Source organism: Macaca mulatta, chromosome 11, assembly GCF_049350105.2.
Source record: "Macaca mulatta isolate MMU2019108-1 chromosome 11, T2T-MMU8v2.0, whole genome shotgun sequence".
Taxonomy (NCBI): domain Eukaryota; kingdom Metazoa; phylum Chordata; class Mammalia; order Primates; family Cercopithecidae; genus Macaca; species Macaca mulatta.
In genome coordinates this window covers 134,688,056-134,976,413 of record NC_133416.1, presented here as the reverse complement: position 1 = coordinate 134,976,413, position 288,358 = coordinate 134,688,056, and the positions used below count along the sequence as shown (strand labels likewise).

Here is a 288,358-nt window from a genome sequence, read left to right as displayed (position 1 = left end):
AAAGACTTAAAGAGAACTGAGTACAGGTCACTCTCTTACTGTCTGATTTTGTGTTATGCCCCACTGTAAAATGGACAGCCTGAAATTATCATGCCATTAGGGCTATGTGTCTTCCACTTTGGGAACTTTAGACTATAAGGTAAAAGTCCACTCTCCTCAGTCTAAATTTCATGGCTTTCTCCAGCAGACTCCATTCACCCGACCTGTTCATTCTGGACCACCATGGTGAGGCTCCCTCTTTTTTGCATTCTCACGTAGACTTGGACTCTTCCTTGGCAGCGCTTATTACAACTGCAAACGTAGGATCCAGTGTATCCCTGGTTGATGATCATCTACCTCCCCCATGACAGTGCAAGTCCCACGCAGTAGGGACTGTATTCTTTGTTCCTTTTATGCCTCAGGCATGTAATAGGGGCCCAGTCAACGTTTTAGAAATATAATGGAATTAATTACTGCCCCAGAGTAGCTCAGAAAGCAACACATTCAGTGACCATGTGGCCATTACTACCCCGTCTATTACATCTATGAATTAGACAAAGGCATCCCTTTCTCAAAATACTTTACGCCCATCTGTTAGCAAGCAAATCATCTGCTGATTTGGCGAGGACAGGACACTGCATTGCCACCTGCTACTAAGCTGCTTTGCTAGACGCTCAAAGCTACACCACCTACGATGAGAACAGCACCATTTTGATCATGATGCATCTGTATAAAGCACAATCTATGGCATCATTTTGGCACATCCGGGTGTGTGTTCAGGTGGATATTGGCTGGGACGCTCAAGCGTCAGCAGGTTGGGGGACATCCATGGTCTTCAGTTTCTCTTCATCCTGGGAGTTGCCTGCCCAGGGTGCTCCTCTGCTCTAGCCAGCCCAAACCCCCAGTGCACCCTTCCCTGACCCTACATGGGATGAAAACTCCATTACGACTTTTGCAAGACCTGTATAAATGTCACGTTCTAAGGCCCACAGAGGATTAAAAACTATATGAGTAAAGGAAAGAAAATAGTAAAGCTACTAAACTCTAAGTTAACCGACATCCTGAGAATTACGTAGTTGCTCAAAAATAAGCAGGGCCCAGACCTTGCAAAGAAAAAGACTCAGTGACTTTGTGGGCAAAGTGAGCAGGAAACAGAAGGAGTCCTTTCTGCAGGGCCCTAGGCACGGAGAGGAAGACTGAGAAGCCAAGACTATTGGTTTAGAAAGTGTTCATTGTGTTCCTCCCCAACGGGGTTACAGCAGATCTTGATCTGCTTATTCTAGACCAAGGTTCCCAGCCCACGGCACATTGGCAGAGTCTTGAGATATTTTTGGTTGCTAGTTTTCAGAGCAGGGGAATGGCACCTAATGGGCAGAATGCAGGGACACCAGTAAACATCCCCAAACCCATCGAACTCCCTCACCACAAAGAATTATCCCCCCCAAATATCAATAGTGCTGAGATTGAGAATCCCAGGTCACGAAAGCTCTAAATTTTGCTGAGCTGACAGTGAATGTACCAAGGGAAGGGGGGACATTGCCCTTTTATCCATAAAAATGTCAGTGTAAGGGCCAAGCAGACGTCCTCCCCTACCAGTTCTTCTCAGTGGCTTGGGGGGAAACCCACAGTCACTCCTTTCTATCAGCTGTGCTCAGTCTTCTACACCATGGCATGGATGCTACAGGATAATGACATTATCCACTATTGTAATCATTTTTTCATTGCTATTTAAAGAGAAAATTGCATAGGTTATTATATCAGATGGTATATAAAACGAGTCTGGGGTTCATATAAAATGCAGTGTGCCAAGAACTATTACTACAAGTAATGTGGGAGGAAAAATGGGAGGTTATTTACTATTCAAGAAGCCGGGCATGGTGGCTCATACCTGTAATCCTAGCACTTTGGGAGGCCGAGGTGGGTGGATCATTTGAGGTCAGGAGTTCAAGACAAGCCTGGCCAACATGGTGAAACCATGTCTCTACAAAAAATACAAAAATTAACCAGGTGGTAGCGGCATGTGTGCGCCTATAATTCCAGCTACTCAGAGGCTGAGGCAAAAGAATTGCTTGAGTCTAGGAGGCGGAGGCTGTGGTGGGCTGAAATCACGCCACTGCATTCCAGCCTGGGTGACAGAGTGAGACCCTGTCTCAAAAAAAAATATATATATATATATGTAATATATATCATATATATTTAATATATATGTAATATATATCATATATATTTGATATATATGTAATACATATCATATATATATTTAATATATATGTAATACATATCATATATATTTAATATATATGTAATACATATCATATATATATTTAATATATATGTAATACATATCATATATATATTTAATATATATGTAATACATATCATATATATTTAATATATATGTAATACATATCATATATATATTTAATATATATGTAATACATATCATATATATATTTAATATATATGTAATACATATCATATATATTTAATATATATGTAATACATATTATATATATATATTAGAAAGAGAAATATATATATATATGAGCCACAGGGCTCATCCACCCACTTCCTTCCATCTTCACTCAAATGCCACCTTTCCAGAGAGAATTTCCTAGGACTTTCTCTAAATTGCAAGCATTTCTCTTACCCATTTATATGCTATCCATTCCTGGCTTCATGGTTTTTTTTTTTTTCCTTTTTAGCACTTCTCATGATCTAACATACCACTTACGTTACTTATGTGTCTTATTTTGTGGCTTCCTATAAAAATCTAAGTCCCATGAAGACAGGGATGTTGTTGTTTTGGTCCTTGTAAAATTCCCAGTACCGAAAGTCATGCCTGGTATAAACAGGTTTTCAAAAAATATTTCTTGAATGAATTATTGAGAAAAGGATTGGAGATTTTTAGTTATGTGGCCTTAATACACCTACTGTTGCTAAAAAGTTCAAAATGTTTGAAATATGTATGTCCTACTTTTCAAAGGAATAAATATCAGGAATCAATAAGCACAAAAATTCTACCTTAGAAGTGATAGAGAAATACAAATAAAAACAAGATAATATTTTATCTGCCAAATTAGCAAGTATTAAAATAAATAAATTGGTACTACCCCGTTTCAGTGTGTATAAGCATTTTCTACACTACCAGTGACAACATAAATTGGCTCAAATTTTCAGCAAAAATATTTTGGTAATGTATAGCAAGTTGCTAAAATTATTTACAAAAATTAAACTAATCATTTAATTATAATAAATAATCTAGGGAAATAACAAGACAGGAGGATAAAGACATATGAAAATATTTATGGAAACTGCTTAATATCAAAAATTGAGAAAGTTTTTTTAATTCACAAAAATAATTGGTTAAATAAGTTATATTTCAGAAATGTAGTAACCTACTCTGGTCAATAAAACCCTGTGTATAAGCTTATTGAGGGGTGTAAGAAAAGCTAAAAATAGATTCTTATGGTAGATTAAATGTTGCTACAATTCCCTGCCTCTCCCTGTGTTTACACATGCCTTCAAGGTTGTTCAATCTTTTATTTTACTCCTGGCACACTGGATGTTCTAAATCAAGAGCTAATAGACCACTGCTTATATTTGAAAGAACTGAATAGTCATTGATTAGTCCATTCTCAGGCTGCTCTAAAGGAGTGGTCCAAAACTGGGTAACTTATAAAGGAAAGAGGTTTAATTGACTCACAGTTCTGCATAGCTGGGGAGGCCTCAGGAAACTTACAATCATGGTGGAAGGGAAAGCAAACACGTCCTTCTTCACATGATGGCAGAAAAGAGAAGTGCTGAGCAAAATGCCAGAAAAGCCTCTTATAAAACCATGAGATCTCGTGAGAACTCACTCACTACCACGAGAACAACAACGTGGAGTAACCGCCCCATGATTCAATTACCTCCCACTGGGTCCCTCCCACAACACGTGGAAATTATGGGAACTACAATTCAAGATGAGATTTGGGTGGGGACACAGCCAAACCATATCAGTCACTAAGGCCAAATTGAGGTGAACCTGGCCTTTCAACAGAGGTAACTAAAATGGAGAGGCTCAGCAGGGTGCTAACCCCACACAGCAAGTCTGTAAAGGGATGAGAAGAGGTAGAGTTGTCTCCCAGGTCAGTCACCAAGGCCTCCTTCATATCTGTGCTTCCCCTGGGTCTTTTAGGTGATGTCACAGGGTGATTCAGTCTCCCTGAAAGGTTCTAAAAGCACTGCGCAGCAACCCAAGGAGCAGGCTGACCTGACATCCATTTCCATGGAGGGGACTGCTTGCCCGTTTCCCATATTCTCTCCACAATAGAGCAGAAACAAACAGAAGTTTCTCCTGCTGGTGATGCCATGAAAACAGAAACAGAAACACACACTCCACAGTGAAACCAGTACCTTACACTGCAGAATGTGAGAGGGCAACAGAGGGCACGTGGACACAACCCTCTGAAGCAGCCCAGCAGGGGCGCCATGGAGCTAGTTAGGCCCAGAGAAGCACTGGTTTCCATTAATAAAGGAGATCAACCTCAAAACAAAACCGCTTGGCAGCTGAGTCAACATCCTGCCTGCTAGCACAACAGGCGCTATTCATCTCCGCATTGAGAGCAGCACGTCACGACAGGATGCCAAGTCTATCTTCAGCAGTGGTGCTCCTGTTTATAGTTTATAGAAAATGATTTATTCCTGGAAACGTTCTAAGGGCTACATTTCCTGTTGGCTAAAAACATCTTTCAAAGGAATCGTAACTAACAATAAATGCAACTGACCACCAAGCCTTTGCTACCCAGAGTTCCCTAGTACTTCACTCAGGTCAATTCAGGCCACACAGAAAAACCAGCTCAGGGGCTGTGGGCTGCCCTTCAACATGATCTTAGCGTTTCCTCTGTCATCACCTGTTCCCAGCCACCATCACCCTCACCTGAATCTGATGGCAGCCTGCAAGGTAGCTACTCTCCGTTCATTCTTGCAATCCCTCATCCCACTCCCCATACAGCACCTAGACTTCCAGTTTCATTTTTTTTAATGTACAAAAGTGAGATAATGTCACTCACCTGCTAAAAACACTCCAGTGACTTCCCACTGCTATTGGAAGAAAATCTAAACTCTCTCTATGGTCCTGGGAAGCCCTGCGTGATTGGCCATCTGTGTACATCCCTAATCTTCGTTCGTAAAAATTTTCCCAACATTCAATGCATACGAGTCCCACTGGCCTTTCTCTAGGTCCTGAAACATAACAGGCTCTTTCCTATTATAGACCCACACAGACACGGACCCCACGGCCTTGAGTGCTATTTCCCCTACACCCTTCAACTCCTCACCTTGCAGGACTTCACTTCGATGCCAAATTCTTGTAAAGCAGATCTTTTTTTCCAACTATAGATCGTAATCCATTATTGAGTCACGATCCCAAAATAGCTGGTATTCATGAGCAACGTTTTGATGACAGAATAGCATATTGTTCTTAGAGGTAAAGAGTTTAGCAAATAAAAATAAATACTTTTTAAAAGAAAAGAATACTGGAGGTCGTTAGAATTTAGCCTCAGTAGCCATATCTGCCCAGTTCTCCCCTCTCCAGAACGGCCTCCCTAGTCACTAAGGTATTAGTGCTTTAGATGCTCCGTGTTGCACCCCTCCGTCAATAACTGGGTATATAGAATTGGCTTTCCATTCCTATGACCTCAGGGGATCAAGAAGCTTTAGTGATGGTGACTGTCAAACTTGGAGGGCCCCTCAATGTCAGAAATACACCAGATGGATTGAAGATGGGGCAATCACACACATGCACACACACACACACCCCTCAGCAGCTGCTGACCCTAGTTTCCAGCAGATGTTTTCTGCTATTTATTCTCTGACACACTTGTGGCTGTCATTAATGCACAATGACTCCTGTTTTCTTGTCTGACTAGGCTAGAAACAGCCAGCGCCACACTGTATGAAGTCTTGAGACAGAGCCTGTCTCTTCCCTATGAGTCAGAAGGCCTCTTCCCACTGCCTGTTTGACCTGAAGGAAGTCACTTTTGGCTCTCAGATTTTCTCATGGGAAAAATAAAGGGGTTGCTTTCTGAGAACTTTTAAGCCCCTTCTGTGGTAGGGACTTAAATATAGATATAGACTCTTCTGGTCTATTATTTTCATTTCAATAATGTGTTTTTTCATCTTCCCGAATCCTCAACAAGTCAGGACATTTTTAGTTCAAAATGACAAAAATTTGCATTTTAAAAATGTAATATTTAAGTTAAAAAGAAAAGAAAAGGAAGCCATTGAATCTTATACATGAAAAGCCCAGGGGTAGCTCCAGAGACCTAAAGCGAGTCCTCAGAAAACTGTTCCTCTCTATTTTTTCCCTCTACTGTACCATCTTTTGTGTTGATTTCCGTCTTGAAAACATTCTTCTTTAGTAGACGCAGGATGGCATTTAAAAGCTCTGTAGTTTCAAGACAAATCCTGGGAAAATTCTCACTGAAGTCTTTGTGATTAGGCGATCATTTGTGAAGTGACTTTGGTAGCCGCAGAAATAGAATGCGCGGATTGGATGGACCGGGCATCGGCCCCACCCAAAGCTCATAGTTTGGGAGTCCAGGGGAGATGGTTCTCCAAGGGAAAATTGGTCTGGGGTGGACTAAAGGGAGAATGTATGTGTTTTTCTTTTTCTTTTCTTTTTTTAAATTTATTTATTTATTTTTTTAGATGGAGTCTTGCTTTTTCATCCAGGCTGGAGTGCAAGGGCACATTCTTGGCTCACCTGCAACCTCCACCTCCTGGGCTCCAGTGATTCTCCTGCCTCAGCCTCCTGAGTAGCTGGCATTATACAGGCACGCGCCACCACGCCCAGCTAATTTTTCTATTTTTAGTAGAGACAGGGTTTCACCATGTTGGCCAGGCTGGTGTCAAACTCCTGACCTCATGTGATCCACCTGCTTCCACCTCCCAAAGTCCTGGGATTACAGGCACGAACTGCCGTGCCTGGCAGAGAATGCATGTTTTATAAGCCAAACAATAGCTGCCACTCCCAGTGTGTTCTAGCTGGAGAATCAACCTTCACGATCACCTTCCCCATTGAAAAAAATCTATCCACAATGATCTATGGATCCTAGTTTACTGGAAGCCAAACTTGGTGATTACAATTCTGAGCCACGCAATCATTTGACCCCAAGGTGACATTTAATTCAAACCTTTGTTTACTTGTTATATTTTGTTTTCTCTCAGTATTGATCTCTTGTCTGTGACTTGGGTCTTACAACCACTCTGAGATTGGATGCAATTTTCTTGATTTTTTGGGCCCTACCTACTCCTAACTTTCACTCTCTTTCCTGATCCCAAGATTTTGTGCTTAGTGTTTTTCCTGCCCCTTCTTCCTTTTATTCAGGTCTTTGCCCAAATAGCGTCTTCTCAGAGAGTCCCTCCTGGTGTACATAAAATTGTGGTTATTTCCTGGTTAGTTCATCCTCACTGTTGGCTTCACCTCCTTAGCTTCTACCTCCTGTCACAATATATGTGTTCACCTGTCTGTGTTTCTATCGTGTGTCTGTCTCCTCTTTCTTCTGGGTTCCTTCATCTGGGATCTGTGGATGGAATTTAGTTCTGTGGAATTTCGTTGACAAAAGGGAAGGAATCACAGTTTTCACTTTCATTAAATCAGTTTTTACTTTCATTCAGCATTTTCTTCAATTATGATTATGGTATGATTCACAGTCTACTGCTCATACTATTAGGTTTGTATTATTGTGTAATCATAGGCCAGTGTCTTTATCACCAATGCAGACTGCACACATTTCCATGTTATTTTAAGCTTAGCAGATGATTTGAAATAACAACTTTTTTGCCACTGTAGAGAAGATTCTGAGGTACAACCTATAGTCTCTGTAAGGCCTGCAGCAAGATTAGTGCCCAGCTGCCTGGTGTTAACCTAACCGTTAACGCACTTCCATGGACTTCCCTATGTTACTTCCCCACTTCCACAGAAAACTACTTTTATGTAAATTTTTGTCTTAGAGAACTTTTAAAAAAGTACAAATAAACCAGGTCATCTTACCCCACAGAATATGTTATATTGTCATTGTCATGTGAACTTTTATCAGATAGTTCACGTAACAGGTGCGATTTATTTTGAAATACAATGAGACAAAACTAAACTGAAAAACGAATTAAAAAATCTCGAAGATCTGCAATCAGATGTTTATGTCTTCATAGTTCCTAGGGGGTAAGTTGTTAACTTTTGCATCAACTTATGACCCATGAAATTGACCCTACGTGACTCAAGTGGGCTTAAACCCCTGGCTATTATCAGCAAGCACTCCTCCAACATAGAAAAATGAACACTTTTATTTTCTATGTGGATTCACTTTACATTTGAAAAGTATTTAACATAAAATTTTACTGTATCATGATCTAAGACTCTGTGGAATCATTCAAACAAAACAGATGTTGAATTGGTACATATAGCCCCAAATTTCTCAATAGACTGGATATAAAGAAACTCAGAGATACTTGCAGTCTCAAGAATGCAGACTCACAGGCTATGGGTGAGCCTCTGTCCCCTGTAGGTGGATTCCATCCACCATGCAGAGTCAGTCTATGGATGGTCCTCTCTGGGCCCTAAATGCGTCCTTCAAAGGAGCCTGCCCCAGGGCATGGGAACATTAGAAAGATGGCACCTGGGCTATGACGCGAATGAAGAGAGAAATTAGCCATTAGTAGTGAAGGAAAAGCAGGCTTCAGGCTGAAAGAGGAAGAACTAGAAACAGGAATGGAGATGTGCCATTAACAAGGCAGGAAAATAATAAACAGAGTGGTATTCAGGTGCCAAGTGAAGAAGGGGTTTGAAGAATAAAGGGATCATCAAACCCCGTTTAATGCTGCTGGAAGGTCAAGGCAAAGATTTGTACCTTTGACATTCAGACCTCACCATCAAAAATGAAAGAGCACAACAAGGCCCTTTGAAAATATAGATCTCAATAACAACAAAAAGGAACATTATCATTATACATTTGACAGGTGTTCGCTCTTTTCCTGAGTTCTAAGGTGTTCAGTTAAGCTTTCAGATGGTGGGATGAAGCGTCACTGGGTCGACACACAGGGGCAAAGTCTCCAGGTGGAGATAAAATGAAATGACACGTTGGGATGCCAGAGACCACACGTCAGTAGCTGCCCATTTCAATCGCTGTGCTGAGAATTCTCACCACTCTTGAAGAACCCGGGCAAGGCTTACTGAGGCCTCTGACTATCCAAGGTGATCTGGAGAGAAAAGGACTTCAGACCTCACTATCTCATTGGCAGTGTGTGATTACTTTCACCCGCAGGCCAGCTAAACTCCATATGCACATGGACTGAGGGTCACTCAGCTGGCCTCCTAAAGGCTCCTCAGTCTGCCGGCCTCCTGAAGGCTCCTCACTCAGTCGGCCTCCTAAAGGCTCTTCAGTGAAGGGTGTCCCTAAACTGGAGTCATGTTTCACTTTATGGAAATTAAGTAGATGTACAAGTTAAACTTTAATGCCAATTTTTAAATAAAAATTTTATAATAGAATCTATTTTTGTTATTTGAATATCAAGTTTATTCTTGCAAAAATGTAGTCACCTTTCTATGAAGAAAACTGGTGGCCAGGTGCAGTGGCTCATGCCTGTAATCTCAGCACTTTGGGAGGCTGAGGCGGGCAGATCATGAGGTCAAAAGATCGAGACCATCCTGGCCAACATGGTGAAATCCCATGTCTATGTCTACTAAAAATACAAAAATTAGCCGGGCCTGGTGGCAGGTGCCTGTAGTTCCAGCTACTTGGGAGGCTGAGACAGGAGAATCATTTGAACCTGGGAGGTGGAGTTTGCAGTGAACCGAGATAGTGCCGCTGCACTCCAGCCTGGCAACAGAGCAAGACCGCATCTCAGAAAAAAGAAAAAGAAAAAAAAAAAAACCCAGAAAACTCGAAACTCGTTAGTAAAAATGATTCTGATTTCACAGAAAGAATAATAAATCTACCTACTGAAGACCTGTGTTTTTCAGTCCTGATCTGCTGCTAAACTAGCATGGCAGAGAAACCAAAATCCAAATCCTGGCTCTGCCAGTTTCTGGCTGCGTTGCCTCGGGCAAATCACCCTCAGCTTTCTCAGCTGAACAATGAGGATAGTTATATCTTCAATATGGAAAGCCGAAAGGGTTTAAAGAGAAAAAAGATGTCAAAGACACAGCACAGGTGCTGGCACACATTAAATGGTAGCATTGAAGGCAACTTGGTGGCTAACATCATACATTTTCAGGTCATCTTATTCCAAAGTAGATTTTGGTCTTTGGAATGGGATGACCTGAAATGGTATCAGGTTGCTGGAGTGCTATATGATTTGTAACATGTGACAATAAGGAATTTCACTTGCCTGCTTGACCTTCTAGAAATTAAATGGCTTAAAGAGCTTGAAGAAACATACCTAACTGTGAAAAGATGCCTGAACCTAGCATCATCATTTAGGGTACCTTGCAATGCTTGGACCCTCACTCCATGCTAAGCACCATGCTAAGAACTTTACATATAGTAGTATCTCATTTGATCTTCCCAATGGCAGTGTGTGTTAAAGATATTTATCATACCCATGACTACAGGGATAGGGATATTAGCAAAACATGATTTTTAATTTTTTTAGTTATAAAGGAAATTTGTCATGAACTTCACTCACTCAGTGTGTGTGGATACATTTGTTCCCTGAAGAAGTTAAGAAGAAAAGAAACAGATGACAAAGTTGAAGCATATTCAGTTTTTAATAATGGGGAATGAAGTGACCACATCTCAGCTATATTGATCAATGGAAGAAGATAGATAATTAAATTTTCAGTCAACATTTGAAAAGTGTGTTCATAAAACAAGGTATACCATTTATTAATTTAGAATTTGAAATAGTTTTATATGTAAGAAAACCCCAAAATAACAGTGGCTTAAGTAAAATAGAAATCCACCCCACTCTCATGTAAAGAAGCCGAAGGTGAAAAAGTCCAGGACTGATACGACAACTTCATCGTTATCAGGAAAAAAACCCAGGGTGCTTCTACCTTTATTTGTTGCCATTCCAGCCTGGAGCCTACATTTTCAAGATTCCTCATTGTCCAATATGGCTGCTGGAGCTCCAGCTATCTCATCCAAGTTCAAAGTAGCAGAAGCAAGACAGTAAGGAAAGACAAAAGGGTTAATTTTCAAACTGAATCAACTCCTTTTATTTAGCCACTCTGAAAGCAACCCATACACAACCACCAATATTAAGTTACAAGGCCATACAGGAGATGCTAGGAACTTTGAGAACATAACTGCCCCACAGGAAATCAGGTGTTATTAAAGAAGTAGAACATGGTTATTGTGTAGACAGTTGGCCATCAAAAGAACCTTGAAAAAATTACACAGTTAGTGCTCAAACAGAAATTTGAAATAGATGATCTCCTGCTCTTCCACCAAAGTTGTAATAAAATGTTAAGTTCACTCTGTGGACATCTGGACCAAAAAACAAACAAACAAACAAACAAAAAAACAAAGTCAGGTGCCCTCCTCCTTTTCCCATCCTCCTCTCCTCCAAGGTTTCTACTGTTCTCCTCTGCACCACTGCCTGAAAGTGGTGTCCGGTCACTACCCTGAGTCCATCAAAGCTTCATGAGTCTGCACTGGGGTTTCCTGTTCACGCCTTTAGAAGACACTGGATGTCACAAAAAGTCTCCAGTACAGAGGGAGCAGTGATGACATGGAAGAGCCACAGTGCAATTTCCCTGCAGATTTTACCCTTAATTAGGATGAAGGGTGTGGTAAGCCTGATAACGGCCCCCAAATGTGTCCACATCTTAGTCTCCAAAACCTGTGACGTTAACACTTTATGTGGTAAAAGGAACTTTGCAAATATGATTAAATTAATAATTTTGAGACAAAGGGATTTTCCTGGATGATCTGGGGAGGCCCCCAGTATTCACAAGAGTCCTTATATGAGGAAGGAGCAGGAATCGTGTGGAGAAGGCTGTGATGTGATAGAGACAAGGCAACATCAGCCGGAGGCAGAGGCTCAGCCACGAAGAGAAGAGAGCAGAGTTCAGAGGAGAGATCTGAAGACGCCGCAACGCTGTCTCTGAAGATGAAGGGAAGGGGCCGTGACCCTGCACTCACAGGAGGCCTCTAGAAACAGGGAAAGACAAAGAATGAATTCTCCCCTAGAGCCATCAGAAGGAAAGCAGCCCGATGACCCATTTTATATTTGTGACCTCCAAAGCTGTAAAATAATAAACTTGTGATGTTTTAAGCCACTTAGTCTGATGATTTGGCACAGAAGCAATAGGATACTAACATAAAGCGTATCTCAAACGTGGCACAGATGACTCTGCAGTTGGTGCTGGATATAGTTGGGCATCTGGGTCAGGTAGATTTGCCATCAAGGGCATATTTGTGGTTGACTACCGTGTGGCAGCTAGCTTTCCCTGAGCAATGCCAGGTGCCCTCTGCACCCTGGTATCACAGGCTAGTGCAACAAAACTGGCCTTGAGGGAGTCCTAGAGAAAGGAAAGCACACAGAGGAATGTCAAAGAATAATAAAAATGATAACAGTTACTTGTCATAGCCACATGTGTTGGATGCTTGCAGAATGCCAGGGTTCTTCTAAGCACACCCTGTGCATCCCCTCACTTGATCCTCAGCCTTGGGGTAGGTGTTGGAATGTGTCCATTTAATAGAAGAGGAAACCAGAGCACAGACAGCTTCAGCCACTAATATGGTTTGGCTGTGTCCCTACCCAAATCTCACCGTGAACTGTCAATAATCCCCACGTGTGAAAGGCGGGGCCAGGTGGAGATCACTGAATCATGGGATCTGTTTCCCCCATTCTGTTCTCATGGTAGTGAATAAGTCTCATGAGACCTGATGGTTTCATAAATGGGCATTCTTTGACACATGCTCTCTTGCCTGTTGCCATGGAAGATGTGACTTTGCTCCTCATTCACCTTCTGCCATGATTTTGAGGCCTCTACAGACATGTGGAACTGTGAGTCAATTAAATCTCTTTCCTTTATAAAATATCCAGTTTCAGGTGTGTCTTTATTAGCAGTGTGAGAAGAGACTAATACAACCACCTCCCCAGGGTCTCAGAGCTAAAAATGTGCTAAATCAAATTCAACCCACTGGTGTCTGATTCTAGAGCCAGGGCTCCTTGCTTCTGTGCTGTGTGGTTGCCCAGGGATGGGCTCATCTTCTTCCCCTGCCTTCATTCAGTCATGCAAAATGCAATTGCCCCACACTTAGAGGAACAGAAGGTGGAAGGCAAAGAGATAGTGTAAAAACTAAACACAGAAGAGAAAAGAAATGAAGCAAAATGATGGGGAAGGAGGGAGTTAGATGGAAAGAACACCCCTCAGGTTACACCAAGGATCGGCCTCAGAGCTGAAAAATGATTCTGAGAAACAATCTTCTCCTTTTCCCTTACAACATACAATATCTTCGCCTCTCCACACTTACCTGCAACTGTAGTTTAAACAAGACTCATGGAGGGGCTCCAGACACACATCAACTCTGCTATTTAGGTCCATATCCATGCCTGGAATGTTGTGCTTTGACTTCCCAGGATAGAAAATGCCTGTGTGTCCCTCAAGACCTCATTGCTCAAGGCCTGGCAGAATGACTCGGTTTCTTTCTTGCCTCCCCAAGCCCTACCCTAAGTGTTCCCACAGCATGTGGTCCCCATGGTTCTCCAGCTTTTCCTGGCTGGACTGGAAGCATTCCTTTTCATGTGACTGCTAATGCATCTAGTCTGGTGGATTGTCAGACTCATCTATTTCCAGTGCCCATTACCTCTTATCTTGCCCAGGGTTGGGAATATAGGAGACACACAATACATAATCATTACGTTCTAGCATTTCCTTCTCATTGCTGCAAGGATTTCAAGAAGTAAGCTGTCTGCAGAGTTAGAGCTGCAGTGAATGGTCCTGTGCCTGCCCCCACAGCCTCTCACCTGACAAATGTCCCAGCAAAACCACAACCCCCTCCCTACGTACTAAGATTCTTGAATGCAGTAAGAGAGTAAATAGGGCTAAAAGCAGAAGGGATTACATTGTTCTTTGTATCTCAATTTGTGCACCTTTTCCCCACCAATGTATTTATCAAATATCTACCATGTATCAAGTACTATTTTAAAGAACTTTATTGAGGCCTACCTGATATAAAATAAAATAAACATATTTTAACAGATAATATTTTTTAAGTTTTCATGTGTATGTAAACCTGGGAAACTATCACTACCATCAAGATAATGGCCAATCAAGAAAACATGCTGGTGAGGCTGCAGGGAAAAGGGAATGCTTCTACACCGTTGGTGGGAAGGTAAACTAGTTCAGCCACTGCGAAAGCAGCCTGGAGATTTCTCAAAGAACTTAAAACAGAACTACCATTCCACCCAGCAATCCCACTACCGGGTCTATATCCAAAGGAAAATAATGTATTCTATCTAAAAGACACACAAACCCATACGTTCATTGCAACGCTGACATAGGATCAACCTCAGTGTCCATCAGCAGTGGATTGGATAAAGAATATGTGGTATCTGAACACCATGGCATACTATGCAGCCACAACATAAAACAAAATCATGTTCTTTGCAGCAACATGGATAGAGCTGGAGGCCATTATCCTAAGTTACCTAACTCAGGAACAGAAAACCAGATATCACATGTTCTCACTTATAAGTGGGAGGTAAACATTGAATACACTTGAACACAAAGATGGCAACAAGAGACACTGGGGATCACTAGACCAGGAGGGAGGAAGGGAGAGGGCCATGGCCTGAAGCATCACCTGTAGTTGGCAACTATGCTTACTGCCTGGGTGATGGGATTGCTGGGACCCCAGGCCTCAGCGTCAAGCAATTTATCCATGTAACAAACATGTACATATATTAAAAGTTAAAATTTTAAATATATATAATGACCAAAAGAGCTCGTTTGTCACCCTGAGGTCAGGAGTTTGAGACCAGCCTGGCCAACATAGTGAAACCCTGTCTCTACTAAAAATACAAAAATTAGCCAGGCTTGGTGGTGCATGCCTGTAATCCTAGCTACTCAGGAGGCTGAGGCAGGAGAATGGCATGAATCCAGGAGACAGAGGTTGCAGTGAGCTGAGATCGTACCGCTGCACTCCAACCTGGGTAACAGAGCAAGACTCTGTCTCAAGAAAAGACAAAAAGGTTCATTTGTGCCATTTTGTAATCCCTCCTGCTCACCTCTCCCTGGAGTCCCCACTCCCCATCGGCACACAGTTACTGATCTACTTTCTTACACTGTAGATTTGTTTGCATTCTCAATGATTTTTAAAAATGCAATCATACACTTTCTGCATAGCTTCTTTGATTTAGCATATGTCCAGATCTATCACTATTACAGCATATATCAAAAGTAACTTCCTTTTCATAGCTTAGTAGCATTTTGTTATGTGTATTAACTTTTTTTTACAGCTTCATAGTATTAGTTTTACCATTATTTGTTTATCTAGTCACCTATTGATGGGCATTTGAGCTGTCTCCAGATTCATGTTAGTTCAAATAAAGCTGTTAAGAACATTCATGGAAAGTCTTTGTATGAACATACAATTACATTTCTCTTGGGTAAATACCTAGAGGTAGAACGGCTTCATCACAGCAAAGTTATATGTTTAATTTAGAAAAAGTGGCTATACTATTTTACCTTCCACAGCAGAACATTCTAGATTCTCCAAATACTTACCAACACTTGCAAAATCTTTTTTAAAAATTTAATAGATTTTTTTAAATTTAAATTTTTAAAAGGTGCCATTCTAATTGGTATGTAATGGCATCTCATTGCAGTTTTAATTTGTGTTTACCCAATGACTAATGATGTTGAGAGCATCTTTCTGTGTTCACGAATCCATTTGCCGTCTATCCATTTTGCTATATGAGATGTTTGTTACAAATGGTGCCCTTTGAACTGGAGCTCACATTGAAATTACGGAGCAATCAGCTGCAGCCTGGGAGGAGAAAGCTGAATAGATTGGCAGTAACACGAGAACGAGCCTTGTGGTGAAAAATGTAAGTGGCTTCTATCCAAATGACTTCTTAATTGTTAGTCATTTGCGATGAATGAGCTGTTCTGCCACTAACAGGAATGGGCTGTGTGTCCTGCCTGCGATGGTGACAATTGCTGGGGCATGGTACCAAAATGAGCAAAGCCTTCCTAATAGAGGTCATTACCCTCCTCACCGAGAGGCAAAAAGACTACACAGGAAGGAGCTGGAACTCCAGCGGTACCGGCTCTCCGGTCATTCACCTCCCGACTGGCTGAGTGATCATCACTGGAACTCCAGCGGTACCGGCTCTCCAGTCATTCACCTCCTGACTGGTTGAGTGATGATCAGTAAATGCTCTCAGAACTCCGGAAAGAGCCAGATAACAACCTGAGCAAAATCTCCCTCTCCACCTGGGTCCCGGAGGTTAAGACGGACAAGGTGATCTACAAGGTCACCATCCAAATCAGGCACGATGAACTTTTATCCCATGAATTTCAGCTATTTGAGGCAGGGGTAAATGTGAAGGAAAGGCAGGTGGGTGGGTAAATGACAGAAGCCAGCCTGGTTGGGGTGGAGGGAGCCACAGAGCTAAGTATCCTGCTATGGAGAAGAGGGCAGTGGTCGAAGTGTGGATTCTGGCCAGCACTCCTCCTTTATTCTCTCAGTGGTGTCATCTCCACTTGGCAGACAGAAAAGTAGAAGCTCAGAGAGGCTCAGGGATTTGGCCAAGGTCAGACTGCCACTACCTTGATGTCTGACCTTGGCAAGTTCTTCAAACTCTCTGCCTTAGCGTCCTTGCTTATAAAATGGAGACACAATAGCACCTATTCAGGAGACTTTTGCAGAAGCCTCCACGAGAAAATACATGTGTGAGTGATGATCGTGGATAATCTCCAGTATGATGGAGGGAGGGTCTGGGGTTTCTGTTTATTGTTACCAGTGAGTAATGTAAATCCTTGCTGAATGTTTTCTTTTTTTTTTTTTAAATGTTAATCCATAATGCTTGACTCCAAATAAAATTCCTAAAATCAAACCTTGAAAATTAAGTCAAAAATAGAAAACTATTTAGTGGGCCAAAAGATGTTGTGTCGAGCCCACAGGTTTACAGATTGCAATCACATAGGCATGCCATGTGGAATGAGGCAAGCTCGTAATTTTAGTTCTCCAGTAGTAACCACATTCCTGCCACTTTTCCTCTGTTGCTGACCATGTGTTTACTAAGTGCAGGACTCTCTGATCAACACCACTCTTACTCTCTCAGAAGCATCACAAATTTGGTAGATGAGAAAATAGAGGCTCAGAGAGGTTCAGGGATTTGACCAACGTCACACAGCCAGTAAATGACTAAGCAGGGATTTGAACCTAGACCTAGCAGTGTCCATATGGACTCTACTCTGGAGCCTCTGCTGCTGCTCTTTCTGTGGACTATCTGCTTCTTCAACCTCCCTGCTTGGGGACAGATGACGGCCAAACTAAAACTGGACCAGAAGACAACTGGACCAGACATCACCCCAGGCAGGAGAGTAAGCTTCCCACCTTGGCCCCTGCTGCCTTGAGTGTGGGGAAACAGCCAGCAATGAACTGGGCTAAGCCCCAGGTAGCTCATTTTGTCAATGTTTCTGCTTAAGCATCATAGAGTAAAAGCTGTTGTTTGTCCTACAGATGAGGCTGTTTCGGCTTGTGTATGTCCTTGTCAAGGTCTAGAAGTCCCATTCAATTTAAATCTTGCAAGGTGGCTCAAAATATTCTCAATGACTCTAAGGATATGATTTCGCATCTTCATCAGCATTCCTGCTGCAAATTCCCAGGTAGGCATTGACCATATCAGAGTTTCCTCATCCTATCAGGTGATACTCAGTGTTCTAAAAAGTCAGGGACTTATTACAAGGTCTCTCTCTCTCTCACAGTTGGAGTCAAGGTAATGGACTGAATCAGGCAGGATGAAAGTGGTGGTTGGTGCATATGTGACTTGAGCAGCCACAGAGCTGAGCCTACTTGTCAATGATGATGCCCTTTCCTGGGGACATTTCAATGGCAGGATGTCCACCCTAGGATGTCTGGAATGCTCCTGGTCAGCCACAAAGCATTTGGGCTTATTAACGATGTAACACGAGGCAGTGGCGATAATGATGACCTTAGTTCCAGGGAGACTTAGCTTCACATTATGTTTCAGCCTTGGTGTCATCTTGGAAAAATAAATTTTTATTGGGTTTGTTGGTTTGCTTTTGCTTTGAGGGACTTACTCTGTTATAATGCTGCTCCTTACTGATATCTATATATTTTTCAATTTCAAAGCATTTACTGAATAGGTAATACATGTACCTAATAAGACAAAGAGTGTTAAACAGCCCGTGTATAGAGAAACAGATCATCTTATGCTGGTAATGCTTCATTTCTTAGGCATTTGTTAATTCCATGAATGCTCATTTGCTGTTATTTTTTCAACACTTATTTGGATTGTGTATATTCTTATGTGTGTGTATATATATATATACTGATATATACCCATATAAGTGTATATGATATATATAAGTATATATATAGAAGTATACATAAGTACGTGTGTGTATATATATATACTCATAAAAAATATATATACATATATTTTTTTTTTGCAAATTCATACTGCCAATCTTGAATCTTAGGGCTCTAGTTTCCATCTTCCCTTTCTTTTTTATCTTTTCAGGAACAGCCTATTCATATACAAATATACATACACTCACACACACAGACATGTAAAACACACGTGTACGTAAACATAGCCTACCTTTTACACAAACAGCAGCATATGAAACAAAGTGGTTTGCACTTTGGTTTCCACTTGAGCAAAATATATTGGTGGATGTTCCATATCAATAGAGAGAATACTCTATTTCATTTTTAGTAACCATTGTACTGGTATATGATTACTCATTCCATATTTTACCCAAGATGTCTCATAAAGGTAGAAATTTTGGTTGTTTCCAAATTTGCTACAAAGAATAATGCTAGCTGGGCGCGGTGGCTCACCCTTGTAATCCCAGTGCTTTGGGAGGCCGAGGCGGGTGGATCACGAGGTCAGGAGATCGAGACCATCCTGGCTAACATGGTGAAACCCCGTCTCTACTAAAGATACAAAAAATTAGCCGGGTGTGGTGGCGGACGCCTGTAGTCCCAGCTACTTGGGAGGCTGAGGCAGGAGAATGGCGTGAACCTGGAAGGTGGAGCTTTCAGTGAGCCAAGATTGCACCACTGCACTCCAGCCTGGGTGACAGAGCTAGATTCTGTCTCAAAAAAAAAAAAAAAAAAAAAAGAAAGAATAATGCTGTGATGTATATTATTGGAGATGCACATCTTTGTCCTTGTAATTTAGACTATCTGTGGGATAAAAGCCTAGGAGTGGAAATGCTGAGTCTCTAGTATACTTCCTTTCAGCTCACTCCCGGGCTAGTTCAGCTCTCCTGCTGAATGTCTCAGTAACCAACTGAGCAGATCCTCACTGTCTCCACCCACACCTGACAGAACCTATTAGGTTGGTGCAAACATAATAACTTAGCAGATTAAGGTAGCCTGGTTCATATATCAGCAAAAACATCCCCTTTTTCACTTTCCATAAAGCTCTCACCACTTCCAGGAATACCACAAAAACACCTTAAAACTGTTCTAATGGGAAGACATTAACCAGTGTTGTCAAGGGTGTGGAAAAACAGAAACGCTTATCATTGCCATGAGGAGAGTTTATCTGTTTCTGAAAACATTACACGGCTATTTACCAAATGACCCAGCAATTCCACTCATAGGTATCTACCCAAGACAAACGAAAACCATCAGTGCACACATTTGCACAGGAATGTTCATAGCTTCATTTTTCATCAAAGCCAAGAAGTGAAAACAATTAGATGTTCACCAACAAATAAATAGATTTAAAAATCTGTCGTGTATCCCCACATGGAATGTTATTTGGCCATGAAAAGGAACAAAGCACTGACACATGCTACATACAACACGGATCATGACATGGATGAACCTTGAAAACATGATGTGAAAGAAACCAGACACAAGAGAACACACATGATTCCACCAATATGACACATTTATAAAAGGGAATTTAGACAGAAAATAGGTTAGTGATTGGCAGGGCCTGGGAATGGGAGCAGGGATTAATTCCAAAAGAGTTTGAGGGAGTCTTATTGAGTGACAAAAATGTTGTAAAATTGGATTAAGATGATGATAGCATACCTTGGAAAGTTTGCTAAAAATTGTTGTGTTGCACACTCATGTATACCAGGCACTCGTTAGGCTACACAGATGAAAAAGATACGATGATCTCTTCCCTCCCAATGCTTCGGATCCAACAAGGACCTGAACAGCAATGATTATTCCAAAGTTCTTTATTTATTATTTATGGACTCGGGCTGATATTTTAAAGCATAAAGATTTCACAATGAAGAAAATGGAGCTTTCAGACTGGTCTTGCAGTCTTGGTAAGTCTCCCGTACTATTTGCACACACCCACATGACAGAAGCTGGGTGGGGCTGAGTCGTGGTGCCCTTGTTAGTCGGAAAGCAGCCTTCCAGTTCCCCAGGCACCCCTCCCTCTCCCCTCTCCTCCCCAGCCTATGCACACATTCACTTTAGAAACCTAGTTTCCTGTAGACATTTTCAGGACCTTTGACCTGTGTGTCCTTGGCTCTGTGCCAGGCATCATGGGAGTTGTGTGACCTTAGAATCCCATGGCTGGCATTGGGAGGCAAATGACACCACAGGTGACCAAGGGTAAAGACGCAGGTGGGCATTCTTTCCATTCAAGCTTTCCATTTTGGAATTCAAATTTCTATTTTTCTTCCAGGTGATGTCTTCTCTGCATTTATAACAGTTTCATTTTAGCTTTATCTCACTTCTGTCTTTATCAGTTTGGTGTCACCTTGCAATGAAGAAGCATGCAGATATGGCCTCAGTTTGGGGGACTCTGTTCAAGACACCCTGTGCCTTGGTAGGTCAGAAGGACAGCACAATCAGGGCAAAGCTGACCTCTGACAAGCAGATAACAAAGGCAGCCTTGCATAGCCAGACACAGCCCCTCTCCCTGCAAAAGCGAACCTGCTTCACAAAGCTGCCTCTTAAACAGGAGTTCTGAACAGCCCACAGGGGACATCCAAATGGGAACTCTGATCGGATGTGAAAATCACGAGGTGGCTGCATAGCTCTCTCAGAAATTAGACTGTGTTCTGTCCCATTAGGTTTTCTACTGCCTGGACAGCTCATTGTGCTGAGTAACTGCCTCCATCTGCAAGCTCCCGTCCCCTGGAGAGAGATCAGGACCTTATCATCATCAGCTATGAATGAGCTGCCTCATCGGCCAAAGGTAAATATTTTCCAGAGGTAGTGATAATTCTGGGGAGATCAGGAAAGGTTACCAAGTCAGTCCCAAGGTCCACAGAGGCCCCTTGCATGGTCTCTTGCAATTTTTCTTGCTCCTTTTCTGCTGTAAATTAAAAACTCTAGTTTTCTTCATGTAATTTTGAACAGGTTATTTTCCTCAAGGATCTCAGGGTCTTAAGCTTGCTATTTAATTGTGGAGTAAAACCTGAGGTAGATTGTATTTACCAAAAAGGCTGTGAAGACACGTTTTATATTATCTTGATGTGACATTAATGCTCTTCCCATCCCAAAGTGAGGTCTACATTTCATTTCTCTTGAACTTGGCAGATCTGGGACCATAGTACAAATTATTCTATGTAACATGTGAGGTGAGATCACAAGAGGAAACACAACTTCCACTGGGTCCCACTTGGGACCCTCACTCTTGAGATATGGCTGCCATTCTGTGAGGGACCCCACACCACATGAGGAAGCCATATGTAGGCGTCTGGCCAATGGTACTGGCTGACAACCAACAGCCAGACATGTGAGCCAATGACCTTTCAGATGACTTCAGCCCTGACTATGAGGTCATTCCTACCTCCCACAACTGTCCCACGTTCCTAGCTGCGGCCTCACGTCTTGTAAAGCAGAAAAACATCCACGCCCATCATTCACCTCAAATTGAAGATGCATGAACTAAATAAATGATTGTGCTTGTTTTAAGCTACTAAGTTTTGTGGTAGTTTATTATGCAGCCGTAGATATCCAGAATGAAATCCCTCGTTTCCTATTAAAGCGATGTCCTTAGGAAAGTAGGAAAAGTCTGTAACTGGGCAGAACACACTTCCTAAATCCCTGTTGAGCTCGCAGATACTGAGCTCTGGGCACTGCTCATTGCTCAGGTCCAGCCAGAATCCCAGAGCCTGGGGCACAGGTCTCAGTCAACACTTGCTGAGAAAATGACTGACTGTTCCTTAGAGCTGCACAGCAGCTTGCAGTTTATAAGGCAGAGTAGGACTTCCCCATTGAATTCTGCAGACTGATCACAGGATAAAGTCCCTTCTTCTCCTCCATGATTATATTAAAATGATGGAAAATAATAAGAAAGTTAAAACCAACCATCAACAGATCAACACCACCAAAGCATTTTGGGAAGAAGAGAAGCAGAAGCAGATGAATGCATGACAAGGTGAGTGATATGGTTTGGCTGTGTCCCCACCCAAATATCATCTTGAATTGTAGTTCCCATAATCCCCACGTGTTGTGGGAGGAAGCACTAGAAGATAATTAAATCATGGGGTTGGTTCCCTCCATGCTGTTCTAGTGATAGTGAGTGAGTTCTCACGCGATCTGATGGTTTTATAAGGGGCTTCCTCTTTCAGTTGATACTCATTCTCTCTCCTGCTACCCTGTAAACGGGTTCCTTCTGCCATGATTGTACATTTCTTGAGGCCTCCCCAGCCATGAGGAACTGTGAGTCAATTAATCCTTATTCCTTTATAAATTACCTAGTCTGAGGCATTTCTTCATAGCAGCATGAGAACAAACTAATACAGTGAGCTTCGTATAGGATAAATACAGACACAAGACTAAATGACTGTAAAAGCTAGGATTCCACCACAGCAGGCAAATATTCCAAATGTTAAACAATTAATGCAACTAATGAAGACATAGGGTAAAAGAAGTGGGAAGACTGCCACTCCTTCATCTTTTAAAAAAGAGAGCCCATCCATACTATTACAACTAAAATTAAATCACGGAATTTTAAACAATAATAGCATCCATAACAATTATAACAATGACTCTAGAAATTGAATTGCTTTTTAGCATAAACACTTTTTGTAACCTCAACAGAATATTTCTCAAAACCAATATCTACTGTAGTCAGTTAGACTTTGTTTGAAGTTGAGTAATGTCACTTCAGATTCTTGGTCTCCTGTTAAATGTAAGTAAAAATAAATTTAGTACATTTTCATTAGAAAGTGCATTCAGAGTACAAGTTGCAATTTTATAACGTACTATTCTCATTCTTTTGATGGTTTGTTCATGTACCTCATGTTTAGAATGATGCCTGGAATGATGAAGGTTGTTTGATATTCAAAATAAAAAAATTTAAGTCTTATGATTTGAGATTTTTTTTGTTTTCATGCTTCTACACATCTTGAAATTTTTATAAGCAGCATTATTTTTAATAAAAACTGAAGTTATTACCAAAACACATAGGGCCTTATATCTCCAAGGAGTTGGCAATGGTGTTGGATGATGGAAGCTAATGCACCTTTAAGGCTGCAAGCCTCCGTGTGACCATCACTGTGCTGGTGGACGGGGAGGCTCCAGCAAGGAGACTGAATTTATTCACATGCTGCTGGTGGGGTGGGGAGGTGGGGAAAGTGGAGGGGAGTAAAGAGTGTAATCCTGCATGAAATCCACAAGCAGGGAGGGTCAGATGAATGGCTGAGTGCTGGGGAGCAGGGCAGACATCACCGCAAGGTTGATGACAGTAAGTGTCCATCAGCCAACGAGTGAAAACATAAAATGTGCATCCCATAAAGGAATAGGATTTATCCATGAAAAAAAAGGAAGCACCAATACATGCCGCAACATGGATGAGCCCTGAAAACATTATGCTAAGTCAGACATAAAACATTATGCAAGAAGTCAGACATACAAGCCACAGATGGTTTGATTCCACTGATGTGAAATGTCTGAAACTGGCAAATTTACAGAGACAGAAAATAGATTAGTGGTTTCCTGGGCCTAGCAACAGTGGAGGATGGAGGGTTGGGGGGAAATAGGTACAAGGTTTTGCAATGATGAAAATGTTGTAAAATTAGTAGCAATGATGATTGTACAACTCTGTGAATGTAATAAAAATCACTGAATAGGTGAATATTGAAAATAGGTGAATTGTATGGCATGCCAATATATTAATAAGTGTACATATACACATATTTATATAACAAATATGACTATTTGTCAGAGATTTGCAGTAGAGAGAAAGAGTTTAACATAATTTTAAATATCTTCTTGAGAGTAGGTTTTAATAAAAGCCACTAACAAATGCTAGAATCGGGAATACACTATGCAAAGTGTGAACCCCGAATATCTGAGACAGGCCTCAGTTAATTTAGAAAGTTTATTTTGCCAGAGTTGAAGACACACCCGTGACACAGGCTTAGGAGGTCCCGACAACATTTGGCCAAGGTGGTGAGAGCACAGTTTGGTTTTATACATTTTAGGGAGACATGAGACATCAATCAACATATGTAAGATACACATTGGCTCATTCTGGAAAAGGCAGGACAACTCAAAGCGGTGAGGAGGCTTCCAGGTCATAGGTAGGTAAGAGACAAATGGTTGCGTTCTTTTGAGTTTCTGATTAGCCTCTCCAAAGGAGGCAATTAGATATCCATTTATCTCAGTAAGCAGAGGGGTGACTTTGAATAGAATGGGAGGCAGGTCTGCCCAGAGCAGTTCCCAGCTTGACTTTTCCCTTTAGCTTAGTGATTTTGGGACCCCAAGATTTGTTTTCCTTTCACAAAGGAAGTATGTAGCAACTGGTTCCTGCACCTCTTGGAGGCAGGGTGATGCAGACACAGCAGCTATACTCAGCCTGGGCCATGTGCTTGGAGCTGGTGTCTGCTCTGATTGGTCAGTGCTCCAGACATTCTTCTCTTAATCATCTTGAATATCAATTTTCTTAAATGTCTCCTTCTCTCCCTCTTTTAAAACATATAGGCCTAAAATGAAGGGAATCATTCATTTCCATTCTCTTACTGTGCACCTAGTATTTTGTGAATTAAATACTTTCAATCTTTCAAAATACCCTGGTGAAGGTATTTGGGGTAGGATTTGTTTTACCCATTACAGATAAAGAGCCTAAGGTCACATAATCCTAAGAAAATTGTCTAGGTTTTACCGCTAGTCAAAAGAGAGCTGGAATTTGAACTCAGGCAGTCTGAACACATTATATTATTATGCTTCTAAGGAAATTGAAGAATAGCAAGACGGACACAGAGCTACAATCATCATCTGTATTCAGCAGCATAGAAGTCAATAAAGTCTCTTGAAGGCAAAGAGTATGCTCTGGCATTTCCGAGCAGGTGTCTCAGAATTGGAGGGGTGGGGAGCAGAAATTTAGAAGCAATCCTTTGTCGTGTCTCTCATAGACAACTTGGTATTCATGACTTCATGTTGTGATAAATAACCAGTTCACCCAACAACAGGGATGGTGCTTATTTTTCCAGAGGACCTTATTGTCTGAGAACACAGCAAGCTGGGGATGTTCCCACCTGTAAGGGCTACAAAACAGCAGCCAAGCACCCTCCCATCATCCCTCTCCCCGTCATTCAGCACTCACCACTGAACAAAACAGAATGATTCCAGTTTACAAGTCTGCTGTGGAGGTGACTGCAATAGCTGCTTTTGAAGTATATCATAAATATTAATGGTGTTGACAGATCTCTAAAAATTTGTCACGACCTATTCTTGCCACAGAAACACCCAGAATTCTGTTCATGGCTGGTAAACATCAGTTCGTTCTTGAACTTTGATGAGATGCAGGTCAATTGAATGAAATACCTTTATCTTTTATTCCTCCCTCTTCTTTTACATTTAGTAATAAAAGTCTGCTGTCTGGGATCAATCCTTTTGTACTTCTATATTTCTGAATGTGTGCTAGGAGATGTCATAACATATAAATGCCGTTATCTGGCAATCGTAGTAATAGGCTAACTGAAGATGCTTGTCAGTGTCATCGGCCATAACACTCAGCTGTGGGTGGCCGCCTTGCATCAGGCACCTTGGAAGGGTGGCCACTCTCTCAGCAGCAAGTGCATACAACCTCATTTACAAAGTGTCTGGCTTTCATCTTATCCAAGAAAGATGGTGATTTCTGGTCATCTGCACAGTGTATTCACTGGGCATGCATTCTCCTTGAAATCTGCAATTGCTTCTTTCGGGTGGGGACATGATGATCAACTAGTTAGAACAATCGGTACATAACTGTGAGGACATCTGTTTGCAAAATACCTTGCTCCTTCACTTTATGCAAAAGCATGCAGCATCTACTTGCCTCAAGTTCACTTTGGAAGCTAACGGCTTTCAAGCAGGCTACCCTGGGGTTCACAGCTTCAAACAATACTGACGATGTTGCTTTGGGAGGCATATTATAAAATCTTACAAAGTTAGAGATAATTAAAGATAACTTTTGAAGATATGGAAATCTATTTCTTGTCCTAATAAATAAAAACTAATCACACTACATAATGTGAAACAGTACTGTTCTTAATCACGATGAAGATTTATCAACCCATGGGAGTCAAAGTTCTATATTTCAGAGGTCACTGGAAATTTGAAAGGAGCAGGAAATTTGGCTAATTCCATCATACAATTCAGATCCAAGAAAGCAAGACAATGACACACCTGCTATCCACTCAATGCCTGCACTCAAGGCAGACATTGTTAATCAATCACACACACTTTCCATCAGACCGAATTTATCTTCTGAATTTTAACTTTTAGTTTAGGTTCAGAGACAGGTGCTTCTTTATAGCAATGCGTGAACTGACTAATACACTCATTATGCTATATTCACAATACTCAGTTATTAACTGTGTTCAACATAAATGAGGAGGGCTAAGTGTAATCTGTAGAGTAAATTAATGGACAGATGAACAAATGGTTTTATCCTTTCACAAGAAAGATGGAGAAACAGGCCTAAAAGAATGAATCCAACTTGCCGAAGACCATATCCCTTTCTCAGACACTCAGACTCCTCCCCGCATCCATTCAGACATTCTCTTACAGAGTGTCTTATTCTGTTTTGGTTGTTAACCCAAACCAAAATACTGGGTGGCATAAACACCAGAAATTTATTTATCACAGTTCTAAAGGTTAGAAATCCAAAATCAAAGTGACTGCCAGTTCAGTTACTGGTGAGGGCTCTATTTTTGACTTGCGGACAGCTACTCACTGTGTCCTTACATGGAAAGAGAGAAAGAGCAAGAGAGGAAGACATACAGAGAGAGAGAGAGAGAGAGACAGATTTTTAGTCTCTTCTCATAAGGACACTAACCCATCAGATCAGAGCCCCCAGCCTTTTGAAGTCATTTAAATTTACCTCCTGATAGGCCCTATCTCCAAACACAGTCCCACTGGGGGTTAAGAATTCAATGTATGAATTTGGTGGGCGGGTGCTATTCAGCCCACAGCATTGAGAAAAGAAAAGTCATGACTGCAGTTTCCATAAAAAGCAATATCACCAGCCGAATCACTTCCATTCTTCCTCTTCTCTCTCTAATTGCTTCAGCCAACATTTCAGGACAAGAAGGCCTCAGGACTGTCCCATCAATCACTGCTCCCCAAGCTGGTGCAATAAATGTTACCTAATGGCTGAGCACATAGGAAGCCACTACAGGCTTAACCTGCACCCAAAGTTCCTTGCCCACCAGTTCCCATTCCTGTGCTGGATGCTGGAAGGAAAAAGGAGACAAAACCACAAAGTGAAATGTCAATTTCACAAATTCTCAATAAACAGAATTAGTGCATCAGGATATGGACAGAGAGCAGCCACATCAACGTGTAAAGCCAAACAAGCCTGCGCCAAGTTCTTGTCTCTCCATCTCCAGCCCTGGCCGGCATCACACGATAGGAGGCAGGTCTGGGGAGAGGAAATCACACATATGCTGCCAGACATTGGATGTGTAATTCACTCTCTAAAAGGCAGGAAGCAACATTTAGAGGAGGTTGTAGGGAACAGACAAATACAAATTTCAACAGAAGCCTTTGGAGGGGATGGAGGCAGACAGATGAAGGACGGATCTGTCATCGCTGAGTCTTAACTGGCAGATCACAATTCTGGCAAATGTGCCAAAGAAAACCGTTCAGTGCCCCATTCCTGTAAGAGGTGTGGGGAGGGAAAGCAGGACGCTTTCATAAAACATGAATGCCCAAATTCCCACAACGATAGCCGTTTTCAATCAAAAGGATTCTTGCTCTTCCTTGATTGTATTTCCCCCTTTTCTTGTAACTTTCCTGCCATTCCATGTTTTCAACTTGGATCAATTGTCATTTTGACAGCTGTCTTTAGAGTTCTCTTTTTATCTGGACCATGTGTCACAGAAAAAAAAAATATATATTTCTGTTTCTATTCTGACCCCTTTAAAGTGGTCTGTGAAGTTTTGTGTTGTTTCATCCACTGTGGGCTCAGAAAAAAAATCCACTCTTCGGCTCTGATGCAACCTACAGAGACAGGCTGGGTAGCTGAATCACCAAAACAAGTTGTTGATCCATCAAGTCAGCTAGATAGGACACTTTACTAATGGGGCTGAACTCAATTAGCTTCACTTGTCCCCAAGGCCCAATCATGGAGCCCCCCTCTACTCCACTGAAGGTCTCTAAGGGCCATTGGCCCTGAGAGAGAAGGCTGTTGTCTACACTGTTCTTTTCCTCTGGAGAAGTAATTTGAGATTCCTGGTTTGCAATGGCATTACCACAGTATATAATGGTACCTTACCATTACCACAGTATATAACAAACTAACTAACAAGACCTCTCTTAGGATGAGAAAAGTCCAAATCAAGATTTTGGTTTGTTGTGTTGTGGCAACATATTTACAGGTGAACCTTACTTTTTACCAACCCTACTAGCTTGAAGTTTATGATTATTTAAATGGACTTGGAAACTTTTAGCTAGATTTGTATTTGAATCCCACTTCTGCCGGGGAGTAGTTCTTTGACCTCTTCACAACTGAGTTTTCCCATGTGTAAAGTGGGGCTGACCATATCTAACCTGTTATTATGAGGATTTAATTAGATAACAGGTTCTCAAAATTGACTGTACATTGGAATTACTTGACATGACATAAAAGCTGCTGATAAATAATTCTGCTTTACCTGGTCTTGGCAACAGCCTAGATTTTGGTAGTTTATAATCTTCCCAGGAGATTCTAATGTAATGCTAAGCTTGAATGCCAGTTGATTAGATAATACATGTAAAGCACTGTTTTTCAGCCTTAGATTAGAATCACCTGAAGTGCTTGTTAAACTGAATTGCCAGACCCACCTTCTGAGTTTCTGTTCTGCAGGTCTGAATGCACGTGTATCTAAAACTGTGCCCAGGTGATGGAGATGCTGCTGATCCAGCCATCACACTTTGAAAAGTGTGAAATATGATGAAAATAACTCCTCCAGAAAATATAAAAGAAAGAAATAACTTTCAATTCACGTTGTGAAGTCTGTAGTACCTTGACACCAACACTAGATAAAGATAGTGAACACAAAAATGAAACTAGACCAATATTAATCACCACTATAGATGCAAAATATTTATTAAAAGACATGACAAAAACCACAGTTACTTTCGTACCAACCTAATAATTAAATATTTGCGATAAATTTCAGTAATCTATATGTGATTATACACCTAGAGCAGGTGGGATTTATTCCAGGCATGCAAGGCTGGTTCAATATTTGAAAATCAATCAATGTGATCCAGTGATAAAGGGAGGTTTCCGCTAGCTTGAGAAAGGAGTTACAAATAAAAAAATAGAATGACTTCCGCCGTGCTGGAGTGGAATTAGAGCTATCAATTTGAATTCATGGTTTTATCATAGAGGGGTGACAGTATAGAAATGGATCAAGTTGTACATGTGCATAGACATGCACTTGCACATATATGCATGTGTGTATGTACATAAATACCTCTATTTTGCACTTATTCTCCCTGAGAAAGTCTAGATTCAATAATGTTCAATAGTCTAAACCCAGAAGACAGCATCTGATTGGCTGAGGATGGGTCACATCTTCACTCCCTACCCAGTGGAGCATGAGAAACATTGACTTGCAACCCTACCAACATTGTCTATGATCAGAAGTAAGTGTCCAAAAGGAAAATGGTAAACTGCTTCCAAAGGAAGGGGATATGGATGGGGGGTTGGCTGAACCCAACAATACCCTGTTCATGAGGCATGTCACATGAGCAGACTTAAGGTATGAGGAAATATTTTGAGGGGATGTCTTCAGAGTAAAAAACCACACTTTTTCTTTTTTAATTTCTTTTGAGATAGGGTCTCACTCTGTCACCCAGGCTGGAGTGCAGTGGTACAATCACTATAGCCTCGACCTCCTTGGCTCAAGCGATTCTCCCACCCCAGCCTCCCAAGTAGCTGGGACTACAGGTGCACACCACCACACAGGCTAATGTTTTTTCATTTGTTTGTTATTGTAGAGATGGAGCGTCACTGCACTGCCCAGGCTGATCTGTAACTCCTGGCCTTACATGATACTCCCATCTTAGCCTCCCAAAGTGCTAGAATTATAGGCTCCAGTCACTGTACCTGGCCTGTAAAAACCACACTTTTCTAAAAATAGCTACATAGAAATAGACTCCAAAATGTCGATTATACTATATTAATCTACCTTCTTGGTCTTAGGAAATTAGACCATAGGTGAACCACCAGCCCACTGAGAGACATCCACTGGTCAGCAAAAAGCCAATCAGATGCTTTGCCTCAAGAATTTGAATTGAGAAGTGCAAAGACTGATGTGGAAACACTGGGTCTTTATTAATGACAGAACATTAGTAAGAGGCTCCAGGAATTACTTCTTCCCAGGATTTTAGAGCTACTCTCGGCTTTTGTCTGTTGTTGCCTACTTATTCAATAACTTTTGATTTCTTGAGCTAATCCAAAATTTTTAATAAACTCCACTTTCTTATGTACTAGTATGACTGGGCTCAATTCTCCTCCAGGATTCAGGCTCTCCCTGTACCAGAGTAAGAGTTTTATGAAGATTCCCCCTATCAGCATAAGTAGATGAGAGTAAATTACTCTCGTCTTCATCTTCATTTTAAAAGAAAGAAAATTAAAAGTCCAGAGTGCCCACATAATAATGTTTAAATTTTCCCCCAATGCTCAAACATTTTCTCCACAAGGGAAAATGTAAATTTATGTGCTAGAAGAAAACCGCGTGCGCGCGGTGTGTTTCCCTGATAAACCAGGTGAAGGAAAGAGTTACCTACTTCAGTTCAATAATTCTTCTGAATTCTCTCTCATGAAGCAAGAGACTGGATTGAGTGAGAAAGCAAGAATATGTACCATAAATCAGAATAACTGCATTGTTTCACTATCTCTTTGGCTCAGTTTTCTTTTTTTAATTAGGGGATTGTTTTTTGCATTTAAAAACCTTTTATAATACACTCAGCCTCCTCTAAAAGATAGTAAAATATATATCATTCTAAAAAGAGGGATACAAATTCAAGTTTGATTCAAAACTCAATGAGAAATATGGAGTTGAGGTCATTACCGTATAAATTATAATTTGTGTGGGGTTGAAGAGAGACTGGTTCTGAAAGGAGTCATAGTAAATCATAATTAGAATGGCCCCCCGAGTCTGATTGTAAGTGAGCAGGCATCCTCTTCTGAAATATACTCAGTGTTCCACATGGAATAAATTCCTCTCCACCACAACTATAAATTTGGGTGAAGAGGAAGATTAAGTTGTATTATATTCCACACAAATCATTTCCAAATCCTAAAATGATTCAGGTAATTAGGTTGAATTCTCAGACTCTTCCCAATCAACTGGGGCTATGTTTGTGAGAAAATCAAGTTTTCAACATCAGTGGATCATAGAAGGTATGTGTTTCAGCAGGTATCTAGACCTGTGTATTAAGTCCTTAAGTTTTACAACTTTTTCAAACACGCTTTGTTTTTAAAAATTTTTCTTTTACATTTTTTAACTAAATAGGTTCCTTTTATAGTTCTTCTTTTTACTCCATTTTTTATTACTCATTCTCCAAATCTTAAATGAATTATGATTGACTTACAAGGATATAGAATATATGACATTTTTACATTCCCAATCTATAAACCAGAGCTAAGTCAATTTATAGGTACTTCATATTCAAGATTTATGAAAGTGATATTGAAAAAAGTTTTAATTAATGACACAAATAAAACCATAATGTTCTGGAGATATTTAACTCCAGCCATCTGCTTGGCACAGGAAGAAATAATTTCTTCTCACCATCACAAAGAAATGTACAGAGAAAATTAAGATATTTTTCAATCTTTCTTCTTGGTCTGGCATCTATTTATAGACAATCAGCAACTTTGAACATGGAAGCTGTTAAAATAAAGAGAACTAACATTTATTAATTGCTAACTATGGGTCAAACATTGTGGTGAGTGCTCTGGATACTTCCGTCTTCTGATGCACCTTTCCTCTGAACACATATAAGAGAGGCATGGTGGACATCTCTACAGCATTCCTGCGCAGCCCTGCCCATTTCTGTTTCAGTGTTACAAACACTGAGGTAGTTTGCATCACTGACCTCAGTTCTTACCTCCTTTGCCATGGGGAGATGTGGATTCATCCCACTAAAAGGCCCCAGTATTTGCCCATTTTCAAATGGCTATAAAGAACTACCCAAGGCTTGGTAATTTATAAAGTAAAGAGGTTTAATTGACTCACAGTTCTGCATGGCTGGGGAGGCCACAGGAAACTTACAATCATGACGGAAGGTGAAGGGGAAGCAAAGCATGCCTTACATGGGGGCAGGAGAGAGAGAAAAGGAAGTCACACAATTTTAAACCATCAGATCTCATGAAAACTCATTCATTATCATGAGAACAGCATGCGGGAAACTGCCCCATGATCCAGTTACCTCCAACCAGGTCCCTCTCTCCACACATGGGGATTACAATTCCAGATGTGATTTGGGTGGGGATTAAAAGCCAAACCATATCAGCCTCTTTGCTTGGCATTGAAGCACATGTCTTGCTTAGGCCAATAGAAAGACAGAGAGGTGTTGAAGTTCCCCTTTATACCCATGAGCGTTCTGATTGCTCACTCGGGCCTCTCCCACCTCCTTGGGAATGTGCTGCTGGGCTGGCCAGCTGGTGCCAGAGGGAGTTGAGGGACACTTGAAGCAGAGCCACCCCTAGCAGGAGCACAGTTTATGCCAGTGGGGACCCACAATCACAGATGGTTGTGGGATAATGCATTAACAATAGCAATATATTCTTAATTTGAAATAGTCACAAAATAACCAACAGTAGTAAGTATAGTACAAGGAACTTTTCCCCCCGGAACCAAGTGAGAATAAATTGCCAATTTGATGTTCAATCACCCCAAATTACTTAAGTATTTCCTACAGTAAGAACAAAACCTACAAAACTTCCAGACAACCATTACAATCAGGAAATTCACACTGGTATGTTACTGATATATAAAAATCAAACTTCATTCTAATTTCACCAAAATTCTCAATAATGTCCTTTACAGCAAAGGAGCTACTTCTGCATTACAGGCTGTTGATAGAAACCTTTGGGTTGTTCTCTATTAGGGTTTTTAGGCTGGTGGAATACAAACCCTCTGATGCTGGTCATCATGTCTCTCAATGCATGAGGGAAGCTTGACAAGGAAGAAGCTGGCACACAGAGTAGGAGAGCTCAGAGGTGGAAAAGAAGCAGCGTCCTAGCTCTGAGCCCATGAGGTAGTAACTTCACCTCTCAGCGCCTCTGTTTACTCAACTGTAAAATGGATGCAGGAAGGACTGAATGGTCAGTCATATTAGCAAAATGCCCAATTCAAAATAATGTTCTATGTGTTACTAGTTATTGATCCTTAATGTTCCTCATGTAATCTAAGTAACCCACAAAGCCACAGAGCCACCATGCACACAGAAAAGAAGAAAATCCAGCCTCAAAATATTCTGATATTTACTGTAAATTAAAATGATTAAACCAGACATTTCTCAAATCAAAAAGCTAAATTTGAACTTTAATTATCTAGAAGGACAGTCTCCTGTGACTTATTCTGTGTTGCTAGATGAGAAAGTTTTCTGATTAAATCAGTTTTCCATTGAAACAAAAATATCAGTCTGAGAGGGAACATTAAGCTTGTCACTTAATACTTTTGATTTACATAACAGAAATAAATAAGTGTAAATGTGTTGGATCATATTCCTTTCGGTAACTCCATTAAAATATTTATTTCTAAGTTAAATTAATTTAGCTCATTTAATTTTTATTGCATTTTGATGAGTTCATCTATTAAAAAAACCTTACTTAAGCTTTAGAAATCAGTGTATTTCATGAGCTGAAATTTTTTTAAAAGGCTTCCAAGTTTGAATGCATGGCCAGGTCATCTTAAAATTCAGCAAATTGTTACTTTCTCAATGCCTGGAGTGTTCACTAATATCTCTCTAGGAACCCAAATTAATGGTGTCCATGCCACGTGTTCCAACATCACCTTAATGTTCCACTACCTTTATTCCTTTCCATTTTCACAAATGATTTATCAGCACTTGATGGCATCAAAGATTTTAGATATTTCTTAACTTCCCCTCATCATGGAAGACAGAAGATTCATGATTCCACAAAACCTAGATCTCCCCTGTCCCTATTAGCATTTTTTGTTTAATCTGAGCTCTGCAGAGTACAAATGGTTGCATGAACCACTTTGTCGCACATGATTTGGGCAGGAAGCCCCCATGCCATACTACGACCATGTCACATCTTATCATGTACTGAGCATACCAGAAGGATTCCATTTTACAGAGCTGACACTGGTCTTTGCCCATGAGATGGCAGTTTAAAAGATAGATCCAGGCTGGGCGTGGTAGTTCATGCCTGTAATCCCAGCACTTTGGGAGGCCAAGGCAGGTGGATCACCTGAGGTCAGGAGTTTGAGACCAGCCTGGCCAACATCGTGAAATCCTGTCTCTACTACTACTACTACTACTACTACTACTACTACTACTGCTGCTACTACTACTACTAATACAAAAAATTATCTGGGCATGGTGATGGACGCCTGTAATCCCAGCTACTTGGAAGGCTGAGGCAGGAGAATCATTTGAACCCAGGAGGCAGAGGCTGTAGTGAGCTGAGATCACGCCACTGCACTACAGCCTGGGCAACAAGAGTGAAACTCTCTCTCAAAAAAAGATTAAAAGTTAAAATAAAAGAGAGACCCAAATTCTTTTTGAACTCATTCTACAACTGTGAACATTGAACATGCTGGAAAGAGATAAACAGTCTTCCGGCATATTTGATCCATCCCAGCCATTGACCTGCCCATATATTTCTACCTTAGCCACACAGCAGTGAATAGACTGTGAGAATAATGATTTGTTTAATTATCAAGCATTTATTGAGAACCAATTGTATACCAAGCGTGTATCTAGACACTAATAATGCAGCATTTAGGAAAACAAGACCCCTAAAATCATGGAATTTATTCTCTTTTGGAATGAGACAGACCACAACCAAATCAATGCATGTCATGTCAGGAGAAAATAAATGCAAATAAGCCAAAGCAAGCAGGATGAGGAAACAGGGGAGAAGGCAAGAGTTATAACTTTAATTAGGGTGGCCAGAGAAGACCTTATGGAAAAGGCGCCATTTAAAGTAGAGAACTGACACTGATGGAGAGGAGGATGAAGACAGCAGCATTGACAACGACCACAGCTGTCCTTTATTGTATTCACCACTTGACATACATCATCTAATTCTCACAACAATCCTAACAAGTAGATTCTGTTATACTTCCTATTTCAAAGGGAACACAGAAGTAAAATTATTTTTTTCAAGGTCACGTAACTAGTCACTGGCTGATGATGCAGGAGACTAGAGCCATCATCTCTGCGGAGAGTGGCCACTGCTGCATCCCTCTTGTGTCCCGTGCCCCTGGAGAGGTGAGACCTTTTCCACTTGATGGAGAATTAAAGACCTGGACCTTCCCTGAAAGTTCTTACAAAGAGGCACAAGAGGTTCTGTCATTCAAAGGTGCTATTCTGCTCACTACCTTTGCCCGCTCTCACATTCTCCTGGGGCCCTGCACAAATGTAACCATGAAGGGCTTCCTGCCCTTGTCATGGTTACCTACTGAGCTGAGCCTACACAGAGAGCTAATAGTTACAAGCAGGTGGATCCAGGCTTTGCAGGGCCTGAAGAGTTTATAATTTACGAAATATGTTTTAAGAAAAAGAATACAAAACTATGAACACAAAATAAGGTGTACAAATATTTATTTGTAAATCATAAAATAATATCTTTATTAACATATAAGAAATATCATAAGCATTGTCTATTTTTTTAATATGCTAATATTTTACTTATTAACTGTCTGATCCACCTTAATAATTTTCTTACTTTTGACTGAATACTCTTTGATCTTTTTTCAGATTCAAAACTTGTAATGACATGTATGTTTTTAGAACTGTGGTCGAATTTTGGAACACTTCTAAAAAGTTTCTTTTGTAGGTGTGCTGCAATATGAAAAAAATTTTCCATAGACCAGCAATGGTCAGATGAGCCAGCGAAGTGAAACCAATATGGTGGTCATGGTTTTGACAAAGCATTTGTTTGAATCATGGACCAAAACAGAAGGAGCTCATCAGCTGGCACCAGGTATTGAAATGATGGCAACCAGACTCTGATGCTTCCTTGTTGACTGTTTTGGAGTGAACTGAGTTGGACTGGACATTGTTATTGATTGGTACAGTCCTAGACACCAGTTAGACCCATCAATGCATAATATATTCCTTCATAGAGTCAATGCCTTACCAGATGAATGTGTGAAATATACATTAGCTGTATTGTTCTAACTTATCTTTATTAACATCAATCTTATCGGCATTAGGTAGAAGTGTTGAAACTTTTCATCTTAATACTCTGTTGAAAATTCCATGTAAATGACAACATTTAAATTGGATATTTTTTCAAGACAATTGTTGATATCTGGGAAGGACTCTAGATACAAGAATCTTTAAGAAGACTGGAGCAGAGATGCCATCTCACGCTAGTCAGAATGGTGGTTATTAAAAAGTCAAGAAACAACAGATGCTGGCAAGATTGTGGAGAAATACAAATGCATTTACACTGTTGGTGGAAGTGTAAATTAGTTCAACCACCGTGGAAGACAGTGTGGTGATCCCTGAAAGATCTAGAACCAGAAATACCATTTGATCCAGCAATGCCATTACTGGGTATATACCCAAAAGAATATAAATCATTATATTATAAAGATACGTGCATGTGTATGTTCATTTCACCACTATTCACAATAGTAAAGACATGGAATCAACCCAAATGCCCATCAATGATGGACTGGATAAAGAAAATGTGGTACATATACACCATGGAATGCTATGTATGCAACCATAAAAAAGGAATGAGATCATGCCCTTTTCAGGGACATGAATGAAGTTGGAAACCATTATCTTCAGCAAACCAACCCTGGAACAGAAAACCATGCACTGTACGTTCTCACTTATAAGTGGGATCTCAACAATGAGAACACATGGACACAGGGAGGGGAACAACACACACTGGGGCCTGTTGGTGGGTGGGGTCAGGGGAGGGACCACATTAGGAAGAATAGCTAATGCATCCTGGGCTTCACATCTAGGTGATGGGTTGACAGGTGCAGCAAACCACCATGGCACACGTTTACCTATGTAACAAACCTGCAGGTCCTGCACATGTACCCCGAAACTTAAAATAAAAATAAAAATTAAAGAACATTGGAGCAGCCGAATTTTCTTGTTCATCTGTGTGTTCATAGCCACTGGATGGTTACACTGGGAAACCAACAAGGAAGGGGGGTGTGCTAGACTGGCAATGATGGAAACAAACCCCAGAAATCTGTTGGGGGAGAGGGTCATAGAAACATTAATTAATTAGAATTGGCCTCTGAACAGCATGAGGCTGAACTGCGTGGGTCCACTGATACATGGATTTTCTTCCACCTCTGTCACCCCTCAAACAGCAAGACCAACCCCTCCTTTTCCTCAGCCTCCTTAACGTGAAGACGATGAGGATCAAGACCTTTATGATGATCCACTTTTACTGAATGAAGAGCAGCATAAATTTATTGTCTTTTCCTTATGATTTTCTTTATAACATTTTCTTTTCTCTGGTTTACTTGAGTTTCTTTTATTATCCAGCTTGCAGAACACAGTCTATAATACACATAGCATTAAAATATCTGTTAATTGACTATGTTATTCATAAGGCTTCTAGTCCACAGTAGGCTATTAGTAGTTAAGTTTTTAGGAAGTCAGAAGTTACATGTGGATTTTTTGACTGTGCAGGGGACAGAAAGGTTGGTGTCCCTAACCCCCAAGTTGTTCAAGGGTCAACTGTACATACACTGAATTAATGACAAGATAGTATGAAAGAAAGCTAAGCTTATATTTAAAAAATTAAGTCTAAACCCTGGCAACCAGTAAGTGGCACACTTCTGAAGTGGCAAATACAGAAATCATTGAAATTTACAGCTGAAGATACTTTGAGAAATCAGTACGTTCCCACCTCAGCAAACTCTCTGCCATTCCCTCTGCCTGAAATGTATTTACTCCAAGGTTTCTACAGCTGAACCTTTCTCATTATTTAAATTGTCATTCAAATGATTTACCATCGTCAGAGAGGTGTTCCTCCCAAAGCCACTCCCCCAACACTGTCTGAATTGTATTATTTGATTGTATTTTCATCATCAGTGTATCCCTAGTTTATATTGCTAATTTGTTTATTTATCTATGTGTTTGTTGTCTTTTCCACTGGGATATAAGCTTCTAGAAATTGCCGCTGTTTTCCTAACACCTAGAATAATGTTTGGCACATAGTAGATATTCAGTAATAGGGTGAATCCACTTATTCTGTAGATGAATAAGCTGAAGGAGAGGAATGTTAACTTGTCTACAATTATGTGAACACCCCAGGGTCAGAACTAAGCCTCAGAATTAAGAGGCTTCACTCCTGTTAGATTCAGCTTTCCAGATCCCGATGAAACAACTCAATATCTGGATGTATAGCAGTGGATATTATTCTGATGTTTTCGAGACATACAAATATGGGAAAAAGTATAATTATGTTTGTTTTGAGTGTGTAGTCAAGTCTTGTCACCTGGGGAAATTTAGCATTTAGACTTTTCTAAAGCATACACACTTCAACTCCAGAAGAGAAGTTGGAAATGTTTTTCTTACAAAGATGAAATTAGCAATTTAGAAAATGATTTGAAAGGTAAAGGCATTTCACAGTATTGCCAAGAATAGTTTGCAAACCTCATTAATACTAACTTGGAAATTTCCACCTTCTACTCAACAGTAAAACTATTGTAATTAAGTCAGAGCTTGTCTATGTTACTTAGGAAAATAAGTAATTACATTATGCCCTTGAGGGATATTGCTAATTTGACTCATTGAACTAATACTCTTGCAGTCTTATCTGAAGCTAAATTTGATAATCAGATGCCTGTGCTTAGGACAACTGACTGCCTTCTGTAAAAACATATTACTGCTTCAGCCACACTGCCCAGTGAGCTGAGGCAGCACAGAAAACCAATATCTGACATATGATCAGGTTGTCTTTAATTACAAAAGCAAAATGCCAATCTCTTGAGGCCAGGAGTTTGAGACCAGCCTTGGCAACAGAGTGAGACCCCAGCTCTCCAAAAAATAAAAAAGTAATTGGGCATGGTGGTGCATGCCTGAAGTCCCAGCTACTTGGGAGGGTGAAGCAGGAGAATAGCTTAAGCTCAGGAGTTCAAGGTTGTAGTGAGCTATGATTTTACCAGTGCACTCTAGCCTGGGCTACAGAGCAAGATACCATCTCTTAAAAAGAAAAAAAGAATGAAAGAAAGAAAAAAAAAAAGAAGGAAAAACAATGCCATGAAATCAACAAACAGGACTAAGCAACTCCTACATACCAACTCTGTGAGAAACACTGGGACTCCAAGTTCCTCACTGCAGAGCTTACCAAATATGAATATCATAAAAAATGAAAATATAGGCTCAGAACCACAGTGATATCACAAAATATGGGATCTGAGAGCACGAAAGGGTAATTTATTTCAATATTTAAACTAGCTATGGCAAGCACAAGGGAAGTCAAATCCAGCCTTTTGCCCAGTTTGAGGTTAAAGAGGTAGGTGACCCAGCCAGGGATCTAGATGACGTTTGACTTTCTGGACTGGTCAAAAAAACAAGTTCAAGACCAACTCTGGTCTTGCTTCTGCCCAAGGCTTTCCAATGTCCTGTGTCCTGGTGAAGATGATCTCTGGGGGTAGAATGAGTTAAGCCAGTTTCTGATAGATACATTTTACCATTAACATTGGAACAACATCTCAATGAATGGGTATCAAGATTATTTATCTAGGAAGAAAGAAGAACGAAATAAATAGCCCTGAATTCACTACCCCCCTTCTAATTAGATTTCTCCCAGTGAAGGAAAGCTTAAGGAAGGTCATGACTCAGAATCTCCTTTCCCACAAAGGAGCAGTTGAGATTTCAGTGACCCTGCCTACGTGGCAGTGGACTTTCTCAGTTACTAATTTTCCTATGAATGCACAGTTAAGGTTTCTCAAGACTAGGCAATCACAATTATGTACAGAGGAAACTGTTTTCATAAAGAAATATGAAAAGTGCTCAGATGGACGAAGGGAATATCTATAAACAATCGAGAGTGTCTTTATCTTTAAAAAGTGAAAGGAATGTGATTCTGAAATGCCCATCATACTGTAAACACATCCCATTACCATCTATTTCTATTATGATAATATTGATGAGGGGATATAACAGCTCAGAATGTTGTGATTTCTCTAGTCACTATCGTGAATTTTGGCACATTATAAATATACATTGAAAATTCATCCACTAACAAAAACCTACTTGTTACCCAAGAAAAATGTGGCAACCATTCTAGGTCCCGAGATGATTGGAAGAGCTATTGGAGGGAAGCTGTATTTAGCTCATAACAATAGCTCAGTTACTTTTTGCTATACTTAGTATTTAACAGCTAAATTCTTACTTTACTATCTTTAAGACAGGTCAGGCATGACACTCCTGAGAACAGGTTTAAAACTGCTATCTCTATCGGGAGCATTTAGCTTTGCAGAAGAGAACTCAGTCCTGCACAAATTCTACTCTTAAACCTGGCTAGTTAGTTCATTAAAATTGAACTCTGAGCCTTTTGCAAGAAGACTTAGATAGCTCCACAAAAGGAATCACCACCATCACTGGAGGCCTGATTCACAGAAGACTGCCTGCTAACAGTGAGACGTTCAAGCCCTTCTTGCAGAGAAGGAAAGCATAATTTTCTCAGTGAAAACCATATTTAGGGAGTTCTCTAGGGTCATCTAGTTTCTTCACTTCCTGGCGCTAAAATTAATATATGATCATAGCTCTGTCAACGTCCATTCTGAGCTCCATGAAGACACAGAGATGATGCTCAGTCTCCCTCATTTATACATGCTTCGTAGGGTGATCCCTCCTCATACTTCAGTTCTGAGGTTTACCAACTCTTCAGGGAAACTGTTGACTTCTTTCCATACTATATCGTGTTTTTCTGTTTTACATTCTGGAGTAATCTTTTGTTACACTTCTCAGCCCTTATCATAATTCAATGTTATTTTATTTTAGTTTAGTTTAGCTTTTATTTTATTTTACTTTATTTTATGTTTTTGAGATGGAGTTTCGCTCTGTCCTCCAGGATGGAGTGCAGTAGCGTGATCTTGGTTGACTGTAACCTCTGTCTCCTGAGTTCAAGCGATTCTCCTGCCTCAGTCTCCCGAGTAGCTGGGATTACAAGCACCCACCACCATACCCAGGTAATTTTTGTATTTTTAGCAGAGATGGGGTTTCACTATGTTGGCCAGGCTGGTAATGGACCCCTGACCTCAAGTGATCCGCTCACCTCAGCCTTCCAAAGTGCTGGGATTACAGGTGTGAGACACCGCACCCAGCCAATGTTTTACTCTAAAATAATTTTAGACATCTAGAAAAGCTGTGAAAAAATAGCACATGTCCATATATCCCTCATCCAGTTCTCCATTAAAGTTAACCTCATATACAACCATGGTACAATGATCAAAACCAGAAAATTACATTGGCGTATTACTATAAATTATCGACCCTAATTGATTATCACCAGTTTTTCTGACTAAAGTCCTTAGCCTGTCCCAGAACTCAATCCAGGGTCCCATACCACATCCAGCGGCTGTGTTTCCTAAATCCCCTCCGATCTGACAGTTCCCCATTTTTTATGTCTTCCATGACTTCAGCATAATTCGAGAGTACTTTGCAGTTATTTTACAGAAAGTCTCTTCAGTTTGGTTTAGCTGATGTTCCCCCATGATTAAATTAGAATTCTGCATTGTTGGCGGGAAGGTCACCAAGGTGATCCTGTATCCTGTTCAGTGCATTATGTCAGAAGGTACATGCTTTCAGTACAACTTATTAATGGTGGTGCTATTCTTGTTCCTTTGCTTACGGGTCTATCTTCATGGTCTCTCCACTCCAAAGTCACTATTTTTTCCCTTTGCAAATTGATGCATGTGTTGGGGGAGATTTGAAACTATGGTAATATATTACAGAAGAAATGATTTATTTTTTTAAAGAGATCCAGATTTGGCCGGACGTGGTGGCTCATGCCTATAATTCCAGCACTTTGGGAGGCCAAGGCTGGAGGATCATGAGGTCAGGAGTTCAAGACCAGCCTGGCCAATATGGTGAAACCCCGTCTCCACTAAAAATACAAAAATTAGTCAGCATGGTGGCGGGCGCCTGTAATCCCAGCTACTCAGGAGGATGAGGCAGGAGAATTGCTTGAACCTGGGAGCCGGAGGTTGCAGGGAGCAGAGATCGTGCCACTATACTCTAACCTGGGTGACAGAGTAAGACTCCATCTCAAAAATAAATAAATAAATAAAGAGATTCAGATTCATATGTAAAATATAATAAGTTTTTTTTTTTTTTTTTTTTTTTTTTTTTTTTTTTTGTCAGGCTCTCACTGTTTCCCAGACTGAAGTGCAGTGGTGCGATCTCGGCTCGCTGCAACCTCCGCCTTCCAAGTTCAAGTGATTCTCATCCCTCAGCCTCCCAAATAGCTGGGAATACAGGCACATACCACCATGCCTGGCTAATTGTTGTGTTTTTTGGTAGAGATGGAGTTCACCATGTGGGCCAGGCTGGTCTTGAACTCCTGACCTCAGGCAATCCACCTGCCTTGGTCTCCCAAAGTGAGGGGAATACAGGAGTGAGCCACTGTGCCTGACTGAATCTGGATCTTATTACAAATTTATTATATATATTTTACATATGAATCTGGATTTTATTACAACATAATGTGTGTGTGTGTGTGTGTGTTGTGTGTGTGTGTGTGTGTACCTACACCCTTGGAGTTACCATTTCTGCTTCCCTTCTTTTTTTTTTGTGCAAATCCATACCACTTTTTTTCTCACTGAAAGATGACCTTTACAATCTCTTGTAGTGCATTTCTCCTAATGATAAATTTATTCAGCGTTTGTATGTCTGAAAAACAGCTTATGTTGCCATAATTATTGAAAGACATTCACTGGGTAGAATTCTAGCCTGACAGTTTATTTCGTTTGTTTTTTCACCTTTTTAACCTTCAGTGCTGTAAGGATAATGTTCCCTGCCTTCTCACGTGCAATGTTCCCAATGAGAAATCAGTTGCCTTCCTTGTCTTTGTTTCTCTGTTTATCATGTATCCTTGTTCTCTGGTTGCCTTAGCGATTGTTTTTATCATTGGTTTCAACAATTGGATCATTATGTGTCTTCTAGAGATTTTCTTCACGTTTCTTGTGCTTGAAGCTCATCGAGCTTCTTGGATCTGTGAGTTTATAGTTCTTATTAGGTTTCGGAAAATTTTGGCGATTATTCCTTCAATTACCCACACTCCCTTTCATTCTAATTGCATTGCTGAAGTTTTTATACAACTCATTTAAGTGTTATTCATATATATCATACGTATACACAATAATATAATCATATGCATGTATGTGTGTATATACATAGACACAAATACTATGTATGTGTCTGTATATAAATATTTATATATAATTTTATTTTGTATGATTTCCATTGCTGTGTGTTCAGGTTTACTAATCTTTAATTCTGCAATATCTAAGCTGCCATTAACCTCAACAAGTACATTTTCATCCCATTGTAATTTTCATTTTCAGACATTTGAATGGAGACTTTTAAAATATCTTCTATGACTTTATTAGCTTGCAAATGTTTGGAATACACTTATAACTATTTTAATAGTAATAAGTAATAGTAATAAGTAACAATATAATCATTGTCTGCTAATTCTAAAGTTCTGTGTCCATTTTGGCTTTCAGTTGATTGGCCATGTTTTCTTAGCATGTCAGGTTATAATTTCTTGCTACTTTGCATGCCTGGTAATTTTTCAATGAATGCCAAATGTGTATTTTATCTTGCTGGGTGATAATTGTTTTGTATTTCTACAAATGTTCCTGGAGATTGTTGTGTGAAAAAGTTGTTACTTTGAAATAGTTTTATCATTTTATGTCTGGTTTTTATATTTATTAGGCAGCAATGGTGTGATGCTCAGTCTAGAACTAATTATTCCCCAGTGCTGGGACAAGACATTTCTGTATCACTATTCAGTCTCCATGACTCGTTAGGTTTTCCAGGGTATCTAGTGGGAATAGAGACTATTCTCAGCCATGTGTGAGTGTCACCCCTGTACTCACTAGTCCTTTCCGGTAGTTATTTCTGTAGTCCTGGGTGGTTTTCTCATATCTTTGCATTGGTCCTCACTGCTGAATAATCAGGGGGTCCTGTTACATATTTCTGGAGATTTCTCCCTGTACTTCTTCTCTCCCATACTCTGCGAACTGTAGTCCTTTTTGTCTCCCTGGACTCCATCTGTATCTCTTCAATTCAGGGCATCCACTGGCTTTCCCCTCTATAAACTGGGATCTTGAAACTCCCTAAAGGCAAGAATCTGGGACCATCGTAGGATTTACCTGTCTTGTTTCCCTTTCCTTAGGGATTACTATATATATTAACTGATGTCCAGTGTCTTGGAAATTACTGTTTTTTATATATTTTGTTTCTGTGTGCTTCAGTTTTGTTTCTTTTGAAGGGTAAATTCTGTCCATATTACTCCATTCTGGCTAGAAGGATGTCTTCTTATCATAATTGTAATTAATTATTTATGTCTTTAAAAACAATATATACTGCCAGAATTATAATGTCTTGAACACAAGAACAATACCTGAATTTGCTCAGCAATACACACTATAACTCAGTAGAGGGTGTGGTGCACAGGGATACTCATTAAAAAGAACTGAATGAATCATCAACAAGATAATACATGATTTCATATCTGTTTGGGAATTTAAGGTTCCTGATTAAACATAGTCATTTATCAAATCGAACCTAGCACTTCTGATTTAGGTGATGATTTAAGTTGATGAACATCTCTCGTTTTAGCCAACTTGGTATCTGCTTTCTCTTCTTCTAATAAAAGTGCACTGATTTTCCTGTGGCAAATAACCTCATCTTCATTCTCTGTCCATGGGGGCGGACATTCTCTGAAATGGGGGTGATAGCACTGCCAGCTCCAGGCATAGACTTGAAACCCAGAACGAGCTAATCAGTGCATCCCGTTCTGTAATCTCAGTGAAAAGAGAGACAAAGAACTCAACTGGGTCAGTGAAACTAAAGTTTATACTTTCATAGTTACGTTTTACAAGAAGAGCTGTTTTTGCTGAGTATATGGAACAAGTTGATTGGCATCCTGGAGCTTCTAGGGACCTAACTTGCTGCAGCAAGGAAACATAATAAACCCAGATCTGGGCATGTAGACATCATAATAATGCTATTTCAACCTCTGGAACCATATGAACTTCTTGTCATGTGAGCTAATACATTTTCCCTGTGTATTCCCTGGGCTTTTGTCACTTGCAGTCTTAAATAATACACCAAATGAAGCTAGAGAATATTTTGAGATGATATATAAACTCTTTCTAAACTATGCTGTACACATAGTGAAGGGTAAGATGATGTAAGAGGAGGTAGAGATCACCATGGATGACGCACCAGTCAGCTACTACTGAATAATAAATCACCCCAGCATGGAGGGCATCCATACTAAGCACCTGCTGTTAGACTCACTGGCATTCACACCAGTCAGGGCAGCTGTTTAGGCTGCAGGTCTATGCACCTGCGGGGCAGCTCTGTGTTGTCTGTCTCCTTACTCTGTAACAAGCACACGACCCGCAATAGCAAAAGAAAAAGCCAATCAGACAACAATAGTTCATCCCTCTATCCACCATGCTTGATAAATTTAATAAGCCAATGCAAGTAATATGGCTAAACTCAAAGAAGTATTCTTCACCCATCAGATGATCAAACATAAACATATGGACAAACCCAACATTAATAGAATGAGGCTATGTCTCCTTCCATACAGATATAATAGAAGAGTAGAAGAAACGCTTGAATATTTCAACGTAATCTAACCTGTCAGAAACCCTCAAAGGAAGTGAGGCTGCATTTTAGAAGGTGTACAATTATTATGTGTCCATGAAACATAAATAAAGTAAATTTTTAAGACTCCAATAAATGCTGAGGTAGGAAATCTATCTGTTTCATGAGATAACTGACATCAGGCCTCAGGAGAAGCAGGAATGCTCAGCCACTCAGCATGGTGGGCAGGGACCCTCGCTGTCACAGCGTCCTCATCAGTCAGGGGTATTTTAATACATATGTTTTATAGTGGTCAGATCAGGGCGATTAGCATCTCCATCATCTCAAATACTTATTATTTCCTTGTCAATATCCTCCCTCTAGCTGTTTAAAACTGTATATTATTGTTAACTGTAGTCATCCTACAGTGGTATAGAACACTAGAAATTATTCCTCCTGTCTAGCTGTAATTTTGTATTCTTTAACAAATATCTCCCTATCTCTCCTTTTCTCCAATCCTTCCCAGCCTCTAGGATCTTCTGTTCTACCTTTTACTTCTATGAGATCAACATTTTTAAGCTTCCACAAATGAGTGAGACAATGAGGCATTTAACTTTGTGTTCCTGGCTCATTTTACTGAACCCAGTGTCCTCAGGTTCCACCTATGACGCCGTACATGACAAGATTTCATTCTTTTCATGGCTGAATAGTATTCCATTGTGTATATACAAATTTTAAAGAAAATGTGTATATATACTTTCGATTCATGTATATACATGGATAATTCATTCATTCATCTACTATTGGACACCTAGACTGATTCTGTATCTCAGCTATTGGAACTAGTGTTAGCAGGCTCTTCAATAACCCAAAGTTCCAGGCTCCACCTGAGGCTGCTCCAGGGTCAATTCACACCATCATGTTGAAAATTTTTATCACTCTTTTCACCCACAAAAAAAATTATTATGACAAATACTTAAAAAAGATGCTTATAAATTATAAAGGTAATTCACATTGGATAAGGACCTATCATATGCCAGCCAGTGTTCTGAGTGTTTTTATCTGTATCAGTCCTCTCACGAGCTCTGTGAGTTAGGCCCTACTGTCCTCCTCCCCATTTTACAGGTTCAGGATGTAAAGTGGAGAGGCCAGGGGCCTGTGGGGAGGGAGCTGCCTAGGTAATGACTGGGCCAGGGCACAAGCACAGAGACTCACAGTCATGTCTGTCTGCTCGACATAGCACTGCAGTACTAAAGACAGGAGAGAGAATTCCTCCACGAGAAACGGAAGATGGCCAGGGACTTACAGTCATGTCTGTCTGCTTAACACAGAGCGGCACTTTTAAACACAGGAAGGGAAAATTCCTCCACGAGAAACAGAAGATGTCCAGGGACTCACAGTCATGTCCGTATGCTCAGCACAGCACTGCACTTCCAAAGACAGGAAGGGACGATTCGTCCATGAGAAAGAGAAGATGACCAGTCAAGATTTGAAAAACTATTCAGTCTCCAAAGAGAGAAGAGTAAACTTGGTCATATACCATTTCCGATTTATAAAATTAGAAAACAAAACAATAACAAGAAAAATAGAAAACGAACACACACAAAAAGCTGCTCTGCAGGAGTTCACAAGGAGAGAGGTCATTCCGCAACCCCTTCCGCACTGCGGGTAAGTGCAATGCGAGCTTCAGAGAAAGTCCCCTCATTGTTCCCACTCACAGGCCTGGACATCTGAGCCAGCCACCTTCTCTGCACCACAGGTGACTACCTGGAGTTCAGCCATGAGGAATGTGACCTGAGCTTCCTCTTCCTGAAAAAAACCTTTGTTTACTGAATTCTTCCATCCTTATCCTTTTGCTTACTGATAGAAAAAAAAGAAAAAGAAAAAAGAAAAAAGAAAAAGAAGGCCTATAATAATCTCTATGTTTTCTCATGGCTCCCATAAGACTCACAGGTGACTTTTTTTTTTGTTTTTGAGACGGAGTCTCGCTCTGTCACCCAGGCTGGAGTGGAGTGCAGCGGTGGGATCTCAGCTCACTGAAAGCTCCACATCCCGGGTTCATGCCATTCTTCTGCCTCAGCCTCCTAAGTAGCTGGGACTATAGGTGCCCGCCACCATTCCTGGCTAATTTTTAATTTTTATTTTTTTGTATTTTTAGTAGAGACGGGGTTTCATGGTGTTAGCTAGGATGGTCTCGATCTCCTGACCTCGTGATCCACCCGCCTCAGCCTCCCAAAGTGCTGGGATTACAGGCATGAGCCACCGCGCCCAGCCACAGGTGACTCTTTTACTTACCTGTGACAGGGCCAAACACAAACCATCCAACGTCTCTCTCATTTCCTGAGTGATTGGCTGAGACCAGAATTGTCACCCTGAAACTCTAAAACTAGGTAGACACCGAGGTAAGCATTGCCTCTTCAGCTAAATGATTGAGACTTGCCATGATTAGAAAATATTCTCAGCTGTTAGTCACTCTCTTTGTAGCTTATCTCCTCTTCCCTACAAAAGGCTAAGGCAAGACCAACCTGCTAAGGACTCTGATCTCTGGATGTGGGATGCTGTCTCCGTGCGCTTCCCCATATAAAATCAATTTCCTTGCATGTTTGCTTGTCTTTTTCTTTGATAAGTTTTTTTTTTAACAATCAAGTAATCCTTCACCCTACATCTTCTTCTCCTGTTATTTATGGTTAAATCAAATAGTAACTGCTGCAAGCTGCTTTCTGTCCTCTGTTGGAGCTGTTGGATTGGTCCACTCACATTTGCCATCATGTTCCTCCCCGCCCTCAACTCTAGTTTGTTCTCTGGCATGTTGCGCAAGGTGTGGCAGGATGCAGACCTTGTGTTTGCAGATTAATCATGTACAGATATTCTTCATCTCCATGCACACACAAAAAAGTGTTCTCTCATTTTTTAAATGCATGTCTCTTTTGGCCCTCCCTTTTGAAGTTACATTTAAAAAATATGACTATAATAGTTAGCATGTAGAGAGTCCTTACTCTGTGCCAGGCACAGTAAGAAGTCCAGACATGGATGCTTCTCTCACTGGCACACACAGCGTCATGGACACTGGAAGGGACACAGACTTCTCTTACAGAGAGAGGGAGCAAACAGTCTGGAGCTGTAATAAAGTCTACCACACAGCTCAACCTATGCTGTTGATCAGTGCTGCCCAGCAGCAATACTCCCATTTCTATCCTGGGCCCCTTTACTTCTCCAAGCTACCATCGATTCCTAGCCACAGACTGAACAAATGTATGTACCATCATAGGCCACCTGTAACACCACGACATTCTCTTAAAAAAAAAAAAAAAAAAAAAAACCCCAGCAAACCTGAATAACTCAATAGGTTAAAACATTCACTGCACATGTAATAGGCTGCTAATAAGCTTGCTAAGCACATATTTCTGCCATTAGTGGAGAGGGCCCCCATAATCACCTGGGGAGGGAGGGAGGGAGGGAGGGAAGGAGGGAGGGAGGAAGGAAGGAAGGAAGGAAGGAAGGAAGGAAGGAAGGAAGGAAGGAAGGAAGGAAGGAAGGGAGGGAGGGAGGGAGGGAGGGAGGCAGGCATGGACTGATATGAAGGAGGAGAGAGAAGAAAAGGAGAGAAAAGGTAAAAGAAAGGAAACAGGAAAAAGGGGGGAAAGTATAAATTTAATTTTTCAATCTTCAATATAAAATAGATATTATAAGGGGAAAATCAGAATTTATTTGACTGAGGCTCATGTCAGAGTTCTGATTGGTTTTTGTTTTGAATTATGGGTAAGAATGGAGCTGTGGGGAAATGCTATATATTTTTTTCTCATGCTTGGCTGTTAATTTCATCTAAATGGAGACAATCTATCCATTCTACTCTAAATATTTATTTTTTTTCCAAATTATTCACAGGCCCAGAGAAGCCTCAGTAGCAGTTACTGGTTCCAAAAGAAACGGAGTGAAGTGGGGTCGGATGACCCCAACAGAAAAGGTGGTGGCTACCTTGGCAGAAACTCCTGTAATGGCCATCTTGTCCCTGCCATGTCCTTCTCCCATAAAGAGGAGAAGTGTCATTTCAGATGTCAGCTCCTGTACAGTATTGGACAGAAACACTGGATAAAGATAGAAACATTGGAATAACACCGGTGTGTCATTGAATTAAAATAAAACAAAACAAGACCTGGAGCCAACCACCTCTGAAATGCTTGCTATGCAATATGATAAGCTCCTACAATCTCAGCCACTTCTACATCCTATTCTATGTATGGGCAGGAGGGAGCTCCGGACGCTGAGCAGACCCTTGAGCTGTTATGCCCCTGCTCCCTGGAAATCCCATCACTTCCCTCCCCATAACTTTCTCTTGGCTGAACTGCACCAGTCAGACTTCCCAGAAATTCAACTTTGCCAATGAGCAGGTTGGGATTCACATGTTGACATAATGAATAAAAAATGAAGCAGATTAGGTCGAGTTAAAATAAAAAGTCATACAGATATCATTAACCTAAAAGTTTAGAAAATTCTGCAGGGGTAAATGACCTTTGGCCTAGGTAAATTAAAAGAATGTAGTTTAGCTTCTTCATCATCACTCATTTCAATCAACGTCATCACATTATACAGAGACATGTACGTGGGAATTGGAGAAATATTTACCATCGCTCGTTCCATGACTAACACGCAGGATATGGGCCGAAGATCTCAGTGTTCTGGGTTCCCTTCTGCAGATGCACCTCATATCTCTCTCAGAGTCTCCTGTGGGCCCCACCTGTCCAGCAGGTCCCACAGGTCAAGGCTCTCCTATATTCGGTGGGTCACAGTCATGTGAAGAATGGGGAATGGCTGGCTATTTGATGTGTTATTCACAGAAAAAACAAATGGCCAGTAAACGTGTAAGACAAAGTCCAACTTCACCAGCAGTCAGATAAACACAAATTTAAATGAGATTGCATTCCATGCCTATCACATTGTTCAAAATAACCAAGACTGAAACCAGGAAGTGAGGATAAGAGCGTAACAGCTAAAAGTTTAGCCAGGCGAGGTGACTCACACATGGAATCCAGCCTTTGGGAGGCCGAGGTGGGCGGATCACTTGAGGTCAGGAGTTCAAGACCAGCCTGGCCAACATGGTGAAACCCTGTCTCTACTAAAAATACAAAAATTGACCAGGTGTGGCTGTGTGTGCCTGTCGTCCAGCTTCTCAGGAGGCTGACGCAGGAGACTCCGGGAGCTGGAGATTGCAGTGAGCCGAGACGGCACCAGTGCAACAGGGAGAGGCTCCGTCTCAAAAGAAAAAAAAAAAAGGAACTGAAAATTCTCCACTTTGCCACTTTGCTCAATCACTGATAAGAAGCACTTGGCAATGTTTAACCAAGCTGAAGACGCACATGCACGCTGACCCAGTAATTTTATTCCTAGGTATATTTAAGTGCACATAAGAAAACATGTCTGACAGTGTCCACTTAGGAAAGAGCCTCAGCCTCAGCCTGAGCTGTCTGGGTATATCCAGTTCCCATGCAAGGATCTCTCAGCTAGCTTCTGTTTCCTGTGGCTTGGCATTAGCTGTACGGACACTTCCAAGTTTGCTTATTTTCCAGTGTCTTCTTTTCCTCTCATAATCACGTGATTCTCACCTTCAGTCCTCACACTTCCTCACAATGAGCGTTCACTGAAATATTTTACATTAAGACCTTCTCTGCCTTTCTCACCCAGTGCATTGGGTCTTTGCATGCATCAGCTTTTAAAATTCTTATCACAATATTTCAGGCCTTTTGTACATTATATTCTAGTAAAACGATTCCACCCAAAGTTGTCACAATTCAGAGATTACAGCTCCGTGTGATGTTTTGTTAGAAATATATTCATATATTCACTTTGTTAGCTGTCAAACACACCCCCTGAGCCTGCATTTAACATCTCATTTGATAGCATAATTCAACACAAAGGATAAAAAGAAACGCTATGTATTTACATTATGGAATGGATTTTTACAGTCGTATTAGATAGGCACACACTGCCACGCCAAGGCAAAGCTTCCTGCACCTCTAACACCATAATCAAGGTCAAATAGGAAAAGGGAAGGAATAGAACCAAGGAGAAAGAGGCATTGGAATGTGAGAACTTCTCCTAATTATGTAATCCTGATTATATGATTACTTTTTCTTTTTTCTTTTTTTTTGAGATGGAGTTTCGCTCTGTCACCCAGGCTGGAGTGCAGTGGCGTGATCTTGGCTCACTGCAACCTCTGCCTCCCAGGTTTAAGCGGTTCTCCTGCCTCAACCTCCTAAATTGCTGAGAGTACAGGCACACACTGCCACGCTCAGGTAATTTTTTGCATTTTAGTAGAGACAGGGTTTCACCGTGTTGCCCACACTGGTCTTGAACTCCTGAGCTCAGGCAATCTGCCCGTTTCCCTAAGTGCTGGGATTACAGGTATGAGCCACCATGCCTGGCCCGTAATTACTTTTTCTGAAGCAGTGTCTCTTGTACATTCTAAAAATAATGCAGAAGTTATTCTCACAAAACAAAGGTGATAACCACCATCTGTGTTGGTATGTCAACTTGAAAACATCAACCCTTGATCAAATAGTTTAAGAAAATATGTGCCCCATGCCAAATCCACAGATATTACTGTGATGTACCCAGACAGTGATTTCTGAGGGCAGGGAGCCATGCAATGCAGAGAATCCAACATATGCCACCTGCAAAGAGAAGGGCTGACCTATGGCTGCTTACCCATCACTCATTCTCTCACACCTCTTCCTTGACCACAGGACCTGCTCCCATCTATGCAACCTAATCATGTCAAATATGCACTCCCCAGAGTCTCTCAAACTAGGACCCACTGTGTACCAGTGGGATCTAAAGAGAAGACTGGTGATAGGATTTGTGGAAAGGTTTTATTCTTTGGTAAAAAGACATAAATGAGGAGAAAGATGCCTTTTCTTGCCTTTGGATATAAATGGTTGAGTTTGTGGTGGCTGGAAGAGCTGCAGCTATATTGTGACCGTGAGGAAACAAGCTGGACTATGACAGCCAACGCACTGGGTATAATGGAAGGGAAAGATAGAAACATTGGAGTAATGCTGGTGTGTCACTGAATTAGGAAGACCCTGGAGACAACCACTTTTGAAATGTTTGTTATGCAATACGATAAACTCCTATAATCGCAGCCCACTTTTACATAATATTCTACTAACTGCAATTGAAATCATTCTAATTGACACACGAATCTCACATCCTCTCCATGTATTTGCAGTTGAGATTTGGAGGATGCTTAGCAAGTGTATGCAGGTTTCCAAAAGCCCTGTGGGGATAAAAAGTCACCTCAAGAAATCCTTTCTGGTGGCTGTCATGGAGTGTTACCAGGAGATTGAGACTGGATTATTTAGTTTCATACCTTCATCAATTGCTATCTGCCTAGAAGGCTTTGACCATTCAACCACAGTCACTTTATATTCATTGGAAGAGATCTTCAAAAGTGGGCAGAAAACAATTCCAGATAAGATTTTCTGGGGTCACCAAAAATGTGGCGCTCCCTAATTCCATTGCAAAAGGAAGTTCCAACCCAACCTACCTGCTCTCACTCACTCACTTATACTTTCGTGAGACAAAGCCTTTGTGCCTAACACTGTAAAGCTCAACTTTTTAAAGAAGTAAAGGAAAAAAAAAGAGAACAGGTGATAAAAACACAAGATGATCAGTACTAGGGCCTCAGAAGGAGAGCTAAGTTTGGGTCTCACCGACAGGTATGAGGTGTCAATCTAAATAACAAACAAAGAGAGGTGCTGAAGATTTTGAGTTTAATCAGGAATAGCAGGGCCTTGCAATGCAAAACATGCCTGGCATGGTAACCATGGGTGCATTCAGGAAGGCAATGGGTGACAAGGGTTTTTAAAAGTAAAATGAGGAAGATTACATAAGTTGTTTAAAAATAATCATCCTTGGCTACAAGAATTAATCACAGGGGTGGCAACAGCCCGAGGCTGCTGGGCAGATGTCCCTGCAGGAGTGTGTTGTGTGCAAGGATGCAGTGGCCTTGGTGCAGGGCTGTGGTTTCTGGCGGTCTCCTGAGATGGTTCTGATTATCAGCTAAATATGCATGAGGGGCTCCTCTCATGGTTTTCCCTGGCTCCATTTTGTCAGGGTTTGACAGAGTGAGTATTTTAAATCTGACAGCTTTCCCAAAAGCAAGGGAGGGACACGTCCGGAGTTGTGCATTATACAGACCCCTTAAACAGCCCCATGCAAGACGCATGCCAGTCAAAGGAAAGGTGGCAGGGGTAAGAAGAGGGATGAGAAGCAGAGACTGTCTAGATCAGGCTGTTGCCATAGGAATGAGGGTTCCTTCTGCAAGTTGCATGTCTTCACGGAAGACTACTCCAAAAGAACTCTCTCCACTTTCCAGGGAAGTTCAACTCTCAAAATTCTAAGTGGCTTCTAAACTGGAGAAACGCAGACAGCTTGCCAGCCTCATCAGGCTTAATACTGTGAGATATGAGATGTGTTCCGCCTTATCTATAGTTTATACCTCAGCTGTGGTATTTACAAAACAATTGCAAGCAAGTACTAAGGGGTCATAACCCAATAGCTACCCAAGCCCTGGTTTTATACATTAAAAAGTGCATTCACCTAGGAATGGCTGAGTAGGGCTGACACAGGAAAAGAACAAGATGAGCCTGAAAACTTTTGGGGGAACCAAAAAATAGGGAAAGACTAAAAAATGATGGAGATTCGTCAATAGGACCCGAAAGCCAGCTTGAAGGCACTGCCACTGGGCAAATGCAGAACCAGTTAAGCATAAAATAATGATAATCAAGGAACAGAACCTGCCGAATACAGTAAGAATGCATGAGCCCATCCTGGTATCAATGGATCGACTGATGATGTCTTAGTCAGCCTGGACTGCTATAGACTGAGTCGTTTAACAACATACCCTTATTTCTCATGGTTCTGGAGATGGAAAGTCCTAGATTAAGGGGGCAGCTGATCCCTTTCAGGGGAAGCCTCACTTCCTGTCCCGCAGAAGGCCAGCTTCTCACTGTGTCCTCACAAGGCAGAGAGAATGAGCAATCTTTCTGGTGTTTCTTCTTATAAGGACATGGATCCCCTCATGAGGGCTCTGTCCTCAGGACCTCCTCTAAACCTGACGGCCTTTTAAAGGCCCCAACTCCAAATACCATTGCACTGGGCATGAGGCCTTCAAAATACGAATTTGGGGGCAACAGAAACATTCAGTCCATTATAGAGAGATAAACAGTAAATAAATACATGGAAAGAAGGGAAAGATTCTCCCTGTTGTAGAAATCAAGAAACCTTTTATTCTGATGAATGTTGAAGCAGTGGTGGAGTTAGAAGATCACCATGTATCGAGCATTAAAATTCAGTCCACAAGAGTCATCTGTGGATTGGAAAACGATTTAATTTTCAAATTCACTCCTGTGACTCTTCACAGGATATTTATTATTTTGTTTGGGAACTGGGTCTCATTCCGTGTCGCCCAGGCTGGAGTGCAGTGGTGTGACCATGGCTCACTCCAGTTTCAACCTCCTGGGCTCCAGTGATCCTCTCACCTCAGTCACCCAAGTAGCTGAGGCCACAGGCATGTGTCCCCTATGGGATAATTTTTAAATTTTTGTAGAGACAGGATCTCACCACGTTGCCCAAGCTGGCCTCAAATTCCTGGGATCAAGTAATCCTCCCATCTTGGCATCCCAAAGTGCTTGGAGTACAGGTATGAGCCACCATGCCTGGCCATGGGTGTTTATATTGTCTCAAAGTATCTTCTCAAAAGATACATACTGATGACAAATAATACATGCTAACCTGATAGTGGATAAACCTGGCACTCACTGCCTTAACTGAATGACCAAGGTGAACATCTCTGGCGACAGGACTGTTTACAGCATTCACAAATGGAAAAATACTATAAGCATTGTTTTATACTTCACTTTTTTTTTGAGACAGGGTTTCACTGTCACCCAGGCTAGAGTGCAGTGGCACAATCATAGCTCACTGTGGCCTCAATCTCCTGGGCTCCAGTGACCCTCCCACCTTGGCCTCCCAAAGTGTGGGATTGCAGGCATGAGCCACAGTGCCCAGGCTTACTTCGCTTTTTTAACTTGGCCATACACCTTAATTATTCCTGGATAATTTTTCCCTGGAGATTGTTATATTTCAGCAAATGCAGAGCTACTTCATTCTTTCTAGTGGCTGTATACTACCCCCTAGTATGGATGGTACACAATTTTTGTTTGATTTATTTAATACAAATTACATTTATTTAACTTGAAAAATGTAATGTTTACACACACACACACACACACACATTGTGAAATAATTACTCCATTCAAGCCAAGTGACATATTGACATATTCATTGTCTTATGAAGTTACCATTTTTTCTTTGTTGTGAGAACACTTAAGATGTACTCTTTTAGCAAATTTCAAGTTTACAAATAGAGTATAACTACCTATACATAGTTGCCATACTGTACGTTAGACCTCTAGAATGTATTCCTCATACATACTTGAAATTTTTCATCCTTTAACCAGATCGACCCAGTTCTTCCCTGCACTTGACCTAGTAGCCATCATTCTACTCTTACCATGAGTTAGACTTTCAGAGGCGCCACCTGTAAGTGAGCTCATTCAGTGTATTTCTGCTTCTGACTTATCTCACGAGCAAAATGTCCTGAAACGTCCGTGCTTTACAAATGGCAGGATTTTCTTCTTTTTAAAGGTGAAATAATATTCTGTGTGTGTGTCGGGGGTGGTGGTGGTTGTGTGTGTAAACAGAGAGAGAGAAGTAATGTGATTGTAATAAGAGTTACATTTGTGGAATATGGGTGAAGAGTAACTGAGAATTCTTTGTACTATTCTGATAACATTTGCAGATCTCAGATTGTATCAATAAGTTGTATATAACATATAATATCTATGTAAATAGATATTATATTTAATATATAAATATAACATCTATGTAAATATATATTATATATAAATCCTATATACTAATAATATATATCTACGTAATTATATATTACATATAACTGATATATATATGAGACTTTCTCCTGCCTCTTACAGCATTTCTGTTTTTCCCCATGTTAACTCTCAGCTGTTTCCTATGGAAAATAAAAAGTAATATAATGACATAATAATACTGGGGGTGCCTAGGAAGAAGCTGTGTGGCTGAAGCTTGCCCAAGAGCAGAGGGCCTGCATCTCCTATTACACCAGAAGCACCGATTTCCCAGAACAGACACCTGGTGTTGACAGGGATCTTGCATCCCACATCCACTCCCAGCACCTGAGGCTGTTTCTGCTCACCTGCTTGGTGTCTGGGTGATGGTCCCCAGAGGCGAGGGTGGCACTTGTCCCATGCCACCTTTATCTCTTTCCTGCTGGACTGACCACTGGTCTTGGATGTTGATTCTCAGGATCATTATCTTCTTACTTGCTGTTGCCATAATTCTGTTGGATGGAAAAATACACACACACGTATGTATGTATGTACATGTGTATGTACCTATATACACACACACGTAGGTATGTATGTACATGCATATGTACCTATATACACACGCACGTAGGTATGTATGTACATGTGTATGTACCTATATACACACACACCTCTGAGTTTACTTTCATTTTTATTTTGTTCCTTCTCTCAAAATATAATAGCATCATATATAAAAATGTATATATACACACACACACCCCATACACACGTACATATGAGGCCACACGGATATATGTACATACAAGTAGGTAATATAATATTTTTATATTTGTTTGTATGTGCATGCATATGTGTTATGTATATATGTATGTGTACACACACATGCACATACACACACGTATATATATGAAATGAGATAGAGAGAGTGTATGCACCGTTGAGCCAGTCCCCAAGGAGAAAGATACAAATCTCTACCTTTCCCTTTGGGGAGTTGGGCTAAGGATTTTGGTCAGTGCTTTTCCTTTAAAAAGCACCTTGTAGCCCCATCATTTTTCCAAGGTCATGCATTTTCTATTTACAAATATTGACTGGGAAGAAGATCCCTTTCTGCTTCAGGGTCTCCGGTGTGACATAAAACTCACTTAACGCATCTAGGATGTGTTGGTGTGATGTGAGCCCTAGGGGAATCTCTGGGTGCTGCAAGGCAGAGCTGGGGAAGCCATGCTTGCCTTGTCAGTTCAGGGGCTATGACAGTCAGAGAAAGCAGGCAAATGCTGAGCATACAGGTAAGGAAGATGATGGTGACCACACACTTGAAAGAAACACAAACAGTGTTGTGGGATAATGTGGATGGTTGATGCTTGGGTATAAAGTATGCAGACCTCCCTCCTGTGAGGAAGATCCAGGAAGGGCAGGTCCTTCTGCCATAAAGAAGTGACACGCCAGAGCTCAAAGTCTGTACACGTGGCACTTAGTACCTGATTCTAAAACTATGGCCCCTGGGTTATGACAGAGGCCTCCTGATGACTGCGGGAATTCCAAGGGCAGCCTGAGGACCTGCCCCAGTGCTGTGGATGTGTCTGGAGAACCATCAGGGTGATGGCAGGGCTGTGGAGTGCCCACGGCTTGCTGTGCCTTAATTACATGGAAGTCATACCCCCATGACAGGCTGGACTTTCAGGGGCATAAATCAAAACTACAGAGAGTTGGCATGGTTTTGGCTGCGAAGGTGATCAATTCCCTTCTGCTTCCCAGAGGCCTGTGTACCAGTGAGAAATGTCCCGTGAGGCTCTGGGCACCTCTGCGTTTATTTTAATTATTATTTTGTTCCTTTTACTACCAAAATATAATGGCATCATTCTTTGTGTACTTGCAGACAGAGTCCACTGAAGGCAGGTGGCAAAGCCTCCCTACAAGCTGCCCTTCTGTGCTGTATTTTTCAAATCCACACAGAGAGCAATGAGATGGGTGAAATCTCTTTGGAGATCGCAAAGCTCTTTGGCACTTGCAAAGGCAGAATGTTTCTGCCTAGGGATGATTTTCAAAGTATTTAACAACTGGCATGGTGGGCCAAGAGCTGAGAGTTGATTCTAGATCCACCTGCTGTGCTGGCCACTGACACTTCTACTGATGGCCTTGCGGAGTTGGGTGCAAGTATCCCAGAAGTGGAGCCTCACAAGGAGACAGGAGATGATTGGATGACACAGCCGGGCACCTGGGGTAGCAGCTGCCACCCAAAAGCAGCACAGATCGTCCACGTGTGCTTCCGGGCGGCGTCACCTGAGGGAGGCTGCTGCATTTGAGTAGAGGCAGGGGACAGCCCAGGGCGATTTCTAGGTGATTCTTCTTGGCAGGGTTATTGTCCACATGATGCTAAATATGCCTTCCAGCTATCTGCTGCTGAAGTCTCAGTTATGCACCTGCCTCTTTACTCTTTTTAGATTCCAAATGAAAGTCGATCCCAGTAGCCACCCAGGGGCTTGCCTTCCCGAGGCATCTTGGTTTTCTCTCCTGAAACTTCACTGGCTCTTGTTCTCTATCCCCACCTTTAACACCCACCCCACAACATGTACCCTAGCACTTTACTTAGAGCTAAAAGCTCAAGCACAACTGCTCTTTTTTTCCATCTTCACAGCAAACATTTCTGCTTCTTATGCTTTCCTAGAGAACAGTCACTCCTCCCTGCCCAGGAAACTCCAAGGCAAGAGACAGATGAATCTCAGGAAGAAAAATTGGCTGCCATAGCAACTTGGAACATATGGAATTCTGACACTTTGGCTGGGTATATTTTCCAGGAAAGAGGGTCACTCCAGAAATCAGACCCTCTTTCCTTGTGGCTGGTTGCATCTAGAATTCCAAGGATAAATTCCTCCCAAAGAGTGATGCTCAAATAGGAACATCATTTGGAAAGAGCGCAGCACAGACAGACCTTCGCATGTACCAAGGAGCCCACATCTACGCAGGAGAGTCATTCATCAGCTACCGCAGCACTGACCCACTTTTGGATTTTTTGAAAAATAACTTTTCTATGTTTTCTTGTTATTATTATTATTAATCCATTCCAGCAGGTCTCAACATCAAGTTATTTTTTTTAATAAAATGCAGCATTATTTCATCACTCACCACTCAATAGTACAAAAATCAAACAGACACATATCCATTAGAATGGCTGAAAAGAAACTAAAAAAGCAGAAAACATTGAGTGCTGACAAATATCTGAGAGAAATCACAAATATCGTCATTGGGAGGTTAATTGGTACATTTATCAAAATGTCTACTAAAGTTGAACTGAGATTTACCCCATGTGGCAGATAGAATACTGGCCCTCCAATGATGTTCTCATTGTACCCGAAGCCTGGGAGTGCGTGATCTTCCAGGGTACAAGGTCTCTGCAAAGGTGACTAGCTAAGGACCTTGAGATGGCAGATGATCCTAGGTTATCTTATTGAGCTCAATGTCATCACAAGGGTCCTTGTAAAAGGGAGGCAGAAGGACCTAAGTCAGAATAAGGGGAGGTGATGACGAAAGAGATGAGAATGATGCACTTTGATGTTGGAGGAAGGGGCCAGGAGCCAAGGAATGTGGACACCTCTAGAAGCTGGAAATGACAAAGAAACACAGTCCCTTAGTGCCAGAAGGAAGCAGCCCTGGCTACACTTTGTTTTTCACCCTGTAAAGCTAAAGTTCTGGCCTCCAGAACTGTAAGGTAATACATTTGTATTACTTTAAGTTACAAAGTACGTAGTAATTTGTTATACTAGCAATAAGAAAGTAATATGCCCTCTGACTCAGCAGTTCAAACTCCTAACTCTGAAACAAACAAAACAAAAAAACAAACCCCAAAACTATACCCAAGAGAAATGCATGCAGGTGTTCACCAAAGACACCCACAAGCCTGTTTGCCCAAACTGGAAATGACTCCAGATGCTTGTAAACAACAGAACAAACAAATATAATACGATACAGTCATATAATAGCATACTGTTTAGGAATAAGAATGACCAAACCTGCAACTATGCACAATAGCACAGATGATACTCCTAACAAAGGTATCATGTTGAAAGAGGGAAGTGATAAGTTTTGGCTGTGTCCCCACCAAAATCTCGTCTTGAATTGCAGTTCCCCAACGTGTGGTAGAAAGAACCCGGTGGGAGGTAATTTAATCATGAGGGTGGTTACCCTCATGCTGTTCTTGTGATAGTGAGTGAGTTCTCACGAGATCTGATGATTTTATGAGGGGCTTTTCCCTGGCTTCACTCTGCACTTCTTGCTGCCACCATGTGAAGAAGGACATGTTTGCTTCCCCTTGTACTATGATTATAAGTTCCCTGAGGCCTCCCAGCCATGCTGAACTGTGAGTCAATTAAACCTCTTTCCTTTCTAAATTTCCCAGTCTTGGGTATGCCTTTATTAGCAGCATGAGAATGGACTAATACAGGAAGTCAGACACAGAATAGAACAAAGTAACCTCTAAAGCTGACAGAGCTATGCCATGGTGTTGTAGTCAGTACCATGTTACCCTAAGGGGGAGGGTCATAAATAGACATAGTCATGAGGAATGAGTCTGGTATTCTAGTAATATTCAATTTCTTGCTCTGAGTGTATCACTTTGTGAAAATTCATCAGACTGTACATGTATGTGCACTTTTCTCTATATTATATTATAAATGCACTTTTTGCATCTATTTCGGGGTTCAGTAAAAAGTTTACAAAAACAGACACCAAATTTTAATATGGATTCAAGTCAAAGACACAGGTCACTATGGCTCCACCTCTGTGCAGGGTCAGTGGGAAGCCTGGTGGTCAGGTGCAATGACACTATTTGAATCCCTGAAGGGTCTCTTCCCTTCACATCCCATTATCCCTACACTGTTGAATTTTGGGTTTTAGGGTATCCTGGAAACCTTGAACTTGTCTATGATGGAGGAGGGGGCTGCTTAACAGAGCCTCAGAACCCAGGCGGGCATCCCTGTTTTTGGACCAAATATGGGCAACCTGTTGGCTGTCAATGAGAGGTGGGCCTCCCCAGAGAATAAGGAGAAGGACATCAGCCAAACCACAGTCTTCCCAGCTCCCTGACAATGGTGATAAGAGAGTGAAGGGCTCAGACTTAGAGTCTACACTGCACAATTCCCTCCTCTTATTGCAAGACAACAAGACTTTTATTTAGCCTGGGGGCAAGTAAAGAAACAAAACCAACAACTCACTTCATGAGGATGCATCTGAATTTTTATGCCTGATCCTTGGGTCACCAGTGTTTGAAGTGCCTTCAGTCTTTGTTGTGTGTTTTGCACTCAGTGGGTAAGTCCAGTTTTTGTTTGCCTTGGGAAGAGAAGGGAGGAAGAAGAGCACCAGTTAGAACCTTAAAAGAGGCAATATGAAAGGACTTTCCACTCATTCCCAGTATTTAGCATTCCCTGAGTGTCCAGTGTTGTGCATGTGGCACTTGGGAATAGGCAGAGGAACAGGCTCTGTCTAGACCAGTGGGTCTCAAATTGATCTTGCCACAGGCCATGAGTGTGGATCACCTTCCCTAAGTTCCTGCTTTGCAGGAGAAAAAGCTTCCTAACACAAGTTCAATGAGCAACTCCTGCATGGTAAGTACCTGTCCAAGCACCACACATTTATTAGTTGATTTAATCTTTACAAGACACCTTAACTTCTCTGAGTCTCAATTTCCTTGCATTTAAATGGGAACTATAACAATGTCAGCTCCAAGAAGTTTTTGTAATGAGACAAAAATAGCTTAAAGTACAGAAGGATTGGTACATTTTAGGTTCTCAGGAAATTATAGCTAATATTTTAATTGCTCTATAAACTAAATGCCACATATAATCCAGAGACAATACACGCAGTCTCAGCCTTCTTCTCTCTGTGAGTGTCCTTCGGAGCATAAAGACTTCTGTAGAATGTCTTTGGTAGAATTGCTTTAGATGTTTTGTTGGTTTATTTGTTTTTGAGTCATTCATGCAGCATTTATGTTTCTTGGTGTGACTGGACTTTTCTTGCCAGACATCTCTCTACAATCACTTCTGTCTGGTTTGAAAAGAGTACTTGATTTCACTCTTAAGCATGCACTTGATTGGTTTAAGTTACTGGTTCTCAACTGGAGGCAACTTTGCACACCCCAGGCATTTAGCAGTGTCTGGAGACAATTTTGGTTGTTACAATTGTGGGGCTGCAACAGGCGTTAAGTGAGTAGAGGCCGGGAGTGCTGATAAACAAGCTACAATGCACAGGTCAGCCCCTGCACAAAGATTTATTTGTCCTCACGTATCAATGTCATGAGGTGGAAAAGTGCTCGAGTGAACAATCTACTCTTAACCCTTTAAGTGAACAGCACACTAACATCTACTAGACATGTTTTCTCAGAACTTATTTGGAATATTTTCTGTACAGCCTCTTGCCACTTGCATTGTGTTTTCATCTCCCTGGAAACCCCACCCGCCCTGTCTATACTGGCATGATTCATTCACTCATCGCCTTCAGATCATTGGGCAAGTGGCGCTTTCTCCACGAGGCCGGCCCTCCCCACTCTCCATCATTTCTATCCTCCGTTCATGGTCTAGTTCTCTCTTCAGTGCTCAACAACAACATTCTGCACAATTTTACTCTCCTTTTTTCTTATCTCTGGTGTGTAAGTCCCGCCCTGGTGCCGAGAAATGTGCCTGGCTCATGAGGAACTGAATAAATATTGTTTTAATGATGATCTATGAGATGGCAGTGCTCTCTGGACACCTTGCGAGTCTGCAGGTAGAGTGACAAACTCTGCTAGGTTGCAGAGGACTGAGGAGGTTCTTCATATGCAGGATTTCCAACTCTAAAACACGACAGTCCCAGGCAAACCAGATGACTAAGTCACTCTAAGGACTCTAAGGGTTCAAAGTTCAGCAAGAGACGACTAAAAACCACCAAGACTGGGGAAGGGGAGGCATGAAAATGCTGCCTACCAGTGGCCATCACACCTTCAAACATAGCAGAATAATTTGGCAAGCTGGTTGTATTAGTCAGGGTTCTCTAGAGGGACAGAATATATATATAGCCTAGCCTCCCAGCCTACATCTTTCTCCTGTGCTGGATGCTTTCTGCCCTCAAACATTGGACTCCAGGTTCTTCAGTTTTGGGGACTCAGACTGGTTCTCCTTGCTCCTCAGCTTGCAGACAACCTATTGTGAGACCTGTGATTGTGTGAGTTAATACTTAATAAATGTGCCTATATATCGCTTGCATTATATGTATTAATATATAATATATTATATAATTATATATTATATATTATATGTTTATATATTATATCATGTGATTATATATTATGTATTATGCATATTATAACATATAATCATATGGTTATATATTATGTATTATGTATATTATAATATATAATCATATATTATATAATTATGTATTATATATTATGTATATTATATATAATCATATATTATATGATTATATAATATATGTTTTGTATATTATAATATATAATCATATATTATGTAATCATATTTTTATATATTTTATATAATGATATATTATATGATTACATATTTATAATGTATAATTATATATTATATAATTATATGTAATCAGATATTGTATCATTATATATAATAGGATATAATATATATATTTTTGTAGCAGGACGAGCCACAGACAAAACCCCTCAGACAACCGGTTAAAGAAGGAAGAGGCTTTATTTGGCCAGGAGCATCAGCAGACTTGCATCTCAAGAACTGAGCTCCCTGAAGAAAGAGTTCCTGGCCCTTTTAAAGGCTTACAACCCTAAGGGGTCCACGTGACAGGGTCATGATAGATTGAGCAAGCATGGCGTAAGTGACTATGTCCACATACGTTAGCGGTGGGGGCAAGCAATGCAAGTATTTCTCCATACCATTGTCTGTGATCTATAGATAGCAACAAGTGATTAGGATGGGGGTTAATCTTTAATCTACAGACCTGGCTGGTGGCTCCAATCATTCTGTTGTTTTTCAGCTTTTACTTCCTCCATCTGTTCGGAGACAGGAGATAGTAAGAGAAATGGCCTCTCTCCTCATTCCCTCCTTTGAGAACCTCACTCACTAGTGGGAGTTCTCACTCTCATCCTCGCTATCTAGATCTTCCTGTGAGACAGATTGATAGTGATTCATGTAATACACTTGTGCTGAGGTCTTTTGATGAACTAAGGTAGTAACAAAACCTTTTAGTAACTGGAGAAATATGCATAACATATAGAGGAGTGACATGCAGGTTCCTAACACTATTATTATTCCTATTATAAGAATTTTAAATCCTCCTAGAGCTGAAAATCATTTTCCAAACAGGGATCCAGGATCAAATCCATGCCAAACCTGCACATGTGCCAGCTTTGTCATGTCTCTAACTATATTTTTGACTACTTGTCCTTGATCATCTATTTGCAGACAGCAATTGGTCAAGTTGAATTTTTCAGACTCCTTCTTCAGCTGCCAGCAAATAGTCTAAGGCCAATCTATTCTGATAGATGGCATTTCTCATCTGGGTTTCCTGCCAGGCTAAAAGAGTCAAAGCTCTGCCAGTTTCATTAGTGATTATTTCTAAGATGGCCTGTAACCATATGACCCAGTAGAGCATGTAGATGGGGGTTTGGTACCCCCATGAGCCATTTTGTGTCCATGTGGCGCCTATAGTACTGAATGATTATTTCGGGGTATCACTCATCATCTTTCCAATTTCCTATAGCTATGCTTCTCTTTTCTCAGGAGGCATAGACAGGGAAACCTAGGAGCTCACCTTTTTTTTACAGGCAGTAGGAAAAGCATGACTTAACGGTGCCAATGACACAACTACCTGCCCATTGGTCAGGTAACTTGGTGTAGGCTCTGTGCCCATATATCCTGTATAGCCCAGCGGGAGTCATCCAGTCTCGTTGAGATTCTGGATGGGCCCAAACAGTCTGTAACTTGGGAAATTTGCTGAATGGACTCTTTTCAGTGCAGTTGAGACCCCACCAGGTGACTGTCCCTGTCATGCTGTTATACAGCTTTTGTTCTAGGCAATTGAGCCTTCCCACAGGGATGGTGAAGTCCTTCCCCTCTCTACCTACACAGTATTGTCCAATAATCGAGGTTTTCAAGACCCAGAAGTTGCTAGTTTGGGCCTTCGGTACCAGAATTATATCAGGAACTGGATCAGTAGGCACCAATTCTCGGGCTTCCAAAGGCCATCGCTCTCCTATAGTGGTTCCCAGGACCGGTCCTACCATATTCCAGGTGTCAGGACTCCAAGCACTGGTCCCTTCTCGGTGTTCAGCCACTGTGTTGATCCTCATGGGATCTGCCCTGCACCACTCTGACGAGGCATTCCACCAGGGCAAATGCCTACCCAGGCGTGCTCTTAGGATCCATGTCGCTCAAGCTTGCCAGAGTCCCCCGCAGGGATGCACTGCAGGGCAGGCTTAAGCCACCTAAGGGGCTGCCTCGACTGTCCATCAACCACCTCACTTCTCAACCAGGAAACCAAGAAATGTAGCAGGATGAGCTGCAGACAAAACCCCTCAGACACCAGGTTAAAGAAGGAAGAGGCTTTATTCGGCTGGGAGGTCGGCTGACTTGCGTCTCAAGAACTGAGCTCCCTGAAGAAAGAGTTCCTGGCCCTTTTAAACGCTTACAACCCTGAGGGGTCCACATGAAAGGGTCATGACAGATTAAGCAAGCATGGGGTATGTGACTATGTCCACATACGTTAGCAGTGGGGGTAAGCAATGCAAGTATTCTCCAAACCACTGTCTGTGATCTATAGATAGCACAAGCAATTAGGGTGGGGGTTAATCTTTACCCTACAGGCCTGGCCAGTGGTGCTGATCAGTCTGTTGTTTTTCAGCTTTTACTTCCTCCTTCTCTTCAGAGACAGGAGACAGTAAGAGAAATGGCCTCTCTCCTCATTATCATACATATAATATATAATTATATCCTATTATATATAAATATATGTTATATATAATTATATCCTATTATATATTATATATAATTATATCCTATTATATATAATATATATTATATATAATTATATCCTATTATATATAATATATATTATATATAATTATATCCTATTATATATAATATATATTATATATAATTATATCCTATTATATATATATTAATATATAATGCAAGCGATATATAGGCACATTTATTAAATATTAACTCGCACAATCACAGGGTTCCACAATAGGTTGTCTGCAAGCTGAGGAGCAAGGAGAACCAGTCCGAGTCCCAAAACTGAAGAACTTGGAGTCCAATGTTTGAGAGCAGGAGGCACCCGGCACCCGCTGGAAGACCAGGCCAGTCTAGCCTTTTCACATTTTTCTTGCTGTTTTACATTCTAGCCATGCTGGCAGCTGATTGGATGGTGGCCACCTAGATTAAGGGTGTGTTTTCCTTTCCCAGCTGACTGACTCTAATGTTAACCTTTATTGGCAACACCCTCACAGACACATTGAGGATCAATACTTTGCATCCTTCAATCCAATCAAGTTGACACTCAGTATTAACCATCACACTGGACAATCATACAGATTTCTGGACCCAATTTCCCCAAGATTCTGATTCAGATTTTCTGGGACAGGGCCCCAGAATTGGTATTAATGTATAAATCAACAGCTCCTCAGTGGGTAGTCTGGATAGGCCTTCAGACTACTCCTAAAGAAATTCTACTTGGGACTAAACCCTTCACCAGACACAGTCCATAAAATCGCATTTTGCCAAGGCGACTATGACAAAGTAGCGTCTGAAATTCAGCAGGCATTCTGAGACAGCCCCAGCCCCGGGAACTGAAGCACTTTCAGGATGTGATTAATGACACCAGGCGAGACACTTTTAATTTGGATTCTTCAGCAAACCGCATTCTCTGTGATAAATTAATCACGAGGAGAAAGAGAGAGGCGTGCAACTCCCCCCAGGGAGCCAAGAGGCTGGCAAGGCTCTCTCCACAGAAAGCTTATTCCAGAACAAGACGCACAGTGTTGGGGGAAGGTTCCAGAGAGCCACACCCAGAGGAGAGGAGGCCCAGGGCACGCCTGCAGAGAGCAAAGGGGATGTCTCTGCATCCCACAATGCCAAGGTAGCCCCCTTTCCTAATCACACAAGCACTTGGCTCTTGGAGATGCCTAGTTTTGGTTTCTGAAGGATGAAGTGAACTAGAATCATCTTTAAAAAATTAATGCTAGAAAAGCATATCCACTAGGAATACACATGATAAAGTACTCATTTTAATTCTGAATATTCAGCCTGTGAAAGAGAGACTCTGTGTACCTGCGAACTTTTCCAAATGAATGGCCGGTGACATCTCTGAGATTTCTTGCCCTTTCTTTGTTCATTCACTTCTCTTTTCGTTCTTCTAAGAAAGCTGAACTCTAAACAAATTTGTACCTTGAGCTATATATATATGTGTGTGTGTGTGTGTGTATATATAAAATGTTAAATTTTTAGATATAATATAAAATCTAATAAATATATAATGTTAATTTATACGGTTTTTCTGTCAAAGGTATATACGTGCGTGTGTGTGTATGTATATATGTGTGTATATATTTATATACACATACATATCTTTTTCTAAAGTATCAATTTAATATTATTGTATGAAATAATTATTTCAGTTTTTCTACTAGTAGAGCTGCCATGGAGTTTTTGTTGTTGTTGTCATTTAATATATATCCTTTTTTAGAGGCCGGGTCTCACTCTGTCACCTAGGTTGAAGTGTAATGGAATGACCTTGACTCACTACAACGTCTGTCTCCCAGATTCAAGTGATCCTCTCACCTCAGCCTCCTGAGTAGCTGGGACTACAGGTGTTAACCACCACACCCGGCAAATTTTTTTATTTTTGATGGGACAGGGTTTCCCCATGTTGTCCAGGCTGGTCCCAAACTTGTGAGCTCCAGTGATCATGCGACCTCGGCCTCCCAAAGTGCTGGGATTACAGAAGTGAGCCACCATGCCCGGCCAAATCTCTACCATTTTTTAATGTGGTTGGTTCTTGTCGAGTTTTAAGACTTGCTTTCTGTATTTTTGGATACAAATCCTTTGCCAGATGTGTTTTGCAAATATTTTCTCCCAGTATTTGACTTTTAAAAAATTCTGTTAACTTTCTGAAAGCAGAAGTTTTAATTTTAATAAAGTCAAACTTATCTTTTTTTAATGAATCATGCTTTTGAAATGTTATCTAAAAACTCATCATCAAAGGCAAGTTTGTCTAGACTTTTTCCTATGTTATCTTTTAGAATTTTTATGGTACTCTATTTTACATTAGATCTAAGATCTGCTGTAAGTTATTTTTTGTGACAATGGTAAGTACTGTGTGCATCTGAATTCTTTTCTCCAGCCCCCACACCACTTTCTTTTATGCATAGAATTGTTCCAGCACCGCTTGCTGAAATGACTCTTCTCCTGCATTTGTTCCTCTATCAAAAGTCAGTTGATTCTATTTGTGAGAGCCTATTGCTGACTCCCTCTTCTGTTCCATCCATCCCTTTGTCTTTTCTTTCTCCAATACCACAGTCTAGATGACCTTTGGGGCTTTGGGGCTTCACAACGCCAGCAGCGTCGGTCAGCTCACTCTGTTCTTCCTGGGCACTGTATTGGCTACTCTTGCTTCCTGGCTTTATGGCTCCAGATGCTTCTGCCCCACGTAGTCACATTGGACATTAATTGTGATTATCTATATTTCCCTGTCTTTCCAGATTTGGGAGTAATGGTGCTGTAACCTAAAGTCTCTGATGTGCATAATAAAAGTTGTGGATTTTCAGTTTGTTGAGCTCCTTTCTTGTTTTATGAATGGGAGTGGTGACTTTTAAGCGATTCCCATGCTGGAGGTGAAACCAGCAGTCCTGGATGTTGCATTCAGAACTGAGAAAGCTCACTGGGATTGGACAGCAGATTCTGAAGATGAAACCTAGTTTTGGCTTTTTTAAAAAGCAATGTCAGGCTAGATTGATCGTATGCAAATGGAATTCCGCCATTTTATCTTAGTTCATACTATATTTTATGCTTTTTGTTGGCAACAACATTTCTGAAATAATTTTTATAATATGTAAAATTTACATACAGAAGAGAAATAAATGAAATCTTCTCTTGGTGGCTTTTAGGGTCAGAAAATTCTATTAGGTCTTGTATTAATCTGTTCCATGACAGAAATGTCTCATCTGCTATCCTGAATTTAAACCATGTTACATAATGTAATTTGCTCCCTGTGTTTTTTTCTGAAACATGAAGCCTTCATAAAACAAGATTCTTCCATTGGAAAACATTAAAAAAACAACTCATTTTCATTTTTTTCATTTATAACTTCAGATGCAATTCTTTCTTTTTTCTTTTATTACTATATTTAGCAGCCAATAATTATAATAAATTATTGAGCAACAAAAATCACAGATCGATTAGCACAGTTTCACATACTTGGCAAGCAGGGAAAAATCCAGGCTGAAATGAAAGGGCAGGGGCACAACACTGATAAGAACTGGAACCATCAATTGAATCTGTTTTAGTAAATTATTCTGACCTTTGGAAATCTTCCAGTTGGTGATCAAATCTCTCTCTCTCTCTCTCTCTCTATCTATCTATGTATCCACACACATAAATGTCATAAAAAGTAGGATGGGGATGACAGATTCTGACCTTAGAATTAACAAGACATTTCTGAATGAAGAGATACAAGTTGTAATGGTCATCTGTTGCTTCATAAAAAATTACCAAACAATGAATGCCTCAAAGCAACACACACTTAACATCTCAGCCTTTCTGTTGGCCAGGAGTCTGGGTCTGGATTAACTGGATCCTCAGCTCAGGGTCTTGTTGGATTGCAGTCAAAGTTGCAGGACTGTATTTCCATTTGAGGCTCAAGGAGCCCTTCCAAGCTCACATGGCTGTAGGCAGAACTTAGTTCCTGTGATTGTAGGACTGAGGTTCTCAGCTCCTAGAGGATGCCAACAGTTCCCCATCACGTGGCTTCCTCTATAGGCAGTTCACAATACAGCAAGCATAGCAGCACGCTTCCTCAAGACCAGCAGGGGATTGGGTCTGCTTATGTATACACGTGTGTGTGTGATTAAATAAATTTACATATGTAATATATAATGACATGCTTGTATGCATTATAGAGATGGATAGATATAAATATAGATTTCTCTCTACACAAATGATATATGTATGTGTGTGATATCATAAAAGTAATAACCCATCACCTTTACCATATTCTATTAGAGCAATTAATAACTCCCAAGCCCCACACCCACTCAAGGAGAATATTAATTAAAGGAATGAAAAGGAGGCAGGAGTCACTGGTGGTCACCCCCCTTGGCTTATGCCATCACATGTATAAAATAGCGTTTTATCACTTCCTAAAACAGTATCAGCCTATACCCTTGATCCATGAATTAACTGTTGGATCTAGCCTCAAAAGGCAAGGTCATTCAACAACACTGCAGGTACTGTCCTGGGTGCTAAAAATCCAGGGGTGCCTTCTCTGGCCTGTTCTTTGTTCTCATGGTGCTGATAGTCTAACTGGGAACTCAGGTAATAGATGCATAAGTAACTTTAAAACATAAACACAACTGAAATTATTTCAGATGGACAATAGTACTCTGAAGATAATAACAGTGGATAGTGACTCAAAAAGGAGCTGAGGTGGGATGTTCTCAGAATGTTGAGGGAAATGATCCCAGGAATGGAAGTGCTTAAGTTGAGACCTGAGAAAAAAGGAGAAGCTGCAGGCTGTGGTGGCTCACATCTATAATCCAAGAACTTTGGGAGACCAAGGTGGGTGGATGGCTTGGGATCTGGAGTTTGAGACCAGATTGGGCAATATGACAAAACCCCATCTCTACAAAAAAAAAAAAAAAAAGAAAGAAAGAAAAGAAAAATTAGCCATGCCTGATGGTGCACACCTGTAGTCCCAGCTACTTGGGAGGTTGAGGTGGGAGGATCACCTGAGACCAGGAGGTGGAGGTTGCAGTGAACTGAGATCACACCACTGCACTCCAGCCTGGGCAACAGAGTGGGACCCTGTCTCAAGAAATAAAAATAAAATTAAGAGATGAGGAGAGGCCATTCACAAAATATTGGAAGAAAGAGGCTTAAAGCCTGATAGCACAATGAAAACAGTGGTGATACGGAAATAAGTCTGGTTTTTCAAGAAGCCAACAGAAGTCCCTTGTGACTGTAAAACAGTGAGAAGGGATAAAGGCATAGGAGGAGAGAGGAAGAGGAGGTGATGGTTTTGAAGAAATTCTTGTCTTTGGGAGCATTCAGCTTGACATTTTACTCATAGAAAGAGCAGGTCCTTTCATTCACAGGCAAAATTCCTGCAGATTTTCAGAGAAAAATATAGTGCCTTTCTATATTTCACTCAATGAAAGCTATAAATAGCATCTATAAATCATCACCAATTTCCAAACCCAAGAAATCTAAAATGACCAGCTTCACTGGCTGATCATTTAACTTTTCACCTCTGGAGAAAGTGCTTCTGATATTGATCCTGACATTCAAACCTCAGGGCAGGAAGGAAGCTCCTCTATCAAAACCCAATAAAGCACAATTACTGTGTAAAGGTGTGATTTTCTATTTGGATAAAACACTCAAATACACTTATTAAGTAGTACATGCAACAGCATTGCCACGAGGGAAGAAAAATCATAGCTAGAGACTCTGAAGGTACCTGGCAAATTTTCTTATACTGTGTTACAAACTTATTTCAAGTCAACATATACTTAATGAGTGCTTACAAGCCGACAGTCCTGTGCTAGGTGCTGTGGACACAGACAGCCCTAAGTCAGAATCCTGCATGCAGAGAGCTTACCATGGGAGAGAGGGCCATGCATGTGTGAGGTGTAATATACTAGCTCAAGGGCTAGCCTAGAAGTTTACATAAAATAAGAACAAAAAAGAAAAGTTATTAATTCCCTGCAAAGAGAATTGTGAATTTAGAAAACTGAGATAGAAAGGATCCCAATTTTGTATAATTAAAAAAGAAAGAATACCTAGGTTTGCAATTTTAGAGTGTACAAATGACACCATTCCATAACTCATTACCTTCCTGCTTCTCGTTAAGGAAGTTTTAAAATCCTTCATCTATAATAAATGACAGTGATAGTCACCTTAAAACACAATAGAGGCAGAACCTTTTTTTCCTAATAGAGCTTACATGGAAATGCCTGGCATGTTCTGCATTTGGAATAGATTTGAGGAAATAGTCTTGGAACAATGCCCTCCAGACAGGAAAGTAACAAGACAATGTGTCCCCTGCCTTTCTGTTTAGCCCAGTCTCTTTGAATTTCCTGAAAACCACTTGTAACACAACTCATTATAAAGCAATTACAAAATATTAAAGAGGCAAATTGAGCCAGTTCCCCATAATCCACTGACACACAGCAGATACATTTTACACATTATCACACATACACACACACAGCTATAAAACTCACACAAAGTGATGAGAAAAGGAGGCAGCTATCCAAGGGTTTCTTGGAAATCCACGAAGTACAAAGACGAATTCTTTCAGACTCATAAGGAAGAGGCTGACACTTGCCACCTACATCACCTAAAACTCTCTCCTAAGTTTCCCAGAGCTCTCTCCTCCTGGGTCATATTGAGCACCTTGTCCTCAGTCTCCCAGCAGCACTCTGGGATCTGCCAGTCAACTTATCACTTTCTAAAACTCAAGACTGGTGTCCTTGATGTAACCTTTCATTACTATTAGAGCAAAGGTCAAACTATTTAACTTGGCCTCTGAGGCCTCAGCTCCTCCAGCCACTCCTACCCTTCCAATCTCCCGCAACACTCCCGTTTGTTCTCTGCATCCAGCCATACTTTCCCTCTTTTTTCCACCCCCACCCACCTGTCACCCTTTCACTGGTTGGCTCTGTCAGTCCTTCTGCTCTTAGCTCATGTGTCACCTCCCTGAAGAAGCATTCTACACCTTCCAGACAAGGCTACTGTATTAATCAGTGTTTTCTAGAGTGACAGAATATATATATATATATATATAAAAGTTTATTAAGTATTAATTCACATGATCACAAGGTCCCACAATAGGCTGTCTGCAAGCTGAGGAGCAAGAAGAGCCAGTGAGCCAGTTCGAGCCTCAAAACTGAAGAACTTGGAGCTCAATGTTCAAGGGCAGAAAGCATCTAGCACAGGAGAAAGATGTAGGCTGGGAGGCTAGGCCAGTCTAGTTTTTTCACGTTTTTCTGCCTGCTTTATATTTTAGCCACACTGGCAGCTGATTAGATGGTGCCTTCCCAAACACAGATTAAGGGTGGGTCTGCCTTTCCCAGTCCACTGACTCAAATGTTAACCTCCTTCGGCAACACCCTCACAGATACACCCAGGATCGATACTTTGCATCCTTCAATCCAATCAACTTGACACTCAGTATTAACCATCACAGCTACTATGGCCTTCTTGAATACTCCCTGTCTTAGAAACATGCAGCCCATTCAAATTTTTGTGTCCAATGCCTGTCTTAATGACCAGAAGTGACTTCCATAAGGACAGAGACTACAGCTGACTCACTCCATTCATACCACCTAACAATGCCTGGCACATGGTAAGCGTTTCATCAAACTTAGGCTGGAGAAATGAAAGAAGGTAGAGGGGAAGATGCAGACAAGACTGAAAATGGTAACAAGATCTCTGGACAGATAGATGTAAATTTAGTATCCTATGTATACAATGTCTATAACTAGGAATTACTCTATACATTATATAAAGAATTTCTGCTAATCATTGAGTGCAAGAGGGAATGCTTAAACAAAACCTGCAGTGAATATGAGTAAGCAACTGCAGAAGGGGAAACATATAAGGCTAACACCCACATGACAAGGTCTTCAAACTCATCAGTATTTATAAAGTGCAAATTATAAAAAAACAAGATATTATATGACAATTTTTAATCAGGGCAATTTACGAAGGCAAATAATGCCAAGGATTTCCAGGGATGGGTGGATTTCGGCATCCACATTTGTTGTTGACTTGAACATGGGCTAGCTCAGCCCTCTGGGGAGAAGCCGGATAGTTCCTACTCTACTGAGCGCACTCAAGGCCTATTAAATAGAAGCCCCCACACAAGTATATGTATCAAAGCAACCCTCCAAGTGAAGTGCCTTTCCCAAGATCATGGAGCTGGTGAGTAACAAAGCTTGGGTTTGACTCCAGCAGCCTGGCTCTAGAGTCCATGTTCTTGGCCACTATGCTATGCAGACAGGGAAAAGGTTAGCAGAAATCAACATCTAATACTCTAAGCAAAGCCTGTAGAACACTGAGTTTGCCTCTGAAATGTTCAGTTCTCAAATCACAATATGATATGAGACTGGTACGTTCTATAAGATGAATGACAATAGTTTTTCATGGCTATAGGGACTAAGAGAAATTATGCTAATGGATGTCTCAGAGGAAAATCTTTAGAGACACAAAGGCATTTACACGCACAAACAAGATGAACTTTATTCAGATGCTTCCTACCCAACCTTTAAAACAAAGAGAGGGGGGTACAACACAAAAGCGCATTCCAATAAAAGCTATTCTACAGGGAACAAAGCAGTGGAGTTCCAGAGAAGCCAGTTGCTGCTGGATGGTAAGACTTGACAGAGACAGAATCTAGAACATGACCACAGAGAATAGATTGTACAGTTGGCCCGTCATATCCTTGGGTTCTGCATTCATGGATTCAACCAACTGCAGGTGGGAAATATAGTATTACCAAAATGCAGAACTCACATATGTGCAAGGTTGCCTCTAATTCCTGCCCTTAAGAACTTTTTTTTTTTTTTTTGCAAAACCTCTTCCTAAGAGCAGCTGAATTCTTAATAAGAGTTAAGAAGCATAGTTTGAGATTATATATTTCTGACGAGCTTCTAGGTACATGCATATTCTATACTGAAGGCAAAAGCACGAACCTTAATTTAAGACACAGTAGGAAGTACTAGTTATTTCTTTCATGATTTCTACAATGGCATTTATGATGAGAAAATCCTTCCCCTAGGCAAGATGGTGAAGTTTAGTTTTATGTGTCAATTTAATTGGACCACAGGGTGCCCAGATATTTGGCCAGATGTTATATTGGGTGTGTCTTCAAGGGCATTTCTGGATGAATGCACATTTGAGTGGCTGAACTTTGAGAAAAGCAGATTGCCCTCTCCAATGTGAGTCGACATCCTCCAATCAGTTGAAGAGCTGAAAAGAATAAAACTGTTGAATAAGAAGAAACTCTCTCTGCCTGACTGATTGAGATGGGATATTGGCCTTTTCTGTGTTTCGGTTTTGGACTGAAACATCAGCTCTTCTTGGTTTTCAGGGCTGCCAACATTCAGGCTGAAACTTCTACTATCAACTCTCCTATTTATTAGGTCTTTGAACTTGGACTGAAACTACACATCCACTTTCCTGGGTCTCCAGTTTGTTGACTGTAGATCTTGGGACTTCTCAGTCTTCATAACCATATGAGCCAATGTCTTTCATATATATATATATGAGAAAGTATATTTTATATATGAATATATATATTTATATACATATATATTTTTATATATGAATATATATTTTTATATATGAAAATACATATATGCATTTTATGTATGTGTGTATATATACACACATAAAATAGCATAATATTATATATATTATATATAAAATAAGGAGTTAGCTCAAATTATTGGCTCTGTTTCTCCGGATAATTCTAATAAAGATCAGATATTCATATTCACATATGTGAAAAATGTATATATATATAAAATATATTCTTCTAGTGCTGTCTCTTTGTGTGTATGTCTAGCTAGCAGCATATTTTAAATTTAGCTCTGGAATTCCTTTAAAATTTATTTTGGCATATGATGTGAAATGGGAACATGATCATAAATCACAGACTGACATCTGCTGAATTTTGTCTAAATTCAACAAGCAGAGGAATGATTCCTTCCTGTAAAAATTTTCAAAATTAAATTGAAATATTTAGTTTTTGGCACAGCAGTTGCACTCTAATTAACATGCATCTCTCAATCTCCATTTTAAACCCAGATTTCACTCAATTATCATACTTGCGTAAGTACTGACCCTAACAGTGTTCTCCCAAATTGCCAGTTATTTTCTCCATACCATGTTCAAATAACTTGTTGCTTTCTCCTTAAATCATACTGGATTTTATAAATACTAGCATCTGCTTTCAAGTGGTGTATTATGTTGCATTGATTTGCGCCTCTAAGTGCTAGTACCAAGACAGTTTGATTCATGTAGTCTTACAATATGTTTTACTATATAGGAGTATTATTGTCTTCTCAACAACCTTCTTTATCATCGTTTCATTGATGATAAAATTCCTTCTTCTTAAACATTAACTGTAGAACTTTGGTTAAGCTCCTTCTGCCAACAATAAATTTAGATTTTCATCATAGATATGGGTGTGAATAGTATGATGATGAGTGTCTTTGGTTACATTTTAATGCATTTACAAACATAAAAGTTACATCACATGCAACTTAAAATATCGGATGTTCTCTTTTCTGAAGACTCCATGGCCATGAATCCATGCATTCAGCTCACATCTCCACAGATACCCCACTAAATACCACCGAAGTATCAAAACAAATACTTTTCAGCAAACAGTGTAAGATGCAAACCACCAGCAGGAGGAAGTGTTTATCTAAAACAGTGGAAGATGGAGAGTGGATAAAGCTGTTAAAGTGTAAGATGGAACAGAGACAAAAGACACCACAGTCTGGAGTAAAGTGAAGATGCCAAGAGGGTCCTCTTTGGAATCCCACAGGGGCCCTTGATTCCGCATTGGCAAATACAGTGGTAGATGAGAGAGAAAAGTGCAGTTGAATGCAAGGAAACTGATTAACATTTTGTGTATAGAATATTCATCTCCATTTCCCTACCTCCCCTCACTGAGTAGAAGATAGAATGCTTTATATTTACCTCAGTGGAAAAGAAAGCAAAGGAATCTTCCCTAAATAAATTTAGCTAACCTCCAAATGCCAAGCTTTCCAGTGTGGTTGCTGATGCTGGCATCTTGAAAAGAGATGGAGGTGGCACAGGAATTCTGCAATCATTGTGGCCCGAAGTTACACATTCAGCATGGTGGTGTACAAAGCCAGAAAGGACCTAGATCCTCGATGGCTCTCTTGAATAGCCCTGGAGCCCTTACCTCTGGATTCTTCATCATGTTGAAAATTAACAAATCTCTACGTAGCTAAGCAACTAAGCTAGAGAAGTTTTCTGTTACTTGCAGCTCAAGACAATTCTCAGTGATATATTGGAAGGTAAATGGCAGCAAAAGTATGCTAAATCCTTCGCTTCTATAAATATATTTAGGGAAGAAGTAGACGTGTTAACATTATTTAGTGTTACAGAAGTAATTACAAAAAGAAGTAAAAGCAGGAGAGGTTAGATGTGCCTGCTTCTGGACAGGGAGCAAAGTGTAGAGAGGGACTGATGGTCATCTGAATTTATTTATTTTGTAACTGACAGATAAAAATTATATATATTTATTGTGTATAGCATAATGTTATATATATATATCTCTCTTATAGAATGGCCAAATAGAGTCAATTAACATATGCATCACCTCACATTTCATTTTTTGTGGTGAGAAGACTTAAAATCGACTCTCAGCAATTTTTGAGAATACATTGCTGTCAACTATAGTCACTGTGTTGTACAAGAGTTCTCTTGAACTTATTCTTCCTGCTCTATTTTTACTGTATGTGTGTATTACTTTAACAACAGTAGAAAACATATTTTTTGTTATATACAAACTTGTATTCTAGATCTATATTTTAAGCAATCAATATATTTGAATTATGAAAAGTGAAGAGGCTAGCCAAGATGCTCACCTTAAAACCAACACCTTCAGCCTCTACACAATGACAAAAGTAACACGCCCCTGCAGAGAGGTCCAAGATTTCCCTTAGAAAGCAGTTCTTAAATGAGATTGAAATGCAATGTGATTAAGCACTATAATAAAATAATTCCAAGTGTTATGAAAGCAACCAGCTGGATCAACTAATGACCTAGAGAGTTTTTAGGGAACATTTCGTGGAAGAGAGAACATTTGCACTGAATCTTGAGGATTAAGGAGGAGTTTGCTAGTCAGAGCAAGGACAGGCAGAAGACGTTGCAGAAAACTTGGGCCAGTCTGACAAAAGCACACAAATGTAAAAAGCCATAGGGCACTGCAAAAAAGACGTTGAGTATCTGACAGGAAATTTGAAGGAGGTGGCATCAGATATAAACTGGGGTAGGAAATAGGTTGAGGCCAGCGGATAAATAATAACAAATCCACCTGTAAGCCACCAGCACTTTCTTCTCTTGCTCGCTCCTCAGTTGGTGTCCACACTGTGATATTTGTTTCAGATGTACAGTTACCCCAGTACCTGCCCAGTATGTCATCTCGTGCTGCCTCCTTCTGTCTTATAACTCCTCCAGAAACATAAATAAAGCAAGGACAACGAACCTGGCTTTCTCTTTTGGGGTCAGACAAATGTCCCGGACACTAGAGGGATCTCATTTAGGCTTGTTATTCGAGACATCAAACATTGAAAGCCAATAATCTGTTTCTAATTTATATCTCAGGAGGAGAGGAGACTTCCTTAAACTGAGTAGAATTCATCTATGTAAATATAAAAAATAGCCACGCAGGTAAATTTATCACTGGACAGCAGGTTGTGATGAGAAATGTGGTGAAATGGCAGAGTGAGGAATCATGTTTGTGGCAGAAACAGTTTGCTGTATACTCAATTACCATGTATGTTTCTGCAAATTATTAAGAGGGGCAGTTAGGGCCACTGTCTATAGGGACTGCTTCACAGCCTCCCTAGCTTTGCTTTCAGATGTGGTTCTAGTTGTAACCAATGGGGTGTGAGAAAAAAAAAAATGTGTATCACTTCCAAGTTACATGATTTAGATGTGTCTACACATCTCTCTCTTTCCCTCCACCAGCTGGGGAAGATAATTCCAAGGCCCTAGGCCATGGCAGAAATTAAGACAGGGGAGTAAGTCACGTGTCAACCATCATCAGTGATGTTAGATCATTGTGTGTGAGAAATAAAACATTGAGCATGGAAAGCCACTGAAATGCTGAGGTTCATTGGTTACAGCAGCAAGAATTACTTAACACAGTTTTTAATTGGTACAACTATGACCCTTTAAACTGATAAAATGTTGAAATAAATCACACAGCTCTCTTAATCAACACTGCAGTTTCATGGGCTAAGTGGAGATGAAAAAGCGTAACGTGAAATCAGAGTGAAGGGCTTTGAAGTCGATATGTTAGATGCCCACAAGGATCCAGACATGAAACTAGCAGGCATTACTAAAAATAGGAAGTAGAAAAATTAGACCTTAATCTAATACAAATTTTAATCATTTATAGGCAATATCCGCTATTGAGCAGGAGAAAATTGTGTACACCTTGTTCCCATTTCCATTTATATTTCTTCCAAATTGGACATTTCAGAGATTGTTTAAATAATATCAGAAATGTGCTAATAACTCAGGAAACTCTGTTATTAACTTATTAGGGGCAGCTGAGACTTATAACAGAGGTCAAAAATAAATCCATGTTGGAAAGCTAAGTCTGTCATCAACTCATTTATCTAGTGAGACAAATCACTTCGTGTCTCTGAAATTCAATTTCCCCCTTGTCACATGGGATCTACTTCCTAATATCCCCCAAGAACACCATGAAGTAACTCAACTATGTGCCCCATAAACATATGAGTCAGCTCAGATAAATGTCATACTCAAGTTCATTTACTTGGGGATTCGAATTCAAACTGGCTTTCATTCACTCACTCTTTCCATCCATCTACAAGGATTCTTCCCATTGTGATGAAACAAAAAATTCAATTCCAATGAGCTTAAACAAAAGTCATAAATGCATTTTATGTATTTCAAAGTACAAACATAACTTTCTTACAAAGCACAAACTTAAGTGTAGGTCTCTATGTGAATTAACTTATCAAGGCAACAAAAAGTCAAGGCTGGGAAAGAACAATAGCGACAACAAAAAAAAAGTGAAAGACAAACATAGCCATGGCCTTGAGGGATTTATGATTTGGAAAAAGAAAAAGTTATTGTTGTAAATAGATAGATAAATGATAGATAGATGATAGATAGATGAAATATAAACTAACAAACAATAAACTGTTTGATTAAAGTTTTACAAATTAAACTGTTTGATTAAAGTTTTACACATTGCCAGAGTTCAGAGTAAAGAAGAGATCAATATTGTCTGGAGGTTATCATGAATGTATCATCAGCAGAATCCAGTAAGTGAAATGTCACTGCAATAACTAAGAATTATTTATTATATGCTAGGCATTGCTGAAACACTTTGCATTTATTAATTCAATTCATCCCTAAAGAATCCTGCAAAGTAGATACGATTTTACAGAAAAGGAGACTGAGGTAAAAAGAGTTAAGTCACTTGTTTAAAGTACAAGGCTAGTGAGTGATGGGGCCACGATTTCAACCACCTGGTTCTAAACAAAGTCCATTCAATGAACTAACACTCTACTGTCTCCTTTTACCTGCGAGAGATCCTATCCACTGTCCTGTTTGTCCTGACATCCTGAAGTCATTGATTTATCTTTCTTTCTTTATGACCTTATTTACAGCAGCTGGTTCTGGATTTTACTCAAATCTGGATGCAGTAATTGCTTTCTATAAAAAGTGAGAAGCAGAAAATCTCTATAGATTTATATATAATTACAGGGGTCTATATACAGGACATTGTCACAGGGGATGTGACAACCAAAGTGAAGAGAGATGTGAAGATGTGAGGCTGCTGGCTTTAAAGAGACCATGAGTAAAGCAATTAAAAAGAAAAAGTCAACTCTAGAAGCTAGACAAGGCAAGAAAAGGAAACTGCCCCAAAAGCCTCCAAAAGGAATCAGTCTTGCCAACATCTTGGTTTTAACCTTGTGAGATGCATTTCACACTTCTGACCTCCAGAATTGTAAAGAATAAACTTGCATTGTTTTAAAGCAGGAAGTGTGTAGTTATGTGTTATAGCAGCAGTGGGAAACTAATATGTTATGTTGCTTTCATCTTTCTGTTTTTCGGTTCAATTGCTGGCCGACCCTTTTCTATTAGTACAGAATTTAGAGGGACTTGCTTGGGTATATGTACATCCACAAGACTGGCTCCCTGAGGTTGGCAATGCTTTGTCTCTTCTTAACTACACATCTCCAAAACACCAAGCAGGGTCTCACCCACTTCATGCTCTCATACCAGTAGTTGACTATGCAGGTAAGTAACTCAGATGAAGAAAAAATGAGAGAGCTGTAGGTGAGGTCACATCAGCATTGACAATACCTCTTGGTTTGAATGGCTTGGAAGGCTGCCAGATGACAACACTACATCCAACCAGAAGTCACTGAGCTAAGAATTTTCTTGAGCCCATTAAAAGCCAATGGCACCCCATTCATCCAGCCCGTCCTTTACTTTCTCATTCTCTTGCCAAATAGCGTAACAGAGCCCCTCGTGGGTCCTTTCTGACTGGTCCATTGACTTTCCTCCCAGCAATCCCCTCAGAAAATGAACTATCTGAATGGAACCTCCAGTTCTTTTGTCTGTTGTTTTTGAGTCAGAGTCTCGCTCTGTCACCCAGGCTGGAGTGCAGTGGCAGGATCTTGGCTCACTGCAACCGCTGTAGATTCAAGTAGTTGGGACTACAGGCACGTGCCATCATGCCCACTAATTTCTGTATTTTTAGTAGAGACAGGGTCTCACCATGTTGCCCAGGCTGGTCTCAAACTCCTGACCTCAAGTGATCCTCCTGCCTGGGCCTCCCAAAGCGCTGGGATTACAGGTGTGAGCCACCAAGCCTTGCCCACAAGCTCCAGTTCTGAGGCACACAGGGCAAGATCCCCTGAAGCCAGCAGCTGCATTCTCACCTCTCGGGGGTCTGCTAAGAGCATGGTGATTTTTTTCTATGGTGCTGTGATAATTCCTTCCATAAGGTAAAATAAAACTGCACTTTGGGTCAACTCAGGTAGATTTTCTCACCTGGAAAATGTAGGCTTTTACCTTCCATTGACAAGTAAACTTAATGTTTTGTCCTAAATATTTTGAGGTTGCCGTAAGTCCAGAGGCACAACATTTTCCATGATAAAGGTCTGTAGTTAACATGTAATATTGAAAACCACTTAGCTTTGTATGTAAAAATGATTTAGTTCCTGATGGTTTCCTTATGAAAAAAGGGGGCTTCTGAATTTCTCATATGACAGATACCAGGTACGTAAGGCTCAGTGAGAAGAGTCTCTTTATGCTGATGGTGAGCCCTTGGTGCTCCAATGTTAAAGTAAAAGGAAAGAAAAAGACAAAGGCAGAATTACTAACAGGACTCTTGGGAACTGAGTTAGGCCACAAGTAGTTCACGAATGAGCAGCAGAAATTTTGAACTCCATTTGGTTTGAAATGTCATCTTCCTTCTGAGAACTGCCAGTAAATGATGCTACAAGTTCCATCGATGATTATCTCTAATGACAATTTGCCAAGTTAAGCATGAGTTGAAGGTGTTGTCTGTCTGAATGATGGAACGTGTAATGTATTTAAATGGCCTTTTACTTCCTCCTCTCTCATTCAGGATTTACTCTCTTTCTGTGCACAGACCTGACCCAAGACCCACACTTCTCTCATTTAAATTCTCATGTTTCCTTCCCCTTCCTTGGGTAAACCAGCCAAGGAACCTGAATCTCTGCCCCACTCAGGCCTTGCATCCCTTTGGCTGTGGACCCAGGATCCACCAAAACCCACATACAGAAAGGCTTTGGGCAAGGTTAGCCACATCCCCCAAAAGTATGATTCCCCAGACATCCAGACGAGGGTGCAAGGAATGAAACCTTTTCCTAAGGTGGAACCACTATGCTAACGCAATAAGGTGAGGAGATCAAGGACCCAAGAGCTGCCTGAGTTGTCCACACAGGGACACAATCCACCAGAAGCAGACCACCTCCAGCTGAGAGCCAAGCCTGCTCACAAGTCCTGGGGTTGAGAGGAGAACTCCCCCAGTTACAAAGTTTCCTGGCCCACCATCTTGGAGAGTGGAAACTCAGCCAGGTTTATGGGAATTCCCAGAAGTCCCGCCCAGGAACTTCCACTGGCCTCTCATTGGCCAGACCTTGTCAGCTGGCTGCACTGCTGGGAAACATAGCGTTTTGTGTTTCTTGGTTTGTTTTATTTTCTTTTTAGCTGGGCCCATTAGCAGCAGGGTTCTGCAAGTAAAGGACAATTGTTTAAACTGGCAATACAAAGATTTGGTGAGAGTGAAGAGCAATTGGGAATCTTGACATTCTTTTTACAACAACAACAAAAATTTACTTTTGTACCAACCTAATACATCAGTTGGAGAAAAGGTTGACAGTTTCTTACATGCTTAAATTTACACTTACAATATTGCCCAATTATTCTGCTCTTAGCATTTGCCAGAGACAAATTAAAGCATATGACCACATAAAGATTTGTCCATGAATGTTTGTAGTAGCTTTGTTCATAACAGCAAAGCCTAAAAACAATGCAATGTCCATGAACACATGAGAACGTAGACAAATGGCGGTAAATCAACTCCCAGCAACAAATACTACTCTGCACTAAAAATGAAGTGAGTCACCAATTCACGTATCAGCAGGATGAATTTCATAAACATTTGTGAAGTGGAAGAAGCTAGAAACAATATGCTGTATGAATCTACTTACATGATAGTCCAGAAAAGGCAGATCTAATGTATAGTGACAGAAAGCAAATTGGTGTTTGCTGGGTCTGGAGTCTGTGGGAGTGTTGACTGTGAAAGGGAATGAGGAAACTTTCAGGATGAATGGAGTATTCTGTATGTTGATTGTGATGGAGTTTGAACAGGTGTATGTAGTTGCCAAAATGTATTAACTGTGCACTGAAAATGGATGTGTTTTAATGCATATAAATGATATCCCCAGATTTAAAAAAAAAAACATACATTTGATAAACCAAAAATACACAGTATACAAATCCACTCCAAATACGACCACTTATCACCACCTACTGCACTCCCACCATAGTCTAATTCAACCATCACCTTCTACCAGGATAACTGCAAGAGCCCTCAACCAGTTGACCTACTTCCACTCTTGGGCCTTGGTGCCTGATCTCTCCTAGAAGCCAGAGTGAGCCTTTAGTGAACATGTTATGTCCCTCCCTGGCATAACATTTTCCAAATACTTCCTTGGGATTAGAATAAAATTTGAAGTTCTTACCTTGGTATATCAAACAGGATTAAACTGAGCTGTGAGTCATAGGAGACCCCAAAATGCAGTGTCTTAAACAAGAGAGGAGTTTCATTTCTCTCTCATGCCACTGTAGCCTAGAGGCAATCAGCCCAAGTCTAGTCCCAGAACCCCAGATCCTCTTCTCTTGTTGCTTCACTGTGCTGAACTTCCATTCCTAAGCCCATTGTGTGACCCCAAATAGATGCTGGTAATCCAGTCATGACACCCACATTCTAGCCACCAGGATGTTGGAGGGACATGTATCCTTCCATTAAGAACATTTCAAACCAAACACTGCATGGTCTCACTTCTAAGTGGGAGCTAAACATTGGGTGCACATGGACATGAAGATGTGAACAACAGACACTGGGGACTACGAAACGGGGAGGGTGGGAAGGGAACAAGGGTCCAGAAACTATCTATTGGCTGCTGTGCTCATTACCAGGGCGATGGGCCAGTCATACCCCAAACCACAGCATCACACAACACACCTATATTACAAACCTGCACGTGTACCTCCTGAATCTAAAAAGTTTAAAAAAAAAATCAAGGAAATTTGAGGCACCACTCTCAGCCATATCAAGTGTCAATCACAGGGATACCTGCCTTATGAGGAGTAAAGAAAGCTGGAAAATATAGTCATTATTCTGTCAAGCTAAAAAGGAAGATTCCTATGCTGACGAAGAGAGGAGAGAATGGATACTGAGGTGGGGAAACTTCAGCATCAGCCACACATGTCCTATCAAGGTCCACACGGGTCTGACCTTGATCACTTTCTTCCGACTGCTCTCCCTCTGCTTCAGCCACCTGGCCATCTTGTTTCTCCAGCACATCAAGCTTAATCCAGTGTCACTCACCCTCTCCTGCCTGGACAGCTTCTCCTAAGCACTTACAGCTCTCCTTCCTCTCTTCATTCAAGTCTCTGTTCCAAAGTCAGCCTTCTCAAGGAAGCCTTCAGAGCAACTCACTCAAAATAGCTCCAGGTCACTCACTATTCATTCGCCAAGCTTTAGTCTGAAACTTGCTCCTAAAGATGCATTTTACCTTTTTGAAAATTACAGAAAAGAGGCCGGGCACAGTGGCTCAGGCCTGTCATTCCAGCACTTTGAGAGGCCAAGGCAGGCGGATCACTTGAGGTCAGAAGCTCGAGACCAGCCAGGCCAACATGGTGAAACCCCATCTCTACTAAAAATACAAAAATTAGCCAGGCATAATGGTGGAAGCCTGTAGTCCCAGCTACTCAGGAGGCTGAGGCAAGAGAATTGCTTGAACCTGGGAGGTGGAGGTTGCAGTGAGCCAAGATCCTGCCACTGCCCTACAGCCTGGACAGCAGAACAAGACTCTCTCTCTCTCTGTACACACACACACACACACACACACACACACACACACACACACACATATGACTCCCAGCAACAAACACTACTCTGGACTAAAAATGAAGTGAGTCACCGATTCACGTAACAACAGGATGAATCTCATCAACATTTGTGAAGTCTGGCCAACTGGCCCCAAAGGCGCCACGACTCCTAGCAGGACCTGGCCATCGGAGCAGAGGAGCCCTGCACGGGGCTCCAGGTGCACCTGCGCCCCCTCCAGATCCCCAAACTCCAGGGTCAGCTCCCTCCACCTGGACACACCCAGAGACCGAGGTTGGGGGGAGTGGGGGGAAGCTTCCTAAAAGCAGAGCACCAGCGCCACACACGCAGCTCCTGCCTCACCTTTGCTGTGCAGGGCACCCAGCACTGGGTGCCGCCCAGGACCGCACGTCCGGAGGGAGTCCTGAGACTATATATGCACACATATATGGAGAAGAGGCCCGGGTTTGGTGGCTCAGGCCTGTAATCCGAGCACTTTGGGAGCCCAAGGCAGCTGGATCACTTAAGGTCAGGAGTTCGAGACCAGCCTGGCCAACTTGTTGAAACCCCATCTCTATTGAAAATACAAAAAATTAGCAGGCTTGGTGGCACATGCCTGTAGTCCCAGCTACACAGCAGGCTAAGGTGGGAGAATCGCTTGAACCGGAGAGTCGAAGTTTGCAATGAGCCGAGATCTCACCACTGAGATCCTGCAATCCAGCCTGGGCGACAGAGCCAGACTCAGTCTCAAAAAAAAAAAAAAAAAAATTACAGGAAAGGAAAATTCTCCTGACCCCTACCAATTCCCCCCTCTCCAATCATGTTTATATACTTGTATACTTGGAGGTCCAGGGAGAAACAGGGCACTCTTTCTAAACCATAGAGGGCATATTTGTGAAAATCTGGGTCTAGTTGGGAAGCATCAACTTCAAAGGCTATGGGTTTCCAGGGAACTCGAGGCTGTGCGTGAGGCATCCAGGACAGCAAAAGCAACTTTTCCGTTTCTCTCAGCAATGTTCAGTCCCACGCGTGCATGGCTCGGCTTCAAGAGCTCTTAGGTGGAAAGGGTTCCAGGAAGAGAGGATGTGATTCCCCACTCTGAGACCCTGACGGGCACCCGTGTCTGGCAGGGAATGGCTGTAGGGATGCTGCGCAAAGGTTCCTGCCATTTTCTATCCGCACAGGTGATCTGAACTGAGGCAGGGTAGGTACCCAACGGTTGGAGCCGAATTGAACCAGAGACCGGGCTCTCCCTCGTTCTAGTACCACAGTTGGGCTGACCTAGCGATAGGAAATGGGACACTGTGGATCCCAGGGTTTGGGGACAATCTTCAGAACCTTTCTCTTACCCACATCCTCTTAACTACTCTCAGGCAACACCTTGGAGACGCTGGAGTCCCCAGCTGGCCCCAAAGGCGCCACAACTCCTAGCAGGACCCGGCCATCGGAGCAGAGGAGCCCTGCACCGGCGCTCCAGGTGCACCTGCGCCCCCTCCAGATCCCCAAACTCCAGGGTCAGCTCCCTCCACCTGGACGTACCCAGAGACCGCGGTTGCGGGAGGGGTGGGGGCGCTTCCTAAAAGCAGAGCGCCAGCGCCGCAGACGCCGCTCCTGCCTCACCTTTGCTGTGCAGCGCGCCCAGCACTCGGCGCCGCCCGGGACCGCACTTCCGGAGCGAGTCCTGAGACCCGCCCACCGCTCACCCGAGGTTCCCGCCGGCCGCCCACACTGCTGGGCGGCCCCGAGAGCAGTCGAGTCGGCAGGATCCTGCCGCTCCACATCCGTGCGAGGTTCACCCGGAACCGCTGCTCGCAGTGGGGCCGGGACGGCGTTTCTCCGACGGCGTCTGCAGCGGGTGCCGCTGATCCGCCGCCGCACCTGCAGACCCTGCCCCAGCCCAGCCCCTTTGCATCCCCCACCCCCACCCGCAGCCGCCCCAGCCCCAGCCCCACCTCGCCTTTCCGGACCCGGCTTTTCCCGCTTCTGGTCCCCTCTGCCTCCAGCGATGCCAACCACCGGCTCCACCACCTCCCGCCCCGCGCAGTCCCCCGAACCTCCCATTTGCCCCGCAGTCCCCCACTTCCCCTCCGGCGCCCCCGCCCGGGCGGGTGGAGAAAGCCCCCAGCCGGGAGCAGAGACTGCGCGGGGACTGAGCGGAGGGTCCGGGATCCTTCCAGGGCCCCTGTGGCAGCGCTGGAAGAAGAGGCGCGGGGAGAAGGCGGCGTCTCCGGACGAATCCGCTCCTCCCGCTGAGAAACTTCGCTGTGGCCACCGCTTTCTTGGCGCTGGGCGGCCGGCGTTGCAGCCCTGGGCAATTCCGGCCAGATCCCCAGGGAGCAGAGACAGAGTTGGACCCTTCACCCAGCCGAGGCCCGGCGGGGCTGGGGCAGCATTCTCCAACCCCCAGCTTATGGGGCACACCCTGCTCTGGCTTGACTGCTGGGAACACCTGGGGTTAAGAGGCCCATGAGGCTTAGTATAGAAAGATCTTTTTGTACATGGGGCAGGGGTGGGGGGCGCGGTCCCAAGATGCAAAAAAGTGGGAGGAGATACGCGTGAGGTTAAGTGGCCCATGTGGATTAGTATGGAAACATCTATAGTGACATGCGTACATGGGGCTGGGGTAGGGGGCGCGGTAACAAGATGCACAAAGAGCGGGGAGAGATACATATGCCAGAACTTATACCAGAATACATATACCAGATACATATACCAGAAACTTAACAGTGATGACCTCGGGAAAGGGAAAAGGAATAGGACATAGGGATAGAGGAACATTTTATTTTTCAATCCATGCTTTTCCTGCACTGTTTGATTTCTTTCCTCAGTGCACTTGTGTGCAAGTGTGGGGGGACTCAGGAAAGCAAACATGAGTGCCCCAGACTTGTCCCTGCCCCTGTAGTCCTTTCTGTGCAGAATCAGGCAGAGGGGGCCTGCGTCCTCTGCCCTGGCCCCTCGACCTTTCCCTCTGATTTTTAAAGCTCTGTCTTCTCTTCTGTTCTTCCAGTGGCATCTGTTCAGGTTACTGATGCAGGGGTCTCACAGGCCCTGGGAGGGTCTGGGCCTCCTGAGGGCAGGATTCTGATCCTCTTTCCAGAATGCTACAGATCAAAAGCCAACTCTTGGGAAATCAGAAACCTCACAAGGAAAGTCTCAGAGTCCAGCTGCAACCCCTTCTCCAAGACAGTCGTGCCTGGCAGGCCCCCCACCTCTTCCCATCCTGCCCACCGGGCCCAGGCAGGTCCTGCTCCCACCCTCACTGTCTCTGTCCAACATCAGAAAGGAAGCCTGACTTTCCTATTTGTCACCAACATTCCTGCTTATCAGAATACTCCAGAGGACGTCCTGAGCCCCAGTGCGTTAAAACACACACAAAAAAGAGATCAAACAAAGATAAACAACAGAGAACGATCTAGAAAAAATTATAAATCCGTCATTCCCCCCGCCCCAATCCCTCCCCGTCCACCAAGCCTGGACACACTAGAGAAACATGAACCAAGCCTAAGGGGGTTGGAAGTCAATTTGAAGAGCTCTCCCCAGCTAGAGAGAGCTTCTCCCAGCTTCCTGGGGCTGGAGGTTCAGGCTCTGCGGGCAGCCCCACTGGTTTTCACAGTCAGCTTCAATGACCATGACAGGGAAGACTGCTGGGAAAACTGGCCAAGCTAAAAAGTAACGAAATTGTTGGTTCTGATAGGCCGGACTGCAGCAACTTCACAGAATTATTTTGTTTCTGGAAATGAACTATATTCATAATTGCCCAGTTCTTCATTTCATTTGGCTAGCATAACCTGGCTTTGAGAAACAGTCATAAAATAAACCCTCACGGGGTTGTAGCCTTTTAAAGTGACGGGGTGTTTTCTTCTATTTTGTGAAGCCCTAGCGTGACCAGAGAATAAATGCACTTTAACTGTGTTTAATTTCTGAGTTGATGAGAATGGTAACACGTCTTATTATTTATGGCTGATGAACCAGAGACTGTTTCACCCTCCACTCCTCTAACCAGGGAATATAAATAAAAATTTTCCCCCAAAATGTGTCCTCCAACTCTTGCTCTCTGTCCTCTTTAAAATCTCATGAATTTCAGCTCTCATTCCCCTGCCCCGTCATTCTCCTTAGCTGAGAATAGTGCACTCTCAGCTGCAGAGGCAAATGAAGGCCCTGGACTAGAATTCCATCGACTGAATAAATGAAGCTATAGCAGCCTGGCTGATGTCAGGAGTGAGGGGGTGGGTGGGACAAGCACCATTCCCTTCTGCCTTCCCTTCTCACACCTTCCTATTCTATATTCTATACCACTATTGAATAATTATTAAACATGCATAGATGTATTTTTTTCTTGTTCACATGTTGAAGATAGTGGCTGCTCCATGACACTATGTCCCTGAGTGACTTCGTGGAGCAGAGGCCCTCTGTATGCCAAGAGTGAACATAAGGCAGTAAAAGGAAACAAAACAAAATGAAAACACTTTTTTCATTTACTTTAATCCACTGCAATTTGTGGAGAGAATATTTGTTATTATAGTACAGTACACCAGGGATTTGGTGTATCTATAATACATAAACTGATATACTTCAGGACTCAGATTTCATTATACTCACTTACCTACCTTGGTTTCCTGAAGATTGTCTAGGATTTCCTACAAGTTAATTACTAAATATTGGAGTAATATACTTCTCATTTCAATGGAGTAGTCATACTTGAATAAGTAGTTTCTGGGTGATTATTATAAGTAAGCACTGGGTGAGGTACATGCAGTAAAGGAGGTTAGGGACCTGCACGAATACCTGGGATACATTTCAGACAAGGGCACAGAGTGGAAGCTGTCAGAGTCCAGAGAAGAGAAGGGTGGCCACATCCCCTCCCACCTAGTGCTCTTTATTAACTCTGGTTATATTTCCATTCCTTAAACAAGCCAAGCCCAATTCTCGCTCATGGCCTTTGAACTTGCTGTTCTGTGTTTCAGGAATGCTGTTCTTATCATCTTCTTTTTAGCTTAGATGTGACTGTCACAGTGAGGTCTCCCCTGGCCATCCTATGCAATGAAGGGCAAGGACATTATCTTGCTCACTGCTACATCCCCAGAATCCGGCATGTCCATGGCACATATCAGACACAATAAATATTATTGAAATGAGGAAAAGAAGATTATTTTTGAAAGTAACTCTTAATTCAAAGCTTTGGTGATATGAAGGTTTTAATGGTGGAAACGAAGAAGATGAGAAAATGGTGTTGCATAGCAAATTTATGGAAAATGGAAACAAAAACATGAGAGATCACAGAAGTAAAAATGTTTGCACCCAGTCAACCAACAAACCATCAGGCAAAGAAATAATCAGATTTTCCAAATATCAAAACCTTTGCCATTGGTCTGCAAGCATACAGAAGAGATAACACTCGGCTTTCTAAAGTTTAGTGCTGTTGAACTCATTAGAAACTGAATTTTGAATTTATAATAAGAATTAATGCAATTCAAATGCCTGTCATGTGAAGTATGACACAGCTCTTAATTTTTAATATTATTCTGCCTTTTAGATGCATCCCCTGGAGGAACAGACAGGAATTTAAGACATGGCATTATTTATGAATATTTAACTATGTGGCTAGCTACAGAAGAAGCAAAGACACCGATGATTTTTGCATGTTGTACTAGACAGAATAAAGAACTCCAAAGATGTCAACATCCTAATCTCTAGAACCAGTGAACATGTTAACCAGTATGGCAAAGGGGACTTTGCCATTGTAGTCAAATAAAGAATCTTGAACTGTGGAGATGATTCTGAATTATCTGAGTGGACCCAATGTAATCACAAATGTCATTATAAGAAGGAGGTAGAAGGATCAGAGCCAGTGAAGATTCCAACACAAAAGCAGAGGTAAGAGCGATGCAAGTGATGGCTTTAAAAATGGAAGGGGGCCATGAGTCAAGAAGTAGGGGCGGCCTCCAGAAGCTGGAAGAAGTAAGAAAATGGAATGTCCCCTATGGCCTCCAGAAGGACGCAGTTCTGCTGATACCTTGATTTTAGTCTGGTGAGCTGCATTTTGCACTTTTGACATTCAGAACTGTACAATCATGAATTTGCATTGTTTTAAGCTACAAAGTTCATAGTTATTTGTTACAGCAGCAAGAGGAAACTAACACACCTGTGAGGAGTCATTTCCCCTGATATGGTGTGGCTCTGTGTTCGCCCACCCCCAAATCTCATGTTGAATTACAATCCCCAGTGTTGGAGGAAGGATCTGGTGGGAGGTAATTGGATCATGGAGACAGACTTCCCCCTTACTGTTCTCACGATAGTGAGTGAGTTCTCATGAGATCTGATTGTTTGAAAGTGTGCAGCACTTCCCCCTTCTTTCTCTTCCTCCTGCTCGAGACGTGCAGGACATGCTTGGTTCCCCTTCACCTTCCGCCATGATTGTAAGTTTCCTGAGGCCTCCCCAGCCATGCTTCCTTTACAGCCTGCAGAACCATGAGCCAATTAAACCTCTTTAATTTACAAATTATCCAGTCTCAGATAGTTCTTTATGCAATGCAAGAACAGACAAATATCCCCTCCACCCATCATCTCAGGCTCAGGTAGCTAAAGAAGCTACACAGCTAGACCGATGGCTTCCTGCACCTCCTTAATACTCAGTGATGGTTGATTTTTTTAAAAAAATGAGATACAAAAAAAGTCTGCCGAAATTATATTATTTTGGCACTTGGAATGATGCAATGACTTTTGTAATTTATATGTTGAATAGCTCTCCCCTGTAATTGAATCACGGTGGGAAAATGAGTTCTTTGTTAATAAACAGTGCCTCTGATCTCATGGATTGGCATTTACTTCTGAAAACGAAGAGAAAGAAAGAATGGCTTAGATTTCCTCATCTGAAGATGAGGTTCTAAGCCAAAGTTGCATGCAAATTGAGGTGACTGGTACTGAATTCAGCTATTATTAAGATTTTTTTTTCCTTGGGAAGAAATATTTGATTATTTTTTGTCTCTTTGCCACTGACTTCAATGGATTAAAAGCTATGATACCTTCTGGGGTGGCCCTCCTTCACTATACTTTCAATAAACAGTGGTTCTCTTTAGAATAATTCTTAAAGGGGCCCAGGAGGATGTGCTTTGGTCTTTGTGATGAAGATCACTTCCCAGTACAGTTCAAAACAATAGGCTAGGCAAGGTGGCTCACGCCTGTAATCCTAGCACTTTGGGAGGTCGAGGCAGGCAGATCACCTGAGGTCAGGAGTTCAAGACCAGCCTTGCCGACGTGATGAAACCCCCGTCTGTACTAAAAATACAAAAATTAGCCAGGTGTGATGGCGGCAGCCTGTAATCCCAGCTACTTGGGAGGCTGAGGCACAAGAATTGCTTGAACCTCGGAGGCAGAGGTTGCAGTAAGCCGAGATTGTGCCACTGCACTCTAATCTGGGCAACAAAATGAGTCTCTGTCTCAAAAAAGAAAAAAATAAAAGCAAAAACAATAAAGCACAGGCAATTGGATTAGGAACATGGTTGATGAGTGGATGCATTGGTATTCTTTGTCCACCTTCCCTGTACAAAATGCACTGAAGGTACGTAACTTATTAGGTGGAAGGTAATGCCGTTGTTTCAGTTAAGTTGAATCAGCAGAGCAGCTATGAGTATTATAGAGTAAGATAATTATTATAGGTATAAGTCTTTTACAATGGTGAGTGAAGCAAAAAATAAGGGAATCGAATAGGTCATTGGAAGATCAGAGAAAGTTCACTAGCAAGGCCTCTGGAATGATTGGGCTGTGCGCTGGGACAAAGGAACTTCCAGGTGGATGTGCTGGAGGTTGGTGGGCATCCAGGAAGCCACACACACCCAGCTGCTGGAGTGAGACAAGGAAGGGCAGGTGGTGGAAACAGCTGAAGAATGGTCACTTCTCTGCAGTGACTGCTTCTGCAGGTGTGCAGCTCAGCTGCCAATGCTGAGTCTGGGGCTGTTGGTCAGTGGGGCTGGCCCTGGAGTAGAGACCTAAGTATGCATTTCATGGTGAGGTCAGGCTGGAACCTGCTGCCACTTCTCTGTGCGTCTGTCATGTCTTCTAGACATAATGAACTTTAGGGACCAGTAGGCTGATCCTTCCTTTCTGTTTCACTTATTGTGTCTGGATTCCTCTTCTGGCCAATTCCAACCTGGGAATTACAGGGAAGGGAGTTCCAGGAAAGACGATCCCAAAATTAATCAAGTTGACAATGTAAAAATAGCCACCATCATCATATAATCAAAGTTTAGAAACATGACATTTCAGTAAAATGTGAAACCCCTCTAATGGAATATGTGGAGGGAGCTGCCGCCTTTTAAATGAAATAAGGTAAACATGAAATGGATTCTTTTTTTTTTTTTTGTAAGGATGGAATTATGGCATCGTATGGCATCGTATATTTTAGCTGAATTCCCAGGATGCTCTTGAAAAGTAAGATGGAGTTTAGAGACACCTGATCAATTTCAGGAGCTCAATGTCAAGAAAACAGTAAAGCAAATACACCAACCAGGCTGCACAAATAATCACAATGAGTGAGGGATGTGCTTAGGTGCTGCACATCAGCTAAAGACCTTGCTTTCCATCAGGAGCTGTCTCAGATAAACGCAGAGAACTGTCCCCAAACGCCTTGCTCCTGGAGCTCTCTATCTTTGTGAGACAGCTGGCATTGCAAGAATGTGAATCTCAGGGGGAAAAAAGTAAAAAAAAAGTAAGAAATATTTGATTTTGTTGTCAACTGCCAAGAATTCAGACTCATGGAAGAAAACAATAGAAATTGTATCTGTGCACTGACATGAGGAAAAGGCCACAGCCTTCTGACAGATGGGGCATTTTAGCTTGTAAATAAGCATCAGAGTTGTTCTGTGTTTTAAAATACCATCAAGAGCTGTAACATGGGGTTGCGTGTGAGATTTCATGGGTCAGATGATATGGAAAATCATTAAAGAGGTCAGAAGTGGTCAGATTCTTTGGTTCAAAAAGAACTGGGGGTGACTGCAGAAAAAATAACAATAATGAAAAGCCGGGAGATAGCCGAATACAACACTCATAGTTGTTGCTAACAGTTCAAAAGGCAGTAATTGATTCGGGATAAAACAGGCTTCATTTTATTGTAATAATATTAACAAATAACCACAAGAAGGATTTGCTCTTACTTCTATGTTTTTATTAGCTGTAGAACATGGGGAGGGATACCTAAACTCTATTTTATTTTATTTTATTTTTTGAGACGGAGTCTTGCTCTGTTACCCAGGCTGGAGTGCAGTGGTGTGATCTTGGCTCACTGCATCCTCTGGCTCCCAAGTTCAAGCGATTCTCCTGCCTCAGTCTCCCAAGTAGCTGGCATTACAGGTGCCCACCACCACACCTGGCTCATTTTTATATTTTTAATAGAGACGGGGTTTCACCATGTTGGCCAGGCTGGTCTCGAACTCCTGGCCTCAAGTGATCTGCCCACCTTGGCCTCCCAAAGTCGCAGAATTACAGGCATAAGCCACACGATATCTAAAATCTTTAAGCCTTGTTTACTTCAGCTCTAAGACAGGAATACTACTACTACTATTTCATAAGGTTGACATGAGCATGAAAGGAAATGATGATGCAAAGTGCATAAAAGAGTATGTGGCACAGAGTAAATGCTTATTAAATCTTGGAAAATACTATTATTATTTGTCTGAGCATTGTTCAGACAAATTCATGATGATCTGAGTATAAACTCCATAGCAACATTATCATTTTACTTAGACGTCAGAGTGAGTCTTTTATGTTTTATACAAGGTGTATTAATTTAAGTTCTCCCTAGAAGTGGCAGCCAAGAAGGGATTTGAACCACCAGAGATCTACTGGGAGAAACACCATAAATGGAAGGGACCTGAGAAGGGAGAGAGACTCCTCAGAATGTGATGCAGGGCTGACTCCTATGAAAGGTGGGGAGGCAGGACAGGGGACTGGACAGAAAGCAACTCAGCAAAAAGGACAGGGAATCCTCAAGCCCAAGTCCCTGCAAAAGGAGTCTGTAGCTCGCAGAAAGGGGCCTGCCTTAGCCCTGGGGCCATTGTCAGTCATGATCTGGGATCAGGTCCAGGAAGCATGGTCTCTGAAGCTATGAGGGGGCGGCCTTCAGTCAAGGAGGTGCTCAGGCCGCAGAGCTGAGTGGAGCATTTCCAGGCCTTCACGGCTCCCTGGCGGTGCCACATGGGTCCACCTCTCCATGCACGTCCAGGAATCAGCTCTGCCCTGGCTTCATAGGACTCTCCTACAGAGGGGAGTGCGACATCCACATCCCGCGTTCCTGCAATTGACCTCGGGGTCAGATCAGTTCTCATCCTCTCATCCCCAACATGTACGCTAACTGCCCCTCACCCTTAGTGCTCTTCCCACATCTCAGCAGCCCACCTGGTGGCAGGACTTGAACCTTCCTTCCTGAAACATCAGAGTTACTGCACATTTTCATTCCCAGTTAAAGTGGGACAAGGGAGAAGTAAGAGGCAACTCAGATGCACCACTGGGTCCCACACAGACTTCTCCATATGCTTGTCTGTAAAAGCCTCACCTCTTTCTGCCATTAAGGGTCAATTACTCCACTGTGATGGCAAATTTTCTTAACTCCATCCCTGGACACAAAGGACCCAGCATGCTCTGGTGGCATCTTCCCTTGTAGTCCCTGAGACTCTCCCTGTGTTTCCTGGGGGAACAATGCACAGGAACAAGCTGCAGGTGAGGCACTGACACAAACATGCTGGCTTCACGAGGGCTGAGTCCACATGCCGCGATCACCCATCTGTGCCCTCAGACCCGCTCAAGCTCAGACCCAGACGTACCTTGCTCCTTACAAAGGACAGAGGCTGGGACCTTCAGAGATGAATGCTAGTTCTGAGAGAACCCAACCACCATGAACATTTCTGGACACATGGCCACTTGTTTCCGGTGGTCCGGGGTTCTGTCTACCAGGGCCCAATACGAGCTGCTTCTTTGAAAATGGACGGGATGCTGCTTGGGTGGTGTGGACTTGCTCCAGAACCCCACGGGCCTGTGCTGTGACTCTCCTATGGGAACCTCCCCCACGAGCACCTCTAACACTACAGAGTCCACCTAGTGGTTTGACTCAAGCATTAGGGCTGATGGCACCACGCCTGTACCAACTGCGGTGTTCTTTCCGGTTGTCTGCAGCCCTCAACGCTGGCAGCCCTGCACATCACATGGTATGTGGGCTGCGGCAGTATTGGGTGTAAAATCTGAAGAAGCCCACCAGGCACTGCGCTTCCTTCCTTGTGGTACTGGATGCAGCAAGTTGCTGTTCATGTCAGAGAGGACGTCCTGTAGGCCTGTGACCACTAGGCCCTGAGTCCTTGCACTCTCTGGTGCACAGGGGCCTTCCTAAGGTCCCCAGTACACTCATCATGTGTTATGCAATCTGTCCAACCAGAACGATGTCTGGAATCAATCAATGCAAGGAATTCATGTGATATTCAATGAGATGCACAGGAAGGCAAGAGGTCTGTGGACTCTGGGGAGTGTGAGTCTAGCCCCAAGACAAGAATGTAAGTGGGCATTGCTGTCCATCTAACATGGATGCAAAGATTTTGTGTGTGCGTGTGTGTGTGGTTGTGTGTGTGTTCTGAGAGCCATGCCGAATCTATTGAATTATGTAGGTTGCAGTTGAAATGGGAAGCCAAAGCTTCAGAGTGTGTGCCTGGCAGTAGAATCCCTGCATCTGTGGGCATTTGTATCTTTAACTTTCTGTGTTGTCAAATTGCTCCCCGAAGTGCTTGTACCATTTGGCAAATTGCACTCGAGGTTAGAAGGTTTTTCAACGTTCTGAAATGGGAGGATTTTCCAGCAGCTTGTCCTTGTGTATCTTAGTGTAGGGTGACATACTGCTGGCTTGGTTTTATAGATCTGCAGTTCATGTTTTGTTTTTCAGAGAAACACTCATCTTTATGGCTCACCATTTAATTTCCCTGCTGTCAAGAGGCAGAATTAAGTTATTCCTCTTTTTACAAGAATGATATAAGTAGGGAATAATGAATGCAAAATGCTGTAGTTAAACATCAGCAGATAGGCTGATGGATAGGCTGTCACTTAGATGATGCTATTAATGGAAAGAAAGTGATATTTAATCATTTGCAAAAAAATAAAAACAGTGGTGATGGATTTGGTGTACTTTGAGTGACTCACCACGGCAAATTGTTATGTTCCAGTTAATAAAGAGAATAAAAAGGGCAAAGCAGAGAAAGTCTTTGCTTTCAAGTGCAGGCCAGGTCTCCTGAGCTGTTTAAACACATGAATATTTGCTGATTCACTGTTATGGGCCAAATTGCGTCTTCCTAAAATTCCTAAGCTGAAGTCCTAATACCAAGTTCCTCGGCATGGGACTATATTTGCAAACAGGGCCTATAATCAGGTAATTAAGGTAAAACTAGTATAGGACTGGTCTACTTATAAGAAGAGGAGAGTAGTGTGCAGACTCACACAGACAGAGGGACAGTCAGGCAATGACACGGGGAGATGACAGCATCTGCGAGCTGCAGAACAATCAATCCCGCAGACACCCTGATTTTGGAATTGTAGCCTCAAAAACTGGAAAAAACAACTTTCCATTGTATAAGCCAGTTGGTCTGTGGAACTTTGTTGCGGCAGCCGGAGCAGGACAATACATTAGCATTAGTAAGACTACAGCCTCTTTTATCCGGGTGGCAAATTGGTAACTCATGAGCCTATTTTGTAGACCTGCCCGGTGTTGTTATTGCTGTTGTTTTGTTTTGTTTTAAATTTGGACTAGCACTACAAAATCAGAGGTGGGTGTGGTGGTTCATGCCTGTAATCCCAGTGCTTTGGGAGGCTGGGATGGGAGGATCGCTTGTGGTTAGGAACTCAAGACCAGCCTGGGCAACATAGCAAGACCCTGTCTCTACAAAAAAAAAAAAAAAAAGTAGCCAGGTGTGTGGTGGTGTGCACCTATAGTCCCAGCCGCAGGGGAGGCTAAGGTGGGAAGAGCCAGGGAGGCTGAGGCTGCAGGGAGCTGTGATTGTGCCACTGCACTCTAGCCCGAGTGACAAAGAGAGACCCTGTCTCAAAAAAAAAAAAAAAAAAAAGTCAGGAGATTTGCAATAAAAGATAAAAGCACAGGTTTCAGGCTACACTTGAAAAATGAGAAGATCTGTCATGTGGGTCAAGGCTTTGTGAATGGCCATGACTCCTGAAGTTGACGTGTACTACTGTCTCCCCGGCAACAGAGTTGGGTGTTAGTTGGCATTTATCACTGAATATGCAATGGCTTTATTTTTTATTTATTTATTATTATATTGTTATTATTATTATTATTTTGAGATGGAGTCTCTCTCTGTCACGAGGCTGGAGTGCAGCGGCAAGATCTCGGCTCACTGCAACCTCTGACTCCCTGGTTCAAGCAATTCTCCTGCCTCATCCTCCCGAATAGCTGAGATTACAGGCACGTGTCAGCACGCCCAGCTAACTTTTGTACATTTTTTAGTAGAGGCGGGATTTCACTATGTTGGCCAGGATGGTCTCGATCTCCTGACCTCGTGATCCACCTGCCTTGGGCTCCCAAAGTGCTGAGATTACAGGCATGAGCCACCGCGCCCAGCTGGCTTTTTTTTTTTTTTTAATTTATAAGATAGGTGAGTTTTTAATCTCACCAATTATTAGCTATGTGTCCGTAAGCAAATTACTTAAACTCCTTGTGCCTCAAATTTTCTCATCTTTAAAACAGGAAAAATATTGTACAAATGTTTACCATTCTTTTGTGGCTGCCATAACAACTTGCCCCAAACTTGATGGCTTAAAACAAGAGTAGTTCCCCATGGACTACTATGCAGCCACAAAAAGAATGAGATCATGTCTTTTGCAGGGACATAGATGGAGCTGAAGGCCATTATACTTAACAAACTAACACAGGAACAGAAAAGCAAACACTGCATGTTTTCACATATAAGTGGGAGCTAAATGATGAGAACGCTTGGACCCACATAGAGGGGAACAATACACACTAGGGCCTATTGAAAGGTGGAGGGTGGGAGGAGGGAGAAGATCAGGAAAAATAGCTAATGGATACTAGGCTTAATACCTGGATTATGATATAGTCTGTATAACAAAGCCTATGACACAAGTTTACCTGTATAACGAACCTGTCCATGAACCCCTGAACTTAAAAGTTTTTAAAAACATACACACACACACACACACACACACACACACACACACACACACACCCAACAGTAATTCTTTCTCTTGCAGCTCTGGAGTCCAGAAGTTTAACCTCAGCTTCACTGCACTGAAATTAGAGTATAGCCAGGACCACGCTCCCTCCGAAGGCTCTAGAGGAGAATTTGTTCTTCCCTCCTCCCTCTGCCAGGGTGTGGGCATTCCTTGGCTTGTGGCCACATCACTCCAATCTGCCTCAGAGGCTGCACGGCCTCTGCCTCTTCTACACGTCAATCTCTGTCCCTTTCTTGTAAGCAGACATGTGATGTCTCCTAGGGCCTGTGTTAGTTTCCTGAGGCTGCCATACAAATTACCACACACTTGGTGGCTTAAGACAAACTGAATCTATTTTCAGAAGTCTAGAGGTCAGAAGTCCAAACTCAAAATGTCCACAGGGCCATGTTTCTGCTGGAGGCTCTAGGGAAAGGTCCTTCCTTGCCTTTTCTGGTTTCTGTCAAAATTCTCTGTGGCTGCACCTCTCCAATCTCTGTCTCCACCTTCTCAAGGCCTTCTCCTCTTATGACAAGGACACTAACTGAATTTGGTGTCCACCTAAGTAATCCCCAGATCAGCGCATCTTGAGATCCTTCACTTAATTACATCTGCAAAGACCCAATTTCCAAAGAAGGGCACATGCATAGGGTCCTGGGATTAGAATACGGAGATGGCCCCTTTAAAGCCATTATCAGCTTATTGCATTACCCGGTAGGGTTGGGTAGATTACACTATTTCATATATGTACACGAGATTACACTGTTATAGTATTTCATATATGTACATGAGATTACACTATTATACTACTTCATATATGTACAGCATCTGGCACAGTGTGACTCATAAGTATTGACTGAATATATATTGTTATCATGCACATCTGTCCCAAAAGTGAAGAGAAAATAGACACAGTGATATTATGTTTTAAGATAAATGAGAAAGCACATTTTTCTGTAACACAGAATAATACTTTTGTAAGATTAATGCAAACAAAATCTGTATATTTGTATTAATTTGCATGTAACATGGAAACAAAAGTTTTCATGTTGAAAGAAACAATTTAAAACACTTATTAGAAATGAACCTTAGGGCTGGGTGCAGTGGCTCATGCCTGTAATTTCAGCACTGTGGGAGGCCTAGGCAGGCAAATCACCTGAGGTCAGGAGTTCAAGACCAGCCTGGCCAATGTGGCAAAACCTTGTCTCTACTAAAAATACAAAAATTAGTTGGGCATGGTAATACATGCCTGTAATCGCAGCTACTCAGGAGGCTGAAGCATGATAGTCACTTAAACCCGGGAGGCAGAGGTTGGAATGAGCCAAGATCATACCACTGTACTCCAGCCTGGGTGACAGAACGAGACTCCATTTCCAACAAAAAAAAAGAAAGAAAAGAAAAAAAGAAATGAACCTTAGTACCACTGTGACACAGAGAAAAAATATGTGGTGAAAAATGTAATCAATAGATAAAAGCACTTAGATTTTAACAGAGTTTCTCTCTAACTGCAAATAGGCTGTCTTTCTTCTGTGGAAATGTACCCGTGTGTTACGCCTGTAAATCTGTCTCTCTCTGTGAGGGTATCTGCTGTTCCTTTGAGGTGTCTGAGTCCCCTGCAACCCCCACCTGCCATTGGGCAGTGTCAGAAGCAGCCCAATGTGGTCTGAAAAGAACTGACTCGGATTCAGAGAAAAAGGGCTGTTTCACAGGGAGATGTAGCCAGGGATCGGAAGGCAGAAAGCTGGAGTCGGTGGCGGCTCTTCCGTCTCGCATCAGTTGTATGAATTTACTCAGATGAAAGACTCTCTGATAGCTCCTTGGTGGAAGAGATTCAGAAAATCGAGATTTTGTTGCAGGTTCAACAAGATTAAATGAAGTAAAAAATAAAAAGCAACCCAGCCTTTGTAAATTTTGTTCTTTTTAAACAAATTACTGCATATTGACAAATCATTAGTGTATGTATGTATGGGACACAAAGGGATGTTATTATTTATTTATTTATTTATTTGTTTATTCATTTATTTGAGATAGAGTCTCGCTCTGTCACCCAGCCTGGAATGCAGTGTCATGATCTCGGCTCACTGTGACCTCTGTCTCCCAGGTTCAAGCAATTCTCTTGCCTCAGCTTCCGCAGTAGCTGGGATTACAGGCACGCACCACCATGCCTGGCTAAATTTTGCATTTTTAGTAGAGATGGGGGTCTCACCATGTTATCTAGGCTGGTCTCAAACTCCTGGCCCTGAAAAGGTGGAGCCAGAGATTGGAAAGGTGCAGCCACAGAGAATTTTGACAGATCCACCTGCCTCGGCCTCCCAAAGTGCTGGGATTACAGGCGTGAGCCACCGCACCTGGCCGGATGTTGTAATATACGTATATAATATGGAATGATGGAATTAAGCTAATTAACATATTCATCAGCTCAAACACTTATCTTTAATTCTGAAGATTCTGTCCAACTGAAACTTTATACCCTTTGACTCTCTCCCTAGTCTGCCCCCCGCTCCCTGCCAGCCTTTTGGCTACATTCCATCTTCCTTCTAGGAGTTCAGCTGTAGCCAAATTATAGATTCAACTTATATGTCCATCAGCAGATGAGTATTTAAGAAACTGTGGTATGTATACACAATGTAATACTATTCAGCCTTTAAAAACTGGGCAATTCTGTCATTTGTGACATGGGTGAACCTGGAGAACATTATACTAAGTGAAATAAACCAGGGACAGGAAAACAAATACCATGGGTTCTCATTTATCTATGAAATCTAAAATAAGCATTGTTCTTCTTTATGGTTTCTTCCCTCAGCAGAAATCGACCCTAAAGACTTGGAAGAGACTTGAATCCAAATGCAGAATGTTATTTTTCGTTTCAATTTCTTCATCATTCATGAAGGCAAAACTGATGTTTTAAAACTGAAAACACCCAATTAGGTAAATGAATATAGATCTTCAAAGAGAATCGCATGCCATATTTTGTTTTTTTTTCCCCCCAGAAACCCCTTTGGGTTCTAATTTTACCTGCATCAAAGACAACAATAAATTAAGCAGTCACTTTGACAAAGGCCCAGACAACAACAGAGTAAGCCTTCAGTAAACAATCTTCTCAAAAAGATAAACCAGGAGTTCTGTTTAGGAGTAAGGACGAAGAGTCTGATGAAGGACTTTTTCCTGTCTGAGTCGAACCAAAGGAGGGGTTTTTTTCCACGGCAGCTTTTTCATAATCATGCATAAAATCAAAGTCTGTCTTGTAAAGGGAGTGGAGTTTCAACCAATACAAATGCATATCTTTGTGTGACTATAATTTGAGTTTTGGCAGATGCTCTGTGGATGTAACAAAGGAGATCGGGGGGGGTCTGTGTTGGCCCCTGGTCTCCATTTGGCAATTCTTAGACACTGGATGATTCCTATGAGTAGGTGGTGTGGTAAGGAATTTAACCATGTAATCTCCCCAGAAAGAGGTGTGACCTCGGTCCTCGATTTATGTCATGCCTGATAGGAGTGTCTTCATTTAGGGTAGCAACTAGACATACTGCTTAGGGTGGAGCTAGCCACACCTGAATGTCTTAGGGTTGTGGCTGACTGAGACAGAAAGACTAGCCATGTGATTTAGGGGGGTGCTTTGGGTTGTAAGCTGTTGGGCAACGTGAAGATTAAGTTCAATCAATCATGATGAAGCCCCAATAAAAACCCTGAATACTGAGGCTCAGGTGCCCTTACCTAGTTGACCATACTTGTGCATATTGTCACACTTGATGACAGGAGGGTAAAGTGCCCTGACTACACAGGAAAGCACAGTGAGAGCTTCCTGGGAACCCTTCCAGACTTCATGCTACACACTTCTTTACCTGATTTTGATCTGTGTTCTTTCCCTTTAATAAACGGTAACTGCAAGTCGTGAGCTTCAGTGAGCTTTTAGTCTTTCAGGCAAATTATTGAACCTGGGAATGGTTTTGAAAACTCCCAAACTTACAGTTGGTGTCAGAAGATAGGATGATCCTAGGCAGGACTGTGATGCCCCTTAAACTTGATTTCTGGCTCAAAACTTTGCCATTTGCTAAACTCTGCACATAGGCCAAGTGGTAGATGTGGCTGTCTGGTTTCTTCATGTAGACCACATCCAGATTTCCAAGCATAATTATGAGTTAGTGATTATCTTACCTGCTGATCAGCACCTCAGATCTTGAGGGACCTCCCTTGCTAAGAGAGTCACACTGAGAACTGAGTTCTCTGAGCAGCATTTTGGGGAGCTGTGTCTGCCTTGGGTGATACAGCTGGGAGTGCTGCTATTATTGTTTTTCTTGAAGGTAGGAAGTGGACTTCTGTTGGCTACTCTTTTACACATAGCAGGAGACCCATGTGTGAGGTGGACTGTTTCTTGTGGCTCCAGAGAAGCTCACCATTGTCAACTGTTGTGGGGAGAAGAGGGCTGGTTGTAATTTTCAGGTCTATAAGTGAAACAGTTATGAGGCTTTCTTTGGTGTTAATTTTGTTTGGCACAGGGAGGAATTGTAGGATGGCCTCTTTCTCTGTGAACTCCAGTGAAGCCAGAGAACTTCATGAGGATGGGGAATATGGGATGGCATGTTGATTTGGTCTCTTCTGTGATTAAACATCAATCCCTGAAAGACTCTTAAGTGGAAGTTCTGGGATTTTTCCTGGGAAGAGCTGACATAATTCTCAATAAAGGGTGCTTTAGGGAGCTGGGTAATGACTACCTCTCTGGGTATTTTTTCCACTGTGGGTAATAGTTCTTTCTTATGATGGAAAGTGAATTTATTTTACATTTAAATGAAAATAAGTCATAATTCAACATTTGAAATTAAAGCACATTTATTACTAAGGTGGTTACATTTTTCATTGTGAACAGATGCCATTAAAGTTTAATTTACCACTAAAACTGCAAGAAAAACATCTATTACCTGTTAATAATGGTTGTCTTTATTCTATTTGTTTTCTCTGGTGCCTTGGTGACAATAAAATAGAAGACAATTGTGTACTGTGAAATGGAGCTGAATTGAAAGGAACAGGGTTCATAAAAAGCATTTTTCCCCATGGGAGAATTGATTGAAGTTGTCATTCCATTAGTTGGAAAAAGTTTCCTCTATTTATGGTGTTGGCTGGCTTGGAGAAATATCTTTTCTGTGCTATGATTCCTTTTTTCTTTTTTCCTTAAATAAGAGGCAAAGTAGTTATTTTCATTTGCATCTATAAGTCTTGGGATCTGTAACTGAATGCAATCATTCCAGTGATTGAAGTAGTATCTCATTTTAATACATTCTGTGCATTTGAAATCTTTTTTAAAGAATTCTTTTACCTGTGCAATTTTAAAAGTAACACAAGGTACCATATGACCCAGCAATTGCATTTTTGGTCATTTATTCCAAGGAAGTAAATACCTACATGCACACAGAAACTCGTATATGAAAATCAATAGCAGCTTTATTCATAGGATTCAGAAACTGAAAACAACCCAAATGTCTTCTATACTATGGAATACTATTCAATAATAAAAATGAAATAATTATTGATGTACACAAAAAATGAGATAAATCTAAAGGTAATTGCATTGCATGTGAAAAGCAAATCCCAAAAGCTTCCATACTGCATTATGCTTTCTATATGACATTTTTGAAGTGGTTGTCAGGGATTAAGCATGACCATGTTGGAGAAGGTGGGCATGGCTGCAAAAGGGTGGCATCCTTCTGTGGCAATTAAATTTTACTTGACTGTGGTGATGAGATTTTTCTTAACTATCGTGGTGAATATACAAATGTATACCTAAAAAATTTCATAGAACTAAATATGCAAAGACACACAAATGAGTATATGTAAAATTGGCAAAATTTGAATAATGTCAATGAATTGTATCAATTTTCCCTTCATTGTGGTGGTATTTTACTATAATTATGCAAGATCATATCATTGGAGCAAATTTGGTTAATGGTACATGGGGTCTCTCAGCATTATTTCTTACAACATTTTATGAGTGTATAATTATCCCCCCAAAAAATATATATATAGCTGCAAAATTGGGAAGCACAAAGTATAGAGAATTAATGTCAATATTTTATTCTAACCCAATTCGATATCTTTATTCCATTAATATATATCATACTTGTGTCTTGGGAATATTATCTCCAGACTTCTTGTTATGAAAAATAATAACTTACTTTGTTGTTTAGAATATGTTTAAAATTTTGTATTACATTACTTGAAGGCCAATCATCCTCATGGGTCCACCTGCTTATCTTGTAAATCTTCACATGATTCATTCCTCATAGTCCTCATTGAAATTGACAGTCTCTCTCCATTATAAAATGATTGCAGGATTTTGTGCCATAAAAAAACAAAAAAAAGTAATGAGTAACCCATGTCCCAAACTACCTGAATATGTGTCTTATATTGTCCTGTTCTCTGTATGTTCTCAAACATGGCAGTCGGCTGTCTCCAGAGTGAGTGATCTAAGACAGAGAGTGGGCAAGAAAGAGTGAGCCTAAGATGGAAGATGTGGTTCATGCAACCTCATTTTGGAAGTGACACCCTATTGTGACTCCCGCCTTTTACTATTGGTCACACAGAGCACTTCTGGCACAAGGCGGGAAGGACTGCCCAAGAGGCTGTGAGCATGGGGGGCCACCTTGGAGGCTGGTGCTCATGAAGTCAAGTGTATGAAAGTGGATGTGTAACCTGTTGCATGCCACACAATAGGACTCTCTGCCAGTGCAAATAAGAAGGAGGATTTTTATAAACTATGATTTTCAGAAAATACTGTAAGTAAAAAATCTATCTTTTGTGTAAAGAAGGAATAGAAAATAAAAAACAATACATGTGTCTGTTTACTAGAAAAAAAATGCACAGGAAAGTAAGTCAACCAAAATGAAATTGGTTACTTGGAAAAGGTGAGGTTGGAGTGGGCAGGTGGAATAGGAAAAGGAGTGAGACAGTTTTATACTTTCTTGAATAAATTTTGACTTTCGGAAGCACAAAAAGTCAATAAAGATGGGAGAGGGATAAAAACATAAAACTGAATATAAAATTACCAGACGATATATTTCATATGAATGCTATAACACTGAAGGGAATCAACCAAAACAAAACTAATCAGCATAACTTATGAACACAGTGTTTCACTATCCACTCACAATCTTTAATCGAGTTAATAGGTTTGTTTTATGTTGCTGTTTTTGTTCTAATCTTCTGAGAACATTTTGGAGTATTACAGAATTGAACAGAGAAGTGAATGTTGTTGTTATCATTGGGAGTCAGGGTTTTGACTACGGAATGAAGAATGCACCGATTTGGACATGGGAAAAAACCCTGTGGTAATGCAATATAATTTGGATATTGCTATAAACTCATAATTTCCAAATATACATGTATCTGCACGTATATAAGTACATGTGTAACTATGTATGTAAAATATGTGTGAATGTGTATTTGTATGTATGTCTCTATAGATGTAAATAGGTATATTGATACACATATTTCCTCAGTCTGTCCACTAAAAGGCCTAAAAAGCAAAGCTATGGTCAGTATAGATACTCACACTTTACACTCTGCATTTGGTCTCAAATATAATTCTCCTCTGAGAAGAATTACACTTCCTCAGAGAAGTTGCTCATTACAGGACTGGGCCAAGATAGATATAAGATAAGCTCAAAATAACATGCTGCACCTGAACATAAGAGAGTGCTGGAAAAAAGTGGTGGATGCATGTCTCAAGAAAACAGGAACAAGCTTGAAGGGACTCTTACTGGCTAAATGTAGGACAAAGGACTTCATCAGTCTAGATAGGATAGATAAATAAAATAAAGTTAGATAGATTAGATAGATAGATAGATAGATAGATAGATAGATAGATAGATAGATAGGATAGATGATTAGATTGATATATAAGATAGAAGATAGATAAGATAGATGATGATATAAACAGATAGATTAGATAGGTAGATGATAGAGAATATAATAGAATGATGAATGGATGGATAAGATAAATGATTAGATTGATAGATAAAATAGAAAGAAGATAATATAGATGATGATAAAATGATATAGATAGATCATAGAATAGAATAGAATAGAATAGAATGGAATGGAATGTAATGGAATGGAATAGAATAGAATAGAATAGAATAGAATAGAATAGAATAGAATAGATGAAGCCGGAAGCCATCATTCTCAGCAAACCAACACAGGAACAGAAAACCAAACCGCATGTTCTCACTCATAAGTGGGAGCTGAACAAGGAGAACACATGGACACGGAGGGGAACATCACACACTGGGGCTGGTCGGGGGGCTGGGGGCAAACAAGCATGCCACGTGTATACCTATGTAACAAATCTGCATGTTCTGCACATGTGTCCCAGAACTGAAAGTAAAATGAACTAAAATAAAATATAAATTAAATAAAAAGAATAGATGGATGAATGGATGGTTAGATCAGATAGATGATTAGATTCATAGATAAGAGAGATAGAAGATAGATTTGAAAGATAAGATAGGTAACAGATAGAAGATAGATAGATAGATAATAGATAGGTAAAGAAGGGGTGCTTACTTTCAGCAGAATGCCAGAGGCCTTCTGGTAAAAGTGCAGAAAGTGCTCGAGTTAGATAAGTAAGCATTTTGCAACCATCAGAGTAGCATCACATCAGGCAACAATGATTAATGTATGTGAGATCCAGGGGGAGTTTTAATAAAGAGTACGATATTTGCCTGGTCATAAGGTGTCTCCTCACAAATTTCTTATTAATTGGTAGAGGAGTAGTGATAATAAGAAGAGAAATTGGAGAATACCCTCCGCGACCAGGTTATCACAACTAACATCTTCCCCGAGGGCCAGATGCACATCGTATATGAAGGACCCAGCACAGCCTGTAGCGTATTCCAGCTAGCAGTGCATACCCTGAATTACATCTTGAGGGAAATCAGAGAAACCACCGAAAGAAGTGGACAGTTCAGCCATCTCGGTACCTCAGCTACTTCGACCTTCCTGTGTAGGCAACAGGAAAGACCAAGGCATGATAACTAAAAAAACTCAGGGGATAAGGCATTCCTGCCGTGCAGAAGTTTGTTTCTCGCTTAAGCAAACATGCTGGTAGGTGTTACAGGGAGACAGAAAGCAGCCCATTCGGGGTGATCTTACTGAACTTTCAGTTTACCTGTTTGTATCTGAGGATGTTCTATTTCTTTTCCTGTATTTCTCTTGTACTAGCGGATGTGATATCTTAGTTAACGCTTACATTAGTCATGAAAGAAACTGCAGAATAGCTCTAGGATAACAGGTGAAATGTTAAAGACCATGCAATGATTCTTTATCAGTCTGGGAAGCTAATAAAGGACCTGGAAGTTTTATTTTTGAACATCTACACAGAACTGCATTCATTAAAACGTAAAATATACTTTACCTTTCTAAGACGTAAACGTATTGGATAAAGTGAAAGATGCCCTGTGTATAAAAGAAGAAACGAACAGCTTGGGTTTCATAGAACACACCAGAAAATGAATCGATGACTCAAGGGACTTCTAAAGAGACTTCTCATTGGGGGTGTGGACGCTGGAAGGGAATTTGGAGAAAGTTTTGCACATTTTAGGAGTGGGAACAATAGGGTGGAGATAAATGGGGTAAGTGGAAAGATGAGAAAGGCAGGGCTAAGGGGAGAGAAGAAGAAGAACGTAGAATGTTGAGAGTCACAAAAAAGTGGCAAACAGTGCTGACAGCTGAAGGAACAAAACTGAAGTCAAGAATGAAATGCTGATGAAGACGAATCCTGCCACTTAGTGTAACATTTGTGGGCATACAAAGTTGCACTCAGCGACTACAATAAATCATTCGACTTTCTGCCCAGATGGAGAAGACACAGTGGTCCTTCCTAAAGGGGGTAAGAGAAATTGGCAACACTAGGTTTCTGCCCAGAGGATCAAAACTCTTACCAAAGAAAATAAGTGTGTGTGTGTGTGTGTGTGTGTGTGTGTGTGTGTGTGTGTGTGTGTGTTTGGGGGTGGGGGGTCCTAATTTTATCTTTACTCTTCTCTGAGTTTTCTAAAAGTTTCACAGACTACATTTGCACATGGTTCTCCCAGGATAGACTATTTTCTTTTTTACAGTATGCTAAATTCTTTAAAACACCAGATATTTGAGGCAATGGGAGACCCCTTGAGGTGTGGGTTCCCAATTAATTAGCTACTTCCAGCCTCCCTGTGGAGGGCGTAGCTCTTAGCAGAAAGGCGATGGGTCCATCTCATGCTTGAGCTTTTGCTTAACAGTGCAGAGCTTTCCAGAATTCTCCCCAATAGTGATCATTCTAGGAATAGAGAAGAGAGGAACAGAGCACCCAGCTCCCCACCACTGGGTACACAGTACACAGTGAGAAACAAACCCTTGTCCCAAAGCCACCTGAATATTGTGTTTGCTGCTGCGGCACCCCTGAGCCTATTTCACTGACACAAGTTGAAAAGAAGCCAAATGTGCTTCTGGTCTTAAAAAGGAAGCAGCTTTCCTGGAAAGATGGCCAGGATGAATCCCCAGACCGTTACAGGTAAACCTGCATTTATTGATCACCAGCTGTGTGCTCCTAACTGTGCATTTTCCCAAAGCTTCCAAAACAGTTCCCAGGGAACAGTCTAAAAACGCCTCCTTGCATGAAGGATTCGAGAGGCTGCAGGGGCACTCAGTGTCGGGGCCCTGCCTCTGGGAGCCGGGGTCTAGGGGGGTCATCCTGCCTCCGCCCTCTGTGGGGCTTTGCCTGCTGAGGAGCCTTCAGCCCTAAAGGGAAGAGGGAGGTGCAGGGTTTCAGTTGTTTTAAATCTGCCTTGTTACTCTCTTATAGGTTACTTCTGAGTCCTGGGCTGCTCCTGCCTGGCCACCCACCAGGCTGCATTGGGTTCTGCTTATCCCAGGCCTCCTCCCTACAGTCTGTCTGTGCTCCCTGGAGGCAAAGACTGTGTCTCGTTCGTCTCTGTGTCCTCAGAGGCTGGCACATGGCAGGGGCTTCAGAAAGACCTATGGACCCCCAAACCTTACATCTGAACTTTGTGAATTTTATTTGTTTTCTGTAGCAAAATGTATGTTTTCTATTTTTTATGAAAAATCTCCATTCTCTTTTGGCTGGGAACCTCCCTCTCTGGAGCTCTCCTATCCCATTTCCATTGTGATCTTCTCTTTCCCAGCCCTGGAGACACACATGCTGCCCAAATCCTGAGGCTCTCCCCTCCCCACTTCAGGCAGGTCTGTCTGGAGACGGTCCTGGGTGGGCTCTGCTGCCTGCAGCCTGCCCAGCTGCCCTTCGAAAGCTCAGGCTCCTTCTGTGACTCAGGGGAGCTGTTTATTCACTCACTCTGATGATAACGCTGCGTGAGCAGCAAGTGGCGGGAAGCTGATGGATGGGGAGTGGCCCAGGAAGTGTGTCTCAGCTCCTTCCTTCTCTCCACCTCCTTCTCGGGGATTCCTAGTTTCTCCCCTAAGACTGTCTTTTTTTTCTTCCGATTTTGCTTGGTTTGAAGATTTTCTTTCCACCTCATGTTTGCCAATTTCATTCCACCATTTTAGCTCCTAATCGGGGTGGAGGGTGAACTGGTCTCCTGTGCTCAGAGTTGGAATTGGGATCTGCATTCTGGGGTCCCTTGATCTCTTTATTAAGCACAGCCAGCTCTTACAGCTCATCTGGAGTAATTAGCTTCATCCAGAATGTTTGCATTTCGTTTGGGTGGGACTCTTGCAGGGGCCTGGGAAAAGAGAAAGAGTAAAATGCAATTATTTATCTCCCAAGAGACCAATATGCCAGGAGAGGGTTAGTGAGAAGAAGGAGCCATCGACCTGACTGGGGAGATGACTGTACAGTGACACAGAAGCTGCCAGGCCTCTCCAGGGGCAGGACTGAAAGAAGAGCATTCTCAGGCGAGGAAAGGGCAGAGCAAAGGCCCACACACAAGCAAGTGCCAGGCAAGCATCATGCAAAGTCCCACAGGTGTGCACGTCCAGGTAAGCATGATGCAAAGGTCTGTGGGTGTGCACATTCAGGTGTGCTTGATGCAAAGACCCACAGGTGTGCACATCCAGGTGGGTGTGATGGGAGCATCAGGAGCCAGGCCTGGACAGGTGGATGGGATGAGGTGACTCAAGTGTCCTACTAACGGAGACCCAAGCCCGCTCTGCACATGCGTGGGGTGGGGTTAAACAGAGCTATGGCAGGAGGCAGGTCGGGGTGATGCCTGGTAGGTGTGAAGAATGGGGGGCAGAGGCCTGTCATGAGGCAAGGTGAGGAAGGTGTGATGAGGGGGAGGAGAAGGCAGATTCCAGAGAAGGGTCTGGCTAGAACCAGCGGGACTCAGGGACAGAGTCTGTGTAGGAGGTGGAGCCGAGTACGAGGCAGTGGCGTCTCTGAGGCCAAAAATGGGGGCATTGGGTTGGAACCTGGGACACAAGTCCTAGTCACATGTGTTGTTATAAAGTGTAGCTCAGCAGCTTGTGTCCAGGATGGACTCAGTGGCCAGCCTGGCCCCCACTCCTGCCATAAGCAACTAGGATCCTGAACAGAAGCCAGGAAACAGCAGCTTTCGGACACCTAAGCAGGCAGCACAGGTCTGTGATTCTAGAGAGAGAAAACAAACAAGGCTGGGACCCCAGGCAGCCAACAGAGATCATTTGGTTTGGGTGGGGCCTTGCAGGGCCTGGGGAGCTGAGAGCTACACAAACCCAGAGCTCCCTCAGGGCTAGGGGATGCCCCGTTCAGAGCAGGCAGGTGGAGATCAGGTCACACATGGAGCCGGCTCAGGATCCCTGGAAAGGAGGCCCACATCTATGGAGCAGTGTCCCTCACACCTGTCTCCGAGGACAGCCCGGGCTGCGAAGCCAGTGGAGATGGTTGGGCCTGCACCTGCTGTCACACTGGGCAGCGTTGTCAGGGTCACCCACCTGGACACTCATTACTGGAGCATAGATGAGTGCAGAGGAAGGTGGGTCTCCTGGGTGTCCAATGCCAAGTTCTTTCCAAGGAAACAGGTTTTCTTTGAAGCGGTAAAGCAGACTTTATTTTTTTTTTCTTCCTTTTATAGTGCAAGGTCTTTTCTTTCTCATGAGTGCAGAGGGGGTTGGGTGTCCTGTACCTCCTGGGTGTCCAGTGCCAAGTTCTTTCCGGGGAAACACGTTTCTTTGAAAGGGTAAAGCAGACTTTATTTTTTTCCTTCCTTTTATAGTGCAAGCTCTTTTCCTTCTTATAAGCATAGAGAGCTTTGTGAGGTCATTCTTTGGTGTAATATGTGTATGTCTGTGTTCATGGGTTTCATCCTGTCTGTGGTAATCGTAATTATGATAATAGTGGCCTAAGGCTCCCGGTGCCCCAACCTCATGCCTGCTTCTGTTTCCTGCTCACACCTCGGCACACCAGCCCCTCCTCGCTGTCCCCCAAACATACCGTGGCGTGCTCCTCACTGCCTGGAGGCCTCGTGCCTGCTACTCCCAGTGCCTGGAAAACACAGGTAGCCTCATAATTCCCTCCTCGTCGCCTCATCTTTAAACCATTTTACACTGAGCACTTTGGTGACATAAGGCACATTCACAATGTTGTGCAACCATCACCCCTATCTAGTTCCAAAACATTCCATCACTCATAAGTAAAATCCACAGCCGTTATGCAGTCACTCCATCCTCCCCCTACCCCAGCATCCACCAACTGCATTCCTTCTGGATGGATGTGCCTATTCTGCACATTTCCTATAAACAGTCATGGGACGTAGGATCCTTCCTACCTGACTTCTCTAACTCAGCGGGATATTTGCCAGCTTCCTCCACATTGTAGCCTGTGCCAGCGCTTCATTATTTATCATGGCTGCCTCCCTTACAGAGCCAGAAGCCCCTCCAGGAACTCTGGCCCTCCCTATCCCTTTCTCACTCTATCTTTTTTCTCTGATGCTATCTGCTAATCTAATTATTTCACTACCTGCTCATGAGTCACTGTCAGCTAATCTAATGATTTCAGTTATTTATCATGGTGAATGTCAAATTTTGCCCCCTAGAACGGAAACTTCACAGGAGCAAGAAACACTGCTTAACTCCACCGCTGCATCCTCAGTGCCCCAGACAGTGCCTCGTGCTCCGTGGGCACTCAACCAATAAATTTGTTGAATGAATGAATGATCAAATTATATTACTGGGCCTTGCCAAGTGCCTGAACTGATGTTATCTCCTTTGTAGCTGAGGAACCCTGGGTTGCTAAGGTCACCCAGGTAGTAGGAGGTAGACGCAGATATGAACTCAGGTAGAAATGCTCTGAATACTTATGTGGTCACTATGATGCTGCTGTGCCTCACTGTGAACTTGTATGTTCTCTGTGCATCCAAGCATACATAATACAAAGGCCCACAGGTGTGCACATCCAGATGAGCATGATGTAAAGGCCCCACAGGTGTGCACATTCAGATGAGCATGATGCAAAGGCCCACAGGTGTGCTTGTCCAGGTGCGTGTGATGGGAGCAGCCGGAGCTGGGCTTGACATACAGGTGGGAATGAGGTGACTCGAGTGTCTTCCTAATGGAAAGCAAAGCCTACTCTCTGCATGGCGTGGGGTGGGGGTTAAACAGAGCCGTGGCAGGATGCAGGACGAGGTGGTGGCACAAATATTGATTGAGTGCTCCTGTGCGTGTGTGTGCATGTGTATGATTGCGTGAGTTCTGAACCTGCTTCCTTTCTTGAAGCTCTGCTCAGCCAACAGAAACCTCTCACTTCTCTGAAATTCTTCAGCCCTAATGCTGGCTAGGTACCGTGGCCTCCACTTTTGTGCTGTCTCGAAGGCGTATTCATTGCCCACGCAGGCGCCAAACTCACTCAGCTGGACGGTTAGTTCCCTGGTATAAGGTGGTGAGCCTTTTATGCTTTCGTTTCTGCCCCAGAGGTATATGGGGATTGCTAGGAGATCAGCCCGTGTTTTCAGATTGATTTCTGTGAATTTCATTTCCTCCTCTTCTTCGGGAAGTAGGGCCTGGGAAAAATCAAAACACTCACTTGTGCAGTTGCTAGAAACCTAAGACGGTTTACAAAAGCCACCACAATGGCATACTGAGCTGCATCATCCCTAGACCTGGTGGTCTTTGTTCTTTGTTTTCTTTTCATGCTGTGATCACACCTGCGAGCACAGATGAGGGGCTTCGTGGATGGGCAAATGCCCACCTCCTTCCATAACATGTTCCTCCCGTGCCTGGCCGGATCCCGGGAGCCCTCCTCAGGCTCTGTGCTAATTGCTACTTCCCACGTGGTCATGTCTATGTGGTCTCAACAGAAGGAGGGACTGAAACGGGGGCAGCTGGGAAGGCCGCCTCACCCTCAAATAGAGGAACCCTCGGCTTTACATGGGGAGCCATCAGCATGTCCTTGGCGCAAGTGACTCTGGAGTCCCTGCGAGTGTGAACTGCAGCCTCTCACTGTTATCCCGTCTGCTTGTCTGAGGCCGTGCTCACCAGGGCACATTTTCTAAAGCTACTAAGCCAAATACAGAATTTCTCCTGCCGTTCAATGCATTTCACTCTTGAACAGTACTGCTAAGCCATTCGAGTACCTGTGACCTTCCTGTTCTTAGCCCATGGCACAGATTAAAAGGAGGAAATAAACCTGAGCCAATTCCAGACCACTGGGGCCAGCATCATCAGTGCATGGCATTGGGTTGAAGGGAAACCACTTCTTTTGAGGACCAGCTACAGGCTGGTCACTCTCAAAGCATTGGCCAGGAAGGAGAAGGAGCTTAAATTTACTCTCATAAAATCTAATCTTAGCCATTTTCGGTATCTTTTAATTCTTTCTTTTTTAAAGATCCTTCAACATAAAGGTTTTTTTTCCCCCCGAAAGTTTTTTAAAGGCTTTTTAGAAATTCTGCTTCTTTCCTTAAGGTAATTCTGTTTTCATAAAATGAATTTTCTCACACATCCTATAATTTTCATTAATTAAAAAAAGAGAAGGGGGGTGGGTCATTGCCCCCAGAGAATAATGTCAGAATAATCTGAGTTGTAAGATAGTTTACTGTAAAAGGCTTCCTAATGCATTTGAATAATAAACTTTTTCAGGAAGGTGATCTCCGTGAGAAACAATATCAAAGTTAGATGGAATACTCGGCAGAGGAGGCCCTGGTAATACCCAGGAGAGCCAGAGCTGGGAGGCTTATGGACCTTCTTTAGGCGGGGCTGTGAGTCCTCCCTGAATTCAGGGAGATGAATTTGGAGGCTGTGAGTCTGACGGGAGGAGGAGATTCTCAGAGACAGAGTCAGACCCACACATGCTCGCTGTGGCCAGGCTGATCACAGGTAATGAGACTGGAGGGCTGGTGCTGGCCCGGGGAGCCCCTGCCCCTCTAACCGGGAGATGCCCTCAGCTTCAGCTGACGGTTGCCGCAGAGGGATGTGGGGGCCAGGACCACACCAACTTCCGTTGATTGTTTCAAGATAAGTCAGACATCTGGATTTGAGGTAGAATCTCTCAATTTTTGAATGTTGACACTTTAGAAACACCATGCAGGGCAACAGAAAATACATCTTCATTCCAGTTTGCAAACTTCATCCTAGAACTGGTTGTAAGTGGCCCTTTCTCATCATCTGCCAAAGGCACTTTGGACTCTATTGTGTTCTTCTCTCATGAACCTCAAATGTCCCATCCCAGTCCTTACATCCAGGGCGTTTCTTCCCGGCGCTCCCAGGCCAACCTCGCCTTCTTCCTCTGCATCCCGCTGCTCTCCTCACCTTGAGTCAGGAGAGCTGCTCCCGGCCTCATCCACACGCCTCGGTCCTAGGCCTCACTGTGCTGTTCCTCTTGTCCCCCGTATGTCCTGCTCTTCTGTCTGCTGACACAAATCCCACCCACCCTTTAACTGCAGCCCAGTTCCAGCCTCTTCTGAAAAGTCCTCTTCCATTGAATTCTAAGTTCATTTTTCCTTATTATGTGCACAAGGTGGCTCGATTGAAAATACACTGGTCTCACGTTCCCTTCTCTGGTGTTTTACTGCGTACTCTCTTTAAGAAACAGAAACCCAACTCAAATGGCTTAATCCGTAAAGGAAACAAATTGACTCACAAAAAAAATTTCAAGGGTACATCTAACCGCAGGCATAGCTGCAGGTGCTACATCTCATCAGGAATCTGCTTCTCTGTCTTTCAGTTTTGTGTTGGCTTCATTAGTTTCCACCGGAGTAGCAAGATGACTGTCAGCACCTGCAGGCTTTTGTCCTTTTGGTTCTGCAGTCTTTGGAGAAAGAGAAACTTCTCTTTCCCAATGATTTCAGGAAGACCTCAGCTTAAATCTCATTGGCCCAGGCTTAGTCATGTGCCCATCCCTGAACCAATCACTGAGACCAACAGAAAGGAATATGTTGATTGGCCTGGCTGGCTCACATGACAGTCCCAGGAATTGCAGATAGTGTCAGCTCCATCTGAGCCACATGAACCAAAGTGTGGAATGAATAAGTTCGCAATGCAAAAATTGGCATGCTGCTGTAAGAAGAGAGGAAAAATGATGCTCAGTTGGCTAAAATTAATCTAAATTTAAAAATTCCACCCTTCAGATTTTTCTCATCTCTTAGGTTTCATTTAGACTATTTATTTGTGTTTGTGTGTATATTTGTGTATATATCTACATGTATGTGTTGTGTGTGTATATCTACATTTTCTTGAGTAGCTATTCTTTATAAGGTGCTGTGCTGGGCTGTGGGTCACTGTGGTGCGAAGGACAGGTGCAGTTCTCATCCTCATGGACACATTTGGTGGTGGAACTGTGGAGAAAGGATTACCCAAATAATTAATTAGCCTTTCAGTGGTATTTTGAAGGAAAATACAGGAAATTTTAGGAGCACTAAAGAGGGAGATAGGATGGTGACTAGGAGGCTAAAAATGACTTTTTTTGAAGAGGTTATCTGAGGATATCTGAATAACAAGTAGTCATCACCCAAGAGAAGAGTGGGTGAGGTGGGTAGCTGAACATTCTCTACATGTGACCCCTGAACTCTGAGTGGATGTTGGCATGTCTACCAGTGTGATAGAGACTTATCAATACATTTCCGTAGAAATGCCTAAGGATGGTAATCACCAATGCAATTTGGTGTCTTTTCCTTGGAAGAAAACTTGATTGACTCCACTGCTCATACAATTCCATTTATTTACTTATATTAGTGTGGTCAGAGAGCCATAACAAAATACCGCAGACTGGGTGGCCTTAATAACAGAAATTTCTTTCTCACAGCCCTAGAGACTGGGAAGTCCAAGAGCAAGATGCTATCAAGATGGTTTTATTCTAAAGCCTCTTCTCTTGGCTTTTAGGTGGCTGCCATCTTGCTGTGTCTTCACTTGGCCTTTCCTTGGTGCAGGCTCAGAGAGAGAGGACTCTGATGTCTTTTTCTCTTCTTACAAGAGCATCAGTCTCTTTGGATTAAGGCCCTAACCTTATCATCTCATTTCATCTTTGTAATCTCCTCAGAGGCCTTATCTCCAAATACAGTCATACTGGGGTTGAGGGCTTCAACATATAAGTTGAGGGAAGGGGGACAGAAATGTGCAGTTCATAGCAGTGCTATACAATCATGTAGGTTTTTGTTCCTAGTTACGCCATACACAAAACTTCATGCCAAAGACCTGAGGGTCCATGCTAATGAGTTGAAGAGCTAAGCTTAGGGATGGAGGTTGACACCCAAAAACCTAGAAAACTAGCTGGTCCCCAGGCTCACTGAAGCTTCCAACTGCCTTAAAGGTTGCAGGGTAAGAATTTATCTTCCAAATATTAAGGACACTAAAAGCAATTGAACTACTTCTGTCTTAAATGAAGCTTCTACTTGATACTTCTAATCCTGTCCTGACCCCGACTACTTTACTCAAATCCTACTTGTGAAGCAAATGGGTTTTCATTAGTGGCAGGATATTTTAAAAGTGCAATATTTGTAGTCCTCCATTAGCCGAGCATCCCTTGAGACTGGGTAGGAATTCACATCGTGGTCTGAATTGCTACATCCTTTTATTGCCACAGTCGAAACGGATGGCAATAGGGGTATGCTAACAGTGTGACGTGCTTCTCTTCTCCCTAAGCACGCCATTAGTTATTTATAGATTTCCCCCTCTTTGTGCTGATAGCTTTTTACATTTTTCATTTATGAAATCAATTTTATTTCTGTTGTATTTTTCCTGTTTAGGATTGTGATTGCCTGGACTGACTGTCTTTGGGAATCCATGACTGCACATTTGGAGAGAGATTAACAGAAGGAATATGCAGTCACTTGTCACAGAGTCCTTGGGATCTCAGCAATCCCTGGTTTGACAGGAAGCTCTGGAGTCATGACCTACCTCAAGTTTATCGTTGCTGGGAGGAACAGAATTACACAGATGGTGAGTGAAAGGCAATTTATTCCTTTTATCCTTATTCTAGGAAAGGCTCTGTTAATATCCATCCATTTAAAAGGTTGCCCCAAACCTAATGGCAAATAATATTAACCTGATAGCAACTAAAATCCTTCTCAGCCAGGGGCCACATCTGCTCAGAGTAGGACATCAGGGAGCCTTCAGCAGCTGTGAGACAAGAGATGACTGGACTCTGTGGGCTTTTCTCTGACTCAGTCTAGAATGCCAAATGTCTGCTTGGGACAGGCCACCTCCCTTTTTAGCTTTTGGCTTGGGAGATGGGCAGGAAGCAGCCATGGCTTTCTCTGGGTGTGTCCATACGTGGTTTAAATGTTGCATGGGTTGAAACTGCTTTAAGCCCTCTCCAATACAGACTGTGGCTTGTCCTTGTCCCAAGGGAAGTCTGTGCTTTTTAGCAAAGGTCTTTCCATGGGCTTGTTGGCTTCTCAGGGTCAGGGCAGTGTGGTCCTGGTAGACACAGCATCTACTGCAGCACCTGGCCCTGAGCAGGTGCTCAGTGACTGTTGAAGTGGTGACATTCTAGTCTTCATGATTCCATCCAACCTCAGCATACATCGGCATCACTTGTGTGGCCTGGGGTGCACCAGGCAGCTTGGCCGCTTTGCACTTGGTACAGGCGTTGTGCTGGAATTGCTTTCAGTTACTCAGTTGCCCTGAGCATGAGATTTGGAATTGATTTCCAGACCAGACTGTAAGAATATTAACCCAATACCCAAATTAATAATCAGCCTCAAGGGCATGGGGTAATTATTTATTTTGCTAAATAGCACAGAGAAGCTCTAGCTTAATTACAGTGATTTTGTTATGGAAAAGAGTGGTGATATTTCTGTATCACAGTGTCTCATTTATGGAAATTTGATAATGTTTACTGACAATCCTAGGTGGTGCCCTTTGGTGTGAAATTATTTTCTAATTTACTAATGTCATTGGCAAAAAACAACAACAATGACAATCCTTCCTTTTTTCTTTTTTTAGGTAGGGTTTTACTCCGTTGCCCAGCTAGAGTGCAATGGTGCCATTATGGCTTACTGCCGCCTCAACCTCCCGGGCTCAGGGAATCCTCCCACCTCAGCCTCCCAAGTAGCTGTATCACAGGCACACACCTTCATGCCCGGCTAATTTTTGTATTTTTTATAGAGATGAAGTTTCACCATGTTGTCCAGGCTGGAAAAAAGAACATTTTCAAACAAATACCTTCTGGACATCACACATTTGTGCTATATATATACACACACACACACATACACACATATATGTGTGTGTATATATAATATGTGTGTATAAATACACATATATACATGTATACACACACATATATGTATACACATATATACACACACAACATATATATATGTGTATATATATACACACATACATATACATACATATATACGTATATACACACATACACCTACATATATATGCCAAAATGTGAACAGGTTTCAAAACTTAGGTGTAAGAAACATATTATCTTTGCCACCCTTGTGTGTCTCCAAATAATCCACAGTTGGGTTAAACCCAGCATCAAGAACCGCAAATGTCAGGAGTCTCCCACCGGAGAGACTAAACTCAGGGTTTAGCTCAGAGGCTAAACCCACCAACAATGAATGCTTGAGTCCCAGCTCTGACACTAGGTAGCCAAGTGGCCTTGGATAAACTATTTAACATTTCCAGACCTCGGTGTAATAATCTGTAAAATAAGTGGGTTCCTTTTCTTATTCAAATAGTACTTGAGTGCTTCCTGTTTGCTAGGGACTGTTGAAGGTAATAAGAAAACAGTAAGAAATAGAACTGGACACGATTCCTAATCAGCAGGAGTTTCTATTCTAGTGGAGAAGGCAGACAGTAGGCACATATGTGAATGAAATAAGATAATGTAATTGAGTGAACTATTAGGATGCAAATAAGAATGCAATTGAGATGGTGTGGTGTGTGCGTGGTGCCTCTGCCTAAGGGACAGGCATCAGGGAATGTCTCTCTGAGGATGGTGCATTTGGGTGGAAACTGAATGAAGAGAAAGAGCGAGATCCACAGATTTGGAGGAGTGATTGGCAGGCAGCAGCAGGAAGAGCAAATACAGAGCTATACAGGCAGGAGCTCGGGGGTCCCTGAAAGCTCTAAAATCGGAGATTTGTGTACCAGGCATTACAAACCGTATTCTGTGGTTATTCTGCAAGGTGGGTGTCATCTCAGATCATCAGTTGTCCTGGGTCTGATTCTGATGTCCTTCCAGTGGTTTAGTTTCTATCTCAAGTGCCTTACTATTGATTAAATATCACCCCCAAACCCCTTTTGCTTCAGGGATTGTGTTTCCACTCAGTAAATTTCAACCTGGGGGTGGCCCTGTCCAGCCCCTGCAGTTACCTGCTGTTCTTGGCCAGTTAAGACACAGGCAGTAGGGGCAGGCACAGTGGCTCACACCTGTAATCCCAGTGCTTTGGGAGGCCAAGGTAGGAGGATCACTTGAAGCCAGGAGTTTGAGACCAGCCTGGCCAAGAAAGCGAGACCCTGTCTCTACAACAAAAAAGGCAGTAAATTTTTTAAAAAGTTATGTAAAGTTCCATGTAGTTGAGAAACAGGAAAATCCCTGTACTATCATCTAGTAGACTTCCATTTCTTACTCCTCTCCTAATGGTCAGAAACTGCCCGAGAAATATATGCAAGTTAAGGTTGTAATCCACCTGTTATTTTCTGTGAGGTCTGATGATAAAATGTTTTGGCATTTCTAACAGTGTAGTTGTAATTGAAATGGATAATGATGATTAGGAGAAAAAGCAGCTACTATATAATCTATGCCTGGTAAATGCAAGACACTACTTCTCTTATGGAATATATTATGCCTTTGTGTGTCTTCTTAATATCTAGAAATAAACTGCTCCATGCTAATGTCCTACCCAACTTAACCACTGCTGAGGAATGAATGAAGAATAGTGTTAGAGTCTGGTCCCCAGTGTTCCTGGTCCTGGTGGGACGGGAGGGAATCTGAAGCTACCAGGTCATCCAGGCCAGTGCTTACCTGGTTTTAGAGAGTAGCTCAGAGACCAGCTGTAAAAACCTATAGCTAGACTTGAGTCAAAGCTACTCCCTCCCACCCTAGCTTACTGCTTTTTAGCCCTTGGGCACATGATCAAGGTCACCTTCAAAGACAGCCCTTCCCTGATAACATGTCTAAACCTGTCCCTGTGGTGTTGGACACACATATAAACAAATAAATGAAATATAAATGCTAAAACAAAGATAGGATGGTGGGCTAAAATAAAGGCACACCTGGCCTACTTTTTCTTTTTTTCTTTTTTTTTTTTCTTTTAATGGAGTCTCGCACTGTTGCCTGGGCTGGAGTGTGGTGGCGTGATCTTGGCTCACTGCAACCTCTGCCTCCCAGGATCAGAGATTCTCCTGCCTCAGCCTCCCTAGTAGCTGGAATTACAGGCGCCTGGTACCACGCATGGCTAATTTTTTCATATTTTTAGTAGAGATGGGGTTTCATTATGTTGGCCAGGCTGGTGTCGAACTCTTGACCTCATGATTCACCCACCTTGGTCTCCCAAAGTGCTAGGATTACAGGCCTAAGCCACTGCACCCAGCCCTGGCCTACTTTTTCTACTGGATCAAGGAAGACTTGTAAGAGAAACAACTATATTTTCATTTGATAGTCTACAAATACTTGTTGAGCACTGTTTCAGGCACCTGTTACTACAAAAATGATGCCCTCTATTCTAGACCTCAGTGGATGAGAATAGCAAATGTGCATTCTCAAGTTCTCAGGTCTGCAGTAGAGTGGGCTTGGTTGATATAGACTGTGTGTCTCCACTTGGGGCTGTGCACTGGCCAGCTTGGCTTCTGGCTGGTATGGGTTTGGTTTAAGTTTGTTCTTACTCTCTCCACCCTCCTTGGACAGTCAGGCTGGCTATGCTGTGTTTTCCATGTGGAAATGGCAGAAGCATAAGAAGCCAAGCCCAGCTATGTAAGACTAGTCCACACCTGGTTCTCATCATACTCACGTATCTCATGGATTGACCAAACTTTCAGAAAACTTCCTGCCTCCAGAACGCTGGTCTCCCTTTTCTTGGAGCATTTACTTTAGAAAACTTTTCACTGCAAATTGCTTCTTTGCTCCTTTGAGATGTACATTTTTTCAACAGCCTCTTGCCAGGTTTACAAAGCTTGGATGTCTTTCTTGAGGACCTGAGAGCCTTACCTTTGGAAATGTAAAGGTCAAGGAAAATCACGCCCCCAGCTCCCTGCCTTGTGTGATGGTTGAAGCCCAAGTGACCCAGGCCCCTAGCTTCAAGTTATAATGCTACCAACCTCCTGCCTGCAGATCCTGGGAAATTCTACTTTGCCTTTTTGGCAAAGCCAGTTAGCAAACACAGATGGCCTAGAATGTACCCACCACAGCTCTTAAACTACTCTCCTGTTCTCCGTTGCAGGAAAGTGGAATTCAGACTGAGTTTGGACCTCTTCCCTCTATGCATAAAGTTATCTCTGTTGGTATAACTTGAGAACAGTTTTGTGTTGACACTTGCTCATACAACATTGGCTAAAAACACACACACACGCTCAAAATGGGAAAAGATTAATGCTGCTCCAAGGGGAAGGGTGGCAAGTATTGGCTGAGCAACACTCCAGCCCCTCACGGGATAGCACCCACTTACCTATATGTCTGTGGTACAGCAGTGATCAGGAAGGAAGGGTCTCTGTTCACCAGGAGCTCACCTTCTGAAGATGGGGGCAACACAGAAAATAAAAACCTAAATAAGATGATCTCAAATAATGATGCTTCCTAGGAATACAATAAATAAAGCAATGCAGTAAGAAAGTCAGCAGTGTCGGCCGGGTGCGGCGGTTCATGACTGTAATCCCAGCACTTTGGGAGGCTGAGACAGGCGGATCACGAGGTCAGGAGATGGAGACCGTCCTGGCTAACATGGTGAAACCCCATCTCTACTAAAAATACAAAAAAAAAAAAATTAGCCAGGCGTGGTGGCAGGTGCCTGTAGTTCCAGCTACTGGGGAGGCTGAGCAAGAGAATGGCATGAACCTGGGAACCGGAGCTTGCAGTGAGCGGAGATTGCACCACTGCACTCCAGCCTGGGCTACAGAGCAAGACTCCATCTCAAAAAAAAAAAAAAAAAAAAAAAAAAAAAAAAAAAGAAGTAAGCAGTATTACAGGCCAAGTGCTGCTATAGTAGAGTAGGAGCTCCCAGATAGGTCAGCTCATGTGTTCTCAGAACAGGAAGATCAGTGTGGCTAGGAGGGTAATAGTGATGCAGGATATTTTTATATTTTTCTTGACCCCTTCACTGGACTTGCGAAGGGGTGCCCCATTTACTCAGCCAGTTGTGCTCAGCCCCTTGAGGGAGGGAACATGGGAGTGAGCGAGTGTGGGATCCAGCTGGCTGGCCGGCAGCTTTAAACACCAGCAGTTGTAAACTCCATGCAAGCCCTGGGGCAGTACCCAGGTGGCTGCACCTGTGATCCCTGAAGCTCCAGAGGGTGTGTTACAATGCTCTGTGAGCTCCACTGTCCACAGGCAGCAACGTGTTATAAGCTCTGTGGGCCCTTTGCCTCATCACATGGGGCAGCTGCCCTCCATCAGTGAGGACAAATGACCAGTGTGACAGCCCTTTTTGTGGACCCAAATACTTGTCCGGTGCCCAAGAAGAATGAGGTCATGCAGATGAATTGAAAGATGGTGAATATGGAGAATTTTCTTGAGTGATACAAGCGACTCTCAGTAGAGAGGGGAGCTGGAAAGGGGACAGGATGGGCATGTAATCTTCCCCCAAAGCCTGGCCATCTCTGGCTGGTTCTCCTCGCAAGTCAAGCCATCAGCTGCCTCTCCTCCAAAGTCCAGCCGTCGCTCTGAAATGAAGTTACCTCTCTCTGAAGTTAAGTCACCTCCCTCTCTACTGACTGAGTCTTGGGTCTTTATAGGCACAGGATCAGGGGTAGGGTGGGCCATGGGTAGTTTTGGAAAAGGCAACATTCAATTGGTAAAAAGACATTATTCAGAAAGAACTAATCAGGAAAGAGTGGGCATGTAGGGATAGGAGTTCTCACTTTGGGTCACAGGTTTCAGGTTACTTTTGGCCTGAAGTTGGGGTTTTCACTGGGGACCCATCCCTGTCTGCCTAGAGTTTCTCTGCCTCCTGTCACTATCAATAGGCTCAACACCAAATAGGCAGGAAGAGGCCAGATTTTGTGCATTCTTGGAGAACGCCTTCCAGGACATACAGGTGTTTATTCTAAAACGCAATGGGATTTGGGGTACCACTTTAAACAGGAGAGTTAAATGCTGTAAGGAGAGTGGATTGTGGGGGTGCAGGGATAGAAGCAGAGGGAAAGTCAGTAAGGTTCTGTTGTCATCCCACTGAGAGATGTGAGGAGCTCGAGCCAGGGTGGGTGTTGGGGAGGAAGATTTCAACTAAAGTTTGGAGGTATGTCCAAGAGGACATATGGGTAAATTAAAGGTGGAGTGTGAGCAAAAGGGTAAAAATATCAAATCAAGTGTAATAATGACAGAGCATTTTATGAACTGAAAGCCTCCACTTCCATTGTTCTCACAGCCTTTTGTGGGAGGTGAGGCTGGACTCCAGACCCTTGGAAGTCAGAGGTAAGCAACCCTAAAGATAGGGCTTCAGCTTCAGCCACCTCTTCTGCCTCCATTTGTCCAGTTTTCTTCCAAGGACCCAAGGCCCTAATGTTGAGCACACATGGTCCTATAACTGCAATTGATCATGATCATTGTTTTTCCACTCCAGTCTCTCTCCACCGCACTGCTGTGCTTTGTCTCATGGTGAGCAGCATGGGAATGGCTGGGCATAGTTTTTGGTATCTGGAAAAGGAAAAATTGGGTTAGAAATACGATAGGATATATCCATATCCATATCTATATACATTTATCTGTATCAGCTATATAAGTTGGCAGGTAGTTAGGTTACTGTGAGCTGTCTGATGTAGGGAGGCATCAAGGTTATTCTCAGTCGCCGTGCTGACTCACGGGATGATGGGCTGCACAGCTGCAGGACTGGTGTTGTATACTCACATGAGTACAACCTGTGATGCCTATCATAGGAAGAAAGTATAGGAGTACGTGTGTGTGCACATGTTCACCTGTGATCATGCATGCATCTGGAGGTAAGAGTGAGATATGAAGCGTACAGAACCTCAGTTATTCCATGGAAAATTCTTTCAAACCTTGCATCTCACGTATAAACTAAACGTAATAAAAATTTCCCAAAAAGGACCATGACATTTGCAAAATATTACCGAGGATGAGTTCCAGGGTGAAAGAAAACAATTTTCCATCAGCCATGGTGGAGGCAATAGTTAATTATCTTTCTGTTACCTGTAGAAAATATCTATTTTATAAAAGTTGTCGTGTGAACATGTGATAATAGATTGCAGCAAAACAATGAAAGAAGAGTATTATAAAGGTGCATCAGGTAGTTCTGTTACAGGGAAGGGGTCTCGATCCAGACCCCAAGAGAAGGTTGTTGGATCTCACACAAGAAAGAATTCAGGATGAATCTGGAGAGTAAAGTGAAAGCACATTTATTAAGAAAGCAAAGCAGTGAAAGAACAGCTGCTCCATAGACAGAGCAGGGCGTTCCTGAAAGTAAGGGGAGGAACGCTTCCACCCTGGGTACAATGCTCGTTTACATAGGTTAGAAAAATCATCGGGAGAGTGCTGTGCTACGAGGATTTGTGATAAAGGATTGATCTTCTTAATTACTATATTTTGCAATAATCAATACTATTATCTTTAAAGCAAAATTAGGAATGCATCTGTTCTTAAGATATTGGGATATCAGGACACTCCTAAGTCTGGGTCTGTTTATTAACGTTATCAATCTGTTTCCTTAACCGTCAACATCTAGAGGCGGGGAACACCTAACTTCCTGGGAATCCAGCTCAGCAAGCCCCAGCCTCATTTTCCAGCCCTCACTCAGGGTGGAGTTGCCCTGGTTCAAACTTGTCTGAAAGTTCATTGAAAATATTGCAGTGTTAGCTTTCTGAAACTTGTAAACTGCTGTGACTTCTTTTTCAATTGTAAATAACACTTTTGTGCCTATGGGTGTGTTAGTATTTTTGCACTGTTTTGCTTTTTAAAAGAGCCGTTACCAACTGTGGAAGTGCTTTAGCCCCCAGAGCCTGGGTCTTCCCTGTCCCTGGCTGTGTCCTCTTTGCAAGCTGAGTTCAGGGGTAAAATGAGGTTTAGAGGGAGGAGGAGAAGGAGTTCCCGGCTGAGAATCCCAGAAAACGTCTCCAGTGGGAACCTCCTTTCTAAAGGTTCTCAGGGAAGCAGAGGTCAGTGGAATCAGCCACCAGGGTGAGGGATGAAACAGTCTGTCACCTGACTTTATTTTCCTAACTTTTTTTCCCACTTCATTCTTTAGTGATGGAGCAATATCTAGTGTGGGGAGGTGAGATGTGCATAGAACAATCTTATTTAATTTGTTTCATGAAATGCACCGTCTGCTTAAGCTTAATAAAGTCAAATTTCTGAAAAGCAGGCTCATTAAAACTTCCATAGTAATAGATGAATTTAATTACTTTGACTTAAAAGAAGGAGTATTTTTCTAGGTGGCAGCTGAAGAGAATCTGGTCTCATACACTTACACTTATCTGTTTTTGTTATGGAAATTAAGAGCATTAGACAACTAACAGCAGACCAATGCATATAAACCAGAGTTGTTGCCAGGAAAAATATAGTTAGAAGACTATTAACGTTTTTTCTTCTTCTTCTTTTTTTCTTATTATTATGGAATAAATAAGTTAAAAGAGCGTTATCCTTCAAAGTAATTAAAATTCAGAATTACCTTTTTTGTTTCAGAAATGTCTGATTTGATTACTTTATAAATTTACACAAGTTTCTGAATATTTAGAATCTTGACTCACACTTTCCCTCCTTTTCATTCTCACCCTCCCCCACTCCATTCACTCTACTGCTAACACTGATTACTGCTAACTTGACTACTGTGAACATTGACTACTGCTAACCTTGACTGCCAACGCTGACTCCCTACTGGTTCTTAGAAATCACTGTGGCCAAAGATCATCCTCTGGCTTCTCTCTGCTTCCAGCCTTTCTTCCTCCCTGGGACACAGGTGCTGCTCACAGCCAGGTGCATCTGCACCTTGTCTGCCTCACAGAGGATCTACATAATGCATAGTCCAAAGTACAATCTTTGTGTCACTCAGGCTTTCCACACTAGAGCCACCAAACCCAGTTTCATTATAAGCCGTATCTCAGTGGTATCTCTAGCCGGTATTCAAGATTGGGCAAAAGGAAATAGCAAAGAAAGTTGTAAAGAAAAGTCCCAAGTTAGTGTCATTTTGAAAATGAGGCTGGGTGAAAACCCAGACACCAAGGGTCACTGCCTCACTCCTGGGCTCACTGAGGTGTTCCTGGGTTAGAATAAGCATATGGTGTGGCTCACTTGGTACTTCCGAAGTGTACATTCATCTCTGGGAGTCATATTTCCCTGCTTCAGTAATCCTGTCTCCCCTGGACTTCCATAAGCGCTCATCCTCACAGAGATCAGGCTCAGGGGAGGAAGACCCCCTTGGCCGGCTGCACTGAAATTACACAGGAGCCTCCCCTCGACCTGGCCGGCCCTGGTTAAGCCCGAGATCGCACCTTGACAGCTTTCCTTGCAGATCTGGGACAGCCAGGACCTGGCCAGTGCCCACGCGGCTGTGCCCCCGCAACTGTGTTGACGTCCCCTGCTTGCAGCAAGGATGGAGCACATCAGAGTGCCCCATGGGCTCAATCATTCCGGCCTGTCTGCTGCATTCACTTCTGGGACTTGGCCAAGCAGATCATCTCTCTGTTATTCCTCCATCTACTCGAAACATTAGCATCTATCACATATTTAGTTGGAACATATTGGTCACTTCAATTATGTATGAGCTTCCTGAGGGTTGAAACCAAGTCTAAGTGATTTTCATCTCTATCACACCAAGCCCAGCACTGGCACTTGGCATCAATTAATAAATCTGTCAAATTAAATGCTACTATTTCAATTTACCAACAATGTACACTAAGGCCCCATTTTAGAGTCCTGTGAAGTTACCATATAGTTTTTTCAACCAGCCAATAAGCCTGGGTCAGCTAATGGCCTGGGTCTGTTCTCTGGAATAGTCTTGGAAGATGAATTTTGACACTAACTCTAGTGACGTTAGCAGGTTGACTTGCACTAAGGTCCTCACACAGCTACTCCATGGCTCCTCGTGCCATGCCGCTTACTGCAAATGGAACTTCTTAAGCCTCTCTCTCCTCCAGCGCTAATTCTAATAACCAACAACAATACTATCACAGGCCTGTTAATTCTCATGCATTTTTTTCTACTAGTTTCCAATTAAAAGTTCCACTTGCCATTCACTTTAAGTGTTGGGAAGAAAATCAAAATTGATGAGAACGGAAATGAGTAAATATGTGTGAGTGTGTGTATGCACGGTTATGTGTGAGTTGGTGTGAGTTTTGGGGGGAGTGTGAGCAGGGTTAAAGAGGTAAAAAGAACTAGTAAATGACTCTGGAAAGGGTGTGGTTTCTCCAACATATGAGACCTGTTTGGCTTAGAAAAAAATATTTGCAAAGGAGCAGGTAAAGAAAGCATGGGCGTAAAATAAGGTATGATGCCTGCTTTATTGTGGTGTATGATTATTTTGCATGATATTATTATTTTCTTATTTTATTAATATATTAAGAGTGTTAGTATATTATTGTTTTCTGCATTGGTTATAAGTAAGGATTGTGGTGTTAGAATATTAGGGATTAAATCTTGGCCCTGTCATTTGCTGGCAGTGCGATCTTGGGTAAGTTGAAATGGCTTTGCCAAGAAACGTATTTTTCAATTGTAATTAGAACAGGGTGATTACATCACTCGCCTGCTGAGTTCAGAATTTCTAGCCTGAAGGAATATGAGTTCTACATGCACCTTGCTATCGAGCGCCAATGCATTGAAAATTTGACATCAGAGGCATGAATGGCTATGGAAATTACTCTTGAAATCCCACAGAAGTGTTATTTTTCCTTTGAATAATAATGCGATTGAAATGCGAAATTTTCAGTGTTACAAAAGCCCCTTCAATTGTTATATTTTTCTGTGTCAGATCAGTGGTACATTTAGGTGGGTGGATTGAATTATTTTGTCTCATATGATTTGATAGTTTCATTGATTATAACGTTTTTATTTGTTGTTTTGTTTGTTTCTTGATTGGCCTTAAACACATGTTATTCTCCCAGCTGAAGTTATGAGGATTGGAGATGGAGAGGAAAGCAAATGATCTGAAGACCCTCAAGAATGAAAGCAATCCTGAGTAGCATTGTTCTCTCTCCCTTTGGTGCGGCTGTAAATAGGTTTTTAATTCATTTTAAATTTGCATTTTGTGTTGAAACCTCAAGAAGCCTAAACTCCATCACCTGAGGATGCTGAGGGAACTACGTTTTTGTCTTCTTGGGACTAGAAAGCCTTAGTCTCTTTGTTAGCGGAGGTAACTAGTCAGACATGAGCAAGGGAGGCGAGGGGAACCGCCATCCCCAAGAATGTCAGGAGAACATCAGGTGATGGCCAGGCAGTTGTTACACCTGTCTCTCTAAAATAATAATCGGTCACAGCTGGCGCCAGGGAAACGCAGTCTCCCAATAGATAGAAAACACGGAAACATTATCAGCAGCTTACCGGTGAGATCTCAGGCGCAGGATGAGTGAGCTTGAGCATGCGCACTAAGAGGCAAAATGGCGGCATTTAACTGGTCTATGACCTTCCTCTGGGGACACTGGTAAGGGGGAAAACACCGACAGTGAGCATGCGCACAACCTCAGACAAGACACTGCGCAGACGGCCCTTCTCTAGTGCTAGGAAACCTGTGTGCGCACGGGCAGCGCTAAGAGAGACGGTGTTAACAACCACCTGACCATCACCTGATGGACGCCTGACATTCCTGGGGGTGATGGCGCCCTGTCTTCCCCTGCTCATGTCTGACTAGCTTCCTAGTGTAACAAACAGACTAAGGCTTTCTAGCCCCAAGGGAAGAATCAGGGGAAAAGAGATGGAGACCCCAGAAGCATGCCAACGCAAAAAGCCCCAAGCCAAAGGTCAAACGGTGCCCTTGATCTCTCAAGTCGCCTGCTAGACCCTTTTCCAAGTGTGCGTTACTTCCTTTCATCCCTGCTCTATAGCTTTTTAATAAACTTTCACGCCTGCTCTAAAGCTTGCCCATCTCTCACTCTGCCTTATGCCCCTCGGGCAAATTCTTTCTTCATTCTGCAATAATTGAGGTTGCTGTGCAGCCGCGTGGATTTGTGGCTGCTAACACACTTTGGTCCTGCGTGACTCGGATATGTTTCCCAGAGCTGACGTGTTCTCCACCTTTTACTTTTAAATACTCTTTAGCATATATGTTATGATCCTGTTATTGAATAACTTTGCTGGATTGTAGGTTTTTTACAACAGGTACACCACCCTTCACAGAAAATGGGAAAAGGATACTTTTTCTCTTAGATCCAAAAGTGAATGCTGCCTTTGATCATGGAGAGAAGAGAAGTAGGATTCTAGGCCACTGGGCATAGCACAGAATGGCTGGTCACAAAGGAATTCACAGGGATATTTAAACTATTGGACTCTCATGAGTCCAGGTCATTAATGAGAGACATTGTTGCAATTCTCAAATCTGAAGCGTTGTACAGAGTCTGATGAGACATGGATGGATTTCCGGGGTAGCTTCCTCCAAAGTGTGACTCGGGGATGGAGCTCTTCTGTCTGAGGGCTGTACCATCGGTAATCTGTGCTTGCCAGCATGCCGTCCTGAAGGTGCTACAAAAAGGATGGAAGATTTTGCAGAATTTTTTCAAGAGAAGGCCTGGAAGTAGCTTATATTAATTTTACCACATTTAACTAGTCAGTGTACAGACTCATGGCCCCATTGTAACTTCAGGAGGTTCTGGGGAAAATGGTCTTCCAGTGGCCGAGGAAGAAGAACATACACTATTTTCTTGGCATGCTTGCCAGCAAGTGCTGCCATTTTTGTCTCCATGCTTTGATTTTGTTCTTGCTGTGCCCTCATCAAGTGCTTCTTTTCCGTCTCCCTATTTTTTTAAGTCAAACTCAAGTGTTTCTATGAATAACTATGGAGCTTGAGTTCATAACTTTCATGTGTATCATTTGATCTAGGTGTTCTCTGTATTACGTTTGAACCATTTTTTATGACTTGTTTATGTTTCTTCCATTGTTAGCTCCTCAACATGATCCCAAAGTCGTTTGCTTGGAGAAGTTTTTTATTTGTCCACAAGCGACTGATCAGTGCTTAAAGAATAAGGACAGTCTCTAATTAAGCTTCTAACTTAAGAAAAATCTCCTCATTATGTAGGAATAAAAGGAAGCTTTATTAATTTGAAGCAATATCTACTAGAAACCTAATATAATCACCATACCTAATAAAAAATCAAAGTTAGGAACAAGACAAGAAAACCTATTCATATCTCTACTCTGGCATTTCACTGAATATCTAGCCAAACAAATAATACATGGGAAAGACCTGAGTTTTATGGTCTGTGTATCATTTAGCTTTTGCTCTGTAACAAACCACCCCAAACATAGATACCTAGAGGAACAAATACCTATTTAGCATGTAACTGTGTGGGTCTGCAATTTTGGCTGGACTCAGCTGGACTTTCTCTTTGCTGGACACAGCAGCACTCAATCATGCCATGACCTGGACAGCTCCTTGACAATTGATTGATTGTTCTTTTAAGCTATTAAGTTTTTGGATGGTTGAATAAGGAACAAAACCTAACTAACAGAGATTCGAAGAAAAAAAGAGTAAGTGGGCATTAGTGGCAGATGATATTCTAGTCTACCATAAAAATCTGATATTGGGATCAGGCTGAATTGGAGAAATGCAGCTGAATCACACTTAAGAAAGGAATTTTATTTATACTTTTCAGTAAATGTTTGTCACTCGTTGGTGCTGAGAGCCTTTTCCCCTAATATCATACATTTGTGACTATCAGTACCATTTGTACCTCCAGTCCCTGTGATTTTCTTTCCATTCACCTAAATAGATTTTTCTCTTACCCTAATCTGAGATAACCAAGTGATAAATTCAGGGAAGTGTGAGATAGTTAAATCTTCACAGAATCTGATAATTCATACAGTTGGCACCCTGGCTAAGAAAGGTTAAATGACTAAGTGAAAATCACAGAGATAATAAATAGCAAACATATATGTTATTGCTATAAATATTGTACTGCAGGGTCAGAAACTGAGCTCAATGCTTCTGTCATACCATGCACAGTATTTCCTGACTTGTTTCCATTCAAAGACTGAGGGGCAAGTCAAAATACTCTTAGAAGGAGGAGCACTGATGTGTGAAACAAATCTATTCTGGCGCCTTCTTATGGGAGAATCCCCAATACATTTCTATGCATTTTTGGTAATTAGTTATGCTAAATGTTATATGCAACTCAGAAAGTCTTACATACAGCACTGATGGTGTATTGTGTTGTTATTTGTAGGATACTGTTCAAGACATAAGATCATATTTAAAAAATAATCAGTATGTGCTAAAGAAAGCAATTATTCACATGCTGAAGAATGTAACTGAACTGCTACCTCACACCAAATACAATAATTAACTTAAAATTCATCAACAATATAAATATAAGAGCAAAAATTGTACAAGTCTTGGAAGAAAATATAAGAGTAAATATTTATGACTTGGATTTAGAAATTAGTTAGTGGATATGACACCAAAAACACAAGGAGTAACAGTAAAATAGATGTTAGATTTTATGTTTCTACATCAGTGTATATTATAAAAATTGAAAAGACAACCTACAGAATAAAAAAAAATTTCAAATCATACATGGGGTGAGGGTCCAGAATCCATAATATATAAAGGACTCTGACAATTCAACAACGACAACAAAAGCCAAACAATCCAAGTCTTTAAAATGTGTAAAGGACTTGAACTGACATTCATCCAAAGATATACAAGTGGCCAACAAGCACATGAAAAAAGATATTTATAATCATTAGTCAGTAGGAAAATGAAAATCAAAACCACAATAAGATACCATTTTATACCCACTATGATGTTTATAATAAAAAATAAGGAAAATAATAGTTGTTTTAGAGGATATGGAAAAATTATATTCTTTATATATAGCAAATGGAACTGTAAAAAATGCAGCCAATGTGGAAATCAGTTTGATAGCTTCTTGAAAATTTAAACATAAAATTATTATATGACCCACAACTCCAGCTCTAGGTATATATGCAAAATAACTGAAAACAAGTTCAGAAACAAACACTTGTGCATGAATAGTTATAGCAGCACTATTTGTAATAGCTACTATGGAAACAACCTAAATGTCTATCAACCAGTGAATGGAAAAATACAATGTGGTGTATCATACAACATAATACTATTTAACTACAAAAATAACTGAATACTATACATGCAACTATGTGGTTCAAACCTTGGAAATGGTATGCTATGGAAAAGAAGACACAGAAGGTGACATATTTTATGATTGATTTTATTTATATGAAATATCTGAATAGGTAAATCCATAGAGACAGTAAACTGATTGGTGGTTGCTAGCAATTCCAAGAAGAGAGGAATGGGGAGTTACTGCTTAATGGGTGGAGTTTTCTTTTGGGGGTGACGACAATATTTTGATACTAGATAAAGGTGGGTTGTAAAACAACCAGAATGAACTAAATGTCGCCAAAAAGTTAATATTATGTTATGTGTTTTCCACCTTAATTTTAAAAAAAAATGAAGAAAACATAGGTGAAAATCTCCACAAACCTGGATTAGGTAATGATTTCTTAGCTATGACAACAAATGCTCAAACAACAAAACAAAACACTAGATAAACTGCGTATCATCACATTAAAATTCTGTGCTTAAAAAAGGCATCATCAAAACTAAAAAGAGATCATGTGGGATTTTTCTTTCTGTGCCTGGCTTATTTCACTTAGCGTAATGTTCTCTAGGTTCATCAATCTTGTTACAAATATTATAATTTCCTTTAAAAAATACTAAATAGTAAGTATTTCATTGTGTATATACTGCAATGTCTTTATCCAGTCATTCACTGATGCACACTTAGGTTGATTCAAAATCTCACTAATATGTGGAATCTAAAAAGTTGAACCCCTAGAAATTGAGAGTAGCATGGTGGTTACTGGAGGCTGGGATGGGAAGTTGGGGAGATGTTGGTCAAAGGGTAAAAAAAATCAGTTAAATAGAGGTCATATATTCAAGAGATCTATTGTACAACATGGTAACTATAGTTAATAGCAGTGTGTTGTATTAGTGAAAATCAGAGAGTAGATTTTGCATTCTAGCCACAAAAAGTAAGTGTGTGGTATATTATGTTGGGATTGTTTTCAGCACAGATTGACTCTGCTAAGAATAACAAATGCCTCCCTTTATTTTATTTTATTTTTTTCCTTGAGACAGGACTTCACTCCTGTCACCCAGGCTGGATGCAATGGCATGATCTCAGCTCACTGCAACCTCTGCCTCCCAGGCTCAAGAGATTCTCCTGCCTCAGCCACCAGAGTAGCTGGAACTACAGGCACATGCCACTGCACCCAGCTCATTTTTTTTTTTTTTTTGAGATAGAGTTTCCCCATGTTGCCCAGGCTGGTCTCAAACTTCTGAGTTCAAGTGATTAACCCGCCTCGGCTTCCCAAAATGTTGGGATTACAGGTGTGAGCCACGCCACCCAGCCCCTTTATTATTAATAGTAATTAAAATGTTAGCAATGATGGGTTGAGCTCATTGTGTGAAATACATACGTTTTATCTACCTACTTGACATTATCTGATTAAAACCTCTCAACTCCTAGGTGATATAGGTATTGCTATTCTAATTTACGGAGATGAAAAATGGAAGTATGAAGAGGCTAAATCCAAGGTCAAACTATCACTAAGTGACAGAAAAGGAATTCAAACCCAAGGAATTCAAACTCAAGCCTCAAAGTTCTAAATTCAGCTATCATTAATGTTTGCTCAATAGGCCACTGGTAGTTGTAAAATAGGCACAAACATTATTTCGATAATCCTCCATTCAAAAAATAGAGCTTCATTTTATTCCTCTTGCAGGTGGGCAGCCCTTAGTGACTCAGTCCTAGATAATACTGTATGGTAGAAGCGATGGTTGTCTCCAAGCCGGGAAGAGAGGCCTGGAGCAGATCATTCCCTCATGTCCCTCAGGAGGAACCAGCCCTGCCGACACCTTGATCTTGCACTTCTGGCCTCCAGACCTGGAAACTACGCATTTCCGATAACTCACCCAGTCTGCAGTACTTTGTTATAGCAGTCCCAGCAAACTAATAAAGATGGGGCCGGGGCTCTGCAGCCAGCGACGTCCACTGTTGCAGCTGGTATCTGGAAAGTCCCTCCGCTTGCTGGGATGTTGTGAGGTTTGATGGAACAGGCCTCTGTCACTGGTGCCTGACTCTCTAGGCTGATGGCCGGGTCATGGAAGTATCTGCAGATGAAGTGTGGGAAATGGCTCGTTCACCCTCTGTCTCCTATTTTTAACTCCATTGTGAGTTTGTGTAGGTATTTGTGTGTATGTGAGTCAGTGTGTACACATGTGGGAGTGTGTGTATGTGTGTGCTTGGTTTGTGTGTGCATGAGTACATGTGAGTGCATGAGTGCATGCTCATGCAGAGTGGATTTTTGAGTGTTCACATATGTGTGCACATGAGCTCCTGTGTGTGTAGGTCTACGTGTACAGAGACAGGTGCGTGCCTGCAAGTCTGTGTGTGTGCACATGAGAGCATGCATGCAGGAGTGTGTGTGTGACTGAATATGTCTGTAGAGCAAGGGCACTTGAACTTGGCAAACTTACTACCACCTGAGTGCCTTTGCCCTTGCTGCCTTCCTAGTCTGGACCATTGATTCTTGTCCTCTCTTGATGAGATTTCAAATGTTACTTCCCCAGAGACATTTTCTTTCATCACTTTACTTAAATTATCACTCTCACCATCACTTTACCTTATTTTACCTTCATCTCTGCATAGCTCTGCAGCAGTCAGCATAGGCTAGTTTACTCTGTGATGGCAAATGCCCCAGTGGGTTTAAAGAACAGAGATTTTTCTCTTACTATGGGTCTGTTGAGGCCAGTTAAAAGGCTCTGATCAGTGTGGTAGCTCAGATGACTGAAGAGGCAGGGTCATCCCCTTCATGAGCTGGGCTGGAACTAAAGCAGAGAGAGGTTTGAGAAGCTGTGTGCCGGCAATAAAATGCTCTTGCCTGGAAGGGAGACACAAAATTCTGACTCACAGTGCATTGGTCAGAACTCGTCATTTGCCTTCACCCAACCACACGTGGGCCAAGAGTTCAATCTTATCCTTTGGGAAGTTGGACAGCCCAAAATTTAGGAGAAAGCACAAATGGCTACCACATCCACTGTTTAATAACTGCCTCATTTATTTTTTGTGTGCTATTTCCCCTCACTAGAAAATAAGTTCCAGGGCCAGGGGCAGTGGCTCACGCCTATAATCCCAGCACTTTGGGAGGCTGAGGCGGGCACATCACGAGGTCAGGAGTTCGAGACCAGACTGGCCAACATAGTGAAATCCCATCTCTACTAAAAATACAAAAAAAAAAAAAAAAAATTAGCCAAGCACGGTGGTGGGCACCTGTAATCTCAGCTACTTGGGAGGCTGAGGCAAGGAGGATTGCTTGAACCTGGGAGACAGAGGTTACAGTGAGCCAGATTGCGCCATTGCCCTCCATCCCAGATGACAGTGAGAGACTCCATCTCAATAAAAAAAGAAAAAAAAAAGAAAGAAAGAAAAAGAAAATAAGCTCCAGGAGAGGAGGAATCCCATCTAACTTGCTGATCACTGTCTCTGCACTGAGAACAGAGCTTGGCACAAGGTAACTGCAAGGAAACTATGTATTGAATGTTTTAATGAATGTTAAAAAAAAATCGTTTAACGAATGTTTTAATGTTTTAATGAATGAGTTGTATCCAAAACATGGAACTCCAATGAGGAGTGTACATTTACAATATTTTGAAGAATTCCAGACTGTAGATTATTGTGTCTCTAGTTTTCCCTTATATCTTCGCTGATGCACTAAACTGCATTTTATGGAGATTCCTAACTTGGAATGTTCTGTTTCTCTAAGGGGTTCACACTCATCAGACCACATGTCTTGAATCAAGGTTCAGAAAATTTAGTCCTCACATTCCCAGCACCTCTCATTAGGATGAGTAAGTTGACCTGGATCAAAGAGAAGGAACACATTATCACCTTAGGACCAAACAGCATTTTCAAGGAATTAGCTTTGCGGATCCTGATCTTGCAGGTTCAGAGCTGAAGTCAAAATCTCCAGCCCGCATTTGGACACTGGAAGCACCACCAGGCTATGGTTTGTTCACAGCATGGTTCTGACTTTCCTTAGTGGCCATGGGTTGAGGGGAGGATGATAATGATGTCAAAGATCAGTCTCTCAGAATGTCCACCATATCACCCCAGAGCCCTTCATTAGTGCACGGTGGAAAGAACCAAGCTGGTTCAGATTTCACCTTTCATGCTCTCTTTTTAGGTCAATTAGTCATTTTTATCCTCCAAGGGACTGACCTGGTGTTTACCACATTCAGATATCATCATTATCCAGACTCCATTTCCATTCCCTTAGAACAATCTCTTGATTTCATTTCTTATACTGAGGTTCCCAGTTCAGTTGAAATGACCTGGGCCTTGAGCAAATTCACAGGTACCACCACCTGAACTCTACATGAATCTGTCTTCCCTTTCCTGGAACCCAGAGAAACGGCCACTCCAGTAATGCACATAGCACTCATTTCCTATCCTGGGCCATTTTATTTTTGCATTCTCGCCCTGGACTTAAGCACACTTTGCAAGACAAAGCATAATTTTTTAAAATACAATTTTCCATTTTTTATACACAAATCTGGCTCATACTTACTCAGTGAGACAAAACAAATTCATAACCAACAGACTATAGATAAAAGCACGTTTCCATGAAAAGAACTTCAGGAGTGCTTGAGTACATACAATTAACAAAGAAGTTAGAGAAGTCACATGTACTCAATCCTTTTAACTGTGGTTGACTTAAGATCTAGTTGCTTTAGAGTAATTGGCCTATAAGAAAGCTTGTGAGGCTGTTGTAATGAATATAATGGGCCAAGTAGGGGATGTGATGAAATCATAGAGTTTTAATTAATTGGACTCAGGCAAATGCATGTTTCCTGAGGGAGAGCTTCTCATTTGGGCAGATTTATACACTTTGGGATTTCAGGAGCCTATACAGTTTTTTTTGTCCATTAAATTTCTACCCACTTGAGAAGTATTGAACAACCATCAGATAAATCAACAGTTATAAAAATAACAAAACTGTCAATGTTTTGTTTATCAGATAAACATCTGATTTTTTAACTGAAATATCATTTAGCATATCAATGTACTTTTGGGCTTCTCTTAACAATTCTACTAAAAATGAGGATTGATGAGAATGAAAGTCCTGTTTAGGCTCATCTTAAAATTTGTCAGAATACTATCACATTTTAGGTGTTCAAGAAAAGTGGATTGAACTGTTTTTTTCCTATGGATCATTTGGGTTTTTTTCTTGGCTAATGTTCTTTCTAGCTCTGCTGATCTTGCTTTTATTGATTGATTGATTTTTGTGATGTTAAAATAATTACGTGTGGTATTGTGTCTTGTTTTGAGGTTCCATGATCATTAGCGATGACTGACTCAAAGGCAGATGCCTTTGTTGGAGAAAGTGAATAGTCACGGTCATTCTGAATCTTCTTGAAAAAGTTATTTTCATCCCCCTTAGGTATCACGGAGTCCATGGTAGCAGGAGCTGCCTTAAAGACTTTAACACTGCTTCTGCTAATGGCTGAGTGAATCTTTTCAGATTAATGCTTTCAAATAGAATTAATGCTTTCAAATAGAATAGAAACTATATATAACACAACAACTAACTGAAGACAGTGGAGTGTACAAAAAAGATTGAAATCAGCATTTGGAATTGCAAAGAAATTTGAATAAACAACACAAAACCTTGAAACAAAATAAAAATTGTAGAATCATACAAATTGATTTCAAAGCTTACAATGAAATGACAGTAATCAAAATAGTGTGATTTTGGCATAAGCATATAGAAACAGGGCTGGGCACGGTGGCTCACATCTGTAATCCCAACACTTTGGGAAGCCAAGGTGGACGGATCAGCTGAGGTCAGGGATTCGTCCAGCCTGACCAACATGGTGAAACCTCATTTCTACTAAAAATACAAAAATTAGGCTGAGGCAGGAGAATCGCTTGAACTCGGGAAGCAGAGATTGCAGTGAGCTGAGATTGTGCCACTGTACTCCAGCCTGGGCAACAAAGCGAAATTCTGTCTCAAAAAAAAATAAAAAAGAAAGGATATACAAATAGATCAATGGAACAGAATTGAGAGGCTAGAAATATATGTATATATGATCATATATATGATCCTGTTGATCCTATTGATATATATATGATCAACTGATTTTCAAAGTTGTGACAAGCTAAAGATGAAGAGAAAATATCTGCAAGGTCTATATCTGATAAAAGATATACATGCAGACTATATAGTCCAATGATAAGAAGTACTTATAATGCAATGATAAGGAAATAAACAACCACTTTTAAAAGTGATCAAAATATTAGAACAGATACTATATCAAAAAAGATATACACATAATTCATAAGCACATAAAAAGATGGTCAATATATTTGGTCAGTAGAGAAATGAGTTAAAACTACAATGAGATACTGCTTCATACAGATTAGGTAGTTCAAATGAACAAGACTGACAATTCCAAGTGCTATCCAGAATTTGGGAGCAATGAGACTGCTTATGTATTGCTGATGGGAATGCAAAATTGTTGAAAAGCACTTTGAAAACAGTTGGGCAGTTTCTTACACAGTTACACATGCCCTTATAACAGGCCCCAACACTTCTACTCACAGTTGTTAAAGCAAACTAAATATGGCCTGAGAAGGACTCCGTACTCTATATTTGAGTCCTTGTGGATGAACTGCAACCTAATGTAATAGGTAGACAAGATTGAAAACTGAATTTAGCAGTATGTGCCTGTCACAATTGTTGAGTCTCGGCCAATCCCAGCAGTGATACTTCAACCATACATTCAATCATACATTCAATCATACATTCAATCATACATTGCTGAGTGTCCAAACTGTGTTCAAATAAGGCAAACGCCGAGCTGCAACCAATCCAACTGTTTCGGTACCTAACTTCCGATTTCTGTACATTATCTTACTGGGTTTTTTTTTTTCCTATAATTTTGTTCTGACCATGAGGCACCCCTGGAATATCTCTAAATCTGTTGTGATTTGGGGGCTGCCTGATTTGTGAATCTTTCATTGCTCAATTAAACACCTTTAAATTTAATTCAGCTGAAGTTTTTCTTTTACCATAGGTGTGAACTAAAACTATATGTTAACACTATGTTCACACGAAGACTTGAACATAAATGTTATTGTAGCCTTATTCACTATAACTCCAAGCTAGAAAAAACCCAAATGTCTGTGAAGTGAAAAGCGGATAAACAAATTGTGATCTATCCACATGATGGAATACCAGTCAACACTGAAAAGGAATATATACTAGATGAAAATGCATGATTGAATCTCAAAAGAATTATGCTAATTGAAAATGCCAAACCAATGACTACATACTTCATGATCTCATTTATGTACAACTCTTGAAATGCCAAAACTATGAGAGAAAGTATATTAGTGATTGTTAGGGTTGGGAGGGATGGAGAGGAAATTGAATAAGATGGAGCATAGGAGAACATTTTGGGGTAATGGGAAAATTCTATAGCTTGCTAATGATGGCTGTTACATGACTGTATATATTTGTCAACTTTCATTGAAATATGTAGGTAAAATGGGTGAATTTTATTGTACATAGACTTTAGCTCATACGGCTGATTAAAAATCATAAATTTCAGTGTGACTAAAATAATTAAATTTGCACAGAATAAGTGTTACATCCGGTTGCTCTCAGCACAGACCCTGGAAACAGACACATAGTGAGTCCTGGTGATCTCCTTCGCAGCGGTGTGACCCGCCTCCCCCAGGGCCTCCTTGTGCTTTCCTCATGAATGCTGTTCACCACTTACCTTCTAGGCATATGGGGAATTGCCCTTGCTGGCCCTGGGGTCAGATGGAAACATGGGACTAGTTACAACCTCACTCCAGGCCTGTCATTCCATTGTCATGCAAGAAAACAACCAAAGCTCTCATACCACAAAGATCACATGTTTCAGATGCAAAGCTGGGTCCACAATGTGCAGCATTTGTGTAAAAACAGGCAAAGCCTCACACTTACTGGTGTTTGTAGAAGCATCGAATCAATAACTCTGGAAGGCTGATAAGACAATGGATAGCAACTTTGGCTGAGGATTTGAGAGGCAGCAATGGGAGAATAAGTTTTCAGTTATCCTTTATGATTTTTAATTTTGAATCATTGGAATATTTATTCAAAAAATTGACATTGTATTATGCAAATCAAAATATACATTTTTCAGCAGCATACATGCTGCTGTAACATAGGTGTGAACTAAATGTTTAGTTCACATTTTAGAAGTATGAAGTATGTGGTCATTGGTTTGGCATTTTCTTTTTTTTTTTTTTTTTTTCATATCATGTGATTTTATTGCCAAAAATAACATAAGGGGGTCATGTGTACACACATGGGTATCAGAACACTTTAGAAGCTTGGCATACAGACTTTACTAAACTATTTTACGTTTTTTAGAAAAGAGGTTCAGCAGATAATGGAAACTATTTGTTAACACGACGAAAAGTACATATCTCTTCCAGTTAGCCTGCAAGAACAACTGATTGATATCAGGGATAAAACATATTTACTAACTTGAATTTCATCAAAGACATGTGCGTCATTACTAATAGAATTGAGCACAGAGTCTCACGATTAGTAAGCGCGCTTCCATTTGGAGCTCCATATCTTTTTTTTTTTTATCTTTTTTTTTAAAATTTATTTATTATTATTGTACTTTAAGTTGTAGGGTACATGTGCATAACGTGCAGGTTTGTTACATATGTATACTTGTGCCATGTTGGTGTGCTGCACCCATCAACTCATCATTTACATCAGGTATAACTCCCAATGCAATCCCTCCCCCCTCCCCATGATAGGCCCCTGTGTGTGATGTTCCCCTTCCTGAGTCCAAGTGATCTCATTGTTCAGTTCCCACCTATGAGTGAGAACATGCGGTGTTTGGTTTTCTGTTCTTGTGATAGTTTGCTAAGAATGATGGTTTCCAGCTGCATCCATGTCCCTACAAAGGACGCAAACTCATCCTTTTTGATGGCTGCATAGTATTCCATGGTGTGTATGTGCCACATTTTCTTAATCCAATCTGTCACTGATGGACATTTGGGTTGATTCCAAGTCTTTGCTATTGTGAATAGTGCTGCAATAAACATACGTGTGCATGTGTCTTTATAGCAGCATAATTTATAATCCTTTGGGTATATACCCAGTAATGGGATGGCTGGGTCATATGGTACATCTAGTTCTAGATCCTTGAGGAATCGCCATACTGTTTTCCATAATGGTTGAACTAGTTTACAATCCCACCAACAGTGTAAAAGTGTTCCTATTTCTCCACATCCTCTCCAGCACCAGTTGTTTCCTGACTTTTTAATGATCGCCATTCTAACTGGTGTGAGATGGTATCTCATTGTGGTTTTGATTTGCATTTCTCTGATGGCCAGTGATGATGAGCATTTTTTCATGTGTCTGTTGGCTGTATGAATGTCTTCTTTTGAGAAATGTCTGTTCATATCCTTTGCCCACTTTTTGATGGGAAGAACAAAGCCTGCAAGAAGTATGGGATTATGGTTTGGCATTTTCAATTAGCATAATTCTTTTGAGATTCAATCATGCACTTTCATCTAGTATATATTCCTTTTTAGTGTTGATTGGTATTCCATTGTGCAGATAGATCACAATTTGTTTATCCACTTTTCACTTCACAGACATTTGGGTTTTTTCTAGTTCGGAGTTATAGTGAAAAAGTCTACAATAACATTTATGTTGACATCTTCGTGTGAACATAGTGTTAGCATATAGTTTTAGTTCACACCTATGCTAAAATGTGCCTAGGGTTTACAAACATGTAAACCCATGGATGTTTGTCTCCCAAAATCTTTGCCCAGGGCCCATCGAAGGGTTAACAAGATCTAATAGCCCTTCTACTGGGCATATCACCAGCAAACACCACATTATTTTTTAAGTCACCCAAACCAACATTTTTTTCTAGTTTACAGAGATTTAAATAGAAATTAGTTCATTAAGTCATTTTGCATTTTATTAAGGATAATACTAAGAAGCAACAAAAAGAGGGACAATTCCTAAAAGTTGCATTTAGGAAGTTAAAGATGTTTTCGGAGCCATCATTTCCTGGAAGGGCTTGGGATATTGGCAGAAAGAAACAGGCAAAGAAAAAAATAATTACACCAGTTGTCTCAGCTGTCCCAGGCTTGTCAGGATGCTGCTGATAAACACCAGCTAAGCTGGAAGTGAGTGTGAATTGTTAACTTGAGAAATAGCTGTGGATTTGGCAGCTGTGAAAGTGGAGGTGCCCAAAGTATTTGCTCATTATTAAGATTTATTGTTTCCAATTCTGGGAAAATGTTGGCTCAGCAAAATAAGGCCATGCATACCAGTCTGCAAGGTAGATTTTACTTTAAAAATAATAAAATCAGAAGAAAAAGGAGGTTAAGGAGAAGATAGGATTATCTCTTGTGGTTTGGAAGTGGGGTAATGAATTAGCTGACTTACTGGAAATGGAGTAAAGAGTCAGATAGGACATTTCTTAGAGTGTTTATACTGCAAAAATGTATTTAAGATTGAAATAACAACAGCAGAATTGACCAACTCAGAGATTTTGGTACAAGGGTGCAATGAAGAAAACAGGCCAGTTTGTAGAAAAATTAGAAAATAATAAATATACAAATGTCTTATGTACCCAACACCCAGCTTTATCAACTCTTAATATTTTGATGTATTTCCTTTGGCATTAAGAAAATATTACAGATAAAATCAGAAGTCTTATGTGCCTTCTTGATTTCATTCCTTTTATCCATTTCCCAAGACTGATGATGGATTTTATGTGTCAACTTGACTGCTGATGAATTCCTAGACAGCCGGTAAAACATTACTTCTGGGTATATTAGTGAGTGTTTCCTTAAGAGATTAGCATTTTAATTGATGGATTGAATAAAGAAGATTTACTCTTACCAATGAGGGCTACAATCGATCCTCTAGCTTTTTCAACATAGGTAATATAGTTGTAACTCTTGAGTGTCGATTCCTATTAATTATCCATATTGTATATGTACTTCATTGTTTTCATCGACTAATTTTTCTGTTCATTCAGGGTCATATTTTTCTTCTTTGAATTCATGGAAATCTTTGATTGGATGTCAGGTGTTGTGGATTTTACTCCATCGAATGCTGATGTCTTTGTATTCTAATAAATATTCTTGAATTTTGTTCTTGGATGCATTTATGTTACTTGAAAATTTATCCTTTTTTACTATTTCTTTACGGATTTCTCAAGTGGGACGAGTACTGTGTTTAATCAAGGATTCAATTTTCCCCACTACTGAGACCACAATCTTTTCAACATTCTAGAAAACGGTGGCAGAAACACCCTAGGATTGCCCCCAATGAGTCATACCTTTGTGTAAACCTCTCTCTTCCAGTGTGGGCAAAACGTGTGTGTGATTTGCTTCTGTCTGATACAACATGGCAAAAGCAATGAGAGGTCACTCTTGTAATTACATTATGTTATATAGCAAAGGTAAAGGTTTTGTCATATGTGATTAAAACCCCTTATCAGTTGGCTTTAAATTAAACAAAAGGGAGATTACCCAGGTTGGGCCTGACCCTTTAAGTGACGGTCTTGAGATCGAAGACTACAGCAGCAGAGTTACTTTCTCTTTGTTTTTGCCTTTGAAGAAGCAAGATGCTACTCATCCTACAGCCTTGACGCAATGAATCCTGACAACATGAGAGATCTTGGAAGGAGATCCTTCCTTGTTTGAGCTCTGAAATGGAACACAGCCCAGCCAGCACTTTGATCTCAGCCTTAGGAGACCCTGAGCAGAAGGTTCCCCATCCACAAATTCTATGAGATAGTAAATGTGGTTTGTTTTAACAAACAGTATTTCTGGTAACTTGATACATAGCAATTGAAAACTAGTGCCATGAGATTTTCCTGTCTGGTGGATTTTTTCTAGTTTATGGAGATTTAAACAGAAGTTAATTCATTAAGTCATTCTGCATTTTATCAAGGATAATACTAGGAAGAAACAAACAGAGGAGCAATTCCTAAAAGTTACATTTAGGAAGTTATTTTAAGATGCTTTTGGAGGCATCATTTCCTGGAAGGGCTTGGGATATTGGCAGAAAAAAAACAGGCAAAGAAAAAAGTAATTACACCAATTGTCTTAGCTGTCCCCTGGTCTGAGGTGTGTTCTCTTTAATCGTTCGGGTGGTTCTTTCTCTGTTGTAGGCTCGCTTCTTTATTCATATATCCACTGGTACTCTCGAATTCACTAGAGGGACCCACTGCTGGGCTCCAGAATTCTCTCCCAGGGCAGTCACCTCCTATTTAGTGCTCTGTTGTTTGATCAGCTCACCAGTGTTCTCCCTGTACCTTCATCTCTGTCTCATCAACTCAGTGCCTGCTGGGCATAGTCTGAGCTCCCTTTTCCTAAGCCATAGCCTGGAAACTCCCTCAAAGGGAGCCACCAGGGCAACTATACATCTCAGCTCATTGGTTTTCCATCTCTCTAGCAAGGAAGGATCACTTTCCTTCACTGTCTGATGTCCAGTTTCTTGAAATTGATTGTTTTCTATATTGTTTCTGGTTTTCTAAAAAAATTGTTTTAGGTAGGAAGGGATATCTGATCCCTATTATTCCACCTTGGTTACAAATGGATCAAAATTTTATATTATAATGTCATGTTAAACATAAGCAAAACCAGACAGTAGTGGGTGAGATTCCTATTAAACATGTCATTCAGTCCATTATAGCCAAAATATTAACATTTCAACATGTAATCAGACTTAAAAATATGAATGAGGTATTTTATACAATTACAATTTCACTAAGTCAACTATATCTTCATGTATTGTACATTTACAGCACATATCACTGCAGACTAGCCACGTCCCGCGTGTTAATATCATCTGTGGCCAGGAGCTGCCTTACTGGCAGCATAGTTCTTGACCTTTGAATACCAATGACTGCCTTTCCAACACCTGAAATATTATTTTCACGGCAAGAGCAGAGAAAGCAGAACCACCCTTGACAAAACGGAAATGAGGAGGTGGTGCCTGGATTTTATGCAATTGCAGAAGTAGGTGATTTGCTCATGTTTGATTCTGAGAGCCAGCCATTAGATCCCGATGAAAAAGTTGTGTGAGTGGGAGAGAATTGGATAAAAGGACCTCAGGAGGATTGAAAAAATCCATGAGCGGGAATATGCCCCTCTCCTCTCCAGGACACCAATATTGTTGGAGACTCAGAGAGTGGGAAGAATGTCAGGAGGGGAAACGGAGGTGATGAGGGGACCCCATGCAGTGGGGCTGTGGCAGCTGCCTGTCAAGCCCGGTCCTCAAAGCTCAGCCACAGCGCAGCCTCCCCGGGAGCCTTCCCTGGCCTGCCCGCCTATGTAGTTCTGTCTCCTCCAGTCACCTGCAGCTCAGGGACTCTGCTGCACTCAGCACCTACTCCTCTGAGACTCGCTCAAACTGTGTTTAATACTCATTCATTCATTCAACAGAGCACCTCCTACGTCCCAGGCAGACTTCTAAGTTCTGGATACATTAGTGAGCAAAACAGGCAAAAATTCCTGCCTTCAAGGCATGTCATTCTAGTAGAGGAATGGAGACCTTACACATAAATATCTACGTCGATATGTTAGAGGTGAAATGATACAGAAAGAAATAGGCAACGCATGCAGGGAGTTAGAATCGCAGACCTACGGAGCTCACAGTAAAATTGGGTGCTCAGAGTGTCGCCGGGACGTGACCTTCGAGAAGGCGTCTCCTTTTCACTTTATATTCTCTCTTTGTTTTCATGCCAGTGAGTTGGGATAATTACTACACTGCCAGGATCACTTTTTTCTCTTAAGTTAGATTTACTCATTTGATCAGTAAACACTTACTGAGGATGTGACTGGCTTCCACTCATCCTTCAGGTCTCAGCTCAAATATCACCTCCTTGTAGAGACTTTCCCTGAACACCCTCTCATGCTCTTCTACTGTATTTTATATTCCGTTGGTGCAAAAGTAATGGCGGTTTTTGCTATCACAAGTAATTGCAAAAACCATGATTACTTTTGCACCAACCTAATATTCTTTTATAGTTTAATTTTTATTATTTATATCTTTTTAAAATTCAAATTTAATAGTCATATTATTATTTTTATTGATATTAAATTGACAAATCATTTTACACATTTATGGGGTACAATGTGATGTTCTGATATATGTATATGATGTGAAATGATTAAATCAAGCTGATTAATACGTTCATCAACTCATTTACTCATTTTTTGTGGTCAGGCTTTGACATTTACTCTTATTTTGGATTATACGTTACTATGGCCTGCGGAATCTAAAAAAAGTCAAACTCATAGAAGTAGAGAGTAGACGATGGCTATCCAATTTAAATTTTTAACTTTTGAAGTTTTATATTTCAAGATAATTGCAGTTCACATGTGGTTGTAAGAAATAATACAGACAGATCCTGTGCAAACTTCATCGAGTTTCCCTTGGTGGTCCCATCGGCATAACTGTAGCACAGCATTTAAGCCAGAGCATTGAAATGGTCACAATCTATGGACCTTATCAGAATTCCCCGCTTTTACCTGCACTTATGCATGATGATGATTCTATGCAGTTTATTCTATGCAATTGTACACATGTGTAGACTCATGTATTCACCCTCATACTCAAGATTCAGAACATTTTCTTTCTCCTTTCACAGCCACAACCACACCTCTCCCTCCCAGCTTCCTCCCTAACTCTGAGCAAGCCCTAATTTCTTCTTCATCCGTATGTTTGTGTCATTTTAAGAATGTTATGAAAAAAGATTCAGATAGTATGAAACATTTTGAGGTGGTCTTTTTTTTCCATTCATTGTAATTCCCTTGAGGTCCATTCATGTACAGGTCTATAAGAGATCTACTTTCTTTGCATTCTCCCCAGCATTTGGTATTATTATTATTATGACTTTTTTTTTTTTCCAAGAAACATTCTCACCCTGTCGCCCCAGCTAGAGTGCAGTGGCATGATCACCACTCACTACAGCTTTGAAATCCTGGGCTCCAGCGATCCTCCCACCTCAGCCCCACCAAGTAGCTGGAACTATGGGATGTGCTGCCACACTCAACTTTTATTATTATTATTATTATTTTGTGGTGATAAAGTCTTGCTATGCTGTCCAGGCTGATCTCAAACACCTGGGCTCAAGTGGTCTTCTCACCTCAGCCTTTTAAAGTGTTGGCATTATAGGTGTGAGTCATTGCGACTGGCATTTTGTTACTTTTTAATTTTAAGCATTCTGATAAGTGTGTGTTGGTATCTCATTGTGGCTTTAATTTTCTATTTAACTCTCTAAAAAATTAAACTGCTCTGTTGGACTTTTATTATAGCAATTATACTTTACTTGGCATGATTTTATTTATTAATACCTGTTAAAGGCAAGGGAGAGTGTCTGCTTTGCCTCTGAATTCCCGTTTTCAGGCATTTAGTAGGTACTCAACAAATAAATAGTACTCTGTAGATAAATATGCCAGTTACTGTGCTAGCCCCTGGAGTGACTAAAGTGTTAATAACAGGCTTACTGTATTATGCAGAGTTTCTTGGCCTTGGCATGACTCACATTTTGGGCCAGGACATCATTGTAGGTGTTGGAGAGATGGATGTGCTGTGTTATGGGATGTTGAGCAGCATCTCTGGCCTCTACTTACTGGATACCAGGAGGACCACCCAGTTTGTGATAACCAAATTTGTCTCCAAGTATTGCCCAATGTTCCCTGGGGGTTCAGATTACTCCCAGTTGGGAACTAATGTTTCATTAAGAGAGACAGATGTGTTTTCTATGAATCCAAGTGTATATAAATATACTTACCAGTTAGGCACCAGGATATGGCTCAAGACTCAATCAACTAGTCATTTCTTGTCTCCCAGAATGCAAATTACATCCCCAGAATGTCACAGGGTATCCTGTCAGACCTTTGAGTATACTCAATGAATTAAACAAACACTGATTAGAGAATTCCTACCCTTTGCCAGGCACTGTGCTAGTCACTACAGATGGTGCAGGGAGCAATACACACATAACCTAGTCCTCAAGGAGTTATTGTCTATGGGGGGAAGTCAGAGATCGATCAAGTTATCTTAAAAATGATGCTCATTGGGAAGCCGAGGCAGGTGGATCACCTAAGGTCAGGAGTTCGAGACCAGCCTGGCCAAGATGGTGAAACCCCATCTCTACTAAAAATACAAACATTAGCCAGGTGTGGTGGCGGGCACCTGTAATCCCAGCTGCTCAGGAGGCTGAGGCAGGATAATTGCTTGAACCTGGGAGGTGGAGGTTGCAGTGAGCCGAGGTCACGCCATTGTAGTACAGCCTGGGTGACAGAGCAAGACTCTGTCTCAAAAATAATAGTAATAATAATTATGCTAATTTGGGAAATGAAATCAAGGGTGCTTTAGGGCTGCTTACCAAAGAGGTGGGCTGAACTGGCCTGGGAGCTGTTATTAAGAAAGATGAAGACTACGTAAGTAAAGAAGATGGGATAATGACCTAAATCGGAGGGCTTTAAAGACATTAGCATACAAGATTTAGTTTAAGATTGGTCAGCCCGTGGTTTTTATTCTGTATTCCATAGGACCATATAATGCAGGAAAATGCCCTGGGGGACCCTATTCCAATAAAGGAAGTGCCAAGAAGGCAGAACCTTAAGTCTCCTTCCCCAAGATTCAACAGAACAGCCATGCTTTTATCTTCTCTGCAATGGAGTTGCATTTTGGTGTGGTGGTGTGCCTTCTGTATTCTAATGTTGGCTCATAGGGTACAAATAGCTTAGAAGCAAAAAGATCCATGAGAACCTATGTAGGAAAACACAGTGCAGAAGACAGACACATTTATCCATCCAACTCAGCATCAGGAAGTCCACACAGCCAGCTCTTCCTCAAGGCTGAGCACAGTCCTTGGGTTGAGTACCAGGTGTGGCTGGCTTAGGCCTGGGCATCATGGTGCCTAAACAATAGACACTTTTAATAGGCTGCAAAATAGCCTAGGAACACACTCAGTGTAGAAAGAAGCTCCCATCCTAAGAAGTGCCTGGATGCTGAACCTGAGTGAGGAAATGACAGGTGCTCATCCTCCAACCCAGACTCACTGCAGGACACTTGCATGTTGAAAGTGATTGAGCCTGCTTTTCCCAAATATCCTCGTAATTCATACTCCCTCTTTCCTCCTTATCTCCCTTAACATTGTAGACTGTATATGTTTTGGGGGAAGGAGAGAAGAAGGTTGGTGGGTTCCATATAAGTGAAAAAGACAAGGGCTAGTCTTAATATTTTAATACACAAGGCACCCCTACTTATTATAAATTGCAGGCTATTGCACTGACAAAGTCACTGAACAGAGTTAAAACAAAAAGCCATCCAGCACAGGATTGCGAATGACCCTGTTTCCATCACCTTGAATTGATCTTTACCCAGATCTAAGAAAGGCAATAGCAGAGCAACCGATCCACAATCTCCCTAAGGCCTGAATCACACATGCTAGCTTGCTCCTTCTCTGCCAATGTGACTGCCATGGCCAAAGTAGGCTGAGAGATGCTCTATTCGCAAGGAAGCTCTCTAAAACCCAGTGCCCAGGGTTTTTACAGCAGGCCAGTCGCCTGGGTATCCCCTGCCTAGCAGATTCCCAAATTCTAGACCTCTAGAGAGAAAACGAGTGTCCAGCATGAACCATATTGTTTGCACAAAGAGATTAGGCATAGTGAGCCCCTTTCATCAGTTAGGGAATGGAGGGAAGCCTTCTCCTGAGATTCGAATTCCTGGACATGGGCCAAGCATCAGCCTTGCCAGCAGCCTTTCTAAGGAGGGCATCCTTAGGCCTCCTGCCATTAAGAAGCAGGACAAACAGGTGAATATGTGGGGGAATTCCTGTGACAGGCAGGAGACTCTTGGTCTGAATGTAGTGGGCGGGAAAGGGAGTGATTAAAGTCCGGAAGTGAGTGTCCTTTTATGCACATGTGGGAAACAGGGGCTTATGGGAAGAAAGTCCCTTTGGAAGAAGGCTGTGTGCTCTAGCTTGAGGGAGAAACAGCCAAGCAGCATGGCCACTCCACACCTGACCCCTTCTAGCGCGCGCACACACACACTCACACACACACACTCACACCTGTGCTTCTCCACCCCAGGAAAATTGCTTAATGCATATCTCATGGCTGAAACTCTGATCAAAATTCCTCAAAAGCAGTTGTAGTTATTAAATTGAGAGTATCATGAAGTACTTTTCTAAATTAGAAAGGCTTATCAAGAATAGATCATGAGCAGATGAAATTAATAGCTATGAACAAACTTCCATAGAAATGAACTTATTAGTAAGTATGTCTACTGCCCAAAAGTACAAGAAGTCTTTCCTCTGGATTGAGAGAACTGACTCAAAAAAAAGAAGAAAGAAAAAAGAAGAAAAGACCACTTTACATGGAAGTGACTCTGCCTTAATTTTTATTCCATTCATTGCTGGACTCGGGCAGGTTCCTGCAGCTGGTCCAGTTCACAGGCTGGGAAGTCAGAGAGGAGCAGGATGTGCCCACAGTCAAAGGGGCTGACCCTCTCATGCAGACCCTACCTTCTTTGCCCAAAGGCTGGCCACTTCTTTTTCTTTACCCCAGGACCAGAGTGTGAATTTAGCAGGATGAAAGGCTGGTGACCAAGCTCGTTTCTCCTCTCACTGGACCTTCGCTTCCCTGGCATTAGCTTCTCTGAGGTGTACGGAATGCTGAGAACCCGGGAGGTATTGGAAGCAGCTCCCTAGTTCTGGTGATAAAGCACAGTGCAGCCCAAAGAGAAATTGAAAATTTGATCTGACAGGTCCAAGCATCCCTTGTACAAAGTGACTTAACAGACGGATTTGTGGAGAATTCCCGTGACTAGGGAAGAGGCTTTTTAGCCTGGAATGCTGTCGATGGGAAATGGTGGTGGGGTGGAGGCTTCAGTGAAAACTGGGCATCTACATTTCTAAGTTCCTGCTTGTCTTCAGCAATTCAAAACTCAACCTTTAAATTCTTTTTTTCTTTGTCTTTTCACTAAAGATACCGAAGTAAATAGGGGTCCTCTGGTAGGGAAAGTTGGTTCTGTGTGTACTCACTTTCAGTCTTCTCGTGGTTCAGAAACTCTTATTCAACACAAATTTTCTTCCCCATGCAAAGTAACTTGTACCAATTGATATTTGAGGAATCACAGCACCCATATATCCACACCCAGCTTGGGCTCAGCTGGGACCATTTGGTTATGTCATTTGAATAAATTTACATTTCACTTTAAATTGTCACTTCTGTTTGATGGCTGCAATATTAGAGCAGCATTTGGAAGTTTCTACAACTTTAGCTAAGTGGAAAAAAGTTGGATATGACCAATCCTATATGAAGTCTAATATAGTTCAATTGGGGGTTGAATTTGATATTAGGCAGGCCAGCGCAATTTGGTTTTGTCAATGCCATGGCTATTTTCCAATGTTCCTCTGGTACCTCTTGGCAAATGCAAGGAAGCAAGTAATTATGGTTTCCTCACCCACATTCCTACGGAAGGACCTGTGCGGGGAGCTGTCCATGGTAGGAGATTTCGTTAGACAAGGAGCAAGCAGCAGGTTATTTTTCAAAACTCTTTCCTCACTGGTTGTGAGTTTAGGAGCCCAGACTGCAGACCTTGCCTAGGCCCCCAGAGGCAAGAGACTTCTCAGCCGACATTGGTGCTGGCAGGCTCATTCGTAAAGAAGGAGCAGCTGGTGTGTGTGGCTCAGGCCTGGGAGGAGCTTGTGGATCAGCTGCTCTGCCATCGCCTTCCTTGGATCTGGGTGGAGCTGGATTCATGGGGATGGAAACAGGCTGATGGATCAGGGTCATTCACAGTCCTGTGCTGCACGGCTTTCTGTTTTAACTCTGTTCAGTGACTTCCTTGTCAATGTTATGACCTGCAATTTACAAGTCCATGCCAATGACGAGGGGCTCCCTGCACGTACAAATACTAAGACTCACACTGGTCTTTTTCACTTATAAAGGATTCACCAACTTCTTAGCCACCCCCCCCCCACCTCCAAACACACATACGATGTTGCCATTCCATGAATTAAGGCAGGTGGGATTTTCTTGCATTACTTCTAATCCCATTTGGTGAAATGAGAAATCCAGTGTGGTACCTTCTTACATTGCTCATAGTTTATGTAGCAAACCGTGTAGTGTATGAAGTTCTTTCACACTCGGTCTCCTCATGCTTCCACATACCATGAGGTCCCCACTATTCTCTGCAAATTGTAAAGCTCGGAGAGTTTGAACCTCTGGTCCATAGACCCCAGGTAAGTAGAAGCAGTAATGGCCAAGGTCCAGGGTGTGCTTTGTGATTGGAGGAGCCGTGAAGCTACATGAAATGATCTGGGGGCCTTTTCTGTGTGTGGAGCTTGGATTATGGCATGCCCATGCCTGGGCTGGGGAAGGAGGAGCTATGCGTGGCATGCCCAGAGGTGAAATGCTGGCTGGGTTACTCGTCCAGTGAAGGGCAGCCTGCTTTCCACAACACGGAGCCCTAGAGAAGGACTGTCAGCCCATTCTGAGCTGTGGACTGCTGATGGGCAGCCGTGTATTAGGCTCCAACAACACTGCCACGTGACTTATTGAACTTGACAGTCATTCTTTTGGTTGGCAAAGAAGAATGTAGCAATGTATTACATTCTTGACATTCTTCTGAGTCTCAGATTTTAAATGGAACCTTACTTAATATGTTTGTTTTCCAGAACAAATAGCTCTTTCTGTTAAATCTCGCACCAGACGTGGCCTTACCAGGGCCTGGCAAATTACCCGGCTGGGAGAGTCCCTGATTGAGGACTCCACGAGTCAGCTGGTCGTCTCCAAGATCTTCATTGGCCAGACAGACTTTGTGAGCATCACCTTCTTGCCATGGTGAGAAATTGGGCTTCAGAAAAAGTGTCACAAAGAAGTCTTTTTTGTATATATTTAATATTCACAGAAACATTAAGCATTTTAATAACCTGCTGTTTTCCAAGCACCAGATATATTTGTTTAAACAAAGAAAATACAGTTAAATTAAATTTAATTTACCTGTTTCCATAATGGCTCCTTAGAAACTATTTAGGGTCTACTGTGTAAATCCCTTTTCATTTGTGTATATTGTGGAACTGTTTCCTGGGGAGCCCTTATTCTTTATTTTCTCAATCTGTGTGCATATCAGGACCGAGTGAAGACACTGCACCGAGTGAAGACGATTTTGTTGAAATGCATCAGGGTTACATGGTGGGAACAGCAGCTCTGTATGCCAAGTAACTGGCCCCTTGTCAATTGGTTTTGCCCAGAGAGTTACCAGGTACCTTGTGGATTGGAAAATTCTAAAATGCAGATAGACTGATAGAGCCTTGCTGGGAACTGACCACCTTAAGCTGGGTAGAGCCCCGGCATCTGTAAAACTGCCTGTTTCTGTTTTACTGGCCTGGGGGTGACTGGACTTCATTTTCTGATCTTAGCTGAAGCTCTGTGCATGACCAGGATTGGGGCTAAATCTGAGAACAAGGTCAGGGACAAGATTCTAGAACCTAAAAAGGACGGTGTACTTTGGGCTGTGGAGGAGGGGCATCATAGGGATGGTGAACCAGTGGAAGTGCTTACAGAGGTATGGAACCCTGGAGGCATCCTGGCGACCCATCTATGCAGGCCACACAGGCAGAGACTCCAGCCACAGCTAATGTGAGTTATGGTAGAACACCTTATGGCCCTCCAGGAACACAAGAGGGTGAGAGGCTTAAAAAGAGCCGCTCTGACGCCAGGCACCATGGCTCACACATGAACACTTCGGAAGGCCAAGGCAGGAGGATCACTTGAACCCAAGAATTTGAGATCAGCCTGGGTAACATGGCAAAACCCCCATCTTTACAAAAAAATACAAAAATTAGTCGGGCACGGTGACATGTGCCTGTAGTCCCAGCTACCCCAGAGGCTGAGTTGGGAGGCTCACCTGAGCCCAAGAGGTTGAGGCTGCAATGAACCATGATGGCACCACTGCTCTCCATTCTGGATGACAGTGAGACCCTAGCTCAGTAAAAAGAAGAAGAGCCACCCTGAGACCATCTCCCACTTACCTCCCTATATCTCCCAGTAGGCTGCCATGTGGGAGTTTCTCATCACTTTCTGGGTTCTGATGAGGTATGAATTGTCTATCAGGCCTCCCTCAGAAAAGAGCAGCACAATAAAAAATTTCTTAGTAGCAGCCAGGCGCGGTGGCTCATGCCTGTAATATCAGTACTTTAGGAGGCCAAGGTTGGCGGATCACACGAGATCAAGACTATCCCGGCCGACATGGTGAAACCCCTGTTAAAATTCAAAAGTTAGCTGGGTGTGGGGGCAGGTGCCTGTAGTATGACATACTCGGGAGGCTGAGGCAGGAGAACCTCTCGAACCTGGGAGGCGGAGGTTGCAATGAGCTGAGATCGTGCCACTGCATGCCAGCCTGGTGACAGAGTGAGACTCCATCTCAAAATAGAAAAAGAAAGAAAGAAAGAGAGAGAGAGAAAGAAAGAAAGAAAGAAAGAAAGAAAGAAAGAAAGAAAGAGAGAGAGAGAGAAAGAAGGAAAGAAAGAAAGAAAGAGAAAGAAAGAAAGAAAGAGAAAGAAAGAAAGAAAGGAAAGAAAGAAAAGAAAGAAAGAAAGAGAGAGAGAAAGAAAGAGAGAGAGAAAGAAGGAAAGAAAGAAAGAGAAAGAAAGAAAGAAAGAGAAAGAAAGAAAGAAAGGAAAGAAAGAAAGAAAGAGAAAGAAAGAAAGAAAGGAAAGAAAGAAAAGAAAGAAAGAAAGAAAGAGAGAGAGGGAAAGAAATTCCTTAGCTGAAATTTAGGGTTGGCTTCTCAGCAGTGGCATAGCCCATGGCTTTCAATGCAATCATCACACTTCTTGTGTCTTGGCATTGTCCTTTCTTATGTGGGACAAGGGCCATTGAGAGCTGGCACCTTTGAGCACTCGTCCCTCCTCTGTCCGTGGAAGTAGAAACTGTCTGAATCTCAGAGCGGTTCACTGTATCTCTATGGGCTGAGTCAGACCTTTGCCTTGGCCTTGGCCTTGCCTTGTGTGTGCCTGGCAGTGTCATATTTATAATTCTGCGTGTCAAACCGAGGAAAGGTCTGGATATATTCTGCACCGGGTTGACTTTCCTTTCTGGGACTAAAGTTGGGGGGTATGACAGCAATCTGTCAGGTTTTCATCATCCGTCACGCAATTTGGTTGCTGGAATCAACGTCTTTGCAAATGAAAACCCTTTGTCCGACTGTAGATTCTGTACCGCCGCTTCCTTGTATTTCGTTCTTCTTGTCAGAAACACACTTTCTCTACATCTCCCCATGTCTGGCTCTTCCTCTTCATTCATGGTTCAACTCAACTGTCAGAGGAATCTAAATAGGACCCCCAGGCCCCTCTGCACCTGTGGCTGTCTGTCCATCCCATTACCCTGTTCTATGTTCTTTACAGGCCTATCATCATATGAAATTTAGGATTAATCATCAATATTCCTCACCAGAAGGGGAAATCAATAAGCCTGAGGTCTTGGTCAGTTTTGCTCACATCTATGCTTCCAGCACCCGAGAAAATGCCCATCTCAGTCAATAGTTGTTGAATAAGTTAGTCAAATGCTTCATTCAAGCTACCAGGGCTATTGAGTTCTGGGTTAAAACTGATGGGTGTTGTCCCAGTCAGCACTGATCAGCATTCTTATTTGACAGAGGCCACAACTTGGCAGAAAGGGGCCCTATTAAAGGGGAGATATTTATTTATTTATTTATTTATTTATTTATTTATTTATTTATTTATTCTGTTTAGAGATGGTGTCTTGCCACATTGCCCAGGCTGACCTCAAACTCCTAGGTTCAAGTGATCCTCCCTCCTCAGCCTCCCAAAGCTGGAATTGCAAGCACATGCCACCACATCTGGCAAAGGGTGAAGACAGACTCAAATGTAAAACTATAGAACTTACAGAAATAAGAAAATATCTTTGGGAGCTATGCTAGATGAAGAGTTCATAGGCATGACACCAAAAGTGTAATCCTTGAAATAAATACTTTACAAAAAATAGTAAATTGCACTTCACCAAAATTTATAACTTTCCTTGAAGATCACCTTGTTTACAGAATAAGACAAATAATCAACAAGCATAGAGAAAATATTTGTAAACCACGTATGTGACTAACGTTTTACTCCTAGGATACAACTAGAAAAAAGTCAACAGTAAAAACAACGATACAAACAATACAATTAGGGGAGGTGTGATGGCTCATGTCTGAAATCCCAGCACTTTGGAAGGTGGAGGCAGGTGAATAGCTTGGGTCCAGGCATTTGAGACCAGCTTGGACAACATAGTGAAACCCTGTGTCTACAAAAATATTACAAATAAAAAATTAGCTGAGTGTGGTGGCTCTCTCTTGTAGCCCCAGCTACTTGAGAGGCTGAGGCAGGAGGATTGCTTGAGCCTAGGAGATGGAGGTTGTAGTGAGCAGAGGTTGCACCACTGCACTCCAGCCTGGGTGACAGAGGGAGACCCTGTCTCACAAAAAAAAAAAAAAAAAATACATTTAAAAAGTGGGAGGGAAGCATAAATAGATATTTAACCGAAGAAGAGATATGAATAATAAACACACGAAGAAATGTTCAGCATCATTAGTCATTAGGGAAATGCAAATTAAAACCACAATGAAGTGCCAGGAGTCAGAAGGGCTCTAATAAAAAGACAGTGACAACACCAACTGCTAGTGAGGATGCTTTCGTATTGCTGGAATGAAGGTATTAATAGCTACTCTCAAAAACAGTTTGAAAGTTTCTTATAAAATGAAACGTTTACTTACCAAACAGACCAGTAATCCTCACATCATTTGGCATTTATCCCAGAGAAATGGAAACTTATGTTCACACAAAACCCTGAACATACATTTTGTAATTCCTTCACTTAAATTGGCAAAATACTGTAACAACCCAAATACCCTTCAGTGGGCTAATGATTGGACGTACACTGGTGCATCTATAAAAAGGAATACTATTTAATGATGAAAAATAATGACGAGATACAGAGAACTACCTGGATGGACAAGGAAGATATTACACTTAGTGAAAAATACTGATCCAAGAAGATTACATACTGTAAAATTCCATTTATAGAACATTCTTGAAATAACAAAATAATGGAGGTGGAGAACAGAGTAGTGGCTGCCAAGACAAATGGGCAGAAGGTTGGTGGGTGTGAATACAAAGAGAGAGCACAAAATAGATCTGCTGCAATGATGAAAGAGTCCTGTATCTAATTTTGCTCTTTGCTACACAAATCTATGGATGGGATTAAATTGTAAATAGAATCACACACATTCAAATGAAGGCAGGTGGAACATTTTTGAAAATTTTGAAAATTTTTGAAAATATATGTGTCAATAGTCTGCTTTTGATAATGTACAATAGCTCTGTAAGATATCACCACTGGCAGAAGACTACACAAGATTCTTTTTACTACTTGCAACTTCCTGTGAGTCTATAATTATTGAAAAATAAAATGTTTACAAGTAAAAAATAAAATAAGTGTAAAGTAGCTACGTGACTCTAAGATCAGTAGACAGGATTCTCCCAGGAAGGCAATCTTTCAGCAGTTTATGAGATCTGGAGACAGTCAAAAGGTCTAATTAAAAATTAAATAAATTCAACTTTTCCAAATTTAATGTGTAAGTGATATAATGCAGTCTTTTTCTGTTTCTGGCTTATTTTACTTAGCACCATATCCTCTAGATTCATCCATGTAGTCGCAATCGCAGGACTTAAAAATTGCTAAAAGAATGATTTTAAATGTTCTCACTACAAAAATGATGAGTACTGGAGGTGATGGTTATGTTAATTAGGTCACTATAATCATCAAACAATGTATGTGTGTATCAAAACATCATATTTTGTTCCATAAATATATACAATTATTATCAATTAAAAATTTTAAAAGGTGGGGCACAGTGGCTCACACCTGTAATCCCAGCACTTTGGGAGGCTGAGGCAGATGGATCACAAGGTCAGAAGTTCAAGACCAGCCTGCCCAAGATGGAGAAACCCTGTCTCTACTAAAAATACAAAAATTAGCCAGGTTTGGTGGCGGGCACCTGTAATCCCAGCTACTTGGGAGGCTGAGGCAGAGAATCGCTTGAACCCGGGAGACGGAGGTTGCAGTGAGCCAAGATTGCACCACTGAACTCCAACCTGGGGGACAGAGGAAGACTCCATTTCAAAAAATTAAATGTTAACAAAAAAATGAGTTAAAAAAGAAAAAAAGACTGCCAACACTGGTCTTACTCTTTTCGATGGCTTTAATAACTTGCAGTCATTCCAGAGCCAATTTCACAGTAAATCAAGGGATTCATCATGACACACACACCGCCACCGCACCCTCAAACTTGCCAGGTTCCAGCAATGGGTATTTAAAACCATACACAATTCCGTGCTTTGGCAGAAAAATTCTCCGAGTAATTATCAGTTCCTGTCAGAGAAACGCAGCCTGTGTAACACGAACAAAGCTGATCTCCCCAGAGAAGAAAGAAAACCCAAAAGCATCAGAGAAGAAGAAGTCACAGATGGACGCTGTTGAAGAGAAGAGGACAGCCCGTGGGTGGGGGGATTGTGGCTTTCTGTGATTTGTTGTCATGTCGTTTTTAATCAACAAACTGCTGTTAGGCCTATAGGCTGCTGGGCCCTTGACTGGATTCCCTCCATTCATCATATGGAAACCCCTCTTGTCTCAGCGACTTTCTTTTCCTGCCTGCCCCAAGCCAGCCGGTGAATACGCTGTTCAAATGACCAGCAATAACTGTCTTTGTCAGGTGGTATTTAAGGGCATGCACTTTGTAAATGTTGCTGTATGCAGTCACCGCGCAGTGGACGGCAGCTTTTCCATGGGACCCACTGCAATTCCGCTACTCACAGGTGACATCCAGGAGCACCAGGGAGCACTTCCAGGGATTCCCACAACAGGGGTCAGATGCTACCCCATTTCCTAACCACATTCAAAAACATAGAAGCAGCCCGGGTGCAGTGGCTCACGCCTGTAATCTCAGCACTTTGGGAGGCGGAGGCGGGGGGATCAGGTGAGGTCAGGAGTTCCAGACCAGCCTGGCCAACATGGCGAAACCCTGTCTCTACTAAAAATACAAAAATTAGTCGGCTGTGGTGGCAGGTGCCTGTAATCCCTGCTACTCAGGAGGCTGAGGTGGGAGGATCACTTGAACCCGGGAGACAGAGTTTGCAGTGAGTTGAGATCACGCCATTGCACCCCAGCCCTGGTTGACAGAGCCAGACTATTTAAAAAAAAAAATGTATATATATATATATGCGGTGCAATTCAGGAGGAACTTGAGCTCTTTGGCTGCTCATACACACGTGCTTATTTACGACTCGGCACTGTGATTCAGTAATGTAGTTCACCTGTCAACAGTAAAAAGGTGACTTTTTAAAGAAAGTTACTGCTTCAGAATACAGAACTCTGATTATTTTACCACCTTTAAGGAAGTAAATTTCACCACTACTCTTAAGCCCCTCCTTTTTAAGCACACTGAAATCCTAATTTTACAAAAGTTGTTGTCATTTATAATATACTTTGTATCACACTGTACATATATCATTTCCTCACTTAACCCACAAAATAATCCAAGGAGTTTATTCCAGGAATTCTACTGCCCACTTTGCACGAAAAAAAAAAAAAAAAAAAGGCCAAGGCTCCAGAAAGCTGAGGATCAGGTCTGAGATCATAAGGCTTAAGTAACAGGTAATTATAATCCTAATCCTAAAATTAGGATTTCAGTGTGCTTAAAAAGGAGGGGCTCAGAGTAGTGGTGAAATGGAAATGATTTGACAAGAGTGGCTTGGTCGCTGACCATTAGGAGCGACGTGGCTGTCACAGCCTCTCCGCCCTGACTCCCACCCCTTATCCCAGGGCACTCCAGCTGCACATCAGAAACAGCGAGGGAATGTTCCTAAACACTCTTTTTTCTTGCGTAGCTGATTGCAGAGCCCAGCAAGCCTTTCGCTAAATGACTTTACTTTGACAAGGAGTAGAGATGGCGTTTTGATTGGCATCAGCCTGTCCTCCGGAAAAGGGCCTAGTGGGCGACGGTCCCGGCGCGCCCGCTAGATGGCGCCGCAGACCGGGTTGTGACCACGTTGGCCGCGCGCCCTCCCCTCCCCTCTGAGGCTCCTGGAGCCCCTGCCGGGCCCGTCCTCTCCCGGGGAGCTCGCTGATACTCAGCACCTGCGATTTCCAGAGATTCCCGGTTTCCACCTGAGTGCAAGCAAATGAAGGCTCCCTCCTGCAGCCAGAGCCAGCGCTCAGCGCAGCCCCTGACCCCTGGCACCTGACAACCCGCTTCAGCCAAAATTTTAAGGGGCTTTATTATTTGTATTTAAAATGATGCATGCTCATTATAAAATTATTAAACTTAGGAAGAAAAAATATTCTAAGCCCAACGCCCTCCAATATGATCATTAGACGCATGGATAAGTAGATGACACATGGACATTATAACAATGAAATCCTACTCTATAAGTTGTATTCTATTTGTGAAAGTGTTCGTTTTTATTTATAATTATAAGAAGACAAAAAATCCAAAGTAGAGTTGATGTGTTTCATTAAAAATATTTCATTAAAAAGTATTCCATTGTATATGGGGTGTGTGTGTGTGTGTGTGATCACATTTTCCTTACCACTAATCCATCCATGGGCACATCGGTCATTTCTATATCTTGTGAATAATTCTGCAATGAACATGCGAGTACTGAGATCGCTTTGAGATCGTGGTTTTCTTTCCTTTGAATATATATCTAGAAGTGGGAATGGGAGATCATATGGTAGTTCTATTTTAAATTTTTAGAGGAATATTCATCCTGTTTCCCGTAATGCCTGTATCAATTTACATTATTCAGCCTTAAACAAAAAAAAGAAAGAAAGAAATCTGCTATTTGAGACAACATGGATGAACCTGGAGGACATTATGTTAAGTGAAATAAGCCAAACAAAGAAATACAAATACTGCACAATCTCACCTCTATGTGAAATCTAAAAAGTCAAACTCACGGAAATGGTGGAAGGGTGGTTACCAGGGGTCACGGGATGGGGAAAAAGGGGGGTTAGTGGCCCAAGGGTGCAGACTTGCAGTTACAAAATGAGTAAGTTCTGAAGACCTAATGAACAACATGGTGCCTGTAGTTAATAACATGCTGTTTATTTGAAATTTACTGAGAGTAGAGCTTAAGTATTCCCACTACACAAAAAGGAAAAAAAAACTATTAATGTATGAGTTGATGGATATGTCAGTTAGCTTAATTGTCTTAATCATTTCACAATGTAAATGTTTATCAAAACATCACATTGTATGCTTTAAATATGTACAACTTTTTTTTAGGGGGGGGTGGACAGAGTTTCACTCTTGTTGCCCAGGCTGGAGTGCAATGGCATGACCTCGGCTCACTGCAACCTCTGCCTCCCCGGTTCAAGCGATTCTCTTGCCTCAGCCTCCCAAGTAGCTGGGATTACAGGCATGCACTACCATGCCCGGCTAATTTTGTATTTTTTTAGTAGAGACGGGGTTTCTGCATGTTGGTCAGGCTGATCTTGAACTCCCGACCTCAGGTGATCCACCCGCCTTGGCCTCCCAAAATGCTGAGATTACAGGCGTGAGCCACCGCACCTGGTGAATTATACCTCAATAATGTTGAAAAAATACAAAACAAATCCACAAAACATAAGACAATGATACATTTTCAATTTTTAAAATACCTGGTAATACTGAGAAAGAAGAGCTTGAATAAACAATAGATCGAGGTGTGGCACAATTAAGTCACTATTATGATCACAGTGGCTGTGGCTACTAGCACCTCCACCACCGTAACGTCCCATTTCTATTCCTTTCCCCACGCAATTTTAGCCCATAAGATTGACTTCCTGTTTTGAAAGTGGAAGAAATGGCATTTGGAGGCTTCTCCCACTTCTGTTAGATATTCATTAGTTTTACCGTTTTTTCGTGACCGAGTTTGTAATATGGGTAACCTCTTATAGATCCTAATTCCTCCCTTCTCTTATCGTTGTTTCTCTGCTGGGGAACTATGCTAGGCTTATCTTTCTCGTTCCATCGGGCACTAGCAGGCCATCTGATTCTTTCCATCCTCAGAGATGATTGGCACCTTTTAACTGCTGATAGCCTTATTTTGTTGTGAAATCACAACTTTCTGTTCATTTATTCTCATTTCAGTGTGATCTAGAGGACAGATGAGATTAATCCAGTGATTAGTTCACAGGATTCCTCGCATTCTTTTAAACTGTGAAAGGGTGCTGAGATTTCAGGTGTTGTTTGCCAGTCATTCCTCACACACACCTTGACTCAGGGCCTGTGTGCTGGCACCGGGCTGAAAGCTGGCATTGGATGAGGGAGGCCCAGTTCTTGCCATCAGGGATGTCAGCAAGGTTTTCTGCCAAGGAACAGAGTTCTCCAATTTGTTTTTAAATAAAATTCCTTTCATGAAGGAGGAAGAATTCTATTCCACGATTAAATACCAAGCTTAAACAGCGTGATTAAATAACAAGCACAAACTCTGAGTTCCTGGGGTGGAGTAATCATGCTTTTATGCATTTAGACTCAGTTAGAAAAGCTGCTGGGCTCTTTCCCGAGACAGACAAGAAGCAAGAGCATTTAGAAAAGACCAAGAGAGGGGTCGCTGTGGACCTTGGGGGAGCCGTTTCCCACTTTCCCCAGAACCACCTTGGACTCCGGAAAATGTCCTCTTTGGCAGTGGATGGTTATAAAATCCCAGCCTCTCTGCAGAGGAGGGAGCTTCAGTTGTGTCCGATACTTTATGGAGAAGAGTCCAGTCTTCTTTTATACCAGTTTTTTAATACTAAATGTGGCTTTGAAGATGGCACTGAAAACAGGTGCCACTTGGCGAACACCTCCTGGGCACCAGGCAGGAGTTAGGCTCTGCAGTGCATGTCCACTAATCTCACATGCATTTGCTTTTCTATTAATATTTTTAAAAGCACCTTATTGTCATAATCAATCCACACACCATAAAATTCACCTGTCTACGTGTATGATTAAATGATTTTTAGTAAGGGTACAGGGCTGTGCAACCGTCACCACCATCCAATTCTAGGAAATTTCCATCATCCCCAGAAAATCGTGCATACCTGTTTGTCTTCCTTGCTCATTTTGCCCCAGGTAACCATGAATCTCATTTCTGTCTCTACAGACTTGTCTTTTCTGGGTCTTTTATATAAATGGAATCTTGCAATATGTGGTATTTTGCATCTAGCTTCTTTCACCTAATGTAATATTTTTGAGGTTCACCCATGCTGTAGCATGCATAAGAACTTGATGCTGTTTCTTGCTGTCTAGCTTAATGTGTGTAAATATCATATATGTTTATCAGTTCATCAGTTGATGGGCATTATTTTCCTATTTTGTGGCTCTTCTAATTAATACTTCTATAAATATTAGTGTACAAGAAGTTGTGTTGACGTTTTTTATTTTCTCTTGGATAGACAACTAAAAGTAGAATTTCTCTGTGAAAGTAAATCATGTCTAAATTTGTATCTATTCATTTACTTTTAACTTTTTATTTTGAAATAACTTAGACTGTATTTTAGTTATACAAACAGGGTAGAGGGGTCCCGTGTACCCTTCAACTGGTTTATCCCAATGATAAGATTTTGTATAACCACAGCACAATTTTCAAGATCAGAAAATTGATATTGATACATTATAGACTTTTTATAATGTCATAAATTTTTCAGTGCACTGCATTGTGGCTTTGTTTTGTTTTGTTGGATTTTGTTTGGTTTGGCATAAAATTCTATGATTTTTTTTCTGCATGCATAGAGTCAGATAATTATCACCACAATCAGATATAGATACAGGGGGGCAGCTATTCATAGTCATCCCTTCCACATAACCCTAATGCCTGACAACCCCTCGAAAGTCCTCCACACTATGATGTGTCATTTTAAGAATGTTCTAGCAATAAAATAATATAGTAAGTGTATTTTGAATCTTTTCCCCTTCAGCATAATGGTCACTGAGATCTATCCAAGTTATTGTGTTTCTCAATACTATTCCATTTATAGATGTCACACAAGTCATCATTTGCCCACTGAAGGGCATTTAAATTGTTTAGGGTTTTTAGTTCTTGTAAATAACGTTGCTGTGAACTAATGTGTACACATTTCTGCGGACATACCTTTTCATTTATATGGGTTAAATTAACAGGGGTACACATGTTTGGCCATGCGATGTGTTTAACTGTATAAGAAAGTGTCAAATGTTTTGCAGACTAGTTTTACCATTTTGCATTCACACCAGCAATACCTGAGAGATTCAGTTGCTTCGTATCATCACCAGCACTGGACAATGTACAACGTGTAATTCTAATAGGTATGTAGGGGTATATCACTGTGGTTTTAACTCGCACTTTCCTAATAGCTAATGATGTTGAACATTTTTTCACTTTTTTTTTTTTTTAAATGGCGTCTCGCCCTTTCACCCAGGCTGGAGCACAGTGGTGCAATCTCCGCTCACCGCAAGCTCCGCCTCCCGGGTTCACGCCATTCTCCTGCCTCAGCCTCCGGAGTAGCTGGGACTACAGGTGCCGCCACCACGCCCGGCTAGTTTTTGTTTGTTTGTTTGTTTGTTTTGTATTTTTAGTAGAGACGGGGTTTCACCGTGTTAGCCAGGATGGTCTAGATCTTCTGACCTCGTGATCCGCCCGCCTCGGCCTCCCAAAGTGCTGGGATTACAGGCGTGAGCCACCGCGCCCAGCTTCATTTGCTTTTTCGCTCTGTGAATGTATTCTTTGGTGAAATGTTCAAGTCTTTTGCCCATGTTTTAATCAGGCTGTTAGATTGCTTGTTATTGAGTTTTGTGAATTGTTTATACATTTTAAATGTTAAAGCCTTAGTTGGATATGCAATTTGCAAATATGTTATTTCAGTCTATAGCTCGTGTTTTCATTTTCTTTATGGTTTTTTTTGCAGAGCAAAGTATTTTAGTTTTCACAAAGTCTAATTTACTGAATTTTCTTTTTATGGGTCATGTATTTGGTGTTATGCCAAATAAATAAAACCGTTTATTATAACCCCAGGCCACAATAAATTTTCTCTTAAAAGCTTTATAGTTCTTCATATTATTTATAGATCTATGAACCCTTTTGAGGTAGATTTTGTGTAACGTTTAAGAACTAAGTTGTTTATTGAGGTTTTTATTTTATTTTATTTATGTTTTTGCATGTGGATATCTGCTTGTTCAACTTTATTTATTGAAAAGACTATCTTTCTCCATTGAATTGCCTTTTGCACCTATGTAAAAGAATTAGTTTGCCATAGTTATGTGGTTATATTTCTGGGGTCTCTATTCTGCTCCATTGACCTGTGTGTTGACCCCTCTGACAGTCATAATGTCTTAACTATTATTGTCTCCATCTGGGGTGATTTTGCCACACAGGTTACAATTTAGCACCATCTGTAGACATCTTTAATTGTCACGATTTGGTAGGGGATATTGCTACTGGCTTCTAGTGGGTAAAGGTCTTTGATGCTGGGAAAAATTCAATATTGTACAGAAGCGCCCTGCACAATCGCTAGAGTTACTATTCCACAGTGCCTAGGTTGGGAAATCCTCTGTAGCTACATACAAAGTTTTAACATTGGACAACACAGTTTTTCTAACCACTTTTCTTTTGCAAATTGTTTTCACATTGTATTCCCATAGTCTTTCTCTATACATTTTAAAATAAGTTGCTATGTCTACAAAAAATTTCTGCTAAGATTTGGAAAGGAATGGCATTAATCCTACTGATAAATTTGGGGAGAATTTTCATTTTTCTGATGTTGATGAAAATGAATGAATGCAGTATATCTCCATTGTGTTTTATCAGCATTTTGAAGTTTTTAGCATACAGACAACATCTGTGTTTTGTTAGATTTACATATAGGTATTTCATTTCTGTTGCTACTCTAAATGATGTTATGTTTTAAATCCAGTTTCCAGTTCCTCATTCAGAAAGAAATACGTTGATTTTTTTCACATTGTGATTGTATTCTGCAACCTTCCACAACTAATTCCTTTTATGTTTCTAGCAATTTTTGTATAGATTGCTTGAAATCTCCTATGAAGATACTTTTATTATCTGTAAGCAGAAACACTTTATTTCCTCTTTTCCAATCTGTGGGCCTTTTTACTTATGTGTCTTGCCTTATTGCATTGGCTAGGACTTCAGTCACTAAGTTGAATAATAGTGGTAAGAGCAAACAAACTTATCTTTTTCTGTTTTTTTAAAGGGAAAATATTCAGTCTTTACTCGTTAAGTATGTTGTTAGCTATTAATATTTTTAGATCCTTTTTAATTGGTGTAAAGGAATTGCATTTTATTCCTAGTTTGCCTAGAATTTTTGTCCTTAGTGGCTTTTGAATTTGATAAAATGCCTTTTCTGCATCAATGGAAAGGATTGTGTGTGTGTGTGTGTGTGTGTGTGTGTGTGTGTGTGTGTGTGTGTGTTCTTTACACTGTTAATATGGTAGATTACTTGTTTTGTATTTCTGGAATTAACTCCTATTTAAATAGACATCCTGCTCTTCACTTTGGCTCTGAGAATGGCTATCATAACTGGGACAGAGGAAGGGAGGGAAGGGAGAGAGAGTGAGAAAAGTGGGAGGAAAGGGAGGGAGAGGGATAGAGAAAGTGAGGTAAAGAGGGAGAGATGGGAGAGAGACTGATTGATTCATGACATTCTTGGCTGTTTCCTCATGACAGAGGCAGAGGGGAGCAGAGGTAGAAGCTGAGTCAGCTTCTTCCTGGATGGGGACGGCAGGTCCTGTTCTTGTCTCAGCCAGGCTGAGCAGGGAAATCTAGGAGGTGGCATATCAGGGACCACAGATGGCAAAGCTCCTCTAAAGCACAGAGTTGGGAGCACTGGGTCCTAGAGCCAGGCCAACCTGGCTTCAAATTTCTGCTCTGCCACTTATTGGCTGTGGGACCTGGGGCACGTCCTTGGGCATCCGTGAGCCGCGGTGTCTCCACTTGCAACATGGAGATGACAGCACCTCCCCAGAGGCCACTGGACTCCAGAGTCCGCACACTCATCCACCATCCCGAAACTGAAGATCTCCACACTGCGCCCATCCCCAGCCAGGCCTGCTTCCCCTTCCCCCGTGTGCACGCTCGGCTGCTGTTGGCATCAGCATTGCCATCTCAGTCTCACGTCTCCATCTGCTGTGCTTCGGCAGCTGAAAGCCCACAGAGTGTATTTGATTTGGATGGAAACATTGTTGATCCTCTAATTCAGGTCACCCTCCAAGGGAAACTGAGGCACGGGGTGACCTTTCCCAGGTCATTTATCCTGTTATTACTCTGGTTCAAAGAATTTGTTTATTGTACCCAGCCAGGCAGTGCCTACACAGACCTTAAAATCCACATCTTCCAAGTCCCAGTTCTTTCCTCTGAAATGTTTGGCAATCGATGATGAGAACCATGGCACTGTTACTGACTTCAGTGATACTGCTGTTGGCTGTCACATCTCAGTTGAGACATGCAGACCTGCTTCAGTGGCACACTAGCAAGCACATTGCAAGTGATCAGCTGTTAGATAGTCACTTGGCCAGGCGCCATTTGTATTTTCACCAGAAATTCATTCTTGTTCCATTACTAATCGATTCAACTTTCTGCTCCCAGTCCACGGGCTGAATACTTAGTGATTCTGATGTGAGTTGCAGTTCAAAGGGCATCATTTGTAGCTCTAAGAACAAACCTCTCATTCAGTGAAATTCCTGTTAATTAACTCTGCCTGTGGCATTTGTTTCTGGGAACCTAATTTGTAAAGGGTCTCCTAAGCTTTCGGTAATTCCAGAGTTCAGGAGGTTCTTTAAGTCCCATTTTTGTGTTGACAGAATTTTCCATCAGTCTCTCCTAATCAGCAAATGGCACCACCATCATCCCAGTGCCTGGAATAAAAATAGAGGAGTCATCCACGGTGCTTCTCCATTTTCAAGCATCATATTCAGTCCATCAGCAAATTCTAGTGGCTGTAACCTCCAAAATATAACCGGAGTTCAACCCCCTACTCGGCCTCTACCGCCAGCAGTGGAGCCCGGCCACCACCATCTCCTGCCGGATGCCTGTCCTGGTCTCTTCCCTGGTCTTCCTATCTTTTTTTTTTCCTTTCATAGCATTTAGCACTGTTCAAAATCTTATTACATTTATTTGTTTGCTGACTTTTCTCTCTTAAGGAGAATGTCAGCTCCATAAGGGCAGCTCATGTTTATCTTCATACTTATATTTATTTTATTTTATTTTATTCTATTTTTTTGAGATGGAGTCTTGCCCTGTCACCAGGCTGGAGTGCAGTGGTGCGATCTCAGCTCACTGCAACCTCTGTCGCCCGGGTTCAAGTGATTCTGCTGCCTCAGCCTCCCGAGTAGCTGGGACTACAGGCACCTGCTACCACACCCAGCTAATTTTTGTATTTTTAGTAGAGACAGGGTTTCACCATGTTGGTCAGAATGGTCTCCATCTCTTGACCTCGTAATCTGCCCGCCTTGGCCTCCCAAAGCGCTGGGATTATAGGTGTCTTTGTACTTTTATATACACACCAGCTGCAAGAGAACCTGACGCCTCGTGGATGTTCAACAAATGTATGTTAAAATAAGAGCTGAAAGAGAGACGGAGGTAACAGTTGCAGCCACCTTGGCTTTTTGGATGCCATCTTCTGAGGAGCGTCCCTTCAGCCTGCCTCCCTCTTTCTCTCATTCCATCGCTTTTCTTTTCTCCTTTGTTTTTAAAAATATTTATCTTTTCTTTCTTTTTTCTCCTTTCCCTGTCCCTTATCCTCATGTCCACTGCTTTTGCATTTTTCCTATAGTGGTTGCATTTGGGGCTGGTTGATGGGTGGTAGAGGACTAAGGTCAGCTTAACCCTGGTAAAACACACGGGACTTGACGGCAGTGTGTGTGTGTGCGTGCGTGCACGTTCATGTGTGTGTGCGTGTGTGTGTGTGTGTTGGGGGAAGACGTCCATCCCATAAGCATCCCACTAAACCCATGATCAAATACGCAGTGGGTGCCCAGTTGACAACTATTGAACGAATGACAATCTTGAATGGGCTGACTAGACCTAGGGGACGTGGGGAGAGCATTCAAGGCAGGGAAGAACAATTCAAATGCTGTGAGGCAGGACAGAGAGCGCAGGGGACGTGCAGTGTGGCCGGATAATGGGTAGGGGGAAGAGGTTGTTGAGAGGGGCCAGATGCAGCTGGGATCTCAGATGGGTCAGACCGGGAAGGGCCCTGAAGGCCATCAAGATTGGAGTCTGCATCCTGTGCTCAGTAAGAAGCCATATGATGTTAATGCTGGTGGTGCCATAATCAGATGTGAGCTTTGAAAGGATCAAGCCATGTGGCTGCAGTGAGGAGAACAGTCTTCAGGCTTCAGACAGGAACAAGGAGCCCACTGGGAAGCCCTTGCCGCGGGACGTGGTGCTGGCTTGGATCCTGGCAGTGGCACTGGTGTGGAGAGAAGAGGCTGGGTTTAATTAAATGTTTCTCAACTGGAAGGACTTAGGAGCCTCAACGTGGGGGCTCAGGAAAAAAGAGAAAGTAGGGGGCACACATAGGTTTTTGTCTTGAGAACTTGGGTGGATAATCCAGAATGGCAATTGATATTATGCCCATTTTACAGTTGCAAAAATCAAGACCCACAAAGTGGAGAGATTGGCCCAAGACCACACTGCCAGGCCCTTGCATTCTAGTCAAGTATTCCTGGGAATGACATTTAGCATTCATCTTCGATGTGTTCAGAACAAAGCAATTAACCTTCTAGTTCAGCTTTACAGAATTATGTTTTATTGTGGTAAAATACACATATAAAATTTATCATCTTCATTATTTTTAAGTGCACAGTTCAGAGGTATTAAACACATTCGTAATATTGTACAACCATCACCACCATCCACCCCATAACGCCTTTCATCTTGTAAAACTGAAATTCTACATCTATTAAAAATTGGTTTCATGTATCTATATAGATAGGTAGATAGAGATATTCAAAATGTTTTGCTTTACAAACAAAATACAGACCTTACACAAACAGGCTCTGTTGAGACTCATGTTTTCTTTCCTGAAATAATGAGCTTCTAATTCTGGTTTTTGAATAAGGAAAGGAAAAAGTAAGGAAAAAGTAAGGAAAAAGCCTTTCTCAGTCACCCCATGGAGTTTTGAAGTGCCAGTTTTCCAGGCGAGGTGCTTCCCAGGTGGGAGAATATTAGGGGTATCCCAGGTGGCAGAACATTAGACGAATCCCAGGGGGAGAACATTAGTACCTAGGTGGGAGAACATTAGAGGCATCCCAGGTAGGAGAACATTTCTGGGGTTCCGGCCCCACTGGCTGCTGGCAGTGGGTGTCTCTGGAACACAACAGAGAGTGTGTTGTCTGCGACCACAGCCCCTGCCAAGAGCATGGACCTCAGGGTAGAAGAAAGCCAAGAACATTTCTCTGTACAAAGCTCCTGAAACATTTTTTTTTTAAAAGAACACTGCAGAATAATTAATCCCAAAGTGTCCATATCCCAATGCCTGGAACCAGTGATTACATTAACTTACATGGCAGAAAGGACTTTTCAGATGTGACGAAATTAAGGATGTTGAGATTAAGGAGACAATCCTGGATTATCTAGGTGGACCCAATCTAATTGCAAAGACTTTTAGATAAAAAAGGGGAGGCAGAGAGTCAGAGAAGGAGGTGTTGTGACAGAAGCAGGGACCAGAGTGACACAACCTGAGGAAGACGGCACTGGGCATTTCTGGCTTTGAAGGCAGATTCTTCCCTGGGCCTCCAGGAGGAATGCAGTGCTGTGGACAGTTGATTTTAGTCTGGTGAAACCTGTTTTTGTCTTCTAACCTCCAGGCTCTCAGATAATAAATGTATGTTGCTCTGAGCCACTAAGTTTATTGTAATTTGTTACAGTACCATGGAAAACTAATAAAAACAGGGTTTAAAAAGTGTGATGCTATTTAAATGTTTATGTTTATTACACCAATGCCTTTAACCCACATAAAAATCACTAACGTGATTCAATAGAAAATTATGGGATTTCTTTTCAAAAATAGAGTTTCCCAAATGTGCAGGGCTGATGTTTCTCTGTGTGCACTGGTGTGTGTGTACTGACCTTTTGTGTCTGATTTCCACTAGTATTATTGGCAGGTCCACGCTGTCACGGCTTTAACTATGGTAGATATCACCTCTGCAAATATCCAATAGATATATGACACTGGGACTCAAGTACGCAGTTAGGTGAGACCATATTCTTATTTTAATGCTGACGAAGTGTTTCTGTGGCTATATACCCTCTGTGTACATGGGCTTATATGGAGATAAGATACAATGTCTATCCTTCAGGTCTTTGCTTAGTTCAAACTCAGGCCAATTGTCCCATCTGACTTTTAGTTCTGACTCCTAAAGGTCTTTGAGCAACTGTTCCTAGCTTGGAAGAGGAACCTACAGTCAGCATGAAGTGGGGTGTGTGTGTGCGTGTGTGTGTGTGTGTGTGTGTCTGTTCAGTTGGAGATATTTGTTTTGTAAACATCTTGTTTAAAGTAAATGAACCCTGCTCACTATTCATGTGATGACCCAAGTCGCAGTACATAAAGTTCCCCCACCACAGGGAGATGCTAGGAGCTCATGAGTGGGTGGTGTGCCTGGGGCCAGGCTCAGTTTCAAGACACCAGGAGCAGAGGTGGTGACTGGTGAGGAGGCTAGGAAAGCCTGCTCAGCAATACAGGCCAGACCACTTCCTGGACTGGAAAGGTTTAGCAGTAAGAGACCACACTGGCATCTGGTGAGGATCACTGCACCCTAAAATTCCAAGCCTCCTTCTACCTTTTCCCAGTGGAGACCCTTTTGGACAGGGCTCATCAGCCCATAGAATCCCAATCTCATTCTAGTTTTCCCTTTTCGACCTCTAGGGTACAGTAAAAATACCATCCTTCTTGTCTGAGGAGGCTGGGAAAGAATGACAACAGTGCTCTATCTGCTCTTTATAGAGGAAACCACAATACTGACCACAGGCTGACTCCAGCTGATGCTGCCAACCACACAGTGGGGCATGACAAGGTGTGATGTGGGAGGCAGGCTCTGGCACCAGACCACTGTCTCAGATCCCAGCTATGCCACTCGTTTGTTGGATGAATTTGGGTGATGTCACCTTCTCTGTCTGTCAACTTTCTTATTTATAAAATCGGATTCATATCAATATCTAGTGGATCAGCAACTGTTTGAGACAGGCACATGCACTGCTTATCATATGCTAGCTCTTTGACTTTAGGGCATGTGGACTGATGCCCTAAAGAGCATCTGGACTGATTGTGTCCACAAAATTCTTATGTTGAATCCCTTACGCCCAGTGGGATTGTACGTGCAGGTGAAGGTTTTGGGAGATGAGTAGGCCATGAGGGTGGGGCTCTCAAGAATGAGATTTGTGCCCTTAGAAGAGGCAGGAGACAGATGACCTCTTTCTGCTGTGAGAGGAAACAGTGAGAAAGCAGCTGTCTGTACACCAGAAAAAGAGTCCACACAAGAACCCGGCCATGCTGACACTCCATTTTTGGACTTTCAGCCTCCAGAACGATGAGAAATAAATGTTTGTTTTTAAGTCAATGAGTCTGTGGTATTTTGTTATAGCAGCCAGTATTGACTGAGACAGGTGGGGCTGCATTTCCTTACTGTCTAAGTGCTAGGTGGGGCCATAGAGTCATGCAGTGTTGACCACTGATTTGTGAACAAAAGTAATAACATGTCACCCGTGTTGAAGGGCATTTAATCACCAGTGTCATCCATAGTTTTTTCTTTTTTTCTTTCTTTCTACCATGATGACTAGCAATATTCCAGTTTCACCTTCCTGGGTTTGCTGTGGTAATCGTGTGGTTGGGAATATTCAACTAATCAGTGATTAGTACATAGGTCAAGAAACCAGTGAACCAGAAAAACATCTTTGTGTGTGAAACAACTGAGATTTGCTGTGCTCTTTGCTACCAAAGTAGGACTGAGAGATACATTACCTCATAGCATGAGGTAGAGTCAATGAATTAACACAAATAGTGAGCTTTAACAGCACCTGCCACATGACAATGACTTAATCAACTCAACTGTAACCATTATAATTATGTCAGCTAACTGGGGCTCAGTCCTCATTTTTTATGGTGAGCCTGGCCTTTTTCATCATTGTTGGATGGAGACCATGGAGAATAAAAAACAATTGTTCAGAGAAATTGTTGCTCAGAAAAATCTCTGTTTCCAGACTAGGACAAGGTCCTGATCTGCAGTCTATGACCTGTTGGTTGTGCCTGTATCTACCATCGTCAGTGGAAAGGGCTCTGCACAAAGGGCTGGGAGACCCAAATTGTGTCACCTGAAGAGGCACCCCTTAAACTGTCTGAGTTTTAGGGTCCTGAGCCAAGGTGTGCAGGGATCGAAGTAGGTGAGTTCTGAGGCCCAGGTGTGCCCAGACTATGGTTTCTAAACTGTTCTATGAGTTTCATGCAACAGATTCAGATTCTCACATCAATAGACAGCAGCATTGCTTTCATCAGTTTTCTATGTTGTAGATATTTCTAAGATTTGGTTTGATTAAGGTGAAACCATTGTGTTTAATGTTTGATAGAAGTGTGGTGTTATGCGAAGAGCATGTGTAAAGCCTGAAAAACACAGATACAAATCCTGGCTGTGCTGCTTTTCAGCTATGCCTGCTCAGCTAAGACTTGTAATCACCCTGAGCTCCAAGTTATTCATCTCTAAAACCCAGTAAGTAAATTTATTTAGCAATCTATTTGAGACACTAAGTGTGATGCTGTTTTACGTAGAGTGCCCATAGAAGTCTTTCATGGAAGCATGAGATGCTATTTCAGCAAGACTCAAAGGAAGTGCAAGAATGAATATAACTAGTATTTTGGAGAGATCCATTCCAGGAATTGGAAACCACAATTAGCAAGACCTTGAAATGGATGCCTATTTGGTGTCTTAAAGAAACCGCAAGGAGGTCTGTGTGACCAGGGCAATATGGAGAGCCACAGAGGGATGGCAGAGGAGGCGATGGGTATAAAGTGTGGACAGATCATGCACAGACAATGAAATGGGAATGATTATACACAGGCATTTCAGCATTCCAAGAATTCAATAACACAGTAACTGTTGAATACCTAGCAAGGCCCCTGTCTTCCAGAGAAGAATAGGATTAGAACAAGGGCACTGAGTGAGCAGGACTCAGGTTTGAAATGATTGCTGTTATTGGTCAAGTGGCTGCATGATTGAGTGACTATTAGCTTGAGCTCGACTTATAGGAGAGAGGCACTATCAAATGCTGAATAACTTCAAACTTCAAGGCTGTGGGAGCACCATAATCACAAAGGGAGGAGGCTCAATGTTGGCATATATAAGGTTGCACAGAGACTGCTGTATTGTGGCAAGGACCATGCATGTGGCTTGCTGCCCAAGGTGAGTTAATGATGGCATAAATGAAGTGACTCAAAGACTATTGCACTTTACACTTTATACTGCATCAAGAACTTGCACATGCACTTGTTGCCTATGAGGTAAGAGGAGCCTTCTGGAAATTATCTGTAGTTTGCAGGTGGAATAAATCTTTTCATATCCGCTGCAATGGTTGTAGCCGTGAGAATCCATGAATCATTTAGAATACATCCTCAGAACATGGAAGATGGCCATAAAAGGTGAGCTTGCTTTCCTTTCCCAGTCATAACACATAGAATGATGTCCATTGCACTGGCCTGCTGATTAGGAATTCTTCTGGTCATAACACTCTGAGTTTCCTTTGATAAACCATCTCTTCCTGGCTCTTGGACCATGCGGTTTAGCTGGTGATGGTTCTAGTCAACTTGCATATACCATCTCTCTAGTCACCGTGATTGGGGTCACATCATCTGGCATATGATGGTCCAGTGATTATCAGTCCCAAGGCTATTGTCAGAACAACCAAGCTTCCAGCTGCCATCTTCCTATGAAGGGAGATCCTGCCTGAGAGGAACACCCTCACAAAGGAAGCACTGGCGAAAGATGAAGAGAACAAATTCCCGGTCGAACTTTGAATCCTTGGATTCATCCATACTTAAAGCTATCTCTGGCATGTTCACTTACAAGAGTTTATGAATTACTATTTTTCGATTATGATAATAAATGGATTTTTTTCTCTTGTGATCAAAAGAATCCTGACTTGTAATGGTTTCAGGACGCTAGAAACAAGATATGTTTTTAAAAAACAGTTTCATTAAGATATAATTTGCCTACAGTGAATTTCATCTTTCTTAGGTATACACTTCAATCAGCTTTACAAATGTTTACAGCTTTGTAACTACTACTTCCCAGAGGATGTATAATATTCCCATCATATCCCCCAAATCTCCCTATGATCTTTTGATGGAAATTCCTGTTCCATAACTCCAGACACAGGCAAATGTGATTTGCTTTCTGACACAGTTTTGCCTTTTTCTAACACTTCATATGTAAGAAATAAATGAAATCTTCATGTTTGTACTCTTTTGCATCTGACTTCTTTTACTTTGTAACGTTTTAGACATCCATCCATGTTGTTGTATCAGTAAATCCACTCTTTTTATTCTGTTCTATTGGAACATGTTATTATGCTATTCTTTGTTTCTTGTTAAAATTGGCTGTTAATTGTTATCTTGTTTCTTTCTATGTTATGTGTCTTAATACTTATTTATTTTTTGGCTGAGTTCAGCATTTTCTCTTTCTCTTTGGTGCTTTGCAGGTTGACTACGATGTGCCCTGATGTGGTGTGCTTGTGTTTAAAATAATTGAGGTTTGTTGCACTTCTTAGACCTAGACATTAACATTTTTCTCCAAATTTAGTGAGTTTTGACTGTTATTTGTGTATTTCATTTTCCTTTCCTTGTCTCTTTCTCTCTTCTGGCCTTCATTTGGCCTCGGATAAATTACATGGATGTTGGGCTACCTGGTATTGTCTCAAAGATCCAAGAAGGCTTGCTAATCTACTTTTAATATTTTTCTATTTATTATTAAGATATAATTATTTTCCTTAAGGTATATTCAACTTTACTAATACATATTTTCAACATCTCAATATGTTGGTGAGTCAATATAGTAAATTTTTCATTTTTGTTATTTTGCTTTTTTAACTCTAAAATTTATATTTTTGTAGTATACATTTCTCTGTTACAATTGCTTTCTCTCATAGATACCATTTTTCCTTTATTTCTTTGAATATGTTTTTTCTTTCATTATTTGTATATATTTACAAAAGCTTCTGTAAATCCATGTCTGCTAACTTCAGCATCTGGGATCAGGCAGGATCTTTTTCTATTTACTTCTACTTTTTGAATTATGGTCTACACTTCTCTGTCTTTTAAAATGTTCTCTACTTTTTGATTGAAAAAGATAACTTTGTAGACAACAAAATGTAGCAACTGTAGACTACGTTTCATTTGTCTGTGGATTGTTCAATTTTAAATTTACTTTTGTTTTAGTTAACAGTTAACCTGCCTAGATTCAAACTATGAAATCTGCCTCATTTTTTGGCTGGGTTTTCTACCTGGATTTTTACTGGTCTTCCTTATGCCTTTGTATTTTATCATTTAAGCAATGCCTGGAGCAGAATTTGTATTATGCTTTGATGTCCCCCACTTTATGTGATTTCCTATTTTTCTTTTGTTGCCCCTAGATTTCAGTTTCTCTGAAAGTCTCAATTTCTGTTCTCTAGATGGCATCATTAATTAAGACATAAAGCACTGATGACTGGTTATGATTATTATCACTGAAGATCTCCTTTAAACTTCTCATTAGGCAACAACATTAATTAGCCCCAAGGAATTTTAAAAAATAAAGCATTTAATGCCAACTACATATGTAAATATCACATCATCAGATTTTTGACAACTGTTGTTACATGGTGTCTATCACTGTAGCTATAAAGTATGCTTGTTGTGATAAGCAAAAAGTATATTGGAACAGCTGCCAAGCATGTTTAAGTTTAATCTCTGTTATTAATTAAGACTAATGCTTCTCAATGACTCTGCATCCCCAAAGGCTCAGAAAATCACTCTTCCTTTCATAACCTGCTATGTGAGTTGAGGAGCTTTTCATGAATGTGCTCATTCATTTTATCACCAGTAGGAAGTAGCTGCATTTGTTCCTGTTTCAGTACGGAGAGAAAGTAGAAAAACATGCAAGCAGTCCCCATTTCAAAAGTGAATTTCAGCTCTCCCTGTGCATAAGAATTAAGCACAAAGACGTTTAAAATATTTTAGATATAGTTAATTGCTCTATTATCTTGATCTAAAGACCCATGGGAAACACAAATACGAATGAATGCCTTAAGCACTTCCATGGGAACCAATTTTTTATTTTATTTTTTCACTTCATATTTGACATGCTTTGCGATGTTGACTACTTATCTTCTATGTTGTCATTTGCTCCCTCAAAAACTGAGGTTCTGATAAAATGAATGATCATCACTATCCAATACATCTTTTCAAATAGTACTGATCCACCAATAACAGATTTAGAACATTCAAAATAACAAAAATAAAATTATAGTGTTGCAAGGTATGGCAGGAAATTTTGAACACAGGTGTTCTTGAACTTTCTAGAAAAAGTAATTCTGCCAATTCTGTTTGTTGCCTGTCAGCTCCAATTCCACCAGTCCCTCCTTGCTTTATGGTCTTGGAGCTGGACCCTGTAAACGTTTCTCCTTTGTCAGTTGATGCAATATTGGCCTTTTCCAAAGGGGAGGCAGCAAAGAGACAGTGAAAGGAACAGCTGAGGAAGGGCTCTTCTTCCTGATTACAGTGTCTTCTTTCTGTTCCTCTGGCCTAGCTCCCAGCAGCCTGCAGAGGCCTGGTGGTGTTCATTGTTCAGTGAGTTTCACTGGCCCACCAGTGGGTAACTCTGCTCATTAGCTGGGAACCAGCTCTGGCCCAAGACACTCAGCAAACTTCTCAACCAGGCAATAGGGTACAGCCACGTCAGCCCAATGAGGTCTGAATTTCAGCTTGGGAGGAAGTATGCTTTATATTTTTTTACATTTTGGGTATGTTCCTTTAGAGCTACAGGTAGTAGCTGCTCTTTCCATTTATTATTCCTGTACAATGAGTAGCTGCTCCTTCCATTTATTATTCCTGTACAATGAGTAGCTGCTCCTTCCATTTATTATTCCTGTACAACGAGTAGCTGCTCCTTCCATTTATTATTCCTGTACAATGAGTATTCAAAAATTAATGGAAAATTCATATTTATGGAAAAATTATGTATGGATTTCAAACCATTTTTTCTATCAAAATAAACTCCTACTGACTTTTTAATAGCATAACTGAGCAGGATTTAGTTTAAGCAGCAAGAATAAAAAAACATCAGTTTGAGAAAAAGCCTCTGTGAGTGCAACATGAATTCTGCTAACATTGAAGCAAAAACAAACATCAAATTTATAGTGAAACTTGGGTGTAAGAATGGTGAGGTAATTGATACTAAAAAACATTTATGGGAATAATGCCTAAAAGAAATTAGCAGTTTACAAATGGTTAAATCATTTTAAGAATGAACAAAATGATACTGAAAATAAAGCCCACAATGGCAGACCATCCACATCGATTTGCAGGAAAAAAGTTCTTTTTGTTAGTGCTCTAATTGAAAAGGACTGATGATTAATGACACAAACAGCAGCTACCACCATAGACATCTCAAGTGGTTCAGCTTACACAACTCTGGCTGATGATTACAGTTGAGCAAACTTTCCAATCAGTGGAGTCCAATCAGTGGATGCCAAACTTTGCCCAGATCAGCCACAGAGAACAGCAAAGCTTTCATTCACTGGAAATTTTAAACAAATGGGATCAAGATCCCAGAGCACTGCATTTAAGAATTGTAACAGGAGATGAAACATGGCTTTACTGGCACTATCCTGAAGATGAAGCACGATCAAACCAATGGCCACCAAGAGGTGGAAGAAGTCCATTCACAGCAAAAGTGGACTGATCAAGAGCAAAGGTCATGGCAATAGTTCTTTGGGATGCTGAAGGCATTTTGCTTGTTAACTTTCAGGAAGGCCAAAGAATGACATCAACTTATTACGAGAGTGTTTTAAGAAAGGTTGCCAAAGCTTCGGCAGAAAAACACCCAAGTAAGCTTCAATAGAGAGTCCTTCTCCGCCATCACCATACAAAGCTCCTGCTCATTCCTCTCATCAAATAGGGGCAGTTTTGCAGCTGAGCATGATGGCTCACATCTGGAATCCCAGTACTTTGGGAAACCTAGGTGGGATGATTGCTTAAGCCCATGAAGTTTGAGACCAGCCTGAGCATCATCGTGAGATCCTGTCTCTATAAAATAATAATAATAATAATGAGAAGAAGAAGAAGAAGAAGAAGAAGAAGAAGAATTCCTTAACCGGGTGTGGTGGTGAGCATCTATAGTCCTAGCTACTTGAGAGGCTGAGGTGAAAGGATTGCTTGAGCCCAGGAGTTTCAGGCTGCAATGAGTTACGACTGTGCCACTGCACTCCAAACTGGGCGACAGGGAGACGCTGTCTCAAAAAAAAGAAAAAACTAATAATCAAAATAAAAAATAAGGAAAAATGGCAATTTTGCCAGTGTTTCCATGGGAGATCATTAGGCATCTACCTTACAGTCCTGATTTGGTTTCTTCTGACTTCTTGTTTTCTAAAACTAAAATAAAAATCTATATTTAAAGGAACCTATTTACCTGTTTTTCTTCAGTTCATAATGTGAAAAGACTGCATTGACATGGTAACACTTCCAAGACCCTCAGTTCTACAGGGAGGGACTAAATGTCTGACATCATCTCTCACAAAAGTGTCTTCAACTTGACGGAGTTTATGCTCAGAAATACAGTTTATATTTTTTACTTTTATTTTTTAATTTTGTTTTTCCACAAACTTTTTGAAGTCCCCTTATATTCCGAAGAGTTTTCATCCCTTTCAATAGATAATTTTTATATTAAAAGCTTAATGTTCAAGCTAGTGATGTAGTGTCTGTGTCCTGACTGGGGCATGATTGTTACGAACACGTATGAACACATTCCGCAAATATATGCATTTTCCCACTATGAATTCTCATTTATCTGTTGTATTTAAACATATTTCCCAAGGCCATTTGTAAGTTACATTTTTGATGAATCGAAGAATGATCTTTTTAAAGCTGGACTTAAGCAAGGTAAACACTTGAAAAACATTCCATGATTTAAACTGATGGTTTTGGTACTTTAATGGGACTCAGAAACACCTGGGAACTTCATTTAAAATGTAGACTCCCGGGCTTCCCTCCCAGACAGATGTGTGGGAGAGGGGGTGAACAGGAGCCAGCATTTTAAAAAGTATTTCAAGCGATTATGACGTAAGTTGTTACTGGACCTCAGGCTGATGTTACTGTGAAGTCAAGTGACAACTTTTGTCAGAATCACTTGAAATACTCACGACAATTCATTCAGGTTCCTGGCATTTTGAACAAACGATTGCACAAAATGCACAAACAAAGCAATAAAAGAATGAAGCACTGAAAGCAGAAATTTACTGGAAAGTACAAAAGTGGAGATTTACTCTATAGAATTTTCTGGGGTTTAAATACCCCCTGGAAGTTTCCCATTGGTTACTTGGTTACACCCAACTCAATGAAGGAGTGGCCTGGGACCAGTCTGATTGGTTGCAGTAGGTGACCAATCAGAGGCTGAAGTGAAGTTACAACGTTAGTCCCCATGCAAACGTCCAACTGGTCACAGGAGGGGACCAATCAGAGGCTGAAGTGAAGTTACGAAGTTACAGCCCTATGCAAACGAAGACTAGGCCTGTGACCAGTATGATTGGTTGTGGAAGGGGACCAATCAGAGGTACTTTCCATTTCTCATCCGCAACACAGAAACGGGGGTCGGGTTGCAAAGGTAGTAGCCTCTGATCCTTTTGTTACTTGAATATGGAAAGGTGGGGTTTTCCTTTTGATTCAGTTCTAGGAAGTCAGCATAAATTGGCCTTAGGTTCCCTGCTTCCAAACCCTATTCTCCTGCTTCACTGAGATCTAATTAAAATCTGAATTAATCATTAAATGACCTTCCTGCATAAATGTTTGTTTTTCCACATAATCCTTGCAGTCGCCCTGTTAGGTGTCTTAGGCTCGTTTCACTTCTCTGTTGCTCAGAACAGTATCTCCTAGGCAGATGGGTTTGAGAGAGACCTATCCCAGGATTTTTAATTCCAGATCCAATTTCTTTTTCCCACTAAACAACACTGCTTTGCTACTGTACACTAAAACCACCTCTCTGTTCCATACAAATGACACAAATGAACTGTCAGGGAAACAATTCTAGTTTTGTTTTTTCCTGATTGTGAAAGTGACTAATGTTTTTGTTAAACGTGGAAAATTACAAAGAATAAAATTTTAAAATATCTATTTTCCCACTGCCTTGAGATAATCACAATTAACTTTTGACGAATTTATTTTAGTTTCTTCTCTGCATCTATCTTTTTCTCAACAAAATGAAAGCATATTTACTATGGTTACCATTCTTGACATGTTGCCTTTTTAACGTATACAGCTATATTGGTTAAGTTCAGTGGTTTAAAAGAGCAGTCTTTTTGTCTTTTCTTTTTTTTTTTTTTTTTTTTTGTGAATCTTTCCTACAGATGATCCAGGTGAGTTCATCCTCGGGACTCAGCTGGGGTGGCTCGTGCCACCTGTCTCACGTCCTTCTCCTGGGACAGCAGTTCAGCCTGTGTCTGTCTCTCAGGATGATGACAGAAGCACATGAGGGCCAAGAGAAATAAATGAGACTCCTACAGCTAAGGTTCAGGACAGGCGTGCTGTCTCCTCTACCTACCTGTCATGGGCCAAAGCAAATCACTTTGGAAATTTTAAGTTTCCAAGCAAATCAACAGGGTTGAGCCAAAAGTCAGAGGGGTGGAAAGTACATCCAGTCCTGAGGAGGCTCATTGGTGTATGCTTAGATGGAAGAACTGAGGCCATTTCAGTCTGCTGTAACAATATATTGCAAGCTTTTCTCTCGCGTTACTAATACCTTTCTAAATATGATTTTAATGACATATGATATCTCACCATTCAGCTGACATGCATCATTTGGCTAATCCTTCTATTGTTGGGTATTTAGAATATTTATTTTTTTATACCATTAACAATGCTGCAGTGAATATCGTTTTACATATTTTTGTTCATGTCTCTGGTTGTTTCCTTAGGGTGATTTATTAAAATGAATTACCAGATCACTTTGCATAAGCAATGTTAAGACAGTTACTAAATATTGACAAAGTTTTCTAGAGCAAGACTGTGTTAACTGACTTTGAAATAGATAGTATAGGAAATGTTCCTTTCACTATACCCTCCCTGACGTAGGATATTACTTTATAAAACATAAGTCTTTACCAGCTCAATAGGTAAAACATGGTATTTCAGTTTAATGTTCACTAGTTTTAATTCTGAAGATCTGAGTGTGCTTAGCCATATGTATAAAAATTACCTGCGCAGTGGTTCATGCATGTAATCCCAGCAGTTTGTGAGGCCGAGGCAGGAGGATCACCTGAGGTTGGGAGTTCGAGACCAGCCTGACCAACATGGAGAAACCCCGTCTCTACTAAAAATACAAAAAAATTAGCCAGGTGTGGTGGCATGCACCTGTAATCTCAGCTACTCGGGAGGCTGAGGCAGGAGAGTCTCTTGAACCTGGGAGGTGGAGGTTGCAGTGAGCTGAGATCACGCCATTGCACTCCAGCCTGGGCAACAAGAATGAAACTCCATCTGAAAGAAAGAAATTACCTGGAGCCTCAGTGTCCAGTCTACATCGTTAACAAGATTGTTCCTTCATTTGTTCATTCATTCAACACCTATCAGCGGGGCACCTCATCTATTCTAGGAACTGGGGATATAGAACAGAAAAAAATTAACAGAAATCCTTGGCTCTGTATAGAAAGACGGTAGACCCAATCTATAAATAAAATAGATAGACTGTTAGACAAGTTGCTAAGGAGTAAAATAAAAGCAGAGAAGCATGAAATAATATTTTGATATGTAAAGATTCATTTTTCGGGAAAGTTGCCCTGAAAAAGTCAACTAAAAATGTAAGGAAATGGTTAAACAAGCCCTGCCAACACCTGGAGAAAGAGCAGTCCAGTAGAGAGTGTGACATGTGCCAAGGTCCTGAGGCAGGAAAGGGTCTGGTGTGTTAAAGGAACAGTAGGGAGACCAGTGAGACCAAGGGGAGAAGGAGGAGATAGGTCTGAGAGTAGGAGAGATGGGGAGAGACTGTGTTGAACATGGGAGACCACATTATAGACTCCACTTCTATAAAGGCTTTGACTGTGTGTGTGACATGGTTTGAGAAGAAGAGGCTGATAGACATTTTAACAGGATTACTCTGCTGTCAAGCAAAGGCCGACAAGCAATAAGGGCAAAAGCTGGGGCTACTTTGGAGTGCACCGCAGTGATTGAGGCAAAGATGACAAGGGCTTGGGTGAGGGAGGAAGCTCTGGAGGTAGAGGCGGTGAGAAATGTTCAGATTCTTAATTCATGAAGGTAGAGACGAGATTTGCTGATGGATATCATCTTAGGTGTAAGAGAATGAGAAATGAAGATTTTATTTTTCTTTTAGAAACAGAAAATATAGAGCTGCAATTAATGGAGACCAGAAATCTTACAGGAGAATTGATTCGGGCAGGGTTGGAGGGATATTCATCTATGGCAGGGGCCAGAGAACTAAAGCCCATGGACCAAGTCTGGTCCACCATGTTTCTGTAAATAAAGTTTTATTGGACTGATATGGTTTGGCTCTGCGTTCCCACTGAAATCTCATCTGAAATTGTAATCCCCACGTGTTGAGGGAGGGAGGTGATTGGGTCATGGGAGTGGTTTCCCCCATGCTATTCTCGTGATAGTGAGTGAGTTCTCATGAGATCTGACGGTTTTGTCAGTGTTTGACAGTTCCTCCTTCACTCACTCTTCTCCTCCTGCCGCCTTGTGAAAAAGTTGCCTGCTTCCCCTTTGCTCTCCGCCTTGATTGTAAGCTTCCTGAGGCCTCCGCAGTCAGGTAGAACTGTGAGTCTATTAAACCTCTTGTCTTTATAATGACCCGGTCTCAGGTAATATTCTTTATAGCAGTGTGAAAACAGACTAATACATGGACCACAGCCATGTCTCTTTTTTTATGTATTGTCTATGGCTGTTTTCAGCCACAACAGAATTTAGTATGAGCAACAGAGGTTCTACGGCTTGCCAAGATATTCACTAAATAGAAATAGTCACTATTGGTTCCTTGTAAACTCCTGATCTACAGAACTGACATAATTATTCAATGAACTGAGTCATTTAAAATTTTTAAATGGGGTCATTTATGAAATTTAAAAGTATCCTATGTGTAAAAATGTGGAAATAATGTTGGAGGTTGCATTGTGGAAGCATTTTTTTTTTTCAGGAAAAAATTGGATTTAGAAAATCATATTCAAACCTGCGTGTCTATATATGATTTTTTAAATGAATGGCCACTGTTCGGTTTGTGACTGTAGGTCTGTGTCTTCAAATGAGAGAAAAGCTATCTCTGTCAAGAATGACAAATGGGTCCTTTGCCTCTCTATGGGCTTCCAGGTTCCTCTGTCAGAAGTAAACTTCCAATTTTCTCTTCAGTTCTTTGCAGTAATAGGGCCTGCCACTTTGTATTATATATTAATACCAAAGATCATTTAAAACTTCATCTGATAAAATAACCTGTATAATTTTCTCCTGGTAAAAATGAGAAAAAAAATAATGACCACCATATTAGATAACGGCACCATATTATTGGAAGCTGACTCTAAACTCCTGGCGAAAATGCAGATGAAGAAAGTCACCTGCTTGTGTTTTTCTCCTGGACTAATGCAGAGTATTGAGTGAACCTAGAGGTTCACGGGTCACCGTGAGTGACTGCACATTTTCTCAGGAGAGATGAAGAGCGGGGTGCCCTGTGGTCTGAGCTTTGGGTAGGGCAGGGTGGAGCTGCCTTAGCCTCGCTCTGTGTCTAATCACGTCATGGGGGCAGCATAATTTGGAGTTGTGATCTAGACAAAGCAGAGTTCTGACCCCCTCAGAGAGTCATTGTATGATGCAATCCCATCCAAGGAAAATCAAAAGTAGCCTTGCAAAAGCCATCTCATCACACTCCCAGGACCCTCCCCATGCCTTCCCTCACCAGAAGGGGCTCCCTCCTTGTGTTCAGCTCACACTTCCCAGAATGTCACTGTTTTATTTCCCTAAAAGATTTGTGGCATCTGCTTTTTGGATGATGAGTTAACCTCATGATGTGGATGAACTTCTAGCTCAGTAGCCACTTTGTGTGATGAAATCCATTTTACAGTTTTAGAATATAAAACGTCTCAGTGGATAAAGCCCCAGGGGGATGGCCTGGGGAATCATGAGCACATTCCTCCAGTAGAGGTCAGTGGAGGGGCACAGGGCCATCCAGCCTTGCTGCAGTAGGATCAGGTTCTATCCCTACCGAGTGGCCGCCCAGCCTACGCATGTCTGAACACGCTCAGGACTGCTGAGTAAGGTTGTGCAAGTTGTGCACTGCCCATGGACATGTTTAAGGCAATGTGATTCACATCTTAGACATTGTAGATGTGTGAATTTGGTAGGACAGCTGTACAAAAGATGGCAAGAAAGCGTCTTGTTCTACCCAAATTGATACATAAGGACAATTTTGTCAGGGATGGAAAAGGCACTATTTTCTAATTTGTATAGGCTCTTTAGGGACTATCTCTATGTCATTAGGGCACAGAATGTGAAAGCCAAATCTCCCGAGTCCCTAAAGAACCAAAGCTCCCAAGTCCCTAAAGAGAGCAGCTTTTCTGCACTCAATACCCTTTAGGGAATGTACTATTTCCTGCAGTGGCCCGGAACAGTCATTCATTCAACAACATTCAATGAATGTTAAATGAGACCCCAGTCCCAGGGCTGGGCTGCAGGATGGGATGGAGAGCAAAAGGAACAAAGAGCCCAGTCCCTATGATCCAACAGAAGGCTGACACGAAGCAACCAAGAACACACTTGATGATGTGAGTGCAATTCTGGCTATTGTGGTGGTGCGGTCACTACCAGGCCAGTCTGGGGTGTTATGAGAGCAGAGAGTGGGGGTATGAGCAGATCTGCTGGGGCGGAGGGGAAGCTCTGAACATTGAGAGGAACACTGCACCAGAGGTTGGATAGTTCAGGTCTGGTGGGTCTTAGAAGGAAAGCCGTGAAGGCTGAGGGTCTCCCCGGGTTGAGAAGAATCATCCCAGAAGGTACTATGAGTTTACACAGTGAACAAGCCCAGTGTTAAATAAAACTGAAGCATGTAGAGAGAAAATTTTAATTATCTTTCAACCTTCATGATTAGTAAAGAACAGAGACTCCTTTGGATTCTACTGTGTATTTAATAATTCTAACATTTTCCAGTATCCCTTTTTAACAGACAAATAGTAGCCCTTTGACACAACAGTGAAAATGAGAGACTCATCACTTTCCTAAAATTAAGGCAATGGCACTAGTTGCACCCCCACCTCCCACCACCTCCATCAACACACACAAAGCAGGAAGGAATAGCAAGATTTATTACATAACAAAGTTTTCTGGGGAGATGAGGGCAGATTTACAAGCAGCTGCATAAATGTTTTGGGAGCACAGAGGAAGATGGCCAGCTTGGGTTATATGCTGGCTAGGATAGGGCTTTCTTGTGGTACCAGGACATACGTGGTTCAAACTTCATGCCAGAACCACGAGAAGCAGTGCACAGGCTTTTTTGCTTGCGGGTTCTGATGTGGGGCAAGACAGGGAGAGGAAAGAGTGAGGACTGATAGCTTGATAAAAGATTCAGGCTCTTTTCACATTAGTAGTAGTTTAGTGAAAACAAGGATACTTTGTCGGGCCCACTTAACCACCCAGAAAATATCTGCTCTTCTGCCAATATTTGGGCTTTCTAAATCCTGACAATTCATTAAGGTCTGGGGCCAAAGAATATAGGCTGGTCACTGCTGTGACTTCTTAGGACCAAAAATGGCCCAGAGCCTGGATCTGCCCATTTATAAGGAAGTCACTAGCAGTCCTGGCTTGAAATTCATTTCCCTAAGCACAGGGAGCAGGGGATAGCTGGATTAGAGAATGATGCCCTCATCAACACTGTCAGACGGTGCACATGAAAGACCCACACAGGCCCTCCCCAGGTGTGGACGAGGGCACTCGTTCTGGGTCCTAAATAGCACTGTAGAACAGTGGATGACGGTGCTTACCCAGGGCAGTTTGGAATACACAGCTGCTAGCTGCAAGGCAAGAGGGTCCTGAGAAGCTTAGGACTACCTCTGTGTCATTAGGACACAAAATGCGAAAAGTCAAAGCTCCCGAGTGCCCCTCTCATGCAAAGGTCCTTAGGAAGCTTGTGAGTTACCTGCCAAGATGGAGCTCAGTTTAGAGAGTACTGCTAACTTCTCAAGCACAGGCCAGGGCTGCCTACTGTGCAGAGACAAGGTGGGTGAACAGGAACCATTTAACATAAGTGGGTCCCTATATATTTTACCAGGACTAAAACCTCTTCCTCTGAGGAAGAGGCAAAGTAATATTATTACTTATAATAACTATTACCACTTGTTGAACATGTGCTTGAAGCCAGGAACTGTGTTAAGCAGTTCATTAGTCCATGAATTCAAACTTTCAACCAATCTTAGATATGCATCTACTACATGCCAGACAATAGGTACTGGGCATACAGTGGTGAACAGGAGGAGAGAGGAAGGGAGCTGGCCCTGGCCACACAAAGCTGGCATTCTAGTGGAGGAGACAATCAGGCAGAAAAACTGATGTGATTTAAGTCTGGCAATGAGATGGGGACAGACGTTATGAAGAAAAGATAGGAGATAAGGGAGTAGAGAGAGGGTTGGATGTGGGTGGGCTGAAGGACTCTAGAGAGGGCATCTGGGAAAACCTGTCAGAGGGAAGTGCTGTTGGCGCTGAAACCTGCACAAAGAGGGATGAGGCATGCCGAGATCTGAGGGTAAAGGGTACCAGGCAGAGGGAACGAAAAATGTAAAGGCTCAGAAGAAGGACGAGGATAGTGTGTCTGAGTTTACGTAGACTCTGGCATTTAATCCTCACATTGCTGTAAGAATATAAGACCCATTTTCGAATAATAAAATGACATCTCGCACAAGGTCACCTGGTTAGTGGTAGGCCCAGAATTCTAGGTCAAGAATGATCCTAAAGTTTGTCCCCTTTGCTACAGTGCTGTAGCACAGGTTGGAAAACAGAGTACGTCTTACTTTTCATTAAGAGAAATAATAATAATAATAATTCCTCAACAGAAATATTTACTGAGAATAGAGAAGATGCAAGTTCTTGCCCTGAGAAGATTTTGTAATCTTGAGCCAGCCAGACGCCCTCATGGCCTCAGCTTCCTCCTCTGTGTGATGGGGATGCTGGGACCTTCCCTGCTGACCTCCTGGGGATGCTGTGACCCTCTTGACATGAAGGTGGTGTGAACAGCATGGTGGCTGTGGAAGCTGAGTCCCCATTACTTTCAGGGCAGGGAGGAGAGTGGCAGGTGTAGTTAGGCGAGGAAATTGCTGGAGTCAATTATGTAGACTGGGGCTCCGGCTCTGCCACACACAAGAAGGCTGGCTTCCTCTGATGGAGACACACGAATGACGGCTGCACATTAAACGAGGCAGTGGCTGAATTCAGCCCATTCTTGTTCCTGAGTCCACCTGCAAATTAGATGAGACAGGAACCTGTGGGCGGCTCCACATGTGAGAAAGAACCCAGTGGACAGGACTGGGAGCCCCTGGTTCTAAGTTTGAATCCGGCACCACCAGTCTCTCTGGGCTCCCACTTCTTAATGTGAGGGTCACGCCCAAGTCAGAGGCCACCGCCAGCATCAGACATGAGGTCAGCAGAGGGCTTGGGGTCAGGGAGGTTGTGCTTTCCCAGTTACAGGAAGCCCCATCTGATTGGTCCAGCTGTGGTCATGTGCCAGACCATGAACCAATCACTGGGGTCCAAGGAATGCCAGGTGCTGATTGGCTGCTGGCTTGGGTCCCGGAAGGCATCTCCAGGGTGGGGTCAGCTCCAGCCTGAAGTGGTCAGAGGGAGGTCAGGGGTCAAGTTCCCTGGACGGAAGAGAGAGCAGATTTTAAGGCCAGTGTTTATCTGATCTTAGGTGTCTGAACATAGCCAGTGTTCATCTTGAAATTGGTAATAAGTCACTCTTTCCTCTCTCTGTTTGGGGTTATGACCCTTCAAAAATAATTTCCAAAATTTATCAAAACAAATAAATGTTGAAATTACATCAGCTCTGGACATCAGTGAGAACCTCGAACATTACCATCTAGATCACTGAGTTCAGTAACTCTCTAACCTTCAGTCATGCTTCTTCTGCCTCCTGATATCAAAAGCAACTCCTTAAATCCAAGTACCAAGTAAGAGGATGGATTTTTCCCCCACTGGTAATAGTATTAGCTCAAATCAAATGTCCGCACTGCTCAACGGGTACCGCCTTTGCAAAAGAAGTTACCTGACAAGAAATCACTCAGCTGCATTTGGCTTCCTGCTCCCATGTGGGCATAAATATTCTTATTTTCATTCTGTCCCAGATGCTGGCAGAGCCACCATCCATCCCATCATCACGGATGGCCTGGTAGGGTGTTATAAATCAGCTGCCGCGGACCATCAATCCCTTCCCACCCTTCTTTTTAGCCAATGGCACATCCTGGAGAAGTGCTTTTGACAGCGTTCGATTGGAGAGAAGTACTTGTTGGAACAGCAAAGTTAACACTCTCATTTCCCATGAAAATGGGCTAATATTATTTTCTGGACTAACTTTTCAAAGGCACAAATGAAAGCTGATATGGTTTGGCTGTGTCGCCACCCAAATCTCATCTTGAATTCCCACGTGTTGTGGGAGGGACCCAGTGGGAGGCAATTGTCTCATGGCAACAAGTCTTTCCTGTGCTGTTCTCCTGATAGTGAATAAGTCTCACGAGATCTGATGGTTCTAAAAAGAGGAGTTCCCCTGCACAAGCTCTTTTTGCCTGTCGCCATCCATGTAAGATGTGACTTGCTCCTCCTTGCCTTCTGCCATGATTGTGAGGCCTCCCCAGCTGTGTGAACCTGTGAGTCCAATTAAACCTCCTTATTTTGTAAATTACCCAGTCTCTGGTATGTCTTTGTCAGCAGTGTGAAATAGACTAATGCAAAAGCTTTGAGTCCTCCTAAGGCATTTATAGGCTAATACGTATTATGATTCCAGAAAGGAAATGAGAGTTGTATTAATGTTCACTGCCCTAAAAATCCTCTATGCTCATCCTCTTCATCCCTTCCTTCTCCAAACCCCTGGCAACCACTGATCTCTTTACTGTCTTCATAGCTTTGCCTTTTCCAGAACATCATATATTTGGAACCATATGTTATATAGCTTTTCCAGGCTAGCTTCTTTCACTTAGTAATATGCATCGTTTCATCCATACTTGGAGACATGGCTTGATAGTTCATTTCCTTTTAGTGCTCATTATCATTGTCTAGATATACCAGTTTATTTGTCCCTTCACCTACCAAAGGACACCTTGATTGCTTCCAAGTTTGGGCAGTTATGGATTAAGCTGCCATAAACATCCCTGTAGGTTTTTGTGTGACCTACATTTTCAACTCCTTTCAGTAAATGCCAAGAGGCACAACTGCTGGGTTATATGATAAGAAAATGTTTAGTTTTGTAAGAAACCACAAAACTCTCTTCCAAAGTGGCTGTACCATTTCATTCCCACTAGCAATAAATGAGAGTTCCTATTGCCCCACATCCTCACCAGTATTTGGTGTTGCCAATGTTTTGGATTTTTGCTATTCTAGTAGGTGTGAAGTGGTATCCGATTGCTGCTTTTGCTTTCGTTTTCCTGATGACATGTGATGTGGAACATCTTTTCATGTGCTTATTTGACATATGTATATCCTCTCTGGTGAGGTGTCTGTTAAGATATTGGGCCCATTTTCTAATTGGGTTGTTTTCTTATACTTGAGTTTTAATAGTTCTTTGTATATCTGATACAATAATTTTTTTTCATACAGGTATTTTGCAAATATTGTCTCCCAGTCTGTGGCTTATTATTTTATTCCCTTAACAGTGTCTTTCACAGAACAGATTTTTTTTAATTTAATAAAGTCTATTTTATTAATTTTTTCTTTCTTGGATCACTCCTTTGGTTTAATATCTAAAAATCATAGGCAAACCCAACATTATGTTGATTTTCTTCTGTGTTACCTTCTAGGAACTTTATACTTTTGCATTTTATATTTAGGTCTGTGATTCATCTTGAGTTAATTTTAAAAAGGGTGTAAAGTCTGTGTCTGAATTCATTTTTTGCATGTGGATGCTCAGTTGTTTGAGCAACTTTTGTTGAAAAGACTATCATTTTTAATGGCATTTCCTTTGCGTCTTTGTCATAGATCAGTTGACCGTATTGATGTGTATCCATTTCTTGGGTCTCTAAGCAGTTCTATTGAGCTATTTGTCTATTATTTTGCCAATACCACACTATCTTGGTTACTGTAGCTTTTTTTTTTTTTTGAGACGGAGTCTTGCTCTGTCGCCCAGGCTGGAGTGCAGTGGCCAGATCTTGGTTCACTGCAAACTCCGCCTCCTGGATTCACGCCATTCTCCTGCCTCAGCCTCCCGAGTAGCTGGGACTACAGGTGCCCGCCACCTCACCCAGCTAGTTTTTTGTATTTTTTAGTAGAGATGGGGTTTCACCGTGTTAGCCAGGATGTTCTCGATCTCCTGACCTCGTGATCCGCCTGTCTCGGCCTCCCAAAGTGCTGAGATTACAGGTGTGAGCCACTGCGCCTGGCCTACTGTAGCTTTATACTGACTCTTGAGATCAAGTTTGTCAGTTCCCCAACTTGATTCTTTTCCTTTAATATTGTGTTAACTATTCTGGGTCTTTTGCCTCACCATATAAACTTTAGCATCAATTTGTGGATATCCACAAAATAACTTGCTGGCATTTTGAGTGGGATTACATCAAATATATAAATCAAGTTGAAAAGAACTGACATCCTGACAATGCTGAATCTTTCTGTACATGAACATGAAATATCTCTCCATTGATTTAGTTCTTTTTTTCATCAAAATTTTGTAGTTTTCCTCATCAAGATCTCATACGTATCTTGTTAGATTTATATCCAAGTATTACATTTTTGGGAGTACTAATGCAAATAGTATTATGTTTTTAATTTCACATTCCACCTGTTCACTGCTGGTTTGTAGGAAAGTTACTGAAACTTGTTTATCAACCTTATATCCTGCAACATTATTATAATTGCCTATTAGTTCCAGTATTCTTTTTTGTTCACTTTCGGTTGATTGTTTCAGATTTTCTACATAGATAATTGTGTCATCTGTAAACAAAGTTTAACTTCTTCCTTCCCAATCGGATTTCCTTTATTTCCTTTTATTCTCTTACTGTGCTAGCTAGAAATTCCAGTATAAAACCGACAAGCAGTGGTGAGGGTGGGCATCCTTGCCTTGTTCTTAGAGGGTAAGCTTCTGGTTTCTCACCATTAGGTATAATGCTAGCTATAGGTTTTGTGTAGGTATTCTTTATTGAGTTGAGGAAGTCCCCCTCTATTCCTAGTATACCAACAATACTTTCGTGTTCGCAAATTATGAATGACTGTTGAATTTTTTTCATATGCCTTTTCTGCATCTGCTGCTATAAGCATGTGATTTTTTTTCTTTTGTAGCCTACTAATACATTAATTGATTTTTTAATGTTGAACCAGATGTGCATACCTGGGATTAATTCCCCTTGGCTGTGATGTAGAATTCTCTTTATACATTGTAGATTTGGTTAACATTTTGTTGAGGACTTTGCATCTATGCTTATGAGACAGATTAGTCCCCTGAGTCTGTGGCCATCAGAAAATCTTGGTGGATATGACAGTGCAGCAGATCCGTGAGGTGCTCCCCTCATTTGGGGGTATGCTCTCCCCAGTGTCCTGTTATTTTGAAGAGGAGCCTCAGTGATGGCCTGGAGCTACTTCAGCCTCAGCTGTACAGTCACAGAACACACCCATCAATAGGCTTTGACTGCACATGCATTCCTTTCATGAAGCCAAAGGCCATTCACTTTTTTCAGAGCTGGAGATTCTCTGACTTGTGAGATGTCAAGACCTTTCTCTCCATTTTTTTGTTCTTGCTTGCTTGCTACTTTTGACTTTCCACCTGCCATTTTCAGTCTGGCTCCCTCCCTGTCGCTGCCTCCCTAGCTCTCTGCCTTTATCCGTCTGCTTCTCACTAAGCATCTCTATCCTTATGCTTTCCTCAGTTTATTTCTCAGCCATTCTCTCTCTCTCTCTCTCTCTCTCTCTCTCTCTCTCTCTGATTGTCTGTTACTGAATCATTTAAGCTTATATGGTCTCTTTACAAGGATATCTGCTTTATCTCTCTCACCCTTCCTCCTTCCTTCTTCATCTGTTTTTCTGCATTGCTTTTCCTTCCATCTTGCTCTGCTCTGCCTCTCTCTGTCTCCATCCATTCATCCATCCATCCATCCATCCATCCATCCATCCATCCATCCATCCGGCCTGACCAAAGGACTGGGAAGCAACCAGAGCCTACACCTAAAGCTCTCACTGCTCACTGCAGTCAGCAAGGCACCAGCCAGTTCACAGTAAAACTCCACAGAACAGTTTATTCACATTTAAATAAAGGCATTAATGTGGACTTGAGTTTCAATAGTTCTATGCCTTTTCTCTAGAGTATTTCTCTCAGTGTATTTCATCTAATCAGGTTTAGGTTTTAATTGAACAGCTGTCATTTGCGTGCTGGTTCTGTGGCAACTTGAAGCTTTATTAAATTTTAATTTAGCCAAAATGTATATAAGTAGACTTATTTAAGATAACAAAGTAACAGTTGTAGTTAAGTAGAGCTTTGCTGAAGTGGTCATCCTAAGGCACAAGGAAGGAGTTAGAGAAAATGCTTCTGTAATTGTGATTTACTGTCAGGGCTTGGATGTGTGAATCATCAGGGTCACAAGAATCAGGAGAAGCAAAGGGCACAAGAATGCAGAGAACACAGACCAAAATGTAATCTCTTACGTTCATCCCCTGAGCCCCAACACACATACACACAATCTTCACGGAAACAGAGGGCAGGCTGATTTCAAAATCAGGCGTTCTCGTTCCCAGACCCCATACATGTGCCCTCTCTTCTGTTCTGCTTTTCACACAGCAGATATCGTCCTGGGTTTTCAGCACGGAGATGTCTCATGCCCTTGTGAGGTGTAGAGTCTGTTGTGTCTAAATGGTAAATATCATAAACATAAAAATTATTATATAATTACAATTTTGGTAACAACCATGCAGGGAAGTACATTGAAACCTAGTAACGGGAGTGTCTTAACTCACACCAAGAGCAGACAGACACGTCCTTTTCCTCAGCAGAGGACATACGTGCAGAGATCTGAAGGATGAAAGCACAGCCAGGCGTGTTTATGTGGAGGGCTCTGCGTGTGAAAGCTCAGAAGACATAATTGAGACTGTGCTGTTAGAAGAACTAAGAAGATTGCAGTGAGGGACAGAGAGAAGGGAGCAAAACAGAGCTAGAGAGGTGGGCTGGAAACGGATCACTCCATGTCAGCAGGTTTGGATTTTACCTTACGAGAAGCTGAATGCTGTTAACTTGTTTTCAGCTAAAATAAATAATCTGAATTATATATATGTATGTATATATGCAAATATTTTTAAAAAACATATTTGTTGTAAGGAGACAGAGAAATCAATTGTCCATGTGAGAGATTATGGCTTAATGTGGGAGTTGGTAGAGTGGATGAAGGATGTAGATGGATTGGAGATAAATTATCATGATAAAAACTACAGAACCACCAAGAGATCATCAGAGGAAGAAAGAAACTACCACTTTGTGTGTAGAATTACCTGTGTCACTCAGGGGTCCTTGCCCCCAGAGCTCCCAAGATGGTGGCAAGCCTCGTGTTCCCTGACCTGGGGTTCTTGGCCTCACAGATTCCAAGGAATGGAATCTTGGGCCATATGGTGAGCTCTATTAGAAGCCGTGAGTCGTGGAAGAGAACCGTGGAACCCAGTGACTAGTGTTCAGCTCAATTAGAATGAACCTGGGCACTGGGCCGCACAGGAAAAATGATAAGCCTTTAGCCCCGTCTAGAGCGGCAATGGGCACCTCGCAGGATCAGAGGCACAGTAGACACCCTGCTGGATCCAGAGGGATGGAAGTCAGCGGCAGTGGTGGACGGCAAGCAAAAGCTCAGCTCCAGCCCCTAACAAACAAGGACCAGAAGAGAGTGCAGTTGCAAGATTTAGTAGAGTGAAAACAGCTCCCACACAAAGGGAGTGGACCCAAAGAGGGTCGCCATTGCCGGCTGGAATGCCTGGGTTTATATCCCGATCATTGTCCCTCCCCCTGTGCTCTCAGGTGATAGATGATTGGCTATTTCTTTATCTCCTGCTTTTGCCCAACTAGCTCTTTAGTAAGCTCTCTCCACTACCCGACTGGTCGGGTGTAAGCTAAGTTGCAAGCCCCGTGTTTAAAGGTGGATGCAATCACCTTCCCAGCCAGGCCTAGGGACTCCCATTTGGCCTAGAAAATCCAGTTAGTCCTGTCTCTCAACTGGGTTTGGAGGGAGATCTCTGGGGGTTCTGGAGGTGTCGGGGAGGTGGGGTGCTGGTGGTCAGCTTGGGTGTGCAGAGTTTGACTCGTTCTCTTCTGTTGCTTCTGCTGTTGTCTTTCCTAATTTAAAATCACAATGAAGTCTATGTTCACTATGTTAATAGGCCCAGAAAATAGGTAGTCGCTTCCCAAATGATCCTTGAGCCAAGATTTGAAAAGTACTGAAAGGAACTCGTGTGCTGTGTGTGAGTCTGTGGGGCGGAGGGTGGCGGGGCTGGAGTAGGGCAGAGGGAGTGGAGGTCAGGAGGGGAGGATGACCCTGCGCCTGGGACTGAGAAGACATTCCCACCAACCGTCCCACCAACCGTCAGGTTTGATTATCTCCGTCTGGGGTGGAACCCCGTCCAGCTGTTTGGAACCTTCCATTGTGTGTGTGCTTCGTAGCTTCATCCCTTCGGACATCCCTTCTGTCTAAACTGCAGAAGGAGAATGAAGGCGTCGGGAGCTTGGTGGACACCCCCGTCCCCCTCGCCCCCGTGGTGCGCGCTTGCTGACCTGAGCCCTCTCCTCTCCTGTTCAGGACACCGAGGTTTTGAACACCGCCATTCTCACCGGAAAGCCTGTTTCGGTTCCTGTCAAAGTCGTGGGGGTCCAGGAGGACGGTTCTGTGGTCGATGTGTCTGAGTCTGTGGAATGCAAGTCTGCCGATGAAGACGTCATTAAGGTAAGGGGGAATTTATCTCCAGTTCTCCTAAGTGCTTGCTCAGAGCTTTTTGTCGCCCCTTCTTTTGTCTCCAAGGTCTTGTTCTGACTGAGCGTCCCATGCTCTGAAGGGCTGGAGGCCAGAATGACCTCACGAAGGAGGAAACAGCTGACGGCAGAGACTCCCTGGAATCAGCAGGCGGCTGCAGCAGGCGATGCTGCTTCCCTCTCCCTGGAAAGGGGAATCCCTGACCCTTTATCTCCAGCAGAAAGAATTCCCTCCCTCCCTTCCACGTTCCTTACTTCCCTCGCTCCCCATATGCGTGAAATTCAATGACTATTAAAAAACATTCATCCATGTGACAACTAACCTAATATAAGGATCACCCACTGGTTAATCACAGTTGAGGAAATGGAGCCATGGGATATTTCTGCTGTTTTGTTTGTTTGTTTTTTGTTCCAATTAGCTGGATTTATGGTCCTAAATTCAGTCAGAAGTCAGCCCATTTTTGTTTTCCTGTTCTCTGCAGGTGTCTGAACAACCCAATTTAGAGTTTCCATCTATTTTCTTTTTTTCTAACAGAGACCTCACGGAGAAAGGATTTAAAATTTTAGAATCATCTTTTCTCCTTTAAGTTGCTAAGAGAACCCCCAGGTTCAATCTATTCATTCGTTTTAGATAAATACAATAATGCTGAGCTAAGTTCTTCATGCCATTCCACTGGCTTCTGTTTAGAGGTTCAGTGAAACTTGGTTTCAGTCTTAAGAACTTCACGGTAGACAGAAAAGCCTTTAGGGTATTCTCCCATGGTAGAACAGATCTGAGAGCAGTGGGTTTGTTCATGTTTCAGATCACAGCTTGATGAAGGCTTCCAGGCAGGCTGTGCCTTAAGCCAGATATGGTTTCCATAAAGAAGCAATGATGTTTCTGTGAAGCATAATTTTTAAAATAATAATGATAATAATCCTGAGGAAACCCAAATTTTATACAGTCTGTTTCCCGGGCTTGGGAAGTTAATTATTCCTGAGATGGAAGATGAAATAGCTTAACAACTTCATGCAGCCCTGTGCTGGGGCTCCTGGCAGTTCTGGGGCTCCTGGCAGGTTTAATTAAACAAATCAAGGGCCTTAAATATTTGGAGTTTAGAAAGGTCTGAGCCAAGTCATAGGCAATCATCTGCTCAGGAACAAAATAAAATTGGTGACTCATTTTCCTCGGTTGCCTCTAACAATATTCATTATTTAGCGTTGCCATAGCATTATTACCAAATGAGCCAAGAATTGTGGTGTTTAGAGAAAGACTGTATCTGCAGAATGATGCTACTATGGACCAAACAAATGTTTTGCCACTGCAGGTTCCTTCCAGAGAATACGGTGTGGAGCCCCACAAGGTAGAGAGCTCAATCTCTTGCCCTAGAGATTCCACCCTAAGAGAGGAAAATCTAAGCTCATGGAGAGTGGATTCCATTATGCACTGTACTTAATTGTCTTCATTCTATGGAAATATACTGAAAATACCCTCTCCTCCACCTGACAGAAATGGGAAATGGGAGTTATGTGCTGCATGGTCACTGTTGTAGCTGCGTGAATATGGGAGTTTCTTGGCAGAAAACAAAAGCTTGATCTCCAGGAGAACATACTGAGTTTGCAGATCATCAAACTTGGAGGCTGCTTCATCACCATTCTAGGTCCAGGTTCTGCTCAAATCCTGGCTTCTATAAATTGAGGGAACTTAATTAATCAGATGCATTGCAGTTTTCCAAATTTTACTGCCCATATTAATGATGCATGTTGCTGGGACTCTTAGAGGAATGGACTCATCCTCAAAGCTGTGCTTTCCTTAATGTTGACCTTGGGATATGCCAGGTCATTGAACCTTGCACCTTGGTGTGAATCCTCAGTAGCACCTTTTGGAGGACTCCCCAGTCTGTGGAATTTTCACTCTCATGTCAGTTCGGGAAATGCTGAGCAATCCCCAAGGAGGATACTCTATGGATAGCAAGGATGTTATGGAGCTTCTGCAAGAAAAGTGTGGATTGAGGAAATTCTGTGGATTGGGATACAGGGAAGGGAGAAAGTATGAATTTGGAAAAATGAAAACTGTGGTGATATGAAGAGAGTATCAGCATTTGTGAACTCAAAAGTATCTGAGACAGATCTCAATCAATTTAGAAAGTTTATTTTGCCAAAGTTAAGGATGCGCCCATTGCCTAAGGTTGGTGAGGTATGGCTTGCTTTTATGCTTTTTAGGGAGGCATAACACATCGATCAATACCTAGAAGATGTACATTGGTCGGATCTGGAAAAGCTGGGCAACAACAACTTGAAATCGGGAGGGGGGGCCAAGTTATAGGTAGATTTAAAATGTTCTCATTGGCAATTGGGTCAAAGAGTTAAGTTACTATCTAAAGACCTCAAATCAACAGAAAGGAATGTCTGGTTACTATGATAAGGAGTAGAGGAGTTAAAGATTTGTCATACAGGTGAAGCCTGCAGGTAGCAAGCTTCAGTACGAATAGATTGTAAATGTTTCTTATCAGACTTAAGGTTTGTGTTGATGTTAATGCTGGTCAGCTTTTCCTGAATTCCAAAACGGAGGAGGGTATTAGGAGGCATGTCTGACCTCCTCCCCTTCATGGCCTGAACCAACTTTGGGACGCCCTTGGCTGAGGAGAGGGGTTCATGTGGATGATTTCAGGGCCTTAGGATTTTATTTTTGGCTTGCATTTTTTTTTTTTAAAGGAAGTCTTGCTCTTCGCCAAGTCAGAGTGCAGTGGTGCAATCTCGGCTCACTACAATGTCTGTCTCCCAGGTTCAAGCGATTCCCCTGCCTCAGCCTCCTTAGTAGCTGGGACCACAGCCACGTGCCACCATGCCCAGCTAATTTTTATATTTTTAATAGAGATGGGGTTTCACCATGTTGGCCATATTCTTTCTGAATCTTGCTACCTGCAGGCTTCATCTGCCTGATAAATCTTTGGACTCTCTACTCCTTATCATAGTAACCCAGACATTCCTTTCTGTTGATCTGTTGATTTCAGGTCTTTAGCATTAACATCTCCATCTCTTGACCTAGTGATCTGCCCACCTCGGACTCCCAAAGTGCTGGGATTACAGGCATGAGCCACCATGCTGGGCCTTGGCTTGCACTTTTGATCTCAGGATAGGTATGACTTTGGGGAAGACAGAGGATGCAATTGTTAGAGTCCAGAATTTGGGAGAATAAAATAATTTTCGGAGACTGGAGCCTCAACCTAGTCTGGCAAGTGGAAGAAGGATAAAAAGTCCTACTTTTAGTTTAAGAAAGTTTTCATTAATTTCAAAATATGCAGCAAAGCAGCAACATCTGTGTGAAAAAATCTTGGCATCTTTATAAATAGTAAGATCCAATGAATCAAATGAAGAGGCTGCCATGAGGCTGATCTGATCTTCGTCAGCATTAATCAGAGTGTGGTCCCAGCACAGGCAACGCTGCTGTACTTCATGCCAGATCTGGCCCAGAAGGATGTGTGCCCTGTGTTTGACTTTTTAAAATTTGAATCCATTTCCAGCATGCAAACATTGTTAATTTCACATCTGGATTCCAGGCTACTCTTGAAACATCATGTGGTCAGGTTGTCCTAAGCCCATACTCCTGCCCGTCAACGTCATCTGGAGTGGACCAGTTGTCTACAGAGGCTGTCTACTCCCCACCACTCCAGCTCACTGCAATCTCTACCACTCCCTCTCACCTTCCAAACTGAGGGCGAGGGGCACTCGTCATTTATTTTCACATTTATGCTACTGGCTTTCTGGCAGTAGATTTCAGAGTGACATGAGATAGTTCTTTTACACTGGTCTCCATCAAAAATGAGCAACAGGTGATAGCCCTCACTCTGTCACTCCAACAGAGAATTCTTTCTTTCATAAGCAGAACAATGGGAAGTTGGATTGTGTTCTGCTGAAGAGTGTCCGTGGGCTGAAGGCTTTTGAAATCAAATCACAGTAGAATTGCCTGAAGGAAGTGAGAGCGTATAGCCTGGTGCCTAGAAGAAAAGGCCCAGGGGTAAGTTACAGAGGGAGACCTGACAGCTCTTTTTAAGTCTTTCAAGGGCCATCATGTGGAAGATAGAGTAGGTTTGTGCTTTTTATATTCCAATAGGGGAAGTTAAAAAGGAACCATTTTTAGCTTACTTTAAGGAAAAAGAATGCAGAGCCACTGAATTCGTTGGTTAAGCTTTCAGACCGATAATGTTGATCCAAATCCTGGTTCTATCTTCTGTTTATCTGATCTTGGGAAAATTACTGAAATTTCTCCAAGCCCAGTTTCCTCATTTGTAAAACGGGAACTCCAGTGCTGAGGCGCAGAGCTACCCTCTCTAGAGATCTGTTCTAATGACAGTCCACGAAGCAGAACTGACCCTCATCCAAGAAATCCTTCAAAATGTTTTGGAGAACACCTAGGCTTTTAGAGGTTCCCAGGCCAATTGCTTTTCATTTTTGCTTTAATTTCTTCTTGTATTTGACCCATGTGCAAATTTTATGGGGCAGTGTATGGTCCTCACCATACACTGGTTTTACAGGCAGTATTGAATGGAGCCATAGATAAGAAAGATTTGAAAGACAATGAAGTTAACATTTTCCCTCTCTATTTTATTCTTCTCTCCTTCATGTCTTCTGATAATAAACTGTTGTCAGGTGGAAATCTACAGAGAGTCTGAGCGTTGATAAATGAATTATCATTAACTAGTTTAAACGTTGTATGATGCAATACCAGTGAACTTTGGGGGAGAATGAAATGATGTTTACAAAAGGGTCACACAGTGCTCGACCTCCACTACATCAGTAAATATTACATGTACATCTATGTTACATCCATATCCATATCCTCATCTCTATCTTCTAACCTCTACTTGACTATAGGACCTACGGAGTCTGGGCTATATCCCTTTACTAATCACGTGACCCCTGTGCTTGCACAGTTCCTGGTATATACATGGTGCTCAATCAGTATTTTGAACACAGGAATGAATGAATCTGGAGGTGAAATAAACCCCAAGAGTGGCTGTCCAGTCTTTGCTGGACTATCCTGAGTGGATTTAACATCACTGAAAAGCTTCAAAAAGAGGTAGAAGGGCTTATGTGTCAAACAGATTTGGCAATGGGTGGAGACTTGGACCTGAGTTCTAAGATCCTATGAACCATCTTTCCTTGATCCTACTGAGTGATTTTAATCTAGATATACTGATTGAACATATATAATGTATAGGGAAGTGTACAAAATGTCGTGGGAGTCACAAAGATGGAAAGGATATGGCTTCAGCCATTGGGAGCTTACACTCTAATGAATATTGATAGCTAACACTGATTGAACAGTGAATATGGATACCTAACACTTATTATGTGCCAGCTACTACAAGTGTTGATCCATTTAATTCACATAAAAGTCCTTTGAGGTAGAAAATAATACCTTTCACAGTCCATAGATAAGGAGATGTAGATGGAGGTGTAGATGGTTTAATTAAGTCATCTAAGGCCACTCAGCTAGTGAGTGTAGCAACCATATTTTCAATCTGAAAAGACTGCCTCCAGAACCCGTAATCTTAACTATGGAGAATTATTAGGCTGTTAATCCTTGTAGCTGTGCAGGACGTGCTTAAGGGAGGTTCTTATAAGCTAGTATCAAAATGCCATTCCCACAGTCCCCATCAGAGGAATCAGTTGGTAGTGGACATTTTCCAAAGTATTTTACAAATACTTTGAAAAAATAGCAGGAAGATATGTTTTGCTAGCTTTCTCAAGTTTCTTTGTACATCTTCACAGGGAGGACAGAAAATGTGGTTTTTAGAGTAAGATTCTATTGTAATCTTTGAGGATCCATCTTTCTGATATGTAGGCTCCAGGTTTTATTAGATTGGTAATTGTATTTTTGTCAATGAATTATGGCTCCCAGAACCCCAAAAGTCAGTCATGCATCATCAACAGGAGATGAGTATCTTTATTCTTGGAAATAAAAAAAAAAAAACATAGAATCATGCTGATCTCAAAGATGGTGCCCTCCTTCTTATCCCTGCAGTAATTTAGTTTTTCAGCTTCCAGCATCAGCTGGACTGGCAATGAGGAGATGCTAGAGGGCTAGTAAAAGGACATTAGCGTGCAAAAGCCTTCCTATCCTCAGGGAAACATCTTGTTTTCAAACTTAGCCTTCCAGTGGTTAGGGCAGAATATCTGCTGACGGATGACTCTCAAGGAAATCCAAGGTTCTCCTGCTGCTTGTTTGTCAGTGTGTGGACAGCTGGTTACTAAATAGAACCCAGTGTCACCTCTAGTGGAGATCAGCAGCTCCGATAGCGCAGCTGCAGTTCCGGAGCTAATTTTCAGCAGCTACAAAAGGGCTCTGTGATGAGGTTTCCTCAAGGTTTTGAATTTTCAGATTAAAATATGGAAGGAAATATATTTTTTGGAATTAGTCCTATAGAGAGGCACATTTGAACTGCAGTCATTGAGCTAAAGGAATCATTATTCAGGTGGAGCCGAATAGGACAGGTGTGATAGGTAGTGAGATCTGGCAGGGATAACTTGAATTCCCTCACTAGTTATTTGTGGGCATTCTGTTTGCCTGTTTGCAAATAACAGAAATCCAAATATAACTTGCTTGAGTCACTAAAGAAAAGTATATTGAGCAAGTAACTAGAAAAGGTCATAATGACTTTAAGTTGGATCTAAAGGTTCCTTAGGATTTGGTTATTCTCCATCTCTTATTTCTGATATCCCCATATGTTGTCTTTATTCTCAGATGGATTATTTCTATATAGTCACCCATAGCAGCTAAGAGGTTTACATTATTTCACATTCAGGTTCACAAAAAGGAAGATTCTGTTCTCTAGTGCTTCCAACAATATTTCCAGGTTTAAAGAACACTGGGTCTCATGCCCATGACCATTTTTGATCTGGTAGATCTGTGGCCATATAATAGAATCAGTGGCTTGGACATGCCTGGGTCATGTACCCTCGTCTGCAGCTGGAGGTGGGATTGGCTTAACTTGAAGCACATGGTCAAGGAGTGAGGATTGATTCCACAGGAAAATTTTCATCTCCCTTGAGGTGCTCCCTGTACTGTCAAAACTCTAGAACCTACTTAGGTCTCAAAAGAAGATGAGATTTTGCTCATGGTTTTCCCATGCTCATTCTATTCCCTGCACTGGGAGTCCTGTTCCTATTCCTGTACCTGGATACTTCCCAGTCACCCTCAGACTTGGCTAAAGTGCTCCCTGTTCTGTGCAGCCACCTTCCTGTTGCTCTCCCTGTTAAGGAATCTCACCTCTGTGTTTCCATTGTCCTGTACAGACCCATTAGGGACTCAGCACTTTGTATGTCTTGTGCATGTTGATGCATGTGCCCCTTGGAGGTAGGTACCATGCCTTGTAAATATTTCTATCCCCGTCGTCTATTCAAATACAGTAATAGCAACAAGGACAACACCATCATTACAACACACAGTGGTACTGTGCCAGACACTGTTCTACTTTGTAAAAATACATTACAGCATTCAATCTGTACAGCCTTCCATGAAGTAGATGCAAGAGATGTATTATCCCATTTTTCAGCTCAGGAAACTGAAGCACAGAAAGGATTTTAAGTAGGTGTACTCAGTATGTTTTGAATAAACAGTAGTCTATTGCATGTCAAAATTCACAGTACCTAAAAAGGGACAAAAAGTTCCTACTTACTGCTATCTCATTTAAAAGCAGATGTTTCTGGAAACGTCGATTTTATGTAAGACTTTTGACTTGAAAATCTCATTCAATTGAATAACATTTATGTGTTTAGTAATGTATAGGGAACTGGTTACCTTTTTAGTTGGAAAGGGCCTATGAATACATTCTGCCTGGGGGACTGTCAGTCTGATCTACCCCAAAAGTTGTGCACTGTAGAATCAGGTAAATGAAATAGAAGCTAGAGGCTCAGCCACAGGCAAGGGTGGAATTGAGAGTGTTCCTGAGAAATCCACAGGTTTTGACGAAGTGAAAGAAAAGGGTTCAGAACAGACTCTTTGCATTGGCTTATCTGGAAAAAGTCCTTATCTGCTGTGGGCTTCCAAAGAAACTCTCTGACTGATTTGAATTTTATTTGGAAGAACATATAGAAAAACTCAAAAGAAGTTTCAGGCTACTTCTTCTTTTTCCTTTAGCAATGATTGGCAAAAATTCCTACAAAAAAAACACTGTCATTCTATTTCTGTGCATAGATTTCTTTCCTTTGCTCATCACTAGGAGCCAGACAGCTAAGAATAAGTTGTCAGGCAGTATGGATGTTATTGCTTAATTTTGTCCTTTATGCGGGTAATTTGGACTTTTATTGTTCCATTCTAATTAGATATGTGCCATGTTTTTCCTATTGGCCAGGAAAAGATATTGCTGCATTCTCAACCTTTTGTTCCTGTCAGCTTCACTATGATTCCAATATTAATTAGATTGTTTGTTAATTTCTGTCTTTAGCATCTCTAATTAAGAACTAACACTCTGGAACTGCTTCTGCATCATTCAGGGAAACCTTGGAATGAGCCAGTGTAAACCTGCAAGCCTCCCAGCTCCACCTGCCCAGTAAACATGGCCATGTGCTTCCTTCCCTCCTCCCCTGGAAGCCTCTCATCTGCTCTTTCCTCAAGGCCCTAGCGTCTTGTGTTTCCCAGAGACATATTTGTTTTGTGTGTATTAGGAGAGAAGTGGACACTCATTGATATTTTGGGGCTTGATTCACACTGTAAACTCTGCCATGCAGCTTTGATGGTAGGCAGAGCATATCAATTCTCTTCACCGTAAAGAAGAACTGCTCTGTGGAATTGGGATTATTAATGAGTCAGAGCAGCAGAGATAAGACATGCGTGGCTCTCAATCCTAGCATGTGCCCGTGGCAGACATCACTAATCAATACGGGCACTCCTTCCTGCTAAACCCTAAATTCCCTCCCAAGCAGAGTTCCCTTGAGCCACAACTATGAATTGACTTGCCTTGGCCAGTGAGATGAACCTATTTCCTATTTCTAGTAGATCTTCTCACAGCCAGCGGAAGTTTTCAATAAGGACTGAAGCATCATGTCAATGAGGCAAAGGTATGTATGAGGAAGTCTGATATACTGGACGAAAACAAAGGTAACTCTTTTCTGTTATGATTCTGGAGCAAGTGATAGGGAGGTCTTTGTATTTGCTTTTCCCCTCCCCTCATCTCAAAGATAAAAACTCAGCTACCGATTTTTACACTTTGAGTTAAAAATTCACAGCATTCTTTTTATAAAAGTTTCTTTTCTAAAATAAATTTTCATGAGTAGTTTTAAAACAAGTTTGGAAAACACACACCCTGCTTTCTACCCTGAGAATATGCTTATCCTGCCAAAGTGTTTATCTTTTCTTTGACTAATTGATGTGCCAACCTTGAGCACCTAAACTTGTGGTTCCAGCACCTGTGCCAATGGCACCTAATTAACAGCAGGTTCAGAGAGTGCAGCCAGAGCTGGAGCAGGGAGCTGAGCTGCACCACATACTGGGCTTTTACCAGATAAACAACCCCCAATCCCTTCTGGGGCACCGTTTGAGGAATATGAAATGCCTGGATCTTTTCCTAATCTAACAAGTGTTGGTGGCACTTTTTAAATCTCCCAATGTCATGAGATAAAGGGCTAAAATGAAAACAGCTCATAAATAAGCATCTAATAGGTGCTATACTGTGTAATAATCTTGGACCTAAGTTGCAGGTGTACAATTGATAAGGAGAAAAATTTTCCTAACATTTGCTCTAAACCTTGTTTAGTGTGATTTGGACAAGGCTTCTTCTCAAAGGGAAACATAATCAGAATTTTTGTTTTCCTCATATAAGAGGCCCAGCAAGCAGATTTGAGAGATTGTGCTCTGTACTTGTGCCATCTAATTGTGTCCTGTTAGAAAGGAGATGTTCTGGGAAACTCAAATTAAGGGGAGCAGCAGCCTCTTGTAGTTCAGGTGCCAAACACAGCCACTGGGGTCTGGCACCTTGTAAGCACTGTGCAAACCATACTCTCCTACCAATCACTGCATTTTACAGTGTTTTGCACGATTCTGTCTCCTTCACTCAGCTGGGCCTCCTCCAGGGCATAGGCTCTCTGATTCCCTCTGTGTCCCCAGAGTCCTGCCCAGACCCCACCACATAAGATCATTGGCCCTGAGCGGGACCTGAGATTTAGCCTCAGGCTCTGTAAACTCTATGCCCTTTAAATGGTGACTTGTCCTTTCTGGGCTACATCTCTTCAAAGTGGGCACAGATCAGCTCTCTGAGGTCTCGTTCAGCACCAGGACATTAAGTTTCTATAATGGAGGTGTGTGTTGAATGAGATGGGAAGGGAAGCAGTGCAGTCGTCCCCATTCTGCCCACCCTGCCCCTGAGGTCCACACTTGCTGGGAGGCCCAGATATTTCGTCGGTTATAGGATGAGTGCTGGGCAAACCACCATGGAGAGATGGAGAAATGGCACATCCAAGCCATGGTCCAACCATGGAGGCCAGATCAATATATGTGAATAAGAATTGATAAAAAGAAATACAGCCAAGTGCAAAGCATCCCAATCACACCTCAAAAGGCTGAGCTAGAGCGTTCTTTTGGAAGTAGGGGCTGAGAGTGACTTCTAGTGCTGGTGAGGGAAGGGAGGGCCTCACGGGGCCTGCCAATTGCCAGCTGTATGATCCTAGACAGCCTACCTCATCTCATTTACTATAAACCATTCTTGCTTGTCTACAATGTTCCGGGCTCCATCCATGACCCTGGGCTTCAGAAAGTCAGATAAGACAACAATCTCGTCTACCAAGGACGTGCATTACAGTCCAGAAAGGGCAGAGAAGTGTTAACGAATCAGTCTTAGTGTGTGAAGATACAAAAATGGCTTGAAGTTCCTCAAGCCCCAGAGTCCATGGACTTATTCACCTTTTACTCTCTGTGATAATTATTTGACTTTTCCCATGTATTATTTATAGTAGTCTAAAGAATAGGTAAACAACTTTTACCGTGGACACTACCCCAGACCGTGCTGCTTTATTTGAACAGTCACATGTACATTCATGTTCACTGTCATCCTGAGGCGCACATGGACTGGGGCTGTGTCCCGTAGAATTTACCTTCCGAAAATTCAACTGAATGCTTTGAGCACAAATTCATGCACGTATGTGAGATGAATATATGGATATATGTATATAAATTCATATGTAATTAAATATATTAATTCATATGTGATATATATCATGTATGGTAAATATATATAATATATAGTATATATAACTAAATAAAATATTAATTCACATATATATAATTCATAGATACATATATTAGAAACTCTGACTATTATAGTGGGCAGACAAGTGAATGGTGGTAGTGATGGGTTTAATTACCTTATCTTTTCAAGAAGAAAGTAAGGAATCCATTGAGAATGTGAGAAAAGCCCCACACTTGGGAGGCGTTAGATGAGCTGTGGATGCTAAGTACAACAGCAACCTCTGTCATTGTATATTCCCTTTCCTTGGTCTAGATTTTTCTTTCCAATCCATCTCACTGCCTGACATTATATTTCATATCTGTATATTTGTTTAGTTTGTCTGTCTCTACCTTCAGATCATCACTTTCATAAGGACAGGGATTTTGTTGTTCATTGCCCTATTTCCAGGGCCTAGAACACATTTTCGGTCTGAGCTGACATTAAGTAAATACTTATTTAATGAATGAATGATTTATTCTTAGTTTATAGACAAGGCCTCTGAGGCAGACAAAGTTTAAATTATCTCAAAATGTACTAGACTCTGAGCTTGGTCTCTAAATCCTCTAAATGAAAGAAAGGGCAATGTGAGAGCTGGAAAATGTGGGTACTGTCAGGTTCACAGATGTGGAATATGAGTCCCAGACATTGGAGACTGACTTATTCAAACCCGGGGAGGGGATGGGTTGAGATAAGGACCCAGGTCTCTGCCACTCCCAGTTCCATCTCCCTAGACTTGAGGACGGATTGTCAAACTCATCCCTAACTAATCCATGCCTAGTGTTTAATGGCAGAAAGCACATCAAGGTTGCCTGGGACCAGAGTTAGAGGGAGCTATGTACTGAAAACAGGCATGGCATCTTTTGTGGGTGACAGGAGTGTTCTGTCTGGGGGTGTGGTGGTTTCATCGGTGGACATTGAAAAAAATCATGAAATTGTACGATTTAGATGGATGCAGTTATACGTAAATGAGGTTGAACAAAAGCCTTGATGTGTGCATTTAGGTCATGCCCTTTCATGGTCAGCCTCTCATCCTCTACAGGCGTGTTCATGTCTTTCCCTTGAGTAGGCTGCTCTAAGGCTATAACACGGGGTGCTGAGAAACCCTCTGGCACAGAAGACCCGAGTACAAATCGCTGCTCTGCCCTTTAGCAACTCTGATCTATGGACAAGTGTCTTCCCCAAGGCCTTGGTCTCCCCATCTGTAATACAGAGACAGAGCAATTAACATTCACAGTGTTTGCAGGATTTAATGGGTATAACTCTATGCAAAGTTTTATAAACAATACATGGTACCTAGTAGGTATGTAATACATGATAGTTATTATTGTAATAATGATTGTTATCATATTTCTAGAAAGTGTAAAAACTCAGGAAAAAATGAATAATTTTGAGTACCTCTGCACATGACACAATGCTAGAGTTACTGAAAAAAGAGGTCTTAATCCAGACCCAAAGAAAGGGTTCTTGGATCTTGTGCAGAAAAGAATTTAAGGTGAGTCACAGAGTGCAGTATAGAAAGCTACTTAATTACAGAGTAAGGCATCTCCCAAAAGCAAGTGGAGGAATGCCCTGTCTTTAAATTTTTCTTATATAGGAGTCTTTTCGATGTAAAGACTAAGCTAAGTTCTGATTACGTGAGGGTGATCAGATAGCATGACAAAAATTATTAGGAAGAGTTTACAGCAGGCAGTCTACCTGGGCATAGACCCTGCTTCTGCAGACCACCATCTGTGGATGGGTAGCCTCTCTTCCCCATGCCTTGGTTTCCTCATCAGTAACATCAGAGAAATAATTCAACCATACTCTTTGGAGCTCTATGAAGCTTACATGGGTTAAATATGCATGGTTATCATGTGCTGCTGGGAAAGTTGATGTCAGCTCTCTTCCTTCCATGAGCACATGGAACAGCGCACCCAGCAGGTCTCACTCAGCACCCATGAGTCACTCCTCTTTCTCCCCTGACAAAATCCCCAGCTACTAAACACACAGACTAGGCGGTAGCAACCAAAGTGTTCTCATAAAGGGACACAGGACAGCCACTTCTTGAGGGGAGGGTTCTGGAATTGCAGAGCCAGAGAGGCTGTTTTAGGGTAGGTTCTGGACAGGTGAGGGTCAGAGCAGAGCATGAGCCAGAGTGAGAGGAAGGGCTGGATCCCCGTGGAAGGAAGAGAGAAACCAAGATAGGCAACATGAGAGACACATTTCAGATGTCTTAGCAGTAATACAAGTAGCTTAGCTCAGACAGCAGTGATTTTTGATTAGGGTAGGATAGTGGAAGGAGAGGGTTCCTCTAGCAACCTTAGGGCCATCAACTCAGGAAGCTGCTTCTGTACAGACTAGAGGGCCTTAGCCAACAAAGAGGGTTATGCAATGATGGTGCAGCAGCCCACACAATGATCATTACTGTCCCATAGTAAACATCTACCTGCCTGCTGGAAGGACTATGAGCAGAAAAGAGATGAACACCATTCCTTTAAACAGTTTATTGCAATTCTGCTATGTTTGAAACATTAATCCTAGTTGATGGGAAAATGTTTTTCTTTTTTTTTTAATTTATTATTATTTTTTATTTTTTATTTTTTTATTTTTAATTTTTTAATTTATTTATTATTATTATTTTACTTTAAGTTCTAGGGTACATGTGCATAACGTGCAGGTTTGTTACATATGTATACTTGTGCCATGCTGCTGTGCCGCACCCATCAACTCGTCAGCACCCATCAACTCGTCAGGGAAAATGTTTTTCTTTGAACATTCAGTATCTCCAGATGGGCTGTTTTGAGTTATTGTCCCTTAATTAAATGAAGTTCTCAGATAATGTACTGTTAATTGTTATCATATATTTTTACCAATAAGGGAAGCAAACGGACCAAGATGATACTTTCCAAACTTCCTTTTTAATTGGCAAGTGTAATGGAATCAGAGCATAACACTTTCCTAAGCAATTCCCACAAGTGCATACATTGAGCCAAGGGCTGGGAGAGTGCTTTTTTGGGAGCCCTGAGTTAAGGGATTCACATTGCTTATGAGGGGCAGAGATGCACGAGCCTCCTCGCCTACATCTCAGGTCTTCTTGCCACTCTCGGACTCCATCCTGGCTGAGAAGATGGTGATTGTCCTGGATGACTGAGTCACCATCGCAGAGCTGGGAGTGCAGCTCGTAGCTGGCATGTCTCTCTCCCTGCAGCCACACCAAGCAGACAAAAGGGCCATCATCTCCACAGCCGCTGCCCTGGATGTTCTTCAGTCCCCATAGCAGGTGAGCATCCTAGGGGCCCTGCGTTCCTGGTCAGTGGAGATGAATTCTGTCTCGGTTAGTACATCCTGTGAAGGAGAGCAGGAGAGCCCTCATGCCTAGGACTGGGGATTCTTGAAGCTTCTTGCTTCTTATCCAGGTGGTCCTGTCTCTGAGAAAAATATTCAGTGGCTTAGATACATTTCCTTTTAAGTGCTTTTCCACGCCGACCACATCTCCATATGCCATTTGCTTTCCCCTGGGCTTCTCTGTGTGAGGCACAGCCTGCTGCTAGACCATGACCAAAGGATCACATGTTTTCGCTTTTGCCAAAGCAGGTTGTTTCCAATGCTTAGAAATTCCATTTCAGCTACTTGAACAAGCATGGCTAATAGACACTAAATTGCTACTGTTTACAGCAATTATTGTCAACTCTAAAATTCTCTCTCATCTTTAAACATATACAAATCACTTTTGAAGATACCAGGGCCACTTTGCCATTCAGGCCAGCCAGTCTCATAATCCGTCTTCCTGAGTCCTTCCAGCCAGTGGCTGTTTTGCTTCATCAGCACCAGCTTCCTAATGAAAAGCGTTCAAAGTAATATTATCTTGAACACCTGATTAGTTGCACCTGAAATTGATTCAGATAAATTGCCTGATCTTTCTAAATGTTTTTAAAAAGGTCAAAGTCAAATCTGTTGTAGGTATGCAATAAATTAATTTACACTTTCATGCATTTATTAAAGTCTATTATTTGTTCCTCATACCAGTGAGGCTATAGCACATTATTGATGCCAGTTCAAAAAATGACAAGAACTGTTCAAGATTATAAAACATGAATGTCTATTTTTCTCAGACTATGTATTTAGAGAACATTTCATTGTAAATCATTTTTGTATTTTTGATTTGTAGGAACCTGATTGTAACATAATACTTCTGTTTCATTTTCCTTGGGAAGTAATAGTAAGTTCTTGAATTTTGTTCAGTGATGGTTGGTGACACCTTTAGACATTTATGATTCCAAGGATTTTCCATTTATTGTCTCATCATTGAATGACATGGTGTTGTCTATCCAGGTTCAAACCTTAAGCTCAAATGGTTGTGATTGCAGAGGACCCTTAAGTTAGACATAATGATTAGTGAACCTGTCCGAAGACCAACAGGAGGAGTGCTCTTACCCTGAGTAAAGAAAACTTAAAGATCAAATTTGAACCAAGTAGTAATAAACACCAAAGACTTTTGTGTTGTCTTATTTTTACACTTAGACAGGAAGCATTTTTAATTGAAATTTTCTTCAAGAGGCAGGACAGATATTGAGAGCATAAATCGGGAGTATAAAGACCACCTCAGTGATTCCATACAGCACAAAGGAAACCGGGAGAGAGCGGTCCAGGAATGGTTCCACCATGGCATGCCTGTTGACCAAGAGGAAAGTACCAACAAAAGCACAACCCCCCAGCCTCCTGTGGGGGTTCAGTGAGGATGGTGGGATAAATTGTAAAACAGACAAAAACCTTCTTGGAAGACCAGAAGATTTTGCAAAAGCCTTGGGGAAAGGTTATGGCTGAAGGCAGCCTAATCGACTTTGAGCTAATAGCAAGGGTAAACAACAAAGGAATGTAAGGGAGTTTACCTAAATAGCTTGTTTACTCATGTGATCCTAAGACAAACTTTTGATCATCTATAGGACTACTGTCTCCAGGGGAAGGTGACAATATTAATTACCCACAGGTGTGTTGACTCAAAGCCTTTGTAATTAAATCTGTACGAAATAAATGGAAACTTTGCTGGCTTATCAAGGTGATGCTGCAAAATCAAAGCAGAGCCTCTGATCTGGACTGACAGGCAAAATACCTGTGTCAGTGTACGTCTCTCATCCATCGCTGGATCAGGGTCTGCAGGTCAGACTCCCACAGCCTCCCACGGATGGAAATAATACGCTACTCAAAAGTGGTGGTCCAGATGCCTTTACAAGTTTCTCCACTCAAGGGATATCACCAGATCCTAGTAGTCCTGGTGACCATACAGTGACCTCAAGGGGGCTAATGGACTTGGAGATTGGCATGTATGCCCTGTTCTGTGTGGGGGTGCAAGGACCATTTCCCCACACAACACACACACATAAACATATATATAAGTGTGTGTCTGTGTGTGTGTGTGTGTGCGCGCACAGGTGTGGCTGTGTGTGAATACTGAAGATCTGGATAATAACCTAGTTAGTGAGATCAACAGTGACTGTCAAATGTTCTCAGATTTGGTTGGTATGGATGTTTTTGAGCATAATAGGATTACACCAAATATTTTTCTGTTCTAAATATTTTCTGCCTATAATGAATCATGGATTATATCACCTCTTTTTGGCTAGTCAATGTAAAACTATTAGGTACTATGTCCATAATATCTAAACTAAAATGTGGGAAAATACAAATTAATAAATCTTGAAGTCCAGTTTTCTGAGTGTCATGCATCTGCCTGAATCTTCTGTCATGTCATGACCGAGATATCCAAATTATCGATCTTGATAACTGACCTGAGCCAAAAAACATTTATAAAAGCCCTTCCCTTCCCTTCCCTTCCCTTCCCTTCCCTTCCCTTCCCTTCCCACAGGAATGGAAAATTCAAACTCCCCGTGAGAGAAGTGCCAGCAAGCCTCTTAAGAGGGCACCGGGCTTGAATTCTGTGGTCGCACAGAGCAAAGTTCAGAGGCTAAATGAAAACCACAGGACGTGGAAAAATAGAAAATGAGCAACCACCGTGTCCAGGGTCCAGATGTGCTGTGTTGGAGGCCAGAGAACAGGGACTAAGAAGCAGCTGCCACAACAAAGAACTAGTGCTTAAGCACACAGGTGGGTTGCATTTGAGAGAAGCAAGAAGGAAACTGGAAGAAACTTCCAGAAGACAATACTTGGCAAACCCTAGAAAACACTGTGTATACCAAGAAATGGAAAAATCGACTTGGTAGCTCTTTTAAATTGCACAATTGCAACGTTAAATTCCCAGAATATAAGTACCCTTAAAATCTAACAGGAAAGTGAAAAATAGAAAACATCAATGCAGGGAGAAAAATTGATTTTTGTTTTGTCTTATTTTTATACTTAGACAGTAAGCATTTTTAATTGAAATTTTCTTAAGATAATTATAGCTCTACATGCAATTTTAAGAAATATTTCTGAGACATCCCTCCCATATGTTTTCCCAATGGTAACATCATATAAAACTTTAGTAAATATCTCATCCAAGATAATGATTTTGATACAACTTGCAGATCTTATTCAGATTTCCCCAATTTTTCTTGTACTCATTTAAGTTCTATACAGTGTTATTGCCTTTGTAGGTTTAGGTATCCAACAGCACCATGGAGATAAGAAACAGTCCCAGCATTACAAGGATCCTCCACACTCCATCTTATAACCACACAAACATTCCTATTTCCCCTGTTCATGGCCCATGGGAACCACTAATCTACACATCTAAAATTTTGCCATTTCAATAATGTTATATAAGTAAAATATGTTGTGTAAGTAATTTACTTATATATGTTATGTAAGTAATAATAAGCAATAACGTTGTAGAAGTGAAATCATACAGTATGTAACCTTTTGACACTGGCTTTTTTCATTCAACGTAATTCTCTGGAGTGCATATCTTTACTGTGTTGAGTCTTCTAATCCATGAACAGAGAAGTTTCTCTACTTATTTATGTATTTTATTTCTTTAACTAATATTTGGTATTTTTCACCATACAGATCCTGTACCTATTTTGTTAATTGTATGCCTAAGTACTTTTCTTTCTTTGGAGTGATTTTAAAAGATATTATATTTTTAAGTTAGATTTCTTCTTGCTTCTTGTTAGTACATAGAAATAAAAGTGATTTCTGTGTGTTAATCTTGTATCCTGCAGCCATAGTAACTCACTCACTTGTTGGTGACAGGCACTTTTTAAAAATGATTTCTTTTTTTAAATACGTAGAGGTCATGTTATCTGCAAATAGAGTACTTCTTCCTTTGCAATATGTATGGATTTTATTGTTTCTTGCCTTGTTTCAGTGTCTAGAGCCTCCAGCATTATGTTGAATAAGACTGATAAAGGTATAAATCCTTGCTGTATTTATGATTTAAGGAGGAAAGCGTTAAGTATTTCATCATTAAGTACGATGCTAGCTGTAGGATTTTTCGTAGATGGTTTTATATAAACCTGGAAGCAATTTCCCACTATTACTAAACTTGCCAAGGTATATACGTATGTATTTTTAAATGGATCAGTGTTGGATTTTGTCAGATGCTTTTTCTGAGTCCATCAACAGGATTGTATGATTTATTACTATAGTACTAGCATGTGCTATGGTGGATTACATTAATTGAATTTGAATGTTGAACTATCTTGCAGATCTGGAGTAAATTCGTTTTTGATCAAAAAACATTATTGTATTTATATACAGCTGGATTCAGTACGCTAATATTTTTTGGAGGATTTTTGCATTTAAGTTCTTTTCTAGCACCATTGTGTGGTTTTGATATCAGGGTAATACCAGCCTCAAAAATGAGTTGGGAAGTGCTCCTTCTTCTATTTTCTGGTAGAGATTGTATATAATTCATATCAACTTACCTCTAAATGTTGATAGAATTATTTAATGAAATTATCAGAGCCTGAAACTGTCTTTGTCAGAAGGCTTGTAATTATAAATCCAATTACTTTAATGGATACAGAGCTATTCAGATTGAGTGAGGTTTGGTAGGTCTCTCAGAAGGTGATTAATAATTTATTGTAAGTTGTTAAATTTATGGACTTAAACCTGTTTATGACATTCTTTAATATCTTATTAGTGGCTGCAGACTTTGTAGTGATATTCCCTGTTTTATTCCTGTTATTGGTGTTTTGCATTTGTCTCTTCTTTGTCAGTGGTGTTAGAAGGTTACTCATTTTTGGTTTTTTAGAAGAACCAGTTTTTTGTCTCAATGGACTTCCCTATTGGTTTTCTATTTCAATTTAATTGATTTCTGCACTTCATTATTTCCTTCCTTCTGCTTGCTTTGAGTGCATTTTGATCTCTTTCTAGGTTCTTGAGGAAGGAACTTAAGTTATTGATTTGAGACCTTTCTTCATTTTTAATGTGAATATTTTGTGCTATACATTTTCCTCTCAGAACTGCATTGCCTGAATCTCCTACATTGTGATATGTGGGTTTCCATTTTCATTTAGATATATGCATTTTTAAATTTCCATTGACTCCCTTTTTGACCCATGGATTATTATGTGTGTGTTATTAAATTCCCAAATATTTGAACCTTTCCCTGTTGTCCTTCTGTTATTGATTTCTCTCCTCTCTCATTCCAGTTTTTAAAAATTTGTTGAGACTATTTTCATGAAGCAAGATGTGGTCTATCTTGGTGAATATTATGGTGAATATTATGTGGGTACTTGAAAAAAAAAGCAAAGCATTTTCTGATTTCACTAGAGTACAGTAAGTGTTTTTAAGCTTGACAAATTTTATTTTTAAAAGTCTGCTTTTGTGCATTTTGATCGACATTGTTCTTCACTTCTTTTAGAAAATTAGCTTCCTAATGTTGGGATATTGGGATCAGAGTAAAGGCTCTATCCATCAGAGAACTATCCAGGCCAATAGCAACAACCACAAAGGGCTGTTTTATCTGAACCTTACACAAAACTTGGAAATTTTTTATTTGTTTGTTTGCTTGTTTGTTTTGAGACAGGTTCCTGTTGCCCAGGTTGGAGTGCAGTGACGCCATCACGGCTCAGTGCAGCCTCAACTTCCTGGGCTCAAGCAATCCTCCCACCTCAACCTCCTGAATAGGTGGGACTACAGGTGTGTGCCACCTTGTCCGGCTAATTTTTTGGAGAGATGGGATGTTTCCGTGTTGCCAGGCTTATCTCGAACTGCTGGGCTCAAGTGATCCCCCCATCCAGACCTCCCAAAGTACTAGGATTACAGATGCGAGCCAGGGTGCCCAGCCTGGACAACTGTTTTTATCCAGCCAAATCATGCTATAACATATTTTCAGTTCTCTATTTCAGGCTTCAAATTGATATGACAAATGCTTTATAAACTCAGAAATTATATTTTCCATTAAAACCATAGCTGTAAAATGTAACACGTATCTTTTGTTCTTCTGTAAAGGGACAACTTTAAGTGAATGGTGAAAAATCTATGCTAAAATATCCATTGCAGATTTGTGCTAGTGTGCTATAGGAAATGCATGGAAAAACTGGGGCTTGTGTAGTAATTTAAATCAACATGTAGCTTAAGTGCACTTTAAAAGCAGAGCAAAGTTGAAAGATTTAAATATTCAGATATCTCCCTCTAAAACATTTAAACCAATGGGGGAAAAAACATTGAGTAATAATATTGTGAAATATGTGACATAAGAACTTTGTCCTAGAAAGTACCCATGTTAGGACTGTTGATGGGACCACCAGGATCACGGTGATCTTTCCCTGCATGGCCTTCAAATTTCCTTCTCCTTTTGCTGAACGTTACTTCCGAAATAAAGTGACCCCATTTTCCAGAATAAATGCACCTTTTAATCATGGGTAACTTATTATTTTTAGCATGGAAATAAATCTTGAAATTTTCAGTTGTCTAATTATTTTACCCCCAAGTATCCCCTTTTGAATTTCAACATTTTATTATAGGGGAGAAAAAGTAGTATCATTTCCTCACCCTTCACAGGGGTCACAGCTAACAACCCTGTAACAAAAGATATATTAGCAAGAGAAAAGCATATTCATTTATTTAATCAAAGTTTTACATGTTACAAGATCCTTCAGAAAGGAAGAGCCGAGGACCCAGGAAAACTGCACAGCCCTGTAAAGTATGACTGGAAAAAAAGGGGGTGTGGCCCAATGGCAATCAATGAGGGACTTAGTAAGGACTTTGTGTTCGATTCTTCTAGGTCTCTCTGTGTATCCTTCCCTTCCCTCCAGGAATGGACACCAGCAAATGGGCCAGGACACCTGTCACACGAGGGTCTTGTGAACTACTTTCAGGGGACGTAGGTCAGAGAAATCCCTCATGGCCAGCTTTTGCATACCAAAGTGAGGGACAGTCTGAATGACCCTCTTGTTTCTTCAGCTTTCTCAATTCTCAAGGTGCCATATTTTGCAGTATCGTGTTCTGAGCCCTGGCAGCTCATACACAGTCAAATTGTACATATATCCATATACATACACACATAGATACACATACACACACACATATATACACACACACACACACGGAGAGACACATATGTAACTATTTGTATATTTTACAATTCATCTAGATTTTTTTACATCCTTCATGCAAAATTTGAAGTAATTAAAATATTACAAAAGAGGAACGTTCATTAACAATTGCAAACAACATACTGTCTAAAAACCTGTCACCTTTTCTCCTAGCAGGCTGGGGAAAACTTCTTTCCAGATGCCTCAGAAAAAGGGCTTCTGTTTCTCACAGCCCCATCCAGGGTCAAATGGTGTTGACAGTCAGTGCTGACAAGCACGATGCTGCAGATGCTTGATAGCCTTTGACCTCTGTCCACCCTTTGGTCTTGCTTGTCAGTGACTTGGTTATGTGTATGCATTTGGGGCAGGGGCTTTGTTCAGGGTCAAGGGCCCAGGGTGCTGAGGTTCCCAGAACAGGCAGAGCTCTGAGACATAAGGAAACCACAGGACAGAACAGGCAGAGCTCTGAGGCATAAGGAAACCGCAGGACAGAACAGGCAGAGCTCTGAGACATAAGGAAACCGCAGGACAGAACAGGCAGAGCTCTGAGACATAAGGAAACCGCAGGACAGAACAGGCAGAGCTCTGAGACATAAGGAAACCGCAGGACAGAACAGGCAGAGCTCTGAGGCATAAGGAAACCGCAGGACAGAACAGGCAGAGCTCTGAGGCATAAGGAAACCGCAGGACAGAACAGGCAGAGCTCTGAGGCATAAGGAAACCGCAGGACAGAACAGGCAGAGCTCTGAGGCATAAGGAAACCGCAGGACAGAACAGGCAGAGCTCTGAGGCATAAGGAAACCGCAGGACAGAACAGGCAGAGCTCTGAGGCATAAGGAAACCACAGGACAGGTGGGGATTCTGTTTGGGAAGTTGATATAGATGTTTCAGCTGAAAGTCGGGCCGTGCATTTGCCAAGTCCCTAGAGGCTCACTGTTGGGGTGTGAGTGTATTTCTTGAAACTGCCAGAGTCATGTTTGGCATCTTAGCAAATGTCACTCCTTGCTTTCAGGATGAATAGAGATGCCTCTTTGGCACTAACTTGACTTGTCATAATAAATGCCTCATACTGAGTCTGCACTTTCTTCCAGGCCTTACAAACATCATTTAATTAATTGGATAAAAACACAGGAGTTGGCTTTGTAAAATCGAGGCTGTGGAGTAGCAGGTTTTCCTGCCACTAAACCGTTGGCAGCAAGAGTCAAAAATGCACTCCCAGGTGCACAAACCCAGCCCCATCAGAATTATTTCTCGCCCTTTGGCTAACTGTTTTTCACTAACAGTTTCCTCCTCCTCTTTTCACTGGGAACATGGGAGAATTGAGCCACAGAAGTCAGCGGGTTCTCCCCAGATCTCAGCACGCATGTGTACAGTTTAGTAAAACCAGTTTCAAAGAAGGAAAAAAGGAAAGTGTGAAATAAGATGAAAAGAATGAATCTCTTAGATGAGTTTTGAGTAAATGCAAACACAACATTAAAAATGTATTTGTATATTGAAATTCTTAGTACCTCTTGATTTTTTTACTGTTTTATATAATTTACATAAGTCATACTGGATTTTTGGAATTTGCTTTTAGATTTTTACAAGCAATGTAGAAAGAGAAGAAAACATGTTAACTGGTTGCTGTGTTGATAGACTATTCTTTGCCTATCACTTTTCACATGGGAAATAATGATCTAAGTCCATTAGGGAAAATGTTCTCCTAATGGATGAAATCAATAATGTTATCAATAGATGAAACCAGGTAACATTCATGCTGTATGAGATGCCATCAATTTTTCTTTTTCTTTTTTGGCTTTAACTGTTGTTTGGCAACAGTTTTTTAATATAAAGCATTTTTTATTTTATTTTAAGGTATAGATGAAATATAGAAAAAACACAGTGTATTTATTAATCTATGCTGTCCGTTCAGATAAATCACCTTACTTTGGAAGTGGGGGTCCATGTGATGCTGACTTTCCCACCCATTTGAACAGATTTTATTTCTTTGGGATAACTTAAATCATTTCTTAAACTGCCACTTTCTTTTAGTTTGTTGGGCCAAAGAACACGTGACAGTTTGAGAGTTAAATCTCAATTTACTAGTTTTATTTATAAGGTTAGAACTGAAATGAGCTGCTTCTTTGTTCTCAGTTGCTCTGAAACTAAGTCTGATTCACCAAAGGAAACAACACCTAGGGCAAGTGTGGGAACTCGCAGTTGATGCGGTTACTTCCCTTACAAACGCTTCCTTAGAGAGGGTGCCCATCACCATCACTTTAGGATCTCTTGTGTCCTTGTGGATTCCCACCTAGTACAAGCATTTTCTGTTCCTGTAACCGCTGTAGGCTGATGAGGAGCACATAGCTGGCACTGATAAGCACAGATCTCCAGGTACTCAGCCCTCTCATTTCATTTTCCCTGTGGTGGCAGTTTCTTCTGGACACCTCTGGAAATGTGCATGGGACCCACTGCATCTCAGTCGCTCTTGCGCAGTAAATCATCCTGCAGCAGCCAGCTCACAGGCCAACTTTGAATTAGTGTAAAATGTCACCATTATTGCCATCCCAGCAACTCTAACATATCTGGGCTTTGTACATGTCCTACAACATAGAGCAGGCTTTGGAGCGTGTCTTCCTCCTTAGAGCCAGTGAAAGGCAGCCCACAAGATACCGGCCTGTGCTATAGGGTCAAGGGCCCAGGGTGCTGAGTGTTATAGGGAAAGAGTGAGTCTCATCCTGTTCTCCGTAATTTGAGGTCCTTTGTCTGTAAGCCTTTAACCAAATCATACTGGAAGAATTTCTCCAAGAGTTTCTTATCAGTCCTGGTGAGCTGGAGATTTCTTACTCAAACAGAATTCGTTCCATAGGAAAGGGTCGGTCCCCTCTGCTCCTCAATGTTAATGATCCTTCCTAAGTATTGATTGAATGGGGGCCTCAGGCTTGTGCTAACCACAAAGGATCTCCCTCTTCCGTGATCACAGTAGTCATGTGTTTCATTGCCAAGTCATTATCCCTTATTGTAAACAATCATCTGAGGAATATTCTTCAGTACAACCTGGGTTTTCTCAGGAAGTCAATGTCTGTTTCCCTTCCCTCTCCACCAGTTCCGTGTTTCCTAATCGGCAGGTGTGCCTTTGACCATCAGTAAATCTCCCGTAACAGGCCCCAGTACCTCTGCACTCCCCTGGAGAACAGTGACACCTGCGATCTCAATATTCAACTTGGGAAGAGCAATTTAATAAAAAGGGAGCATCATTTTAACTGACAATCACTGAACATTTGGCAGAGGAATCATCCCGTGACAGTGCGGGGAGGGATTGTGACCATGATGGCGTTTGACCTCTAAGCAGGGGTCACAGTGGGAGTGTGTCCCGGCTGCTGAAGGTGATTTCACTGGCAAGACTATGAACAGTAGAGACCCATGACTGACCACCTGTGGGGGCTGGCACTGTGCCGTACACACAAGTGTGTTGTTCTGCTGCAACCCTCAAAGTAGACACTAAAGGCAATAACACAATGGCAGTGTGATTTGCAGCATTTGCCTGGGGACATTAATATGGGTACCCCTTGACGTTACTCAGAAGGCTCTTCCCTAGACATTCCCCGAGACCCCCTTTCAGTCTGTTTTAGCCTCTGCTTCAGTGTCTTTTCCAAAGAAACCTTCCCTGACGCTCTGTCTAAAGGACCACCCACTTCCCTTCAGCTCCAGTTTTTACGCTGAGTTAATTTTCTCCCTGGGGCTGTGGCCAGCTGATTTCGTAGTAGGTATGGGTGTGTCTATTGAATTCCTCCCACTAGCCTGGGGTCAGTGGGTTCACAGCCATTGTACCTGGAAGAGTGCCCGGCACACAGTGGGCCTTCCGACTGTTTGCTGAATGGATCCCTGCTGCCTGTGTTCGTTTCTTAAAGAAACAGTGGATTGTCGGACGTCCTTAAAGCACAGCCTGAGATGGGACAGATGATTTACTGAGGGTTGGGGCTTCTCGGAAGAAATGTGAGTGACACAAAAAGGGAAGAGATGCGGAAGGGACTGATGGAGCCTGGGAGAGAAGCAGGACGAAGATGTCGGCCTGGCTGAAGCCCAGCTGAAGCTGATTCCACTGGAGCGTCACAGTGTGAACGCCTCCAGAGTATGAATGTGTGAACGCCTCCAGAGTGTGAACGCCTCCAGAGTGTGAATGCCTCCAGAGTGTGAATACATCCAGAGTGTGAACGCCTCCAGAGTGTGAACGCCTCCAGAGTGTGAATGCCTCCAGAGTGTGAATACATCCAGAGTGTGAACGTCTCCAGAGTGTGAACGCCTCCAGAGTGTGAATGCCTCCAGAGTGTGAATGCCTCCAGAGTGTGAATACATCCAGAGTGTGAACGTCTCCAGAGTGTGAACGCCTCCAGAGTGTGAACGCTTCCAGAGTGTGAATGCCTCCAGAGTGTGAACGCCTCCAGAGTGTGAACGCCTCCAGAGTGTGAACGCCTCCAGAGTGTGAATACTTCCAGAGTGTGAACGTCTCCAGAGTGTGAACGCCTCGAGTGTGAACACCTCCAGAGTGGAATACCTCCAGAGTATGAATGCCTCCAGAGTGTGAATACCTCCAGAGTGTGAATGCTTCCAGAGTGTGAATTCCTCCAGAGTGGTCTCGTCTTAGGTGAGGGCTCCAACTTCTGCATCCTAACATTGGGCAACTGTTGCCTTCAGGCTACTCCTGAGGGATAGTGTAACCTCCATGGCATTTCTAAGAGGGGTGGCTGGGGTTGGCAGGAGCATTCCTCAATAGCTGGGCAAGGCTGTGGCCCATTGGCTGCACTGTGGACATCAGTGGATGGGTCCAGAGACCCAAAATGCGATCTGGGTGGGAACCCAAGAGCACCCACTAGACTGATTTTCTGAGTAAACCTATTTGTTGAGCAGCTATGGTATTGGGAGAAGAGAAATAGACAGGAACTCTTAACATAAAGTCTGGGACCCCTAGGGCATTATTCAGAGGGGTTTCAGAGGGCCTAGTTTTCTTCTGAAGTTCAGCTGAGAAGCTTCTCATGCTGAGAAGTAGAGTATGGCTTCCTGATTAGTAGTTCTGAATCTTCCACTGAATTCTAAAAAGGGTCTGTGGCCCATGAGAACGTCACTGACCTCTCTAGGCTGAAGGTTATCACCCGGTTATGCACAGTCCTCTAAATAATGACATTTGACATGCATTTGTTGAATGACTGGTACACCCATCTTATTACATGCTGGAGATCCATAGCATCCGTGCTCTGGATCTTGAGGCCAAGTACATCCTTCCATTTCACACACCATGCTGGCAGTCTCATCGTGCCACACGTTTGGGCATATTTCTAGACTTGTCTGAACATCTGAAGAAAGAAAACCATTTGGAATATGTACATTAAATTATCATAATAAGAGCTGCAAGGCAGTGCCTTAATTTAATTCTTCCTGGTATGTTAAATCCTGTTTTCTTCTTCATTTTGCAGTTGAAGAAATTGAGCCTTAAACATTAAAACAAACTGGCAGAGGCCACACCACGGCAGGTGACAGCTGGGATTTGAGCCCAGGCAGCCAAATGCCATGCAGCCCACTCTCCTAAACCCTGTGTGTACCAAGTCATTCCTCAAATTCTGAAGAGCTGTATATGGTAAAGTAGATTGGAAGGTGGAGGTAACACATTGCAAAGTGTCTCATCTTACAGACTATTTCACTGTGACATTTCTTTACAGAGATTTGATTGTGCCAAACTAGCTTCTTAAAGGCCAGGGAGAAGAGACACTTTAGATTGATTTATCAGGTGTCTCCGCCACTGAACACCAAGTAGAAATGAAAATAAAGCAACTCTAAAGGCAAAGTGGTATCGGCCAGAAAATGAAGTCCATTTTGACAATTTCTCCAATGCACTGCTTTGAAGAACTCCTCTATTTTGTAAAGTGAGTTAGTCTCCTCGTTTTGTGTCCTGGTGTAGTCTGTGAACAACCCAGTTCCTATCATTCCTTCCCCTGACTGTTTCCCTTGTTATAGGGTAGCAATGGGTACCTCCTCCGAGTCAGTTTCTTGTGGGTAATAACATGTTAAAATGGACCGATAACAATAGATGAAAAAACCAACACCAGGGTCACCATTAATTAAAAATCAAACCAACAAAATAAACCAGAACAATCTGTTTTCCTTTGAAGCAAGGGCAGTCTCAGTCACTTACACAGCAGTTTCAGAGATAGAAACTGTAGTTATTACCCTCAGAAAACTGGCACGCAAACACTTGGGAAGTGCACAATCTCATTAATTCTACGTATTGAACACACTAGGTAGACACTGAGCAAACCACAAATGCATTTTACTGCCTCCTATTAAATTTAATGTCAGAATTCTGCAGATTAGATTATGAAATACTCTTTTCCTTCTCCCTCAGGGTAATTTTGTACATTGGAGAAGATAAATATTACAGTAGACACATCCTTGTCCCTATGCACAAACTGGTTTTAGCCACAGTGGGTTCACCTGCATCCATGGACTTAATGTCTGTCTTTCCTCAACTTAAAAAAATGTGAGTAGCCATTGCTTTCCTTGCATTTGTGCAGCACCTTTGCCTATAACCTCGATGGCAGTGATGTTCACTATACATCATCCACTCTGCCTTGGGGGTTAATAGAGTGACTCCATTGGGAAACAATGAGGTGATGGAGAGGATGACGATAGAGTTTGATGGTTGCCACTGGGGTGGATTATTTTCTGTTTTCCACAGCTGTCAGCAAACGCACCCCTGCCTCAAGGACTTTGGATGTGGTCATTCATTGACCAAGAGAATGAAGGTCAAGTGACAATGGGCTGATTACAAGTAGAGGTGTTAGGAGACACTCCTGGGGATTCCCACCTGCCACCCCCGGGAGTGTCTTTCACCAGAAAAGCTGCAGATGCCAGTGGCAGCTCCTTCAGCCTGGGTTCTGGAAAGAGAAGTCTCACGGAGCTGAGCTGAACCCAGGAGCACAGGACAGTCCTGCCGGGCTGCAGGAGACCCACAGCCTCAAGTAAAATGAGCAATCAATCAATCAGTCAATCAATCAATATTTTTGTAAGCCACTGAGACCCGGGAGGCTCAGTGTTTATTCTATAGTAATGGCTGGTAGGTGTGATCACTCATAATAACATAGAACTTACCACACACTCTTTGTTCTAAGCACTTTATATCAATTGTATGATTTAATCTTAACAGTAACTACATGTGTTGAAACTATTAGTATCCACATCTTACACATGGGGAAACTGAGGCACAGACCATCCACATAATTGGTCCAAGGGCACCGGCTGGCATGTGGCAGCACCAGGACTTGAATCCTGGTGGCATAAACTTGATGGGCAGGACTGGCTTATACAATGGAGTGTGTGATTCTCACATCAGTCTTACAGTGTACATGGGACAGGTTCCCTCAATGTTGCTGAAGAGGAATCAGGTTCAGAGAACATCAGGTCCTCAACTTTAGCATCAGAGGGTAATGTAGCACCCGGTCTCCTTTCCTCCTCCGTTACCCCTCAGTCTGTTCTCAATGTAGCAGAAATGAGTCAGTGGAAACTGAAGTCACGTCATGTCTGCTCCTAACCTGACACAGCTGCCATCTCATTCAGAGTAAAGACAACATCCTCACCAAGACCCACAAGGACAGCCATCATCCTCCCTTTTCCCTGCCCTGACCTCACTTGTTCCTCCTCACTCCCTGGAGGTGGTGCCTGGCTCCCTCCCTCACCTCCCAGAGGCATGCCTGGCTCCTTCCTTAGCCTCTGAAGATGGTGCACTTTTCTCTCCCTCACCTGCCAGAGGTAGTACCTGGCTCCTCCCTCACCTCCAGGAGATAGCACATGGCTCCCTCATTCACCTCCCGGAGATAAAACATGGCTCCTCCCTCACCTCCTAGAGATAGTACATGGCTCCTCCCTCACCTCCTAGAGATAGTACATGGCTCCTCTCTCACCTCCTAGAGATAGTACATGGCTCCTCCCTCCCCTCCAGTAGATAGTACATGGCGCCTCCCTCACCTCCTGGAGATAGCACACAGCTACTCTGTCACCTCCTAGAGACAGTACATGGCTCCTCCCTCACCTCCAGTAGATAGTAAATGTCTCCTCCCTCACCTCCTGGAGGTGGCGCCTGGCTCCTTCCTCATGACCTGAAGGTCATTGCTCACCTCCTGACTACAGTGTCTTGACCACCAGCCCTGCTTGTCTCCCTCCCCGATCTCAGCTCCTCTTCATCTCCCTCCCCAGTCTCAGCTCCAACTCGTCTCCCTCCCTGGTCTCAGCTCCTCCTCATCTCCCTCCCTGGTCTCAGCTTCTCCAGGGCACTTGTTGTTTCATGAGCCTTTCTGCTTCCTGCTATCAATGCTTCCTGCTTTATTCTCAGTGTCTCTTCTGGAGAGTCAGCCTCATGAGTGTAGATGCCCATCTCAGTCACTGCTATATCCCCAGCACCTAAATGCACCTGGTACACTGGAGCATGGACTGGAGATGAGAATCCATGTGCCCAGACTCCTGGCTCAGTTCTCTTTCTATTCTGAATGGTAGATGTCCCACAGTAGTTCATGAGCTCAGGATAAGATCTGCACAGAGAAAACACATACTGATGGACTGCCAGGCATGAGCGATTTGCAAACTTTATAGGTTATTGTGACAATGACCTACAAGCTGGTTTTATCATGGCCATTTGTAAAGGAGGCAATGGAAGTTCAAAGAGGTGAAGCCACTGGTGTAAAGCCACACAGCAGTGCAGCCAGCTTGGAAGTTGATTGAAACTGTATTATTATTATAGATCAAGACCAGTACCCAGATGAGAAACCCCTGCTGGTGATCATATCCGTTATTGTCACTCCAAACGACCCCACTTATGGAGGGACCCTCTGAGTTGAACTGGGTGCCGGAAGGTGGTAGGTGGTGGTGGGGGGATGGGATCAGGTGTGAGTTCCACCCCTGACTAATAAAAGAGGGTAAACAGGCCCAGGAGCTTCCGAACATGCAGATCTTGTGCTTATGTCAACCCTTGATTAAGAAATAAATTTACTCTATTTTTTTAAATCCAAACAGCAAATATCTCAAGTTCAAAGAATAACCTAAGACCTTGACTTCATAGTAAAACATAATGTATTTGTTTTCCTTAGAGAAGATTGATTTTTTTTTGTCAGATAGAAGACAAAATGTTTCTTCTATTTTTGTCAAATAGAAGAAATAAAATGAAAGAAAATTGAGAATTATATAAAGGTGGCTTTAAAGCTTTTTGCAACTTCAAACTATCCACAGTTTGGTGAGATTGCTGCTATAATAAATGACTGTTTGGGCCGAAATGGGCATGAGTCACAAATGGAAGCTTGTTTTGTTCCCACATTGGACTGTGGACCCCTCAGCTGGCATTAACGATGGCAGTGTTTATTGTTATAATCTGGAGACAGGACCACACAAGGTGGAGAGAGGAAAAGTAAAAATAAAAATGAAAACAACAACAACAACAACAAAAACTTTATTTTTTCCAAAATGCTTTTAGGAAGCTGTTTCTTATGTCTCAGACTCCTAGAATCTCATGCAGGATGCAATTTCTTTGATATTGACCAACTCCACTTGCCTCTTAGAGGAAATGATGTGAGTAAAGTAACAGAAATTCACATGAAGGTATTGAACATTGCTTCTGGGTCATCTTCAGATACATATTTAGGCAGAGAAAGGAAGGCCAGATATTCTTATCTGCATATGAGTTGGGTAAGTGTTGTATTTACTCATTCTTCCTCTAAACAAATATTTTCAAATAAATTTTATTGGGTGCATTTGAGGTTTACAGGTTTGCAACATGATGCTATGGGATATATACAGAGAGTAAAATGGTTTCTAGAGTGAAGTCTGTGTACATATCTCTCATCTCACAGTTAGTTTTTCTGTGACAAAAGCAGCTGCATTTTACTTATTTAACAAAAACCCTAACATAATACATTGTGTTAAGCTCATTAACAAAAGTTTTTGAGTGCCAACTCTGGGACAGTCATTATTTTAGACATTGGGAATATGATGTTAAAATAGCACACACGGTTCCTGCTCCCAAGGAGCTTATATAATATTATGTGTATGTGTGGGATGGGGCAGGCAGGTGGGGTGAGGGGAAGAGGACGAGAATTCAAAGAACCAATGAAGGAGAATATAGCAGGTCAGGTAGGCTAAAGTATTATGGGAATATAACACCGAAGGCACATAGCAAGTATCTATTAGTGGCAACGGTATTTGAAAAGAAAATATATGCATGGGTCTCACTGATAAGCTGATGTTTGAGCTTGAACCTAAAAGAAAGAGCATGGAGGGCTTGGGTCCTGGGGGAAAGGAATATCCCAGGGAGAGATAGCAGCAAAAGCAAAGGTCCTAATCAGGGAGTGTGCCTGGCCTATTTGGGACAGAGCAATAAGGACAGCATGCACCCAATACCTCAAACAAGAGTTGGCACCAGGGGGGCTGGTGGTGATGAGGTCCAGAGCTCTGAGTGAGGGACTCATATCGTGATGGCTCGGACCATGCTGTAAGGAGCAGCTGTGATAAATGCAGTTGTGAGTGTTGCCTGCCCACCCTGGGTCCCCCTTCCTGACAGCCCATGCCACGTTTGCCCACACTCATTGGCCAGAACTAGCTAATGGCTTTGCTCAAAGACAAGACCTAGAATTATGTTTCTACTGTGTGTCCAAGAAGAGGGAAATCTGAAAATATTTGGCAAGCTGGTGTAATGGCTTCCGTATCACAGATGCATACAGAAGTATTTCTTTATTGTCAGGTATGAACAATCAAAAACATTTGGAAGGCATTATCTAGAGAAATAATGTAGCAATTCCAGCTAGGTAATTTTGCAGTCAGATAATGATATTCGGCATTTCTGCAATGATTGCTGTTAACTTCAAGGCATTTTAAAGCGACCTTTAATCTGTTGCCTGAATTGGCGGCAGAGAGGGTGAACTTCTTAAAGCCACATCAAGATTAAAAATCCCAAGTGATGGATGTGTGTTCCTTCCTTGTCAGGCTACCCGTGTATTCACCACTTTGTATATTTCTCTGGCATCGAGCAGACAGAAATGTTCCATTTATTCTTTCCTGTCTTCCCCTTACCCTACTCTCTTAATGTTCAGGCTCAGAAATAATAAGACAGCTGCCTTTCCTGGCATAGAGAACTAATAGTGACAGATTCTTTACACATGCAAATATATCCTGAGTTATACTTTATAAATAAAAGATGCTAGATGATAATGAATTTAATGTTTTAAGTATCATGCCTAATTTAATGACTTATCAGTTTTTGGTGGTTCAGAAATCAACACACTTTCATTCTATTGGGTAAATACTAATCAAGTTGCAATGATACATGGTAATGAATTAGGTCTCAGGGAAAGATGAGGTTCCCTTTGTTGCCTATGGTTTAAGCTTGTGTCATTCTTGAGGCCAACTTAGAATCCAGCCCGCCACAGCATGCCTCTTGTTACTGCTGGGTGAAAATCAAAGTAGTTGAAAACAGCCTTCTTTGGCTCAGAGCCATAGTCCAATACCAGACGTGGATAATTGGATAAACAGCCAGATTTAAATATGAGCAAATAATAGAAGGTAGTCCAGGATTGTTTGCCATGCAAAGATTTTCTGTGACTCAATGGGAAGTGCACATTTCTCCTTGTGAGCAGGGTCTGACCCGTGAATTCCTCTGTGTGTGTGTACAGGTGTGTGCAGGTACACTCACACGTGCCGATTCAGTAGAATTGTCAACATTTTAATCCTCATCCCAATCCCCTGAAACCGGCTTTTTCATTACCTGCGTGTTTAGAGGAGGAGGGAACCAGGATTTGCAGAGGCAGCTTTTCTGCTTGCCCACATTCACTCAGAGAAGGAATGAGCTGAAATCTAATCAGATCTGTCAGCCACCAAGACCTCCTGAAGCCTCTGAAAAGATCACAGTGTCAGAGTCGGCAGCTATCCAGACAAGCAGGAGAGGGGAGCCCCTACAAAAGGGAGGTCTGGAAAATCTCATGTCCCAGGGACCACCCGCAGCAGGCATGGTGGATAAAAGCAGAGAGAAGGGGAAATATCTAGGCGGAAAGGAACGTCTGTTCAGGTGCCCAGTATTCACCCACTCTGCAGTTAACCTGTCAGAATGCAGCCAGATGCAGGCTGATAAGAAGGAAAACAAGAAAGTCCTCAGAAAAAACCTGGCGCCCAAGTCCAAATTAAAACAGAGACAGAAATTCCAAGGAGAGAATGCAGGTGCAGTAAGTACAGATTTAACCATTATCTGACCTTCCTGGGGTGGCGGTCATGAGCAATGCAGCCGTTCGGTATGATTCCTGTTCAGCGTAGCCCGCATATGCCACACCAATTAACAGCAAGGGAGGGTCCCACCGGCCTGGGGAGGGAACGAGGTGGGGAAAAGGCAGGGACTTAAGGCAGGTGCAGGAAAACTGGACAAAGAAAATAGGTGGAAACTTAAGACAGAGGCAGGAACTTCAAAACAGATTCCCACTGGCTGGGCATGGTGGCTCACGCCTGTAATCCCAGCACTTTGGAAGGCCGAGGCGGGTGGATCACCTGAGGTCAGGAGTTCGAGACCAGCCTGGCCAACATGGTGAAACCCCATCTCTACTCAAAATACAAAAATTAGCCTGGCATGGTGGTGCGTGCCTGTTGTCCCAGCTACTTAGGAGGCTGAGGCAGGAGAATTGCTTGAACCCAGGAAGTGGAGGTTGCAGTGAGCCGAGATGACTGCACTCCAGCCTGGGAGACAGAGTAAGACGGTCTCAAAAAAAAAAAAAAAAAAAAAAGAAAAAGAAAAGAACCCAACAGACACAAAGCCCCAACACAGAACTCTCACGCTGCTGCTGGCACCCTCACTTCAGCAGCCCACCCTGCCATATCCTTCCAGAGTGTACTGTCTCTCTCTAAATAAGCTCTCTGCTCTCTCTTTTCCTTCAATATGTTCTCTTTGTGGCTAAATCAGTCGCTTGGCAGAATACTTTCTTCCAGGTTAGACAAGAACTGGGATATCTGCTCTCCCCAGCAACAACAGGACTGTTGAAATCATTCACGGCAGAAGGTACTCTCGGAACTGTCGAGGGTGGTATTTCTTTTCCCTCCTTGCTCTATACCAGGTTCAAGTCTATGGCAGAGTTTCCCTGGCCAGAGAAGCCTCCAAGCTCTGTCCCATGCCGCTTCTTTCACCCAGTGCCTTATTTAGTGTGTCTCTGCACGCTCTTCCTCAGAGAATCAGATGACAATGGGGGTGTTTTAGGAGCTCCAAAGCCCAGGGAGATACCATCACATCGGTGGTTTCAGCACCTTCTATTTCTCAGCAAATAGGAAAAAAAATCCTAAAAGAAAAATTTGTACTGAAAATACAATATCTGAAATTAAATATTCAGTAAATGTGCTCAATAGAAGAATAGAGATGACAGAAGAAAAGTCAATGAATACAAAAGAAAATCCAGTGTGAAGTATAGAGAAAAACAAATATATATTTTTTAATCAATAGAGCCTCATGACCTGTGGGGCAACATCAACAGTTTCAAAACGTGCGTAATTGGAGTCAAAGAAAGACTAGAGATATAAACTGAGCCAGAACAAAACTGCTTAAAAACTCATGGCCAAGACGTCCTATATTTGTTAATAGAAATGAATTCATAGATTCCAGGAGTTTAAGTAGAATGAATTTAAAGGAAACCTCACCCAAACACGTGATCTTAAAACTGCTGAACAGCAAAGACAAAGAGACAATCCGTCAAGAAAGTAGCCAGAGAAAATGACACGTTGGATAAAGTACGACGTGACTGATGGCAGATTTCTCATCAGAAACCACGGCAGCCAGAAGATAGTGGAAAGACCCGTTAAAGTGATGATGAGGAGGAAGCAAAACAAAAGAAAAACAGACTGAATGTCGTGGCTCATGCCTGTGCTCCCGACACCTTAGCAGGCTGAGGAAGAATGATCACTTGAGCCTGGGAGGTGGAGGCTGCAGTGAGCTATAATGGTACCATTTCACTCCAGCCTGAGAGACAAAGTGAGACCCTATCTCTAAAAACAAAAACAAAAACAAACAAAAGTACCTTCAATTCAAAGTTAGACCCTCAGTAAAAGTATACTTCAGAAATAAGAAAAAAAAAAAAAGACATTTTCATGTGAGGGAAAGTTAAGGAATTTTCATCGATAAAGCCATGCACTGTGAAAAATGCAATTAGAAATTTAAGTGGTGAGATAAGTCTGAATATATCCGGACATCTAACCTAGCTAGAGAATTTTCTTTTTAATCTAAAATACAAAATTTAGGATTTCATTATTGCATGATCTGGACCCCCATTCTGCTCACAACTACCCTGAAGTGAGAAACCACTGGGAGTATTTGGATTCTGCTTTCTGTTTGCAGCAGAGAGTTACTGAGCAGATATGTGAGTTGACAGATGGAAACAGGATAGCAGTAAGTATAATACAACAGTAGGAGTTTTTGAGCATCTGGCATGTGATGGACACTCGGCTGCATACGTGTGATGGTGTGCAGTCTTTACAGCACCCCTTTGGTAAGTGTTGTTATTGACTCTCTGTTACAGACGAGGGTTCTGGAGGTGGGGAGAGATGATAACTAGCATGGCACCACTTTGCAAAGGCAGCAGGAGATTCGGACTCCAAATCACATCTAGTCATTGAGGCAGTGGAACTTCTACATGAGGCTATAGAAAAAAAAAAATAGAACCCCCTCCTCCCCACACACATAAACACACACACAGCATCTGAAAGGGATACACATTTGGGTACACAGCTTCTGAACACCTTTATTTGGGCCAGGTGCAAATCCCCATTTTTAGACCTCAAAAATTAAAAGACGGTTATTCAGAGCAGGAGTTGGTCAACTACAGCCTATGGCTAAACCCAGTTTGCTGCTTGGCTATTTATTAATAAGGTCTTTGTGGAGCCGAACCACTGGCATTTGTTCATGGCTGCTTATATTCTACAGCAGCAGAAGTGGGGAATTGTAACAACACCTGTGGCTCACAGAGTCTAAACTTACTCCGCGGATCTTTGCGAAAGATGTGTGTGGAGCCCTCACTTATAGAAATCCGAAGCAAGGTGCAGCAAAACTGAAGACCGGGGAAACTCTATCTCCCTCTCTTGGACTGTTGTCTCCCAAGGCATCTATGCTTTGTGGAAAAATCTAACACTGGAAAATATTTTATTTTCTGTTTTTTAGTGTAAGAAAATGATGTACAGAGACTCAAAGCTTCCTTTAGGCCTGTCTCCACAGTTGTCCACGTTATTGGCAAAACTGCATACTTGTTAGTACTCACAACACAGAACTGATGACCAGGGCTTTTCCTATGTTCTTATGATACTAACAGAATTAATGTGGAAAATATCTGTGGTCAAACATTGTGTGCATAGCCATGTTTGGTCGATTTCTATTAATTCCGTTCATAAATCATAGATTAAAGCGGAAGCAAAAGCAGCGATTAGAGAATAGTGAATTAGCAATTTACCCCTGGGTTGTTAAAATCTCATCCATTCCCAAGGTGGCACCTTTCTCTCTCTCTCTCTTTATATGAAGTTTCCTCTCAGATCCCCAGTTGTTCAAAACCAAAGGGAACTTGATATCCCTGCTCTTGAAACGCAGGTGTCATGTCATGAGGAAGACAGTAGAGAGACCCATGTGAAGAGGAAGTGGTCCCCAGTCGGTGTCCAGGCTGAGCTCCCAGAAATAGCCAGCACTAACTTGCCTGCTATGTGAGTGAGCCATCCAGGATGCAGAACCACTGAGCCATCCCATCTGACCCTATGTGGACAGAGCCTCTACAACTGTAATACTGGATACAGGACAGTCACAGCTCCCATCACCCCCTGTTTCCTGTTTACTATTTATCTGGGTCAATAATGTTTGCTTATGTCTTGTTTATAGTGAGGAGAAGACTCCAATTGTTGCAAAATACGTTCCCGTCAAAAATGAACCCATTGTGCAGATGTTTGAAGAGCCAGAAACTACAAGACAGATGAAGTTAATCAAATATTCCGGATACTGATGGCCACCTGGCCCACAAGCTTGGTTTCTGACAGGAGTATTTAAAATCACTATAGGCAAGCAAAGCTCCAGTGTGAAGACGGCAAGTATATTGGAGCAGAGGCATGACTTAAAATGCAGAGAAAATATGGTCCCTGGAATTTCTTTTTGGTAATTGATGAAAAAGGCAAGATGTCAACTTTGTTAAGATGTAATTTAAATGGGATAAAGTGTCCAGCTTGAGTATACAGGTTGATGGGTTTGGACAAATGCATGTGTCAGTGTAACTATTGCTTCAGTGAAAGTCTAGCACATTTCCTTCAGCTCGGCTAGTTCCCTCTCGCCCTTCACAATGACCCAATCGCCCTGACTCCACAGGCAATGATCAGATTTCCTCACTTTCATAGATTGCCTTTGCCTGTTCTGGAACTCCACGTTATTGAGGTCAAACACCACTTAACCTTTCGTGTCTGGCTTCTTTCAGGCAACACAATGCTTTTGAGGTCCAGCTATTGAATACATCAGGGCCCTGCTGCTTTCTTACTGATGAATTAAATTACATGCATGTATCTCAGTGTCGTCATGCAAGAACATGCAAAATGGATTGGGTCATTTCTAGCTTGTGGGTAGGTTTCATTATTATACATAAAGTTTTAAAAAATCAAAGTGAATAAATCATTCATCAAGAGTCAAGTAGGTGAGATCAGGAGTTCAAGACCAGCCTGGCCAACGTAGTGAAACTCCGTCTCTACCAAAAATACAAAAATTAGCCTGGTGGCGGGCGCCTGTAATCCCAGCTACTGGGGCAGCTGAGGCAGGAGAATCATTTGAACCCAGGAGGCAGAGGTTACAGTGAGCTGAGATCACACCACTGCACTCCAGCCTGGGTAACAGAGCAAGAATCAGTCTTAAAAAAAAAAAAAAAAAAAAAAAAAAAAAAAGGTCAACTAGGACTTTTCTACAGTTATGTCCAGGATCTGTCCAGATACATTCAACTATAGTGTTGTGAGCTACAGAGGTAGGGCTGGAGTCACTATGTACTGAGCCATAATCCCAGGTATTATGCATCTGCAATTTCTGACTTAACATCTTAATTAATCCTCCTTGTACTGCTGTGAGGTTCACAGTCACCCCCATGAAAACAGATGCAATCCTACACAGAACTGGGCTCCAATGCCATGTCAGGGATGGGGCCCACCTCTCCCAGTGTCCTGTCTGCAGGATGACCAGACCCAGCTCAGAACAGTCTTTTCTATCTTCAAACAGTTTCTCTGATCCTTTTTAGAGGAAAGCATTCCAGAAGAGACATCTGCAGTTGAGGTTTTCATTTCCTCACCTCTCATTATTCTTCACCCCAGAGTAACCTGGCTTCTAGTTAGGCCAGTCACTGATACGGTTGTGATAAAGTCACCGAGGACCTATATGTTGCTAAGATAACTGAAGATACAATTGATTTTTCAGCAGACCTCAATCTAGGTGACGACTGCCTCCCTCATGGAAGCTCTGCTGCTGCTTCTGTCTATTCATTCACAGCCTGCTTTGTCCTTCTTCCTCCACTGGACAGCGCAGACCTATTCTGTAGCCCCAGAGCTTGACTAGAGGCCTCTATTTTTGCACTCTCATTTAATACAGAGCTGAGGCCTGTGTCTTCCTTCTATCACCAAGAGCTGTGTGACTGGGCAAGTTGCTTCTCTAAGCTCCAGTTTCCTCATTTGTTAAGCATTGATCACGATAGCACCAAACCCAAAGAATCATTGTGGAGAATAGATTAGTTCATGGCACTAAACACATCTATCCGTGTCTGGAGTATGGTGACTGTCCATTACTATTAGTCATTATTTCATCCCACTCCTTTGATAACATAAATAAATTTAGGGAAGAGCGATCGAAGCAGAGGGGACAGAAAATGTCAGAGAAGCTCCTGAAGTTGAGGGTAGGGACTAGTGAAGTGTGTTTGAAGAAGGGAAAGAAGGTCGGTATGGCTGGAGAAGACACACGAGGGGAAGTGGTCGGAGCAGCCAGGCGGTAACGAACAGTCAGCACACTCAGGGCCAGGTGGGAGAAGAGAGAGGTGAGGGCCTGGCATTTATTTTCAGTCCATTGGGATGTCATTTGTGGGTTTTTATTTGGGAAATGTTATGGCCTTAGTTAAGTTTTAAAATGACCACTTTGAATGCCTTGTGGCTCATGTTATGGGAGCCAGATTGGACACAGGGGGCCGGTTTGGAAGCTGTCCAGACTGATTCAGGCTACAGGAGCAGTGCAGGTGGAGAGAGGGAGACAGAGCCAGTGTGCAGTTCCACAATCCAGAAAAGGGTCTGCGTACTGCACAAGCATTTACAGAAAGTGACAGTCCCAGGCTCAGGCACTGCAGGGCAGGGAGTGTGGTCTCCTAAAGCCAAGCAGGGACACAGGCTTGGAGGCCGTCCTGTGCTGGATGCAGGGGTCAGACATTTAAGGTGCTTGGAAGGCTGGGGCTGAACTTGACTGTTTTATGTTTTGAGAGCAATGCCTTGCCCACTTTTATTTGTGTGTGTGTGTGTGTGTGTGTGTGTGTGTGTGTGAGAAATGCTACAAATGAACACCCTGATGGGCAAAGCAAAGTGATAGAACTGTCATTAAGAATCCAACAAAACACCGATGTTCATTGTGCAAATTGACACATTTGTTTGGGAGTCACTTTGCAGTCCCCATAGAAGTGTTAAATGCTCAGGCACTCAGAATCAGGACTTTCACCCTGAGGGACTCAGATGAAATGAACACAGTGTGATCTCAAGCCTGATGAACTACATTTGCACAGGAGGCCGGGCTAATTAGTTTTGAGGGCTCTGAACTCTAATGAACCTTAGCTTAATTCCCCGCAGCACTATGCTGGACCTGAATTGGCACCTCCTTATGTCTTGGAGGTTCAGTTTTCTTATCTGTAAAATGGGAACACTAATATGAATCATTCATAGGATTGCCGCATGAGTTCAATGAGGTTTTGCAAGGCAACACTTTGGCAGGTGTGCAGTAGAATCCACTTATGAAGGTGGCTCCATGTAGGCAGGGGCCACGATAGGCACCATGGAACGCACAGTGCCTGGTGCAGGGCTCTGGACACAAGCGTGTAGATGGCCGTGGCTGCACCCTGCATCCGCCGCCTCCTAAGATGACGCAGTCACCATGACAGCACAACCAGTCACTTTCCTCAGAAGCCCTGAGCCTCCTTTATTTGGTCACCTCTGTTTATGCACACCTGAGTTTCTGGAACCTTCGCCTTTTCCTTGCTGGTGGAACACCTCCTCACAGAGGCCTGGGGTCTGCATCCTGAGAGATCACTGGAGGGGCTGGATGAGAAGAACCAAAAATGCTGAAAAACGAAGTCCCAATGGAGTGACTCTGTTCAAAGGAAAATGAGAGAATGCAAACCCTCCTCCTCAAGCCAGGGTTTCCCCTGGCAGTGCCACACCCCACAGAAATCCTGCCTGCCGAGGGCGTGGCCCGCCGAGCAGGCTGCTGCCTCTCTGTGCTTGTCCTGCAGGGGGAGCTGGTGTGTAACCCAGCGCTCTGCCTCATGGCACATCTTCCCTTGCGTCATTTGCATTTGCCCTCATCTTTGCTACCCTAGGCATGCAGCTCAGGGATCAAGCAGCAGCTCTGTGGATCCTCACCCGGGCTCTTCGTGGAGAACCCTGTGTTGGATGCTCAGTATCAGGAGATGATAGGATTGCATGGGCACTTGTGGAATGATGGAGTTTAATCTCAGGAGTGACTATGAGAGGCATCAGTGATAAGGTGAGTGTGAGACGGGGGGGTGGAGAGTGAGAGAGGGGGGAAGAGACCGCCTAGCCATGATCACAGCACAAAGACCCTGAGGCTGGAATGGATGGAGATCTGCACAGGTGTGAGCCAAGCTTAATGCTGGAAAACCAAACGAAGGAAGGAGGGCATACCCAATGATAGAATCCTTGAAACACGAGGCTTGGGTCCTCCAGGTACTAGAACGAAGAGGATCAGAGTTCAGGAAGACAGACAGAGCCTTCATGTAGATGAATACACTGGGAATGGTGGAGTCAAGAAAACAGAAGAGGAGCTCTTGAGGGAGTGCAGAGGAGTGAGGGGTGGAGAGTGCCCTGAGTGGTGGCCATAGGAACACAGTTTTCCACAGATGCCCCAACACTGTTCCTGATCACTGTCTCCCGTGAGCCCTCCTGCAGAGGTTTGCCTCTTCTCCCCAGTTACTAGCTGTTGACTGGACACATCTCTAGGATGGGTGTGGCCCTCTTCTGGAGACTCTGGGGAATCCAGAGAAATAAGAGCTGGGGTCCCAACCCCCCGTTTCCCAGGACACTCAAGGGAAAGGAGACTCCTTACCGGCATGATGCCTTTCGGGGCTGCCTCGGAGCATCCTGTACTGACGCACTGAGAGGTGGGCCATGGAATTGTCCAGTCTCTGGGAGTCTGAGGTTCTCCCCAGAAGACTTGGATGGATGAGAGAGGTTTGGTGGGAGGTGACAGCTTCAGATAGCCTGGGCCTTCTCCAGTTTTCCTAGTGTCCTGTTTGCAGGATCTCCAGACCCAACTCAGAACATTCTGAGTACAGAAACCTCAGCGTAGAGAGGGTAAGGCCTATGAGAATCAGATCGGCCACACTGGACAACCCGTTAATGAGCAGCCTCATTGCAGCAGCCACATACACATCAGAGAAGGCACATTGGACAACCCGTTAATACTGTGTGTGTGTATATGTGTATGCGTGTGTGTGTGTGTGTGCATGCCCACACATGGGAAGAGAGTATATATATACATACATATATATACACATACACACAAGAGGGAGAGAGAGAGAGAGAGAGAGAGAGAGAGAGTTATGATAGGAATCAGCTTACCATGAGAAGTCCCATGCTCTGTGTGCAAGCTGGAGACCCGGGAAACTGGTGGTATCATTCATTCTGAGACCAAGAGCCTGAGAATTGGAAGACCAACAGTATAAGTTCTGGTCTGAGTCTGAGGCCTGGGCATGTGGAGCACCGACATCTCAGAGTAGGAGAAAGTAGATGTCCCAACTCCAACAGAAAGAACAACCCTGCCCTTCCTCCACCCTTTTGTTCTATTTGGACCCTTAGTGAATTGGAGGATGCCTGCCCACATTGATGAGGGTCATCTTTATGCAACCCACTGATTCAAATAATATTGTCTTCCAGAAACACACTCACAGGCACATGCGGAAATAGTATTTTACTGGCAATCTGTGCATCCTTTAGCCCAGTCAAGTTGACACACGGAAGCAGCCAGCATGGTGAGAGCATGTCAGGTGCTGGCATTTACTTCCCATTGCAGCACAGGGTAACACTCAGGCTGTCTCCACTTACTGATACTGAGGTTGGTCAGGGGGGCTCAGTAATAGCCAAATTGATCCAGTGATTGAAAAGTCATCATCAGCTATTAATAGTTTAACAAACCCTAATGACCTATGGAGATATATATCTATATATCTATATATAGAGATATATATAGATATGTATCTATATATACAGATCTCTCTCTCTCTCTCTCTCTCTCTCTCTCTCTCTATATATATATATATATATATATATGCCAGGGATTTAAAAGGAATGGTTTTTTAAAATTCCTTCATAATTATAGGCTGAATTTGTCTTTTAAAAATTCCTGGTCAACTCTTTGGCTATGCTGAAGAAAATGTGAGATAAGCACTTTTTGTTTTTTTGTTTTTTTTTTTTTTTTTTTTGATGTGGAGTCTTGCTCTGTTGCCCAGGCTGAAGTGCAGTGGCACCATCTCGGCTCACTGCAACCTCCACCTCCTGGGTTCAAGCGATTCTCCTGCCTCAGCCTCCTGAGTAGCTGGGATTACAAGTGCATGCCGCCACACCCAGCTAATTTTTGTATTTTTATTAGAGACGGGGTTTCAGCATGTTTGTCAAGCTGGTCTCAAACTCCTGACCTCAGGTGATCCACCCACCTCGGACTCCCAAAGTGCTGGGATTACAGGCGTGAGCCACCACGCCCAGCCAAGCACATGTTTTTTACACCTTACTACTAGCTTCTGGGATAACAGGTTTGTTTCTCAACACCCTCTAAAGGCTTTGAGGAAGTAACAAGTTTGGTGTGTTTGAGGGACGAAGGGGAGCCTGAAGCAAATCCAAGTTGCAGAGGCAGAAGGATGGCAGTCAGACAAAAAGCAGGGTCTTGATCTCCATCTTAGAATATTTTGATTATAAAACCGAGATTGTTTTCATGACCTTAATTGACCAGGAGAGTGTCCACTATCTAACAGTTTGGAAAAGGTCATCAAATCTTCTGGGGTTTTTCTACAGAAACAGTGAGAAAATGCTGAATTCATAGATTTGAAAGGGGCAGGGAGAGACGAAGTAACAATATGTTTTGAACCCATGCTACAATTTGATAGTCAATGTACCAGGTGTGCTTGGAACTGGGAGGAGCTAGAAGATACTCTATCATAAAGTCACAATCGCAAAACTATGATCATGTGAGAACCAGAGCAGCCACACTGGACAATCCATTAATGAGCAGCCTCATTAATGTCCCACCTGCTACCAGAGACCACTCCCAGTGGGGCTGCGGCCATGCTGAGCTGAGCTCTGTCTTCTCTGTGGATTCACAGTCCCAGGCTCATGACCACGAGGAGGACCTGGTGACGGTTGGAGATGTGGACTCACCATGCCAGGTGTTTCTTCACCTACCTCTCTCCAGGTGCTCTTTGGAGCAGGTAGGATGGGTGCCCTCAACTTTATTATTTTACATGTGGAGAAGTAAAGCAGGTAAGGTCATGAAATAGCACCGTGAGCTGGAGGAAGATCCGGACCCCTCTGGCCACACGGGCACTGTTGCTCACTTCAGTACTCAAAAGGGATGGTCCCCGGCTACCCTTGGTGCAGGAGAGTGACCCTGTGATGCCGTATGGTTGAGGATGACAGATAGGTCAGCATCACTGGCTGTGCCATTCATGAAATGCTTTAGCTGGAGTAAGTATGCAAATTTTTTTTGAAACCCTCAAACTCCCTGGAGTTGAGAGTCTTCCCATGCATCTCCAAACTCTTATAAAAAACCACCAATTTCACCTCAACAAGGAGAGAGAAGAGGCCCTGGGATTGGGAGAGAGGGTTGTGATATTTCAGCAGGTCCTGAAACCACAGTCAACCACCACCCTGCACTCATGCATTTTCATCCCATCGATGCTGTTAGATACAGTCCATTTAGCGTGACATCACAAGCTGGAGAAAGAAGAGCCCAGAGAACTCATTATCAGGAGCTGTCCAGGAAGGTGTGGGAACAAACTCTGAATTACTTAAACTCTCATTTGAATAATGAGTGCATGCTATTTTATTGTTGAGCTGCTCCAAGATAAGCAAGGAGGCTCCCTCCTATGGAATGCCTGGTGGCTGGGGGCCTGGCACCCGTTCTTTGCTTGGAAGAAGTGAAAGAGTTCTTTTTAACTCCCCCTTACTGGGGGAAACACACACATCTGGTACATTGTAGGGTGATTATCAGCTCTTCTCATGACACGTGACTTGGGATTGGCTGTGCATCATTTTGGCCGTCCATCTGCATATTTTGAGACTGCTCACTGCTGTGAGCACTACAGGCATCTAAAATCTGGTGATTTAATCTCCATCTATTATATCTTAGTTTGTCATGGAGCAATGGTTTATTGCAATCTCTACTTTTACCAGGCAGTGAAACGAAGAGGGATAGCATTCTGTCGGGTGCATTAGCCCACGGCAGGTGGAGTAGGAGCCTCTGCTGAGGGAAGGGCATTCTCACAAAATGTTTACCTTCACTTGCTTGATGTCAGCCTGGATTCTGAGAAAGGGTGGATATCTCTGAGCTGGAAAATGATTATTTGTAATCACAGTTGGCTACAGGGTCTTGAAATTTTACAGGCCATTTACAGGTAGACAAAACGAAGCTTCACTTGCATATTTTCCCTATAAACTTGTGGCAGATGGTGATTGCACCACTCGCAAAGGATGTGAAGAAGTCAGAGAGATTTCCATACCCCTTCATTTCCACACCACCATGGGTTTCGCTCCATCTGGCAATGTGGTTTTATTGAATTTGTTCACCCCACAGCAGTTCTTACCTGAATAAAAGCATAAGAGATTTTCGTCCAATTATCTTAATTTGGGTCACAAGAACACACACCAGCACTCAAAAGAATCACACTGAGAAAAGTTATTAAAAGACAGTGATGTTGAGGCCTGGTGTGGTGGCTCACACTTGTAATCCCAGCACTTTGGGAGGCTGAGGCAGGGGGATCACTTGAGGCCAGAAGTTCAAGACCAGCCTGGCCAACATGGTGAAACCTCATGTTTACTAAAAATACAAAAAGTAGCCAGGCCTGGTGGCGCACATCTGTAATCCCAGCTACTTGGAAGGCTGAGGCATGAGAATCGCTTGAACCCAGGAGGCAGAGGTTGCAGTGAGCTGAGATCGTGCCATTGCACTCCAGCCCGGGTGACAGAGTGAGACTCAGGTTGCATACTGCCTTTCCAGAGACCCCAAAATTTCAAAATGGAGAATACTGCCTATGTTGAGTGAGCATGTGATTGTGGCTTTAGCATCACTGTCTTTTTCTTTTTTCTTTTTTGGGGACAGAGTCTCCATGTTTCCAGGACCCCAGGCTCCTTCTCTCTTCTCTGCACCCTCTAGCATGTTGTCTGGCTTAACCTGATCTTCTCATGGCCACAATATGGCAGCCAGAACTCCAAGTGTCACATCCTCACCCATTCACTTTCAAAGGCAGTAAGATGGCAAGTTTTTTGGCTTCATCTTCTCCCCTGCCCCATTTTGTAAGCAGGAAAAGCTGTACAGAAGGTCGCATTGATACCTTTTCAGGTCCCATTGACCCATATTGGGTCCCACATCATCTCTGAAGAGCCTGGGAAAGTGACTGTGTGTCCAGTGTCGATTATCATGGGATGCTGGCTACGTCAACCAGATGGAAGGAGAAAGAGAGCTATGAGCAGGCACTCCAGAGCATTGTTGCCCAGGAAAATCCTCTTAATCCGGGTTTCCCCAGTGAGAGGTCTCGGATTAAGCTTGATCAGTCATCATTTTCTGCATGAGTTAATTCCCATCCCTCTCTCCTTCTGGCAGGATCGTCAGGTCTGATGAGGCTGGGGAAGGGATTTGCGGCCAGTAGAGCAATGGGGGTGTGTGGGGAGGGTCCCCAGAGAGGTAATTTGGCTGTCTGTCAAAAAGACAAGGATCCTCAGAGCTGAGGCCCGAATCCAACACACTGATATGCCGTGTTCAAACTGTACAGAAACAACTGAAACATTATTTCACAAAATTAGGAGCTTTCATAAAATTAAATGAAAATTCCAAATTTTGGCCTCTTGTGAAAAACACAGAAGACAGGAGACACTGGGTCTGCCTCTCTAGGGGCAGCATCCCAGGGGGTGTGGTTTCTGGGGGCACCGCTGTCCCCTCACACCTCACACCTGCTCCCAATGCCTCCATCTGGTGGGCTCTGAAACTCAGGTTGCTCCCCTGTCTCTGCCGGGTGTGGCCCTGGGCTGGGTGAATTAACAAAGGGTTGGTATTTGGAGCGGGGGCAGTTGGAGCAGGCCCAGGGCAGAAGCCCAACCAGAAATGCCACTCCCTGCAGCTCAGGGAGAGCTTCCTGCAGAGCTCCAGGCCTGGGCCATGGTGTAAAGGGGCATCACCCACAGAATTCACAAGAGTGACCTAAGTGTCATCCCTGTGAATGCCTCACCTACAGCACTGGTTCCCAGGACGCTGTGAGGAGGGGACCCTCTTCATCCCTATTTTCTAATTGAGGAGGCTGAGGCATGAGGAAGTTGAGTCACTCCCCTTCATAACCAAAGGAGAACTCAGTCCAGGGCCTGTGTGACCTCAGCTTCCTGGTCCTGGCTGAGAAAAGCTTGGTTCCCGGGACAGAAACAAACACGGGCTTCCGCCTCTGGCCTCAGATAGGTGGGTGTGGCCCGATGCTGGGTGGGGATCTCGGGGCCCTGACGATCCTCCTTGGGAGGAGAAAGAGACACTGCTGGGTCTGGGAAGAGGCAGCTGAGGGATGAGGGGCCATGGCACCATTGAGCCAGTGTGATGCTTCCTATGTAGAGGGATCCCATCTGTGGGGAGTCATGGCCACCCCATTCACGGTGGTTGTGATCGTGGATGGGCAAATATAGCAAAGATCTCAGCGCAATTGCTGGCACAGTCAGTGCTCAGGAAAGGTTGCCTATGAACCGGCTACATTTCTCTTAAAGTCGCCGATTTGTTTCTCAGGATGCCATCACCCTATTGATTCAGGTGTCCCAGATATTAAATTCCCGTTAACTAAGAGGGTCAATTTATAAGTTCATTAATGAAATACTTGATAAGCAAGTCCAAACTAACAGTATACACAAGCATAAGGAGCAAGAATATTACAACCTCTTATAGGAAAATAAACATGCAAAGAACATAAGAATAAGTCCCCATTCATATGTCCCCCAAAACTAATGGAGATTCACTAGTACCTTATCATTAAACAGGTTACGCTTCATGTAGCTCAACCTTGTTTGGTTTTGCTTAGATACTATATTTTACAATAAAAACGTATTAAAATTTTATATTTTACACTTTAACACAATCCTAAACGTCCCTTAATTTGTTGCCCTTGAAGAGATTTAGCTGAATTTCTGATCCTCAATGGAGTTTTCTTCAAAAAAGAGACATATGAGACATCGTAAAAGGGGAATTTGTGCTTCTCTTTATTAATTGGTGCTTGGTCACATTCCAACTTATGAAGCACTTACAAAAGTTTCCAGAATGACTCGTTCTCCATCTTTTACATAAAAACCTCAGCCCCAAAATAGTAAAAGCACAAAAAGAAGTTGCTGTCTTAATCTGTTCACACTGCTGTAACAAAATATCATAAACTGAGTAGTTTGTAAACAACAGAAATTAATTTCTTACAGTTCTGGAGGCTGAAAATCCAAGATCCAGTCATGGGCAGAGTCTGTGTTTGGTGAGGGCCCACGTCCTGGCTGGTAGATGGCCAGCTTCTCACTGTAACCTGACAGGGTGGAAAGGTGAGGGAGTGTTCAGAAGTCTGTTTTAAGGACACTAATCCCATTCAGGGGACTGGTGCACCAGCAGGCCCTGATACGAGAATGAGCCCCATCTTTTGTCTTGGGGAACGACTTAACTTTTGGTGCACTTTTCACGTTAAAGATAACCTCAGGGCCAGGCATGGTGGCTCGTGCCTGTAATCCCAGCACTTTGGAAGGCGGGCGGATTGCTTGAGGTCAGAGAGGAGGTGATTTGTAAGCCAAGCTGTGGTTCTGTTAGAATAGGTAGCCAGGCAGACAAGAGCACAGCAGGAGAGGACTCCCCACCCTAGGAATGTCAGGCGACCATCAGGTGATAGTCAGGCAGTTGTTACCCTGTCTTTCTAAAATAATCATTGGTTGCAGCTGGTGCCAGGCAAGGGCAGTCTTCCAATAGATAGAAAATACCTGAAGCTGGGGATCAGCATCTTCCCGATAAGATCTCAGGAGTTGGGTGAGTGGGCTCAAGCTTGCACACTAAGAGGCAAAATGGTGGCGTTTAACGGGTATATGACCTTCCTCTAAGAACACTCAACTGGTAAAGGAAAAATGCCTCAAATAAGTATGTACACAACTTCAGTAAACACACTGTGCATGCGGCCCCTCCCAAGTGCTAGCAGGCCACTGGTGTGTGGACAGCCTGCCCCAAGGGAAAATCAAGGGAAAAGAGATGCAAATCTCAAAACCATGCCGACGTACAGAACCCCAAGTCAATAGTTGGATGGGGCACTTGGATCTCTCAAGTCACCCGCTTGGCCCTCTGCTATGTATACTTCCTTTCACTCCTGCTCTCATTGGATCTCTCAAGTCACCCGCGTGGCCCTCTGCTATGTATACTTCCTTTCACTCCTGCTCTCAAACTTTTTAATAAACTTTCACTCCTGCTCCAAAATTTGGCTCAGTTTCTCGCTCTTCCTTGTGCCCCTTGGCCAAATTCTTTCCTCTGAGGAGGCAAATTCATCTTCATGGAATGAAGAGCACATGTGATTCTGACTTTGAAACAAAAGACACACAAGTGATGTGAACTACGAAAGCTGAGGGTGCCCAAAATTTGCAGCTTTCTTCACATCTGTCAGACTCCAGAGGTCACAAAGTATTTCCTTACTCCTTATACGAAAATTAATTCAAGATGGATTAGAGACTTAAATGTTAGACCTAATACCATAAAAATCCTAGAGGAAAACCTAGGTAGTACCATTCAGGACATAGGCATGGGCAAAGATTTCATGTCTAAAACACCAAAAGCAATGGCAGCAAAAGCCAAAATTGACAAATGGGATCTCATTAAACTAAAGAGCTTCTGCACAGCAAAAGACACTACCATCAGAGTGAACAGGCAACCTACAGAATGGGAGAAAATTTTTGCAATCTACTCATCTGACAAAGGGCTAATATCCAGAACCTACAAAGAACTCAAACAAATTTACAAGAAAAAAACAAACAACCCCATCAAAAAGTGGGCAAAGGATATGAACAGATATTTCTCAAAAGAAAACATTCATACAGCCAACAGACACATGAAAAAATGCTCATCATCACTGGCCATCAGAGAAATGCAAATCAAAACCACAATGAGATACCATCTCACACCAGTTAGAATGGCAATCATTAAAAAGTCAGGAAACAACAGGTGCTGGAGAGGATGTGGAGAAATAGGAACACTTTTACACTGTTGGTGGGATTGTAAACTAGTTCAACCATTATGGAAAACAGTATGGCAATTCCTCAAGGATCTAGAACTAGAAGTACCATATGACCCAGCCATCCCATTGCTGGGTATATACCCAAAGGATTATAAATTATGCTGCTATAAAGACACATGCACACGTATGTTTATTGCAGCACTATTCACAATAGTAAAGACTTGGAATCAACCCAAATGTCCATCAGTGACAGATTGGATTAAGAAAATGTGGCACATATACACCATGGAATACTATGCAGCCATAAAAAAGGATGAGTTTGTGTCCTTTGTAGGGACTTGGATGCAGCTGGAATCCATCATTCTTAGCAAACTATCACAAGAACAGAAAACCAAACACCGCATGTTCTCACTCATAGGTGGGAACTGAACAATGAGATCACTCGGACTCAGGAAGGGGAACATCACACACCGGGGCCTATCATGGGGAGGGGGGAGGGGGGAGGGATTGCATTGGGAGTTATACCTGATGTAAATGACGAGTTGATGGGTGCAGCACAGCAACATGGCACAAGTATACATATGTAACAAACCTGCACGTTATGCACATGTACCCTACAACTTAAAGTATAATAATAATAAATAAATTAAAAAAAAAAAAAAAAAAAAAGAAGTATTCCAGCTCCTGGTTTCCCACTGTGCTGGCATCTGTTTGTTGTCAGCTTTCTCTGTTCTGCTCGAAGTCCCCATGCCTGACCCTGCAGCTGCGTTTCTAGACCCCGTAGCTTACAGGCTTCTGTGGGGTTGGTCATTGAAGGCACTGGTGAAAGACTGGCCTACACGGGGAGAGATGCCCGGGTGTTTATCCTGTCTGTCTCTGCTTTGGACAAAGTTTTCTGGAAGTGACTAATCTCTCAAGTATTTTGTTTGTGGTTTACAGTTGGCCCCACACCTTGAGCTCTGGCATCACCATCTCTCTGTTCCATCAGTGCCAGAGGGAGTGCAGGGATTTTGCAGTTGTTAATCTCCAAGTTGCCTCCCCTTCCTTGCTTTCAGCTTGTCCACTACTTAATAGCTCATACTTCAGATGAAATCCCCCCCACTGCCCTCCTTGTTATGGGTTCTACTCTCCTTTTAGGACTCTGACTGACACACCCACTGATTGGTGCAAGAACTCCACCTTAAACAATAGAATGCACTTTGTTAAACTTCAGCGAAGAGGATCTACCGTTCACTCATTTATTTATTCATCCACCAGCCATTCACTGAGCAACGACGTAGTGTCTCCCTCAAGGAGGAGAGATGATAAGATGTTTATTCCTGGCAGGAGGGGCTAGGAGCAAACAGAGAAGATGACACAGAGTTTCACCCAGAGGAGGGATATGGAGAAAAGGCAGAAAAGCTTTTACAGAGAGGGTGGTATGCGAGCTGTGCATTATAAACCAAACACTTGGTCACGAATTCGCTCCCAAGAGAAAAAGTTTCTCAATTCTCAAAGCCAGAGAGGGAAGACTGCCAGTTTGGGGTCCAGATCTGCCACAAAGTAACAGCATGACTGTGGGCAGGTGTCCCAACCTTTCTGTGGCTGTGATAGACTTTACTAAGGCTCACCAGGAACCAAATCTTCTTTCCTCCTAGGTAAAGAATGACGCAACGCCCATGGCTGTGGAGTTATGCCAGACCACGTGATGATGAATCGGGCCAAGAAAATCGGAATGGAAGTGACAAATGTCTCCTCTGCCCCAAAGCGTTTCATTACAGCTGCTAGGGTTTCCATCTCCACCCCATCTTTTGTTTAAATGTTTGTTGGTTTAAATTGTTAAGGACATTTAACACAAGACCTATCCACTTACTACATTTTTAAGTGTATAATACAGTGTTGTTAACTATAGGCACAGTGTTTTTAGCAGATCTCTAGAATGTATTCATCTTAAATAACTGAAACTCTATACCCATGGAACAGCAACTCCCCACTCCCCCTCCCTCAGCCCTTGGCAATTACCATTCTTCACTCTGCTTCTAGGAGTTCCCCTATGTCAGAGATCTCTCATAGGTTGACTCCTGCAGTATTTGTCCTTCTGGAACCGGCTCGTTGAACTAACATAATGTCCTTTGCACTCCCATGTTCGCTGCAGCATTATCCACAATAGCCCAGATGTGGGAACAGCCTCAGTGTCCACTGATAAATGAATGGATAAAGAAAAGGTGATGGCTGGGAGTAATCCCAGCACTTTGGCAGGCTGAGGTGGGTGGATCACCTGAGGTCAGGAGTTCGAAACCAGCCTGGCCAATATGGCAAAACATCATCTCTACTAAAAATAGAAAAATTAGCCAAGTGTGGTGGTGGGTGCCTGTAATCCTAGCTACTCAGGAGGCTGAGTTAGAAGAATTGCTTGAACTCACCAGCGGGTGGTTATAAGAAGCTTCCCAAAAATGATGACAGTGACACAGCTGACTTTGCTTCAGTCTGGGTGCTCTGCCTAATGCGTCAGCTGCATGAATCCCTGTACCTTTCACAACAGTCTCTAGCAAGAGTTGCTGTTATTGATGAGGAAGCCAAAGGGCTGGGCGACATAGACATATGCACAGCATCCTATTGCATAGGCTGTGGTGTGGGAGGACTCAGACCCACCTCTCTTACCCGGGAGTGACCCTGCGACTCTGCAGGAGGATTGGAAGAACACAGCAGCTCACTGAGCCGCACTGCAAAGTCTGAGCAGCTGGAAATTCAGGCAGGGGATGAATCCCCATCCTAGAGCCGAGCGGAACCTGAAGCCTCTTCCAATGGCCTGAAAAGTGCCTCTCTTCTCCCAGAACAATTTCCTAAGATGTCAGCATCTTGGGAGCAAACAAAAACTGAGGCACAAAGTGCGAGAATGGCTTATTCTACAGAAAGAAGAAAATTGGCACCAACAGTAGCCACTAAGCTCCTTTCTCCAAGTCTCCTGCTCTGAAAGTTTTATTGGTGAAGCCATCAGTCTTGTTAGCACTCATAACACAGTACTGATGACCAGGCACTGTGTGTGTGTGTGTGTGTGTGTGTGTGTATTATTGTTCTAACATAATCACCCCTGGAAACATCCGTTGTTAAGCACAGCACTGCATGCATACCTTGCTTGATTGGTTTCTATTAATTGCCTCCATAAATTATGCATTAAAGTGGATGCAGGAGCAGAGGGAATGAGGCAGGAGTTGGGGAATGGTGAGCCAGCCATCTCTGGAGTAAGTTGCTGAAACCTAGCCCATTCCCTTATGGGCTGATTTCTTTTTCCCTTCATTTGTGTTTCCCTCTTACTTCTCCAATTGATAAAAATCACAGAGAACAAATGAGCCACTAAGAATCAGGGAGGACCAGGTGCCAGGAGAACAGTTCCTTAATGTTCACTGTGATCTTCCCATGTCTGTCTAAACACGGTGTCCTTAGCCCAGTGCTGAGGGTGCTCCTAGTCCTACGACCTAAGCCATGCTCCACTCTGAGCTCTGGGAGGCAAGTATCACGGAGGAACCTCAGTCTACTGGCATGACCCTGCTGGGTGGGCACAGTCAGACCTGTGGAATCAGTCACATAGATTTCCATCTCAGCAGTCAGGGCCAAGGGCCAAGGATGGGGCTCCCCTGCGTGGACAGTGCCAACTTCTCTGGGTCCTGCCTGCAGGAGATCCAGCCCCCATTTAGGACTTTCCCCCTGAAGCCAGTTCCCCTACCTCCCCACTAATATCTCAGGCTCAAAAAAGAGCCTCTGTACTTGCCCTTTTCACGTCCTCACCCCTCTCATTCCTCCTCTACCACATTCTCTGACCCCATCAGTTGCTGAGGCCAGCTGGTGTTAACAGGCAGCCAAGGACCGCCTGGTCCCCAAGTCCAATATGCATCTCACCTGGTTCCTCCACAGCATCCCTGCCAGTCTCCACTCCTCCCCTGGAAGCCTGACTTCCTGTGGCTTTGGGGCCCCCCGACCTTGTTTCCTTTCGAGATCCAGGTCACGCATCTGTGTTCTCAACTCCCGTCCTCCCCACAGGATGCAACCCTGCAGCTGGAGCCCAGGCCCCCGTGCCCAGCAGCCAGCATCGTGCTCCCCTTGCATATCCTGCCGTACCTGAAGGTCAAGATTGCATCACCTTCCCTCCCAGACCTGCTGTGCCTCCTGAGCCCCATCCACCCAGTGGACTACACCACACACCCAGGGTCCCTCCTCACTCTCAGTCACTACCCATGTCCAACGCCCAAGTGCCACTGAGTCTGTATCTCAGACCTACACCAAGCCCACCGCTTCCTGGCCCATCTCCACTGCCACATCTCCACAATGGCCTCCAACCTCCCTCACTTGAACTCCAGGAGCCTCCTGACTCTGGGATTTTCTCCCTTGGTCCCACCACTGCTGCCCCACTCTCCACCGGGGGCCATGCAGGGCAACTCAGAGCTCAATCCAATCATGTATCTCCCTGTATCTTCCCTGCAGCCACCTCACCCATCTCCAAGAGTTTAAGGGGAAATCTTTTCACGACCCGTCTCTATTATCTCCTTCTTGCTCCCCGACTTTTCTTGCCACCAAGACTGAAGTTTTCTCAGTCCTTCCCACACGTGACTGTTTCTTCTTTCCTCTGGGTCTTCTCACAGACGTCCCTTTAACAAGAAGCCATGCTCCCCACACCTCCACTCCTAAGACCTTTTCATTAATCATGTCTCCTCTTAGACAAATCCATCTGTCCTGGAAACCCTTCCTGCTATCCATGCTCGAGTCATGTGATGTGTTGACACACACACACACACACACAGTTGACCCTTGACCAACGTGAAGGTTAGGGGACTGACTCTACCCAGTCAAAAATTTGTATAAAACTTTGGACTTCCTCTAGACTTAACTACTGATAGCCTACTGTTCACCAGAAGCCTTAAGGATAACATCAAAAGTCTGTCAACACATACTTTGTATGTTATATGTATGATATATAGATATATTTTTTATATATATCTCGATATATTTTTGAGGTGGGGTCTTGCTCTGTTGCCCAGGCTGGAGTGCAGTGGCATGATCTTAGCTCACTGCAACCTCCGCTTTCTGGGTTCACACAATTCTCCCACCTCAGTCGCCTGAGTAGCTGAGATTACAAGCGTGCACCATCACCACTGGCTAATTTTTGTATGTTTAGTAGAAGGTTTTGCCATGTTGACTCGGCTGCTTTTGAACTCCTGGCCTCAAATGATCTGCCTGCCTCAGCCTCCCAAACTGCTGGGATTTCAGGCATGAGCCACTGTGCCTGGCCTTGATAAATTGCATTCTTAAAGTAATCTAGAGAAAAGAAAGAGTTATTAAGAAAATCATAAGAAGGAGAAAATATGTTTTCTCTTTCTTTCTTTCTTTTTCTTTCTTTCTTTCTTTCTTTCTTTCTTTCTTTCTCTCTTTCCTTCCTCCCTCCCTCCCTCCTTTCTTTCTCTCTCTCTCTTTCTTTCTTTCTTTCTTTCTTTCTTTCTTTCTTTCTTTCTTTCTTTCTTTCTTTCTTTCTTTCTTTCTTTCTTTCTTTCTTTCTTTTCTTTCTGTAGAGTCTCACTCTTATCATCCAGGCTGGAGTGCAGTGGTGCGATCTCTGCTCACTACAACCTCCTACTCCCCGGTTAAGCGATTCTCCTGCCTCAGCCTCCTGAGTAGCTGGGACTACAGGCATGAGCCACCATGCCCAGCTAAGTTTTGTATTCTTAGCAGAGATGGGATTTCACCTTTTTGGCCAGGATGGTCTTGATCTCCTGACTTCGTGATCCACCCATCTGGGCCTCCCAAAGTGCTGGGATTACAGGTGTGAGCCACCGCGCCTGGCTGAAAAGATGTTTTCTATACAGTAAGGGAAAGTGGGTCATCAGAAATGTCTTCATCTTTATCACCTTCATATTGAGTAGACTGAGGGGGAGGAGGAAGAGGAGGAGTTGGTTTTACTGTTCAGGGGTTGTAGAGACAGAAGAAAATCCATGTCTGAGAGGACCCATGCAGTTCAGACCCATGTAGTTCAATGGTCAGTTGTGTGTGTCTGTGTGTGTGTGTATATATATATATAAAATATATTATATGTGTGTGTGTGTATTTCAGATGTGTGTGTATATATATAGGCCTGTGAATATATATATGTATATATGAGTATTTATATATTCATATGTACTTATGTGATACATATATTCTATAATAATAACAACAGATATGATATTCGATAGAAAGCATCAATAGCTCTTATCTGTGGAGAGCCTTTGCAGGGATGCTGTATGTTCACAACTCCATTTCGTTCTTCTGTCCACACAGGTGAACTTCATTTCCCAGCCTCACTTATGACTAGGTGTTGTCATGTGACTGCGTTCTGGCCAGTGGACAATGGTGTGAGTGATGCCTGCTATTTCTAGACTTGGGTCCTAAAACTTTCCATGGGGCCACCCCCACCCCATGCTTTACTGCCTCATTGCCCTTTTCTCTTATCTATGGCTGGTGGGTGAAAGGAGCTTTCTTACCTCCCCGGAACCAGGAATAAAGCAGCACCCCCCAAAACCCTTAGACTAGGAATAGTAACAGTGGACTAAGGGGTGAATAAGACACAAACAAACCAAAACAAATTTTATTGTATCGAGCCTTTGCCATCTTGAGGTTGTGAATAATAAGGTTTAGATTCCCTGACTGATACAATAGATCATCTTTCCTGCTATTTTAAGCACATTTCAAATAATTGATTCACTTAAATTTCATACCCTGCCTATGAATTAGAAAATATGGTGCCTCTCATTTTATGGCAGAGAAACTGAGTCATGGAGAAGTGAAGGCACCTGCCTGAGGTTCTGATGCCCACCAATAGCGGGGCAGAGTTCATGATTCAGAGCTACCTGTCTTCCTACACACCTTGCTCTTGCCATCGTATTGTTTTTTGCTCAGTTTAATGACTTCCTATTTACTTCTGCATCTTATGCAGAGTATCAAGCCCTGAGGATTGAGACCGCATCTGCCTGGTTTTCTGTGGCAGCTGCAGCATCAACACTGGGTTTTCAAAGAGTAGCCGCTGATGCACATTACTCCAGCAAGCAATGTTTTCTCTGCTAGGTGAGCGGTTCCAGAAAAATATCAGGGAACCTGCCTCTCCTTCTCTGAGAACTGCGCAGAACAATGAGCAAAAATAAGACTCTGTTTTGAAGAAAACTTTGTCATTTATCCATATCTGTGCATTGATACAGAAGTTGGATTTTTTAATCCTGAATTACTTTTCTAATTGTGCATTTATTTACATGTGGTTAAGCATGCCATTTACAACTAGGGTTTTCTCCTTGGGTTGGTATGCAAATCCATTTGAGCTACATTGTAAGTTGGTTTTTAATTAATTTTTTCATTGATATCTGGAATACTCAACTAAAGGATTTTAGTCTTGTTATTTCATACCTGTCTACTCCATTTGCCCAGAAGCAAGTGTGACAAGGCAGTAGAGTTTAATCATCTTATAAAATGATTGCTAGCCAACTTCTTAACAACTACTCTGGTCTTCTTAACAAGTTACTAATTTCATAGTAGGAATAGAGTTTTCAAATATATAACTAAAGTTTTGACTACATATAATTCCGTTTGACTTTTTCAAAAAGTGTAAATTTATGTCTGTAAGAGCTTTGAGAAGGCTTGGGCATTAATTTGATGTCTCCGAAAGATTCGGATCCTGTATTGCAATTAGATCATTTCTCTGGGTTTGATGTCCTCACTTAGGCTTCAGGGTAATGTGCAACTTTCTAGTTAAATTCACTTCCCTGTAATGTTCAGAATGATAAATGTGAAACCATCGCATTATAAGAATCGTGCCCCACTGGACTGACTTATGCAGTTCCAAAGGAGGGGTTTGGCTTGATGCATAGGATTTTTCTGGAAATGCTTCCAGGAAAAGAAAAAAAAAAGCATTTTGCCCACAGAAGTTACTCCCAAGATTATTTGTTAGAATCAGCTGTTTTATTCTGAAAATATTTATTGAATTTTATTTGTGTGCCAGGGACTGGAAAATTGCAAAGGAAGGAGGGGAGAATGTGTCAGATGGGGACCCTACCTTACTGGAGCAAATGCATCACCACCTGGGTTAGGATGGCCTCACCGGTCCCCCTGGACCTTCACCTTATATCCCAGAGTGGAGACATCTGCCAGAGCAAAGAAAATTAGTTGTCATGTAAAACAAACAAGAAAACACACATGCGCGCACACACACACACAGAAAGCAAATACAACATTGTTAGATGATGTAAACTGTCCTATCAGTGTGTGCAGTGGTACCTATAAAAATGTTATGTGGCCGGACGCGGTGGCTCACACCTGTAATCCCAACACTTTGAGAGGCCAAGGTGGGCAGATCACAAGGTCAAGTGATCAAGACAATCCTGGCCAACATGGTGAAACCCCGTCTTTATTACAACACAAAAAATTAGCTGGGTGTGGTGGCGTGCGCCTGTAGTCCCAGCTACTTGGAGACTGAGGCAGAAGAATTGCTTGAACCCGGGAGGCGAAGGTTGCAGTGAGCTGAGATCACACCACTGCACTCCAGCGTGGTGACAGAGTGAGACTCTGTCTCAAAGAAAAAAGAAAAGAAAAGAAAATGTTACGTACACAGGCACAAAAACTCAGTAATTCCATTCTGATGAATTCATCCTGAACTACTAAAGCAGAACAGCACAAAGATGCATACATGAGAGACAGTTAGGAGAGAGTGCTCAGGATTCACAAACACCTCAGTCTAAATCCTCGTCTGAGTAGAGGGTAGCTGACTCACCATGTAAAAACCCTATATCTGAGTCTCTGTAATCTCATCAATAAAATGGAGAAAACCATATTACCAACTCCTAGGGTTTTGCACAGGTTCAGTACATTTTATGAGTAAACTGATGGATATGGTGAGCCAGAGCACCTCCTTACTAAGATAAACCCCATGCAGAGGTGAACGTGTTTCCCTCTCATTTCTACAGTATCTGGTACAAATTTGTAGATGCCTTCAGATCACTGGGGCATCACATGCTTTCTGGACAGTGGCTTCTAAAAGCTAATATGATCATTGTCCTGGACTGTCACTGCACATGCAGACCAACCAGTCACATCGCCAGGTGCCTGCTGACATTACTGGACTTGGATACAACTCCACACCACCTAGAGAGTCTGGAGTATAATCAGGCATCCCCAGAAGCAGAAAAGGAAGTGGGTTGTTGCAACGAGAAACTGTGCAGGGGTGACACCTTGTGGGTAAACTCAACCAATGAGGAATAGCCAATACAAAGAAGCCACCTTATTTTCCCCCATGGCTTACTCTTTGTGACATGATTTCCCCTTGAAGCCAGTCTGCAGAAGACGTTGGCACCAAGTACCCTTGCCAGGGGCCCATTGTGTGTCTCCACTGGTCATCATAAAACAGTAGACATCACAGTCCCTCATTCCCCAATGCAGCCTCACCTCTTCAACTTCCTATGTGCTCATCCCCATTGCCGTGGGTGTGCAGTGCACCTGGGAGGCATTAGACTTACAAATCCTAGACTCCAGCTTGGTTGTGGCATGCATGACTTCATAGGATTGAGGAGAGAGAGAAGTGAATTGATCATGGGTTGAAGTAGTCAGAAAAGGCCTCATGCAGAAGTTGAGGACTAAGCAGGGCTATCACAGACAGTCATAGGAGAGGAAAGACTCTAATCTTGGCAGAAGAAGAGCACGAGCACGGCACTGACGCTTGAGTGAGCATGGTCAGATAACAGTACAAGCCACAAACCAATGACTATTGCAGGGAAGCAACGAGAAACAAGCTTTGAGGCAACAGGAGATGTCTCACTCCATGGCTGAGCCCTTCAGACAGCAGGGGTGAGGGTCATTGCGACATTGAGCCAGAGAGTAAAAGTACAAATGTTCTGTTTAGGAATATGAGTAGACCCACTAAGTCAATGAATGGGATGATGGTGGTGAATTCTAGGGGGGAGATTCACAGCACTTGCTGGAGTCCCAGGAGAGTCCACAGTGAGGAGTGGACAGGTGTGATGCTCCCAATTAAGTGGCTCTTCCCTGGTTTATCTCTATTCTTCTTCAGAGAAGGTTTCTCAACTCCAGCACTATTGACACTTGGAGTGGATGATTCTTTGTTGTGAGGGCTGCTCTGTGCAATGTAGCATGTTTAGCATCATGCTGGCTTCAACCCACTAGATGTCCTGCCTCCAGCTGGGACAAAGAAAAATATACCTGAAATTGTCAAATGCCCGCTGAGGGGAGAAGATTGCCCCAGATTAAGAACCATGGTTTGGAGACATTTTTTCTTCCCAAATCGTTCATTAGAACTTTGCACTTCTTTGCCCTGAGAGTCATAGCACCTTTTTTGTTGGTCATCGAGGGCAGTGTGATGCAGGGAAGGAGCCCACACTCTGTGTCCTCACATAGGCTTTATGCATCTCTCACTCTCCTCTTCTCCAGGAGGTGAGAAACCTTCGCCGTTCATTTTTAGAAAAGAGGCCCCAGCCCAGAGCAGGATTGAGGACCACGTGCAGAGATAAAGCACTGTGGTAGGCAGTGTTGAGGGAAGCAGGCAGCAATGCTCTGTCATTGCCATTGTGCTCCCTCATGTGCAGAGCTCCTTAGACTGTGACTGAGGAATAGCTGTGGGGCATTGAACCTGCTGTGCCATGACTCTGGCCCAGTGATTAATGGGACCCCACGATCTGCACAGTTCACATGAGCAACACGCCTTCCATGGGGGTGTGACTCCTGACGAATGCATCTTGCTTTCTGAGGTGTGGGCTGGTCGCCCTGGAGTTAATGAGGTGGTGATGCACAGCCTGACATTCCCATCATGGGACGAGACTCTGTCCTCATGAATGAAATGATTATTCATGTTTTGCTAATTATTAATTCAAATGTTAACTAGCACTGAACAGAAGCCTGTGCCATCTGGGGGGAAAAACTGTCTATTGCTGTTAGAGCAACAATCCTGTTTGGTTTACTAAATATATATGTATATTTAGTATAATAATGTATATATAGCACTATGTAGATATATGGTATAGTATATATATGCACGCACTAATAATATATATACACACATAGCATGTGTGTATATATACTATACTACACTGTATATATAATACAGTTATATATACTATACACACATGTTCTATATATATACACACACTATATATGTAGTATAAATACAGTCATTCATATATTTATACACATACTGGCTTCCAGATATTGTGGTATTATACATCCCACACTCTGGAAGGGTTGTGATACTACAGAGACTCTTATCCCCTGTGGGTAGAACTGTAAATGGAAACATTGGAAATTCCAGTCACAATCCAAGCTGGACACAACTCTCCTTGGGTGGTTCAAATAAAAAGACATTGAAATGGGCATGACTTAGAAAGATGCAGGTAGAACTGAAGGAACACCCGAGAGCTGGCGAGACACTCAGAGCCTAACAACAGAGAGAGGCCATCACCATGCCTCGGGCTGCAGGGGCATGATGAGAAAAGAGCATCCCTGCAGCCATACAAGGTCAATGGTTAATATCTTTGTCAAGACCTAATTTTAAAGGCCACTTCTCCAACTTTAAAGGAAACTGTAAGTAGCTCTTCCCACCGGCTACATAATCCATTTACATGATCCATCAATCTGATCAGGAGTGCTTCAGTTTACATTTTGCTAAAAATGCAATGCAAAATGCTGTGGCTTACAACAATTCTTTAAAGAGTGGCTGATTAAAGTGCTTAGATTGAATGGATCATTCTTATACTGGGTGCAGCTGTGTCACTCAAGCAGATAGCGGAGGGTTGGCAATCTGGGGTATCCAAGACCTTCTTACTCACATGTCAAACTTTTAGTGCTGCTGGTAGGACTGCCCCAAGCCTCCCTCATGTGGCCACTCATCTTCTAGTGGGCTGGACCAGCTTCCAGGCACGGTGTTCTTGTTCTTAATTCTTGTTCTTGTTCTTTCTTGTTCTTGGGGCTGTGTCCTAACAGGATGAAGGAGGAAACTGCAAGGTCTTGAGGCTCAGACTCTGGAGGTTGCACAATATCACCTCTGTTGCAACTCAGAGGACAGCTCAGACTCAAGAGTTAGGGAATAGACTCCACCCCTGGATGGAGCAGCATCAAAGTCATATCAGCATGGCAGAGAAGCGTGCGTACGGGGTGAGGGATTTGCTACCAGGAAGCTGATTACTGCAAGCAGTGAGCTTGGCCTCTATGGGGCATGAAGCTGCTCCCAGTTAGAAACCACTCTTGAGAATCAAATTCTTTGAGGTTTGTGCTTCCTCCTGGGCATGCCAACCTACTCTACTGTCATAGAAAACTCTGTGGCTATCTGCTGTCCTGGGTCTGAATGTGTAAGACACTCCTTGGATTATGCCTGAGTATAAATGATTCCCCATGTGTGAATTTCAACCTGGTAGCATCAGCATAAAATACTTCCTGACAGGTGCTGTTTCTCCAGTATTAGGTGTTCCCTGAGATAATCTCCTTCCTGGTCACATGGGCGTCTTCCCAATGTCCAAGCTACTCATCAGGAGAAAAAAAAGAAAATGTATATATACACATACATATATACACATATATATATTTACATATGTACATGTGTATATATACGTACATAAAACATTATTGAAAATAGTTTATTTCTGAGTGTATAAATAATCATATTTCCTAGAAGTTTGCTACTCCTTCAGCAGAAGATGCACCCTGAGCATGGGCTACCTTTGTTGCTGTTTGTGATGTGTGTGTGCATGCGTGTGTGTGTGTATGTGTGTGTGTGTGGTTTCCTTGAAGGTTTATTTTACCCTTTTATTTTTAAACTCATGTATAATATAAATACAGAAGAGTACACATACAGTAAGTGTATGACATGCTTAATTTTCAACAAGGAGACACTTTGATTCCATTAGCATCGAAAGCAAGAAAAGAAACCAACGCACCTCTGAAACCCCCTTGTACCCCTTTTCATTCACTAACCCCCTCTGCAAGTAACTACTAGTTTGACACATAAAAACATTGGTTAGTTTTGGTTATTTTAGAACTCATGCAAATGGAGCCACACAGCATACAGCCTTTTGTGTTGGTTTCTGCTACTCAACATGACTTTTGCAGTAGGCATCCGTAATGTTGCATATATTTGCATTTCACTCATTTGCATTGCTGTTTTATTTCACTGTGAGAAAATGCCACCGCTTATCTGTCCATTATATGCTTAATGAACCTTTGTGTGGTTTTCAGGTTGTGAGACATTCTAGTACGCTTCCGTTGCTGGACATGTGCATGTATAATTTAGTATGCTATTTCCAGAGTATTAAAAATTCACTGGGAGAGTTCACTTCCAGGCTCATAAGCATAAATACTCCCTAGATACTTGCTACTTCTCGAGCACGATATATCCCTTGGCCTATGCTATTCCTGGGATAATTAAGCCCAATAAGAAGCTCTTGGATGTGCTGTTTTTGAATATAAGGTATGCCCTTGGTACATGATCCTTTCAGGAAATACAAGTCTACTCCTGAAAGTAATCTCCTTCTTGAATATGCACCCTAATTCTGGGTCTCCGCTTGAGTGACAGATAATCTATGGGTGTGTGCTGCTTTTTGGGCAAATAGGTTTCTTCCCACATGTGAGGCACACCAGGGCAGAGGGTGAGGGAGTCTCTGGATGACCTTGGTGTCAGACACTTTCCCACTGGATACTGTCATTGGTGATATCTGTCAGACCATCTGCTGAATCTCATCCTCTGAAAGCTTAGTGCTCTTGGGATTCACTCTTGCAATTCCTCGCCTCCTGAAGAATATGTTTGTTCTACAAGCATCTTTTTCATGTTATTCAGTACAGCAGAGGCCCTCTCAGGAAGATCCACACTTTATGCAGAAACAGATCTAATCCTTGCTTTGTTTTCCCTCAGCCCATGGGGCAGATGCCACTGCAGATGGGCACTCACGTGGTTGGGCAATGGGGAGATAAACCATTCATCAGGCACCTTGACCATGGGACTACAGTTCAGGGTTCCCAGGAGAACCTTAATGAGCCATGGTCACTGGAAATCAATGATGATAATGATGATGATATGCTCTCTGTTAATGAGCATGAGAATTTCCCACCATATGTCAGCAGACAAATTGCATTTAGCAGCTGGTATGTGATCAGCATTTACTGAGGAGGAAATGTGTTCATCTAATATTTGGACTTGCAGTCTGACCATGATAAAAACTCACTTCCTATTACTTAATTCCCATTTACAAACCCATATTTAGCACATAGAATGCGATTCTGGGGGCACTGCTATTCATGTTGACATTTGGTGATAAGCACGATATCAATTCCAGTATTTTTCCTTGACTGGCATGACTGCTAGTATTGCCAGAAAAATAGTAAAGATAATTTATTTCGGCAGGACTCAGTCAACTATGACATGAATTTGCTTTATACTCTTTTACTTTGGGCGTCTTTTTGTTGTCGTTGTTGTTTGAGACAGTGTCTTGCTCTGTTATTCAGGCTGGAGGATCTTGGCTCACTGCAATCTCTGCCTCCCGGGTCCAAGAGATTCTCATACCTTGGCCTCCCGAGTAGCTGGGAATACAGGCATGTACCACCATGCTTGGCGAATTTTTGTATTTTTTTGATCCATCCGCCTTAGTCTCCCAATGTGCTAGGATTACAGGCATGAGCAACCATGTCCGGTCGACTCTGGACTTCGTAATGGTAACTTATTTTCCTTGTGGTGACGAGAAAACTATAAATTGGGGGCCAGTATCTGACCCGGACCTGTGCTGCTAACTTACTGTGTGAGCTCAGGCAGGTTGCAATTCTTCCCTGAGTTTTGATGTGCATGTGCTGGTGTGTTTGGACCACTCTACAAAATTATTCTCATTAGTTCTCTAATCCCAGAGTGGATTCTGAGTTCTCATCTTCCTCTAACATGCATTGCATGTGGTGGAACCCTCCACCTTCCTTGAAACACCTGGCTTCTAGACAGTCACGGGTTTCTGGCTTTCCATCTGCCCCACTGACTGCCCTCTCTCATTCACTCGACGTGACTGACTGCTCTTGGTGTCCCTGGCTTGTGGACTGGGTCAATGCTCAGTCCTTAGACTTGTCTTCCAGTCCCATATTTATCCTTTTGGCGGCTTGTAGTATTCCATGACTTTACATGTCACCCGTTTTCTGAAGAGTCCTGAACATACATGCCCAGCTAGATTCTCCATCCTAAACTCACCTCAAACATTACATCACCATTCCTGCAATTATAGCTGCCAATTCCACCACCACCCTTGTCTGTTCTGCCAACAGCCTTCTCCACGTATTCGGGTCTTCAATCTTGAGGTCATCCTTGGTGCTGCTTTCTCTCTCCCGCTATCCCAATCCATCAGGGACATTCATAGGCTCTACAATGAGAATGTATCTGAACACAGACCACTCTTCGTTGTTTCATGACCACCACCCTGATCCAGGTCCCCATCCTCTCTCTTAGTTCATTACATCAGCTTCCCCTCTGGAATCCCTGCTTCCGCTTGTGCCACCTACAGAAGCTGAAATAAGCATTTCAAATTACAATCTAGATGATGCCACTCTCTTCAAAGCCCTCTAATTAGTTCCCACCTCATTCAGAATAAAAAACAAAATCTTTACACCATCTGGCTCTCTCTCTCCTGTTTTCTTTCTTTCCTTCCTTCCCTCTATTCATTCGCTGCGCTCCAGCAATGCTGCTCTGAGTGCTGTTCCTTGAACACGCCCCACAGCCTCCCTGCCCAGGGCTTCCGCATGAGCTCTTCCCTCTTCCTGAGATGCCCCCCAACCCCCTGAGAAACTGCAGGACTTACATCCGGATCTAGTTTTGGGATTTTTTTTTCTTTTTTTTTTTTAGTGTATTCTACTTTCTCAGTGAGTCTTGCCCTATCCACTCTATCATTTCATCCCTCCACAAAGAATTCCTACTTCGCTTCCTGGATGCTGAGTTGACCATAGCACACGTCGCTATCTGATCAGTTACATGCTTAACACACTTATGTGTTCACCATCTGAATGTCAGCTCCATGTGGGCAGAAATGCTTTATCTGTTTTGTTTTCGACTTTATCCTAAAACAGTGCCTGACCCATAGCAGGTACACAAGAATGTGAGAATCACAGTAATTTGTGCTTATTGTTTGATGGGATTGAGGACCCTTCTGTCTTCCTACTTATGTAACTGATGTTAAGAAGACATTTAGCTGAGACGGCAAAAATGCTAGAATATTAAATAAAATGAAGATAATTTCAGCCCAATAGCTGGTTGGATGACTTTGTACCTGTGAGAGAACAAGTGGTTTCACTGAGCTTTTTACAGAAATTCCTGTTGGCTGTCTCTGCTAGATGCCACCCCAAAGGTCACAAGTTGTAGGTCAGGGTCATAGCACTCACAGATGAATCCTGCAGAGTTTCCATGGAAATGGCATCACATGATATTTCATTTCACACAACTGCATATATGTAATTATGTATAGTGGCGTTATTATACAGATAATAAATATACATGATATATCTAGTATATATTAACACATGATATACATTACATATAAAATATTATGTATCATTGATATAGAAATATAGAAATATATCTTTATAAATATATATTAATACAAAATATATTCTACATATTAATATATATGAACCTCTTGTAGATGCCACCTGAAAGGTCTTAAATTATAGATCAGGGTTATAGCACTCAGAGCTGGATCCTGTAGAGCAGAAGGGTCCAATCTTTTGGCTTCCCAGGGCCACATTAGAAGAACTGTCTTGGGCAACACATAAAATACACTAACACTAACAATAGCTGATGATCTAAAAAGAAAAATTCCAAAAAATCTCATAATGCCTTAAGAAAGTTTAAAGATTTGTGCCAGGGCACACTCAAAGCCATCCTGGGTCTCATGCAGGCCACAGGCTATGGTTTGGACAAGCTCGCTCTAGAATTTCCATGGCAATGGCATCATATGATACCCAATTTCACATAATTGCATATATGTATATATATATTATGGTGTCTATATATTATTTATATATAATATAGATAACATGATATATGATATATATCATATATTAATATTACTAGCTATACATGTCTATATTAATATATAAATGATATCTAATATATTAATGTATATTATATATTATTGCATTATTATATATTATATATATAGATATAAAACATCACCACAATACATATACGCACGTGTGTTTACCTTCAAGGTTCCTGGCTCCTAACTCCCATAGCCCTTATTAGTCTTTTCTTATGATGTTGGATATGTCAGGCCTCATGAGCAGACCTCAGTAAACAGACTCTCTCCAACCTTTTCCTGCCCTCTTTTCACCTGTCCCAAGGCAAAATTCTAATTGTCCTCTTCTTTCCCTATTGTGGTTCATAACGACTGTCTCCAGAGAGGGTCCCACATTGTACCCTAAGGGAAGGAGTGCTGACCTCACCAGGCTTTCATCAAAACCCAAGAGGACTGGACTCAGGGAGCATCCTGATAGCTGAACACATGGAGGTTCCTGGAGGGTGGCGCCCGAGGAGGGCATGGAACCCATACCATGACCTAGCATCTCTTCATCTTCATCCTTTGCAGTGTCCTTTATAATACACTGGTAGACATAGTGTTTCTCTTGAGTCTTCTGAGCGGCTCCAGCAAATCAATGAAACCCAAAGAGTGACTCATAGGGCTCCCAGCTTGAAGCTGGTCTGTCAGAAGCTCTGGAGGCCCAGACTTGTGACTCGTGGGAAGGAGCAGTGGTCTTGTGGGACTGAGTCCTTGACCTGTGGAATCTGACACCATCTCCAGGTAGACAGAGTTGGAATTTAATGACGGCTGTCTGGAAGTGTCCCATTTCGATTCCAACCAAACAATAAGCATGAATTTATTCAATTCCAACATTTGTGCATATCTACTATGGGTCAGGCACTATTCTAGGATGAAACAGAGACGTTGGGAGGTACCTAGCTGGTGTCCACTGCTTGTTGGTGGGGAAAAAAAAAAAAAACACATTTGGTTACAGAAGCCTCCCGTGTTGACTGAAGTGTGGTAGCAGAGGAAAAACATGATTTGAGAGTTTTTCTAAAACATGTTTGTATATGTATCCATATATTTAATAGAGACAGAGATTGAAAGAGAGTGCAATTAGTCATTTATATTTAGAAAAAATAAAACGACGTTGGTTTTGGTGCGTGAAGTTTGTATGTTAAGGTCTTCATTCATTTAACAGATAGTTATTGAGCATCTATTGTGAGCCAAGCACTGTTTTAGGTATCAGGAATAGAGCAGTTAAACAGAGAGGCAAAATTATTGTCTTCAGAATTCACACCCTAGTGGGGCAAAAAAGATCAAAAGCATATACAAAAAATAATAGCATAATATGATTTCAAAGGCTGATGGCTGCTAAGCATAAAATAAAGCAGGACTGTGAGGTAGAGAGTGAGGGATTGGGGTGAGGGCTTTGATCTGGATGAGTCAAGGCAGCCTCACTGTGGAGCATGGAGGGCAAGGAGCATGGTGAGCCAAGGCTCTGAGCGGGAAATGAGCTTGGTGTGTTCCAGAGACAGAGAGAGGCCTGGAGCAGCTGTGAGCTAGGAGAGGGGAAAGGACTGCATTTAAATCAAAAACAGAGTTGACATTTGTTGGACCAGATATTTTAAGTGTGGATAGGGACAGTGCATGACCTCAGCTGATGAAGGGATAGCTCTGTAATGAGTAGGGAGTAAAAAATCAGGAGGTCTGCTGGAGTGTTTATCCAGGGCAGGGAAAACTAACCAATAGTTAATACATTTAAAAGGAATACTGGGGCCACACGCGGTAGCTCATGCCTGTAATCTCAGCACTTTGGGAGGCTGAGGCAGGAGGATTGTTTGAGCTCAGTAGTTTGAGACCAGTCTGAGCAACATGGCGAAACCTATCACTACAAAAAATAGCCAGATATGGTGGCAAACGCCTGTAGTTCTGAGAGGTGACAACATGCTACCAGCCCTCAGCCTCGGCGTCTACTCTGGTGGCGCTTGAGGAGCCCTTCAGCCTGCCACAGCACTGTGGGAGCCCCTGTCTGGGCTGGCCAAGGCCACAGCCAGCTCCCTCTGCTTGCGGGAAGGTGTGGAGGGAGAGGCATGGATGGGAACCAGGGTTGCGTGCAGATCTCCCAGGCCAGCGCGAGTTCTAGGTGGGTGTGGGCTCTGCGGGTCCCACACTAGGAGCGGCCTTTTGGCACCACCAGCCCCAGTCAGTGAAGGGCTTAGTATCCTGGCCAGCAGCTGCAGAGGGTGCACCGGGTCCCCCAGCAGTGCTGGCCCGTGGGTGTTGCACTTGAATTCTCGCCAGGCCTCAGCTGCCTCCCCACGAGGCAGGGCTCAGGACTTGCAGCCCGCCATGCCCAAGCCTCCCCCCTGCTGTGGGCTCCCACGAGGAGTGCCACCCCCTGCCCCACAGCACGGGGTCCCATTGACTGCCCAAGGGCTGAGGAGTGGGGGCGCTTTGGCACGGGATTCACGGCAGGGCAGCTCCGCCTGCAGCCCCCGTGCGGGATCCACTAGGTGAAGCCAGCTGAGCTCCTGGGTCTAGTAGGGACTTGGAGAACCTTTATGTCTAGCTAAGGGATGGTAAATACACCTATCAGCACTCTGTGTCTAGCTCAGGGTTTGTAAACACACCAATCAGGACTGTGTATCTAGCTAACCTAGTGGGGACTTGGAGAACCTTTCTGTCTAGCACTTTGCCTCTAGCTAAAGGATTGTAAATGCACCAATTAGCATTCTGTGTTTAGCTCAAGGTTTGTAAATACACCAATCAGTACTCTATCTAGCTAACCTAGTGGGGACCTGGAGAAAGTTTCTGTCTAGAACTCTGTGTCTAGCTAAAGGATTGTAAATGCACCAATCAGCACTCTGTGTCTAGCTCAAGGTTTGCAAACACACCAAACAGCACTCTGTGTCTAGCTCAAGGTTTGTCTAGCTAATCTAGTGGGGACTTGGAGAACTTCTATGTCTAGCTATAGGATTGTAAATGCACCAATCAACACTCTGTGTCTAGCTGAATCAGCACTCTGTCAAAACGGACCAATCAGTTCTCTGTAAAATGGACCAATCAGCTCTCTGTAAAATAGACCAATCAGCTCTCTGTAAAATGGACCAATCAGCAGGATGTGGGTGGGGCCAGATAAAGGAATAAAAACAGGCTGCCCGAGCCAGTTAGCTGCAGCCCGTCTGGGGGCCTTTGCCAAGGTGGGAGATTTGTTGTTTTGCTGATTATGATAAATCTTGGTGCTGGTGCCTACTCGGGTCCACGCCACGTTTATGAGCTGTAATACTCACGATGAAGGTCTGTAGCGTCACTTCTGAAGTCAGTGAGACCAAGAACCCACCAGAAGGAAAAAGCTCCAGATACATCTGAACATCTGAAGGAACAAACTCTGGAGTACTGTCTTTAAGAATGGTGACACTTCACCACTAGGGTCTGGGGCTTCATTAAAGTCAGCGAGATGAAGAACCCACCAATTCTGGACACAGTTCCAGCTACTTAGAAGGTTGAGGATTGGGATGACTGCTTGAGTCCTGGAGGTTGAAGCTGCAGTGAGCCATGATCACACCACTACACTGCAGACTGGGCAACACACCAAGGCCCTGTCTCAATCAATCAATCAGTCAGTGGTTAATATGGGGAGACAAAACTTTAATTGTTTTCGTAACAAGCCACTATGAAGAACCATGAGGGGTCTGGAATTGTACACCACTTGTAAGCTAATAAAATAAACTCTTAATGGAGTCATGGATTCCAGCAGAAGACATGTGACTCCAGAGTCAGAGGCAAAGGATTTTGTTATCCACAGTACAAAAGGCAGCTTTGACCTTCATAAAGTTCTGTTTCCCATGCCTCCAGGGCCACCTGGGACCACACACAGGTCAGTTCCCAGGCAGGTGATGCTCATGCAGTGGTTTGTGTCCCAGCTGAGGAACACGGACTTGGGAAACCACTTTTACAGTGAGCAGTAAAGAAGTCTGCTTCTTCTGTAGAAGAAGAAATTGCCTCATCTCTTAAGGTGACTCACTGAAAACACAAGCCTGAGAGATGGCTTGAACAGAAAGCATTTGGGCCTTACATTCTCAGAATGCCCAGGAAGAATGCACAGGGGCACTCAGGATGATTGACACACGGATGATTGGCCTTCCCCATAGCTACAAGTTCAACGTGTTAGGTGCAGGCAGAATGGAAAGATTGGAGGTGACATTGCACAATGGAAAATGTCAGTTATGTAATCGTTCTGCATGTTTTCTTCGCTGGTGCATCCCACCCATGGGGCTTCCTATCCCAGTGAGGTTGCAGCAGTGCTGAGACTGAGTTCTGTTTTCTCTGTAGACCTCATAATCCCAGGAACCACAAGCCCGGGAGGATACCTTGGGTTCAAGTAGGAGATGATTGACGTTAGCAGGTGCTTATTTTTGAGAGTGTGTCACACGCCTGAGTTCATTGGCTCTTTTTGTGACTCTCAACGTCAGATAGAATAAGCATCTTTTTAATTTATAGGTATGGAACCTGAGCAGGTAGAACTTAAGCAGTCCCATAAGTGGGGAACAAATCTGGGGCCCGGACCTGGGTCTCTTTTAAGACTCCAAGGTCACTGATCATGTCAGTGATTCCAAATTGATGTCCCATTGCTGCCCTTGGCATGTGGAGAATGAGGCCACCATGGCTGTGAAATTAAGAGCAACCAAGAATTCCAGCCTCACTCTTTGTTCCATCCATGAGATGCCATGGCTGGGGAAGGACCGCAGTTGTTTCAAGCGTGCAAATTAAATTCTCAAAGTCAATCCCATGAGTTTGAAACACCGCATTCACCTGATAAAGCATATGTGAATGCCATTATTTTACCCCCAGAAAGGGATTTGGAAAAAGAGGCCTTGCAGCAAGGAAAGGGACTTGGGAAATTAAAATATTAAATATGTCATCAGGTTTTGAAACCATAAGGGAAGATACTGACACTCCAATGCTAGTACCATTTCTTCCCAGCCATATTTTCATTTGCAGCATGTTCTGTATGACCCAGAATTTGTGAAAAAGGAAAGCCCAATGAGGTCATTATAATAAGCCAACGGGGAAAGGAATGGAACCAGTTCTTGATTAATTAAGGTTTTATTAAATCGTATGAACATGCTTTTTAATGTCACTGTTAAACTTCCAGATGATGACCAACAAGGTTCCCTCCTGTGGAATGCCTGGTGCTACTGGGGCTGTCAGCTGAGTCCCCGTTATTAGAGGAAAAACACACGCTGGGAGTATTGTGGGTTGATTACCAGCTGTTCACCTGAAAAAATAACGCAGCATCTGCAAAGCATCATTTTCTACCTAGATTGACATTGAGCATTGCTGTAAACCCTATAGGCGTCTACATTCCAGCTCATTTAATTTCTCTACATTATATCCTCTAAACCTTTTATGCAGTGATTGTTTAATGGAATCTTTAATTGTTATCAGGCAGTGAAATCAAGGCAGGTGCATCTTGTAGGGAATACTGAGGCCATCAAAGGTGCAGGACCAGACCCTACAGTGGCATGGGGGATCTAACTCAGAAAACATCTGCACGCTTTGATTCAGTCTGGGGTTGAGAAAAACTGGAGAGCTCTGAGCTGGAAAAGAATTATGCACATCTGCAGTGTGCTGAGGGGACTTGGGAGTTTTTGCATGGTCATTCTTCGGGCTGACAAAAAGTCCTGTAACTTTTGTATTTTCCATGTGAGGTTTTCCAACAGATTGTGGGTTTGGGTAATTGCTTCTTTCATAGGAGATGGAAATAAATTAGCACGACTCCCTCTTCTCTGTAATCCAAGTCGATGTCTCTGTAATTTTAGCTACGTTTGACATTTTTTCTTTATTGAATGTATCTACCCCATAATTCTGGGTCAGATCACTGAACTATGAATAGAGCTTGGAATGCACCTACTCCCTCTCCTGAGTTAGTGTCATGAGAACATACAACGACATGTGCAAAAAGTTGCGCAGATGAGGTGAAGTGTTTGGAAACTGCACTGGTGAAGGAGGAGTGGTTGTGCTGAGGTTAGGGTCACGCCTAAGCAATGTAGGCAGTGTCTACATTTCAGACTGAGGGACCCTGAGAAGGGTGCATTCAGACTCCACTCCCATATCACTATTCTTCCTTCCCAGACAGACAAAGAAGTCTGGGAAAATGGAAACCCCTCTTTTTAGAGTCTGTTGTGGAATGTGGATAATGTGGTGGTTCCCAACCATCCCAGTTTGCTGCTTTCTGGGGGAGTTTGCAGAACATGAGGCTTCACTTGTAAAACCAGCGTGTTGCTGAGCAAAGCAGGATGAGCCGGTCACCCCGACATCGAGACAGCATCTTCACCATTCCTTTGCATTTGTCATATACACTTACCCTACATATGATTACATACTATTTTAAATGCATTTAACATTTTTTTCTTTAATAGAAGTTGCTTCTTTACTGCTTTTCATCACTGCCATAAGTGGAAGTTAAACAGAAATACATACTATAAATTTTTTAAAGTGTGGCAGAATTTTTCTGCTGGCCATCTAGATGCCTTCTCGTTTCGTGCCAATCCTAGATTTGTGCTGAGGCCTCGAGATGAAGAGGAATTAGTCAAAGGCAGTCCCACATCTCTGCTAGTTTGGGGTCTATGTGTAATCACGAAACCCAGTTCTGGCCTTCACACCTCAGAGGAATTTAGAAATGGAGCGTTTGAGAAAATAAATTCCCAGAAAGTTACGGCTTTTAAGACAAAAACAAAGCAAAACACAACATTTTTCGGATCTTGTTTGTAGGCTAAATGTATGAAGATGTGAGGCATGATGGTGGGAAAGCAACCTTATGATCACACAAGAATGTCCAAGAGACTCCCTTGTTCACACCCACATCCCTGAGATCTTGGAGTTATGGAGCCAGCCCCAGAGAGGCCACCTGGAATCCACTAAGGGCTCTGCTCCTGCTCTCTTTGTTGAAATGATATAGTAGAAAGTTTTCAGGACCGGGCATGGTGGCTCACACCTGTAATCCCAGCACTATGGGAGGTCGAAGTAAGTGGGTCACTTGAGATCAAGAGTTCAGCATGCCTGGCCAGCATGTCTCTACTAAAAACACAAAAATTAGCTGGGCATAGTGATGCATGCCCATAGTCCCAGCTACTCAGGAGGCTGAGGCAGGAGGATCACTTGAACCCAGGAGGTGGAGGCTGCAGTGAGCCAAGATCATGCCACTGCATTCCAGCCTGGGTGAAAGAGTGAGACTCTGTCTCAAAATAAATAAATAAATAAATAAATAAATAAATAAATAAATAAATCATAGGCTCCCCAGCTACAGCACCAGGAAATGGGCATCTGGTGCCTCTGAAGAAGACCAAAGGAATAGCATCCCACCAGAATAAAGATAAGGGAGCAAGGCCTTGGGACCACTGCCTCCCAGCTGTGAGACTCCATCTCAAAAAAAATTAAAAGAAAGTTTTAAACTGCTAAAGATGATCAAGATGTATGTCTTGTTCTCTGAAATAACAAAAATAATTGAAAGAAAACTCAAAAGGAAAATCCAGGCATACTTCATTTTACTGTGCGTCACTTTACGACACTTGCAGATACTGTGTTTTTTACAAATAGAGGAAGTGGCAGCCCTGCGTCAAGCAATGGGTTCCATTTTTCCAACAGCATATTCTCAATTAATTAGCAGTTTCTGGCAATAAAATATTTTTAGTTAAGGTATGTACTTTTTTATACATAATGCCATTGCACACTTAATAGATCAAAGTATAATGTCAACATAACTTTTGCAAGCACTGGTGATATGGTTTGGCCGTGTCCCCACCCAAATCTCATCTTGAACTGTAGTTCCCATAGCCCCCATGTGTCATGGGAGGGACCCAGTGGGAGGTAATTGGATCATGGGAACAGTTACCTCCATTCCATTCTCGTGATAGTGAGTGAGTTCTCAAGAGATCTGATGGTTTTATAAGGGGCCTTTCCCCTTTTGCTTCACACTTCTCCTTGCTGCTGCCATGTGAGGAAGAACTATTTGCTTCCCCTTCCACCATGGTTGTAAGTTTCCTGAGGCTTCCCCAGCCTTGCAGAACTGTGAGTCAATTAAACCTCTTTCCTTATTGAATTACCCAGTCTTGGGTATTTCTTTATCGAAGTGTGAGAATGGACTAATACAACTGGGAAATAAAACATTTCCATTATTCTCTTTATTGCAATATTAGCTTTATTGCAGTGGTTCAGAACCAAACCCAAAATATCTCTGAAACATGACTGAAACATTTCTCACTATGTGAGCCTATGTTGTGTAATGCTCTGTTTGGCAACCACCTAAAATCAAATTACACATCTCCAGGGCCTCCCTGTACACCTCCAATAACACTGTTCTAATATATTGAGTATAAAATCAATTTTATGCCACTAAAAACGTTTCACATAGGTAGGCTCAAGCAGAAATGTTTTTCATTGACAGAAACATTGCAATTACACACCATGACTTTCATTTTTTAATGGAGGCCTAATCCAGTAATGGCCAACGTAGACACGTTATACCAGAAGAGAAATATCGGTATCTACATCAATTGGCCTATTTATCAGTTATCTGTCTATCTCAGTTCATGAGTTCATGACTTCTTCTGCTATTTAGTCTAAATTGAAAGGCAAGAGATAAAACTATTTTGAATTATGGCTTTGAATACATTAGCTTCTTTTCAGAAACAATAGTGTTTGACGCATGAAAGGATGGGAAATACCAATATAGTATTTTAAAGTTTTCCATTAATTTTGCCCTAAAAATTAATCTTGATTCAACCTCAGTTTTCCCTTAGGTCCCAGATTGTCTTGGAAATCTTCTTGCTCACTATTTTATATTCAGGAGTTCTTAATTTTCAGTCATTTAAAAAAATATATTTTATTAATTTCATGTTGTCAATATATTTGTGTTATTATTTATGTGATATATTATTTAAGTTAACCTCTGTGAGTAATAAGAATATTCAAGAAGGAAATAATATTATCATGGTAAACTTACCATAAATAGAGGACAATTATGAAAATAAGTGTAATGAAATGGAACATTGCAATTCCATGCTGTTACCTGTATAAAGCCTTGAGCTTACGTGGGCCTCCTTTCTCTTAAAAAGGCTGAAAGTGTTAGACGTTACAGGCTCTAAAAACAAATAGATTTTTCTCTGTGATGCCATCTGAAGAGCCCAAAAACAATTGGAAAGGAAACGAGTTAGTCACTATGGTATTTAAATTTATTTGATTTCTTTGATTTCCTTTACATAACACTGAGCCATCTGTCTCATCATGGAAAATGATCTCATTTCCTCCCTGAGAGGGCTGCTTTGTTGCTGAATCTCTTGGAAGGCCACCCCCAGCCATTCATTATTTTGTTCTGGCATCTGATGGGCAGCATATTGTCCCCTATCCAGACTCAAGGCACAGATCCTGATTGGTTCAGGTCAGTCACAGAAATGCTGTGAGGATATGCCCATTTTACATAAGCCTGTGATTGGTTTGGTCTGGGTCACGCGACTTGCCTCTGGCCATTGAGACCTAAGACTACATCTTATGGGGATTTAAGGGAAACGCTGTCCTCCTTCATACAAATAATATTAAGCCAGAATGGCCTCTTTTTGTCCCTTTCTTCTCATCCTGCTCTGGGGGCTGTCCAGTGACAATGTGGTATGTAACACTATGAGGGCCATCTCCCAATTATAAAATAACCATACTGCAGATAAAAAGATAAATATGTTAAATATGTGGGTTCTTCAGGACCAACTATCATTGAGTGTAGCCCAAACTGATGACAATAAATAACAAGAAAGTCCTCATCCTTTAAGGGACCATTAGCTAAATTTTCTGTTATTGTAGCCAACCGCATTCATTACTGATAATGCTGCTTTACCTTTTCCTGCTTAAGTCTTGGGTATTCCAAACCTTTAGCTTTTATTCATTTTCTATCCACTACAAGATTCAATCTCTTTCCTAGGCTTATATTAATCTCAACCACCTATTTAGAATCTGCTCAAAATATAAGTCTAAGAATCATTAGCCTGGGGAGTTTTTCATGGACTTGAATATTCTTGGAATTCACTCTGGTTTAAAAAAAAAAAAAGAAGAGACAAAAACAAGACAAGAGTAACAAAATACTGTAGCATCTGTGTAGACCAAGAGATGAAGGAATGCAAAGTAAATTTCAAAGTACGTTTGTCTTATTCATTAGTTCATTAAATATTTAATAAGCATCTACTACTTGCTCAGTATGCAATAGTGAACTAGGCAACAGAATCCTAATTGTTGTTGGGATTATAATTATCATGACTGCTCATGTTTTCTGTTGTCATTGCACCCTGAAACTCTTCAAGGCATTGACTTTTTGATATTCTGCTGCTCAGAAAACATGTTTTTCACTATGGAAATGCAGAATGTTGTCAGACCTCGGGCTGAGTTCTGGCTTTCAGGGGACAGAAGAAGTAGCAAGTATGAAGACAAAAAACTACAATGCTTCCTTTGTTCCTGTTGGTTCAACGCATGAGCTTTTGTTTCCTTCCTAGATATGAGATTTTTTTTTTGGCGTTGGTTTATTTCTAAACTTAAGAATGGCTCACTAGTGTGTTAAGAGTTGCATGGTGGTAAACAATCCACTGGTGTTTGTGGTTTAAAGAGGTTGGAGGCTGGGACAGGCATGGCATAATCCCAGCACTTTGGGAGGACGAGGTGAGCGGATCTCTTGAGTACAAGAGTTTGAGACCAGACTAAGCAACATAGGCAAACCCTGCTTGTATGAAAAATAAAACAAAATAGAATAAAAGGTGGAAAATAATGGAAACTTTCAGCAACAAATGAATGAATAAACAAAATGTGGCAAATTCACACAATGAAATATTATTTGACAAAAAATGAACTACTGATACATGCTACTACAACATGGAGGAATATTGAAAATTGTGCAAAATAAAGCCAGTCACCAAATAGCACTTATTGCACCATTCTATTTATATGAAAGGTTGAGAATAGGAAAATCCATAGAAACAGAAAACAAATTGATGGTTGACAGGGGTTAGGAGTGGGGGGAAAAAGGAATGACTGCTAGTAAGTATAGAGATGTTTAGAGTAATAAAAAGTTCTGAAACTAGACAGTGATAATGATTGCACAAAATTGTGAATGTACATAGTGCCACTAAATTGTCTCTTTTAAATAGTTAAATTTGTCAATATGTTATATATATTTTAGCACGATTAAAAAAGGAAATGAAATTGGAAATTTGTCCTTAGACTTAATTTTTTTCTTTCTTTTCGAGTGTCAGTTTCCACTGCTAATGAGCACAGCAAGTTAGCACACTGGCCACATTGGAAGAGTCCATGTCCCAAGCTTAAATGGTCACTGTCAAGACTAAATGCTTACTCAGGCTAGGTTTTAGTTCTAGATTAGACTATGGTAGAGGGAAGCAGTTTTTCCACACATTCCAATTTGAAAAGCAGCAACAAGATTTGAACATTTATCCGGGTGTCAAGGAAAGAAAGTAAATACGGATCTTGAACAGCTTTTAAAACATTACTCTGACAGCTTTACTATTTTTATTTAGTGACCCCAGAAGTGAAGGTCTATATTGGGTTTGGATTAAATTGTCATAGAAGAGGGCAGTTCTCATGCTATAATCAAAGGATAGATTCTGATGAATTTGAGGTCCTTAAAGTTTCCTTTTTAAATTTTTAAATTTAATTCGTTTATTTTAACAAATCCAAGATGCAAAGATTGGAGAGAAACATACAGAAAAAATAAATCCCATGTGAAAATCATTGAGAATGGGAAGGTTTTTGTCATTCAATGGATCATTTATAAAACTGCTATGTTTGTTTGGCTGCTATGGTGTGACAGGCAGACATTTCCTTTATTTCTTTAATTTCCTTAGAGTTCAGGAGAGATTCTGCCACTCAAAGCTAGAAATGAGTAACACACTAACAACAAAACAAAAGTGAAGATATGAACTGAAAATATTCTGGCCTCACACAATAACTCTATATATCAAGTTAAATGTATTTAACTCAGAAAAAGAAAAATTCCACCTGTGTGAGATGTACAAAATAAAAGCACATGAAACAGCTGAAATGCAGTAAAAGAGATTGATGATTCAGATGCCGGAGCTTCTGGGTTTAAGGTTTAAATATGTAAGACTCCTAGGGATATCAACAAATTGAAATAGATTGATATCTCCTCCTCACAGAAAGTGGGATATGTCCAAAGTTCCGTAGTTAATTTATAACCAATGTTAACAGAGATCTTTAGTCACTTACTCTTTAGGGTTGTAGAGCCAATTGCTAAATTGATATGTGCTCCCGAGGGCCATTTTGAGGACATTTGGTGAGCATTACGATACTACCAATAATGTTTCCTGTCTCATCCACAAAAGCAATTAAAGGAGACAGCTGACACTGAGACGTCTCACATCTGTCTAATCACATTCACTCTAATGTGATGGCCCCAATTTGGCTATCAAACATGAACAGATAACTACAAATTGAATTTAAATCTGATTTTTGCCTAAGAGAAAGCTGAAGAAGAAAATGCTCACAAGGCACTGGCTAAGATAGCATATCCCATTTCTGTGAGGTGCAAAGAATGTGTTAGGCCTTGTAAGTTGAAAAAAAATAGGTAAACTGTCACAGGAAGCCTACTTAAATATATCAATATGCTGTGCATATTTTAACACAATAAAAAAGAGACATGAAATTGGAAATTTCCCCATATGCTACCAAACACTCAAAAGGCCCACTGCCCAACGCACATAGAGGCAGTAACATGGCACCAGCTTTGGGCAAAAGAGAAGCTTTATTGCAAGTTGACTGGGAAGGAGACAGAAGGAAACACTCAAATCTGTCTTCTGGAGCTGGAGATTGGGTCAAGTTTTATAAGCATGAGGTAATGATGTGTGGTCTGATTGGATGTTGTGATGAGGTGATGCCAGGAAGCATGGTCTGACTGGATCCTGCCATGGAGTGACAATCAGGGCTCTATCTGATTGGATCCTGGACCCTGCCATGCTGTGTCCTCTTCTTAATTCAGCCCCCACTCCTCCATCAGAGCCCTTAGGTTCCCCACTTGGTTGCCTGCTTGGCACATCTGAGCATGCTCGGGCTACATGGCCTTCAACATGGGTTCCATGGAGCTGAAAAACAAGTCATAACTTTGTTACATAAATGTTGAACCACATTAGTCTGATACAGACACACATAGACTTAATTATTTTCTTTTTAAGTTTTTCAAATTAACAAAATCAGATATAACAAAATTTGATTTCTACCATAAGTTAGCTCCTCATTTCCTCAAAAAAATATGCCCATGAGGGATCAGAATTTGACTTTCTAAATCACCAAGATTTGATGATCTTTTCAGCAAATGCTGCTCTGGGAAGCTGGCCATATTCAGGATGGATGCAAATATCAAGAGTATTTTCTTGAGCAATATAAGGTGTTACTTTAATGGTGAAAAGGAGGGTCACAGTTTTCTAGATTTACCTGGGAAAACATCAGAAGTATTTCTTCTTCTCACATTTACCGGTTTGTCTCCCTGGGCACCTGGGGAAAATGAAAATTCTGCTGAATTTTAAGACCAACATACTTATGACCTCTCTTATCGAGGAGATAAGTGTCATTTAGTGTTAGTTTTCTAAGACCCGCATAGCAAAGTGACCCAGACCTGGTGGCTTACACAAAAGGCATTTACTGTCTCACAGCTCTGAAGGTTAGAAGTTGAAGATCAGGTGTTGGCAGAGTTGGTGTCTTCTGAGTCCTCTCTTCTGGGCTTGTAGATGGCCGTCTTCTTCCTGTGTTTTTACATGGTCTTTTCTCTAAATTTACACACATTTACGTCTGTGTGTAAATTTCCTTCTCTTGAAAAGACATCAGCCATATTGGATTAAGACACACTCTAATAACCTCATTTTTAGTTAATTACATCTTTAAGGACTCTATCTCCAAATATAGTCATATTCTGAGGTACTGGGAGTTAGGACTGGAACACATGAATTATTTTAGAGGGACATAATTTAGCCTATAACAAATGATAATAACTATGTTTCTCTTAAACATCTGATATTTATTTCTTGACTCAAGCCCACAGTGGCAGAAGAATGCTCACTTGGTGAGAGCTAACAAAGTTGTTTCAGTCAGTTTGAGTGCCATAACAGAATACCACAGACTGGAGTACTTCAACAACATACATTTATTTTTCATAGTTCTGGAGTCTGGTAAGTCTAAAATTAAGGCACCGGAATATCCAGTGTTTGGTGAGGATTTTCTTCCTGGTTTGCACAGGGCAGAGAGGAGAGACAGGGATGCAACTTTCTCATGTCTCATCTTACAAGGGCACTAATTCCCATTCATGAGGGCTCTATGACTAAGCACCTCCCCAAAGCCCCACCTCATAATATTGTCACATTGGGAGTTAGAATTTCAAGATATGAATTTGGCAGGGATAAAAATATTCAGTCCATACCAAAGCTCAAGGAATGAAGTTGGCCCTGGTGTTCATCTGAAGACATGGAATTTGCAACTGAAGTTGCAAAGCTCAGGTGTGAGTTTCTCCCATGTGCCCTAGGTTCCATTCTTCCCACCAGGAGAAGAGATGGGATTCAGCACAAGGTGAGTGTTGGCTATGTTGTTCTCAGACTCACCTTTTTTTTTTTTTAACCTGTCTATCTCTAGCCTTTTCTACACTGAATCTCATCATCTCCAGCACACTAAGAGACATTAACCCTTGTCCAGGAAATGAATGATGGAGGAACTGTACACCCATCTTTATGGAATAGGATGTGTATTTAAGTCCTACCCTATGAAGCAGGCAACACAAATTGGAGTGAGTGATGAGAGCTGACAGTATCTCAGACATTGAGTCTCTCACACATCTCAGCTATGGAAATGTAAAGGATGGCCTGTATTCCATTTCATCCATGCTGCTCGTTTACCTATTTGCTGTCAAAATTATCTCCCATTGTTCCCCTGCTCTCTTCTCTTTATTACCTGAGCTGCCCACAGCTACACTTCGCATATCTCTCTCCCTGCTATCTTTTGGGTAGATTTAGCCAGTGGGAGGCACTGATGGACAATAAGCGGAGAGGAGAATGGAGAAGAGAGAATATTTTTTCCATCTCTCTGTCTCTGCTTTGGGCAGTATTTCTGGCATTGGCTGTAGCCTTTCCAGAAGAATATAAATTTGTTAAAAATGAAGTAAGATTTACAGAAAAGGTGCAAAAGTTGCACAGACTTCCCATATAAGGTACATACTGTTTCCTTCTAAGTTATCAAAATGAATAAATTTATATTGTTACGATATTATTAACTAAACTATAGACCATCTGAATTGCACCAGCTTTTTTCTGACTAGGGTCCTATACCAGAGTCTTCATTTTTCTTGGCTGAGGTATCTTTTGATTCTTCTTTAATCTGTTACAGTTCCACAGACATTGCTTGTTTTTCTTGACCTTGATAATTTAGAAGAGTGTTGGTCAATTATATTTATACTCTTTTTCAAACTGGGTTGTCTGATGATTTCCTATGATTTAAGATTGTCATTTACTGGAAGAATACCATGGAGGTCATGGGCGCTTCTCAGTGCTTTGCAAAGAGGATACATGAAATGCATCTGTCCTGTTTATGTTATCCTTGATCACTTGGCTGAGGTGGTACCTTCTAGACTTTCCAATCTGAAGTTACTAGTTTTCCCTTTTAAAGTAAAAAAAAAAATAAAAATAAAGAAAAAAGCAAACTAATTGATTCAAGGAATATGATTTGAGTCTATGCAAATTTCCTGCTTCTCCTTAAACTTCTGCTCACCAGTTTTATCATCTACATATGGATGTTGGATGCAGCAAATTATTAATGTGTTAATTCTCTAAGTAGTAATTTTTCTCTTTCCCTAATTTTTTTACATGCATTAATTGGAATCCCCCTCTAAGGTAGAGCTGACCTTTCTCTCCTATTCAATTATTTGTTCATTTGCATCTGGATTCAAAAATACTTTATTCTTTGAATTACAACTCAATTCTATCATTATTTATTTTGTTTTTCAAGTTGTTCCCACTTCTGCCATTTGGAGTTATTTCAGGGCAGTTTCTATACTCTTTTGATGTCTCTCTTTTTTGAGAACTTTCTTAACTTGCTGAAACTACAGAATGCTTCAGGCACATCTTGTATTTTTCGTGCCTCAGCCATGAGACCAACCAAGCAGCCCTGTTTTCTTTTATTGGAGATAGGTATTTAGAAACCAAGATCTACCTATCATGTGTGCACATTGCTGCTGCAGTGTCATTAAATCTACCCTCATTGAGGAAATCTTGGAAATACATGTTTACTAATCTGTGCAAAGACAAAAATAACCCTTTCTATCTAGTTATATGTATATGTATGTCAAGCTATAGACAGATGGATATCCATGTGTCTACATGTAGCTACAGATGCAGATACAGGGATGCATGGAGAGTCAAAGAGATAAATAGATAGGATGGATGGATGGATGGATAGATAGATAGATAGATAGATAGACAGATCAGATAGATATTTGAGTTTATACTGATATCTCTGATTCTAATCCAATAATGAAGTTTCATTGTAAGCCAGCCCCTTTCTGTAAGGTTATCTTCTTTTGCTAACAGTTGAGAAAACAGGCTCTAAATATCTACAATATATTTCCTTATTTGTTCAAACCTTGTATACAGTTAAAATAGTTTGAGAAATGCTAACACATACTCCTGTGAGAATCAAATTGACCACCAAGAATAGTGTTTGAGCGCAGTTCTTTTGTTTGTGACCTTAAGACATCCAGTTAAACAATGTTTTCCAAAATCATTTAGATCAGCTTTTTTCTTCTCCACCACTTTCTGGAGGGTGAACTGAACTATTTGTAATACAAAGGTATAGTGTGTCACAGTCTGGCATATCATCTTGCATTTTCCTACAGTTTGATTTTTTTAAATTCACATACATGAAAATCTACTCTTTATGCTATATAGTCATGTGCATTTTGACAAATACATAGGGTCATATATTCACCAACATAATTCCTTAAATACAGCTCCATCACCTCCAAAACTTTCTTATGATGTCACTTTGTAGTCAACCCATACATGCATCCCAAAACACTATGTTTTCCACCTCTATAGCTATATCTTTTCCTTTTCTTTTTCCTTTTCCAGGAAGTCATAAAAATAGAATGATACAATATATAGACTTTGAGAGTGGCTTTTTTCACATAGAAAAAAATTATTTAGTATTTTGTGTATCAATAGTTTTTGTATTTTAGTATGCTGAGTAGTATATGAATGTGTTATAATTTCTTTAGTCATTCACTGACTGAATGTTCTCAGGGTGTTGCCCGGTTTTTGTGATTTTAAATAAAATTATTGTGAGCACTTATGTGCATGTCTTCTTGTGGTCTTTATTTTCCATTTCTCACTGGTATATACCTGTGAGTGAATTTACTAGATTATATGGTAAGTGTATGCTTAAGTTTAAAATAAATGATTACATTGCCACCTTTTATATTAGTCCATTTGAACACTGCTGTAAAGAACTGCCCGAGACTGGGTACTTTATAAAGAAAAGGGATTTAACTGACTCACTGTTCCTCATGGCTGGAGAGGCCTCAGGAAACTTACAATCTTGGTGAAAAGCAAAGGGGAAGCAAGACATAACTTACATGCCAGCAGGAGAGAGCACACAAGGGAAACTGCCACTTATAAACTATCAGGTCTCGTGAGAACCTCCTCACTATCACAAAAGCAGTGTGGGGTGAACTGCCCCCATGATCCAATCACCTCTCACCAGGTTCCTCTCTTGACATGTGGGGATTACAATTTTAGATGAGATTTGGGTGGGGATACAGAGCCAAACCATATTACCCTTACAGAGTGGTTTAATGTTTTGAATTTCCACCAGTAATGTGTAAATGAGAATCCCAGAAAATCTGCATCCCTGCCATTATCACTTTATATTGTTAAACTTTTTAGCCATTATAATAGCTGTGTGATAGTAACTCATTGTGCTTGAATTCACATTTATTTAATGACTAATGATATGAAGCATCTTCTTAATCTGATTTATTTGGCATCCATTTCTTTTCTTTGGTGCAGTATTTGTGCAGTTTTATTTCATTCCTTGCTCTCTTATTGCATTTTGAGTCTTTATATATTTTTGATGCAAATATTTTAGCAGATGTCTGAGCTACAAGTATTTTCTCTCAAGTTTGTGGCCTGTCTCATCCTTCTCGGTACAGAGTAGTTCACAGAGCAGATAATTTTATTCTTGACGGAGTCTAATTAATCCATTTGTTTTCTTGGATCATGTTTTTGGTTTTGTATCTAAGAAATTATTGCCATCTGAAGTCACAAAGATTTTCTCCAATGTTTTATTCTATCAGTTTTATTGTTTTATGTTTTATAGTTAAGTCTGTGACCCATTTTAAGTTATTTTATAAAAGATATGCATCAGAGTTATTTTTTACATATGAATATCTAATGTTTATAGAATCATTTTTTGAAACTTTCATCTTTTATTCTCCACTAAATTGTTCATGCTACTTTGTTAGACATCAGGCATCCTTTTATGTGAGGCTTATTTCTAGAGTTTCTGCTGTGTTCCGTTTATCTATTGGCCACTCTTGACAGTGACACCACACTGTTTTCATTGCTGTACCTTTGTGATAAGTCTTGAAATAAGTTTCTCTAAATGTGTTCTTTTTCAATGTTATTTTTACTATTTTAAATCCTTTGAATTCCTTTTTGAATTTTGGGGTCAAATTATCAATTTTCTCTAAAACATCTACTTGATGTTTGAATTGGATTGCACTGAATCTATACACAAATTTAGGCATGACTGACATTTCAGCAACATTGAAACCCATGAGCATTACAAGCCTCTGTATGATTTTCACGTCAGCTCCCTGCACCTCATGGACCAGGGGTTCTTGCCCGCTTCAAGGAGAGGAGAACGTTGATTGGCCCCACCTGGGTCAGGTGTTAATTCCGGTACAATCAGCTGTGGCTGCATGACAGGATCAAAGGCACTTTTCATGCCCATGGGTGGCATGAAATTAAGGAATGTAGCTATTCCCTGATTCATCTGAGCAATGTGTTGTTGCAGTCAATGTGCAGGTTTTGCACATCTTTTGTTATATTTTGCCCTAAGTACTTCATATTTTTTGTTGTTGGTATGATAAATGGTATTTTCAAAAATGGTCTATTTCATGATTATTCATTTCTTGTTGATAGTAATATAATTGATTTCTATATACTGACCATGTATCCTGCAATGTTATTTAACCTAATTATTAGTTATAGTAATGTTTTTATAGATTTCATCACATTTTCTGTATAGACAATTATGCCATCTGTGAATAAAAATAGTTTTGTCTTTCTAAACTATATAACTATTTAAAATCCATGCATTTATTTTAAAAAAATATATATGTATATATTTACTTTTTTACTTACAAATGTAGGCAATATTGCACTGGCCAGAGCAGTCAGTAAAATATTAAATAAAAGTAGTAAGAATGAACATCCTTTGTTGTCTCTGATCTTAGGGTAAAAACAGTAATTCTTTCACCATTAAGTATGATGTTATGTGTAGGTTTTCACAGATACCCCTTATCAAGTTAAGAAACTTTTCTTCTATTACAGTTCTTGAGAGTTTTCTGTTAGGGGAGAGGACTGAATTTTCTCAAATGTTTTCTGTACACCTACAGAGATGGTAATATGTCTTTTTACCCTAATATGGTGATTTTCAAATGTTAAGTAAATCTTGTATTCTACAGAGAAAACATACTTGGCCATGATGTTATATTCATCTATGTTGTTGGATGATACTTGATTAATTTTGTTTAGCATTTGTCTATCTGTTTCATGAAGTATACTAGTATTCTTTCTTTTTCTCTAATGTCTTTCATTTTGTTATCAGGGTAACACTGGTCTTATACAATGAGTTTGGAATTCTTCTCTTTGCAACTTTTTAGAAGAGTTTGCATGTTTGGGTATGACTTATGTTATTTCTGTATTACTTACTTGGTAGAATTATCCAGTGAAATAATCTGTACCTCGAATGTTGTTTGTGAGATGTTTACCTATAACATTTACTGTTATATAATCACACGTGTGGTGATTCCAAGTATATAATTTTCTTCAGTAAGCTTTGTCAGCACATGCCTTAGGAGTTACATGTCAATTTTATCCAACTTGTTATATTTGTTGTTACAGTTATTCATAATGTCCTTTTATTATCTTTTGAATATTACGGGAATATGTAATTATTTAACCTCTTTTATTCTTGCTACTGGCAATTTGTATCTTCTTT

At 42.0% G+C, this 288,358-nt stretch overlaps 1 long non-coding RNA gene across 1 annotated transcript in view; it reads right to left on the bottom strand.

Moving 5' to 3' along the window:
- Positions 1-281,072: 281,072 nt before the first annotated feature.
- The window catches only part of LOC114671091 (uncharacterized), a 22,772-nt gene continuing 15,486 nt past the window's right edge, over positions 281,073-288,358 (bottom strand). Inside the window, exons 2-3 of the long non-coding RNA XR_003720997.2 lie at positions 281,531-281,590; positions 281,073-281,181 (exon numbers count right to left, since the gene is read on the bottom strand). This is a non-coding gene — a long non-coding RNA (uncharacterized LOC114671091). The remainder of the gene's footprint in view (positions 281,182-281,530; positions 281,591-288,358) is intronic.